At 41.3% G+C, this 283576-nt stretch overlaps 11 protein-coding genes across 16 annotated transcripts; 6 read left to right on the forward strand and 5 right to left on the reverse strand.

Annotated features, from left to right (window-relative positions):
- Positions 1 to 333: 333 nt before the first annotated feature.
- On the reverse strand, positions 334 to 130192 carry SNX29 (sorting nexin 29). Of its 3 annotated transcripts, none has more exons than XM_065644612.1 (21): positions 130127 to 130192; positions 124560 to 124624; positions 123649 to 123701; positions 120370 to 120494; positions 114635 to 114815; positions 112772 to 112842; positions 111675 to 111923; positions 109314 to 109683; positions 108494 to 108612; positions 105118 to 105196; positions 104528 to 104610; positions 95024 to 95087; positions 93607 to 93735; positions 85396 to 85478; positions 80617 to 80723; positions 67953 to 68069; positions 65598 to 65653; positions 64465 to 64546; positions 48913 to 49053; positions 32100 to 32239; positions 334 to 1671 (listed from the first exon to the last, which is right to left on the reverse strand). In XM_065644612.1, exons 1-21 carry the CDS (start codon positions 130131 to 130133, stop codon positions 1542 to 1544), a joined length of 2451 nt encoding a protein of 816 aa, XP_065500684.1. In that variant the 5' UTR covers positions 130134 to 130192; the 3' UTR covers positions 334 to 1541. The 3 variants fall into 3 exon arrangements, with proteins under 3 accessions (XP_065500684.1, XP_065500683.1, XP_065500685.1); XM_065644611.1 differs by lacking the exon at positions 130127 to 130192 and adding an exon at positions 129460 to 129504; XM_065644613.1 differs by lacking the exons at positions 334 to 1671; positions 130127 to 130192 and adding exons at positions 27092 to 27108; positions 129460 to 129504.
- Positions 130193 to 134303: 4111 nt separating this feature from the next.
- On the reverse strand, positions 134304 to 135878 carry TNFRSF17 (TNF receptor superfamily member 17). Its single transcript, XM_065645190.1, has 3 exons — positions 135764 to 135878; positions 135294 to 135425; positions 134304 to 134560 (listed from the first exon to the last, which is right to left on the reverse strand). Exons 1-3 carry the CDS (start codon positions 135876 to 135878, stop codon positions 134304 to 134306), a joined length of 504 nt encoding a protein of 167 aa, XP_065501262.1.
- Positions 135879 to 152467: 16589 nt separating this feature from the next.
- Positions 152468 to 175866, forward strand: GSPT1 (G1 to S phase transition 1). Its single transcript, XM_065645076.1, has 15 exons — positions 152468 to 152888; positions 161618 to 161665; positions 162084 to 162125; positions 162856 to 163083; positions 164081 to 164114; positions 165629 to 165706; positions 167894 to 168074; positions 168431 to 168585; positions 169795 to 169935; positions 170619 to 170712; positions 171674 to 171754; positions 173469 to 173642; positions 174085 to 174174; positions 174505 to 174673; positions 175373 to 175866. The coding sequence occupies exons 1-15, from the start codon at positions 152591 to 152593 to the stop codon at positions 175423 to 175425; spliced, it is 1866 nt and encodes a 621-aa protein (XP_065501148.1). The 5' UTR covers positions 152468 to 152590; the 3' UTR covers positions 175426 to 175866.
- Positions 175867 to 184344: 8478 nt separating this feature from the next.
- RSL1D1 (ribosomal L1 domain containing 1) lies at positions 184345 to 190206 on the forward strand. The gene is made up of 9 exons (XM_065644915.1): positions 184345 to 184425; positions 184503 to 184642; positions 185560 to 185698; positions 186317 to 186465; positions 186631 to 186732; positions 187310 to 187403; positions 187488 to 187616; positions 188408 to 188626; positions 189670 to 190206. Exons 1-9 carry the CDS (start codon positions 184390 to 184392, stop codon positions 190012 to 190014), a joined length of 1353 nt encoding a protein of 450 aa, XP_065500987.1. The 5' UTR covers positions 184345 to 184389; the 3' UTR covers positions 190015 to 190206.
- A 6690-nt stretch (positions 190207 to 196896) lies between these two features.
- Positions 196897 to 197298, forward strand: LOC135994163 (transmembrane protein 238-like). Its single transcript, XM_065644497.1, has one exon. It carries the CDS (start codon positions 196897 to 196899, stop codon positions 197296 to 197298), a length of 402 nt encoding a protein of 133 aa, XP_065500569.1.
- A 912-nt stretch (positions 197299 to 198210) lies between these two features.
- On the reverse strand, positions 198211 to 199053 carry LOC135994164 (uncharacterized). Its single transcript, XM_065644499.1, has one exon. The coding sequence runs from the start codon at positions 199051 to 199053 to the stop codon at positions 198211 to 198213; it is 843 nt and encodes a 280-aa protein (XP_065500571.1).
- A 16-nt stretch (positions 199054 to 199069) lies between these two features.
- LOC135994165 (uncharacterized) lies at positions 199070 to 199987 on the reverse strand. The gene has a single exon (XM_065644500.1). The coding sequence runs from the start codon at positions 199985 to 199987 to the stop codon at positions 199070 to 199072; it is 918 nt and encodes a 305-aa protein (XP_065500572.1).
- Positions 199988 to 205239: 5252 nt separating this feature from the next.
- On the forward strand, positions 205240 to 220369 carry RRN3 (RRN3 homolog, RNA polymerase I transcription factor). Its single transcript, XM_065644985.1, is given in 19 exon segments — positions 205240 to 205332; positions 205461 to 205562; positions 206374 to 206430; positions 207490 to 207579; positions 207667 to 207796; positions 208269 to 208328; positions 209404 to 209467; positions 209965 to 210034; positions 211702 to 211800; positions 212417 to 212512; positions 212949 to 213084; positions 214002 to 214132; positions 215316 to 215446; positions 216312 to 216496; positions 217068 to 217176; positions 217560 to 217712; positions 218621 to 218708; positions 219131 to 219217; positions 219219 to 220369. Coding segments are annotated over 18 exon segments (1950 nt in total). The 5' UTR covers positions 205240 to 205332; positions 205461 to 205469; the 3' UTR covers positions 219390 to 220369.
- Positions 220370 to 221977: 1608 nt separating this feature from the next.
- Positions 221978 to 228431, forward strand: NTAN1 (N-terminal asparagine amidase). Of its 4 annotated transcripts, none has more exons than XM_065645126.1 (10): positions 221978 to 222139; positions 223024 to 223126; positions 223211 to 223276; positions 223841 to 223949; positions 224970 to 225043; positions 226215 to 226268; positions 226766 to 226819; positions 227351 to 227448; positions 227816 to 227929; positions 228119 to 228431. In XM_065645126.1, the coding sequence occupies exons 1-10, from the start codon at positions 222059 to 222061 to the stop codon at positions 228296 to 228298; spliced, it is 933 nt and encodes a 310-aa protein (XP_065501198.1). In that variant the 5' UTR covers positions 221978 to 222058; the 3' UTR covers positions 228299 to 228431. The 4 variants fall into 4 exon arrangements, with proteins under 4 accessions (XP_065501198.1, XP_065501199.1, XP_065501200.1 ...); XM_065645127.1 differs by having other exon boundaries at positions 228232 to 228431; XM_065645129.1 differs by lacking the exon at positions 221978 to 222139 and adding an exon at positions 222537 to 222650.
- Positions 228432 to 228700: 269 nt separating this feature from the next.
- PDXDC1 (pyridoxal dependent decarboxylase domain containing 1) lies at positions 228701 to 259776 on the reverse strand. Its single transcript, XM_065645125.1, has 23 exons — positions 259697 to 259776; positions 252270 to 252343; positions 251701 to 251766; positions 250354 to 250437; positions 249265 to 249411; positions 246809 to 246998; positions 244621 to 244689; positions 244059 to 244137; positions 243198 to 243282; positions 242315 to 242363; positions 242106 to 242207; positions 241780 to 241905; positions 240613 to 240663; positions 239317 to 239380; positions 237621 to 237709; positions 237015 to 237120; positions 235808 to 235979; positions 235100 to 235218; positions 234147 to 234268; positions 232928 to 233020; positions 232743 to 232839; positions 231417 to 231521; positions 228701 to 230572 (listed from the first exon to the last, which is right to left on the reverse strand). Exons 1-23 carry the CDS (start codon positions 259715 to 259717, stop codon positions 230310 to 230312), a joined length of 2373 nt encoding a protein of 790 aa, XP_065501197.1. The 5' UTR covers positions 259718 to 259776; the 3' UTR covers positions 228701 to 230309.
- Positions 259777 to 261898: 2122 nt separating this feature from the next.
- On the forward strand, positions 261899 to 266235 carry MPV17L (MPV17 mitochondrial inner membrane protein like). The gene is made up of 4 exons (XM_065645040.1): positions 261899 to 262214; positions 264146 to 264216; positions 265427 to 265456; positions 265623 to 266235. Exons 1-4 carry the CDS (start codon positions 261899 to 261901, stop codon positions 265800 to 265802), a joined length of 597 nt encoding a protein of 198 aa, XP_065501112.1. The 3' UTR covers positions 265803 to 266235.
- The last annotated feature ends 17341 nt before the right edge of the window (positions 266236 to 283576 follow it).

A 283576-nucleotide genomic window follows, 5' to 3' on the forward strand; every position in this document is an offset into this window, starting at 1 on the left:
CACCTTTGCTATTCAGTGCAATCTCTAAGCGACGTATTTCAGTAGTAGGAACCCAGTAGCTGGGGCTCATGGTCAGACACTGTGGGAAGGAGCCCCTACTCGCTCCCAAGTGCCACGGGACATGACCGGACCAAACAATCCACAACGCTCACAGGTTTGCAGAACAGAAGTTCCAGTTTGCTACAACTTTAGTAAAGCACTAAGGTAAAAACCTGTTCTTCAGCAGCAGCCTGGTTTTGTTTTTCCTGCAGGGTTATATTAAATTTCAATATCTACTGACATGAGAACTTAATACAATGAATGGATAATAAAATGACAAGATACATCAATTTAAGTAACATTATCCAAAAAAACTTCTGAGAAGAATGATGTTCTTGCACAAAGGAAAACCAGAATACAATTTATAGAAAATCTGAATGTACACTGCTTAAACTTAATGAAGAGAAGATAGCGAACATATAATTAACTGCCTACGGCAGCGCAGCTAATGGATACTGAACTGGATTCCAGTTAATCCATGTCAGGACTTCCATCACTTGTAGCAATTCTTGTCAATTTTTTTAGTTACTCTCACAGTAGTACCATTACAAATTCCTTTTCAATAGGAGGTGATGGGTAACAGGCACTTTCATTACAGGCAATGTTTAAGTATCACCATGTGAAGGGTTTTACAGAATCAGACTCCCGCGCTGCCCTGTTAATGATGGACTGTTCTGTAGCATCAGCACAAATTAATAACAGAACAGAACCCAAGACTTGAAAACACTATTTTGTACCACGCTAATTTTGTGTATCCTTATGGTGGTTTGTAGAAATCAATAATATTGCACCCAGCCTTACAGCAAGACTGAAATTTCCTAAAAAATTATTACATTCTCTGATTTTTAAGAATTACTTCCCACAAATGAAAGCTATTGAGCATATCTAACTAGAAATGTACAAAAGCTATTTCCCACCTGTAATGTTTTTCCTTTGTCATCTACTTTGTCAAGTTTTTTAAAAACCTTTGTGTGTGTCAGAGGTTTACAATTAAAAAAACGCCCAGTCTTTCTATTTACAAAAGGTAATAAATTAGTGAGGTTCTTTAAAGCACATCCTTCCGACATACTAAGTAGTGATAATCATAACTGTTCTTCTACGGAAAAGAAAAGGTGGTCTTGACATGATACCCATGTCTGGCTGGAACAGAAAAGTGTACATGTAGAAAGGGAGACAACACAATACAAACAAGGAGTCCATAGTAACAGAAGAACTTCAGAAGAACAAAGGAGAATATGTGCAGTGCAGCTTTACAAAACAAAGCAAACGCCGCTGGGTTTGCTGAGCCTGCTGAAGAGCCCTCGGCTGCTTTGAGCAAGCGATGACCGCCTTCCAAAGTCACTCATCAGGATGCGCCCCTTAGCCATGAACGTCTCTTCTCAGCATTTGAGTTGATGCAGCTGTAGTCTCTTCGGGAGCTTAAATTATAAACACAGGCTAGGAAGGAATCGGGGAATGACTTCAAAGTCCGTGCTGCCAGAACTGGCGATGAGGAAGAAGGGTCAGAGATCCCCGCTCTGCGGCTCCAGGCTGCGCGGCTCTCTGTGCTGGCTGCGGGACAGCTTGGGGAAGCGCGCGCTCGCTCTCGAGTGGTTGCTTTTGCTCACCGGTTCTCCAGAAGCCGGAATATCACTAGGAAGACAAGGAATAAAGACAGAAGTAGCAAGTTTACGTGACGTGTAAATTATGCCGTACTTATTCCAAACACGAAAAAAGCAGATGTTATGAGAGCCTGGCACATGAGGGCGAAGTACGGCACACATCTTCAGCTACACAGAACCGCGTTCTTTCTACTGGTGTCTCAAGGGGGAATTACAAATGGGCTCTTTCAAAAATGAGAAATAATAAGAACTTTCAATATGGAAGACTGCAAATTACAGGATAAAAGCGCATCTCTATGAGTTGCAGTTCAGAAATGGTGGGAAAAGCATTTTGAGGTGATAAAAGTACAAGCAAACTAGACAAGAGCTTGGATGATGCTCTATTTACAATCCTGTAACTATGGATGGATGTATCATTACATGATGAGGTACATTAGTAATACATCCCTGTTGGGAATTCTTCAGTCTCTTCTGACCCACAACAGACTATAGTCTTACATGAACGAGCCTTTTAGAAAAGACTCCAAGAAGAAGTACATTAAGTTCAACAACAAGCAGCAACAGAAAATTCCAGCTTACCTAGGTGATATTCAGAGGCTACAGACTCCTTGGAAAACTACAGTATAAAGGGATAGCGTTGTACTTTTGCCATTCTTTTAGAGGACTCCACATGGTTTTTAGTTATACTGCTTACATACAGATCAATAAATAAAACAAAATTTTGCATTTTGCAACTTGACTAAGCAATACAGTTACAGAGCATACAAAGCCAAACTTGTTTTTATAAGTTAAAATTAAAAACAACCTTACAATACCCATCTTCGGAGTGCATTAACAAGTCCGTCCGGGAGGAATCGCTTATGTGCAGCTCTTGCCAGATGAGACAAATACAGATATATTTTAAAACCATCAGTGAACTTGCTCCGTGTAGTTGCCTTTCTGCGGCAGTGACGGTCCCCGCGGGCACGTCCCGGCGCCGCTCGCAGTGCCCGCGGGGGAGAGACGGGAGCAAAGCAAAAGCAAAAGCCTCGCACTCGTTCTGGGGCTGCGGACGAGGCGCCGGGAGCCAGTGCTTTAGGACCACAGTGCACACATCGGCTCTTACTCGCCAAATTAAAAATAATTAACACATCGGTATAGGAAAACATGTCCGGTTCAGATACTAAACGTTAACGGAAAACAAAATTACGGTTTTTAATGGCAGTGTATGTTACTTGCCTACATTTCTGAGCAGATCGGTCTAAAATAATCTTAGTTAAAATAATAAATTAAAATTCACTGCACTCCTATTACAGTATTTGCTCTTCCTAGGTAACTAGGACGTTCGTCACACGAAAAAATGGCATAAAATTCCTGTGGTATACATCCTTCTGTTCCTTAATAACAAGGATAACAAGTTAGATCTTTAATTCCTTATTTTCCTTGTCACTAAAATCTGTAAAAATTAATTTAGCATGTGTTATTAATTCTTGGTAGCCAAGGATAATTGGATTTCCAACCCTAGTCCTACGGTTTCTCGGTTTGAAACTCAGCAATGCTATCCGTGGTGGTGTAGAGAATTCTGATCATGTGAATCCAATTTCAGCTGTGCTCATTAGCATGGATTTCTTCTAGTAACACGAATATTGTTACTCATTATTTTCATACAATCTATAAAATTGCAGTGACGCAGTGTTGATACTCTAATGCTTGTAAAGCAGAGCGTGGGCTACTGGCTCCAGAGGGGTGTGATTCTGTGTTAAAACGTGTCTTTTTCAGAACACGTAAACATAAAAGCATCTCACTATCAAACATGCAATGGAATAAAATTAAATTTTCACCTCACTGAGCTTTTCTAGATCTAAAACAGGTTAATTTACCAGCATAATGGCCACTGCTTCAGCTTTACCAGGCAGACAGCTACTTTATGGATACACAGTGCAGAAGGAAGCCCGGTGTTCGGTGCAATTGCTGGAATTTGGCGATTGCTTTATTGAAGGGACATTTTAATCCACAAGCTCCTCCTGCTGGCGTGTCCACAAAATGACATTAGTGTCACTTCTCCCTTCCGGAGCAAAAATGCCATTCAAAGAAAAAAGTGCAAAGGTGTCAAATTAATTCCCCTAAAATGAAGAGATATGAATTAGTATCAGTCTGCTCTGGTAAGCACGGCTGAGGTAGTAAGGTCGTCTTAGGATAATAACATGAACACCAATGTCTGAGGATGGAGGACAAAAATTGCAAGTAATTCTGCTGATTTAAATGATGCTACTTCAGAACGAGATATATCTAATAACCAAATTAGAGATAATTTGCCTTAAATGTCTTAGCTAATTTTTATAATGACAATTCAAATTCTAATGTAGGTTTACAGAAACCGATTCATATCTCAGGAATCAGATCTTCATGCATCCAGCATGAAAAAGGAAACTAGAGCTGAAATTCGATTGATCAGCTCCATGGAAACAGATGTTGTATGGGGAAAAAAGGTTGAGTAGTCATACATTTAAAAGTATATCTCTTAAGCCCCTTTCCATCCGCCCTCCTCGAAAAGCTGATGAGAAAACTTTCCGTCTCACTTGACTGTTTCAGCTCCAGCTTTTTACTCTACAATTAAAATACTAACTTTCAAATAACCCCCAGAAATGTTAAATCCTAAAGCTAGGAAAAAAAAAAAATGGCCAACACCCCCACAAAATGCATGGTAATTGAGTAGGAGAAAAAGATTAATCTCCCATCTCTTCTGCCTCCTGTTACTAGATTTAACGATTTACTAATAGTTGTGGCCTTGAGGTCGAATGATACTTACAGAGCCTCTGGCACTAAACAACTTTTAACACCTTTTTAAACCTATTGACAGTTCGACAGGTCAGATATTCCACGAACTTTCAGGCAGACGTATGAAGACCTTGAAATGATCCTGTCAGGATTTCTGGCAAATGCCCGTGAAGATGAAATGGAGACCCTCGCTCTGAATCGGTTTTCGCCAATCTGGTTGGGGAGGAGGAGGAAGGAACAAGCAAGTCTACACACAACGTTTGCAAACCTGCTCGTTTGTCTCATTCAGCAAAAACAGTCTCCAGGCTGGTTTTTGGGGGCTAGGTTAGGGTTCACCTGTAGTTTTACTCAAACTAAAATACAAATTTAAAATATGTAAATCTGAACCAGATGGCAGCTACTCTAGAACAACTCTTCCAGAACAGCCACGCCAAGTCCCCATGGGAAGCACTTACTCTTTAAGTCTATACCTGTCCGAGTTACACCTGCTCAGTTTTAATACAACATTTTTCATCCCGTTACTTTCTTAGCCACTGAAGTCTTAACGGGGTTTAATTTTCTAGGCTGAGCCTGGCAGGCGGCTGGATGCTTGACCCTGTTCAGCACTGGAATGTCCAAGTATTAAAGGCTCAAGTTCTCGTCTACATTCTCACCTTGTCCCATTCTGAAGAAAAAAGCAGCCGGCTGAGACGATCAATTCCTTCTGCACACCAGGTCATCGTTTAGCTTTAAAGCATTCCTGATTGATCTGCCCAGCGTTTGTTTGGATCCCAATTCAGCTGCATTGATTTTCTCTTGGTGTCAAGTTCTGCCTAAGGTGCATCTATAGAAAATAGCTTAAAATAACTGGTCTTTTAATCGGCTTCTAGTTTATTCATACCTTTCATTTATTGCTCCCTGTGTATCAAAGTGTAAACTGCATTTTGTGCGGGTTTCTTTACATACTTAGCATAAGGAACTGTGGTATTGTATTAGCTGATGTTGTGAACATTTACAAAAAGGAATTTCTTTCCCATCTCATTCTTTACTTTTGAGGACAAAATTAGAGAGAAAAGTTTCTTATCAAAATCGCGTAACGCGTCTGCAGTTGGAAATACTTTCATACCAGCCAGAGAGAACAGAAGCAATAAGCCCATCTATGGAGCGCAGCAAAGCTCAGGATCAGGTATTTCAGATATATATATATATATCTCTCATATGTAAGTGAATTTCTGCAAACACTCGTGATTCTAGTTTTGCTTAAATTTTATTAAAAATACCTCATGAAGAAAGGCATTAGCTGGCAGCTAAAGTTGGTGACTCTTTTTTGCCAGCTCCTTGTGTTACTAACATTTTTTTGGTCATGATAATAAATCTAATTCCTGGTTATAACCCCAATATTTAATGTGGTAAACTGGATTTGGGCAGGAAGCCTCCACAAAAAGGCAGTATTAAACAATCTACCGTATTAAGAGGTCCGCATTAGACAAATGAGAACTAATTCTGACTTGCCCATACAACATATCTCAGCATCTTCTCCTGCCAATTAAAATCAGCTAAAACACCTGCTTAGTGGCATTATTAACTAAGACTGACTTCAGCAAATAATTTTATATACACTCTAGCAACTCCTACTTTGCAGTGATCCGGGTAAAATCCTTGTTTCTAGTTGCTGAAGGGTAAAAATAATTGGAGGCACATTCCTGCCATCACTCCCGATTTTGTAGAAATAAAATATAATTATTAATGAGAAACAGTGATTTCCATCTATTAATTCAAATGGCTGAGTAGGGCTGCTTAAATTGTCAGCTATTAACAGAAGAGACAGAAAGATCTGGGTGGGACAATCCCCCTATAGTACACTTGGACACCGAAAATCCCGAAGGCATTATTAGAGCAAAGTTGTCAGGTTAAGAACTGGATAATCACTTCCTATCAAGATTAGATCTGAATTGACCAAATGAAAAGCATTAGCTCCGATATTTTATCCAACTGTTTGATTAATATGCAGCTCCTTCTACTTCCACATACACACGACTACAGCAGAGCACAGGGTTCAGAACGACTTATTCAGTCTCTTCTTGTGGTGCAATAATTACAAACACATAATCACGCTTCCATTTGTTATCATTTGAATGATCCTAACTTGAACGTTCGCGTGCTACAAATCAGTTTCCATACCAGCAGGTTCATAAGCATCGTCTGCATTGATACTTGATTTTTTCTGTAAACCATGACGCTGTACGTAATTCTGATTATAAGATCCTTTTTTTCTTCCACCAACTTTACTTTCAAGTTGGCATAACAAGATGGTTACTGTACAGTAAATGTTTAGTATCCAACTGTTATATCCTGTAAAATGAATAATACCTATGATTATTTTGGATTAAATAGACTCTCATTCAGGCAATGCTCAGAACCTTCTAAAAACGACCTTTCACTAGTTTATGCCTGAGTCTCGTTCCTTGGCTTTCTAATGCGTAATGACACCTACAGCTGGGAACACTTTCCATTTTTTGTGGTGCCCCAGCCAGAATAACAGAATGCACAGGCTAACCATCCCTTCCCAACTAACCAGAAAGCCAGAAACCACTGAACACACCTGGCAGAAAAAGTTCACCCTAATACACTATTTATTTATAATTGAGATAATTTCAGTGATTAGTTGAATGACAGCAAGTTTGGCTATTCGATCCATTTCCATCCCCAAATTGCCCACGTTCTGCTCTGTTGCGGGCTGGCCGATTTTGTGTAAGCAGCATGACCTACCGCTTCGCAGGGAAAGGTGATTTAATGAAGAAATGGTTCAGAAGCAGAACATGTTCCAGGGTTGTTGATACAGTAACAAAACGCAGGATTTGCTTTCAGAAGAACAGTGCTCAGCGAATACCCGGATTTCTTTTTTTTTTCCTGCTAGTACTGTAATTATCATCTTTAAGGAAAGCAGAGAGAGATCTAGGATACATTTTTCTCGAAAATATTGAGGCAACTAAAACCAGAAGACGCGCATCGGGATTCACAATGTATCACGTATGTGAAAATCAAAGCGGTAAAACTCCAGTTTGACCAGCAGCGATTCCCGCGTGCCGGAGCGCGGCGTGCGACAGGGACCGGCCCGGCGCTGCCTCCTCCAGCCTCACCACCTGTTTGCACGCAAAAATGACACGGGGTGGAGACAACTTCTGTTGCCAAAATAGCTTTTGAACAGCCCGTAATTGATGTGATCGGCATTGGAAGCAACAACAGAGTTTGCAGACTGCGTGTTCTCAAGACACCAGCATATGAGAAGCCAGTGAAAGGAGTTTTGTATTGACACTCATGAGCTGCTCACCTCTAGTTTACACACAACAAAAAGCTCAAAGAATCAACCGCCTTGCATGCCAAGCGGTGGGAAAAAAAAAGGATTTACCATCTCCTCTGATTTGCCTGATTTTGCCAATATCACAGAGAAGAAGAATCTGAAAGCTGAAAGCATTTCTTCCTACCAGCTCATCCCTATCATTTACCTGATAGTGAGCTCACTAACGCAGAGAAATTTCAATTAAAAACCTGGTGTGCATTCCTGCCTTACTTCTCCATGGCTGACTTGTAACCTTCAGCACCAGGTAACTCGGCTTCAGGGGCGCCGCAGCCGTTCCCACCTCCTGCTCTGGCAATCGGCACCTCGGGTCCCGTTTGCTCGGGAAGCAAAGAGCCGTCGGTGCGTCCGTCCCCGTCGGTGCGTCCGTCCCCGTCGGTGTGTCCGTCCCGGCGCAGCCGCAGCTCCCTGGCCACAGGTTCCATCCCCTCCCTGCTCCCGGGCTCCTCTCTGCGTCACGTTCAGCCCGGCAAGAATATTTGTGCCCAAGCAGCAGCATTGACACTTTTCGACATCATTCCAATAGTGTCCATGGGAATAATGCAACTTGGCTGCCGTTGCTTGGAGTTTTGCAAGTGCCCATCATAAAAACCAACCTGCACAAGCAATTACCAGTGTTATTTTTAAGAACAACACCCTTCTTTTAAAATTACCATAAAAGCAAATGGAATGATAAAGAAGAGTTGTGATCAAAACATGTTGTTTTGATCTTCCAAGCTAGTGCTTGAGTTTTAATTGCTCCATCAAGTTAAGAGGTATCAGCTGCTTCTCTCAAGTATCTTCATTTCTCATGAAGATTACAGTGCCACATTAACATACGCAACGAGGCAGGAGAGAGCTGACGTGACCACGCTCAGGGACAGATCCAGGTTTGAATGGATGTCATGTTAACAATAGTGGCTATAAATGTGAAAAATGAACAAACTTAACTGCTCCTAGAATCCTACAGAATCGTAACTCACTGCTGGAAAATATGTTAGCAGTCATAAAAGTGAAGAACAGTGCTTTATAGCAATCACTCTTTCTGCTTTTTGCTTTTATTTTTTAAGTACGAAGGGCACCTTCCTGCACTCCAACCATCAGCCTGATACTAATAGTGATCCATGACCTAAAAACTCAAAAATACAGGTCTTAATCTCAACCTTTGGGAGCTTTTAGATTGTTCTTAATTTTAGCGTATCATCTTTAGTTTCCCTAAGCTTAAAAAACAAAAAAAATATCAGGCTGAGTTGGATAGCACATAGAAAATAGTGTACCTGCACCTGCAAACATAATCACAGAGCGAGCCCAGACTTGGCATAGTGGAATTAAACCTGTGCTCTCTAAATAAGCAAAAGTAATCAAGCTGGGAAAATATGTAAATAAAGTACGGAACTGAATACTGTCAACAGAATAACAAGGGAAATGCTGACTTTGTTCTTGGTAATGAAGCCAAGGACTAATGTTTACATCCAATCCAGCACCGACAGGGAAGCCAATCAAGGAGGGGGTGACATTGACTCCGGGATCTCCCGGGATGCGCCAGACCTGATGGGTTGGGCACAAGCTACACGAGCATCGGGCCAGCCAGCAGAAAGAAAACCACGGTAATTGGCAAAAAAATCGCATTTTCTGTTTAGTCAGAGATGAATTATTTTGACTGTAAGAAAAAAATCTGGCAATGGTAAATATAGCCTCATCCTTTTTTCAATTAGGACTCCAGATCAGGCTAACAGGAAGAAAAACGGAACTCCGGTGGGAGTTAAGTGTTCAGTACATGGCTGGCCATGAGCTCCTGAAATTTGGGGTCAGTTCTCCAGGTATCATCGGATTCAGAATCTTTTAAAAGTATAACATATCATCTTGGTCCCTCTCAAATGCAGATGCAACCATGCCAATCAGTTCAAAACAAAAAATAACTAAAACTTGCAATAAGCTTGCTCCCTGCCAGAATATTCGGGAAAAGGTGAGCGAGGCCAGCGGTGAGCGGCGGGGGGGTCCTGGTGCTGCAGCCCCGCAGAATCCCAGAATGTCAGGGATCGGAAGGGACCTCGAAAGCTCATCCAGCCCAATCCCCCCGCCGGAGCAGGAACACCCAGATGAGGTTACACAGGAAGGTGTCCAGGCGGGTTGGAATGTCTGCAGAGAAGGAGACTCCACAACCTCCCTGGGCAGCCTGCTCCAGCGTTCCATCACCCTGACTGAGAAGTTTCTTCTCAAATTTAAGTGGAACCTCTTGTGTTCCAGCTTGAACCCATTACCCCTTGTCTTACTGTTGGTCGTCACCGAGAAGAGCCTGGCTCCATCCTCCTGACACTCCCCCTTTCCATACTGATCCCCACGAATGAGGTCAGCCCTCAGTCTCCTCTTCTCCAGCTCCAGAGCCCCAGCTCCTCAGCCTTTCCTCACACGGGAGATGCTCCACTCCCTTCAGCATCTTCGTGGCTGCGCTGGACTCTCTCCAGCAGTTCCCTGTCCTGCTGGAACTGAGGGGCCCAGAACTGGACACAATATTCCAGATGAGGTCTCACCAGGGCAGAGCAGAGGGGCAGGAGAACCTCTCTGACCTACTGACCACCCCCTTTCTAACCCACCCCAGGTCCCATTGGCCTTCCTGGCCACAAGGGCCCAGCGCTGGGCTCGCGCGCCCGGGGGCTGCAACGTCGCGGCTCCGGCTCCGCAGCGGCGCCCGCGCTGCACAAAGCAGCTGCTTCTGCCGCCCGGCTCAGCTTCATCCGCACGGAAACTGCGGGATCCCAATGACGGCACTTTCATCTTTTACCCGCGAACTCCTCAGGAAGTTCCTCCTCTCTTGAGTTTTGTGGCTTTTGGCCACATGAAGATTTTGGTGCCAACCTTGAGAACAGGACATTTTATGGCCCTAAATAACTTCTGAACTAAACGGTAACTAAAAAAGCTGCTGAGGTATCACTTTTCCTGCTTTAGAAACAAACCAATGGCGCATCTGTATGGAGAGGTCGATATTCCACGCGAATGTACGCAGTGCCAGAAGGCAATCCGACGATGCAGAATTTTAGCTTTGTTAGGGCAGGCAGCAGGAGAAAAGCCTTGGAAGACACGAGACGCAGCCGGTGCGGCAGCTCCTCCTCGCAGCGTCGCTGTGAGCAGCCGCTGCCGCGGGCTGAGGACTCTTCGCCCTCCAAAGGTCCGTGTGGGATCTGTGGCAGTTCGGCTGCAGTAACAACAGCTCTGCAGTCAGGCATGAAGTATTTTTGCTCTTATGCACAGAGCCTGGGAGAAGCTGGGCACTGGATTTTGTCGGAGTCTTCAGGATTTAGATGCATTTGACTCAGCTGGAGCACTAACAGTAAAAATATGATCGAATAGTCAGTCTGCCTGACAATGCAAACCAGCCCCATTTTACTTCTCCTTGGTCATCCCTTGCTATTCTCAACAGCCAGTGCTCTGGGATTTATCCCTTTAACACGGAGGATTCTTCTACTGAAAGATTTTCAAAGGAGCCAGACATTCAGAGCTGTTCTGTATATTTATGATTTAGCCAGAAACTGCACTAAGACTAATAAATTAAATCTCTTATAAAGAATCAATTTATGAGTTCTTAAAGGTTAGAATAAAATTACAGAAACAAGCTTGCAGAATTAAAATAGAGATGGAATAGTAAGAAACAGGCTCTTTGGCCCATTTTGCAGTTGCGAAATTAAGCAATTTTATGCAAACTGTTTACAAGGCACAGATTTCTAACATTTTCTACAGGGAACAGCAATCTCTGCAGACCTACATATTAGTGGTTCTTCTTACTACATATTACGCGTCTTACTAAACTCTTAAGTGTAATTGTGTTACACTTTTAAAATCTTAATCTAAAAATAAACCTTCATGCTGCTGCAGGTAGAATCAAACTCCAGGGGACTGTGTGAGGTGAAGACGTGAAGAAAAATGCCTCTCGCCTGCTCTTGGAGCCAGCGACGTCAGCCATCCCTGTACAAATCCTGCTGGTCATTGCTGTCTGAAATGGGGTTATTTTAGCAAGAGTAAACCGAAGAAGATCTCCTGACATCACCACAGGCAAGAGCAGCCTCACATTGCATTGTAGCCAGAGCCACGTTGTAAATCCACAAAGAACTCGGGTTGTTGTCAGAGTCCGTGGGTGGAACACGAGTGCAGACGGTGGCTGTGCCAGCGCCGCAGAACCTCTTATTTCTGCACGGACTTCAACGGTTTAGGTCATTTGGCATTTCTGAACTGACATTTGGCCTCATTTGTACCTACAGAGAATGTATTTGGAGACCTCTGGAGCAGTCTAAAGAATATTCCTAAAAAACTAGCAAAAATCAGTTTCTTTACTCATTTGTTAATGACACGAAGTGGTACTGCAGGGAAGGATGCACGCACGCCATTAATTCTTGTTATTAATAGATGAGTGCCCATAATTACACCAAGTTTTTCTAGAATCCTTCAGCTAACTGTTCATGGATTCTGCTATCACAACAGAAGTGCCAAACGTACTGAAAAGACACCACGAAAATAGCATCTGAAATACAACAGGATTGAATGGACTATGTTTATAGCTGGCAGATGAACAAAACCAAGGAACAAAAAGCTTCTGCAGGATGTTTTGAATTTCAGTGATGGCCTGTAGCTAATTCATGCTGTTTTCACACGGGAAACTGATGGTTGCTGAAATATTTTTCAATACAAGTTCAAATGAGGAAAAGAAATAACCCACCTCCTTTTGAAAAACTGAGCAGTTCGGCATAAACAAACTTGTTATGGTCTGGATTAAAGCCAAGTAGGCGCACGAGCACAAAGCCGCCTCCCTTATTTGCTTCGTGGATTTGAATGGATGCCTCCATTTCTCTATTACTGTCAGCGCCGCACAGAAACGAGTATGAATAAGCACTGAAGACTGCAACAGAAGATGTATAAACAGATTTTTCTAACCACGTTTTCATGAGTATTCCTTACTGTTTCATATGCTAAGAGAAAGGAATAAAGCTGCTACGTCCATCTCTCAGCAAAGCCTATTTCACTACTCAAAGTCTTTTCCACTGTGGAAAAGTAATTAAAACTTAATCTTTGGGTTTATTCCCAATGAAATAAGCATTACAGAATAGTTTTTCTTGCAATACTCCAAATCTAACAATTACACAAAGAGAAAAAGTTGAGAGTCATGTTCCTTCATTAGCAAATTACTTTTTTTAAAACCCGCCGGTAATTATGTAAAATTTACGCATGGGAGCATATTTACACACTGATTTGAAGAACCATGTATTTTCAATACTTGTTCTCCCCCTCTCTTTTTTTCCTCCCTGACAGATTCCTTACCGGCAATGGGACCGAGACACCGACATTTCGGGGGATCCGCGGCCAACATCACACCCCACCGCGGGGAGCTCAGCTCGCCGCACTCCCCACAACGCATCCCATAAACACGCTGCGCCAAAACCGCTGGCAAATGCCATCCTGCGCCAGAAACGTTTGCAAACGTCACAGATAAGCCACCGATATGAAAAGGGCCCTTTCCTTCAGCTCCGGCGACCGGTTCTGCACAAGGGTCTGACCACGGACTGCAGAACAGCCCAGGAGCTCCTGCCCACAGCGCCCGGTTCCTAAACCGCGACTCCACTCGCTCCTGCTCCGACCGGAGCCTTTGGAAAGCAGATATCCACTTACTGCTCCATCATTTCTGCCATTCTTCCACTTTTTAGGAAGTCTTGGAATAAAAGCGATCTTTCAGATGGTCGAGCTGCCCTTTTAACAGAATTCAAGCTGAAAATGGCAAGTCAGAGACTTTCCGTTGAACATACACTCTTAATTTAAGCCACTGTTGTTTGTCCCTGGAGTTATCTGTTAACAGACTGTGTCTATCAGTTTCACAACTCTACATAATATTTCTCTAACTAGAGATATGAACTTCTCATGGATCTCCGGACCAAGTTTTGTCCAGGTCATGTCACCCAGGCCAGACTATTGTAGTTTTAAGTGACATATTTTACTACGCAGCCTGGTTAAAGTAAGTCACAAGCCCTTACGTTCCTTTGATCACACCAAAGAAAGTCAGGAGTGGAAATAACCTCACCCTTTGTTAGACTAGTATGGCTTCAAAAACCTCTCAACATGCCACAGTTGCACAATATGCAATTTCCAAATTTATTAGAAATACAATTCAAATATATTATATTTTTTTTTCCATTTCTGTTCATTCAGTGAGCATATATTTAAATAAATACGTCCCTCTTCAGTTGTACATTTAAAAATTTAAAAAAAAAAAAAATCATTAAAAGTTATTTGGGCTATGAGAACTTGTCAATAAAGAAATGCCACAATCCGTCTCCCCGAAGGCCTCACGCTGCACCCCCTGCCTGAAGTCGGCTTTTGGCTGTCTGGAGAACGTAACCTGGAAAATTTTCCTTCCTGGAACTGCCACGGGCTTTTTGAGCGCCCTGCCCTGCCCTGCCCAAAAAAGCGCCGGGGTTTTGGAGCGCTCGGGCCACGTCTGCACGGGGCGCGGGGACAGCCGACGGAACCGGGATCCCAGAGCTCCCGAACTCACCCGCATCGCACAGATCGCTCTGACCGACCAGATGGCTTCTTACAAAACATGTTGATACGAATAGCTTCCAAAACGCTTTCTAGTGGTACATTTGTTTTCTGTACGAGACCTGCAGACGGTCCCCTTCCCCTACCCGTAATTCTCCAAAATGTATCTCCTGAACTGGCTGTTACACAATCTTCAGCTAGAGCCGCTGACATTTGACTGCCAGTTTCTAAAGCTGGCCATTTTCTTAAAGTCATCTCAATAAAGAGAAACTTAACAAGCAATTATAGATCAGCCAGTTTAAGTGCAGATGAAGAATAAATATTACAAACTGTTTCGCAGGACTTAGTAGGCCAAAATTTAAGCTTTGAAAACCGTAATTCCGTTACAGGGAATTCATGTAGATTTGGGCAAGGGTGATCTTGTTTAACTTGTAGTAACTTGTATTCTTTAACAGTATTATTGCCACGGCAAACGAGGGTAATTAAGTGAGTATTAATGCTTCAGGTTTGTAATTGCCATGAGGTCTGATATCAGACTTTACCACCCAGGAGGAAATGTAACTTGGTGGGCAGGAAAATGGCTCAAGAAGGGCAAATCTTGTGAAAAGAACATTATTCAGATATGTCAGAGGTATCCGTGGGCTGTATATGTGACACGTGAAGCAACGAGGTTCCTGAAACAGTCCTGAGCAGCAATGCCACAAATTGCTCTTCTCATCCACGTTTACCATTATGTATTTATCCTAGTAATTATCACTATAATAGAGACAATTTAGTGTATTCTCACCTGCTGAATACTTTTAAAAATTATACTGAGAAAAAAATTATCTTCCTATCAAATTAAAACATTCACTTTTATTTTTTTGGCCAGTCTGGTGCACATTGATGACTCGGATGTTAAATAAAAACCGTATTAGAATGTAGCATAATATTCTGTATGTTTGTGGGCCTTTCATCTTGAAAATTCTGTGCCCATTGTAGAGCATTACATTAATAGTTAGGACTTTGATTGAAAAGGGGCAGAAATATCCAGGTTCGGGAGTTTAAAGCGTGAGAGCTCCCGCCTGTTGGGAGGTTGACACCGTCACACGGCGGGGACAACGTCGTCTCAGCGCATTCCCAACGATGAGCTCGGGCTGCTCTGGGCAGGTCGGCTCTGGCAAGGGGCTGTGGACTGAGAGGATAACGAGGAAAGCTGTCCAGACTTCTCACTTACTAGAGAATTTAGGGAAACGCTTAGAAAATAAACCCCTTTTTCATTAAATAAGGTGTATTACCGGAGCAATTTCTTTAAAAGAAACCTACTCAAGTATTCATGCCGGAAAGTGGTTTTCATTGTAAAAAGAAATAACTAGAAATTGCAAACGAGTTATTAGACTTAGCTTCCTTTATAAACCATGTCTACTTGTTAATTAAGAGAAAAAAACCTGAAACTCTGATAATTCCTGTTATTTGAAGGAAGAAAGGAAATGCCCCGTAAGGTTTCTTACCTAGGCAAGTAGAAACACATTTTCCGTGCTTACAAGCTTTTGGCGATCCTGCAGAGGCCGTCAGCCTCTTTCAAATGTAAAAATGTGCAATGTCCTCACTTTCCCCCACTGTGAGTACTCAGCCGCGGCCGAGGAGGTTCATGGACAGCACTCCCATGCACGCTGCTTTGTACTCTACCATCCGCGCGGCTGTACTTTGCAACTCTTTATTATCATTTGGGATGAGAACCGAAACACGCGTTTGTTTTATCCAAGATGTCAGCGCAGGACCCCGCCGCGGAGCTCACAGCTCCATCGCACTGCCCGGCATTTCGCAGAGAGAGACGAGCCCTGAGCTGCCCCAGCCCCGGCTGAGCTGAGCCTGAGCCCAGAGCAGCAAAGCCAGGCCTAAGAGAGGCAGAACGGCCAGCGCGGCGCCGGCCGGGAGCTGCTGCCGCTCGCCCGGCTCGGGGCTCCGCTCCCCATATTCTGCCGTCGAGTTCATTCCTCCGGCCAAGAGCACGAGCGCAGCAGCCCCGTGCAGACGACGTCACTAACGGCTGTATTTTAAACAGCATTAGAATTGCCACTCGGATTTGATTTTGTAAGGATGCACGCATGCCCCACACATGCACATCTTGTAATTTTATCCATCAGCTTAGAGTATACTGATACCAACAAACAGAAACGACAGAGTTTTAGAACTGTAAAAGGAAAACGTTTCTCACTGAGGAAATACGGATTCTAAGGTTCAGGATAAGTAGTGTATATATACTGCTGCGTGGAAAAAAAAAATCAACATATAAATTACCTTAGAATCTACTGAATGCTTACATGAGCAAAAATTGATTTTAAAGCACGCAGATGACAAAGTTACAGAAGACAGAAGACATTCACTTGTGCGTTTTCTAAGTTTCGACTACTAACAAAAAGAAAAAAAGTGGAATTTTACATCTAGAAATCCTAAATTATGCTGAAAGATTTATCAGAAGCCTAAAATACGCATGGCAGCATTTGGGAAATCTTAAAGTATCTTCTTCATTGGAGGCAGACAAAAATTAAATAAAAAGAACTTGAAACAGTCTGTAAAAACTCAATTCAACCGCTTGGCTTCTAGTTGCCTGTTACTAGCGATGCTATCATCTCATTCACTCTCAGCTCAGCCTGTATCTTCAGGAAATGTTTAACAGCACTGGAAAAGAGTTAAAACTGGAGGGACGAAAGTGAAACGTGAGTTAAGCCACATTGGCTGCAACTGGTGAACATCATCTGGCCGACATTCGGAAAAAACAAGGATCATCCTTATAAAATTATCAGCTTAAAACCCTTGGCATCCCTTAGTTAAATTAAGTTAAACTAACTAAATTTGCTAGGTTATGCAAAAAGGCACTTTGCAAAAATTGCACCAGAGCTTCTCATACTGAGATCCCAGGTGGAGCTGAGTCTTTATACTTAATGAGAATCTTTGAAAATACCAGAATCGCCTATGTATGTTTTTCATGCAAGGCTTGTTTTCAAAGGAAAGACAAAATCCCTTCTCCACGGGGCGCGAGCAACCCCTGGGTGTCTGTGCTGAACTCTCCTGGCGCTGCCGCTCCGGCTGCCGCGGCCGTTCCGATGCAGGAACACAAATCCCCGCCACCTCTAACGAAACGGCTCCTTTCTGTGTGCCGAGGTTCCAGGAAAGGAAAATTAAACCCCAGATGAGAGAGGGTTTCTATGTTTCCTTCTTCCCATTCTTTCCCACCATCTTCCTTTCCACCCCATTTTCACCTACATTCGCTACATCCAGTCCAAACTGCCTCGGTCCGTCTCTTGCTTCTGTTGTTTTTATAGCGCTCCTCTCCTCTTACTCTGCTCATTTAGTCTCTTATTCTCCACCTTCTCCAGTTTTCCTTTCTTTCTTAATTCACTTCAACAGCCACACCGGAGTTTATTCCCCAGTACCTTCCCAGCTGTTTGCTTCTCTTCTCTTCGTGCCCAATTCTCCCCTCAACGCGCTCCCGTGCCGGGCTGGTTCTGCGAAGCTGAGTCACGCCTGGTGCCCAGAAGTCGAGTCGTTCTCCCGGCTCCTCCTTCAAACCAATTCTCTCCTGCATTAACAACCTGCACATCGAGTTCTCTCTTTCAAACCTACTTCATGTTTCCGTTTGCCCTCATTTCACGTTTTCTTCATTACAACGTCGGCCTCAGCTCCCTGTTGACTCTCGGGTTCTCAGCCACCCAGACCCCAATCAGAGCGCCCGAGCTTTGTGAGGAAATCCTGCTGAGGCTTTGACACGGTTTTATTCCACTGTCCTACCTTCCAAAATACATTTTGTGAAAACTACCAGGTGAAGGCATTTTCAGGACGCTTTTCCAGGCTGAAATCCTCACTTGAAAGTTCCTACTGGACGAGTCACTCCAGTTAAAAGAACGACTCAGGTGAACAACGACCTGCTGTTGCCATCTGGACTTTTCTGGTTTTATGCAGTTGTTAAATTAATTTTAACTGGACCCTAGACGCTGTGCTGTGCACCCTGACATATTAGGATAGTGACACCTTGGGTTAAATTCTGTTCTGATATGTCATTGGTTAAGTACCTTAACCAGTGCTGATAGACAGTAAAAAGAGGGTAAAGTGAGCATATTGGTACAAAACCATGATGCTTACCAGGAACATATATTGATTCTCTATGTGAAGGGCAGGTAAAGCTATCATATGGCTAGCCTGACAAGAACAACTTTATTCTTTTATTCACTAAGGAAAATCAGGCCACATTACAAAGAAACGGGTTCAAGGTAGCTGTCAACATTGCCGAGAGCAAAACCAGGGAAACTCATTGATTGAGACCTTATTCCATAGCAAAATGCTACCAAGAATGAGGAGGGTACTTTGGAGAGCCGCACGCTTCATTATATTATTAATAGCGTTTCCAGTATTCCACCTTTCGTAGCTCAGATGCAAAAATTTGTTCCAGGTTCAAAACTGGCTTAAGGAGGTTTAAAGAATAAGGGATCTATTGTTTATGAATTACTTATGGTCAGAAGTAGGATTTTGTGTGTGTGTTTATAACGTGAAATAGTTTATGATCTGGCTAACCAAATCCACCTCGGCAAACATTTGCCAGGTGGAGGAACGTTCGGCATATAAATACTGATAGGAATGATGTGGTTTTGTTGACGGGCAACAGAAAACGAGGTGATTCATATTTAGACCCTAAGCTACGGAACTCTGCGACGGGTTTTATATCTTCCCTCAGTGCAATGGCTGGATGTCTAAAAACTTACTCGTTACCTCCTCCTACTAAAATAACACGGGATCTCCACATTTATTTTAAATATCTGTCTTGCTCTACAAACTGACTTCATATCTGTGTATGATAAATTTGGGAACGGACACTAGTTCTATCTTACATTTTCCAATTTCTAGTCCTGAGTAGCGTTACTCCCAGTTACCGGGCTGACGTTTGCCGCAGCGATCCCAGCAGACAATGCACAGCTGACTGAGGGCTTTGCAACCGCAATTCAAAGGCTCCTGTGTCACTGCTGCCACTAGAACTAAGAAAAAAGCCGTGACCTTCAAGGCAGGACTAAGCTTGCCAACCACAGGAAGCAGAGAGAAATATCTTTCTTAAAAGCAGCAGAATTGTGAGCCCAGGGAGGTGCTGGCCAGCCCGCTGAGACACGAACGGCCCCTTTCCTGACCCACACCACCTACCTCCCTGGGGCTGCTCGTTGCTGGACACCAAGAACTGCTGCTCATCATCAGTCCTGCAACTAACTTGGTTTTATACAAGATCATTTACAATCTCGGCTGGTTTAATTTAATTCTGAAATGTATTAAAGATTTGACTTTATCGGTGTGAGTTAACAATTTGTTATATTACTACCTGACTTACAGAAATGTGAATTTAAAATAAGAGCTGAGAACGGTAAGACAGAGAACCAGTGACGGCAGAGATCGAAATCATAGTTCTGCAAGTCTCTTTTCTGGTTTAATGGTACGTTGCTTGCAAAGTAAAGAAGAGCGTTACAAACGTATTCTCCGTGTTTTGCCCAGCCTCAGAACGGGCACTTTCTTTGCTGGCTCCAGAGCCCGTTCCGTGGCTCCAGGCACGCCTGCTGCTGCACCCCGGTGCCCGGATCTGGAGCGAGTTCACTTGTGGCCGAAGGGCTGAGCGCGCCGGGCTGCTCACCGGGGGCACGGGATCTCTGCCGGCACCACACTCAGCTCTAACCGGCTGCCTGAGAAAAATCTGCAGCTCTTGGGGCGCTGCTACGAGTCCAGCACGTTGGGGACATCGACTCCACCGGTTAGAAAACCCCTCTCTTGCTAACGGCTCGCTGAGTTTATTAGCCAGCAGCAAAAGAGCAAGATGAAGAAGTAAATGCTACTGAGAATGACAACTCTTCTCTCAGGATGATCCTTCGTTACTGAGCCTGCTGTTAACTGGGAGGGAAAATGAAGGAAGTGGTGATACGATTCCTGGGGCCCAATCAGCGAAACATCGAAAAGCAGCATCTCGATCCGAGCAGTTCCCAGCTCAACTGACCAGCATCCCATCCCATCCCCAGCTGCCCAGACTACAAAAAATGGTTCCGCAAAACAATTCCACTGTACAAACGGGGAACCAGCCATAGAAGGAACTCCAAGTGACATTAAACTACTTCTGCATGTTATAAAGGCGATAAATGAAAAAATACTAGGTAAACTGATGATTTCGTATTTTCACGGTACGCAACTTAGCATTTTTACGACTTCTTAGAGCCACGGTTGTTATTTGCAGCTGGAAATAGACCCACAGCTCAGTTATTATAAAAGCTCATTCTGTACAGCACTGAAGTTTGCTGGAACACTGAACATGGCTTTGTTCCACATGATCTCCATTTGTTTCAGAGCTTTCTAAGTTGTGTGTTTTAAAGGAAAACAATACATATACCAATTAGTTACGAACAGCAACAGATAAAGTGCTTTTTGACTGTTACTGTCAAACGTACCTGCTCTCATTTTTTGCCCAATTCTTTTAAACCATACGATGGAGAATATTTCTTGTACGTTTCCACACATGTAAAAGAAATACCATAACATACCCTCTCCCTCATTAGTTTCAGCAATTTTAGACATGGAATATCAGTACTGCCTGGTTTAACATCCTTATTTTCTCAGGTAGAATCAATCAAGAGTTTATTCTGAGGCAACTGTACAAGATCACAAGCCTTCAAATGCTTCCAGTGGTGACGGGAGAATATCCAGTTCTAGTCCAGTATACACTAAATCGTTCTTCTCAAAGCACTGTAAAGGTGACCCTGAATACAAAGAAGCACGACAAAAAATCTGCTTGATGGAAACATGCTCATAAATACCTGTTTGCGAGGCCTGCTGAACAATGCACAGCAATTAACTTTGCAGAGCAAGTCTCACTCTCTTTATTGAGATGGTGATCGGTGTAAGAGAAGTCAATTGGTTTTTTTAATGGCAAGACTCAGTAACGAGGCAATAAATACGCTACACAAACCCTTCCGTGTTATGGAGCTGCTGTGTGACAGACCAGTTTTCCTGGGCGTCGCGCCGAGGCAAACAGGTGACAAACCCCTTTTCTTCGCAGTGTCTTAGTCCTGGAACAACTCAAACCAGAAGGATGTTTTCAATTGTACCGACACGGAACACTGAAACACTTCTTGCTCGGCACGGCCTTCAAAGTGACAGACTGGGAAATGCACGGGAGAGCAAGGAGGTGTCAGCAAGAGTAAGAAAATAGGTGGGCAGGAGTCAGAGATGTGCACGGAAATCGATTCTTTCACCTGAATAAAGCCTGTTTACATTGGGCACTGCTGGCAAATTTCTCTTAATAAGACCAACCACTGGAAAAAGAAATACGACCTATAGAAATGCGGTGGAGCAGAATAAAGTACCAAGAAAACCAAACAGAGTTTCTAGTTACTTTAACAATTGAAAAAATGTTAACAACTACAAAAAATAGTTTTAAAAATATTAAAACGTATATTCTGACTCTAACTTTTCGCTTTGCTTAAATCTTGATCTGAAATGTAAAGGATTACAACACTTGTATGTAAAGCAGATACCACTGATAATTTTATGTGCCTCCCGTAAATCATTAGGAACTACGCATAATGTTCTTCCTCATTGAAAATTGTCATTCGAGCTCTAGCGAGTAGTTACCTGACCACTAGCGTGTGTAAAAGTCCTCCCGGCAGGACCAAGCTGAGGCCAGCGGGGATCCCGAGTGCTGACGGGGGTTGAATTTATCTCCATCTACAGCAACGCCCTGAAGGCTGCGAGTGCTGCCAACAGTATTGCTGATTCCTGCCCGGAATTAGGACATCAGGGACTGAAAACTCGTTGGCTGGGATGCGTACGTATGAACTCGGAATGGTTATCAAAACTGCACATTGCAATAAATTGATGGGGAAGATGTCAATTCTGTCAAACACGAAATAGTTCGAGAACGTCCCACGCGGGGAACATGAACACAAATTCGGATCTATCATTGCTCTGGTCACGAATCAGATTAGGGAGCTTTTCTCTTTTTTAGAGCATCTCTGCACTGCAGGCTGCCCCTTGGGATCAAAAGGGAGAAGAGCAAACGACGTTTCTTGCTGGTACAGGTACATTACTCTTCCCAGCATGGGTGGCATCTTCCACAAGTGCTTCAAGGGAACGTTTTTCCATCCACACGCTCTGATGTAAGTGTGCTGAAAAAATCCTCAAAGATAAACTAAGATTCGGTCGATAACGTACTCAAGTCAAAACGGAGCTTCCTTGGCTCTCCTGCGATGTCTTTCACACAAAGCAGAATAAAACTCTGCTACAGTTTGCATTACGGAGGCAACCGTCTTCCACGGGTAATCGTCTTTTCCTAGCTCAATTTACAGATTTTTACCATTTATTCAGACCATTTCAGAAGACTAACAAAGAAAGAAATCATTTTGCAAGCCTTAGGTCTGGACGAAAGAGGAGGATGCAGGACAGTTCTTCACCTCATGGGAAGGAGCAGCAGGGTTGCGACAAACGCCGGCCGACACACTTGACACGCTTTTCCAATGACTAAACATTTTAGCGCCAGGATCGAAGTTTTCATTATTTCACAAATAACCCTTCCAATTCCGGACAGATCACTTGTAAAACTGAAGACTACAGCCATAGCGTCATCTTCATCTGTTTGGATAAAACTAGCTTTACAAAGCCAAATGCTTCTAGGAAGCCTCACGCCAGCGTTTCTCCGTACTTCCTCACTTTATTCATCTTCCTTTCACCATGCGGCATCCTGTGTCTCCCTCGCTGACTCTTCCCCCCGTATCACTGTTTCTGCGCCTCCTGATACATTTTTTTCCCCCCTCATTTTCCTCTAACATTCGCAAACCCTCTCAGCTACTCAGAGCAGGGAAACACGTGCCAAAAGACAAAGCAAAAGACAACGCAACGTCATAACGCAGCTCTTGCAGAGGAAAAGAGATGAAAGGAGGAATTCTCACCCACTTTGACCAAAGAATTTTTGCCCAACTTCTGCACGTTTCAGTTAGATCAGAACAGGCGTGATGCTTTTGTCAAGTTTGCTGTCAAGCCTCAGAGGTTGTGAGAGACTAAAACCAAAACTGGCAGTAACCAAGTCAGGAGCGCAGAAACCAAGAATGCCAGTGAGTCAACTGTATGTTTGTTACGAACAATCCACTCCAATTCAAATACTTTAGTTCCATCATCAGCAAAAATTCCACAGAAGAATAGTACATTATCGCAACGGAACTTTCTGCATTATCTGAGCATGCTAATCAAATTTTAGATATCTAAGCTATTTTTACTTCATCAATCATCAGTGCTTGGCAACACAGTTCTATTGAAAGATAAATATTGTGCAATGCCTCTACATAGTTTTATAAGTAGATCAACCAATTAACATAGCAATAAATTAGTTTCATTAGCATGTTTCAGGCATTAGGAGGTGCTTTACTAATGTAAAAGTCACGTATTTAAGGAGATGCTATTCCCAGTTTATTCACGCAATTATATTCCTCTTTATCAGAGTGGTTGCTTTACTGTCAGAGAGCAGAACCGAGACCCGATACCGAGATACCAAAGCTGATCAGGGCGCGGGTGACAGGAGCAGCTGCCACAGCAGCGGAGCGGCCGGGACCGGCCCGACGCCGGCACTTACCGAATTCCAGGATCCTGTTATAACAGAAGGCACGGATCCGTGCACGAATCGCTTTAAGAAGTGCCGTGCCACCGCCAGCTCATTTCTTGAGAAATTAATCTATTCCAAATTGCACTTAAAAACTTCCGTCCTTCGCACCGCTATCGTTCTGCAGTATTTCTGGGATCGCTTGTCTTTAACGGCGCTGTTTGTCGGGCACGGCCCAGCAGAACCCGGTGCCACAGAGGCTGCGCGCCCAACAGACACGACGCCTTCGCCATCTCGTTTCCACCCGCCCCAAGAGCTGCCGCGCTGCAACCGCAGAGCCAGCACGGCTTACAGAGTGCGCGAAACAAAAATCCAGCGTCAGAACCACGTTACGAGGATTTCCCGAAACACACGTGTGACTCAACGCCACAGACCCTGTATGCAGAGGGACGTGAGGCCTAAGTCACTAAATATATAAGCACACTCTGTCAAAGGATCCTCTCGAGAAGTGTCCAGCACTCACGTATAAATAGAGCGATACCTGAGAATATTCCAAACGAATCTTTTCTGCAGAATAAAATTTTAAAACAGAAACACTGCTGGGTTGGTACACAAGTACGTGTACATGCAGGCTTTTGCTTATTTACGTTATACATAGATAGTACGGAATTCAAACCAGAGGAGGGATTCCTATTCCTTCAATGCATACATTCTGTATTAACCATCATTTCTGCTATTTTGTTTACATGCTAAAGAAACATACTTTAGAATTCTTTTGCTTTTTCACGGAATCATCTGTTGTAGCTTTACATCCAGAAAGGCTCATTAAATAAGAGCTCTACTGCTGCTATAAATACAGTACTATCAGTCCAGGTGAGCAAGTCCTAAAGGGAGGAAATCATTAGAATATTTTAGAAATCTCTGCAACTATAGAACTGATTCCTAATAAATCATGAAATGAGGCAGAGAATATTAGAACATGGAATATTTTAGAAATCTCTGCAACTATAGAACTGATTCCTAATAAATCATGAAATGAGGCAGAGAATATTAGAACATGGCATGAGCAGAATAAAATTACAAACCACATTTTTCATTCACCTTATTCAATATTGAGATTTAAAGTTCTGCAAACAGAGAAATTTAGAAGCCTCAAATTCCTTTAAAATTTTCATGAAAACCCCATCTCAATACTGTCACTGGCTAAGAACACAGGAAAAACACTCCTCTAAAAAGTCTTCTCCTTGATACGTAAATACATTCATGTCCATGTATTCAAAGACCTTATTTAAAATAATATTCCATAAATGTTTCTGTGAAGAAGTTTTAGTTCATTCTTTACAGTAAACCAGTGCCCGTACCCGCTGGACAGTAAACTAGCCCTTCTACAGAGCCAAAGCGATGGAATGAAATACAACTGGGAGTTTGTAGTTACGTCTGAACAAATGCTTTTATCCCTCTAAAATATTTTGAAAGTAACCCTGAAAGGGTCAATTTTCAATTTCTTCAAAATAAACTCAGAGATACAACATCCATAGGAACCCCACAGTGATTTTCTTAAAGTATTTATTTCGTTTATGCTTGAAAGCAACATTTTAGTGCTAGCAACGGTATTATATAGAAGTTAACACTCTTGGACCTCTCGTACCTTTAATATACACATGTAAATGTTCTCAACAACATTTTGACAATTCCAACTGAAATAGGGATCACATGAAAAACCTCAAAATCCAAACCAAGCCCAAATTCTTCATTCCATTAAGGACGAGCATCTATTCTTCCACGTTATTTTCGCTTCGTGGTCTGCAAGACCAAAAGCAGCCACTTGGCTTTGCACACTCTTCAGTGCTGAATAAGTCTTAGGAGAATATTTCCGGGGCAGCATTTTGGTTTTTTTGAGAGGCTGATTGGCTGGTACTGAAATTTGCCCGTCAGTTGTTACCTGTAACTGTCACCGTGCTTCGCAAAACGTCACCTTCCAGGAGGGAAAGAGCATTTACAAAACGAGAGAGAGGTACAAATAGTGAATTCTTTACTACAGTTGAACTTGGTGACTCAAAGATAACCGACACCGAACACCTAAGCACACAACTTTTGCCATCAAACACTGCCAGGAATGTCAGGCAGCGAAATGATGACGACTTTTCTTTATTTTAACATGACAATCCTCTAATCATCCCAGAGAACTGCTGACTCCTCTGGGTTCAAACACATCCCGCAGACGCCAGCTCCTCAGAACCTGCCCCGGCCTCTTCTCTGCAGATTTACTGAGCACATTCTCCGCTTTCTTTAAAGCGAGTGTTTGAGCGGGTACCACAAGAGAACAAATGTCCAGCTCTGCAGCTTGCAGAACATATAATTAATTGTTATCTAGAAACTGTTTCAACGTGTAGCTGTGGCCTAGAAAACAAGACGAAAAAAATACGCAGCACAGTCATCTGTGAAAATATTAACAAAATTCTGTTCTTGCGTATATTTTAATCCGAACATTTGCATTGCCAAGGCACGGAGTCAATGCAGTGGCAATACTCGTATCTAGCAGCATTGCAGAGCTACAAAGTGCAGTAGGGGTTGCAGGTTTTTGGTTCACACCCAGCACCCGTGTGAGAGCTGCCCGGTGAGCCGACGCTTTGTTGCTGAGTTTTTACAGGACTTTGGTCATCCAAATGTGAACAACCCAGTGTTTCAAAGATAGTCATTGTGTACTGTAAGTCAGGCACGTAGAAAGAGCAGGAGGAGAGAAACTCCCTAATGCAGGTGCAGGGAGGAAAGCACCCAGTTCTGTGTAACCGCAACGGTGTAACTGCAAGTCGCATCCTGAACCATTTGCTTCTGCCAAATGGATAAGACCGTTACCGCTTGCTTTTGCCAAAAAGATAAGATTCTGCTTTCTCGTGATCGATAATAATAACTGAGCAATGCTCTTCCTTGTTCAAATAGAGACATAGATGCAATACGTAATCCTGTAAATCGTAACATAGATATAGCGCATAATTGTGTTGAAGAGGTATAAATACTTCTGCGTAACTAATAATCAATTGGGCTCGTGATGATCATATTGGTTGTGCCGTGAAGTCCGCTCGTACCCTCGTGTGGGGTTCGTGGGAAGCACAAGTTCCAAGGGCAGGTTGAGGGTTTGGGGAATCCCGGCTTTGCAGCCGGAGCTCCGCGGTCGCTGCCCGTCCCCGCACACGCTGCCCGGGGCTGCGGCCCCTACAGACTCGAACATTTCCGAGGATGGAGCATCAACAGCCTCCGGGGAACCTGGGAGGGAGTTTCATCACCTGTACAGTAAAAAAGAATCTTCTCATATTTTCCTTCTATTCCAGTTTGTGCTCATTATGAGGATGATGGGAAGAAAATCTTTATCTTGTAAAAACGGAGGACATTTGATACAGAAACCACAGAGATAGAAAAACGGAATATCACAACATTTCAGTGTTTCTTTTCACAACTTTTTACAGGTTTTAGCATTTTACATACTTGAAATCATATAACCTATTACGATGATTTACGTTGAAAAACTCAGTTATATGGTCCAACGAATGGTGATGCTTGTTACCAAAGACCCCTCCTGTTCTTATGTATGTATTAGCAAAGAGCTAATGTGTGATATTTTTCGGACAGATTGGTAAAAATGTGATTAAAACACAAGTGTACTTGTTATAACAAGTTTTATTTATCTGTAATGTACGGATCATGAGTGCAAATAACCGTTAATTGCAGTAAGTATCACCAGCCAGGCCTTCACCAGCCAGCAGATGGAGAAATCAATGCAGCAGAGCCAATGCTTGATTTAGGTTTTGCTCTGCGTGGACTGGGAAATTTAACTTGTGATGTCCATTTTATTATTACAAATAATTTGTTATTCGGCATGTAAACAGGCAAATTAGCAGAGCCAGAATCTCTTTTTTTACATTAGGACATGAAAGTGGACTATGAAGGAAACTATTTGACCAAACCTGTGACGGAGCTAACGCAGCATCAAAATGGAAAAATATACAAACCGAGATTAAAAATGATAGAGATTGACAGAGAGAACATGTTAATGGCAGTTCACAGCATAAGGAATCAAACCAAATTCCATTCCCATGATTGAGCACTAGCAGTTGATACAATGCTGAAGAGGAACGCTAGCAAACTGATTCACATTATTTTACTGCAAACTGTTAACTGTGTCTGAGTTTCAAAATAAAATTAATTTCTTTCTTTCTAACAGTGACAGGCTATTTCACACAGATCAATTAAAATGTTTTGCCTCATCGGCTCTGCGCCTGATTGTATGAAATCTCTGCACTTGGAGAGGAGAAATCCTCAAAGAAACAACCTCCCAACCAAAATTTTAGGCAATATTCCTTCCAGCATTTAATAAGCAGTGGATTCAGTTTGAGAAACATTGTTTTCTGTTCACTGTAATAATATTCTTGGACCTAAATCAGATCTTAAAAGTGATCAATTAAAACTGACCCTGTAATTTCTATCTATAGGATGCCTAATCAGACATAAACTTGATGGGATTTTTCATTTAATTTTGCAGTGAGAAAAAACTCTTTAAGACCAGGTAATTATTTTTCTTATTTTATATTTCATTGCTTCCTAATAGACAGATCTAATGCCCTAGAGATTTTTTAACGCATATTAAGACTGTAATTTTTACTTCTAGACTGAGGTATCACTGCTCTCTACAGCACAGCCCTATGACTAATATCTCACCGTTTTGTAACCACTAACCCGCTCATTATTGAAGATGTCATCAGCTACTATGCACACATGTGCAATAACACACAAATTAAATATACCAGAATTATTATATGTATTTACAGCGTTTTATATGAAAATATTATTTAGCCTAACAGAAGAATTGCAGGACCAGTACAAAGGTTATAACTGAATAATGTAACAAACACTTGAGAGAGTCCAACATGTTCAAGATCTCCTGTTGACGAAGCTCCAAATCCATGAAGGATGGACAACAGTGGAGAAGTTGGTAATATGAAGTGCATTTTCTTCTAGATTGTTTTACCAACAGTGCCAGGTCATGACTCAGAAAATAAAGCACACTGAGAACTGAAATGATAGCCCGGCAACGACGACACCTTCTCAAATGTGCTCCTTCTATCGCTGTCTGAAACATCTTTATTCTGCTTAATACTGCTGCTGCTCTAGCTGCAGAGGTATCTCAGCAGAAAAATACATTAAAGCCCATTTTGTCAGTGCAGATGAGGTGTTTGGTCATTTGGCTCAACAGCTCAGCTGTTCCAGAACCCCCGTGTTCCGTGGAGCGCTCTGAGCCGAGAGAGAACGCTGAGACACATGTTACTGGAGAACGAGTTCCAAGGAGATCACTCACAGACTCATCTAAGAACAGAAGTTTTCTGCCATAATGTCCCGATAAAGAATATTTTTGAATCCGCTATACTCCACGGCTTCATGGGATGCGTTGAGAATTATGAAACTGCCGAATGCAAAAACCCCTCTAAAAAGAACCGCAGGCTTTTTGCAACCCGCGGTGCAGCGCGGCAAAGCGGGTCGGCACCAACGCCGCGCGTCGCAGGGCGCTCACAACCTGCTGACGAACCAGGCGAATCTCCCTGAGCAAACCTACCTGAACGGATCCCCCGCCTTAAAGATCAGGGCTTTACTCTGCATCACCACGTTTCACGTACTGAACTGTAACCATAGTGAGAAAACAGGTTACTTAACTATGCTGCCTTCTCAATAAAACTGTGCTCTTTCTGTGAGGTCAATTGTACCTTTCTCATTCAGCTCATTACATTTATTAGAAGAATTAGGGCTGGGGTTTTTTACATCAGCAGAACAGGGTAAAGATGTTTCTTCTGACTTGAGCATCAGTGGCAGAACCCATTGCGTGGCGCTGTGATTTTGAATCTTTTCCTGTGCAGCTCCTCATTCCTGGCACTTTTTCTAACGAACAACAACATGGGATCTACATTCTATTTACACGCTTACAAAAGAGATGAGATGAACTACCAGAAAACAAGTCAATTGTTTAAGGCTGAGGAGTAAGAGGAAATTTGTTTTCCCTTCCTGATTTTAACACAAGTGCCTAAGAGATTATAAAGAAAGTATTCTTGAAATGTCATCTCTTAAAGTAGAAGAAAAAGATACTGTAATAAAATATTTCTCTAAACCCAATGTATTAAGATGAAAAAAACACCTGAAAAGAAGTATCATTGCTTTTACATCAGTACTGTACCACCTCATAATTATCACCTCACAGTATTGTCAAGGTTGAATTGTACAACTAATGATAGATTTTTTAAAAAATATGTGAAATTCTAATAATTGACATAAAATATAAATTCGAAACCAAAACCATTTTGGTTAAAACATGTCAATAATGCATCACAGTTCAAGTACTGAACTGCTACTGTCAATACGTTCTCCATCAATCAAGGCCAAAGCTTTAAATTAAGATTTCTAACTAAAGTATCTACAGTATTTCCTAATCTAAGAGCTTCTGGTTGAAACCATTGTCCACTTCTGTCATATTTTAATATTACTGTGTTGCTGGTTTTGTGCCTGCTTGTACTGTTGAGGTAATGATACTTAGTACAGCAACTCAATAATAATCATTTATTAAAATATCTTATACTCACAAAGCTTGAAATTGAATTTCTTTCATAAACAACTGGCTGAGGAGGAAAAACTATCTGGCCTCGACTTACAGATGTTATTCTGCATCACCACTTGTCTGCGTGGAATTCGGGATAATCAATTAGAACAAGCCAACGAGAAGATGCGACCTTAAATAGAATTTATTTTCTTGCTCTACATTTAAAGCAACAAATTATGGAATGAAGCTGAAAAGAAATTATCAGCTCGTACTTCACAGAGCTATATTTAACCATCTTAAAATCTAATTGGACAGGAAGAGCAAAAATTATTGAAATTGAAAATTCAATTGCAAACGTATTTCGTACTTGCCCCTCCCTTCTTTAAAAAAAGAAAATGAAGTACAACATGAAGCACAACTGCTTTAAAGTGACCTGACAAAGCCACCTGTGGGCCCCTCAACTGGAAGTACTTGAAACCATTTCAATCTTCACAGTCCTTAGTCAAGTTCTACAAACCAGGTTCTCAGGGAGAACAAGGTGAGTCTCCGGAGATGTTTCTCCCTACAAACATCATTTTGCCATTTGTAACAACATCATCAAGATGTCTCATCAAATTGATTTTTGCTTTTTCAAATCCAGGAAAAATTGAAAAAGCATGAATGCCACAAAATGCATCCTGGCATCCTTCCATTTCTCTATGACATGTCCTAACAAATGTGGCTTTCTTGAAATAACATTTCAACTCGAATATCTGAAACTCTGCACAAGCCCACGCAAGTGTTGGAGCCACGGGTGTGCGCTTCTGCTGAAACGCATTCCTTTTAAATTGGTCTTGATTCTGCACATCGACTCAGCCTGGACTCAGGGGCAAGGACGCGCAACCCCCGGGCAGCAAGTTTAACATGACGGGTCACCGGGAACGTGTGTTCGGTCCATACAGAATCTGTACAGGTGTAGGACTGAGAAACCCTTATACCGGAGAATTATTAGTGAAAGAACTAAGATAACGCCACTTTCAAAAACACATCTTCGTTATTATTTCTTAAATACTTCTAAATATCATTTACAAATACTATAAAGAACTTATTCAGCAAAACTGAAATATTTTAGTAGATGATGTCCCTTGTATGAGTGTATATCAAAGGGTTTGGTTTGGGACTCTTGACAGACGATTATGTTGCGCTATTTCTGGACACGAACATGAACGTTAATGAAATCAGAACTTGCATCAGCAGGTGGCAAAATTCATCTAGGAAGAGTTCATCGGCTTGGTATTTGATTTGGTTAGTAAGTACCCTAACAGTGTTCCACATTCATCCCCCCAAGTAAATTTTAAAACAAAACCACAAACCCCACACAAACAAAAAGCCAAACAAACCTGAAAAAGACCAAATAAAAGAAACCAAAACCACCTGAAGTTTGAAGAGTACGTATGGATGCAGATTGTGAGGTCACTTACATATTTTTGCAAGATTTACGCAGTGATTTTTTGTTCAAAGTCACCATTTAAATAAACAAAAAATACTACATACGTCACATATTCATTTAAATATGACAAAACAACTTATAATTTGAACAGGAGCCTTCTACTTAAAAACCCACCGTTTTAAAGATTTTGGAGATGCTGGCATTATATTTTAAAGTAAATTGTGATGAAAAAAGCTTAATACATTCTTGACTACTTGACAGGTACTTACACAAAAAAGGGCATCAGCTGAATAAGAGTCTCCTTTCTGGGGTTGGCTGTGAATTCTGGCACAGTTTGAATAACTTTGTTCATTACGTTCCTTAGGTAATTTTGTAGCTGCTTGCGTCGCTCTTCTACAAACTTTGCATCCTAAAAGTAGAAAGGAAAAAATATAAATGGTGCAAAGAATATGCTTTTCAATTCTATAATGTAGCTAATCGGTCCTAATAAGCACAACGTTTGATCTTTTGATGATATATGTTTATTACATCTATAGAAATATATGGGCAATATATGAAAAATAACAGACCCATCGAATCATTTGGGTTGGAAGAGACCTGTAAGCTCATGGATGAAGGAAAAAAAAAAATCACACAACCTCATAAAAACCTGTTTCACAAGAACACCCCTGACAGGATGCCCAATTCTCTCCTTTGCAGAACGTCTCTTTATGAACCAGAATTCTTTCCTATCAGTCGATCCCCGTAACACCCTCCAGCGTTGGGCAGGCACAGAGGAGGCGGTGTAACTGTTCACGCGATGGGTTTAGAGATGCACGATTCCCAGTTCTTGCAGGAGGAAATACTGACTTATTCCCATCATTTCTTCAGAACTGGGAACACAAACTCCAGAATGGAGTAGATGGCTTTTTTAAAGATTATATCACAACTCTCATAAAACTGTTTTACTGAAGTTCCTGTGGTATTTCAGATCTCAGGATTTTACGCTATATTGGCCCCAATAAATAAAAGAATTCTATAAACTCCACACGCTGCTGAGGGACTTTCAAATGTAACAAACCGGCACAAACCACGCGTCCCGTAACTTCAGCTTTTTGCCGCGAGGGAAACTGCTGTAATAGAGTGAACTGTGATATCAAGTCCACACGTGTCGCACTAACACGAGACGCTGACGGGTCCCCATCAGACGAGGTGCCGGCTGGTTTGTGCTCCATCTCAGGAACGCAGACGTTCTGCTCACCTGCTCTACGCGCCAGAGGATGTTATTATAAGGCACTTACAGCTCTCCAAGGAAGACTTATCTATCAGATGTCTCTAGCCAACCTCTATTATTTATCTGCGTGAGAAAAGCCGCTGAAAAATGACAAGCAACCACCCACCATAAATACAGTTGACAACACTGAATCAATTCATTGTATTAAAAAGGTTCAAGCCATGCTGCCGTGCACGGGATGCAAATCTCAAGATTATTCCTTCCTTAGGTCAAGCAGATGAACTGATCCGAGCGGGCACGCTCCTCCCAGCGCCCCGGGCAGCCTGGCTGGGCTGGGCGCTCAGGGGAAGTCACCGGAACAGCAATATTTTTAGGAGACATAAGAAAATGAGACAAGATTCTGAATGGCGTTTCTCAAAGTAGTAATTTAAATTCATAGCATTTAAAAAAAAAAAAAAAAAAATCAACTAAGGTACATTTGCAAATATTGGCATCTAATCCTGTACGCTAAAAATAGCCTCATTTTTTATAGTTTAAGGAAGTAGTTTCTGTTCTTGGCTTTTATTTGCATGTGATTACTTAATAACATGTAATTGTGATTACTGTAACATTTCTAATTGCTGAAGACATTCACACTTAGAGGCTTCAAAAACGTAGGTAGTGCTTGTGCTGTTTAATTAAGTTCAAAAACACACACAGATTCTTTTCGTTTGTTTGTTTTCTAGATCTGAACTTGCACAGGTGTCCAGCCCCGTTTCACATTAACGCGTGGAACAAACAAGGTCAATGTGAAAATAAACACCTATCGGTCACGTTGTTTTTCAGCAAGATGCTGAGCGGCGGCGGACGCGGGGCAGCAGCTCCGGCCAGGCGGGACACGCGGAGGCGACGTGCTCCCCCCGCTGCGAGCGGCAGAACGCAAGGACGCGTCGCACGCCAGAGATCCCAGAGAAGCTGCTGTTCGCGCAGCGGGTTTGGTCCTGGAAGCTGCGGCTGCGCGCGCGGCGGTGACGCTGGGAACACGAGACCATCGCGGCTGGAGGAGGAGGAGGAGAACTCTCCATCAGCTCCAGCTTCAAGCCGCCAAGAAAAATCTCTGTACCGCATTCATCAGCACTTTTTCAGTTCTGAAGCCTTTCGGTCACAAATCCTCAACAACAGTATTTTCAGTGAAATTATTTCAAGTACATTATAACTTGCTGTCAAGCAGAAGGTGCATTCTTTTTGTATGACTGTTGTGCTGTACATGTATTTAAATAACTACATCTTCTTTCACAGGCAGGACCACTTTGCTACAAAGACAGAAGCAAAATGGTGAGTATAGGTACTTTCTATCCCTTATATTATTGTAAAGAATCTCATTAACTACGGATAATAACAGCACGAAGGAGTTTTCTAATTAAGACTGCCAGCGCACGTTTAGGGAATGCAGTTGTGCTGTTTACAGCTGATCACATTAGCGCTTATCGCCATTTTTCTGCCACTCATTCACATAAGATGCAGGAAATCTCAGCAATTAAACTCAGCCTGAAAACAGTTACAAATGCTCTTTTATTCTGACATCAATGTGATCTCTGAACCAAGCCCTGAGCGATCTGCCCTGAAACTCCGTACCATGTCGTGCGGTCCATCGTGCCCCCAACGTGACGCAAACCGGGGGCGGGTTCGCTGCAGGTCGCGCTGGATCATTAAACGGGCGGTTTCCAACAGCAGGTCGGCTACTCAGAGGACTTATTTTACCACCCAGTTGTTACTGCCAAGAGGTGTTGGTCACAACACAGAATTAAGTGGTAGTAGAAAAACGTAATTGGTTCGAAGCTCAGCCAGTTTTTTTGCAGCGTCAAAATATAAAAAGGTAACTTAGCCTCTTTTCATTGGACCGAATTATCCACAACTGAAATCTAGTTAGTATTTGACATTCCAACTCCTAAACGATGTTTTTATTTACAAGCAAAACGCAAAGGGAAAGAGTCCGATTCGGATTTGTCCCAGTGAATAAGCCCCAAACTTTCAGTGCGTATCTTTGGTGACTGGGTGAGACTGTACCTGTCAATACAAATACCCGGGATCTGCTCACCCAGGAACAGCAAACTCAGATTCAATACACAGACTGACGTGTGCTTGATCTGATCGTACTTCGGGGACAAAGTCAGTTTGTTAAAATTACAACTAGATGGACTTCTGCAAGAAAATCTTACATTTTCACGGTATTGAAGGTTAGATTATATAGTTTCATTTTTCTGGAAGATAAATGCATATATGGGAAGATAAAGTAACAGGACTAAATAAACGCACTTTGGAGATCTCTGCTAACACGGCTGAAGGAGACCCGCTCTCAAAGCCATGCACGGGTGTTATTACAAAGATCAAAGGTATTTTCTGAAATTCAGGTAAGAAAAACGTCTAGAAGAACTGGAATGAGTAAGATGAATAAATAGCAGGTCTTGCCTCTAACAAGAAAAAAGAATCATCAAGGCAGACCAGCTGGGATCCGAATCCCAACAAAGATCTTTTCTTCGCCTCATGAATTTCTCTTTTGATTTGCAGGAATGCTTTATGAATTTTACCCATCTTTATTAAATACATTGCTTTTTTTAAGAAGAGCAGCACAAGCAGGAGGTCTGGACAAAAACCAGTAAGTTCTTTCAAATCTGGCTATAGAAATACATTTTGAATAATTGTGACACTTTTTTTCCCAGACCTAACACACCAGCATTCACCGGCCATTTGCAGGCAGAATTCCTGGGAAATAAAGCTACTGCTGTTTCTGCACAAACTCCTGTCAACGTTATTTCCCAGCCCACAGCTCAAGAGCAAATGCTTTTGATTAAGAGTCCACAAAATTTCAGCTAACGAGCAAGACGGCCTCAGATTGCAGAAGCATCACAACACATCTGGGAAAATATTTTTAATCTGAAATTCATGTCTCCCAAAATATTTCGTGAAATTCTTTTTGACTGAGATTTTGCCAAGTTTCTGCCCACAGCAAAATGCTAGTATCAAATTACAAATATCTAAAAATGAGAATACATAATGGAAATCTTACAGACTCTCAACAGCTATTAGAAGATGATGGTAAGCTATAAAGCTAAAAAGCCATATTTTATGTTACGCTGTTTTGGAGGTTTTCATTACATGCCAAGTTCATTCCAAGTTGCAGTTTAAATTGTTTCACACAACTGCTGGTCTTCCACATACACCGTTAGTAAGTAACAGATGGCAAAACACTGATATTCTTCATTATTAATGGGACAGCTCACTTAAGATGTTTCCAATATTTCCCAGGAGCTGCTGGCAATGGTGACACTGCCATGGTTACCTGCCGTGATTTAGGGACCGACAAAACACTTCGATATTCGGGGTTTGGTGCTGCTGCCATCAACATAAAATGCACTGCTTCTGATCTTCTAACAATTATCGATCATTTAACTAACCTCCTACCGGCAGTGCACAATGAACCAGCTCAGGGTTCAAGCCAACTCCATTAAAATCAAAGGAAATGTGGCTTTAGGACTTTACTGAGAGCTCCATCAGCCTCTGGTACCTCAGCCTACATACAGCTGACAGAGGTGAACCTGCAAACGCAGAAATAAACTCAGGTTATTCTAGTGTAGCCTAATATTTTTCACCACCTTGCTCAGTCTTCACAAAATTATCATCTCAGTTTTCGTCAGTTTACGAGACACCAAGTCATTAACCTCCAAAGGAAGCTGGGAATCAGCAGCTGAAATGGGAGCTAATTAAACATTCCAGCGCTGAGTCGTTCTTACCGGTATGGGATTAAAAACCGGTTAGATAGCAAGTACTAATTTTTCCAGGCTAATTGACACCTTTGCAAAGGTCACAGTAAACATGGCTCGAATACACCTGCCCTTCAGTAACAACTGCAGCATGCAACGGATCTGCGGCGGTGCGGTTTCCAATACCAACTATGCTAAATATACCAAATACTAGAAATATTATATAAAAATAATCTCAAAATTACTGAAGGTACACGAGCTTGAAATTTGCATCCTACCTGTATTGCCGGTTTGCGTACGGCGGAATCAGGCTAGTGTCGTACAACACAACCGGGGACACAATACCCAAAATTGCCATTTTTCCCACGGCACTGGGAGATTTTTTTGTACATTTACTGTTCAGTGGAACAAAAAGGAATTTAAGAGGATGAGATACAAAGAAGAAATCAAGGAGCTGTCAGTTTTGAAAAGAAATCTATCCTCCTTTAAACAGAGATTTACTACATAACGGTGATTATTACTCTGTGTTTCTCTACTAAAACAGCGGATGCGTTTCCATCTCCAGTTACGGGTTCATTCCGGTGACACCCAAATGTAAGTAACGCTTTTAGATGAAGCTCTTTGGAAAAGGTGTTGCTGCAAAACCCACTCAGCCCAGCACAAACTTGGGTGCACAAGTACAATGTTTGCATTTGGAATTTCCTGAGCCGTGAGGCAGAGCTGCTGCAGCTCCAGCTGCGCCTTGCTGATCTGGGCTTTATTCAAACGGCGATTTTTGAAAAAAAGAGTCTTACGTCTTATTTTGAGTAAAAGGGTAGTTTATAGATCCCAGCACGATCGCTATTATGGTTTGTAGTCATGCTAGGTTTTGTCTGTGCTTTCTCAGAATACACCATTTGAACGCGATAAATCCTTCCCCCGTCTGATAAATCTCAGTCCAACTGCGTCCTGTACCTCTCTGAACCGGCTCAGGCACTTACAGAATCCTGGAACCAAGTGTGTTTCCCAAGACACTTGGCATTTTCAAGTGAGCAACATCACCCATCCAAAAGGCTAAACTTCTCAAAATCCTCTTTGAGGACGAGTGTTAAAAATGAGTAAATATATGAAAACAGACAAACAAAACAACAACAAAAAAAAAACCCCTAAAGCTGATTTCTTGTTAGTGTTGTGATTAATGCCACCATTAGAAAAAGAGCTCGATTAGCAATGTTACGCTAACGGACTGCAGTGTTTTCTAAATATTAATATTTTGTTATTTAAAGACATAAACGCCAACCATGTGTCAATGTGTCAAGTGGTCAGGAACCAACTGCTCGTTAAAAAGCGTCAACAGAAAAGCGCAGCCGATAGCAGGACCCCGAGGGCTTGTCTTTTGCTCAGCTGTTAAACAGGGAAGTTCTGTTTCTGTTTTCTCCTCAGACCAAGTGTTATCAGTCTACCCTTTCTTTTTATTCAGGGGAATCTGTAAACCACAACAACAGTTCATGAAGCGGAGATCCTTTTTTCACTAGCCCGTATGACAGTAATAACTACCAACAATATTAGTTAAAATGTGGCTCAGCTCAGCGCTTCCCCCAACACTGCCGTTTTCTTTCTTCATCTCTTGCTTTTAGCAAGCTTGAACATGCTCTGAAGACCAATAAAGAGACTCTACATTTAAAACAACAACAAAAAAACCCAAGCCAAAGCCCTTTAAAAACATGGTACGTACAGAGCTTACGGTGTACAGGCTTAAAGTGATGCCTTCCATTAAAAATAATACATTAATTTAAAAAAAAAAAATCATGATGGTAAAGAGCCAAACCCATAAACAGGTTAATGAAAAAACTACAATTTCTCTTCAAGCCTCTCAGCAAGCGAAATAAACTGCTTTTCAATATTCCAAAAAAATTCCTTCATCCAGCGGTTTTCCATCCCAACGGCCAAACAGCAGCGAGACACAAGATCATCTTCCAGCTTCACTCCCACCTACGGACTGGATGCTCCGTTAACAGAAACTTCATTTAGATGCATTCTGATAGGACGGTTCTGTTTTCTAAAATAAAAACGGAACGAATGAGGAATATTGATACCAAGTGCCCGTTATTGATAGTGCCTTCACGTAAAGATGGTTTACATGGTACAATGAGGAAAAGCAGATTTTTCATGCGGGAAGTGTCTCCGGCATTTCACACGATCTAAAGGATTCAAAATTTCATTTTCTCTACTTTTTAAAAAATTAACACTGAACACGTTTAGTACTAGCAACTGTTGTATAGCAAGCAAGGTTAGAATTTGCTGGTATTTATAAAACAGTACATTTGTGGGAGATAAAAATCAAGCGTATTGATAGGTACAGAAAGATGGAAAAATGTGGGTAAAATTTTAGCTCAGAGAAAGGAGGTTTTAATTTTATTTCTGTAATCAGGTGTCCCTGCTAAGGTCTCTTGGAAAGGAAATTCATTAATCCAGGTAACTTGGTAATTTAGCATCACCATCACAATAAGGAATAAATTTAGAAAATTATTTTTATATTTTCATTTTATACCACGAGGCTACTAGAATACCTAAGTGATGCATGAGTTGTTATAAAACTGCAAGATTTTTATCCAGCAGCTGTCCAAGCAGCATGTAAATCACAGCACTTTCTTTCCCCGCAATGTCATGACGTAAAACCACCATCTGAACTGTTTCTATGGTCTCTATCGTCAATGATTTGTTAGAATAAATTGCTTCTCTTAACGACAGGATTACGGGACAGCAAAAACAAAACCGCCTTTTGACAGGCAAAATTTCGTTCTGTAGACCCTAAACACTCTGTGTCCCTTCTTCCTAAACTTCGGCAGCAATTAAGAGCAAATTTTTGCAACTTGAGAAGAAAAAGCCTCAATTCCCCGTTCTCAGGCAGCGTTGCGCCGAGCGCGCACATTAAATCCGTGCGATGTTCTGAAGCAGGAGCAGGCAAACTCTTTCCCTTTCCAAATAAAGCACCACGGCAAACGAAAGCCAGCGCTCTGCCTGCGCCCAGGAGCCCACACGGTTCACCCCGAGCCCGAGGGCGAACGGTTTGCCGGCCAGGGTTTGTCACGCAAACGCCAACCAGCTCCTGCTGACTTCTCTTCTCTTGGACGGTGAGATGACCAAGCGACGGCAACGAAGAGCAAGTGCTCTTTACTCCGTGCTGTGCACATAGAACGGCCGCTGTGGCCTTTTCCAGCAGAAAACCCAGCGGGTCTGGATCCCAAATGTGTAGCCCCCTTGGTGCGCGGCTGACAGTCACAGCAGGGCTGTGCTCTACTAAAGCTTCGGCATTAGCGTGACTTGATTTCTATCCGTACTTCAATTAAGTTACTTATTGGAAAACTAGACTGGATTAATCGGATATCGATGGTTATGTAAAGCTCATATTTCTTTGAGAGTTGAACTTTTCATGGTGAACTTTAAAGTTGCTTTTATGACTTTAGGATGCCACACAAAAACCAGTGTTATGGAATTAACACATATGGCTATACATATAAGATTAATTTGAGTTCCTTTCCTGATTTGAACACAATACCAATGGATCGCTTTCTTTTCAACCACACTGTGGCACAACATGCCTGTCAATTATATTAGCTATATCCTAAAACCCACAAGGCAAAATAGTTTATGCAAATAACTCAATATATTAGTTAAGTCCCCTAAGAGGGTTGAAAATTAAAATGTACTTACTTTGAAAGTCAAGAATAATATAGAATGTAAGCACCTATATTACATCATCCAAAAATCAAATTAAGTAAGCATTAATGAAAGCAATCCTTAACTTCAGATTTTTAATATATAACTTAAGGATTTATATTTCCAAAGCTTTTCTCCTTTAATAAAAGTATTCCAATGCTGAAACATCTGAGAGTCATAATTTTCTACTAATTCTACATGAAGTATCGGATATCAAAGCTTAGTCCTAAGAAACATTCTTTAGCCCACTGCCCCAAAGGCATTAGCTACACGTTCTGTGTTATTTGCTTCCGAAGTCACAGCTCCCTGTGACCGTACGACTTTGACAAACTCCTCGGATGGAGAACAGCTTCTGTGAGCCACTAAACGCCAGAACGTATAAAAGCACACGTATCTGTACTTCTGATTTCGATGCAAGCCAAACACGTACTCAAATTTTAGGGTGTCCCAAAGTGCTTTGCTGGATCAGGGCACGAAAACACCCAAGCCTGAAATGAAATGACTTCCATCCCTAAGATTTTTTCTGAATCTTGAAGCATTCCATAGTTCTTCTGTTATTGTCGATCCACCTGTTAAACAGGAATTCTTACACTTCCCACTTTAAAAGACGTATTTGAAGCACTGCCAGTACATTTGCTATCACAGCGACAATATGTACATTGGACACATGCATGCGAATTAATTCCTTTAAATCACTGACATGATTTTCCACATCAGTCTGGAGTTACTGGCCGTGCTTTCATTAATGTGTGATCACAGAATCACAGAATGTCAGGGATTGGAAGGGACCTCGAAAGCTCATCCAGCCCAATCCCCCTGCTGGAGCAGGAACACCCAGGTGAGGTTACACAGGAAGGCGTCCAGGCGGGTTTTGAATGTCTCCAGAGAAGGAGAATCCACAACCCCCCTGGGCAGCCTGTTCCAGTGTTCCGTCACCCTCACTGAGAAGAAGTTTCTTCTCAAATTTAAGTGGAACCTCTTGTGTTCCAGCTTGAACCCATTACCCCTTGTCTTACTGTTGGTTGTCACCGAGAAGAGCCTGGCTCCATCCTCGTGACACCCACCCTTTATATATTTATAAACATTGATGAGGTCACCCCTCAGTCTCCTCTTCTCCAAGCTAAAGAGCCCCAGCTCCCTCAGCCTTTCCTCATAAGGGAGATGCTCCACTCCCTTAATCATCTTCGTGGCTGCGCTGGACTCTCTCCAGCAGTTCCCTGTCCTTCTTGAACTGAGGGGCCCAGAACTGGACACAATATTCCAGATGAGGTCTCACCAGGGCAGAGTAGAGGGGAAGGAGAACCCCTCTCGACCTACTAACCACCCCCCTTCTTATACACCCCAGGATGCCATTGGCCTTCTTGGCCACAAGGGCACAGTGCTGGCTCATGGTCATCCTGCTGTCCACCAGGACCCCCAGGTCCCTTTCCCCTACACTGCTCTCTAATAGGTCATTCCCCAACCTATACTGGAACCTGGGGTTGTTCCTGCCCAGATGCAAGACTCTACATTTCCCCTTGTTATATTTCATTCAATTTTTCCCCGCCCAACTCTCCAGCCTGTCCAGATCTCGCTGGATGGCAGCACAGCCCTCTGGCGTGTCAGCCACTCCTCCCAGCTTGGTGTCATCAGCAAACTTGCTGATAGTGCACTCAATTCCCTCATCCAAGTCGTTGATGAATATATTCAATAGTATTGGTCCCAGAACTGACCCCTGAGGCACTCCACTAGATACAGGCCTCCAACCAGACTCTGCCCCATTGACCACGACTCTCTGGCTTCTCTCCTTCAGCCAGTTTGCAGTCCACCTCACTACCCGATCATCCAGTCCACACTTCCTCAGATTTGCTGTGAGGATGCCGTGGTGATGGTCTCGGATATTTACTGGACGGCATGAGCAGAGGTCCCTCTCCAGGTGGAAAGATGCAGGAGGTTTTCCCTCCCTGCTCTCAGTCCTCAATGCTCATCTGGGAGGCAACAGGATCTCACAGTTTCACTGGGTCACAGTGGCAGAATATATCCTGTGTTAATGTATGTACCCAAACTATGTAACGTAGTGAGCACAGGGCAACAAACACGGAATTTTGAACTCACATCCTGTGTTGGAAACGTGACTTACGGCAAACACACAGAGCTTTTCTTGAGGAGGCAGAAACAGCTCTATTGAATATGTCAATAACCTTAAAAGAAAATGATGTAGCATCATGGTCTCTGAAAAACACTAGCAATATAAGTGTGCCTTTTTTCCCCAAACAGCTTTCTCATCAAATCATTCATCTCTCAGCCCAAGCCAGAAGCATTTACCCTCCTCCTTCCTGCAGGAAAATACTGCCACAGAAGTTCACACGAAATCTTGGACACCAGAACTGTACCTTAGACACTTGCAGATAAGCCTAAGACAAAACCTATATTCTGTTTTATTCGCAAACTAATTTTTAGCTTCTATACCTTTTAATCCTAAAATAGTTATCCTGCTACACATCTTAAACTCTTCACTATCTTCAGCAGCAGGCAAACAGACCAGACACGCATAAAAAAGCAGCAGAAGAAAATGGAAGCCATGTGCACTGGTAGCAAAAAAATCGGGATTTCCACTGACAGAAATGGAAGAAAGATCACGTCCCTGGTAAATAGAACTTGCAGAATTACAGGACGCATTCCAGTAGCCAACTTTCTTATCTATTCTAAACGTTGTCTTTGATGTTGTCATACACGTGTGTGTATGTTTATATAAAAATAGATCTCTTTTAAGATACATACGCATAATATTTACAAACTCTTACAATAATTACATACATAAAATCATCTACAGTTTAGCTAAGTCACTGATAGGTAAAAGGAAAACATTAACTGTATTCACCTAACATTTGCACATAAAACAAGCGACGGCCAGAAGAACAGCTCCCAGACTTCAGTTGCACGGGCTAAAAATGATGAATGATATTGCTCTCAACATCTTCTCCTAGACAGAAACCTTAAGTTTAGGGGAGTCACGGCAAAGTCGCTCTCTTCTAACCTCAGCCACGTGCTGACTGTGTGTCCTTTCCGCACGGGTACCCGCTGTTTGCAGGGGAAGCCAAGCACGCCGCGCGGGACGGCGGCACCGGCTGGGAGCTGCCGTGTTCCGTTTCTACACGCTCAGACAGGCCCCGAACTCACATCTCCAGCGGAAGCAAAGACCCATTTCTATTTTGATACGTCCTCTGTTGGGACAATACCCTTGCAAGGGGATACTTAATTAGGTGTTTACTAAAATCCATTCTTTAACTGTTATAATCTGCCTAATGCACAAGTAGCAACTGAGATTTTAAGGACAATGCAATGTTCAAGGAATAACAGGTCCAGTAAATACTCACATATTATTACTTGCGTTAGTCTGAAAGCAACTTTCCAAGAAAAGAGACAACGACAAAATGCCAACATAGGTTCAGAAGCTAAATGGAAGAGCACATGTTAAATGAAAACAATTAAGCTCTATTTCTATGCAAACGCTTTGCAACCGAGTACCAGGATGGTGTGAAGCATCCCTGAGCTCCCGTAGCTCGAGCTCAGGAACAAACCAGGACGAGTAGTCACAACGGCCCCGACCGCCCCGGGATCATTCCAGCGGGAGCTGAAAACACCCAAAGCACTGAGAGCGAGCGAAAAGGCAAACGGGTGTTTCATGCAAAAAAACCCAGAAGCTGAAATTACAAGCCTCACCACATACACCTGCTTAGAAAGTACTTTGCAAACCACAAACCAGGCTGATTCATGGGGAGCACGTTTTAAAATTACAAAAATCAACCAGTTCAAGTGGTAAGAATATACGGTTCAGATTTTTCAGTTTTAAATAAAATGATCCGTAGTTTAAAAAAAGAAGTACAAAAATATACGATGAGTACATGACATTTCTCTTATGCACGCAACAAAAGAGAAAAAAATACATTTTGTGTTTTCGCTCGAACAAAATATGGATTAACTGAAGGAAGAACGCTTATTCTTGCCAGGACTAATTATAAAGGTTTTGACAACTATTTGCTACCAGCCCTGAAAGATCATCAGCAGAAAATATACAGCATGGGGACCAGTACTTATGGGACTTAATGCATGGAGTCTTGCAAGCATTACTGGTTTATTTTCCTTCAGTAATTAAATTATCCGTTCTGACTTGGTTCAAAGCAACGTTTATAAATCAAATTATTCTTTTCATAGCATTACATTTGTTCTAACTTAACTATATTCAAATGTTTAAACTGAGACACCGAAAATAAGGTTAGCAACCTGAAAGGCAAATACACTCTTTTTTGTAATTGAAATAAGTTACCTGTGCAAAGCAGTATTCCTTCCTCTTCTCTGTTCATTTTCTCCTAACTGGTTTTCTGTATATTAAATCTACGTTTCCTCAAGCATTAAAGACAATTTCTAATCCTACATACGTAATTTGTTGAAAGACCATGAACATGAACTACGAAGATAAACTGTCCCAACTTAAGGCAAAGTCCAAGGCAAAAATACATTAAAAACATAATAATTAGAATTAAAATAAATACTGGATTCTTAATCTATTGCTTTACAATTGTTCAGTATTTTCAGATTTCACTGCTACTTGATGACAATATATATGCAACAATAAATACTTCATTTTTTCACTTTTTAAAATCCTCATTCAGCTGAAATTCGGCTTTCTTTTCGTATTTTCCCTGTGTCAAACTCTGCAATTTTGCATGTGAGTCTGACCTGCCTGATTTCTATTCCAGTAAGCAGGAAAATTCTGCATTCGAATGCCTAGTTCTCCATAGCTGTTTCTCCATCGCTCTCTCCATAGCCAGGTTCGCTCCTCAAAGCTCCGATATTTTGCAGAGCAAACCAGCGGCGAGCCTTTGGTGACCCTGCAGCCGTGGCTCCAGGTCGCTCTGTAGAACGCGGTGTCCTGTTCTGCTCCAGGAGGTTCCCTCCACCTGAGACACGACCGACCACTCAATTCAGTGCCGTATCAAGGGAGGTATTTGTTCCAGCAAACCCTCTGCCACCGCGCTCAGAACGAGCGCATCACCTCCGCTGGCCTCCTCCGGACTTAAGCAGCGTGTTGTAGCTACACCGTGAATAACATCGGTCAGATGCAGACCTGAAGGACATAAAAGCACCGCTTCCCCAAAGCCGTAAAATAGTAATTTTTAGCCATTTCCACATGGAGGACTATGTTTTACCAATATGTTATTTGGGCGTCTAATAACACTGGGGATTTGTAAAGGATATGAAAACCATAGATTGATGTAAAGTAAATAGAGATACTTTTGTCAGCAGCATTTAGGTACTGAAACTGCTCTTTAGGCACTGATTTAAGATTGTATTGATTAATCTAGAAATAGGAAGCCAGCTGCAATCCTATTAAAAACAGTTTAACTATGTCCTGGTTCTTCTAAGTAGCTGCATTTTTCTGAAGCTGGCTGTATGGTTTTTGGACAGTGTTTGCTCCAGAGCGAACCTGGCTGGAAAAGAAAATTCACTAAAAGAGAACTGGTCTTGTTTTAACCCAAACCAGGACAAACTAATATCAGAGAGAAAAAAAATTCTATTGACACCTAACAGCATCTTGAAAAGGGAACTAATATTTAAAAAGCAGTATTGAAAAAAGCAGCATTGACACTATCTCTTCCAAACATATTACCAAATATTAACCGAGCCTATTACTGAACATCTGCATGTGCAACATGCTGCACAAATTCCTCATCCTGAACTGCAAGTTCTACAACATTCCAAGGCAGACATTCCCACATGAATTCATTAAAGAACCCTGCAGTGCCTTCGGCTTGCGCCGTCACGGAAGGGAGGTCACCTCAGGGCCACTGACACAGCCCAGTCGGCCCCAAAGAGCCGCGTGTGCCAAGGCGACTATTTCTGCTGGATCTGCTGGCCAAACCTCCAATCCTGGAGAACAGGAGCTGAGGGGAGACCTTCTGATCTCTGACCTGCCCGAAAGGAGCTTGGAGCCAGGGGGGGTCGGGCTCTGCTCCCCAGGAACAAGCGCCAGGACCGGAGGAAACGGCCTCAAGTTGCGCCAGGGGAGGTTGAGGTTGGATCTGGGGAACAATTTCTTCCCCAAAGGGCTGTGGGGCATTGGAACAGGCTGCCCAGGGCAGTGCTGGAGTCACCATCCCTGGAGGGGTTGGACAGACGGACATGAGGTTCTCAGGGACATGGGGCAGTGCCGGGGCTGGGTTATGGTTGGACTCAATGTTCTAGAGGGTCTCTTCCAACCCAAATGATTCTGTCATTCTATCTACAGGGCAACTGCTCCTCAAGCACAACCCACAGCACAATCCCTGCAATATTCCCAAAGGCAACACACACCATGAGACGGTACAGAAAACAGCACCGTCAAAGGACAAAGATTTGCCTCTGCACAAATGTGCTGGGGCCATAAGCTCTTGTGGGATAAACTGAGGTAGGACCTTGCAAAGCTGATGTGAAAGCCCCACTTCACAACCTTGCGAGCTATTTGCAGCAGGTAGCCAGAAGTGGAATCGCTAATCAGCACCAACGATACAAGTGGCTTATGTCTCGTCAAAGGAGTCCTTCAGGAGTGCCATGGATGGCACCATTTCTTACCATAAAGAAAAGATATTTTTTTTTCAGAGATCTGATATGACAAAGTGATTGCGGGTTTATGCATGATGAAGGTAGAATTTTGGCCTAAAGCTAAAAAAAGAATAAGCAATGCAAATTTTTTAATGAGTTGCTCAACTGATAATTCTGTATGCATCAATTGTGCAACTGAAGTTGTAATTCAATTAGTACTTAAAGTAATTAAGGATGAAAGACTATCAAAAAAAGCTTAAAAGAAGGCTTTTGTAATTTATTGAAGTGGCTGATACTCCATCGCTTCAAAAGAGGAGAATTAGTTATATAACAAAGAAAATACATTGTTTCCATTACAAAACTATCCACTAGAAATGCAATGAAAAGTGCACAATCTTCTAATACATGAAATCAGCAGAAAAGTTCTTTCCTTTCCTAGGTTAGTAGGCAATGAACAACCACGTTAACCCAGGACTTTATTATGCCAAGCGAACACACCTACACATTTTATTGGTAAATTCTGTATATATTTATATCACGATGACTCGCTGCAGATTCTGTGCATTCCTCCTCATTTCCTCTCCCGCGTGCCAAGCTTACCTACTCATTTGTATAGAACACTTGGGAAATATCCCAAGTCAGATCACAGGTACTATCTTCAAACATTCACAATCCACATTCACTGACATCCCAAATGCCATCAAAGATTTGATAAATATTTTTTTCATGTATTTATTTCAGAAACTTTGTTTTACTCCATATGAATCAGCAATGATTTTCCTATCGTAGAAAAAGTTGCAACAGATGCAATTAGCACGATGCCGGCATTTTACTGATACATGTATTAATGCGGCCAAATAAAATGTCAGGAAGATCTTTTGTTATTATAGTCATTATGTCAACATTTTTTTGATGACTACACTGATCACTACGGTTGGTGCTTCGAAGATATTTGATACAAGAACTAAGTGATACTACAGAAAAAAAAAAATAAAAGCAGAAAATCCCACAGGAAAGCCAACAAATTTCATTAACATTAGGAATGCTGATTTGAGCAGCATTTTTAGTCTTAAGCATGATTTAAATCTCAAATATTTTACTTGTGATAGTTAAATAAACTTTTCAGATCATTTCTACACTGTAAAGAAAAATGCCTTTGATTACTTCTCAGTCCTTCCTGGATTTGTGATTTCTACTGCAATGGGTACTTAAGCTCTCAAACACTTTAAAGTTTTGGTGATTAAGGATTAAACTACATGATACTAGATATCTACTATATACATACTACAATATTTAGTGTATTTGTTGCAAAATCCCTATACAACAGGAAAACACAGAAATTTCCGTTTTAAAATAGAAGAGCTAAAACACAAAGACACGGATTATGGGAATTAAGCACACAAATGCCTTTAAAAAGCTGATTCAAAGAACTTAAAATTGGCAAACAGCACAAGAAATTTACGGGATTTAGTTTGATACTTTTTAAAATTTACAGAAATATTTAATGACTTACTGACCAGTGTTAATTGCTGGCATTTATTGAAAAGAATGGAGTAGAGATTACATGTTACTTATACAGCTGTCCAGGACAGTTGGGGGGGGGGGGTTGTGCATTTGTCTGCTGTGTATGTCATCAATAATTCATTTAATAAAAACAGTTTTCTTTTCGGTGAGTGGAAAAATCGATGCATTAACTACATCATCAGTGAATCTGCAGCTGATGAGGGCAAGGTCTGTATAAAAATACCCAGTAGTGTCTAGCAGGAGTGAAAAATATTTCTGCCAGTCACCTCTTTTTGTGTGTGTGTGTGGATAGGGAAGGGGTTTTTTTCCCCAACTCTTACTGACACAATGAGTTCTTGTAAGTACCTTGTTTCCAATGGCCTTTTTTGGTGGAAAGTTGAAAGTCCTCACTTGCTGGTACTTATTCTGTAATTTACGGTGCAAGCTTCTGAACTCTGCGTATCTTCGGTAAACGTTCCATTCGTCATCCTTTATCCTAATATAAACCTGCAAAATACAGACAGGGAAGGAAATAATTTAAAGGCAAACCACTGAATTCGTGTCTCTCGTTCACTCTTTAAAGCTTCACGGTGTAACAGCTCCACATGCGTGATGCGATGGGACCAGAAGTTCCAGGATCCCAGATCCATCTCTCACTGTATATTTGCGGTTTCTGTTGTACAAGTCATTAATCTTCCTCTTTCTCATCTTCCCTCTCCTTCTCTTTTCCTCTCTTTTTATTATATAAATAAAGGCAAACATAGCTTGCTCTTTTTAACATGACTCTCGGGCAACCACAGTAGCACTTTTTGTTACCATGGTTTCCAGCGTATTCCACCAGCCAGTGACCAAAGGAAAGAATAATGTAACACCACTATAAAATTGATTTCTACGTACTCAACACAGTTCTTTCAACTTTGTAAATGAGCTGTGTAGAATCAGAATTGCAAAACATAATTTCATCCAAAGTACGAAACTTAATTTAGTTTCTAAAAAAAAAAAAAGAAAACTAAACTAGAAATTTTATTGTTTGGAAAATAAACACAGTTCGTTCTTTCTGCTTATATAGGACATTAAGTATAATTTAACACAGCTGTAGTTTTTGTGATTCTGTCTTTGTCTGCCACTTGATTATTTCATGAGCATATTACCAATTACATGCTAAATATTCACATTCTCTAGGAAAATTCCAAGCAGAAGTGAAATATTCTCACAGAAAGCTGAGATTTCATTCATTACTAGGGAATAACCTTTCCTCTCCAGAAAGGAACCCGCTGTTTAAAAGAATTCTGAAATAGCACGACTCGGAAACAATAAACCAAGCGTCAAAACTCAAGATCCAGAGTGACTTTTCCTGAGCCGCTTCTGTAGGATCTGGAGCTCATTCATTCTCACGCGTGTGTGAACGATCTTGGTATTTTGCATCCCCAATGACGTCGCCTCGCTTGTCCCACAAACCCCAGTAAGTGAAGAGAATGCTGATGGAGAAAAGCGACGCCAACAGCCATCACACCCAGAGCGCGGTCACAACGGTATTTGTGCGAATCCTGGGAAAACCTGAAACTGGGATTTGGGTTTGGCCGATTCCAACACTGAGTTGTAGCTTTTCCTCACAACTGAAACACGAACGTGGTCCTTCTCCTCTAGATTTGACAAGTCCTTAGAAAAAACAACCTTTTCCTAAGGACTCGTGGTATTTCCGAGATTCAGCACCGGCCGGCGAACGCGTCCTCCCACCAGGCGGGTTCTGCAGCCTTCCCCTGGCTGCTTCTTTACGAAGTCCCATCTCTACAGACACCCAGTTTCTCAAATTTAGGCTTCTGTCTTGCGACCAAATTCAACATGCCATACAGACACCATGCAACTGCTGCCAAATTATCATATTTCACTGTAGAAAATACTCATAATATCGGATTTTATTGAAAAACAAGCACATCTTTTGGTTACTATTATACTTCTTCATGTTTCATGATGATGACAAAAAATGAATACTATCATTCCCAAAGTAGCACATCTAAGAATACAAGAGATTCAGACTATTGTGTGAATTACAAGTGCGTATGTAAACAAAAATTCAACTGGTTTTGGTAACAAGAATCCAGATAGTGTCATGATGGAAGCACTATAATAAGTCTGCAAGAAGTATTTAGATTTCTTTTGCATTTTGAAAATAAAGCCAGGATAAAGATAATTAAACACCTACAGGACCATCTGTTTGAACAATTCAGTACACTTCTGAAGGAAAATGAAGGGAAATACAAAATGCAAGTATTTTGCACAATTTCAATAAAACTAACGGAATGTAGCAAAAACTATATTAAATATTCTCTATTCACCCAGGTCTCACCGCTCTCCCTGCCTATTCTCACTTCAATCCACATATTAGAAATCTTGCATGCATTCCCAAGAGTCGGGTTTCAGCTTCCCTACGGGAGGCATTGACGACAAAAAGCTGAAATTATTTTTAAGCAAGTTATTTAATATGGAAAACCTAATTTAACTAAGCAGTTATCTTTGCACATGTGACTTGATGAATCATGCAGTTCAATATTATCTGTTAAGTTGGAACCCATAGTTAACTAATCAAAGAAACCAGTACACTGTAACTGAAATTTTTAAGGACTGCAAAAAACATAGGTTAATTTCTTGGACAAAAAAAAAAATTTTTTCCTGTTCTCTGTACATAGATATTGACTTCTTTTGGATAAACTTGTTCTGGTCTAGTCATACAAGTTATCTTCATTTAAATCAAATACAGACCACACACTTAAGCACAGGAAAAGTTATCTTTGCAGACAAAATTTTGAAATAATACCAAATCAAACAACTTGAGACGCGTGGCTTGAAACTGTCTTAAAGTCATTAGGACTATTCCCATCATCTTCAATATAACCACAATTTCATTCACGGTCTTTCAACAGGAAATCAATGGAATCTGTAGCTGCCAAATACACTTTTGTGTGTGTTTGTCCCAAATGCCCACGCTGCACCCTCAAGCGACACCACTTCCTACTGCTGAAAATACTTTAACATACAACATAGAATTACAGGACATGTTACAGAAAGTTGAAAGGACGACCCTTAGCCTCGTTCTCCGCTCAATTTAAAAATCAATTCTGTGTTCCTGTATGTCTAACTTCCCTTACCTCACTAATAACAAAGAGCTCTCTGGAGATCCTCTCGTTTGTCACATCTGACTTTTGAATCGACGCCCAAGCATGGGACAAGAAGAAGAAGAATGAGCAGCTGGTTTGGTAGACACAACCCAAGACACATCAACAGAAAAACACAACACGCAAATTGGCACCACCAGTTTTAAAGTGTTAACTCACACAAGATATTTCCTTCGACTGGTGAAAGTTTTGCCTATATTTGCTTTTAAAGAACATTTTAATTAATTTTGGAGTGCCCTTGGTCCACAGTTTTACCTTTCCGCTTCAGTACAGCAAGAAAAAGGAAAGTAGATACGAGCTAGTAGAGACGCTTTAGTTTTTTGCTAGAGTTTTGTTCTTGGTGAAGAATCTATAAAATGTTCCCGTAAAATGAGAATATTTGCTTCAGATACAGGAATACCTGCTTGGATAGAACAGATTAAGATAAAAAAGGATGAGAAGATGAATAATCAAAACTGCTCATGCAAAGAGAACATACGTATCTTAAACGCATTGCTGACGCTCAGCAGGATAAACCAATGCTTGATTCCTACATGGATTTGATGTGTCTTCTAAGACTGGCAATTTGAACATGGGCCGGGGGGGGTGGGAGAAGAGATTGTACGGGGAGAAAGACATTTTGTGCCTCTTTTTTCCCCTGGAAAGGACCAAGTAAGGTTGGAACAAACAAAAAGTTACATAGAACAGCCCACTCCTCCAACTGCCTGTGTCCACACACCTGTTCTGACAGCTGGGTTGGAAAAGCCAACAAAACCCATGGAAGGAGATGATGTGGATGAAGTTCCCACTGCAAACATTTCAGCTTTTCCCCTTCTCACAGCCGGAATCTGCCAACAAAATCTTGCATCTCCTTTCCGCCTTGCCTTTGAAATCGTCAATTTAAATAATTAGATATTGTAATATGTAATCGTAAACCAATCATTATTTCATGCCAGGTCAAAACCGCAACACTTGTCACGTCCCCAAATATCTTCTAAACTACTAAAATTATCTGCTAAAACACCCTAAGCCCACTGTGATCCACATTATCTTTTACCAGTCTTAACAGCAAGGATATTTTCTTTTTTCATAGAATTAATCTATGAAAGGCATTAAAAAAATCCTCTTCTGCTACAACTACAGAGAGGGAACAACACAGGGGCTTCTGAATGGAGACCTGGAAATAGCGAGAGAAGACAGGATCTCACCTGCATTAAAAGCTTTCCTCAACTACCTAACCTAGCTTAAAAAGAATAATAAAACACACAGAAAAAAACCCCACAAACAAACTCAGTGCTCTGAGCTATAAAGCAAAACTTATTAACATCAGTAAAATTTATGTACTGAGTTTGGTGGTTTAGACGTTAAAGAAGCCTGGAATATTCATTGCAACAAGTCCCAGGTAATTACTAACAGTTGGTTAAATGAATCTTATAACCCACAATAGTTCCAGAAAACAAAACTGCCGGTACTTTTGTTGTGTATTGCTAACGTAGTCTAAAAAAAAAAAACCCAAAAAACAACTGAGTAGTCTTTCTGTGGAAAGAAGAAAATTCATTTTAAGCAGAGGTGCGGACACGTTCTGGGATGAGCTTCTGGAACTACTACTTGTTCTGTTTCTCAAATATTAGTTTATGATGATAATAAAGTTTTAAAAACTCTTAAAACTAACTCAACTTTAATGTACATCTTAATTATTCAGGAACACTAAATGTAAAAGATTTTGATCAAAATTTACAATTCAAGAAATAATTGTTTTCAGGAGGCTGGAACTGCCTTTCCTTTCTATTTCATAGTGTGCTTTTGGGAGAGGAGTGATGATTTCAATCTAGGAAGCTTTTATCAAAATTATTTCTGCACTCAAAAGGTATGAATCCAAAGGGGAAGTATAAAGCAAAAAAGATGGTAAGTTACGTTTCTTCACTTTACTTCAGAACAATGGAATTTTGTTCAGAATGTAAATTCCAGCTGGATTCTCCAAGTTACCTTCGAAATGTGAGGAAGGAATACAAATACAAGTTATGTTTTGACACAGCTGCAGGACTGCCTTTACGGGCAAGTTCCTTCTTTGAAAATGATCCAACTGAAAAATTTCTTGCGTAATGAAAAACAAACAGAACAACGCAACTTCTCAGCTGTGATACGAGCAGCTTTTGTGTGCCTTTCTATGTATAGACACATCACAGGGATTAAAGCGAACGAGCTTTTCTCTCAACAAGACCATTTATCTGCTTGCACAAAGCCTATGAATACTATTACATATTTTGTCATGTTAAACCTTCAGCTTCTTTATATTTAGTTCATGAAAATGAACACCACGGTGTCAATTGTGAGAGAATGCGCATCAAAGCATGATCCTTCAAACCAGGCAATGTTGTTTAATGCTAAACAGAAAAATGTCGTGTATCACTTCCATGCAGAATGGCCTTCGTGGTGTTTGCGCGTTCACCAAACCAGCCCTACGGCGACTGGACACTGGAGACCAGACACAGCACGGCTACAATTTTGCTGGACGGAATCAATATCTTGTTTTTATTTTGCACACGGATCAAATCAGCACAGACGATTTCGCTCAAGAACATAATTAGTTGCTTTTGACAGCGAAGTATTACTTGTTATACCAAAAAAATAATTAACGTCATTTCACGAACACACACTTTGAACGGACACAGCCATCGCAAGGCATGACAGGCACTGCAAGGAGAGATGTTTCTGCAGAAGAGAATAGAAGCCAAAGGACAGAACTGTTGCCTTTTTCTCCAAACAGGGTATTTTGGGTGCTCGACCCAGGGAAAGGAGAACATCTCACCAATTAGTTTGTAAGTAAGATAGCTATTATTTATTCCAGATATTTATTGGATACAAATTATTTTCTTCTTTCCGTACTACGTGTAAAATAATCTGAGAATTGAAATTCTACTTTTCTTTTCCTTGTATTTTTTGCACTCAGATTAACGTTTCTATAAGCACATCAATGTTTACATATGTATTACAGTTTCCTTTAGAAAACTAAGTAATTGTCAAATTCTCCAGTGACTCATCTTTGTGTACTCCATCCCAGCTATTTAAAAAGTTTTCTCCTTTATGCTTCTGGCACATCCTCATGTCCCATCACAGATCCTCACCTTTCGGGCTCTGTCAGAACGCCACGACCAGACCTTCCTCTCAAATTCTCCCCATCATTCCAGGCCATTTTTTTCTCTGCTTGCCCTGAGCTGCTCTGAGATGGGATATGATTAGAAGACTATTTCTTTCTCATTTTTCCTTGTTCAGTGCTGCAGCTGCTAAAGTAATGCAACTCCTCATACATCAGGGAAAAGAAATTCAGCTTTGGGTTTAATTTTTGCTATTTGTTGCCTACTTTTCAACTATTTTAACTGTCAGTCCATTGTCTTCCGTTGTTAAGATTTCTATACCTTGGATGAAATACTAAGACTATGCTGGCCGGTGTGTAAATTAAAGGTGAACGGTCAGATCCCAGACTCTGCTTTCACCGTTCCATGTTTCACCCAAATAATTTGCTGGGCTCTGTCCCCTCCAAACCTCGGGAGCAGCAGCTCCTGTTCTCCAGCGCTTCGATGCTGGGTCGCTCTGTGTCGGCAGGAGCAGCCGGGTACTGTGAACAGCCCCTTCCTAGGAACTAACACCGCGCCTCCTTCAGAGAGGAAAAACAGAACAGCCTTTAAAGTACTATAAAAAAGAAATATGATGAGAAAAGAGACTAGTTGGTATTAAACAGTAAGACTGAAGAGAGTCCAAGGAATAAAAAAAAAAAAAAAAAAAGTAAGAAAATAATGTTCGTTGATGATAATCTTAGGGGGTTCTATACATATGCAAATAGCTACGGTCTTGTCTGATTACCATGTTTATCTTTAATCTTATTTGGTACCATCTAAAATTTTTACTGCTCTGCAAACAAGGCAGATTGGCAAGTAGCCATTTAAATATTGATATCACTTTAAGAATCACGAAATCTCAGTTTCATTATATTAAGTGTCAGCCATTGGTAATTACAGCAACAAAAGGCATGACTAATGGCATCTGCTGTACACTTCACAGGGAAGTGGAATCCGCATGTATGCAGAAAATGAGATGCTCTACAGTTGAGAAATAGGATAAAATAATATTATTGCAATAACCATCTTGCTTCACAGGCACTACAGATACCGCAACTAACTATCACCATCTAGAGGTAAAATGTAAATGCAGATTTTTTTTTTTTTTTCCATTCTGACCTGGATTCTGCTTTGTCCCTGTGAGCACACTAGATAAGAAATTCATTTCTAATGGTAGGCGGATGGAGCAACATCTGCCTCACAAAAAAAGATTCACAGAAAAGGTGGGCAGATCCCAAAGAGCAGCCACCAGAAAGCAAGCCGCCAACTAGAGAAGCCGGGATGTCTCTGAGAGCAGACTCGACCAGCGTGACTCTGATTTTACGAAGCCGCCTAACATTTAAATGGTCTGTTTAAAGACCAGGTTTTCTCAACTGTTACTTTGTACAAATTATATTAGTTTCTTCATCTGTGGCTAGGGCCTTTGATGCTTGGAACTAATCAGTTTACCACTTACTACTAGCCATCACAAACTTTGTAAAAGAATAAACCTCTGAAGCTTCTTTTGGACTCAAAAGTATATAAACGTAATCATTCTGATGTTCGTGCTAGAAGATATTGCTACAACTATCTAGCGTGAGCTCCTGTCACAGCCCAGATCATTTCATCCAGTAGCATCCAAATAATCCTTATGACTTGTTGATTCATAATAAGGACATCAGCTGGTCATCTAATTAATCTAATAAACAGGTGCAAAATTAATTCCACTAGCAAACTGTCAGCACTAATGAATGGTGAGGCAGTAGTCGAGACATAAACCTGAAGCAAAACGAAGCCGAGCAAGTGCAGAGGATGCACTTCCGAAAGCAGAACGCGCTCGCCACGCACAGCAGGGAACGCGAGCGGAGGGAAGAGATTTCCTAATCGGATCTGTTATTTCATTCTAGATCTAAATCATCCTCAGCACAGCATCGCAAGGGCAATCACGTTTAGTCCATCCTGCACCATGACCTCCCACGTCTTTGTGCTGGGATTGATCTTTCTTCAGTTTAATTAGCTCGATAATTTCTAGACCCGCGTCAACTTTCAGCGTTCACAAGCTCTGTGGCAAGATGTCTTGCATCCCAGTTGTATGTTGTGGAAAAAAACCACTGTCGTGCACTCGTTTTGCAACTGCAAGCTGGTAGTTTCAGCGGAGGCTCCAATTTACACTTTGAAACAGTTCAAAATCTCTCCGTATCTTTTGTGATTGGAAAGATTGCTATTTTATCCCCCTCTCAGTTGTCTTTCTTGCAGGCTGAGCATTTCTAATATGCACCTCACAGGAAAATGCTTCATTTTCACCCAGTTCTTTCCAGTTCTAATTTATATTTTTTTTGGAGAGGAGTAGAGCTGCACGCAGGCAAGCCAGAGATCATACGTGGCATCATAGTTTTCGGTTTTTCTGTCCCTTTCCAAATGATTCCTAACAACTTGGGTTTAGATCTCCTTAAATCCTTTTAAAAATCGTGTCAAACTAACTACTTTAAAATCTTCTGGTACCAAGCTGGAAGCTATTGAGCAGTCGGTTTTCAGCCGTTTCATCCTTGAAATCCTGGGGAACCGCATGCGGAGATTTATTCTTTATTTGTTGAATAAAATCTTCTACTGGTATCTCGTTTAAAAGAGATAATCTGCTAATTCTACACAAGGAATAATCCAGAATGGGAATACCCCAAAACAGCTCCACGGTGAACAGATGTTTCAAAAGATGCATTTTTCTGTTACTGTTTAACGTCCCGTGACCTTCTACAGCTTGAGCGTTTGTCTCACTGACTTCAGCAAGTGCCGCTTCCTGACGCGCACAAAAAAAGACCATGAGATTTGTGCCTTTTGGAAGGTGTAAGAGGCCTGTAACTCTGCATTTCTCCTTTTTTCTTTCTTCCAGAATGTGTATGTTCCTCTATTTTCCTTTGGAGATTGAAGAAGTTTTTTAAAATTAAAGAATTTAATTATTTACTTCTGACAACTTCCCTTATTCTGCTGCTTAGCCATCCCTCTCTTGCTTTTCCTCTCTCTTTTTTTTAAATAGTTCATGCATCTCCTCTGAGCAATATCCAAGTTTTTAAATAATCTCAGTTATGCCTGAAAACCACCTTACCTGTCCCTTTTAGGGTTTTTTGGTTGTTGCTGTTTGTTTGTGGTTCTTTTTTTTAAGCCAGCTTCCTCATTTTTTCCTCACTCTCTTTTTTATAGTTCCATATTGCAGTAGTCAATTTTTGGCTCTCTCGTTCCTTTGACAGTAGAGTTTAAATTAATTATTTACATGTAAAACTTTCTCCACCTTTCAGTTCATTAATTTTATGATCTTCAAGTGCCAGTAACTGAGTCCTGCATTTAACATCACCCCTCCTGACAAAAGTCCCATTATTCCAGAAACACATCCAAATCCTGATGAACCCAAAATCTCTGAGGTTTTTCCAATATTTTTTCATTCCTGCAGCAAAATACTCCGTCTCTCTGAAGCTTCCAGACCCTCCTTTACCGTGCACCAAATGGAACCCAAAGGACCATTACCGTCCCCACCGTGTCTCGGTGACCCACCCAGAAACACCAATTCTCTCCATCTTTCTACTCCACCAGGTCAAGTAGGGAAGGACAAAACTGAACCCCCAAACTCACAGCCACCTCTTCTCAGTCGGGATCTTTGTCCTCAGAGAACTATTCACAGTACAAGAGAAAACAAAGCCCTGAACAGCTGCTTAGTTTTAAAAGTCCTGTAGCGCAACGCTTATTTTTTGTCTTTATTTATTGTAGCCACATTTATTTTAGTCACCTGAAAGTCCGTCAATTACTGTGAAATGGTGATGCGTCAGAAAACAAGTGAAATAATATTTTTTAATTGAACTTAATAACGACACTTAAGCGCACATCTCATTCTAACTGGCTTTTTCACTAAAAATTACGTATCATTTAATAGTTGTAACATCCACGCCTTGATGCGGTAAGTCCCTGGCTCTGTTAATTTCTGAGGCAGTTTTAGTGCTAAGCTGTGAGCACAGATTTATCTGCAGCTCACAACTGTCCCCTTGAACTCCCTCATTGCCATTAGGCAGAAAATTTGCCTGTTTCTAGACCTTGTCTTTAAATTCTTGAGATTCATCACCAGTCACTGCTGGCAGTTCAACATCACTGCCGGAGTGCAGTGGAACTCTGCAAATACAGAGGGATGACGAAAATCTCCACAGCTAATAGGATTAATTATAAAATGTTGCTTGCTTTTAGAGTCCACAACCTTATTTCTGAGCTTGTCCAGAATCCTTAATCCTTAAAAGAAATTAAAGTAACTATTTGATGGTTGAAACTATGTGCCAAGTATGCTGGAGTCGGAAACTTTTCCTTCTGCATTCACTGCAGAATAACATCTGGGGTTTTTAAGGATGGAAGATGTACCGATTTGGAACATAACATCCGAAACATACTGAAATGTTAACATGACACAAAAAGAAACGTTTCGAAACACCCTTCAAAACAGCATTACAAATCAGCATTAAGCTTAATAAATAAATAAAAAGCAAGCACTACAACAACACTCCTGCTGGAGTCTCTTCTTACCCTGTCCAGGGCAGGCCCCCGATACGCAAAGGAACATGGCATTAATTTATCTTCCTGCTTTAAGAAGCACAAATGCAAAATCTGCATGGACTTCGAAGAGGCACAGCTACCCAGATTGATTTCTCTTGATTCTTATATTCTTAGGAAGCATTTATTAGTCAAAGCAAAAAAGACATCAGATACTGTGGAACTGATCTATTCATATTTTTCCAAGCTATTTGAGGGGCTTCTGCAATTCTTTCCACTCTCTTTTGGTCATTTCCAAGGCACGTAGCAATTTATCTTCTGCTAGAAAACACAAATTTATGAGCAAAAAGGGACAGAAGAGGCACAGAAATTCTAAAGTGCATCAATAATAATGTGACACAGCAAGTCTCCACTGCCACATTGCCTTCCTCTCTCCGTCATGTGAAATGCTCCAGAGATACACAATTTTAAGTCGGCAAAGGTGAACAGGATGGTTCGTAACAGGAGAGGAGGGCAAGCTCTTTAGCTTTCTAATAACAGCAAACGCAGAAGAAATCAGGCCATGTCCGAAACACTGCATTTGGAAAAGCAATGGGCGAGGTCCACGTCCTTTTGTATCGTCTTCATATGGCAGCAACAAACTACCTTAATAGTATTACGCATATGATCTAATTTTCAGGCTGGCCAAGCACCTTCAGGCTAATTTCACGTTAGCTTTAGGTGCAGTCAGCAGTATTTAGCATATCTAAAAAGGATGCTTCCCCAAACCCCAAGTCTCATACCTTGCCCGTCCCAATTTGCACGCTTGAGCTTTCTCCAAAGTTCCTTTGACGTCTTTTTCCCAGAATTAACCCGCACAAGCAAGAGTCAGTTTTCACATCTCAAGTTATGGTTACACTCAAGCACTCACAGAGAAATCTCAGCTCCAAAAGATGTTGGTAATGATCTCAACAATATCAGTATTCTGCAATATTGCTACTGAGAATTCTCACTTTCCTTTACATTGATATATGACAAGCAATTTCTCATGTAGCTGATACAAAGAGTTATATATGCGTGTTCATATTGTGCCATTGGAGAAACAAATGATAAAGCAGCAAAACCAATGTTTATTATGACTACGAGGACTCAGAAATGAGCTCAGCCAGTTATCCTAATAGCCAGTCCCAGCCCTTGCCTGTTCATTGCACACTGGTAGCCCGGTAAATACCCTGTTCCGCTATTTCAACATTGAATCAAATTCCCTGTAATCAGGAGCACGTGTTTTGGCAGCGATTTAACAAGATAAATGCACGGTGCTGTTATTGAGGCTATTCTGAAGTTTTATAAATTAATGCTTTCCTGGTAGCTATAAAATACAGAATAATTCAGCAAGCACATGACTACAAGTGTGATCGGAGATGTGGCAATCATGGCAAGTATTTCACCACAAGTTCTATGCTACAGCGTGTATGTCTGTCTAGGAAAACGTCTTTTTTTCATGTGCAGTGGCAGAAAAGAAAGTTATTTGCTAGACAGATACTCGTCCCAGTCCTACTCCTGCTACTGAGACCACGAAGTGGTAGGAACACCATTAATGTATCCTTGCACAAAGAAAGATCTCAGCAGGTACCAAGACCAAAGTTTAATAAGGATTATATAAGTTTTAGGTCAATTCTATAGGTAATTTTTGCTCACTTCTGTTAAATATTAAAAGACAAAGTTGAGCAAATACACGATTGTTCAGAGGAATTCTATGATACTCTGTGCTGTCCTGTAATTAAAGACAAACTAGTCTGACCAAAGACGTTCCATGTCTCTTCTAGACAAACGCTTCCAACTTTACATTACGGATGTCCCATAAATTGCTACAGTGAATCGATAATGAACAGAGCATATTCAGAAGAACCTGTACATTTTTCAAAAGTTATAAGAACAAACAGAATTTTGCACATTATGGATGCTCAGCTTTATGAGTACATATTGTAGACATTAATAAGATTTTCAAAATCGTCTTTTTGTCCACCTAGAATTTTCAGTCTTGCAGAATCTCGTGATGTTTTGCCTCTTTTTTCCTCTTCAAGAGACTTACCCTTCAATCACAAGTTCTTTGTTTTCCATTGATGATGAGTAACGGATGAACTCTATTAAAGCCCTCTCTGCGCCAGCACGACCTATTTTCTACAATGCCATGCCACTGATAAAGAGCAATAGTGTGCAAAAGCACCCTGAAACCCCTACATTTTGTTCAAGTCACTGGAGTGACACCCTGAGCCCAACGCTCTGCTCACCTCAGCAGCTTTTGCGTAAAGCCCTGAACCTCTTATAAAGTGGGAAGCTCAGTTTATCACGGCATTTTTGCTGTGGAAAAAGAATGTGCAGAACATCTGTAATATATATAAATTCTGCATACTTCCCAGGCTTTCACGATGTCATTTGTATTGTATAATCATGTACAGTCAAATTGTATTAAAAGTACTGAACCCTTTAGTAATTAAGTTTGATTTCAAGCTACAAATAAAATTAAAGATAAATTCCTTCAAAGAATTCTTTTTTTAAATCTGGTTCTAATATACCTTAATGAAAAGTACTTTGTTACTTTAAAAAAGTATTAGATAGCAACTTTATAAATAAATTGTTTCTGGGTCATGTCTCGGTAGTAACAACACTAACAAAACTCAAAATACAAAAGCAAGTCTAGTAATAAAAAAAAAGATTCTTCCCCTTCAGCCGAAGAGGATGCAACTGAAAAAGCAAATAATAAAATTAAAATTGTTGATAAAAATACAACTATTTGCAACACATGCAACTACTCTATGTCCCTTTTTCAAACAGATACGTGCTTATGTGGGTTTTTTCATGTCTTCCTATGTTTTTCTCTGGCCATTTAACCACTTGGAACCTCCAAACTGGCAGCATTTTTTTTTTTTTTTTAAACCAAACACAGTAATAATATTACTATTGAACTTCAGAACCTTTAATAGTATACAACGCCAGTTTTCCTCCCCTTCCTTCATCTATCACAGCATCTCCTCTTCCTAAAGAGCTGCCTATAGATAAAATGTCTGCTGAGTCACAAACAGTTGCAACAATTGGGTGTTTTCTGCTTTTCACTAACAAACCAAATGAGGAGGAAAACCTGTGTGAGCAACAGACCATTCATTAGTAAACACTTGAGAAAGCCACACTTTAATTTTACTTCTTATTTACAACGTCTGCAGAAAATATTTTAGAGCACTTTTCTTTGCAATAAGTCTCTCACCGCAACAACGCATACCCACAATTTGAAAATTAGAAATTACATTAACATTTCACATAAATATGAAAGAAATGAGGAACTGTGTTCACTGCATCCAAATGAGCTTTCCTGAGTATCAGTAGTGGGTCATATTCCCCCTCTCTTGTTTTTCACATAACACCAGACATCAGTAACGTTAAAAAGACATAAAATTAATGCTGTACAGACAATACCATTATATGTCATTTCTCACCATCATTAATAAGTGTGCCAAACCTAAACAGCCAGAAATGCACTTGAAAATATAAGGGATATTCACTGGGTGCCTTCATTTCAATCTGTCCTGACGATGTAACTAAAAAATGTAGAAACTCAGGTGTCATGCTGTTGCAAACACAAAAGACCTCATCATTCAGATACCAGATATTTTCTGGAATTGTCTTATTTTGTAGTTATCTGCCAGAAACCCAAAATTTCTATGCGACTTCAGGAGGGAAAAGAAAAAAAAAAAAAAAAAAAGAGAAAAAATTTTGGAGCACATTATATTCCAGCTTTTGCTTGATCAACAGTCTATATGTAAAAATGCTTGAGGAAAGACTTGAACTTTTAAAACTAAAAGCTTTTTAAAGAGTATATTTAATTACCCTTTGCTGCTCATCCACACAGACAATTACCAAACCAAGGGCGACTACCCAGGTCCCCCAGTGCCCCCCTGCCATGGGCAGGGACATCTGCAGCAGCTCAGGTTGCTCAGAGCCCCGTCCAGCCTGGCCTGGGATGTCTCCAGGGATGGTTCAGCCACCACCTCTCTGGGAACCTGGGCCAGGCTCTCACCACCCTCAGGGGCAAAAAATCCTGAGAGTAGCAGAGCTGTGGTGCGGTGGGATATTGATACTTTAGCAGGCCGGGTCTGGGTTTGAGAACCTGGAGCCAGTGACAGCAGAGTGGTGGAACGTGTGAGCGCCAGAAAGACAGAAATAATCACACTCGTCAACACGTTTCCACAAACACTTGCGCACCTGAATTTGAGTGATTATTCAGTGCTTTTGAACAAATTACTAACTGTTCGGTATTGCCAGGTTTTCTTGCCATTAGCTAAAGTCTTCTTTTTCATTGCCTTTTACTGGCCAAACGGTGGGTGTTTTCCTGTATTTTTCAACTATCTGCCAACACTTCATAAATGATTCAAAACTCTACAAAAACCAGCATTCGAAGTGAGAGGAACGTTTAAAAGCTGCTGAAATCTTGCTCAGAGCTAAGTACATGTGGCTGAAACAAAAGCGGGAAAATTGTGCAGCTGCTAATAATCCACAAATCGAGAAATACAAACAGCCCGGGAGGGGAGAGCATTTAAACTTGGCCTGCTAGTCTATCCATGGCAGGTGTAACTGTCCTGAAACTGAGAATCCAGGAATCAAAAACACATTCTAGGATTTCAGTGCTTCGACTACAAGGCAGACTAGAGCCAAAGCCTCCGTTCAGAACATACGATGGACACGGCCAGTGCCACAGAGCAAAGGCTTCTTGTACCACTCCAAAGGTTTGTGAGTGAGCTACTGCAGTAACCCACGTCTGTCAGCAACATTGCTGGTCACTGATAGCGCCCAAATTGAAAAAGAACACGTACATGCATTTTGAAGAAGGCACCAGTGATTAATACTGAATTGGTGTACAGTCTGTCCAATGCTGTCACCTTATTACCAGTATTGTTACCTTATTATTTTAATACCAAGTATTAAATCCATAGAAGCCAACCCTTAAAATATACTATTTGGATTATCAACACAATCCTATGGATGAATATACGTGAAGTTACTGCTGCTGTCCATTAACTAATCTTCCATGAAATTGTACTGAGATCTTTAAATTATTGAAATGTGCCATTTCAGTCAGAAACTTGTACATAGAAGCCGTGTTAAGATGTATCACTCACCTGATAAACGTGGAATGCATTGGCAGCTTTTCCATGCAGGAAGACTGAGGGAATCCAAACATTAATAAGAGCACGATTTGATCTGACGAGGAGAGAGAAGAACGTAAAATAGGGAATCATATTTACATATAAGAATAGCAAAGCAGTTACCTCCAGTGATTTAGACAATGATCAAAGCGATCAACGAAGCAACTTAACATTTCCAATGGAGTATCAGAAGAATTGTTCTTCTGTCTAAACCTTTTACACCTGCTGTATCTAAATTGTTCCCTAAAATTAACATAGCCGAAAAAGAGCACTGAAACAATTCCCTTTGCAGGTTTTTTGGTTTGGGGTTTATTCTTGGTGGTGGTTGTTTGTGGTTTGTTTGGGTTTTGGTTGGTTGGTTTGGGTTTTTTCATTGTTGCTTTGTGTTGTGTTTGTTTTTATAGCAGGTATTTGACAACATTTGGTTATACAAAACTATTCATTTCAACAAATTCAACATTTCAGCCCACAAAATTCAGCAAAAAAATGAGTTCATTAAATAAGAGAAGAGAGCTGCACAATTATGGAGAAGCCATTTCCATCTGCTCTTTGTAATTCATCTCCACATTTTTATGATTCCAAGACACAAGCTACATTTTCACCCCCTCATCCACAAAACGCTCGATTCATTAGTCTGACTAATAAAGGCAAGGCTCCATATCACAACACTTCAGAATGGCCTAGGATGACCAGCTGGGTTCTTTGAGGGTTTTTTTTGTAGTGCTATTTGGATGCGTTGATTCAGATTTACTCTGTCAAAACGAGAAATTCCACCACATTACGAATAACATCTACCATCTATCAAACTCAAAGCAACAGCAAACAGTAACTTTTTGGTGTTTTGTTGGAATGCCAAGACCTGGTGCACTGAAAGAGCACTCCAAGAGAATCCCCAGAAATCTAAACTTCTGGCATTCGACATTATTAAAAACTACACCAGCGCACGGACTGTGCAGCTCTTCGTATTTCTCAACCACGGAACACCACAGCTGAGAATTCAGTTATTGGAAAAAATATAGGCAAATAAAATTATTGAATCTGTTTGCTTATTCTTCTTTCCCTTAAAGACAGTATGAAGAGAAAAATATGTTTATTATGAAACTTACATTTCAAAATCTGACAAACTCTGGTCTTCAGATGTTTGACTCAAATCTCCAGGGACCTACATTTACAAAACAGAAATAATTCCCACACATGGGTTATTATGCTTTCTATTAAGAGAGCATAATATTATAAGGCAATTACAATTCAACATTCAATTTCTTAAACACCAATAAAAACTATTCTTGAGAAACAATAAAAGAAAAATAAACAACTGTGCAACAGGATTATGAACATGCCACCCTTGCAAGTTCTTGTTAGAATTTGCTGCAGTTGCGTAAAGAAAATCGCTGTTTGTAAAAGTGTTTAATTTTGAAAAGCACAGAAAGCCCAGGAAAAAAGCATCACTATTAGGCCTCCGTAAGTAAATGATGCTAAAACAAAGTACGTTGTGTGTATGAACAATTTATGGGAAGAGATGAAGCACATAAAACCTAGCGACCACTTTTTTTTGCAACCAACATTCCATTAAGAGAAAGACATGTGAGCATTTTATTTTAGCTGTGTTCTTCCAAAACATTAAGTAGCTACAGAAGTTCATAAAGATGGCAAAGACGGACTAACACCTGCAGAATCCAAAGAACACAGCTGGGAGAAAATAAGACTGAAAGAGCATTTTGAACTGAAACAGTAGTAGCTTTTTACTGTACTTTAAAGCTAGTTAAACATAAAAGGATATCTTCTCACCTTTAAATACCATAAAATGTAAAGCATAACACAGAACAGTGTGTTTTCATGAAGAAAAACAGCTAAAAGTTGCGAACTTCCAGAAACGGCTTCTACGCTAGTTAAATATTGGTTCGATGTATCTTTATAATGTATGTTGCTTGCATATTACTGTTTTTCAGAATATTTGCCGCCTAAGAAACTCGAATATATATTATTACTTATTGTAAAGCAATATATATTTAGTTATTGCAAAGCAACAGAAAACTTATAAGGGACTAAAGAACATCTCCTTCCAGATGTATAGCCAGACCAGCTCAAGGCCTCCCAACACACAGGACAAAACTGAATTTTGCCTTCCCAAGAAAAGAGGGATATGGCTCAGCAACAACTCGCTCATTCCTGCCAGAGAAAAGGAAGGACCAGATCCATTCAGTTATTTTAATTAACTTCAGGAAAAACAAACAGAGCGTGGACTTCGGCCACAAGGAAAAGGACGACATGAATGAGTTCCAGGGCTTGCACATCTGCGTGGAAACAGAGTGGTTACTCATTTTGAGGTGGCAATTGAAGTGTCGCTCATTGTGACGCAAAATAGCGATGCAGACATTACACCAACGTGCTCCCTCATCCCCTTGAAAAGACATACTTTGAGTTTAATAGTCCCCTGTGTTTGGTGCCGAAGTTCTGAAGCCCAATAACTAGAAATTTGGAAACATCATTGTGAACAAATATTCATATCCCACAATTGCTGGCAGTTACACACTTTACCAATTTTGAAAGTTCTAATTAAAGTCAACTAAGTAACAGACTACCAATTCTGTTTATTAATATAGAATTAAAATATACTCACTTCTTAGGACAATGCAAAAGTCTGTAGGACTGTAGTCAATTCATAGTTTAATTCTGGAGAATAGCAACTAATAACAACTAGCATTTATCTAGCCCTAAAAAATATAGTACCACTTCCACTTAAAAAGTTTTAGGAATTAGTTTTCTCTTGCTATCTGATACATTAAAATATAATATCAATATTTAACTACTGGATCAGGCTATGGAGACATAAGGTTAAACCCAAAAATCTCTGAACAGGGACACAGAGCCCAAAATCTCCGAGTAAGAGACTACAGCTATAATACACGTGATCTATCATTGGTCATTTCTAAACACAACGAGGTGATTATTTCCATCTAAAAGGCTGAAAATTATAGGTGAAATGCTGCTTCACTAATGCACAGAACTGTCATCAGCCCCTTTACATAAATGTTATGATGAAATAGGCACAAATGCTTCCAGTGCAAACAAAAAAGTCAGGAGCAGTATCATGTAATCATATGAACAAAAACTATCAATATAAGCCTCCCGCAGAAGATGGACAACTATCGGGAACACTCTTGGCTCTTTCCATTTCTTCCCTGTTCATTTTTGAGTTTCAACCCAACCTTTTAACTCAAAAAAGCCGAAGCGAAGCAGCAGTTGGTAGAAAACAATTTCATCGTCTGAATATATCTAGTTTACGTTTAATTCTGCTAAAGAGAATCAAACACTATGAAAAATACCAAGCAAGCTGTTCTTGACATATATGTTATTAGCTGGTATTTCTTGTAAGATAACATATATTTTATTTCATCATGAGTAATGGTTTTGAACTTATTCCAGAGTGGTACTCTACATCGCAATAAGCAAACACGTACCGGCCCTCTCAAATCAATCAGTTCTTGTCTCATCTGCGACACCAGAGCTTCTTTGGCCATCAGAGCACGGTGCAGTCTCTCATTGAATTCAATCAGCTCCCCGTGCATCTCAGCTACCTGAAAAACAAAGCCAAGGGATAATTGTGTTCTAAACTGAAAAAGAAAAAACACGCTATGTGATTTCTTACACGTATATCAAATTTATTTATATTTTGTATTTTACCATACTCTCCACGTAGTGCATCTCATTGAAATGCATTAGTTTGAACTGAACATTAAGAACAGAAACTGTATAATAATTTTGACTCATACTTTGGAATGCAGCTTTCAGTATTGAATTCAATAGGACAAAATACATCTCTATGTCCAATTTCATTCCTATCAGAGGAGATCACACAGCAAGTGATTCTAATAAAACACCTATTAGCTTTTGTTTAATTCTTTGATGAACACAGCACTCAACAGCTACAAACTAATCACAATATTTTGAACTGGGAATTACGCAAAATGCACAAACTGCATTACACCTTGTCAATAAGTCATGAGTAATATATTCTGCACTCTCACAAGGAGTTTTAATAGGATTGGAGCTAGAAGTCCACTCACTGCAGGCAAATCTGTGAGGGGTCAAAGGAGCATAAATAGCACAGGGAGGCTGTGGTACGAGTCGCTGTGCACAGGTAAAACCTGTGGCCTCCCTGGACACGAAGTCTGGCTATGGATGTGCTCTCTGGTTTTGAGTCAGAGCATCAAGAAAACACCAACTGATGCAGCATGTTTATGACAGTGAACAGGGCTGGATGAATGACAAGGATGAAAAGTATTCCAATTTATTATTTATTAATACGAACGACGTCTAAGTTGGTTCCCTGCCAAGACAAGCAAGGAACAACAAAACTCAAATCAAGGTTAAAGATCATATCGAGCTCTTGAATTTTTCTTACACGGAACTGAAGGCTAAGCCAATAGCTTAAGAGGGAAGAACTCCAAAAGGACAAGGTGCGGCGGGTGCACTCGACTCCCCCGGCCAAACCAGAGCAGTTTGGTCCAGGCTCCAGAGGAGGGAAGGTCCTGAGCCGCAGCCGGGCCAACAACTCCTTCCAGGGACCCACGGGGAAGCACGACGGGAACTGAACCCCGGGAACTTGTGGGTGCAGAGAGTCTCGTGCAGACTTTTCCCGCTGTGTGCAATTGGACTGCGAGTCAACCACTGCATTCTATAAAAACGACAGCCTGGATGAGCCCACTTTGAGCTCTCCCCGCTAAATAAGTGAGCTGTATGGCAACGAGTTTACTACTCACAGGTCAGTGGATGAACCCAATTTAAGTTCAATATTAGTCATTTAGCTTAAGTAGATGCACACCAAATGTAATGGATTATTTAGAGATATAAGGTTGTATGATTTTCAGTATACTCTTTGCTTCGTGTTACTTGCTAAGCTAGATTTGCTAAAATTTTAAGCTGTAAAGTTCTGCTTATATTTACCAAAAGCAACTACAAACTACACTGAACACTTGCAAGGTCTATTTTGCACTTCGCTGAGAAGAAAGGATTTATCCAGACAAACCAGCACCTGCAAGGTTACAGACAATAAACAATGTCTACAGCTGAACAAAACAAAGGCCCATGTGGAATCGGAGAAGAAGATCCAATGAGAAGTGAAATATTGCTATCGGACTGAATCACGGTGTGAATGGCTCGTAAAGATTATAAAAGGTTATGGTTTCTTATGCTTGGGTGAGACCTCTGCGCAGGTATCCGCCTTGAGCCAGCCCTTCTGCTATTCTACTCAACTAAATTTTTTATTTTCTGAGAATTTTGTCTCCTGAAAGTCTGCTCTGCATACGGTTATCAGGCCTCGCCTGAACGTTTCCTGCTGGAATTCTAAAATACAGACTCCGGAGCAAATGGTTATCAGGGAGAGAAGAATCCTGACAGTTTGCACCGCGGTGGGTCCAGACCTCGCCTGGAAGTTTGTCTCTGGAGCTCCAGGACACAGACTCCAGAGTGCACCGTTACCACGGAGGGAAGACACCTGAAAATTTGCTTCGTGAACGGGTATGGGCATCTGGAGAAAAGGTCAGCAGCTTTTGGCTTGGCATATTTCCCCCCTGCAGTAAATAATAGAGTGAACCCACCACCAAACTCTTGTAAGTCGCACTTCTCTTTAAGAAATCTAAATGTTGTTCTGCAGTAAACAGAACCCTCAATTACTCCCCCGCGACACAAGGGTTCCCAAATAGCAAAGGTCTAAATAGTAGTAGGAACGTGTTATCATCAAGAGAATGTGCTGGGGAAACAAGCAGAAACAGGGAAATGCTAAAAGAAACTTAAAATCCTTGTTCAGCAATATCTTTAGCTACTCCTATCAGAACCATTACATTATAAAATTGAACAAAAGTTTCAGTTCTGACGGATGACCGATCAGTACATGATACACCTGGCAGGGGAGTTGTCTTAGAGCGAATCAATTTGAGCCAAAAAGGATTTGTAGTACTATTTTCAATGGAAAAGAAAGACTCTTCAGAAAAACCCCAGCGTTACAATAGAAGTTTCCTGGTAAATCCTCCTTCCAGAACTCCTGTCTCACCGACGAGAGCCGCTCTCGGCGATGGAGACCAGAGGAGCAACCCCCGGGCAGAGCAAGAAGAGCTGTCGGTGTCCCAGGAGGAGCTGACTGCAGCCGCAGCGATGGGTGGGCACAGCAGGACACCACAACCGGACTGGGAAATGGGTTTTTCAGGTGACAGCAACTCTTGAAGCGCCTCCTCGTAGAGCCAGCCAAAGCCAGGAGAACGGGGCAACGGGGTAACGTTAAGAAAGCCCAGGTCAGTAAGATGAATATCAGCCCACTCCCTTCAACGAAAGCACCGGCACTCGGACTATGCCCAATCCCTCCAGAGTTCAGAGCTCCCCTTCTGGAAGCAGTTCACTACTATTTTGTGCTTTCCTTCAGTTACCACTCTGCCTTCTCCTTCTTCCACAGGGAAGTTCCCCAAGATAAAGCAGTTTGATTCAATTTGTTTAATTTAGTGCTTGCTTCTAATTTAGTGCTTTGTTCCAGACAACCTGTATCCTTCACACAAGCAAAGCAAACAGAAAAAATAGATTCGATTCCACAAGCCAGGAGCTGACATCATAGATTAAAAATAATTATACCTGATTTGATCTTCAAGTATTCTTTTCCAATTTCTTTTTATATTACAGGGAGTCTTTCAAATCCAGTAATTCATCAGTGTGGCATATATGCAAAAGAGCTAAACTAAGCTCATATATGATTTCTCTAGACTGATATATCTCATTAATTCTGAATTTACAAACTGTTCTGAAATGCTCAGCAGATTTCTGAAAAACCAGTAACAATAATTGACGTAACAACAAACTTCTCTTGTAATGGAACTATCAGGAAGCACAAAAGCTAAAGATTTCACAGATTCATTTAAACCCAAACAGGCAAACATTTTTATTTGTTTGCCTGATTATGTAAGCACTTTTAGATTAATATTGATGCTTTATCTTACACATCACAACACAAAAAGCTTGCAACACGTAGTTACCATTTAGTTTCACTCCTCACTTTCTGAAGTGCAGAGGTTTAATGTAGTATTAATATAGTTTCCACAATCAAAAGCTTTTTTCAATTATTATTATTATTAGTTACAGTGTACTACAGCAGCTTTAATTTATTGGTTTTGTTCTTGTCAAGCATTTCTATTGTACTTAATCCCATTAGAAAAACTAAATTCCCCACCTCATAATTATCCTCTTTTCTGGCTCCTCCTGATAAAAGTCACGACATCCGGACTTCCACACTATCAAGTACTGACACTATGTATTCACATCTCAGTTGTTCATTCAACATCAGCCTTGATAAAAAAGGTTCTTTGACTTCAAGATATCTAAACCCATATGAACTTCTGTGTCACAACTAATGCAGTAGGTGCCACTTAGCGAGTAGTGTTGCTTCATAAATTACAAACATTCACGCACCAAACAGAATCTTTACTAGATAAAGTAGTAACAATGTCATCGACTTTGGTTAAGCCAATGTGGAGAATCATTCATCCATTCATTGCAATTCCAAGTGAGTGGTGCAATATTTAAGAACTTCATTAGCAGGTCACAATTACAGAGAACCTGGGCTGGTGGCAGAACTTCCTTGTGTTTCTCACCCAAGAAGATGCAGGACGCTACCGGTTGCAAATGCACGGAGAAAAACCATAGGACTGATAGGTGGTTGATTGGTTATCAAAAGCAATACACAAATTTAAGAATGGATGCAAAACTTATCAAACATGATTTCAAATACGTAAACTGCTTTTTCAATGCCGGTCTCTAACAGAACAACATCCAAACTATCTGACGGAATATCTTACTGTTTACTCTCCCTTTAATTTGGATGTCCTTGAAATAAATTTCTACTTGCAGACTCGATTAATATGGAAATTCAACAGCGCTCTCAAAACACCGCAAGTATTATAAAAAATGTGTTCGTGTCCCTAGCAAAGTTAAATAATAAAAAGAAAATTTAACAGCAAGTAGAACAGCAAATCAATTGCTACATATCATCAAAAGGACAAATTGGCAGGTACGCTCAACTCCACTACATGTGCCACAGCAAAGGACTGAGCTGTTCACTGAAAACATGCCAGCAATGTTTCCCTATGCATATCAATCATACAATCTGTCTTAGAAGGACATGCTTTTAGAGTAGAGAAACAGACTTTTAAGAACTTGCAACAATAAAAAGTTAACGAGGTTTTTTTAAGAGCGTTTTAGTGGAACTTTTTTTTTTTTTTTTCATATAACTTGTAGCTAAAATTCATAAAAGTTTTTCCATGAGCCACATCTGAATTAATAAAGTCTTGTCAGGTACAGGCATTTTTTTCTCCAATCGTTACAAAATGCAAAACAATGTATTTCCCAAGGAGCTCTAGACAGGACTGCAAGTTGCTCCCTTTTGCTCTCAGTGGAAGCAAGGGTGTATTTTTTCCACGAGAAAATGCCCTTTTTCAAAACTCTACATTCTTCTGCATTTTTCCCCAACAGAAATAATGCCAAAGGTCTTCAAAAAAAGAGCAGGTACCCTATTAAATATTAATAACTTTCTTTTTCCAGAGGTGAAAAACAGTAAAACCCCACATGGCAGAGAGCTCAGACAAATCTATTGCTATAGCCATGAAATGCTTAGTCATTGCTTTCTTCTGCAAAACTTCTATTTCGTGTTCCTGACATTTCCATCTGCAGGAAAGTTATGTAGTTCAAGGCAGCATGAAAGATCCACTTAAGAACAGGGTTTGGTTTGGGTTGGTTTGGTTTCGTTTTCTTTTTTATTTTGCAGTATGGATTTTTGTTTGGGGTTTATTTTTGTTTGACTATAGCTACATAAGGTAAGCGCAAGTCACAATTCATTGAAACCAACAAGAAGAAAAGAAGCTGTTGCTTTCAACTCAAAATAGATAAGGAACTGTGCACTTAGATGCTAACTATATATTTAACGCTCGCGATACTCCACAGCCTTTGTCAGTTGTGTACACCACCAACCATATTTACTGAGATTAATCCTGACATACAAAAGAGCACTAAGACATTGAACAGGAAAAACGCTCCTCTGGCAAGTCCTGCGTGTGGCCAGGGAAAATGAAAATAACCAGCAAAAGCAAAATCAGATACACGGAATAAGGAGTTTAGTAAGTGCTAATAAAAGGGATAAAATAAATGTTAAAAAGAGGGATAAAATGAGCACGCCTCCAGCTGCTGCATCCTTCCAAGTACCCTCGTAACAAAAGCCAAAGCCCAAGACAAAAGATCTAAACAAATTTCTAACCACCGCCACCCCTATTTCTTTCCCTGGATCCTTTTAACTTCTCATTTCACACCTGGAGGAAGGTTTCACCTCATCTACTGCACCGAGACAGCTATTCTGAATTGCAACTCATTGTCCCTTTACCGGCATTATCTTGATGAGCCAACACTAAATACTCTGAATGTACAACCAGCGTTCATAAGGATAATCCAACATAAGCAATGACGTACAGAGACACAGTTACTATCAGGAGACAACTTTTCATAAACGTTCCACAGCTCGCCTCCAAGAGAACCATTAATGTTATTATTGGATACTAAAAATCATGGGTTCAAAATAATTTTTTTATGGCATGTGAAATCATTATCTAGTGTCAATCGCTTCGATGATCTAAATTTTTCCCAAAAAAAAAAAAATGTAGACAGACTAATTTTTACCTAGCAGGCTTTACTCTAGACCAGGTAGTAACTGTCCTCCCATAACTTGCACAGATGCAACAAAAACACAGACCGGCACATTTTATGTTTTAGCTACACAATGCAATTGGGGTTCCATCCCTAATCCAAACCAACTGGTGAGCTCAGCTGACTTGACAGTGTACGGATCCACTACTTATTAATGACCGTGGAACCACATAAAGCGTAACAGGAATGTTTCTTTGCTTGCTTATCGCAGTTTTCTGGTTGTTATCCCCACGTGCCATGTTTGGACCACGATGGTAAAAAGTCTTCCCACCCCTTCTGGGCACCAGCGGCCCCTCCTGGGGCTGCTTGAAGCCACGTCAGTCTGTGGTTCCACTATTCCACAGACCTTCGTTTGCTGTATTTCACTGTCCCTGAGCTGCCTTTTTGCAGATCACAACAGATTAGCACAGGTAGCAGACCGAGCAATTGTTGCCATCCTTCAGAAGCACCTTGGTGTTTGCATGTCCAGGGTTTTACACGAAGGAAATCTTCAGCAGCGATCCCAAAACACTGCTGCCCTTTATAGTCATTCATTGCCATCTGCACTGTGTGCGGGGCTGTCAGTCCCATGAGGAAAGTGATCTGAACGAAAACACCTCAAAAATATTCTTTCGGCCAAACCAGGTTCTCAAACCAGTTTGCACCACGGACATAGAAACTTCTGTCCCGTCACAAGCGCGGGGCAGGTGCCCTGGGATACAGAAGCAGGATTCGAACAATAGATTGACCACTTACGTCGACAGTGCTGCCAAAGGTGCAACACAAACCACAGCACGTGTTTAACCTGAAGAACTTTGTCCATGTTTTCCCCAAGTATGCGATTTGATGTAACTAAAGATACCACCTCTTCCTGAAATCTTGCCTTGGTAACAGTTACTTGTAGCAGTTAAAATACACTGGGTAAGATAAGAAATAGCCACGGTTCACCATAAATACCAGTTTTTTCCTTGTAGGACTTGCAAAAGAGAATGCTGAACACTTACCACAGTTATTTACGGATAACTGAATATAAACAGCAGTGACTCAGAAATAAGTTTGTTTGTAAAAAAAATTTTAAAACCTGGCCAGTGTGCACATCAACCAACGGATCACAGATGAAGTGTGTGGTTATTCATCATTCTTGCCTCAGAAAAATGTTCACCTTACTCAGCCAGAACTAGTTTGCCAAGGAGATACTATACGCAGCATTCGGAGAACTCCGTGTTATATTACAAGAGCTGCACACACAAAAAAGTTCCTGCCAGTTCACTTGTGCTACTATTGTACTTAGTAACTTAAACTGGGCATTGCACACCCTTGGAAGTGAACAGCTTAGCCAATTTTTTTTTTTTTTTTTTTTTTAACAGAAATTGTTACTGAGAAAATAAATATACACATATAGAAAAGCCTCTTTCACAGTCTTATGAAATAAGACAAATTATTTTAAGATCCACAAAAGAAGTCCACCCTTTAGCACTGGCCAGATGCAACTGCATCTCCCTGCATTCCAGGAACAGTTTAACTGGCAAAAGCTGCCCAGGGCGGGTGAGCTCACTCATTTCAGCCCTGTTTTCTGCACCGACTTCAAACACAACTCACATGCAGGCCATGCTAAGACCTTTACGTTAGAAAAGAAAATAACCATTTCCAAAAGCATCGCTGTCCGCTGATGCACTCATCCCATTCACCCCCGGAACGCAAGTACGTTAATAAAGCAGCTGTCGGTAAACAATCCGACTGACAGCAGAGATACAAACACAAGGAGAAACTTGCACTGCTCATTCAATGCTAACAAGGGCCAAAGATTTTTTGTTTGTTTCACAAAAGGCTATTTTTCAATTGTCTCCTATGAGAAAACATTAAATCTAAGCAAACCAGTGCTATTATTTTATAATTATATTTGTAGGCATTTTAATATATAGGAAAAAAAAAATCCATTGCTTTCCAATAAAATGGGTCATGTAGGTCAATGAAACGGTGCTCAGAGAAGTTTTCAGCTAAGTTATTTGATATTTCAGAGTTTATTTCTTAAAGAAACGTTCCTTTTTATTCTTGTCTTAGAATGTCATTAACAGGCAAGAGCACATACTGTTAATACAGCAAAAGGATTTTCGCTTTGCCAAGAGTATGTAGAACCACTTGGAGATCAAAAGTAATAAAAGAACAAATCAAAACGCTTTTTAGAAGAAAAGCATCAGAAGAAACCTGACAACCAAACAATTCCTCATAGTCAGACTGGGGTTTTTAAGCAGGTAACTAAGTTGCTCTGTGGCTGTCACAGCCTTTCCACATAATCGGCTCATGTTAAAGAACGAGTAGCACTTTATGCAGACGTGACCAAAATTGCTGTATCATCAAAATTCCCCACTGTGGGATCTCAATCCAGAACACAGCAAAGAAATCCATTACAGTATATTGGTACCTGTTACACTAAACTGAGAGACAGTTCTACGAAGACGCTGAGACTTTTTGGCAAAGATTTTAGTGATTTTGGGTACCTTCCCTGACCAGAGAGCTTATTACGCGAGATGGGATTTTGTAACAAAAAACCCAAACCTCATGTATTTGCATCGTGAACGAAGTCATATTCTCACATTGGAAAATCCTCCAATATTTAGAAACTTTAATTATCTGATAGCATACTACTGAAAAATTCTTAGCAAAAAATAACTGTAAGCAAAATCAACTTATAGCTCCATATTTTTAAGACTGAAAGGCTACCTTTTGCAAGGTCAAATGTTTAAAAGTGCTTCAAAGGCCACCTACCCAACCACAATGATACATGCCATAATTTGTTCTTTTCCTCTCAAAAAACCTCAATATACCTTAAAGTAATTCGAGCACTTTGAAATGAAATCGAGGAGATTAAAGGTAAAAATCTAGAAGGCAGTTTGAGTAAAAATAATCAGTAGAATGCTTTTGAGGCCTCAGGATGCAACTGGCCGATGAATTACTTGTTCAACAAGAAAGAAGGCAAGAAAATTCACAAAGTGAAACTCTCCGGAACGGTGAAAGCTTGGCTTAATACCCAAAATTACCTTTCGTAGATATCGTTTCAAATGTTTGAAGCAATTCAGCTTTTCAGAAGAGCTGCATAATTTGTCAGGAATTTTTAAAAACATTAAGCTTAACCTTGTAGACACACGTCAGATCGCATGAATATCTAATATCCAGAAAGAAACCCTCAACTCTCATCTACTGAGTGTATTTATTGGAACCAAGTGATTCACACTTGACTCCACAGGATCAGCGTACGCACCTTCCAGGTCAGAACAAACGGCTTCCAGTCTCACATACCAAACGCTCGGAGATCAAGTTGTCAGGCGTAAAAATAAAACAGTCCACCTATCACAGCAAAAGTCAAGTCTGTGAGCTTTAGGAAAAGGCGCAAGCTCATTAAAAGGCAAACTGCAGGTTTCTATGGAGCTTTACTTTAAAACCTGAGCAATTCTTAACACGGCAAAATTCTGACTCCTAGCAATGGTTCTTGTACGGGCTTTTCTGAGGAAAGCCTTAGAGAGCTGGGAAAGATTTTGGTTTTAACTGGTTTGTCTCCATTATTCCTGTAGAATGAGTGTTTCTGCAGAACAATAGGGGGTTAATATATTGTGATACAAGTTCCAGTGTATCAAAAGCCTGTTATTCCAGCAGAGGAGCTGGGCTCTCATTGCCTACTCTGACAGGAACGGCCTGTGCCAGGAAGCTGAAAATTCAATGTGATTTATTGAGCCTTTAACGGAGCTCTCTCATAATACAATTTTGTACATCATGAGCATAACCTACAATTTAACTTTGATGAAATGCAAGTTAAAGTCCACCACTAAAATTACTCTGAAATAGAGTACAAAATTCTCAAAGGCTGAAAGTGCAAAGAAAGTTGAAGTCGTGTTCTCCCTAATTAGATATGTTTACAAGTTCATTACTGGTCTGCAGCCACAAAGGGAAGAACAAACCAATTGGAAACGATGTCTTACAGGTAACAATCTGACTACAGGTCTTTTTAAGATGTACAAACACGCTGATTGTTTTCGGGTTTTTGTTCTGCTTCACTGTAAATCCTTGGCAATATCAGGTCTGACACGTCAGCAAGTCTTTAGTAATTGTTTATTTTGAGCTTAGTCGCAATGCAAGCTATGAAGAGTTTGTCTCTCCTTCGGTGTAACACAGGAAAACGGGTGATGTTACTCTGACAAACATTAAATCAGCATGACAAAGCAACTGTAATATATTTTTACCTTACGTAAAACAAACTTATGCTAACAATGCACAGAAATGGCCCAAAACGCATCTTAGGATGATTTTAAACACACCTCATTATTCATGGCTTGAGAGTTGTATAAATCGACCCACTTTCTCTTTAAAAACAAAATAGCATTCCAGACCCAAATGACATCGGAAAACAGATGGGAATTGCTAGAGGCACCCAAAGACCTCCCAGGATCCCACCAAGCTTCCAACTGGGCGTTCACAAGAACTTGTGGTAACTAGATAGATGTTTCACTACTATGTATAGGAAATACACCATTAAAAAAATCAAGCAGAATTTCTACAAAATTTTCCCTAGCACTGTTTTAAGCATACTGTTCAGGAAAAAGTTTCTTTAAGTTTCTTTACTCCTTCAGAATTTTTAGTTTCAACTTTTCTCTATCCGCTTGGTTAAATCAACTTATTTACATATCATAATTAAAGAGCTTCGATAAATACGAACTTTTTTACAAACATGGTAAGAAAATGAAAAATTCTTCATTGTTATGAACAAAATCATTTCCAATGGAAAACAGAAAAAAAGAAATCTGAAATTACTCAGCAAACTCATTCTTTTGATCCTCTTGACAGCTAGTCATTTCTCTGGGGGGGAACTTCAACATCCCAAGCAGCTATCAAGAAATTCAAGGGAATCTTTGTCTTCAGCTGAAACAATCTACTAGGCACAAAATAACAGTTAGTAAAGCTGCCTAAATCCAAACGTTTTTCAGCCCCGATTCTAGCTGATTGGAACTGCCAGACCAGCATTCAAGAGCGGTTTCGATCCTAGTCCTCAATGTGGAAAACAACATAGGCCAACCTTTGAAAATAAGACTTGACACCTTTCATTTGCGGAGAGCAAAGGGAGGAATGACTTGGTAAATATATCTGGATTGTTACAGAGGTGACGTCCTATTTTGCTATGTGAAGATATTGTTCCAGAGCGGTGAGACTCAGATGCAGAGCGTTTTCCAACACGGTTTGCCAGCGGTTCCATCCACTGCTGTGTGACCGGTGCCTTTCACAGCCTCAGTGTCAGCAGCACGTTCCTGAACACGCAGAACAAGCTCAGAAGAACTAAGGAGGATGCTTTGAAAACTCAAAGAGATTTTACCTGTGCTCTTAATTAAGATATTCTTTTGACAGGTACAGAACAGAGGAAAGGAGTCAGAAGAACCCAACACAAGGGCTGCATTAGGGAGAGAATTAGTTTCACATGGTCCTATGAGAAAAGGATAACCAAGCATGAATGTTTTAGAAGAACTGTATTAATCTCTTTGATGCATGACCTGTATTTTTAGCCATCTTCATGTTCATCAGTTAATATGACTACCCAATTTCAGAGTATTTTGGGCAAGAGAAAGACTTAGATAATTGTTTTACTTTTTATTAAAATGTTCCTTTAATATTTAATAGGAGAAATGGGTATTAGATATTAAATTTCATTACTTTTGCCTGGAAAATAATTTGTATTTAAATTTAGGATGAAACCCTAACCTTTTTTTCTTTAATGAATTTTGCATTAGTCTTAAGAGTGAATCTTGTATTAAGACCTTTTTCTAACATAATCACATCAACAGAACTTTCAGCTTCCATCATTGATTTCCACACTGCCATATTCAGTAAGTTACATGGGAAAGCAATACGAAAATGAAACACAGTTTGGCCATGAGAAAACAGTATGAAAGCACAAAAAAAAGCTACATTTTCAGTATGTTCTAATTTTAAAGCTCAACCGCCGTAACAGCAATGTCTGTATGTACTGTAACAGTGCCTGTGTGTACTGCAACTTATACAATACCCGGCACCTATTGGCTGTGACGCTTTCAACTTCACCATCATCACTTATAACCTTAAGGAACTTGTTTATTTATTAAAACCTTCATTTTTATATCAAAGGATATATGCGTACCCTTGTTAGGAAAAGTAATTTTAATTATGTGAATTGCTTTAAAGATGCTTTGAAGTCGAATGAACAAATTTGTATTTTAACCCCAGAAGCCTGAAAATTAAATATTTCTATTTTTTTCCTTTTAAAGCAAAAATCAGACTTTTTCTTTTCCCCCCCCACACTAGCGGGGAAAAATAAGTAAGCAAAGAAACTATTTACAGCTTCACGAGTTATGCTACAATTATGATTTCATAAAATTTGTGCAGTACAGACATTACCTCAATCAATTTCCTTTCATAAGAGCTGGCTAGTTCCTCATTGTTTTCTACTTGCTTTTGCTCTGGAATAGTAAATTCACCATCAGTGCTCCACATGTTCGGCAGAACTAAAACAAAGAGATGCCTCAGATTAAAACGTTAAATTACATAAACATCTACGACAACCTGTTTAGAAGTAATAGCTCTAAAAGAAACAATTATTAGAAGGACAAAAAATAAGATGCGATATTAAACAGTATTACAAGTACTAAAATGCTGCAGGAGCTGTCTTGTCAGCGATAATTAGACAGGTATCTCAACAGAAGGAAATGCAAACTAAAAGCACTGGGCTGTTGTGTGACTACAGTTACCTAATGGATGCAGAATGCAACTGCGTTCCTACCCAAAGCCTTTGAAAACTAAGCCGATGCTTCTTTTCAAAGTCTTTTTTCTACTTCTCTTCCAAAGTATTCTTTCACACTACTTGCACAGACTACCTACATATCATAGAAATTACAGAAAATAGGGCTGAGAATGGACATTCCATAAACACAATCTAGTATTTCATGGGTTTGCATAAAGCAGAATCAGCTGTAGTCATTTCATTTCTGACAGTTAATTGTCTAATTTATTCTTAGAAACCTCCAATAATGGAGATTTCATGCTTCCCTGCACAATCTATTTAAATTTAAGTATTCTTCTCAGGAAGGTTTTCTTGATAGCTAATCAAACATCCTTCACCTGCCATTTAAGCCCAGAAGTTCTTTTCTTCACCGCAGTGAATGAAAACTACAGCTTATTCTGTTCCTGTTCCCAGCTCTCATTTATGTATTTGACGATCACTTTAAGGCCTATTCTAGGTCTCCTCCAAGTTACACAAGGTCCAATTCAACTTCTCCTCACAGACCATGAATTTCTTAAAAAAGTTAGCACATATAAAGTAAAGAAGCCCCAATAAGAGAGGTTTAACAAATGCTTTCACCATTTCTCAAAATCTAAACTACACACATACAACCACTGTAAGGGAGATAGAAGACACCATAATGCATCTGACTTAATACTCTTAAGCCTGGGAACTGATTTTTACTTTGAAGAAGAATATATACATTCAGAAGTTTATTATTATGATAAGTGAATGTTGGAAGTTATTGTAAGAGCTACTGCTTGTAAACCTTGCTTGGAGTTCTTCAGCCACAAATTTCTAATTATCAGCATTTTCATATACATGATATTATTGTATCTAAGCAGGTTTGGAAAACAGGACACATACAACTCCTGCTGATGGCTGAGAAATCAGGATGCTCATTTATTAAGTATTTAAATACCAATATCTGTTCAGCCTACGGCAGTGATCACTCCTTTTGAAAGCCGGTATGATATTCTAAACTTGACACAGTTCTGACTCTTGGACAATTTATTTATAATCATATTTGCTGCGTGTTTCTTCCTGTTTGTTTGGGTTTTTTAAGTCATCGCAAAGCAAAGTATGCTGAGTTTCATTTATTATTTTAGGAAACTACTTCAAAGTCATACTCAATAGCATCTGATCAGATTATTGTAGCAAATGTAGATTCTTCTCTATTTATAGTCATAAAAGAAATTTCTTTTGACTCTTTCAAAACGGCTTCACTGAAGGTCTAAACACATCCATGTTCTAAAATCTACAATGCCCGTGAGACTTTTGTGCTGCTACCGTTTGGAAGAAGAGTAAAGCATTGTTGGAACCATTCATGATGATAACACGGGGTGTAGCAGCGACACGAGTTGGATGCACCAGCTTCCGCCTCCCTGGCGATCTCCCACCACCACCCAAAGGAGCGGAGCCGGGAATCTGCAGGCTCCGCAGCTCCCGGCTACGGGTAAAGCCACTTACAAGGCAAGAACCTTCACCCGGGAGTGTGCAAATTAATTGGTAAGAAACCTCCAAGAATTTTAACTTAAAATGACAAAAGCAGAGAAAACAGTAGTTTCTTCACCCTATTTTCTTCGCAAAATTGTCACAATCTCAGACACAGTAATAAAACAGGTCTGTTATTCTTTCAAGCATATAAGCTAATTAAGAACAAAATGTCTTAAGACAAGTTGTTACAGTCACTTTACGTTATATCACAACTGGATTTCAATAATTTGCCTTAAGTTACCTAATGACATATATACTGAAAAGTACAAATACCTCTTCCTAATAATGCAAATACTCCTAATTATGAAGGCTCATAACTGAAAAATATGAATGTCTACAGTGAGATGCAGCAAGTTGTGTATGTAAACCCTGGGTGCAATCGTTCCTATAAATCTGCTAAAAGAAAAAACTTTTTTTTGGTTCGCTCTCCTGTTCTGTATCTAAACATATCAGTTCTCAGGGATTCTTTATATGCTTAAGTATTTTTTTGAGTTAGAGGGCCCAGTACTACTAAAAATTTCACATAAACCACCAATGGTAGCTAAGAAAAAAACATATTTGGCTTTATAAAAATACAGTATGTGAAGTTAGAATATAAAGAAAAAAATATTACAAATAGTGCGCGTAGCTGAAATTGATTCTGGTCACTAACAATAAATATTACAGATAATTGCTGTGGATTGATCGGATATCCTTTGAGCATAAAGCATACGTGTATTCATTTTCAGAAATGTTGGTACTGTTCCATCCCCCTTTTTGATCTAGAAAATCTGACCATCCTACCCAGTTTCTATTCTTATCACTCACTAATTTGCACAATTTTAACATGGCAGAATATAGCCAGCCTAGGAATATTTTTTTTCTTTTCCTATAATTATACTCATCATGTAAACTGTCAGTATCTAATGAAGGATAATTTCTGCTATTATAAGAAGCTTAAGCGATGGTTTTCGTGAATAATTCTTAATATGAATCACTACGCTCCAGCAAAGTTGGAAGTAAAAACGTGCTCTCGCTAACAAAAATCCTTTTAAGGATGAATGAAGTTTCGCAACTACAGGTAAGTATAGTGACTAGCCCTTAAGAGCAGAGTTAATGCAGTATCATTCATATAGTCACTTATGTGACCACAATAGTAACAATTGAAAAAAATAATTTTAAAAAAAAGAGATAGATGGTGTCCATTTCTGAAAAGCCACCTCATCCCCCAAACGCCTCCTGTGGTCAGTGGAAATACGGGTCCCGCCAGAAGATGATTCAGAATCGAGACTCCAGTTCATCCCACCATCGACATTTCTATCACCAGTGATGAAAAACAGGTCGCACTGCTAAGAACTCGTTATCTTTCAGATATGAAATCTGCTCATTAGTCAGAGCAGCATAGCAAAGAAAGTAAAATGTCTGGTCTTAGAGAGTCTACTTCAAACAGGCTGCTACTGATTTCCAAAACAACACTAACAGTAGCATCTAGAGATACCAAATTTTGTCTCCTCAAAATAATTATTCTTACGTTCCCATATGACATTACTTCACAGATTATTTTTTAAATCAAATTTTTATCTGATAGCTTTTTCTGGAAAGTTTCTTCTTGGAAAAAAAGACCCTCATCTACCAGAAAATGCTCTGTAGAAACAAGTACCAAAATCTACAATAGTATTTTTTCTCAAAAGGAAAAGAGATCAAATATGTTATTTTCACTATTGGGAGATATTACTCTGCCATCCTTGGAAGAGGTGAATAGGGCTTATAATTATCTCTTGCTAACCCCATTTTCATGTAAATTATTTGTTTTGGCAAAAACTCAGCAAGGAAAGCAAAGACTTTCTTGATTGTTTCTACTTAGCAGTAATTTGATATTATGCCATCACATAACACAAGTGTGGTATCAATCTGCATTACAAAGCTGTGCACACACAGCCCAGGCAAGGCCGCAGCAGGGACACATCTCACAGAATCCCAGAATGTCAGGGGTTGGAAGGGACCTCAAAAGCTCACCCAGTGCAATCCCCCCGCCGGAGCAGGAACACCCAGATGAGGTTACACAGAAGGTGTCCAGGCGAGTTGGAATGTCTGCAGAGAAGGAGACTCCACAACCTCCCTGGGCAGCCTGGGCCAGGCTCTGGTACCCTCACCATGAAGTAGTTTCTTCTCATACTTAAGTGGAACCTCCTGTGTTCCAGTTTGTACCCATTGCCCCTTGTCCTATCATGGTTGTCACCCAGAAGAGCCTGGCTCCATCCTCCTGACACTCCCCCTTTCCATATTGATCCCCATGAATGAGTCACCCCTCAGTCTCCTCTTCTCCAGCTCCAGAGCCCCAGCTCCTCAGCCTTTCCTCACACGGGAGATGCTCCACTCCCTGCAGCATCTTCGTGGCTGCGCTGGACTCTCTCCAGCAGTTCCCTGTCCTGCTGGAACTGAGGGGCCCAGAACTGGACACAATATTCCAGATGGGGTCTCACCAGGGCAGAGCAAAGGGGCAGGAGAACCTCTCTGACCTACTGACCACCCCGCTTCTAATCCCCCCCAGGTCCCACTGGCCTTCCTGGCCACAAGGGCCCAGTGCTGGCTCATGGTCACCCTGCTGTCCCCAGGACTCCCAGGTCCCTTTCCCCTACACTGCTTTGTAACAGGTCGTTCCCCAACTTATACTGGGACCTGGGGTTGTTCCTGCCCAGATGCAAGACTCTACACTTGCCCTCGTTATATTTCATTTAATTTTTCGGAGAAACACAACTGGCAGCTCTTCAGATGCTGGTATTTCCCAAGGGGAGGGCTGATGTCCTACCAGGCAGCACATGGTTACTGTACCTCCCATAACCTCTGTCTCAACAGCCACATACAGAAGATCAAAGCCTGTGCACGTATGGGGGTATTTTCCCCCTTCATTTCATCCTTACCTTCCACTGTCTGACCTTCTCTTCTGAGCATCTGGACAGCTCCTACATACTTCTTCAGTTGCACTTTTAGCACCTCATTTTCTCTGTTGATAAAAGGAACAGAACAAATAAATATTAGTGTTTTCTCAAAATAAAGGAAAGCCCATCTCAATGGAAACATACTATCTGTAATAACAAGCTTTATCTAAGTTTATCAAGACGAAAAAACACAACGACTTACACATTAAATCAACAGCAGAGCACCAGGAAAACTAGTTTTCCAGGGCCACGCAAACAACTCAGTGAAACAGATTATCTCACAATCAAGAAGGCTTCATCAATTGTTTAATTTAGATGTTCTACGCTATGCTACATTGATGGCAGAAAAATGATACAGTCTATCTAAATCAACGGTCGATTAAAAAAAATAAGGACGGGATACTAGCCAAGGAAATGCGAATGGCCAGTATAAAATTAGATACTCATTTTACTAGTTGTCTATGTATTTAATGTCAAGCAAGTAAGAATTCAGCTTCAGAAACCAACTCCAGCGTAAGAAAATGCCAGCACTTCAGCACCAACACCCAAGGGGAAAGTTCTCCACGCACCCTTCCTAAAGGGGAACCAGAAGAGCAGAACCGCAGCGAACCCCTTGGGCCGGGCCGCTGCGGTGCCGGTACCTGCCGCATCCTCCTTCGGACAGCACGACATGGAAAGCGGGTGCTGTCACAGCACCTGACACCACAAAACACCTCAACTTTCTATTTGAGGGAAACGAAATGGATTCTGACTCATCGTATTTGAACCAAAGTTGACAAATGGCATGTCTGCAAACTCCATATCTAAGCCCATTAAGTTAACCAAGCACGACAGAAGTGTTTCTACAGGAGACACATCACTAAAATGTGTTGCGAAAGAGTGAATCCAGACAACTTTTACTCTTTAAGAAAATATCAGGGGAGAAATACACAGGTGCAGCACATTTCATGTATGGGAATTTATCGAAAAATGAGAAGTATTCAGAAACCCAGACAAATATGTTTGATGGTCCTTATGATACCATGCATATAACACACAAAATGTACGTATATATTTATACACACACAGAAAATCAAACTGCTGTTGTGAGCAATGCCATATTTATAAATAAAACCCTACAATACACATATTTCTATGGATTTCAAATCAGTTTTCTGAACAACGTGACCTCAATTTTATTCAGTCCTTTAGTAGGAGGCTGCTAAATAATTGAGAAGAAACTATTGATTACCCAACTATCAAATTTTAACAAAGTCCTTGATGATTTTATGCATTTTATGGTATTTTTCATTTCCTAGACTACAAAGAACAAGTTGGTTTTTACAGAGATGGACGCTGCTATTAAGATTAAGGAAAAAAAAAAAATCAGAAACACAGTTTAATATTATATACTATATTAAATCAAGTCTAAATAATTCATTCATTTTAAAAAAAAAATAGTTTGACAGATAGACAAAAAGATTTTTCACCAGAAGTGTAAATACGTCTGCATGGAAATAACTGTCTACAATTATAATATATTGAGTTTTAAGGATTCTCATGAAGTAATCACACACCATCTCATTTCTGCCTTTGAGAAGAACAGCCTCAGTGCTTCTGTCTGTACTGAGACAGCATCAAAAAAAAAAAAGAAAAAAAAATCAATTTTTCGCTACTGTGCCCATCGACTCAAAATTGATATAGTATAGATGAACTTCAGAAAGACTTTAATTCACTTGGGGTTTTGATACAAGACTGAAATTCACACCAGGACACTATGGCCCAGTTGCAATTTTCTAATATGCCTCTTTATCATCTTATTACTTTTCTTTCTTTGAAATCTCTTTCTCATTACTATTATTTAGCTAGATGCCAAAGAGAGCCCATCCTGATACATATGAATTTATATCGCTCTTTTTATCAGAGAATGTTCAAAAAAAATAGCAAACACTCCCTGGAGGGTCTTTAATGAGTTCAAGAGGCATCATATCAGATATTCACAGTAAGTATTTTATAGGAGGAGAAACTCCTGCATAGGAGTTAAGGGTCAGATTTGCAGAAATTCTTGTCCACCTGACCCAGGAGTCCTCCCTGTTGTCAAGGATGTGAAGTATTTCTCTGTGAAGCCCCAACTTTCCTTTTGCAACTTTTCCAAACTTTACCATCCAGCTTGAAGCAAAACTGTGAGCCTGTTATGAGCCCAGTGATCACCACAGTGCTCTCGGCATCTTTCAAAAGTGCTCCAAAAAATCCCCATTCTGTGCTGAAGAATGAGTGGCATGTCTGTCAGTACAAGTTGAAGAGAACAGAGAGGGAAAAAAAGTCATTTAAAAAATAAAAATCAGGCTGAAATCCACGGGAAACAAAGACAGAGAATGATGCCACTAAAAGCACAACCATCTCCAAAACCTCAATTACCACAAATTTCCCTGTATGATCACTTCTCCCTTGTTAATAAGTAGCTGAAAGACAGTGAGAATATGTAATTTTACCCCGTGTCAGCTCAATGACAGAGGATGACAATCTACTGTTCCTCCAAATTATTCTTTTTGCTCAAATGTCACAGGTCTAGTGTGTGGCGTTGATTAGTTTTTATACCACTGGTGATTACTCAGGCAGAACAACGATACTATTCTTTGGTAGTTTGATTATAAAACTAGAAAACTGCACATTAATTGCTACATTGAAAAAAATGCTAGGGTTTGAAATCCAATCACCAAAAAAAAAATTATTTAAAGCATCCTATGAAATGATAATTTAACTCCTCCCCAGGTCTCTTTATGGTTTATTATTATTTGGATTTATTTATTATTATTTGCATTTCCCCAGGTTTGGTTTTTTTTTTTAGTTTCTGAGTTTCTGACAGAGCAGAATTCTCTCTGGAATCTCTCCAAAAGTATGACCAGAGAAACACAAACACATTTAAAGGCAGCAACGTATTAACGCCACACACCCGGCACAGCAGGATAAATTCTATGCCATCTGAAGCTTTTTCAAGCAACTGCAGGAGTTTCTCCATAGCTCTGTGACTATTCTCCAAAGAAAACCAGATAAAGGTATTTCCAGGTTCCATTAACATCTTATTTATAAACTGTTGCAGTAAGGATCGGCCTTTTTTAGCAGAGTATATTTTATCCTATAGCACTTTCATCCAGTGAAATGACTTAAGATACAATTGAACTCTGTAGTTAGCTTTTGGTTTAGTACTTTTCCTGAAGATAAATCAGAGTATTACAAAATTATGTGTATCCACTCTCAGCTGTTAGTGTCTTTGCTCAAAACCAGAGGAAAAAAACCAGTACTAATTATGGTAATTAATCAGTACAAAATAACAACTGCAAGCAAAGAGGAATGCAAGTATCAAAACCTGATACATGAGTTCCTTGTATCGATTTTCTAAAATGGAAGACACCGTCTCATAAAATCCCTAAAATTCTAAGTATTTCTATTGTCAGAGATACTCGAAAATTCACCAGAAACCACTGTATGTATTCACAAATTATAGAAAAATCTGAAGGATCACCCATATGGTCAGGGCTTGGTGATACAGCAACATCAGCATTACCAGGGTGAGATGTCCTTTGAGCCAAAGCCAGGAAACAAAACATTCATAGGAAAGCATTTATTTTTCAATTGCAATATTTAGTGACACTGATCATACTAACACAGAAACAAAATATTATTTTCCTGAAACGAAATTCTCTTTAAATACTCATGAATGGTGCACAGCCACAGAACACCTTAGCAACAATAAACTTGCTTATTTATTATCTTTTTTTGGAAAACTATCTGGAATGACAAGTAACGATTGATTATATCATAAAGCCAAGTTGCCAAATATCTTCAATTCCCTGCCTAATTTTGAAGCAAAAATAATTACACTTGCTCGCAAGTTTATTATTTAAAAATTAGTATTTGAGGAAATCTTGCCTAAAAGAAAATCAAAACTACTGTAAGAACGATAATTTTGTAATATAATAACCTTTAAGTTATGATTTTTGTTGTGGAGGAAGAGACCCACCACACCTGCTTCTTGAAAAAGATACAGAAGCCCTAGAGGAGTTTTTGTAAAACGAGCATGGTTTGAAAAGAATTTGAAAAAGGGTCATTTCTCATGTATCTCAACTATAGTGGCCTGAAGAATACTGTAATTAAGTTTCTGGCACAAACATCAGACACTAACAAGTGCTTTCTGTGCAGCTAAAATGTGTCTTATTTCTAAATTCGGGCTTACAAAAAACAAAATCCAAGCAATGCATTAGTGGTTTAGAAAACACTGTAAAAGTAGCAAATCTCCAAATAATAAAAAAATTGCGTGAATCTTCAGAATGAACTGAAATAAACAGTGCACTGTCAGAATATGTAGAACCTATGTATATATGGAGAGAAAGAGGTTGGGCTGGGTGACTGCCAGAGCTGCCTTCCAACCTGAACTAGCCTATGGTCCTACTATTAGGAGGTGCAAGACAAAAATTAACTGTAATCATATACAGCCCAAATGAAATAAGAAAAATAAGAACTATTACTCATAGAAGTGGAAGTTGAACTATATACGATTATACTATAAAGCCCATCTCTGAAAAAAACCTGTAATGAGGAATGGTGAGATAAATTTAACCGCTTGTCATGAAAGAGAAACACCCTATCCATGATCAACAGAAAACTGTTCTTACGGTGGCTTCACAACATAGACTGTGCTCAAACCTAAACTATGAAAGGGCTCTATCTGAGCATTGATATCACACCTGAAAAGGCAAAAAACGGCTTTGTGGACAAGAAATATGAGGAAGCTGTCTACCTTCTGAAATAACATCTCTCGTTCTTTTTATGAAATGTTTTTGTAACTTGTGACATGTCACCAACTAACCAAGCAGGAAAAAAAAAAAAACCAAAAAACATTGAATATAGGAATATTCCAATTAGTTTTCACAAACAGTCACGAGAGACATTTTTTCCCCCGTCTAAGCAGCTGCTCAAGGTAGTCACACCAGCATTTCAAGACGCACAACACACCATTTTGCCCATCCCTGAAGCGCTACGGCTCTCTGGGAAGTGGTGGAAAACAGATTAAGTGCCAAATCCAAAAGCAACGTGTCTTAAATAATACAGGCACTGAATAAGAGGAGGCAGTTTAGGTTATGGAATGTACAGAGTAAACAGAAGGTACATAAAAGTGTAAGATAAAGTATAGTCCCATTCTCAGCTCCATTTCCCTACGCAGTGCGTTATCATCTCTTTCAATCTGCTTTTCTTGCTACAAAGCCCGTCCTTTCTAAAACGCTTTCCTCCAACATTTCTGAATATAGTCTAAGAATACGCAATCTGAGATTATCCAGTTTCACAGTCAACTTCAATAAAGGTATTTGCCTCACAAAGGGATGTAACGGTATTCCACACAGAAAAAAAAGAATCTCAATTAAAAAGCTTCAGCATTGCCAAGGACCCAGCAGCACAGCACGTCCCTGCGATTTGAGAGAGGCTCGTTGCTGAGATATCTAACGTCCAATTCTTTGCAGGAGCTTTGGGGACAGGCATAAATACCAGCTCTCATAATCTGAAGCGTACTTGTTCATCAAAATACGATAGTTAGATTGTTACTGGATGATTTTCCTTGACATAAGATGTTCGGAATATTACAACTGAGGAAATTTTTCTACTCAAGTCGTGATCAATTGTTTTCAAGGTAAACAGTGAGATTTCACTGTTACAAAACACCTGAAACCTAGTGTCCTCTCAGCACATTTATCATACAGCACTTACGAAGCATTTCCAAAATTTTCGTTATTTCAAATTCTTCAAATTATTCAGCTTACCCAAATTCCTGGTATAAAATATTATTTATTTTTAAAAATTTACTACTCTTACTACTGCAGCAGCATCACCTACAGTGTACCAAGTCAACCAACAAAACCTATATTCCCAGATAACTATATGCAAATTTTCTTACGTGCTAAAAAATAAGTTGCACTGAAACATTAAAGAAATGCATCTGAAGTCCAAAATAACAGGTGACACAAGAAGTTGTACCTAACCAGCTCTCAACACTTTTTATCATGCGACGAGGTAAACTGACTTTCAGAACAATTCACACAACATACCCAGTCTCCGTAGCAGTAAGAGAAATTAAATAAACTTGTTTAAAAATAATAAGTTAGGCTGAGTGAGCATCTCTTTAGATCTTGTTATAAAAGCTCCTTATCTATTCTTTAAGAAGGTATGTGCATGACAAATATCTGATTCACCTCTATGTCACTGCAAATTCTAAAACTGTGGGGGAAGTGAGTCAAAGAGATATGAATATATAATTCCTATAATTTGAAATGCAAATATTAAACGTGAAGTATTTGCATTGTTTCAATTGCCCTGCATCACGTGAATGTCAAACTCACTTATGCAGCTCTCCTTCCCTCAAAGTGAGTAGTTCGCTTTGATGTGTCATCAAAAGCAGAATTAGTAATGTCCTAAATGCTTTTTTAAAAAAATATGCAAAGCTTTATGTTTCTCATTTTCAGATACTAGCTCTGCTATGCAACGAAAAGCTTACAGGAATCTCAGCTGTGGTACTTCATGACTGACACTACGCACACAGAAAACAAACACTTCCCCCTGTGAGAAGGCACAGATTACTCATCTTATTTAACATTTAGGATGGGTTTGTTGTTTACTATACATGTGAATCGCCCCCAAGATCTTAGGCATCATAGGTTCCTCTAGAGCTTATTTAGAATTGTAAGAGAAAATCACACTATTACAGCAGCGTTTACCCTCAGAAGTCTTTCTCTAAGCTAAATCCCACTGAGACAAGGGGCGGGTTAAAATCCTTTTCTTTCAGCAGAGCTGTAGCACAAAGTCAAGCTGGAGGCAGGTGGGTGCTGGGGCCAATGTCGGTCAACACCTTTGTTAAGGACCTGGCTACGGGGACACAGGGCACCCCCAGCAAGTCCACAGACAATGCAGAACTGGGGAGCAGCTGATACACCAAACGGTTGTGCTGCAATTCAGAGAGACCTGGACAGGCTGGAGAATTGGACTCAGGTGAATCCCTTGAAGTTCAAGGAGGGGAAATGCAACGTTCTGCATCTGCAGAGGAACAGCCCTTGGCACCCAGATGCGCTGGGGGCTGGAAAAGCAGCTCTACAGAGAAGGATCTGGGACAAGCAGCTGCCCACGAGTCAGCAAAGCAAGCCAACAGCAGCTTGCAGCGCGTTAGGAAGAGCATTGCCTGTGGGTCACTGCCAACAACACCGCCCAGAGGGGCTGTAGAGTCTCCCCAGGGAGATATTAAAAACCTGATGGGAAATGGTCCTGAGCAACCTGTTCCAGCTGGCTCTGTGGTGGGCTGACGCTGGCTGGACACCCAGTGCCCAACGCTGCTCCATCACCCCCTCCTCAGCTGCACAGGGGAGAGAAAATGTCACGAAAGGTTGAGTGTGGAACTATAAAACACATCTACCAGAGGAAATACGGTGGAGTACAATTAAAAGGAAATAGGCTCCAAATCAAGTCCTCACTGGCTGCAGATCTGTTCCCTTCCCCTCCCCGCCTCCTTACATTTCAAAGCTGTGTCATATTTGACATTTGGAAAATACTGTTTGCAGACAGTGCTAGGTACTTCAACAACATTAAGACTATGGCATATCCAACAGAAGGAAAAGAAACAGGACATTGATATTGGGCAGACAGCAATATCAAGAATCTCCCAAATATGAAGTAAAATAAAAATTAATTTTTAAAAAGGGGTAGTTAAAACTGGACAAAATAGATATATAAAGAGAGAAAAGGCTTCTTACATTTACCTTACACATGTGTATTCGTTTGTAGCTAGTCTCATTATCTAACTGCTGCTATCTTCATGGCTTACGTTTCCTAGTATTAGTCTAATTACTTTTTAAAATTAAACTTGATTTCAGAAGTTCAGCTCACTAACATTCTTTCCTCTGGAGCTGTAACGGTGGTTTTGCTAACATTTTAAACTCTCACTTAGTGTTAACACTTAACAAAACAAAACCCACAGACCCACTATATTTGTCAGAAAATCTCCCAAAGGTTTTTTTCGGCTTAAGTTCAAACAAAGTCCATGGTGGTTTTAGTCCTAGATCCCTCATATTCTTCTGAAAACTAAACTTCTTGCAAATTTCTTTTTCGTGTATGCAGAATTTCTGTTTCCCTTGTCCCACTGCTGTTCCTTTTCGTGCCGCTGTCGGTGCTCCTCACCTGGCCAGGGCCTGGACCTTGCTGGCGTGTCGCTCCTCCTGTTCCGCCACTTTCCGTCTCCAGTTGTCCATCTCCTGCCGCAGCGCTGCCGAATGCTCCATCTCGCCATCCAACAGGTTCCTCAGAGACCTGGAAGGAGGCAGCAGCCCCTGTTAGAACACTGCAAACGTTACCGAGTAATTAGAGGACACTACGAATCACAGAGCAGGTTGCCTGAATGACACCATTAATGTCATCCCAAAGTTTCATTATTCAACGTAATAAATTCTCCTGATTTGATTATACAAAGATATGAAAAGTTACAAGGAAAAAGGACCCAATCAAAACAGTTGTGCTTACTATTCATTCGTATTATAATCTCATCAACATGCCCAAAGCACAACCTGGTGTAGTATCTACTGTACCACCATGCAGAAATAATTTATTACAGAAAGCAGCTTACAATTTGGTTTCAGTGCAAGCCCACACATCTCAGGAACAATCTATCAGCAATATATTTCCTAGCAAGAGCAGGAGATGGGTAGGGGTCCTGTCTCTACTGAGAACACTGTGACAGAGCTCTGTCTAAAACCTTAGATGAGACAGCAAAGGGCAGCATGACACACAACCGTAAAGCCCAAAGCATCTCTGTCCTCTGCGAAAAAACCTGCAAAGCTGAATGGGGCAATAATTTGCGATTATTGGAGTGGGGAGGATAAGAGGCAGGAAAATAGGATCAGTTGGTAGTCTCAACATTAGAAAAAAATAAACAAAAATTAAAATATCGATAGAAAAATGTCAATTACCAAAATAATCCTACTAGAGCATAACAAAAGTGTCACTTGAATACATCCGCATTTTCATTCATCTAATGATGTGTTCCAATAGACTAAATACCTAAAAAGTAGGTTTGATAGCATTTTAAATAAGCAACTTATCATTTTTACATTTACATCATCATTTTGCCCCAAGTGAACATACAGACTCTCACCAATGACAGCCCCTCTCAGCATAACACTGTTAGACATCCTGCATCACTTCTGCACCAGAAGTGAAAAGGAAATTTTCTGAATATTTGTATGCAAACCAACTTTTACCCATTTGGAAAGCTATCTTAAGAGATCTTAAGAATCCTTTGGCTTCAAGTTTGGGGTTTGAAAATACTGTAACTGGCAAAAACTCCCAAAATGCAAAGAGTAGTAGGTGATGCAAATTCAAAGGAAAAAGCTGACCTGCAAATATTACTCTTTGGTATCAACTGTTGAATACTGAAGTATTAAGCTTACCTTTCACAGAAAAATAATATACATCCAAAGGATTACTACATGTAGCTTTACATGTAGCTTTACTACATGTAGCTTTACACAAAGGACAGCTTGTATTAACGTTTTTGGGTTTTTTTAATTATAGTGCCTCTTGATTAGAAAAAGAAGACTACCTATTCTGTTCTTCCAGTTCATCCTTTCTATTCATCATGGCCACAATAGCTTGACGAAGTTCATCTAAAGAGAAGGGACAAAAAAAGATTAATTTCTGTGTGCATTTTTGCTCAGTTCAGATCTAAAAGTCATAGCGGCCCTAACTCAGCAACATGTTTAAGATGATGCCAACATCATTTGCTATTCAGCAAAGCGCATAAAATGCTCTTAATCTCATCACTAATTTGAGCAACCTTTCCAAAACGGTATTATTTAACACAGGATCAGAAGTACTGATCAAATCAGTCTGCAGCTGGCTTTAATACAAATGTTTCCAAGTCTGCCTCTGCCTGCAGCTGGTTTGTTTTAATCGCAGACATATGGGACAATGCACCTTTTCACTACGTGCATATTAATGACATACACTGTTACTTGTTTAACTTCTTGTAATTGCTTCTTTTCCTCACTATCAATTCTGCCACAGGAAATAGAACTATTCCAGCGACCAGAGTAGATGCAATGTCATTGCTGCTCCATGGCACTTCTTCTCAAGCTCAGTCTTAAAGACAATGGGATTTCTGAATCTTGTAATTTCCTATAAAAACCTTTTTATCGCCTATAAATACCTTAAAAATACTTTCTGTCATTACATCAAGAATATTCTTTTTTAATTGTGACAGAATTTCAGATTTTTTTAGAGACTTCTTCAGGGTTGGCTTTACCGGTGATACCAAAGTAGCCAAACACCGTACAGAAAGGCGTCAGCTCTAAGTGCTGCTGCACCCGGAGTCCTGCTGTTATTACGGTTTTAGCGTATAACTGTACAGCTGTACTATTTCCTATAAATTTACAGAAAATATTAGAACCTAATTGTCTAATCTACAACAGATCCTGACTTCCAGAGCTTCCATGCATACACAAAACACAAATATTTGAATGGCTTCTAGCAAACATCACGATGGATACAGGTCCTAAACTAGATTTTTTTTAAATGTCATTAACAATTTCATGTATGTTAATCAATAATTTTATGAGAGCTTCTGCACAGACACAATTATTGAAAACATCCCTCCCAACAGTTAAATGAAATGCTCCTGTGTTTCTATATAACAAATAAGCAAATTCTGTTCTGCAAGTATTCAAAGCAGATGGCAGCAAATTGTTTGTGCTTTTACTGCAAACACACTAACAGAACTGCTAGTACGTTATTTCTTCAAGTATGCCAAGCCATTGGACAACGTTTTTCCCCTTTACACTTGGTTCACTGATTTTTCTGTATATTTCTTCATATTTTCTATAATTGCAGAACTTTTTGCCAGTACAGAAAGAACTTTACTTTGTCCTGTGGACCAGACTAAGTCTGCCAGACTCTAGTAGTGGACAAAACGTGAAGGTTTTTACTGTGTCAACCAAACACATCGCTCTGCGCAGACACCACAATTCCATCTGGCATTGGTAATTGCGCTGGTAAATCCTCCCTGGCAGGGTTCTCATATCACTTTATATCCCATTTCTTCATGCAAGATTTTTTCCAAAACATTTCCACTTCTTTGGCCATGGAGAAAGTAGACAATTATTTTCCTACCCATTCCACATTACAGCCTGAGAACTAATTGACATTAGCAAGAAACCTTTCTGCAGGTCATTAGAGGGATTTTGCACTCCATTAATTCAGCACAAAAAGATTAATTATTTTTCTACAGTAATTTAGCATCTTTATATGAGTTCTCTACACAGCTGTAAAAAAGAAAATCCAAATCTTGTAGAAAAGCCAAAAATTTTTTTAAAAAAAATCAAAAATCTGGAGACTTCTGCTTTCTCCCTCAAGAATATGCATTACTCATATTCAAAACCAAAGCTGTGATTTCAGGGCAGTGCTTCCAGCAAAAAGCACGCTGCAGTTTGTCTCACCCATCGTTGCTGCCGCCTCCCCTCCAAATTGGGTTCAGGTTTGGTTTGGGTTTTGTTGGGGGTTTTTTCGCTGGTTCATTTGGGGTTTTCTCCAAGTGATGTTACTGTTGAGTTTAATAGCATCGCGGGCACAAGGCACACAGCAGAAAGCAGCCAGGGCCGAACCAAACACCTTTTTGGTCAATCAGGATGAGGAACAAAAGGTGGAACACCCTTTCTGGCAAGAGCAAAGTTCACATTGCACTGAAGTGACCAGGCAACCACTGTAATTTACATAGCAATTGCAGAAAAACTTCAAATGGAAAGATTCTATATGACAAAATACACTTTCCTCCATTATTTTCACGACCATTTTTCAAAAGATAACTTTTATTAGCTAGCTTTTTTTTTTTTTGGGGCGGGGGGGAGGAACCACCCACCAATCGTACATTCTGAGATGTAAGTATTATATTTAGCTATGAAATATCTAACTGGGTATTAGCATTGTTTTCGTCATGATGAGATAATGTCACTTTGAGGCCAGACTAGAAAGGTTGGACCTTTGAGGTTTTTTTTCTTTGGGTTATTTTGTGATTTGTTGGTGGGTTTTTTAGCAGTGGAAAATTGGTAGTTTTTAACAGTCCTGAAAAAAATAATACGCAGTGTTGTGAAAACACTCCACAATCCATTAGCCTATTTGTGAACTAAAAATTCGTGCTAAGGATGAGGAAAATAGAATAATCCTGTAAGCGTTCAAGCCTTGTACAAGTGTACAACACAAGCAAAACCCACCCATAGTCAACCTTCAGTACAGTAACACCCTATAACAAAACAAAGGTCTTTACCTATAAAGCTGAATTCAGAATCTTCCTCAAGAAAGCATCAAGCCAATGGCATTTTAAATATTTCGAGTGTCATTAAAAGATGACAATGCCCGGTCTGAGTTGGTTGTTATTATTTCTCTGACTCTGAATAAATGAAAGGCGTTGCTGCTCAGACAAGTGGTTGTAGCGCTGGCTCTGCACTCACGCTGGGGTGACTACCCTGCAATAATTGCCTGTGTGCATCCTCAAGTCTGTTTACGTGTGTACTGATTTATTAACATTTAAACGACGAAGCTATTATGAATTGTCTCCATTTTTCCCAATTTTACCAGCCTATTCAAATTGCAACCTTAAGTTATTATAACAATCTTCTTTCCCTTATTCCATCCAGAACCTTCTGCACGAGCAGAGAGCTGAAATCCCATCCTCTCACTCCCCTCTCCAACACACACGTCAGTGAGCAGAGCATGAAAGCAAAATTCTGGTAAAGACCACGGTTTGCAGAAAAGGAGAAGAAAAAAGCCTCTCGAAATAAAAGATGTTGAAATGCTTTTTATAATATTTCCACTTGCCTTATTTTTTTCTGAGAGTTACAGAATTGACAATACTGTAGAGAGACAGCAACGCAGAAACTCCAAGTTTCATTATTACATATCGGACAAAAAACACCACTTAATTTAGGACCACAAAAGCAACCACACTTGATAACTCAGTATTTCTTGCTAATTTAGGCCGAGTACAGGTAGCAGAGAAGATGCGGAAGGAGCATCAACAGAACCAACAGGTCGCGAGGGCTGCTCCAGCAACGCTGCTCCATCACTGCACCGCTCACTCCTGCTTGAACTCGGCAGCATTACAGAGTCATATTTTCTCTCAATTCCTCAAAACTCACACAAAACCTATATCGTTCATCATCAACGCTTCTTTAACCTCTGCATGCGCAGTAAATATAAAGGAGTCAAACGTTCATTAGTGGAATTAAATAAATAATAAGCTACCAAGAAAAATACCAGAAGCCAATTTAATCATCTTCTGATTCACGTAACTGAACGGAACTAGAAGGACACCGTCCTGTTTAATTCAAGCGTAACATTCAAGACTTTCAAAAAACGTGATTTCTTGCTCTCACTTATGCTTCTCGAAAAATTTGAGCAGCACGTCAGGACAGTCAGCTGAAGGCAAATCCAGCAAATCCAGCATCATAGACTGCGGCACGTTCGCTTCACCTCATTTTTTCAGCAGACTTGTGTCTCATTCATTGTGTGGGTTAGAAGAAGGAAGAAATGATAAAAAAAAAAAAAAGAATCAAGGTTGGAGCAGCAACCATAAATTGGGCATTTTCTGACTTCTGGATTTCACAATCTCAATCTTTCTCCCCCTCTTCTTGTCTTTTTTCCTTCTTTTTTTCTCCACTTTTTCTTTTTATTTTTTCTTTTTTTTTTAATAAAACAGTGAGTGGATGGCCCAATATAACCACTTCAGAAAACACTTTGATATTAGAGTTTATGTCCTATTTCTGAACTGCTTTGTGCTTGATGTGTCATTTGCATTCTGTAAAGTAACATTAATTGAAAGAGACACGCTACTGCTATTAATGATCAGCATTCAACACCAACATAGCTAAAATTCAAGTGATGATCAGAGTTTCATAAAGATAAAATAAGATAATTAGCGAGGTCTTTCAAATTATGTAATCTTAAGAGATATTTTTCCAACAACTTCTTAAAAAAAGGATTTCCATGTGCAAACCAATAATTCCAAACCAGGTGTTTCTTTATCAGTAAAACAACATAATATAAAATCAAGGAATGAATTATCATATTAAACCTCACTTTTTAAAGCACCAAAACCATCTTTTATTGTTGAAATTAATCTGTAGCGCCTAATTACTAATAAAGCCAATATTTGCTCTAAAACATTTTTATTTCACTTCCATACTACATGCAGAGTCAAGCTTCTATAAAACTTTTCTAAGGCCACATTCAGAGCATGAAATACACAAAAAAGTGCCATGCTTTAAGAAACACCTGTCAACTTCCCAGCAACCTCCAGGAAAGTCAGAAGTTTCAATGGGGCAGAGTCTGGTTGGAGGCCTGTATCTAGTGGAGTGCCTCAAGGGTCAGTTCTGGGACCAATACTGTTCAATATATTCATCAATGACTTGGATGAGGGAATTGAGTGTACTATCAGCAAGTTTGCTGATGACACCAAGCTGGGAGGAGCGGCTGACACGCCAGAGGGCTGTGCTGCCATCCAGCGAGATCTGGACAGGCTAGAGAGTTGGGCGGGGAAAAATTGAATGAAATATAACAAGGGAAAATGTAGAGTCTTGCATCTGGGCAGGAACAACCCCAGGTTCCAGTACAGGTTGGGGAATGACCTATTAGAGAGCAGTGTAGGGGAGAGGGACCTGGAGATCCTGGGGACAGCAGGATGACCATGAGCCAGCACTGTGCCCTTGTGGCCAAGAAGGCCAATGGCATCCTGGGGTGGATTAGAAGGGGGGTGGTCAGTAGGTCAGAGAGGTTCTCCTTCCCCTCTGCTCTGCCCTGGTGAGACCTCATCTGGAATATTGTGTCCAGTTCTGGGCCCCTCAGTTCAAGAAGGACAGGGAACTGCTGGAGAGAGTCCAGCGCAGGGCCACAAAGATGATTAAGGGAGTGGAGCATCTCCCTTATGAGGAAAGGCTGAGGGAGCTGGGTCTCTAGCTTGGAGAAGAGGAGACTGAGGGGTGACCTCATCAATGTTTATAAATATATAAAGGGTGGGTGTCACGAGGATGGAGCCAGGCTCTTCTCAGTGACAACCAACAGTAAGACAAGGGGTAATGGGTTCAAGCTGGAACACAAGAGGTTCCACTTAAATTTGAGAAGAAACTTCTTCTCAGTGAGGGTGACGGAACACTGGAACAGGCTGCCCATGGAGGTTGTGGATTCTCCTTCTCTGGAGACATTCAAAACCCGCCTGGACGCCTTCCCGTGTAACCTCACCTGGGTGTTCCTGCCCTGGCAGGGGGATTGGACTAGATGATCTTTCGAGGTCCCTTCCAATCCCTAACATTCTGTGATTCTGTGATTCTGTGAAGTTTCACAACTCTTGCGCTGTTTCACCAAGGATGGGCCAAGTACCATTTTTAAGCACCGGTTCTAAGTCGGAGCTGCAAAATCATCTCTGGGTGTGCACGAAGTCCCGTCGCACTCGTCTGCAATCGCAGAGAGAACACCAGGCTGGCAGCAGCCTACAGGAGGATTTGTTATTTTCCTGAGTGCAGATTTCCACAGGTAATTGTGGAGGCGAAGAAAACGTCCAGCAGACCAGTGGCATCTTCAAGCCTGACCTTTCCAGACACGCTCCCTAAGCTGCCCGCACACACGCTGCCTACCAAGGCCTTATTCAGTGCTCTAAAAATCTTGTAAATATGATCCTGTCATATCACTATTAATAGGGCAATTTTTAGCAGGAAAGAAATTAAGCAATACAGTGTCGGCCTTCTGGTGTACAGAAGGGTCCTGGCCAAAAAAGACGTCTGGAAGATGCACTGCAAACTTTTTTTTCTCAGTGATGAAACGTATGTGGCCTCTTTCCACAGCTGTGCTGCCAGGGAAGCCACAGAACCCAGTATCAGAAGCATTTAGAGGAAAAAGTACGAAAATATACACCTTATTTATTCACACAGACAGGATACACATATAATATGTAGGTTTGATTATTCAGTCAAGTTCTTCAGTGCTCATGAAAACTGAGGGCTTTCTCAAGAGTATATGAAAAAATATGGAGTAATGTACAGCGCTCTAACCTTCGCTTACCTCTGTGGTTAAGCCAACGTTAAAAACTGAGGAAAATGATAGTGGAAAAACTAAGTTCCCAAGTATTTACTAAAAAAGTACCTTACTAAAAGGTACCTTGTAAGAAGGACGTAAGTAGCATCCTTCTAAACTGAAAGTTTTGGAACTTCCTTTTTTTCCACTGCAAAACCAAAATGAGGAGACCTGTGCTGGCAGGACAGGTTTCCTGGTGTAAAACAAGGCTGAAAATATTATCTCCCAACGGCAATAACTGGAGCGGGCATAAAGTTGTCTGTGATTCAAATATGACAAAACAAATACCTTTTTTTTTTTTTAATGGAAATGTCAGAATAGGCGCATAAATATAAAACTCCTGACAAACTTCATGTTTTATAAAGTTGGTTATAAGACATAACGATCTGTAAAATAGTGCAAAATTTCAAATTATGTCTAATATACACAGTGAAACTCTAACTCCATGGACTAGGATTTCTCTTGAGTGGCATTAGTATTTTTTGGAGATGTATCTGCTAAGTTAACCGAAACCTTACCAAAGCATGGGAGATGAATTCAGGAAAATTATTCAAAATGGCAGAAATTTTAAATCACAGCTTCTTATAACATAATTTTCCAGCCTGCCTATCAAGAGAACTGAGAAAAGGTTAGTATTATACTAGTAAATTTGAAAGAAAGCAGGAAGAGAATAGATTTAAAAAAAAAAAAACCAATAAAATTATTTCAGGCTTTATGTTTGGAAGTAAGAAGCACAAAACCCCAGTCACTGGAGACCTTGCAGCTTTTCTCACTGCACTATTGCATTCCATTTTTCTTGCCTGATGTGTTAGAATTAGTTGCTATGCAACCAAACTGTAAGCCTCACCATTTAATAATCCTTCTAATTGCAATACAGAAAAAGAGGTTCGGTTTCTGCCTTTGTCATAGCCCTGAATTCTTCCTGTACAGAGAATCTATGACCAATAACAATTAACTTGAAAAAAAGGATTTTTGTTGAATGTATCTGGGATCAGCTCTTACAAAAGTATTAACGTATATGTATAGTCAGCTGAATTTTGATTACAATGATAATTAGATTATTTACTAAGTGTTCTACTGGCTTTAGAGATGTTTTGGCATAGTTCCCCCCTTCAACCAAAACCTTCTCTGAAAGGGGAAACTAATGACAGCGTATATGCTTCTCTTGATCCTATGGTTCATTTCATTTACAAATCAAGCACCAAGAATTGAAAAATCTCGAGATTTCCTTTCTATTTTATAGCTGTCTTAGCTACACAGAGGAACTGACAGAGCAACTGATGGAGACCAATTGCGGCCCCTGCTGGTACCTAATACACCTACAAAACAATAAAATCAATAGGGTGCGGTAAAAATCACAGTTTCCCATTAAAATCCTATTACTGAAAAATTAAATAAAAATGTAAGAATGAAAGGATATTGTAGTAACAACACGAGTGGAGAATATCCAGTGACCAAAGTATCACAGTAACTATCAACAGTAACTCCACCTACACCTTCAATTATGTCACTCAAAAGTCTCAAACTAGTTTCCCACTACAATAAAGGAGCAGCTGAGGGAGCTGGGGGTTCAGCTGGAGAACAGGAGCTGAGGGGAGACCTTCTGATCTCTGAACTGCCTGAAAGGAGCTTGGTGCATGGAGGGGTTGGTCTCTTCTCCCAAGGAACAAGTGATAGGACAAGAGGAAATGGCCTCAAGTTGTGCCAGGGGAGGTTCAGATTGGATGTTAGGAAAAAATTCTTCACAGAAAGGGTTTTTGGGCATTGGAACAGGCTGCCCAGGGCAGTGGTGGAGTCACCATCCCTGGAGGGGTTTAAAAGGCGTTCAGAGGAGGTTCTTAGGGACACGGGTTAGTGCCAGAGTCGGGTTATGGTTGGACTCGGTGATCCTGAGGATCTCTTCCAACCAAAAAGATTCTATGATTTTATGATTCTAAGAAAGGATTTTTCAGCAGACCCATGCCAGAGCCTGAAACAGCACCCAGTAAAAGTGTGTGGTCTACCTCCTTTAGCATACAGTGACACAGATATCGTTTGCACATGACATTAGAACATGAGATTACAATATCTTAAGGGTTCGTTCATTCTGATGATTTCATAAATCAGTTTCAGAAAATAATCTTGGCTGCTTTGCTTCTAACTTTCCAAATGTCATGATTTACAGTTTGTGGCATATTTGAATTTATAAAAAGAAACAAACACACACTCCAGAGCTTTAGGAACAATCTATATCCACCAGATCAGTTGCAAAATTGTCTGTATAGTGAGGAAAAGAAAACCATACTGTTTACATACATGTTTAGACAGCTAGCCACCTTAACAACTAAGTCTCTATTCTACAAGTTTATGTGAAGAAAAAAGATTAAAGACGGGGTAAACAAACTGCCCGTACTTCTCCTAATCTCCTTGTATAGCAAAGGCTATTTTATTCTGTCCAGCTCAACTCTCAACACCACTGAAAATACAACTATCCTCCACCTTAATCTTAACAAAGTTTTTGTTTATGAAAGTCAATATTTATGTTTGGAGCAGATTTCCATACCAAAACACAGACTGAGTGTACGTAGAAAGAATTCCAGGTTTGGTTGGGTTTTGGTGTTTTGTTTCTGTTTTCCAACTAGGCGTTAATGAAAAAAGGCAAAATAAGTAAAACTGCATCAGAACCAATCATTTCCAGTGTTTTCTGAGCTTGCAGAGATTTAAAGATGTTAATCAAATTAAATCATTATTGTTCATTTAACTACTCAAGCCACATCTAGTACAAGGACGGCAAAGAGAAGCTGATACCATTCCAGCTGCAACGAACCATAACCTGGGATCTGCCAATTCAAAAATCATTTTAGAGCAGCCACTTTTAATGTGGCCAGCATGTCAGAAATGAAGTGCTGTGTGCCCCTCTAAACAGATCTTACTGAAATAAAAACCGAAATGACGAGTTACAGAACTTTCAAAGTTAATGCCATCAATCTAGATACATCAAGGAAGTACTTACTAATTGTCATGGATTCTGGCACAGTAGCTGAAGGCAACACGTTGCTTAAAGTATTCACTGGAGCTGGAGGGCTGACTTCCACCCTAGTCATCAAAGTACAATACCATCAATAAACGCAAACAAAATCCTGAATTCAAAACTTAAGAAAAAAGCATGCTAGAAACTAAAATTGTCACCATACTCAACCATATTCAATCAACTTATGTTTAATTGTCCTTTAATGTATCTGTTGTGAGTCTGATTTGAAAATACACACAAAAAGATCCATATCAACAGGCCATGAAGAATGCTGTAAACATGAACATAAAAACCCACATAAAGCCTATTTTCAAAACCAGGAGGCTAAGTCTGCCTGTCATTCGACATGACTACATGACTTCTTCAAGAAAATTAGGAAAAAGTTCAATATATGAAAACTATGTAAAAAGGGAAGCGTAGACTTTTGCACTTCTTTCCAAACATTTGCAAAAGTACCGCGATGAATAGTTTGTTTTCCAGTACTGAGCAGTGATGCATTATGTAACAACAATAAGTTGGCAGCTGTAGGGTGAAGATTTTTTTTCTCCTAAGAAAACGTATTAAACATGTACCTGTAAGGAAGGTCAGATCTTCTTGGAACCAGTTCTTCCGCGCGAACATTTTCATGTCCCTCTCCATTCTCCAAGTTATCTAAATTAAAACACACAAGCATTAGCTTTCTTCAGTTAACAGCACTTAAAAATAAAATAAAAACAAATCCAGAAGGAAGATAATTACATTTTAAAGTAGAAATACTCATCTTTACTAAAGCATTTAAACACTTCAAGTTCTTTCACCAAGGTTGGCTTCTGCACATTCACCCTGAATGGCAGCAGGATTGTAAAGTCACTTAGGAACACAGCCATCAGTTTAGAAAAAAAAATACCGTCGCACCACCATTTCTACATTAGACTTTGGATGTACATTTTACATTGAGAACAATGTTGCGAAGCTATGAAGAGGCTTCTTACTGTAGCAATTTTTGCCAGCCCCAGGATTTTAACCACCACATGGCATCTCATAGTCATTACAAATCTGTTTATGACTTGCAGGCAAAGAATTTGTGGTTAGTTCCCAGTACACGAACCCTTGCAAAGACCCTGGCCCTTCGCGCACTCCCAACAGAGCCCCAGGGCTTTTCTCTGGCTCCTCCTGCCTTCGTACCGAGCATCAGGAATCAGGCAGATATATATATACATGTATATATGTATGTATATACATACATCTATATATACACACACACATATATATTTTTTAAGCATAGATAACGTGCATCTGTCCACAGATCCATAACTGTCAGGATCAAAATATACCCATCACTGGGTCTGTCATTAAGGTAGTTCAGGTGGAAAGAAACAAAAATCACATTTTATTGATGTTTTCTGCATCTCATTATGCAAGGGTTACAAAGTTACCATAAAACAATCCTAAAATAGCACAGAATTTAAAAAGCAGGAGTTCTAGGAAAAATGTTAATGGGAATTACAGCTATTTCAGAATGTCTATGGAGGAGAAAGCTCATTTTTTTAAGCTGTAGAGTTTACTGAAGCTCAGTTCCTAAAATGCATACTCCATTCTTGTTGCAAGCAACTGAATTTTGACTCAGGCTTTCTTATCGCTAGGAACATGGAGATGAACGCCCTGACGCATCCCTGAAGCACTGCAACAGGCTAAAACTGAAAACGCTGATATTAACATACACCGCTATACACTGTAACCTATTTCAAGCAGACGCATTGTTCTTCATCTCTATTAAGACATAATCGAAATATTGGGTTAAACTATATATTTTACAAGAGCTCATTAAGCATGTTCTAACAAAAATGTTGGCATCATAATAATGAGATTGCCAGTTAGCGGGCTGACCTGCCCTCAGCAGAAGCTGCCCCGGCTCATCCAGAAGAGCGGAACCGAAGCCGAGCCAGCAGCTGCCTAAGGAAGCGCTCAACCTCAGCAAACCGGCACGCTGCAAACCAGCACGCTGCAAACCCCCGAAGCTCCCGTTCCACCTCCGCCCGCCCAAACAGCAACGGTTGCTTGTGTTACAGATTTCAGTCTGCTGCAGTCCACAAACATTGATAGTTCTAGGGACCTTCTCTAACAACTTTTGTATAAAATTTAAGAGAACGCTACGCCACAAACTACATACTGTCTTCTAAATCCATTTCTTCATAAACTGAAAAATGTAGGAGTACAAGAAAAACAACCTTTTTTTTTTTAAACCACTGGCATTTCTTAAGAGGTACACATATTAAAATACAGCAGAGGGCAGTACAGCATTATTTTTGCAATTCACAGTTTTATTACACTTTTCACAGGCCTTCAATTAACGATCCATTTATACTCTTGGCACATATATGCAAAAAATACGAAATATTTTACAACAAAATCATTATTTGAATGCCACTGAGAAGTTTTCAAGTGGTCACTGAAATGAGAATACAGACCCAAAGTTTTATAAAAGCAATGTTTTACGAACCGCTGGCAAAATATTAACTTGGAGGGGTGGTGTGGGGGTGGCAGGTGGAAGTTTTTTGTTTGTTTTCAGTACCAATATAGATACTAGGAAAGCACCAGGTCTTCTTTTCCATACCTTTAACCATTTTCATTGCTTGCTTCAAGATCTTCTCCAAACGGTCCACATCATTCTTGAGGTGCAGTACCCCAAAATACATACAGCACTGCAGCTGAGCCAGCCCGGAGCCAACCGAGCAAATATTTACAGATGACACTTTACGCGTGTCCATGCAAACTGTGCTCTTACTGCTGAAGCATGGCCCTGCTAATTCATTATCAGCTGGTGACCCACTACAGCGAGACTCCTTCAGAAAACAATTTGAGGATATGGGCGGATTAAAAATAAGATATGAGCCGGCAACTGGTGCTTGCAGGCCAGAAGGCAAATCTTACCCTGGGCTGCATAAAACAAAGCATGGCAAGTAGGCTGAGGGAGGTGATTCTCCCCTCTATTTTGCTTTCATGAGACCCCACCTTGAAGACTGCATCCAGCTCTGGGATCCACAGTACAAGAAAGACATAGACCTGTTAGATCGGGTCCAGAGAGCCACAGAAATGATCCAAGAATGGAACAGCTCTGCTACGAAGAAAGGCTGAGAGAGTTGGGGTGTTCAGCCTGGAGAAGGCTCCAGGACCTCATTGTGGCTTATACGAAAGATGGAGAGACTTTTGACCGTGGCCTGCAGTGATGAGACAAGGGGCAACGGTTTTAAACTGAAAGAGGGGAGATTTCGGTTGGATATAAGGAAGAAAATTTTTTGTGATAAGGGTGGTGAGAGCCTGGCCCAGGTTGCCCAGAGAGGTATTGGATGAACCATCCCTGGAGACATCCCAGGCCAGGCTGGATGGGGCTCTGAGCAACCTGAGCTATTGAAATCCATCCCTGCCCATGACAGGGAGTTTAGACTAGGTGACCTTTGAAGATCCCTTCAAACCCAAACCATTCTATGATTCCCGTATCCTTTTCTGCAGAAGTATTCCTTAGCCAATCATTCCTCATCCTGTATATAAACAGATAACAGCTTCTATTGAACTGCATCCAGTATTTGATACTTTCTCCAATCTGTGAAGATTACTTTGAATTCAAACTCTCAAACACACTTGCAGCTCCCTCCAGCTTAGTGATATCTAGAAAACAAATAAGGATACTTTCTATTCAACCATCCTAAACATTAATAAAATACCATACAAGATCACAGCTTAATCCCAACAAAAACTCTGGCTTATTTTGACATCAATAAATCCTCCTCAACTAAATATCTACTCAAATCAAGAACTCTGATTCAGATCCAGAATAAACTTTAATTGAACCTCCCACCGCAGTTGTGCAATATCTCCTATGTCCTTACAATCCCATTATTTCTCACAATTGTCCCATGTTAGAAATTCTGTCATGAAGTTTGCTGGAATTTGTTACATTAAAATCCCTACCTGTTTGGGAGTAAGAGCCAACAGCACTGACGGGAAATAGAACATCTGAGTCATCATTCAGGACCTGCAGTGGAGCCCAACTGCATATCTGAGAATCGCATGAGCCTATTTCATGAGGCCTAGATTTAAAAAAAATACAAAGAAAACAACCTATTTATACAGTCAATATTCATGTTCACAATGCTTATCTTTCTTCCAGAGGTATCACAAGTCTTTATTTCAATCTGCCTGCCCATTTCTTGGTTCAGACATACATAAATTCATTAAAGATCAGACCATGCCAAAGCAGACAAGGCAAACGCTGCTTGTCTCTTTTTTTTCCAAAGGGATTTCTGTGTCAAAAACAAAGAGGACATATTGGTATCTAAAATTATTATTTTTCTCTCAGTTGTCTTGTCTTGTTTAACTATCTACTCTGATGATAACAGGCTTACTCTGCTTAAAATATGGGCTTTTACTGTGAAGCCAAAATAGAGTTAATATCATACTAAGAAGAAGGGAACTTCAAACGAGCAAGTGTTACAGCCTGGCTATATCATGCAACAATTTCAACAACTGAGAACTTAAAGGAGAACAAGTCTGAAATCTCAAAATTTGGGGTTTCAGTGGAACTTAGGAGCAAAATCCTATCACCACAGTGGCCCAAGTGGTTTAAACAATGGAAAAGGGAAAAAAAAAAAAAAAAAGGAGAGGGGAAAAAAAATTATAAAATGTATAGTTCATTTAGTTCCATAAATTTGCCAGTACCCCTGAAGGAAGAAGGGGGTGGGACAGGAGGAAGCACAGAATATTTACCACTGGCTCCTGCAACACTACTTACTTTTCGGAAGATTCAGTTTCACCTTCTGTGCCTTTATTTCCTAACACTTTTCCATACAGGTCATCCTCATCTGCGTCTTCATCATCAATGCTCTTCACATCTAGTTTCTGGTATTCGCACTCTCCGTTCATGAACACTGAATTGCTCCTCCATGAATGGTCACTTTCATTCCCGTTCCAATTTTTTCCAGCAGTGCTTTCAGACGAGGGCAACACAAAACCCGAAGCTCTGTCTACACTCTCTTCTGAACTTCCTCCTGTAGTCAGCGTCTTTGTGGCATCCCCCAAATTTTGCTCATCTTCCTCTTCATCAAATGAGATAATGTTTGTCACTCTCTTCTTCTTTTTTCGATCTTTTTTATATTTCAAATCTAGTAGCAACATAAAGGTTCACATAGTTTAGAAAAGAGAAACAGTGTAATACACTTTTTTTTCTTAGAACTCATATACTAAATGAGTTTAGTAAAGAAAAAAAAAACCACTTAGATCTACAAGGTATTTCATTATCTTTCCATACACATGAGCTTATAAATCTTCAATTACCATCTTTATTTTCTATTCCTTACATAATTCAGATTTTAGAACATATTTTTGAGGTGCATTCATGCCAGTATTCAATCGGAAATGGAAAAAAAATTCAAACTTTTAAAATAAAAAGTTAGCCTTCCCGTCACTTTCTCCCACAGAATGTAGGTAATGTATATTGCAGAGTACGTCTACACAACTGAGAAAACATGAAACGCTTCTGGGGAGAAAAAATTAAAAATAACGAACTCACAACACAAACTAAATTCACAATTTGCAATCAAATAAAGTTAATTTTGTCTGTATTCTGGAACTTGAGTAGCCAGTTCTCAGAAGAAGAAATTTAGCTTGCTCACTCCCTCAGCTAATTAGCTCTTGGTCTAGAAATAAACCCTCTCTGATTACTTCACATCTATGCTGTAACAGCACTTATTTCCCACTGATTCCATTGTGCACGAGGCTAAATGACCTCATAAAGTTGAAGCACTCTAAGAAAGATCAGAAATTTACCCACCACGACAACTCACACCGGGCCTAAACTGTTTTGTTTAATTCAAGTCCAGCTGTTATATACCCACAAAACACATTAACATACTTCTAAGAGCAAAAGGACAGTAAAACTCATTCTGGATGCAAACAGAATTCCACCCAAGAACATAGACTTTAATGAAAACTCCTGACTTGCTCTAACACTCAACATACAATGGCATTCGAACAAACGCCATTTTTTTTAAGTGACACTTTCTTTAAGTTGTACATTACACATCCTGTATACACATGTACCGGACACATACATTATGCTGTCGAGTCATGTGCAGCATATGCTCAATTATTCTGTTCTTTCATCTTGCAAGCCTATTCTATACTAACAAAGTTATCTCAAGTCAAGTATCACCTCCTATATTAATCTCATTTAAAATGCTAAACAACAAAAGCTCTACCACAAGTTTGTTTTGAAAACTGTGTTTTGAGACAAAGTCTATTTTAAATGCCAATAAAAAATTGATTTCGTCTCAACTTCTATTCCCACCAGACAGCATTCACACGTTAAAGTCTAAACTCAAACCTTGTTTCTTAATTGAAAAACACATAAGTCCCAGAATCTTCCTGCAATTTTGCACCTTTACAAAGCAAAACATTCTTTTAGCTCAACTTCTAGAAATAAAGATAAAATATTCCCTTGCCATTTTGAGAACTGAAAATGTATCATGAATATCCCATTTTGCTTGATCAATTTCAAATCGCAAGAGATTAAGACTTCAGGTCTTTATTAGTAACTAACATCCTACAAACTAGTTGCACCACTAATACATTTAAAGCCAAAAAGAATGTATGAGTCAATTTTCCTTTGCGGTAATAACCTACTTCATTAGGAAATCAGACTGTAAACATGGGCACTGCTTGAAGAAGATTACAAGCTAAGATTTTTATCTGATGTATAACAACAGATACATGGCAGTGTACTGACTGATAAAGTGCCAAAAGAAAACATACCAAAAATGAAAAATCATTCCATCAGAAACTGCAAGGCATAATCTTATTCATAAGACATTGAAATTTAGGTCACAAGCAAAGCACTTTACCAATAAGACAGTTTAGCTTCCCTCTCACAGTGAAACAAGAAAGCTAAAATACTAGTGCGAATACTGGATGATAAACGTGTATTTCTAAAATCTCATAATTCTACTTCACACTCAACTAGTTTGTATGTGTAGTGCACTTATCTTTAAGGTTTTTGTTCCATAATAGTGCATTAAATTTAATTGAAAAAGTTATTTAAACACACTTGAATATTTTCAATCTTTCTGAATGACACTACCATCGCAAAAATGCTTACCAGCATTGACATTCTTTGAGAGAACAGGAAGCGGGTCAGTGTCCGGATCGGCTTTGATCAGAATTGAGACAGCAGACGATGCGGTTATCTCTCGAAGAAGGCTGCTAACACCCTGAGTGGATTCTTTCAATAATGAGGTGACGTTTTGTGTAGATTCCTTTAACAAATCAGACACGGTGGGTGTGCATTTGCTCTGCCCATTTAAATCTTTATTATCAATGTTGATTGCAAAAAGAATGGAGTTCAGACCTTCAGATAAAAGAAAGGGGAAAAAAAGAACAAAAAGCCACTATATACTTCATACAAGTTACAAACATAGAACCTAAAAATTAACAAAGCTGTGACACATAAAACATTTTTCCCCCCAAATTTCCCACAATTCTCCATGCACGAATTCTTATTCTTTCATGTACTATTCATTCTTTTTAAATGATATTCAAGCTGATGCAATCAGTTCTGAACTCACCTTGAAGGCTGCTCAGCTGCACATTAAATAAGCAGTAAGCACCGTGAGCTCGTTTATTTCTAACCTTTTATTTAAACCCATTTCAGTGCAACTTTAATACTTGTTGGTTCCTGTATTCTATTAAGAGAAACTCTTGTGAACTCTATCTTGTAGAACGACCATTTACCTGGGAAAAATGAGTGTAAAAGGTGACAATACATCACTTCTGCAGTCGAACTCTAAAAAAGTAAATTCTCTGCTATCATTCCTTACTCTTACTCTCCTTCCATGTATTTACCTGTAATTTGGGTCTTACTATAAAAGTCCATCATTGCTCTCTTCTACTCGGGAATAAACAACTTTGTTTTCTCTAAATTGGCTAGACTTTTTAAAAAGCTAGCCTTGACTGATGAAGAGTTAGAAAATTTATGTGAAAGATTTTTGAACTGTAGGAAGGCCAGATCCAGTGTTTTAACAGTTCACCAATTCATAGCATAAACTGGCACAACACCTTGACTATTCACCCTGGACGTGCATCTGCCACACGTTCTCCACATTAGCAAAGAGTGTGTTAGAGAAGCTCCTCACAACCAGAAACATCTCAAAATGAACTAGTTTTCCAAGAACAGCAGCATTTAAGAGAAAGTCTTACCAGCAGCCATCGTAGGGATCATACTAGAACGCTCTTCATCCATCATGAAAGACCAGTCTTCATAGAAGACACTATAATTTTGAAAGGGGAAAAAAAAAAAAAAAGAATATGCAGTCCTATATTAACATATATTCCACTTCTTAAAGACATTAAAACTCTGAAAAATAAGTATGAGTATGCCAACGGATCAAATAAGCCCTGAAATATCTAGAACTGCCTGAACAGTTATCAAATACATCCTAAATAGTACTTTATTTTCAGTCTTAGCTCTGCGGTTTTTTAATGGGAAAAAAGCCACTAAGGGCAAGGAGGTTCACACTACATTAGCAGTCACAATATTTTGCTACACTTATTGCCATACCGCACAGATGTTTTTAAATAGCTATAGTTGACTGTAATTACCAAGCCGTTTTATAAATTATTAGAATGCACGAACACAACCAAAACGATCCAATTCACCTTGAGCAACCTGCTGTAGTGCAGGATGGCCCTGCCCACAGCAGGGGGGGACTGGACAAGCTTTAAAGGTCCCTTCTGATTCCAACCATTCTATTATTCTATGAATCAGGGACCAGTTCAACTATCTCAAATCACATCAACTACCCTAGAGTCAACTAGGAATTTGGATGTAAGAAAATGCAGTTAACTAAACACTGAAACAGATAGCAAGAAAACCCTCAACCTGTATTTAACAAGTTTGATACATTCATTCAAAAGCTTCCAAAACAGACAAGAATTGGGGACGTAAACTGAGTCTGTAAACCTCATTTGAATTGGGATAACACTTAAATCTTAAATATTCTGGAATAAGCCTTTTTAGAAATAATATTTCATGTCCAACACAGAGAGTGCTGACAATCCTCACACTGTGTAAGTATTGCTACAAGCACGAGAGTAATTAGTGACACAGAAGTCCAAGTCACTAATTTCCTCACAATGGTTTTCAGGGTTTTTTTTACTTTGTTGTTTCATATGTCTTTATTTGATTTCAAGCTTTCTTGCAAGAAAGCTACAGAGGACTGGAACAGATTAAATATGAAAAGGAGGTAGTAACGAGCTCAGTTCTGGCAACAATCTTATCCAGTACATCCATTAATTGATGTAAATGGAAAGAATGCCTTTTTGCTGGATCCACTGGACTTGATCAAGCTCAACTGTTATTGATAGAAAAGGAAAACATTCTGAATTTTCAAACAGAAAAGGAGCTGAAGATGTATGAACAAAAAGATAGGACTCAAGTATAAACTTAAGTGCATTTTGCACATCCAAAGCACCTTAGGATTTCAGCATGTACAGTAAGTTATTGTCACTAACTCTGTAACAAGAAAGTTCACAAACTGGAACAAAACCACTTCCAAGGGACCTGCAGCAGCAGCTGCCTATTGCTTGGCTGCTGGAGCTTCTCCTCACAGGATGGGCATCTCCACAAGACAATTCGCACTGATCAATAGGTGCGATCAAGGCTGCAGTTGTGCACTGCTGAATGGAACGAGAGGGGCACCCCAAAGCACGGTGTCCAGGTCACGGGGAGGAAAACGAGTGAAAGAACAGGGAAGGGAGTTCGGAAAGAAGATGGAAATGAAGCTGAGGATAGAAGCACATATTCTCACGTGCTAGAGTGACGCCAGTGTCAGGTCACAGGTTGATATAGGCACGAGCCACTACCTTTGGCTGCCAAAATTTCAAAAGCAAACAAAGTAAGTATGGTAGTATGAGGAAGTATGAGGTTAAGTGGCTTCACTAGCACAGCAATTAAGAAGGTGTATTATTAAAGCCGTGGGTTTTGGTTGTTTGGGTTTTTTTACTCTCAGTATTTCATTTGTCAATACATTTCCTGCATCACCAAGATATTGAATACAGCACCTGAGTCGATTCTTATCTGCAAGCAGCATATGAACGTATCTCTCCAGGGAATGCTCATTTAACGCACAGCGCAACCAAGCTCGGCCTCTACCAATATCTGTAGTAATTGTCTTCAGAGAGTAAAAGCGCTGCAGTTCATGTTTATTCAGAACTTCTTTCACATAGTACCAAAACACTGGCTCTGGAATTTTAAAAAAAATAAGAATAATTAAAAACAAAAAATTAAAACCACCAAAAAATGCTAAGCTCATATCAGAATGCATTTACTTGTAATTTTATAAAACAAGCATAGTTATATAACTTTGAACAAAGGTAAATCATTTACCGTCTTCTTATAATTCTCCAGTTAAATAGGTTATTTATTTCTACAGAACTTGGGCTGTTTAAGCACTTAGAATTTTCACCTCATTGGAAAAGCTAAACACACACCAAAGGATTCTGTCTTACATTTTTTAATAGAATTCACATTTAAAAGAACACTTAAGTAAATCTTTCATCCATAGAACAGGTTCACACGTTCAGCTGGGAATATATTACATAAAGGAAAAAGGTTCTTTAGAACTCTATCTTACTGGTGACTGTGAAATGTTAGCAGCTTGGTCCAAAGGAACAGGCAGCTCCACAACTTGCAGACATGCAAATGCCAAATTCATGTTACTTTAAAAAATAGAAAGTGTTACATTCAGAGGGCAACAATACCTCTTTCCACTAAAATGCTTTCCTTGCTCTGTCCCCAAACATGGATAAAAAGGTTTTCTTGCAGTTGCCTCAAATTTCTCAATTGGAGCTAAGAAAAATCTACATCAGTAATTGTAAGTATACAAAAAAGCACCTTGTATAGGACATATTCCTGTTTCTCAATATATTAATAAGAAGGATATATTTGTAAATATTGTAAAATTCACCTCTTACCATTTTCTCAGGGTGAAAAGAACAATCAAACATCAGATAATTCTTCGGTAAGACCCGAATCATTACTATTTGGTATAGTTTGGCCATCATTCATGTTGCATCAAATACATACTGCTTGGAAGTATCTTAAAATATGCCATTAACAATAACATCCATGTGGTTTTGATTTATTATAAATAGAATTGCTTGAATAATTAGAACGGTTTGAAAGCTGTTAATCTATACAATTAGAAATATATTAAGAGACTGAATTTAAGGCAAATAGGATATTTTTAAGAGCAAAAAAACCTGAGAAACCCAAGCATTACAAAAAAACGTTAAACACATCAATCTCTCAGGAAGCCATGTAGGTACTCCCTTTGACAGTTTAATTAATGTCTTTGCTCAATATTTTTTTTAAGTTAACAAAAAAGGGGAAATAATTCTATTGTACAAGTGAATGGTGCACTATCACCTCAAATATTACACCGGCTTTTGATCATAATCTCAATGTAGGCAGCAAAAAGCAGATGTTTAAAGGCAGGTAAAATGTTTAAAGACACAGGAAAAAAAAAAATCAGACAAGAGAGAAAACAAATTGATTCTGCCACTCCTTGCTTATCCCTTTGCTCAATCTTTTTTAATGTAGTTAGAATTTTAAGAAAAGGCCATCCATGATACTTCTTTCTCTTTAGTAAAGAGCGCACAGTTAAGATTTTTTAATAGGTTTTCGCTACAGCTTATGACTTATTTGGGCAAAATATTCTCATTTGAGGGTATGGGGTTTTTTATCAATCTCTGCTGAAAGCCAAATACAGCATTAGATTAGCAAAGTTTATAATATCCTTTTCAAAACCTAAACAAATCACTAACTAAAAGTTTTGCTAAATAGGTCTGACAGCTGCGCACAAATAACCCAGAGCTCCTCTACATTAGGCAAATATGCAAGACACAGGAACCATTGAATTGACACTGCAGGACGCAAAGCTCAAGGTTTACTTTTCTGATCTGCAACCTCATAGGCACAGTAACATGTAAAAAATAAAGAGGTCCACTGAACATTTAAAACTATTCCAACACTGTATGTCTTACTGCTTTGGCTTCTACTTCTTTGATCTCCATGTTAAAAATAAAACACATGTATGTGGAAAAAAAAAAAAAAGTGTTCCTTAAAATGCCAGACTTGTATCAATATGAGAGTGATTGAATTATTTCGTTACTTCTTGTGACCAACAAAATTCATTTTTCCATCATGCTAACGCTCAAAACAATACTAAAGTAGGAAGTGAAAATATTACAGGAACAGAGCAGCAGATTTCCACTTGTGCTGAGAGTGGAACTCAGTGCTTCTTGGCATTCTGATTATTTACAAATATGAGGCATTTTGAAAAGCTTCAAAATGTGGATTATCATCAGTTTTAATCAAAATCTATCCAATGGATATAAAGTATGAGCATTCCATACTCCAAGTCCCTCCATGACATACTTTATAAAACCAGTAAAGTAAATGGCATTTTCAAATCACTAAGTTCTCTTCTTTGAGAGTAACATTATATGAAAATCCAAGTCCTAACTACTGATATTATTTTTCATGGCAAATAATCCAATACTTGTTATTCAGAAGTAAGATCATTTTAATTTCAGTCCAATTTGTACAATTGTGCTGCAGGCAGACACTGACGTTATGCAATTCCAAGTATTAAATCGCTTTGTAAAAACAGTTTCATTCTAGTAATATCACAGTTCCGATAACTGCAATCCCACCAATCATTAATCAGCACCAACCAGTGGTCATGTCTCAAGCTGAGAGCACAGAGATCAGTCTGAAGCCAGGTTCAGTGCCCTCTTATGCAAAAAAAAAATATAAACCACTTACTCTGTACAACCACTGTGCATTTCAGTGCCTGTTCTGTCAAGTAATTAAAGAACAGTTTCCTATTTGTCACAAGTGTCTCATAGTAGGACATTCTTTACTATAGTTGGAAATATTAGTTCTTTCACCTTTAAGTGAGAGTATCATTAAAGGAAGTTTATATTCCATAAGCCTCAGTCTATCACTTTCATGTCTAACCATAGCAACTAATAATTTTACCATATTAGCCCTCAGCATCACTCTACAGTGTCCTACTACTCATGAGCAAGCTATGATACACAAAGTAGAACTATAAACATATTGTGACTTAGCGACAATTTCAAAATCCATTCCCATTTTTGGTATAGTCGTGCCATGAGGCTGTGAACAAGCCCAACTCATAATTCTGGCATGGTTTACCAATCTGTAAATGGATAATGCTATCCTACAGTTACAGTATCAAAGCATATACATTAATCTAAAGCAATACGCAGCACCAGAAGTACCGAAAAATTTTAAAAAAATTAAGCAAAGACGACAAAATTTTGCTTCAGCCTGCAGAAGAGAAAGCTGAAGAGGAGGGCAGACATCTAATAGCGATGCTCCGGTACCTACGAGGAGTCATCCAGAAGACTGATCAGCTACAGTATTCTCACGTAACCTTAACTGGAATTAAATTAAGAGACTCTCAAATTGTTACAAACTAAAAGACAGAATACAGCTCTATTGTTTGCTGGTTTTGTTTAGATTGCCGAATATAAGACTAAAGGAGCTGCGTATGCCTGTAGTGACCATGCCACCAATCGATACCTAATCACACTGATGTTAGGAATTTGTTTACTTGAGTACGTATTTTTAAAATTAAAATATTTTAAATAGGATTTTAAGTCATAGTTCCACAGAACAACTACTGGAGTTTTTATTTAAAACGTTTATTTTCATTTCAGGAAAACAAAGTAAAACGCTGAAGCTCTTAGATGCAAAACGATGCTACATTGTTTACAGCCATTTGAAAGTACAGTTTGCCATGAAGTATCTGTAAATTTCAAATAAGAACTACCGCTGAACAATTCTCTTTTTCAATTGTTAAAGCCTGAATGCATAGCCTAAACAGCAGTATTCCACTATGTTAACGAAAAAGATGACACCTGTGGTTATGTTCAACAGAACAGAATAAATCATACCAGATTCATTTGCCTGAAAGCAATAAAAATATAGAAGTACTTTGCAACTCTTTTCAGAGGAAAAAAAAAAAAAAAAAAAAAAAGGAGGAAAAAAAGAACACACACTGTAATTTGCAAAGATAAATGCCGTGGAACCCAGTAATTTCCATTAAAAAAAAAAGCTGCTCAGTCACTGTACAGCATTAAATTTGCTGTGAAGCAGCCACATTTTTGTTCTTAAACTTCCATACGTTGCTTAAGGTTCTTAAGGAGTAAAAACGATGTTTTCTTCCTTCTTCCATTCCCCAGCCATAGATAACTTTCTCCTCTTCCTCCCCGTCATCTCACTGAGAAGCCTCCAAATAAGACACATACATACAAACATACAGCTAAATTGTTACTAAGTTCCCAAGTACCAGAGACGCACCTTTATACACCTGACCACCAAAAGACAGGAACAAAAATTTTATACGCCCTTGACGTTACTACCAGGCAAGAAATCATAAGAACTATATGTAATGTCTTCAAATTTAAAGACACGCTATTTGCATAAACCAGAGAGAGTGTAAAAGGGGAGAACATTTCTACTCCAAAGCGTAAGGCTCTCAATTGCAAGCTGGGGAGACAAAAAGCAGATAACCACATCAGTACCGATTAAAGAGATGGAAACTACCCAGAGGCTGAAAGAGACCACAGAGTACCTAACTCCCAACTACGCACACACACAAGGGTGGAAAAAAGCACATGGAAGAGCTGAAAAATCTGTAAAGATTGTGTAAATGGCTGAATTTTTACTTGTTCATATGGAGTCCACAGAGTGTCGAGTCTTGCCCATTAGGTGAAAGAGGCAAACACGGGACACGTGGCAGCTTCTCTCAAACCACGGCAATTTTAGCTGCCCGACTACCTAAGTCTGGGGGCTCTAAGCCATTAGCAGGAAAGTCGGCAACTAAGACGCAACATTTCACCCCATCATCCGCAGGAAACAAGTCCATTGTTACAGCAATTTAAAAACACCGTGGCACCAAACCACACATTTTGTGTTAATGTGATATCCATCATATGCGGTTGTCTGGTGGAAATGGAAATTATGGCTGGAGATCAAAATATATTAACAATTCTAGTACCACTGAATATATTTTTTTAAAAAAAAGCCCAAAACCCCACTATGTGTTACATGTTACACTTGACAGTTTCAAATGCCAAAAAGAAACTTCTTTATATTGTGTACCATGTTTAAGAAAAAAGATACTGTATGTCAAACTTCACAACAAAACTGATGGAGATTAACACCTTCATACACTTTTGATAAAAAACAAGGGAAACTTCAAGGTGAAGAGAAGGCAACAACAATAAATGAATCCTTTCTTTAAATGTGGAGAAAGTAATAAAATTCAACCCAACCAATATAAGTAATATAAGTTTTGGTTTTAAAATGACATCAATACTTCGAACTTAAACATATCTGATGCTATAGAATATGGCAGTTGAAGAACAAAGATAAGGTTAAGAATGAAAATGTCAGAGTAAAAAATTAACAGCACCATCACACAATGTTTATCCCTACCAGAACTAAAAATAACTTTGCCAAAGATACTATTCATGATGGAACTGTAAGAAGTGCAGATTTCCAAACACCAAAATTTCTAGAGAAATTTCATATGAAAGTTAAATTAGATTAAGCAAGCAATAACCATTTGCACTGCTTAATGTGAGTCCAAGTATTGAGTATGCTACCAACAGCCTGCAGTTTCTAGAATTTAGAAATTATATCACACGTTTGCACTTATCAACTGTTTAAAAGGGAGTAGTGATGATTAACGAATTACCTGTTTCAGTTTTACTGGAGAAACCTGCTGCCTGTTTGATGGCTGCTGCAGTTAATGCCAGTCCTCGGCTCCTCCTCAGACCGTGCTGCAACACAGCTTCAAACTGAGCACACAAACAAGTGACTCTGCAACACAGTTTTCAAAGAAATCGTGCGAAAAGAACAATCAACTATGTTTCCATAGAGCAGGTTTATTCCAAATCTCTGAATAGGAAATGTAAAGGTGAAGCTTTATGTGATGCGTAATGAAAAACCCTTGTGTGCACTCATCTCATTACGTGCAAACGGTCTGATTCACTCAGCCCCACAGCCTCATCATGACTGGCCAAAGCTGGGACACAGTCACATCCCGAACAACTGGCCGTCAGTTGGAGAAATCACCCTCACCTGCTCTCGTGGTTCTCAGTCATGTTAGCTCAGCTGCAGATTACCTACTTTTCATGGGTGTAATTACATTTTCTTAAACATACTTTGTACTACACATGCAATGAATGATTTTCTGAAGTTATGCCATAAATTCCTATACAATTAATAGACAATTTTCTTAATTTGCATTACTACACTATAATTCAAGCCTAGGAAAACAATTAAACATACATTTTAATGCCCTGCAGAAATCCTAGGCATAGGAAAATAAGAAAGATGTGGGGTTTTTTTAGGAGATGTGTTGAATCTTCAGGTTTCGATGTTGTTCCTTACAACACTATTTATAAATCTCCTTTTTTTTTTTCTTTTTTAAACATAACCCAGTTAATAAATCGATTTTCATACATGTAGAAACACTGTAAAACCAGCAGAGTTTTAAAATTCAGTCTGTCAAAGGAATATTATTGTAATCTACAGGGAATAGTAAGGCTTAAGATATAACAGACATGAATGCCATCTGTTGTTCAAAATCTTATTTTCTCTAAATTCTGGTTTTGGCATTAAATAAACAATACCTAAGCTTTGAGCAAGTTGTCACCTGGCTGCCAAAGCCAATTACTAAAAGGAAGGACAGATACTTTAACTAAGCTGAAGCAAATAAAAAAAACCAGTTGAAGAAGTGGCTCGGAACTCTGCTCAGGCATTCCAGAAGTACAGAGTTCTGTTCAGGGTCCCAAAAAAGCACAAGAGAAGCACCGGCAGAAAAAGAGGTATATTTACTAGAATTGTCCTGGACAGAAGATAGTTTAACACATCATGCTTTTCAGTACATCTATGTTAGGAAAACTTTATTAGTAAAGGCTTCTTAACAAAGTAAAGCAGAATATAATTCAAACAATACTCAAGATGACTGTGGAGCAGTTGTGATTAATTTTTACCAGACCACTGCTGTTAAAAATGGAAATTTCAGCAGACGTGACCCCGCTCAGGAAAAAAAAAAAAAAAAAAAAAAAATCTACTTGACCTTTTCAATTCAGAAAAAGCAGAACAGAAACTAGGCACCGCGAAAGAGCTCATGTTATTAAAAATCCACGTGGACTGAGAATCAAAGCAAGAAGACTGTGCAGTGTTTTACAGGAAAATTTAGCCAGTAAGTAAAACAAAATTTAAAAACAACCAGGTGTTCTACAATGCCCAATACATGTAGTGTATTTATTAGATAGCATCATGAGGGTGTGTTAAATAAACAAATACAGAAAAACATGGAGAAGTCTTGTGTACATAGACATAGTAGAAATCTCAAAGACCAAAAAAACCCACTGGAAGAACAAAACTTGGAGAATCACGGATTTTACTAGATTTTTAGCTAAATTCTCAGACTGTCCTCTTTTTCAAGATTATCTCACAATATTTAGCATAGTAACAACCTCAAACACCATGGAATTTTTTTTTAAAAAAAAGCTATTAAAGCAATTTCCACTTCCTTTTTAATCCTGAAACTGCCTAGCTATAATCCATTATTCACCATGTCTACTGAATTCTAAGGAAAATATTTATAAGTAAAATTTGGCCAGGATTATATCTTTGGAATCCTAACTCTGTTTATCAGAAGACAAGTATTAAAGGACATCATTCAAATTATTAAATAACTGCAGCAAAGCAGGTGATCAAGCAAACTGAGCAACAAAGCAGAAATTTTAGATCCAGAGAATTTGCTCTACATAGGAGGTACCTCCTTCTAGCCGAGTTCACACAATCTACTACAAAGGCAAATATCATCAATACGTTGTCTCACATAAGCTAAGCACTAAAGATAAAATGGAGACGGGTTTGCCCTTTCAGCCCTTGTTGCTGCTTCCTCCTCTTCTGCACCTCCCATTGCTTCTAGCCGTGTCATCTTCCTCGTCTTGCAGCAGCTCGAGCATTCACCAGATATTTTATTGATTTAACTCACTAAAATGGCAGAAAGTTATCATTTTGCATTATTTCTTTTTTTATTAAATTAATTCAGAGGGCTGGATGATCACCAGGTATTGCTTAAAAGGTGGTGGAAGGGAGTAGTGCTGCAGCCAGGGACCTTGAGGAGATACCGGAGCCCTCCCAGCCCTTCAGTACCAGGGCACTGTTATGTTGGCTTTCCAGACATCGTGAACCCACACGCCCACACGCGTTCTTAAAGACTGAATTGGGAGGGGACCGGAGAGAATTTTGGCTCATACATAAATGGCCAAGAGATAATTAACTTCTTCCCAAAAGGCAGAGTCAAACTTCAAGTACATAAGAAACAGGAGAACAGACAACTGCATTTGATCTTGGTGTTTTATTTATCTAAGACTCTTAAATAGGACAGATTCTGAGAAAGCCTCAATAGGTTACAAAAAGCACTGATGTCTGTCCACCAGTCCTCTTCTTAAAAGCCTTAGAAAGCAACATGCCATATCCAAGGACAAATGCAACTAACAGGAATTAAATGATACTTTTGACTTACGTTAATAAAAAGGAATAACTCCTCGTACAGAAAAAAACAGGTTTAAAACATGTCAGGAATAAGAAAAAATCAGAATAAAAATGTTCTTTATGTGTTAAACTCACTTGACGGAGGTGTATTAGTAATAAATATGCATTCATTTGAAAAGAGGTTTTAGGGAAGACAAGTTCTCCCAATCTCATGGTCGGACCTCAGAATTCAATGCTTCGTCAGGAACTCTGCAGCCACTTAAACACTTGTGACTTCATACAGAAGAATATTCTTTGTTAAGTGTCAAATTTGTAATAAGATTGGGAGACCCATGTCAGTGTTTGTGCAAACAAAAGGAACTGGGGTTTTTTTGAGCATGTAAAGTATTTTGTGCCGTGTTTTATGTCATTATAATACACAATCCAAGCATGCAGGAAGTTTCTTAGACTATTTTACCTGCTATCGGAGTCTGAAGCAATTTCTTTTCTTCCTCCAAAGCGTATTTGACACTGTAATAAAAACATTTAAAGAAATTTTTGTTACACTAACAAACTCAATATTCTGAAATATTTCCATATAAGAAACAAAGCCATAAAAAAGGAAGAAGTACAAAACAAAGCATTGGCAAATACAGCCTGCAACCAAAGTGCTTTACAGCATCATGTTCCACTAACAGGCTATTCTTGCATTTCAAATACATTCTTGCTAGCCCGAACAACACACCTGCAGGTCCTTCAATAAACTTAAAATTGAGTAAAAATTACTACTTTTGAGTTTTAAATGTACACCCACAAAAGCAAACACTACTCCTATTGAGTTCAGTGCTACAATTACAGAAGAATCATTCTTTACAAAACATATCACTGGCTTACTTTTGAGGCATTCTTTTGCCTCCCGAGATCTCCTAAATTGAATCCAGTCTATGAAATTCTACTTGCTGAACCTCGTGTTGATTCAAGATACATACATAAATAAATCAATCCCATCCTGTATTTTAACCATTCACTAAAATCCTAGTGTAAAGAAAAAAAGCTCCTGCTGTAAAATGTTAACCAATTTAGCTTTTGCAGCACACTACATTTAGTACAGTCATATATGTATCACAAATTTATATATTAGAGAATATACTTTTAAAATATATATTTATAATATATATGAATACTACAAATATAATCTGTCAAGAACAAGAATTTTAAACAAATACTGCATAATAGTTGATTGCTCGCAGACACAAAACCTCAGCAGTACTGCGTAAAAGACAAGATTTCTTCTGTGTCTGGTAAAGAGGAGAAAAAAGGGCAAAAAGGGTTCCTGCTGGTACTGACAAAGAGAAAGTATTCTGTGGAAATATGTATTGAATTTCTCACCTGTTTAACTGCATCCAGTAGCCGTTCTAGAAGAAACTGTCTTTTAGTGTCATTGTTCTGTGAACCTGAAATTCAACAAAATTATATCATTTTAAAATAAAGAGGTTTTTAAGAAAAATACATTTGAGACAACACCAGGGCCCTGAAAACTTTCTTCCCATGCCACTTATCTCATTAACTTTATTAATGTGTATTATCTAAGTAAAATGATGCAATATAAGTCTGTGTTTTGAGGTTTCAAGTATTCTTTCTCTAATATGCAGAAATACTGTTTGAAATATCATCTAGAGTCTTACTTTAGTAAGGTTTTTGTTTCATGATATAAAGTATATTGCAGCAATACCAAATCTAGTATAATTATGCACAATCAGCGCAGCTTCACCTAGTTTCTCAGCACAACTACCCACAGGGCCATATTGCAATCACGGAATTGACCTAGTTTAAGATTCAAAAAAATTTTTTTTAATTTTTTTTTTGTTGGTTGCATTAGATGTATGATGGAGGTCACACTGCAAACCCATAAATGTTCATACTGCAAAAACTACCAGGGTAGAATATCATCATCGCACAAGAGAAGAATGGAAAATGAGAAGGAGACAGCAGGAATATCTTCTGACTGCCAACCTTATTGCAGAAAGAGTTCTAAGCCAGGTGAACGGAGAGGAACTCTTACAATAAATCCCTTAAAATTTAACTTCCAGCATAGTTCTTCCTGATTAACAGCTATAAAATCTAGTTTGTTACTACACAAGCAACTACGCAAGACAATCTTTAATTTCTCAATCATTTCAACAACAAATAGCATAATACTTTGCTTGTCACGAGCATGAATACGTGCAAAATGTATTGTTTAATTAACCTACATCACCTCTACCATTGCTTTATTCTTTATTTCTTAGTCAAAATATCCTTCAGAAACCTCAGTGGCCTCTCTGGAATTAAATTCGTTCTTTTCTTCTCAAAGAACATACAACTAATATAAGCCAATTATCAAAACTCCGCAAGAGCAAGTTCCTCCAGATACCGAAAATCAAAAACCACACGATAAGCTCTCTAGTAAGTAGGGAGGACATCAAAGATCTGTGTCTCTTGCTGCCCCACACCACGAGGTCCCAAAGCCAGAATCTCCTGTCCTCATCATCAAAGTAGTTTGCTCCTAAACCTGCAGGAGGGGACCGAGTTTGTTCTGCCAAAATTATTCTGCCTTTGCTTCCTCTTAAATACGGGATCAGGAGAAGTAAAAAACCCACAATAAGTCTATGATAAACAATGCCAGAACAAAGGAAACAACAGGAAAAATGTGCCAGTGTAGCTGCTGGCTAAGTAAGCTTTACAATGCTTATTTAGCTGATTACAGTGGATTTTCAAGAAGTTCTACTTCCGAATTTGAACTCTGGCTCAAACTGTGCAGACACGTGATGTCCAAGGTTTGGTTCTGTTAGTCAAGTACTCCGACACATGAAAACTCGGGTGAAGATGCAAACAATGTTCAACGCTAATAAAAGACTCCAGAAACAAACTCCACACCGAGAAGGTTTCCACTTCCAAACAACTACACCAGTTACGCCACTGTGAAGATAAGGTTAAATGCATGTGATCTCTACTACTCCACTTTGTGCTCCTTCAGAGATTAGAAGTTTATTAATTTATATTCACTGTTCTTACCATGCATGCATTGCAAAAAAAGGAGACACGTGCCAATGCATCTAAATGCCTTATAATAAATCACGTAACTGTAACACATGGAAAGCAAATAAATCCCAACTTTTAGTACAACCCTTCATGCACAGTAACCTCAAATACACACCAACCTGCAGATTTTCTGTACCGTCTCAAAACTCATTATTTCTACAGTCTTATGCTATCCGCATACCTGCAAGAACAGGCATAATGCAACATTGCTCTTTATATGAACAGTTTGAGACTACTTCAGAACAAATGCATGTAATTAATAATTTTGGCACCTGAAAAACACCTCTCAAATGAAAATACTAAGTATGTGGGTCAAATTTGTCTTCCAAATACAACACGCGTTGGTTTTTAAATGCACAGCTCTTTGGCATCTTTGTATCTCATTGTTAAAACAGAAATTATCTGCAACCAGATACCAGACAGTGAATAATATAAAAAATGCATAAATACAAAAAACCTACAGATGATCACTGTGCTAATTGACATTCTAAAAGGCTAAAGTGTGTGATAACAAACAGCCTTACATTTAAACAGACTGAGTGCAGTGTGAGGTGTATTTTGTCTTTATTTTCCTTGTAAATTTGCTCTAATAACAATGATGACTACAGGCAATAATGTCCAGAAGCGGTTCAGATCACCTGCACCATGAGCAGGGCCATGAGCTCAGGTCATGTCTCCACAGAGGGCTGGCGGAGGTTTCTGCCCAACGCCCGTCTTCAGAATTCACCTCTTGCTGTGCTTAACATATGCAGGTAGGAGAAAAAGAATATTCACAAAGTCTAACACTTTTTAAAAATTGAAAGACTAAGTTGTGTGCTTTTTCAACCAGCAGATATATTTTTCTTCGTAATAAGCCTAGAAAATGTAGTGCTATTTAGCAATGGTTCTGTTTCAAGACGATGGAAGGTAAAAATAAATCTCTACCAACTCTATTTAAGCCTTTGTTCTTTTACAGTCTTCATTTTCTAAACTAAGTCTTAAAAAAAAAATGCCAAACATATTTTCAGACAAGAGCACCAATTAAGTGTCATCAACTCTAGCTGATTTAAGGACTAGCAGCGTACTATAAACTGACCAAAACACCCTTCTACTGATTTAGAACAGTGGTAAAAACTGCAGTAACACACATACGAATGCAAAGCATCAAATGCATCAAAACAGCATTACTCAGGAAAAAGAGGCTATATTTATACTATTGCAAGAAAAAAAGGAAGTTCACGCAAGTCTAAAAATAATGGTGAAAACATAAGTATAAGGTTGCAAAACTACGAAACTTAAAGAGCCATCAACATCTACTGGTTCAAGAAGGGTTAAAAACAGGCTCAGGTACCGCACCTGCCTCTGGGACCCTTGACATATTTTGCTGTTCGCAGTCACGCTCTCCTGGTTTTAAAACAAACTGCTCTCCATACCCTGACAGAAATATCCACACCTACCGCAGAAGAAAACCGACTGTGCAAGTAAAGGAAAACAGGGTTTTCAACCAATTCTTTCCAGGCACAGCTCTGTTCAGCACCATATGTAGAATATAGGTTAAAAAAAAAAAAATCTCAGATTGCTCTTACATACTTTTTGAAGACTTGTGTGCAACATTTCAGACTGAAATTCATTTTGCTTGCTCTAGTACGGGTTCTGAGGATACAAGCTTAAGATAAAACAAACACAGACCCAATTTAAATACTACCTTGTGCTACACTATGATGATTCTACTACCTCATCCTCAATCAGTCACAGTTTTATGTTTTTTTGAAACTGTCATTAAACAAGTGACAACACTCCTGATTCGTGACAAGTACATAAATCCAGAGTCCTTTAAGGTTCAGCCTATTCAACACTGTCCAATAAAATATCAGTATGTAATGAGTAAGTAGCATTAATAATATTAAAACAATGCTCAAATCAACTGGAAGTTACCTTCACATCCGCTAGAAATACACTCTAGCTAAAAAATATACATTAAAAATAACGATAGCCATTAGGGAAAGAGGAGGTTCTATCTATATGTTAGGAACAGCCCTTTTAGTTTTAAGGGCTAAAACTGGGCAGGGAAATAAGTGTAGAGAGTGCTGTTATAGCCACTACAAAAAGGACATGGTTAAACCTGATTATAACATTTGCCATCTCCTTTATCAGAAACAAACAGGATAATGACACACATTGCTCTTTCCTGATCTGTTTCACTTACGCTATTCCGGAAAAATACTGTATGGTATTATATAACAGGGAAAAATTAGTGTTCTTTTCATTTGCTGTCTAATTTAAGTCATTGAGAAAGTTGTACAGGTCTTGGCAAGGGCTGCACGTGGGGAGGTCTGCTACGCAACTGAGCTACCAGCCTTAACATCACCTTAACCATTATTCTAGTTAAAGTAATTGTTTTCTCTCCTCATAAACCTGTCTCTCTTCATTGTTAAAAAAAAAGAGGATTAAAGGTATTAAAAACAACTACATGATGACATGTTATACTCCAAGAGGTGCCACCTTGCCTTTCGAGTCACACAATTCCAACAGAGCTCCCAAAGATGATTCTCTTGGGAAGACTCAGGCTCAGATTTGCACAAATTTGCACAAAGCTGGTCCCAGCCTGAATTCATCATTGAAGGGCTAAGGTTTTCCATATGAAAATGCTGACTCTTAAAAACTTCAGAATTAGGATTTAGTCTGTATCATGTCAAAATCTGAAAAGTGAGAAACTTCATTTTCCCATGGCTTGAAAGATTTGGCTGTCACTTGCATTTTTCACAATGCTAATTAACAGTTTTCCCCACAATAATCTTTTTTTTTTTCCCCTCAGCTATTCTTCCATTAAAATCTTCTGGTTTATTCTTACCACAAAGGTGAGAACGAAAAAGAGAAAAATACAACTGAAGCGTTTAAATTTTCTTTTTTTGTTTCATTTTCAGAAATGACTGCTATCCATAAATTGCGTAGCATTTAGTTACCCCTGTTAACGCTTCAATTTTTTTCTTACTACCTTTGGCAAGAGATCTCACCATGTATTAAATCAGGGTGGGAGAAAAACATACCACCTAATTTTCAGGTGCAGTGTTGTCTGGAACTTCCATTACTGAAGCTGTATAAGCGGAACCATGAAAGCGTTTACTAAAGCACCTCGCTTCTTAAAGAAAAACCCAAACAAGCCCTTGCCAAGGTGTTTTAAGACATGCTAAGTGTATGTTTACATGAAAAATCTATTAAAATTTCTTACTCCATCCTACGAGATCCATCTCCATGCCGGCCCATTCAAGCGGCTTTGCTTCCTCCAGTCCTAAAGTTTATGGGTCTCGATTCTCATGCAAAGCTCTGAAATATGTCCCCTCACGAACAGCTCGAACCCCTCAGGTTTGCACACACACCAAACACATCCTCCCCGGGCCGGGTTAGAGAAACAGCGATACACAAATGCCGGAAGGGGCCGCTTGTTCCGCTGGTCGCGCCCCTCACCAACTGCACCTGGGTGAGCGCGTATTATTTTTTGCTATTATTTTCTCTTGGTCGTTTATTTTCCCGGGGCTGTTCCCGCACGGCTGAGGCAGCGCAGACCCCCAGCCCCGCACCGCTCGCGTCGTGCGACAGCGCCCAGGGGCAGCTTTAGGAACCAAGAGCGGGGTAAATCGCCACTCTGGGGGCACTCGGGAGCCCAACTGCGGGGCGGCGGTGGTGCAGGGCCGGGCTGGGCCCTGCCCCGCTGCGGGGCGCGGAGGCCGCAATCCCCTGTGCCTCGGCCCGCGGGGACACGGCTTCGCCGGACCAGCAGCAGCGCAGCGCCGCGACCCCCCCCCCCGCCCCGGGCGAGCTCTGCCCGCGGCCCGGAGCCCCGGCGGCCCCACCGAGCCCGCGCTGGCAGCGGAGCGGCCCCGCTCGCCCGCACTCACCACTCATGGCGGCCGCGGGGCCCGCGCCCTCCGTCCGCCGGGCCCGCTCCCCTCCTCCCGCGCAGCCCACAGACCGGGCCGCCCGCCCGCCCGCCCGCCCGCCGCACACACTCCGCCCCGGAACTCCGTCCCGGCGCCCCGGAAGGTAAACACGGGCCGGCACCGCGGGGGCGGCCCCGGCGGGCGGAAGAGCGCCCGGCCCGGCCCGCGGGGCCGCCGGCGCCGCGTCCCCTCACAGCCGCTCCCGCGGAAAAGGCGCGAGCCCCATCGGCCCCGGCCCGCAGCGAACCTTCCGCGGGCGCGGAAACGCGGCTTCGATCCCTCCGCCCGCCCCGGGTAATGAGTCCGCGGGGAGCGGGGGAAACCCCGGGCACGGGGAGGAGGGGAAACGCGGGGAGCGAACGTTCACGTGCGGTGTCAGCTGGGAGCCCGGCGTGGTTCGTGTGTCAAAAAAAACACGGCACCGAAATCGTGACACTCCAGTGCAAAGCAAATGGCAAAGCCCCTTGTAAGGAACGTTTAACGAATTGTTTTTACATAACTGAGGACCTGGCACCTGACCCCGGCGGGGGAGAAGGACCGAGAGACATCGGACTGTGAATTCTTAATGTAAAACGCAACCTCTTCCTGGAATACATACTGACACCTGTATGCATATTGATACCTGTATTTACGAGTTAATTTAGGGGGAAGGACCGACAGACATCGGACTGTGAATTCTTAATGTAAAACACAATCTCTTCCTGGAATATATACTGACACCTGTATGCATATTGATACCTGTATTTACGAGTTAATTTAGAGGGAAGGACCGAGAGACACTGTTACAGGGAATTAACAATTAAAGGGTTAACCACGTAGCAAGGGCCTAGAGTTTTGTGGATTATGTTAAGACCCAGAGCCTCATTGAATGCAAAGATAAGAAGTTTTACAGAACCCAGACGTAACCTGGAGGAGACGAGACAACAAAGATTTACAGCAGAAAGGAGGGCATCAATCTGGTTTCAACTGACTTGGCAGTTTAGGTTTAAGTCAATTCAGCATACCAAACCAAAGGTAAAAAGTTTACAGTGACGAAGCTGAAGGAGCCTTCATCCAAAGATCCCTCCTCAGTGATGAAGCTGAAGGAGCCTTCACCCAAAGATCCCTCCTCAGTGACGAAGCTGAAGGAGCCTTCATCCAAAGATCCCTCCTCAGTGACGAAGCTGAAGGAGCCTTCATCCAAAGATCCCTCCTCAGTGACGAAGCTGAAGGAGCCTTCATCCAAAGATCCCTCCTCAGTGACGAAGCTGAAGGAGCCTTCATCCAAAGATCCCTCCTCAGTGACGAAGCTGAAGGAGCCTTCATCCAAAGATCCCTCCTCAGTGACGATGCTGAAGGAGCCTTCATCCAAAGATCCCTCCTCAGTGACGAAGCTGAAGGAGCCTTCATCCAAAGACCCTTCCTCAGTGACGAAGCTGAAGGAGCCTTCATCCAAAGATCCCTCCTCAGTGATGAAGCTGAAGGAGCCTTCATCCAAAGATCCCTCCTCAGTGATGAAGCTGAAGGAGCCTTCATCCAAAGATCCCTCCTCAGTGATGAAGCTGAAGGAGCCTTCATCCAAAGATCCCTCCTCAGTGACGATGCTGAAGGAGCCTTCATCCAAAGATCCCTCCTCAGTGATGAAGCTGAAGGAGCCTTCATCCAAAGATCCCTCCTCAGTGACGAAGCTGAAGGAGCCTTCATCCAAAGACCCTTCCTCAGTGACGAAGCTGAAGGAGCCTTCATCCAAAGATCCCTCCTCAGTGACGATGCTGAAGGAGCCTTCATCCAAAGATCCCTCCTCAGTGATGAAGCTGAAGGAGCCTTCATCCAAAGATCCCTCCTCAGTGACGAAGCTGAAGGAGCCTTCATCCAAAGATCCCTCCTCAGTGACGATGCTGAAGGAGCCTTCATCCAAAGATCCCTCCTCAGTGATGAAGCTGAAGGAGCCTTCATCCAAAGATCCCTCCTCAGTGACGAAGCTGAAGGAGCCTTCATCCAAAGACTCCTCCTCAGTGACGAAGCTGAAGGAGCCTTCATCCAAAGATCCCTCCTCAGTGACGAAGCTGAAGGAGCCTTCATCCAAAGATCCCTCCTCAGTGACGAAGCTGAAGGAGCCTTCATCCAAAGACTCCTCCTCAGTGACGATGCTGAAGGAGCCTTCATCCAAAGATCCCTCCTCAGTGACGAAGCTGAAGGAGCCTTCATCCAAAGATCCCTCCTCAGTGACGAAGCTGAAGGAGCCTTCATCCAAAGACCCCTCCTCAAGACCACCAGGTGACACCGCGCAGGCGCAACAGGGAGGGGTCAAGGAGGGGACTATGGAAATTATTTCCTGGGACTCATTTTAATAAGAAACGTCTTCTCGGGGAAAGGTTATGAATATGTATAGCCGTACCTGGGTTTACTATGAATATGTAACACCTTGCTGTATATAAGCATACCTTCTATTGTTAGAAGGCGTGCGCAAGATTAAAGGAATGATCCTTCACGCGCCCGATGTCGAATAAACATACCGCTTTATAACCTTGCGAGTTGTGAAGTTTTATGACTTTATAGGTTGTAAAGTTGTTTCCGCACGTCAACACCGGACTATGAATTCTTAATGTAAAACACAGTCTCTTCCTGGAATATATACTGGTACCTGTATTTACAAGTTAATTTAGGGGGAAGTGTAGCCAAAGTGCCAGGAATCCATATTGATAAGGAAGGGTATTGTATGCGTTGGGGTGGTCTGTAAACCCTAAAGTACCAACCCATGGGGAACAGGGGAGGGAAATTGCGGCCGGGATTTTGGGGGGATATAAGCAGGGGCTTTTTACCCTGTTAGGTGTGCCTACCTTTAGGTAGAACACCCAGTCTTGCAAAATCGTTATTAAAATATGCTTTGCTGAGAGATCCTGCTTGGGCCTATTATATTTGCAAAATAATTGTTTCCTACACCTGGAAGTAATTTTCTGAGATGTGGAGGCTCCTGTGGAGGCGTCACCCCGCCGTCCGGCTCGGCGCTGGCCCGGTGCCGCGGTGGGCATGTGCCACCAACTGCCCCGCGCACTGGGGGGCAGCACAGCACAACCTGTGCTTTAAGAGTTCCGAGGACAAGTAATAATAAATTTAATACCTCTGTGGGCCTGTTTCAGAGTTTTTGGCTACGCGTGGCCAGACCCACGCAGGTAACTCATAACCAGCCCAACACTTCGTGGTCAGCCTCCTGTAACAGTGATTGTTCATAGATTTTGTGCAGTAATTTACTAGCATTAAAACATCTTAATTCATTATGCATGCGAGAACCTGAAATAGAAAGTTAACTACAAATAAAAAGATTGCTGTTGCTTCTGTTGTTGTGGTTTCCAGGAATAAAATTGGCCTAATATGAGGAAAGTAACACTAATGCTTGGGAGGCAAGGTGACAAAAGGACATTCCTAATTTTAGGAAGTAGCCTGGCATGACTGCATCTAACCAGCAGTCCTTGTGTGTATAACAAGGGTAAGTAAAAAGATTAGTAAAATAGAAAGAAATCTTTATAGAATATAGTCTGCAAAACACTTGGCACTTAAAGGCAAATCTGCACCCCCAGGAAATCCCCTGGGATTGCAGGTACGGCTCCCCTGGTGGGACCCAGACATCCCATCAGAACTGGGGGGCACTCCGCACCCCACTAAGTGATTTATTCGTCATTACAACATTCCTGTTTCAAGCATCGTAGGGCCTATTTTAAATTATCCTTTAGAAGACTAGGGATGTAATGTGGGTCTTCATCTCTGCCTCTTGGGACATTCCTTGTGTACCATCAAGCAATTTTTGGCACAAGATCTGAGTTTAACATAAAATACATCTTTGCAAACTTGTTTATTGATGGGTTTGTATAGATCCAGCATAAGTAGATACAATCTGTAAAGGAAGAAACAGGCAGCCTACATGGGGACTTTCAGAAAATAAAAATTCCAGTAACTAGTTTAGTACTTGGCAATAATGTAGAAATACTTGACCAAAGAGATACTAGAATTAGAAATGATATTACAATATTAACGAAAGCTCAATGAAGATCTGTAAGGATGATGTACTAGCCTTCTCCACTGACTACAAGTACTAAGATTAATAGCTATACTGGAATAACTTGTTACGCAGTAAAGAGATATAATACTTCTCTCATAGTCACCCAGCACCCAGAATATAGTTGCAATAATCAAAAGATTTTGTGGTAACTAGCACAGTAGCTCCTTCTTCTGTAGCTGGTAATGGAAACGAAGTTTCCCAGTGAGCCTGAGTCTTTACCAAGCCACAGTCAGTGCAGGTGCATTCTTCCACCGAATACATCAGTGTTTCACTTGGAACTGAGTGTCTCGTTCCTTCTGCGTCCACCCTGCTTTCGGTATGAGCCTTCAGAATATTATTCAGCTCCACAGAAGAGTCTGTAAGCATCGAGAAGTTCATTTAGTACATACATCATGCTATACCAGGAATACAGTTATTAAAGAGCCAGATTTTATGATGTTCCAACTACGTACTAACCTTAGTGAAAGTTTTAAGATGTAGTTATATATTATAATCTTTTGTTCTATGACAATATGTGCCCTGTACTTCAGGATAAGCATTTAAGTAATTAACACATATTTTCTAATCAGTTATTTATTGGCTGAACCCTACACAAGTATTTGTAAAATGTAAAAAATAATTTTCACCTTCCCAAGGTATGCCACATACACTTCTCACAGGCTAGAATACTAAGTAAAATTACATATCTTATAAGATGGAAAGCTAATATTGAATGTGTATCCCCTACCTGGGTAGAATTTCTTTTGCATTCTATGAGAAGAGCATGAAACCCTTATAAATATCTTCTGCTATTGAGGGTTCATAAATGATTTCTCAAACCCCAGCAAGTAAGCCAAGTATGAATATGCAACAAAATAATCCTGACCTGATCCAGAACCAACAAAGGGAGATTGCTGCTTTTACAAGTTATCATATGGATATTTTATTCCCTACTAACTTCATTGAGACTATTTGAGGAATACAAAATAATTCACCAAAGACAGTTATCAGAATCTGGAATGTAAATTTTATGTACGATTTATACATGGTAAGAGTAGCTAAAATGTACAATGATCTACAACTATTTGATAAAGAACCTTATTTATTCACCTGTGTTCTTCAGTTTTTCTTTTAGTTGCTTTAGGGGCTTCCATTTAAACAAGACCATTAAGGTGAACAGAGTGAGCATTAAAATTACTCCTAAGCCCAAACAAATCCAAAGAACTCCACTTGAATCAACACCTTAGGAAATAAAAGAGATGCATTAAATTAATTGTAAACAATAACCAATGAACAGTGAACATGTCCAACATATAAAACTTCTATATCAAAGGAGCAATTTCTATTTTTGAGTGACTGCTCAAGTAAAGCTTGAGAGCTTTAAAAATTTACTCTTCATAGCACACGAACTCATACAGGACTCACTGCATGTATCTTTAATATTTCTGAGTCCATATACTATTCGGATAAACTCTTCGCAGGTTTTTGATTTCTTTAATTTTTCCTGTTTACAATTCTGTGTAAAATACAACATGAAAATGCCCAGCATAGCCACAAAGTACTGCAGAAATATTACTTACTTGTATCACAGTAGTTTTCACAGGAAGGCGGTGGTGCGCTAGAACATCGAAGATGACAAGGCTTACAAGAGAGCAGCAAATTATCAAAGTATTCGTTTTGGGGGCAGTGTGCCATCAGTGTCAGTAATTATGCAACTGGAAAGCCACAGAAATTGTAAAAGAGTGAGGATCGTCTACAAAGGGCTTTTCAGTTCTCAGTTTTGGCAGATCTAAGAACAGCTAGCAATAATAGTTCGACTTGCATCACAGCTGCACTAGGTACTATCACGTTAAATAAAAAGGATTTAACTCTGAGGCCCCCAAGGAATTATTGTTCCTTTTTTGGCAATTCACAAGTGTAGAAAAACTGAACAGCTGCGCCAAGATAATTTTCAATGTAAATAGTGTCTGAAACAGAAAATAGTTATTTATAGATGACATTTCTTGAACAGGTGCTAAACATTACAAACTGTAGAAAAGCAAGATCTCCAAACAGGAGTCCATAATAATTGCTCTTGTCTTTAGAATTTTGCGGGGTTTTTCACAGTGATAGGCCACAGTAATTATCTTTTCCTGTAATATGCAAACTACGCAGTGCTCACTTTTTGTTCTTTTTGCCCCAGTCCAAGGAGTGTAAGATGAAAAAAACAGAGGCAGGGGGCATAGCAGCAAGAAGATATGATCAGTGCAGCTTCTTCATTTTCCACTGACTCATTTTGCAGCTTCAGAGAGCTTCCTTCGTACCCGTTTCCCTGGATGGACAATAATAGTTAGAACACATAGAAGATGAAATAATTACTTTTTGTAAATGAATGGTTTTCTGATTTTAAGAGAGATACTGTTAAAGAGCAAGTTCAACAACTACTTCATAATTGTGTTGTACAAAATACATCTAAGACCTTCAGTTATAATGCAAAGGCAAAATCTAGAGATTCAGCCCGGGGACATTGCTCCTCAATTCCAAATTAGCCTCATTTATCTAGTCTGTCAGGCTTTGGTCAGCTTTTTGCTTGGTTCATTTTGAGGGCTTTAGCTGTTTTTTTGCTTATAACTGTAGCTATATGAGAAATTTAATGAGATTACATTCTAATCATGAAAGAAGAGCTATATGAATATTTTACAATTTTGATTCAAAACATGACCTGCATTTTTCCCCCTTATTTTTCCACAATGCAGAACTGTCACTGTATTAAAACTGCAGTACCCAGCATGGAAAAATAGGTGGGCCACAGGTTTTATTCTTGTGGCAGAGGGTACATGGCACCTCCTTCCCAGCCAGCTGATGGGGCACCCCAAGCGTGCACAGATTTGTCTGTGCATATGCAGGGAGTGTAAATGCATTTGGTCTTGTCTAGGAAAAAAAAGCCTTAATAACAGACTGCCACAATGAATATAATTTACAAAGCTTAATTGTATCTTGACTTTTTAATCTAGTATAATGTATTTTAAATTGAAAGTTAACCAGTAATCTCCAGCAAGTTGCAATAACTGCCTCTATCCAGTATCACTGCCACAGGTAGATGAGAATTACACGTTTATTTATAGTTAAATTTCTCCTTGACGTAATTAGTTTAATTGCTTTCTTGACTACAGAAAAAGAAAAATATTGTATAAGGAATTATAATTTCATACCACATCACTGTGTGTGTGACTTACTTTCCCACGAACTGCACCACGTGGCATACATGAACTGTTTTAAGTGGAACAGCCCAACGAAGCAATCTGCATTCTCGTCTGGAGCAGATGGAACTGCTTCTTATGGCTTCTGCCCTTGTTTCTGCAGGCCAGGTGCACAGCTGGAGGCTTCCTGTCGCGGGCTTTTCTCCCTCTTCAAGATTAGTGGATAAACAGGAATTGGCAATATCTGATTTGGGCATGACAAAAGAAAATAGGGATACAGACAGTAGGTAATGCCACAAATTTCACCAGGAAGCCAAGGCTGGTGCTGAAGTCCTAAAACTGGTTCTAACTCCCTTCATACATTCACGCTCCAGGGGAAAAACCTCAAGTTATCACTAGAACATCATTCCTGTTTCTCATGAAGCACCAGTTGGTAGCTTATGCACAGAGTGACTTGAGTTTTTGCTGTTAAGATGCTGTTTAACCTTTTTCAGTCATGGTGAGGACAATCACATTCTCAACTGTGGTCTGAAGAAGGCAGATTTTCCTGAAAGTATCTTCATGGTATCCACAGGTATGAGAAGTGAATTTCAGGACAGGCAAGCCCGGTCAAATGCTTTTATCTTTTATCAGTATAATTCCATTGACTTCAGTGAAATGCTTTCCAATATTACTTAAGTAGAATCTTTTCCTGTGCCGCAACTTCCCATTGTTCTTGCATTTTTATATTGATATCTATAACTTGTAATATGAAATTTGAATATGTAATATGAAAATTATTAAACTGCCAGCTCTCAAATTCCAAAACTTTCAAACTATATGACAGCTGCTGAATGCTTTGTGAAACATTTCTCTCTTGTGTGCAATCAGAATCTACCCAGGAGTAACTGGTACCCATCACCTCTCATCTTTTCCATGTGGCTCCTGGTGATAAGGGAGTCTCCATCTGCTTTGTAGCCACCCTCTAAATACTGGAACATGGTGATGAGGTCTGCCCTCAGCCTTCTTTTCCCAAGGCTGAACAAGCCCCATTCTCTCAGTTTTTCCTCACGTGGCAGCTTCCCAGTCCTTGGATCACCTTGGTGGCCCTTCTCTGGACCCTCTCCAGCCCATCCACAGCTTTTTTTGTAGAGCGGGGACCAAAATTGAGCACAGGATTCCACGTGTGGCCTGACCAGCGCTGAGTAGAGCAGGATAATGACTTCTTTGTCTCTGCTGGTGATGCCTTTGCGATGCAGCCCAGCATTCCACTCCTGCTCTATTGATTACTGTAGTGTATCCTGCAACTGACACACACTTGATATGATATGGTACTATTCATAAAAACTGCAAAGAATGGGGTTAAAGAGAGAAATGTGGATCTAAAAGCAACAAAAGAAATAATAAGACATGTCTAGAATGGCTACACACACTGGTTATAACATTGCTTCTCTATGCGCACCAGTGCCGTACCCAAATATGATTTCTAAATTCCAGGGAAAATGGGCAGAAGTCGTCAACACAACAGCCATTTAAATTCAAACAGTAAAAGTACTTTCTCTGATGCACTTGATGCAGACATGATTTCATCCCTGAAACACAAATTTCGCTTCTGAAATGTAAAGTGACACCCTTAAAGAACCTTCTGGAAAGATGACCAGTTTTATAGCTGAGATTCTTTTGAGGTTCAAAACAAAGTCTGAAATCAAATTTCAGGCTTCTGCACTCTACTAAAGCAAAGAAAAATACATGATGGATAATTTACAGGTAAGATACATTCCAAAAGAGACTATTAATGCAAACATCAAAGATGTGATGAATGTTTTCTAGAAAACCAGATGGCTCTCAAAACACCACTCAATTTTCAAACAACTGTGTTAAATAACTCACATAAGTTTAAGGTAGCCTGGGCTGGTCTGAATCCATTTAGGATGGCCCAATGAAACAGAGAGTTGTGAGTTCATGATGTGGACCCTTTTTACCTTTCCAGATCATAGTATCTTTCTGGATGATCTGAAAATAAAAAAAAGGAATACTGTTTCAGTAGGGTGTAAGATACACATTCTATTTCTAAGTTTGAAACTCATGATTAAATCAATATTGCTTTTCTCAAGCAGATTAAGAGGCTAATATTTGTGGAAAAGTAACTGAAGTCTGGATGTGGTCAGTTAAAAGAACCCAGAGCTGCTGCTCGTACTGAGGGTGTCACGGGTAATCCAAAGCAGTTCAGAGGGGCAGCGGAAGCGAGCAGACAATGACCACTTTGTAGTTTTATGTCCTCCAGGCAATGCACATTCTTCCCCTTGCCATAACCCTCTGCATACATTTTGACAGAGCAACGCTGACAGTAGTTTGGGAGAAACTGCATGGACTAGGTAATTTTTTTTAAAAAAAAGAGATGCTCAAGGCATACTGTAAACTCAGTGCTGTTATGTGGAACATTTTTAAGATGAGCCGTTGATGTTACATAAGTACCTTCACCTTGAGGCAGAGATGCTTCCCAGTAGATGTAGCCCAAATATAGGACTTTTGGGAAACATATTAGAGAGAGGAGTGTAAGACTTGACACTACTTTGTCAGATAATTAACAATGAAAGGAACTACAGGATATAACTCCTACCGTAGGTAGTATTATTAGAGTCTTCACAACTACTTTACTTTTTGCTATTAAATTCTCTCCTCTGTTTTCCTAGTCCAGAAGAAGTGCACCTGGTTTTACTTATTGGCAATTGCTTTTCTTGTGTATGCAAAATAGCTGTCTCTCCAAACCAGCATGCTCTCGTACTTTAACACAGCTGCTGTATGATATGCAGAAGTGTTAATACTGTGATTCCTAAAATATTTTGTCACTCTAATATAATGAGATATATTCTAAGTCAGACTATTCTGGCACAAAGGGAATTCATGTCTAATTAGTAAGACTGATCCGTAGGTCACCAAAGATGTGGTTAGATTATATAGAGCTAAGCTGATTAAATGTCTTGGTGTTAGTGAAAGGGATAGTCCTGCTCTTCACTCTGCAGTGTTCTGAAGCACAAGGGCTCTGGGCCTTACCTGACCGCATGGCAAAGCAGCTTCAATCTGCTAATCCAGTGAGTTCATAGAGTTTGCCTCCCTAGGACCTGGAAAAAAAGGCCAGAAACAGAACAAAAAGAAAAATAAACAGCTGATTAGCTACTGGGGATGTGAAACTAAGTCCACCACAGAAGTACAAATTTGGTGAACTAACATGACAATATCTTCATTTAAAAAGTCCTGTCATACTCTAAGTATGGTAGAAATTAATTTGTGTCTAATTATTTGATATTGTGTATATGAAGTCTTAAGATACTGTGGCAGACATGCTTACACTTTCTGGCAGAAAGCATTTTCCTATATGTCTACTTAGAGTTCAAACACCTTTATCATCAGACACAGAAGTAAATACGAAGAAGTCTCATCTTTTCAATCCAACTCTAGGAAACCTCCCGTTGAGTAAACAGCTAAATTCAGCTCATTTCATCAGCGCTCTGGAGAATACTGCTGTCTCTTATAGTGTCAATTTTCCTCCTACAGTTGGACTACTATTTCCCAAAGCTTACAGCCTTTGGAGATAAACTAATTTTTTTGATAGATGTGCCCCAAAACACAAATCCTTTATTATTAAGCAATGCATTTTTCACACATAGGAAACTGGGGAGCAATGATCGTGACAGGTCTCTAATGTGTTGCCCATATAAACAACCACCATACCAGTCACAGTCTTTTCTCCTTGGCTATATATATTTCTATTGATGTATGTAATGACAAAACAGAGGTGACAAATGGTAGAAAAACTATGAGGAATCATAGTTGTCATGGCTCGTTGCCTTTGTTTTCTGTACACCCTAACATTCAAAATTCCTACTTCTCCAGGGTCTGAAAACCAGCTTAGAATTAGGAAATCTTGATCAGCAATAATTCCCAGGAACAGACCTTCCTACACATCTAAACCACACGTTATTTCAAAATCTACGTCCTGTGGTTCACCTGCTGTTTTCACCGACTACGTGAGATTCCTCAGAACTTCTGAAATATCTATAGAGCAGTTTTGAAATTACGTTTTGGGAGACCATTTCTTATCTACCCAGGCCTCTAAAAAGCACGCTATAAATATTTGTTCTTAAAGTAGAAATTAATCCAACATAACTGTTTCTCAATTCAGTAAAACAATGTGGTGTTTGCTCTCAGAAACAAGTGTCAAACTGTGCCAGATAAAGCTGCCTCATTCAACAGAGGACTATTTGGTGCAGTGCACAAAAAATGTATTTGATAGTTGTTACTATGTAGATGGATGAGGGCACTTGCAAGAAAACAGATTTGGCGAAATGGTGTGCTACAGGAATAAGGAAGACATTTTCTATCTTAACAAGATTTTTGTGCAATCTTCACTTTTGAGTAATTTTGACAGGATGAAGTTAATATTAAAAAAACAAAACACACCAAACCTTTAAGCACTTTGTTGGGGGAAGTGTACTATACCAACGGTCTTCAACATGAGAGATGTAATACCTGAAGTCAGAAGCTGTTTATAAAGTAAAATATTGGATCCAGCCAACCAATGAAACAAAACTCAGAAGCATTAAGAATAAATTTATTAAGTGACATGAAGATAAGGATATTGTTACTTAGAAACTGTAGTTATGTTAATAATGTATCCACTGCCTTGTATAATACACATTAAATCCTCTAAGAAGCACACTATTTTGTTATATGTAGGCTGTGTACACACACACACCAAAAAAAAAAAAGTCTGAGATGACTGGATTCTGATGGATCTCCTACAGTGATATTTACCTTTAAGGAATAATAAATATACAGCTTATTTGTCACTGAAGTTGTCTTTCAGCTTTTTTTTCAGTTTGGGGATTACAGGGCTTGCATTGGCTTTCCACATAGAGTGACATGTTGATACTAATAAATGCTTTCTCCTTGTCACTTGATGCTGCTCCAAAAGGATTACAGAAATTAGTAGAGTTGTACAAAATAAGAAAGGATTTATCAAATATAATAATTGGTCATTTAACTGTAAATCCACAAAGGCTTGCCAGGGAGGTATTTCTGCAGTTATATTACTGTAACTTAAGTTCAAAAACACCCCAATATATCCTCTAAGACTAATATAATTCAGACAAGTTAAGCTGGCCTGCTGGAGTTGACATCATTATGGAGAGTAATGGGAAATAAATTTCAGAGGAAAAGTGCCAGCTGTGGAAACAACAGAAAAAAGAAAAGGAAGAACAATTCTCAGATCTGCTTCTGGAAATGTTTCAGTCTGACTCAAGAGTGACACCCAGGGACAATTTAGAAAGACCAGTATGAAATACACTTCTTTGCTCTCCTAATGTGATTATCGACCACTGGCAACTCCTCTCTGAACTTCAACTCCACATCTGCAAGCAGTAAAACTTATATTTGTTGTTTAGAAGAATAACTTTAGCATACTGTCAATTCTACTAGGGTATCAAACTACCAAAGAGGATTTCAAGAAACCAAATCATTTTCGCTGGTGAAGGAAGTGCAGGCAGGTAACAGCAGAGCACAGAGCAGAGCAGGACGCAGGATTTGGAGCTGTATCCCCAGCACTGAGCATCCAGCCAGAGCATTTCCTGCCAGCAACCCAAATTTCCCTGTTTGCTTCCTTCAACATCTGGAGAAGCCCAAGACTTCTACGAGTCCCTGTCAGTGCTCATTTTTAACATAGGTTAAATTGGTCTTACTTGTGTGACAGAAATCAGTCACCTGAAAAAGGTAAGGAGAATTTTATCCTTCACTATTTCATTGGGAAAAAAAAGCTATTGTGAGTTTCAACATTGAAATAATGAAATGAAAACTCTGAACAGAAAGCCAAAGCAAGTAATACTATTATGTCAATTATCGAACATAAAGATTTAAATTCATCTCTCATAGAACAGGAGCTTAAGGTCTACTTAGCACACACAGCTTCAACAACAAAGCTTTGTTCTGACACTGCTTTGGGGTTTCTCTCTTCATGCTTGTGCCAGCTTTTTTTTGCCTGACTGTACTTCAGAAATTCTGCTGGCATAATTACACAGCACTTATCAAGAGAAAGAGGGTTTTCTGCTAGGACTATTACATTCCCTTCACAAACAACATTAGCAAGGCTGACAAAGGAAATTTTCTGGCTGTATAGTTGCTTCTACATTGGTCGTTTTGTGCTGGCACAGCTCTTCTGGGTAGCACATGTAAGGTTTTTTTTCCACTCGCTAAGGCAACTGACCTACGCTGTCAAGTCTTATAGTACAGGCTTGGTCTGAGTTCTCTCCAGTTCTCTAAAGCTATTTACAGGAAAAATCCAAAGAAAAAAGTCCCTTAAAATCACCTCATCACAACAATCCTAAAAATGTGTGACATCAATGTACATTAAAAAACCCACCACTATTTCTTCCCCAAAGTTACTGTACTTCAAAGAACAGCAGTCTTACAGACAATTTTGTCCTAAAAAAGGGTTAAAACTTTCTGAAAGGGTTATCTTGGGAAATCCATATTTTGTTAAGTGTATGCTTTAACTGTATGGCTGGGAGGAGATAAGCTGTTCCAGGAATGGGGTACACACCACTAATAAACAAAACGAAGGGGTTATTAAAGGATTCATCCTGTTCATTAACTTTTAGAAGCTGCACAGAACAATGCTCTTTTTAGACACAATATTGTTAAATGTCATTTGGGCACAGTGCAAAATCAAGAACAATGAGGATTTTGCCTGTTTGGTTCAGCACATTTTAATGAGACCACTGCTTTGAAAACAGTGATGTTGCTGTTGCTACATCTGTTATTTCCAAAAAAGATTAAAGAACAAAACAACTGAAGAGAAAAATGTTCCTTAAAAATAGTAATTAAAATAACAAGAGTATAAACATTGCCAACTAAATCTCAGACAGCTTCTATATCCCTTACTATGTTCAAAGTCTACTTAGCTAGGAAGCAAGTTACGGAAAAGATTACGTGCACAGCACAGAAAAGCAGTGTTAATAGACTAGAAACCTTTTGGGGAAAGAAGATACCTTTTCGTTTGTCTGACATTCCACATGTGCCAACACAGTTGTGTAACTATAAAGGACAATGCATAAAACAATAATTGTGCAAGCAAGTTTGGATTAATCTAATATTTGTTAGAATGCCAGTGACATTTTAATGTTGCTGCAATAGTTTTTACAGAATGTTAAATTCTTTTTTTTTCTTCGCGTCATAATTTTTTGTTAGAAAAACAATCTCACACATACTACTATTTTAGTGACTTTGCAGATGGACAAAACAAACTAAAACTATTCAGAGGTATAATGCCAACAGGAGTAATGGAGTTAAAACAAAAATAAATGTGCATGAACACCTATGAATGACGTCAAGTGCGTGGCATACACCGAAGTCTAACAAGAATTTTTCTTCTGATGATTTTAACGAAATTCTCTAGTCATTCAGTGTTTGTGGACAAGTTTAGGTAACACACAATTACTTCATTTCAAATTCCCATGTACAGCATCACAGTGCCAGCATGTGCTCCCTCTCAAGACAGGATGGAAATTCTGGAATTCCAGAATATTTCTCCATGCAAATTGCTTTCTCTGGAATAAAAATACTGGCACAGAATAATTCTGGAATAATTAGTCCTATTTAGAAACAAGCTCACTATTTCATTCTTGCAGTTTCATAATGAAGTAATTATTTTCTGCAACAATGTTAACTAGCTATAGAAGAACAGCTTTAAAAATCCCATGACACTATTATTCTTTCTTCATAACAATAATGCCATTTTGCTCTAGTCATTACCAAAACCAAAATCTTAAGAGACTTCTAATGGACAAAATGCTCCCTCAACTGGAATTCTGGAGAGTTAAGAGGAAAAGAAAGCACATGAAAATCCCACATGGAACTAGTTTTCTATTCCCACCTACCTGGAGACAGCCAGCCAGCATGTAAAACTTCCCATATCAAATGCAAGTGTTACAAAACTCCTACCATATGTATAAGAGATCTGGCCTAAAGATGTTAGGGAACCCAATGATGGACATGGCAACCCTGAGCTTCTCCATGTCAGGCAGTCACTGCGATGAGGGTGCGAATAAACAGCATGTTACATACTCTGCATTAACAACCTGCATTGATATTTTCAGTGCTAAGTTCAACATTTTTATTATCTCACAACAACGTTTTTTTATTAACACAGTCTAGAAAAATTATATGAGGTACAGCTGAATTCTGTTTGATAGTGGGGACTCACCTTGTGCACCTGTGTGAGACTGTAAGCCCCACTTTAAATGCCAGCCACCTTTTATGCATTTTTTTACCTCTATATCAAGCTACAGGACTGACAATTTGATGGTATCCAGAATTGCAAATTCTTTGTTACTTGTCCCCTGCTAGAACAATACTAGCTTACAGCCCATGGAAGAACATCTCCTGAGGATCTGGCACTTAAAAGTTATTGTTGCTCAATCAACTCAGCATCCCAGCCCCTGAAATTCTAAAGTTACTTCAGGTCACAGGGAGCAAAAATATCATCTGTTTCCATTTATCATTTCCAGAGAATCCATGTATCTCAGGCTTGTAATATTTATTCTCCACATCCAGCAGATTTATAGGTGAAAACAAATTTACTTTAACAAAGTAGAAGGTTACTTTTGTAATCAAAATGTTGATAATCAAGATGGAAGCAGAACAGCCGAACAGGGGTCTGGATTGTGCTTAACAGGATTTATTTTCAGCTGCTTCAGCATCTTAACTGACATGATGCCTCCTCCCAGCAGTCCTACACCTGGCTTTCAGATCTCTAAAAACCTCACGGTCTCTGCTTTTCTTCAAAATAGATTCCCTCCTGTCTTTAACCTTTCCAGTCCTAACTCAGTTGGTAAAGTGATCTCATTCTTCCCTTCCCTGAGTGCGCGTTCTTTGCTCAGTACATTCCTTCCACATTAAGCAATCCTTCTGCTATTTACAGCATTTTCAACTGTCATAAGGTTTAGACAGTATGTATAGATTTTTCACAATGTGCACACCTAAACCCCCACCTTTATTTTGAGATTTGATAGCAAAAAAACCCCCACAGATAACAAACAGCTTTGACAGCAAAACTACTTACCTAAACCACCTTCCCCCTACTATTTATCAGTCTAGAAGTTCATGGTATCAAAACCATAGAAGAAATTCTGTCTAAGGAGTAAACTGCAATGACCGTGCATTCAAAGAGAGGCACCTTGGACAAAGAACTAGCTAGTGCTCAACTAATAGATTTTTCAAATCTGAACAACCAGCTAAGAACACACAGCTGAGAACTCTGGGCCCCCAGTTAAAGTCACATGAAAAAGGGGGTGGCACTCATAAAAACAAGACCTTTCAGGCTTTATTTCTAGCGATATACAAGCAAGAGAAAGAAAGGTTGTGTACACATACAAAAGTGAGAGACATGTGACTGCCTTGGAAAATAATGAGTTGAGCATATTAAATATTTGAGAGGTAAGGAGACGGAGATAGAGAATCATAAACTGGTACTTTGGTGTGTGGATCTGTGTATTCCTCTTGCTATCTAAAGTAAAAACAAATAATTTGTGCCCTTTTTGAAGCCTGCAGTATGTGCTTGAACTGCTCCAAAAGAAAGGCTTTAACTTTAGATTGGAGACCTCAAAAAGAAGAATCCAGCTCAGAAGTGCTCATCAGCAATCTATAAAGAAATGTGTAAGAGTTAAGTTGCTAAAGTCCTTTGAGGATGCCCCTCCGCAAGCTTGGAGTAATTCTACAAATGCACTGTGGAAGAGAGCTTATGCTAGGGTGCTACATTTGGAAAACCGAAGAGGACTTTTGTTTGAATCTCTTCCAATCAAATAGCTTAAAATATGTTAATCTAAGACCACACAAATACAGCAATTATGTGAGTGTCCAGCAGAGGGAGAGTAATAGGTTGGAAACAGCATTTGTTAAATAGCAGGGTTAGAACAAGCAAATCAGTTAAAAGACATTTCCAGGTCAAGATATCTTAGTTTGGATTATACATGGTCCTGTGCAAATATAAAAGCCTCTTTATAATTCACTTACGCTTTCAGGAACACCAGCAAAGCTTAGGGTAGACTTGGCTCTTGAAAAAGCCATGATGCTTAAACATAGTGTGAGGTTTGTTCTCCAGTTCTCAGCTACATCTCCACAGACTACCTGGAAAGAGAAATTACTAGAGTTTAAGAATATTAATTTACAATCTCCTGGCACCTAATCAAACTTAAACTCGTTCAGTATTTTCAGTTCTGTGTCAGGCCTCATTAATACTATGAAAAGTATTTAGAAAAACTCTGACATAGCCTTCCTTCAGCAGAGGTCTATCACTTGGACTTACATACAACCTTCATTCATGTTTTCCACAAAAGCTTTCTGGACTCATTTAACTCCACCTGCTTCTTCTAAATAATGCTAAACTTGATTTCTAGGATGTCTTTTGAGATTGTTCCTTCACATAAGCCTCAGATAAAGAGCTAAGCTTCCAGAGTGGCACTTTCATAGCTGAGCAGAGTTTCCTATATTTTTCTTTTAATAATTTACCTTGCCACTCTGGTCTTTTCTTCCTCCTAGGTAAATAACTTGTTCTTTTGGCTTTGTTTCTAAGGGCTCATTCCGACTTCAAAGCAATTCTAAATATCAGGCTACTCATTTAAGTGCATAACTAATGTACATATTTGAATACCTTTACATTTCAGGGCATGGCTCACAGTGCGTCAGCTGAATTTCAGCTTGCTGCCACACCAGAAAGGGAAGTGTTATTCTTTTCCTGCTCCTCCCAATCTCAGCCAAATGCTTGCTTTCCCATTTTACGGCAACTCAGGAACTTACCTGATCCCAAGATAAACTGAGTCAGTCTCCTCATAATGCAGCACCCTAAGACCATTCTCCTTCCCCCTCAGACTGCTGCTGCTTTATCGAGTTCAAGAAGCTGTCCTGTTGGTGGTGAGCTGCCCACTGCTTGGAGCTGTTAACCTCTTTGAAGCCTTCTAGTGAAATATGTGAACTGAAGCAGAAAGGAAAGATATTAAAACATTGGTATTTCACAGGTACATCTGCTAGGGTATAAAACACTTGTGAGAACCCTGGGTGAAAGTTACTACTGAAGTACAGAATACTATTCCTAATACCATACGAACAAGGAGCTCCATATCACCACTATAGGACTGACTTATCACAGGCTGCAAACTAGTGGTGAAGCTACCTTGAGATAGTTTAACATGCAGATAGCTTGCTCTCACTAAAAACAAAGTCCCGCGCCCCATTCTTATGTTGTGCCAGCTCTGGCGTTTGGCAATCACCTATTAAGAGTTGATTCATCTCAGCAACCCAGGAGGAAAAAGAGAGTGGATTGTTCTGTAACTCAGCACAGTCAAATGAGCCAGGAGGCAGCGCAAGGCTGTGGAACTGCGGCGGCGGGGGAGACGGTTCCTCTGCACTCCAGTCCCCACGTGTTCACCCCGAGGTGGTCCGGCCTCTTCTAAGCAGCGCTTTGATAATTAAGTCGGTTATGATGTGATGATGGATTTATATGGGTGGCTCTCAATAAGAAAAACTTTTTTAGTATTTATTAAATGAAGAGCTAGTATATTTGTTCTAAACATTTTGATGCAAAAGAGGTTTAAACAAGAAAAGCTTTTATAATTAATTAAAACCTGAAGAGAACATGACTATTAACATTCCAGTAGATATTTTGCCAGTAAAATTATCATGATTCCACTTCAGTTTTGTTTTGAGAACCAGCTGTCCCTAAGTGGAAAAACAAACTACTAGCCCTGTTAAAAATTTAATATTTGAGTTTACACAATTCCTATGAGTGACACAGCCTGCAAAACAGGTTTGTACACTCTGAAGGACATCCGGCACCTTCCAAAATTCTGTGGACTAATTGTTTATATCCCTGCAGGTACCTAGGGAATAAATACCTGTCAGGGAAGGAAGGAAGGAATGTTGGACAACACAAGCAATTCTTTTCCCCTGGAATCAGTGGCAATACACACTTACATACGTCTGATCAAACACATATTCCCCACACTCCCCTCCACCAAAAATTAAAAAAACAAAAAGAACCTATCACAACTGAGTACTTTACGAGCCGGCAGAATGAAGCTCCATTTCAAAACCCTTCAAGAAGCCTTTTTAAGGAATGCCGAAGTGTATGGAGGAATTGCTGCCTACGTGTTCTGTGGGCTGGTAATCTCAAGGTAAGTCTTAATTGCCCTGAAAATACAGTACTGTGGGAAAGCAAGATATGGGAAAGCAAGACATGCGGTTCCAGCCACCTGGATGATAAAGGAAGATCAATACTAACATGACCATCTGGACGGTCAAAGAAGAAATAATACTAACATAATTAGATCACAGCAACTAGTCAAAATATAAAGGGCCTAGGCGTGTGAATAAGTGGGTCAGAACGCTGCCCACAAGATATGCATGGGAATGTGACTGAAAACAGTCACGACATGAGTCTGGTGTGTTTGGGATAACATTTTTTGAAAAAACAACCTGTCTAACCTCTTGGTCCAGCCCCATGTCTGTAAACCTATAAATTAAGAACTGCTAATAAAAATCAGCTCAGCTCTGCTCAGCTCTGCCTGGCTCTGCTCTTGCTGCTGACAAGAACTCTGTGCCTGTGTGTATCTGCCTGCATCTGTATGAATCGTTCCTCATCGCCGCACAGTACCTGCCTCCAGTCAAGCCTTTCCTGACTTGTAGGCTGTGACAAGGCTCAAACAAAAAACAAGCTTGCAATACAGCACTGCAGTCATTATAAACCTGAGCTATTAAATGCTTATAATGGCAGTTAAAAGTGGACAATAACAAGCCACTCTATCAGCAGAATTCATAAAGCTTGGTTTCCACTGGTTTTTTATCTATTATTCTACAGATTCAACAGTAGTAACCCATGAACTCCTTTGTTCCTACTGGTGTTACCTTGTTTCCATACTAAATGGAATGTATCAGATGCCTACTGGTTAATAAATGTCAAAAAGGAAGGGAAGGGAAGGGAAGGGAAGGGAAGGGAAGGGAAGGGAAGGGAAGGGAAGGGAAGGGAAGGGAAGGGAAGGGAAGGGAAGGGAAGGGAAGGGAAGGGAAGGGCCAACAAACAAAACCAAAACAAATAAACATCCAAACAAACCTTTACTAAGTGGAGAGTGCTATATTGAGGTGTTCCCTACGATTCCTAAGCAGCTTGCCTCGGAAACTTATTTCTTCCTCCTGTAGCTTTACTTCTGCTTCCCCCATTCCCCTGATAAAAAAGGATCAGATCCTGCTCCTGCTTCTATCCCAGCCCTTGGTGGGACAGCATGCAATTTTTTTTAAACAGAAACGTGACTGCCACACACAGCTGAGAAACTTACTTGTAGTTTAACAAAATTCTAAATATTACAATGGTAACACAGGTGAGTATCTTCCTTAATTATACTCAACTTTGAACAGCAGAGGCCCCGACAATGTGTGTCTGAGAACCAGTAGGGAACTCTGCACCAGAGAATAACCAGGGTGGTCTTTAAAACTCGTTCCTCAGGCTCTGGTGAGCGTAAGCTCTTGGTGCTTGAAGGAAAGACTTCCACTTGGTCTCTCGTCATTAATTACATTTTTTAATTTCAAAATGAATTATCTGTGACATTGGTGGCGATTTTTTTTTTTACTTTTATAAGTGCTGCTTTAGACACTTGTGTTTTCTCTGAACATGATCAGTTGGAAGCACATTTTTCCATTGACACATGCGTAGAACTTTTTGCTTGTCGAGGATGTACATGTCACTGCTGGTGTGCAGCCAGAAACTGCCTGGTTCTTCTGTCAGGATTGTCTTACATAAATGCCACTTCAGGAGAATTGGTGTAGCTCTCCAACCAAAACTGTGCGGATTTTGTACCAAATTGAGGTCTTTACTTTCTACTTCTAAGCCCGCCTGCTTTCAAAACAACTCTGCAACCTGCCCTACAATGTTCTAATGTAACGAATGCTGCAGATGACTCAGTCCTGGCGTGTGAGCGCTCCAAGAATCTCCCTTCTCTGGAGTACTTGCCTCGTCTAAACAATTCTACTGAATCTTCCAAGACATAATTCTGCCACAGCCGTGTGCAGCCTCCTGACCAAATTCTGCTTGTTTTCCTACCATTCCTCTCTGTCTCCTCCAAATATACTTAACTTCAAGCAACGCTTTTTTTTTTTTTTTTTAAATGAATTCTAATAATCTTACTGGCGAAGGGCCTTACTACATGACAAGTTCTACCGAATTTGGCTTACGTGGACTTTTTTAACACGATGATAACCAAGTCAAAGCGTGCTGCAGAACCGCCAAAATTCGCACTTTTAACGCATCCTGCCGACTTAGCGCAGGACACGCACAGGAACATTCGCTCTCGGGTGGAAATGCCCATTCGGGAGGTTTCCTGACCCCACAAGGTGCCGTCGCCCTCTTGTCACCCTGCACCTGCGCTTTCCGGACTCGGCAGGGCCGGTTTTGCACAGACAGAAGCGAAATCGAGCACATCTTCACCCGGCTCCCGACGCCGGGTCCCCCCGGGAGGCGGGAAACCCGAGGCGCCCCTCAGCGCCCCTCGGCGCCCCTCAGCGCCCCTCAGCGCCCCTCAGGCCCCGCCGCGGGACCGTCTCCCTCCGCGACCGCCCCCGTGTGCGCCGAGGGAACGCGGAGCCGCCACCCGGCGAACTGCGCTTCCCAGAGCCCTGCGGGGCCAAACCCCGGCGCCGCCTGAGGGGCCGCTGCGCCCGGCCCGCCGGGACGGGTAGTTCTCGTCCTGCCTGAGGCGTTCGCGCCAACTACACGTCCCGTCTCCCTCCCGCCTGCCCCGAAGCGGGAGGCGGAGACGGCAGAAAGGGGCGGGCGAGCGCAAAGGCTGACGGGAATCGTGGTTTCTTCATGCGCAGCAAACGCAGGCGACTACATTTCCCAGCGCTTCCGGAGGGGCGCGCCGGGCTGGGGCGAGCGCAAGGCATGATGGGTATCGTAGTCCCCGCGCTTCGCCTCGGCCGCACCGCAGGGTCGGACCCCGGGGAGCTAAAAACTACTAAAATGGCGGCAGGAAAGGCGGCGGGGAGGGGGTACGGGAGCTCCGGGAGGCCACACTGCGCTGGCGTCGGGGCGGTGGAGTACACGCGGAATCGCCGGAGCGAGTGCTGAGTCGGTGCCGCCGCCGGCTTCCCCCTTACCCCGGACGCTGGGAGACGCTTCGGGGCCGCAGAGGCTTCTGGGGCAGCCACAAAATGGAGGCGAACGGGAGCGGCAGCGGGAGCAGCAGTGACTCGGCTCCCGACTGCTGGGATCAGGCGGACATCGAGCCGGGCAGCGGCGCCGGCCCCGGGTCCGCCCCGCCGGCCGCGGAGGCCGAGGCCCAGCAGGAGCTGCTCGGGGCGGCCTTCAGCCGGCAGCTGAACGTCAACGCCAAGCCCTTCGTGCCCAACGTCCACGCCGCCGAGTTCGTGCCGTCCTTCCTGAGGGGGGGCCCGGCGCCCGGCCTCCCGCCGCCCTCGCCCCCGCCCGGCCTGCCGCCGCCGCCCCACGGTACCCGCCGCGCCGCGCCGCGCCGGGCCGGGGCTGCGCCGGCCGTGGGCGCTGGGGCCGGAGGGATGGGGGCCATGTTGGGAGGGTGCGGGGCCCCGCGGGGGCGGAGGGGAAGGGCCGGAGCGGGGCGCGGAGGGGCCGCCGGCGGGCGGGCGGGCGAGGGAGCCGGGCCGGGCCCTGGGGCGGGAGTGACCCGGCCTGAGGGCCCGGGGTCCGCACGGCAGCGGGGTCCTGTCAGCGAGGGGCGAGGAGGGGGCGCGGCCGGGAGGCAGCAGAGCCTGGGCAGAGCAGCCGTGGGCGGTGCAGAGGGGCCGGTGCGGCCCCGAGGGTCCGCGGGGTTGGGGGGGGGCGGCGGGTCGCAGGCCGCGGAGGGGGCTCCGGAGCAGCAGGGCCCGCTCCTGCCCCGCGGGGTCCCGCTCCTGCCCCGCGGGGTCCCGCTCCTGCCCCGCTCCTCTCCTCTCCTCGCCGAGGGCTGCCCCTGGCAGCCAGCCAGCTCTCCTCTCCCTGGGGCACCAGAGAAGTTACCCCAGATTTTTGGTGGTAATAAATGTAGTGGTGTTGGGGAGATCAGCGCTGCCTCAGCTGCCGGGGGCTCAGATGTATCTTCAGTGTCTTTTTGAAGATTATACCAAGTAGTGGGTTTTTTTTCTAATATCATGCTGATAAACCATTAGTAGGAAAGGAGGTTTATCCAGCTGGCCTCAGTCAGTGGCACCACTTGAAATTTACCCTGCTTTAAATTTCAAAGGATCCTTGTGTAGGCAACCAGTGTTTATGGTAGATTTACTTTGTGTATGGGAAATTAAAGGAGAGCTGCTGCTTCATTTCCAGCTCCAAACCGAAGGTCCTGCCAGATGTTAGACATGCCGGTTCACTTTGTGGTAGTATTTTAGTGTCACTCCTGCAGTTAAGGAGTTTGAGACCTGATTGAGTATGATAGTTTAACACCTTCCTATTTTTTTCTGTAACTTTTTGTATCCCTAGTTGTACGATGTGAAACAAGCTAGTGTTTCACATATTGATTCTAGTAATTTAACTTCTCTGAAGCGACTACTCGTTACGTTATGTTTGTCACGATTTCCTGTTGATTGTGGCTTATTATTTATCATGTTCTGATTTAATATCTTAAATTAGTCTTGCCCTCCTTAGTACCTAAAGCTATCAGATGTTAACAGCTAAAATCTATAACTTTCATATATGAAATTTTAAAATTTTCATCACAGAATGTTAATACACTTCTCATGTTAGAGGGAATGTTAGGTTATGTGTTCTCTACAGCTATTTAGCACTCTAGATTTTCATCAGAAATTGTAGCTCATGTGCTATGCAGGCAGGCAATATGTAAGTGGATTAAAATATATTTCCAAGCAGCTCTGGGCAGACTTTTGGGTTCCTTTTAGAATAAATTTGTATGTTAAGGTTCACAGGTGTAAAGGCAGAATAGATGACTGAAGGCTGTGCTGAACATGTGTTGCATCTTTGAATAGTCTTCAAAATTCATTCCAGTGTGGTTTTCAGACATTGCAACCCGAATCCAGGTCATTTTTAAACCATGTCATCAATACTGTGACTGAAAACTTTCTTGGTATTTTGAATGTCATTAGAATAATTTTGGTTGTTATCCCTGACTACTTTTGTAAGGTTTCTTCTAAGACTTCCGATATTTGGGTTTTTGTTTGTTTCGGTAGGATTTGAACTACATTTCCTCGCCTGCTCGTTAGGTTTGTTTCTTCGTGCTCTCCTTTTCTCCACTCATTTGCTACTTCTGAGGCCTCTGATGCGCTTTGTCTTTCCAGAGACTAGAGATGACTTTACTGAAAGCTTCCTGCTCATCCAAGTGATCGGGATAGCTTTTCCTCCCGCCTTAGTTGCTAAGTACATTCATACAAAGTGCTATAATCTACCTGGTTTGAATTCACCTTGCTTCTATATCTTCTTTAAGGTTTAGAATTTTGAGCTTGTATAACTAACTTGGATGTCCCCAAGATTAAGCAGACAAAAATACAAAGAGTTTCTTTTTTAACTGGAATATTATACTTGTTTTGTACTTTTTCAGGTCTGATGTACTCAGTTACAGAAAGTAATTGACGGTCTTGTCCTTGTAGATGTTCGTCTAAGGTGTCAACTACTTTCCTGGCTAGAAGAACTAGGTGGAGCTTGCTCTGGAAATAAGTCAGAACAACACGTGATCAGACAATGGTGCTGAATAGGTTACTTTTCAGCAACCCAGTTTGCTTTTGTTCCCATAGGGAATTAGGTGTTCCGTGGCACTCACTCTCCATTACATTGTGAGAAAAAAAATATTTCTCTCTATCATCTGTATTGAAGTCTGTACAAATACTGGTTTGTACTGGGAAGAATCGAAATTAATCTCGATTCTTAGGAAGAATCTAAAAAGCCAAGTGTCAGTTTGAGGACTTAAGTGGCCTAAAGTTAAGTTCTAGTAACACTTTTCATCTTGGAGCTTTCTCTTGGTGAGCTTCTGTTGGAGTCATAATTCCTTAGTAACTCAAAGGATGCTGTAGGTCAGAGAAATGTGCAGGGGCAGCGTGGCGCAGAGGGAAATTCCACAGAACCCATCTCCATTGTGTGGCTGCAGAGTGTAGTGGTGGTTCTTTTTACACACACTAAATTCATGGTTTTAGTAATTTGTATAAAATTCCAGTCGCTTATGTTTGGAGCACTGGAATAACGCTCGCAGAAGCTATTTAGGGAACAAGATGTTAACTTTCTAAAACTGGGAAGCTCCTGAGACCTGCATTCCAAGTAGCTGACTTTAAAACTTCTGGTTTATGTGTGCTTTTTTGGATTGCAAATTGCGTATTACGGAGAGTATCTGACCGGTGTTTATCACTAATACAATTTTTGCTTGCAGGTAGTTTCAAAATTAGTTTGGAATTAAATTATTAGCTGGTTACCTGCAAAAAGCATATGTTATGTAAATTCGTGAACCTAAGGAACAGATTAAAACAAATGTGTTCCAAACGTCATAGCTGCGAGGACTTGCTTTTATCAAATTGTGTCCAAGTCAAACTCATTTGTGTAAAATCTGTCTTGGTTGGATCCTGTTGGAAAGGTGGGACGGAGACATGTGGATTTTCTGTCTGCAGCAGGCAGCGCTGTACCCAGATCCTTCTGTGAGCGTGGCCAGGCTGGCAGGAGCCGGCTGTGCTGCTGGGGAAACCCGCGGTAGGCAGCAGTTCCTGAACTAGCAAACTCCAATAAATCAAGGCAAGGTGTGATAGTAAATAAAATTACGGTAGATTGTGTCAGGGCCTCTAAACATTCTTAATCGCAACTGCACCTTGCAGCTTCACTGCACTGTAGCATCTATGGCTTATTTTTGTATTATGGCTTATTAATTTTGTAAGTGTATATAAGATGTAATTGCATTTCGGTGGCTTTTGTTTGTTTCTGTATCAAGACATGGTTTGGTGGTGTAAGGGAGTAGTTCAAACCTCCCCCTCCTCCCCTGATTAATAAGATTTCTATAATGTAAGTTGCATTTGGATCTCAGGTATGAGAGAAGTGAAAAATTTCTGAAAATGCAGCATCAGCCTGCATTCTTGTATTTCAGTTTTTGTCATCATTCTTGAATATTTGTAGGATTCTTGCTAAAAATTATCACAGCTTCCTTGTATGGGCTTTACTATATTTCATGTTAGTTTTTCTTCTTTTTGGAAGTCACTTTCAAATATTCACTGTTGACTTTGACTTTGCTTGAAGCAGGAGACTGAACTGGCTAAATTCCTGGAGTCCCTTCCAACCTGAACTGTTCAATGATTTGCAGTGTGCAGTGGTTATGGTAAGAAAAAAGTGTCGTCAGTACAAAACTGACAAGAACAAAAAGTGTGTGACACGTAGCAGGCAGTGTAAGGCAAGACAGCAGTGATCCTTCTGGTGGTATTCCTTTAGTAGCTCTCCTGACCACCCCAAGTAGATTTCTGAACATATTTGTTAATGCCTACAGTTTAGACAACTCGCATCTGAGCCTTAAGCCAAGCAAACATCTGGCTTAAGATGCGGTGCCCTTTAGATTGCTTCACTCTCTAAATATCCTTGCTCGCCTGCAATAGTCACTTTTGAAATTGTTACATTCAAGCAGCTGGACACTCTCAGCCTTCAAATGCTGTAAATAAATGGCTATAGCATCTATCATTCTCATTTTCCCAGCCCTCATTTTTCTTGACCTTGTAGCTATCAGGGCCATCCATATATCGCGCCTCCCCCCCAAACGGAAACAAAAGAAGGAGTCTCAATATCTTCCGCTTCAATTCTGAAGCCTGCAATTTCCAGAGCAGAACGGTGATTTATCTGCATCATCATCTTCCCCAAAACTGGTCACATCTTGGCTTACACCATTCTCTGTAAGACTATATTTTAAGACTCTTCAACAACTGAGTCCTCAAGAGACTTCACTTTGCATCTGAACTTGCTAAGAAAGTCTTGTCTGTCTAAAAGTAGTAGTCTGCTATTCAAGAAGCTGTCATATGAAAGGATTAACGTGAGTTACTCATACTAGCATTTGAATAGCCACATGTTGATGATTTCCTCACAGCTGGGTTGTTGGTAATGCTACCATTAGTACCTCATAACTGTAAATTTGAACAGCAAATCGGTGTTGTATCGTGAATGGTATAAATTCTTATGATCCAAAAAATCTTGATTTGAGTCATCACTTGACTATCTCGAGCAGTGTTCTTCTGCATCAGCTTCTCCAGCCAGATGAGCTGCACAACCTCTTCTAAAATGGTCGGTGCTGAGAAGGCTCCATGTCTTGGCACCGGCTTCCCAGATGATCAGATATAGTGCACCTGTGTGCTGCAGTCAAGGTGCCAGTGGATTAGACAGATGTCCTTTGTCTACACCTGAGCTGTCCCCAGGAAGGCAGCCCGGACCGTGTTGGTCCTGTTGGAATAACTCATCCCGCTCGTGGCCTTTGCACGACTCCAGTAAGAGACAGGGCACTGGGAGCCAGATGAGATGAGCCATCCTGGAGTCTGCTGACAGCCTGCTTAGCATCCTGAAAGCATGACGGTATCTTAAATCTTGGTTGCCATATCAAAATGAACACAAAAATAATTTGGGATAATTTGGGGATTTTATTAGCAATCTGGTTTTACAGCCCCACTTTCAGAATTGGGGGATTTATCTCCTATTCTGTGATGAGAGACACACAAGCAAGAGAAGCAGCTGATTGCATGAAGCTAAGATAGAAAGATTTTTTTTTAATTATTATTATGAAAGAATAAAGCAGTCAAAATGTAATCAGTGAAATTTATTACTGTGTTTTGAAAAGGTCTATATGAAAATGACACTGATTGAATTTCAGTATAAAAGTTAGTTTAGGAGAGGTGCTGCAATATTAAAAATGTGTTCTCTGGAACAGTCAGAGAATTTGCGTGTAAATTTTACTCTTTCATGTGTAAATGTTAAGGTCCTGAGCTTAACCTGCTAAAAATCCATGAGGTATTTAGGTTTGGATTTGGTTTTAAATTATAATTTTTTTACTTATATTCCCACTGGGTTATGAGAGATCTTTGTTAGAGAGTGGAATCCTTAACTGTTCTAATACAGAGCTTGATTTCCTGACTATCTGTCTCAAAAATCAAGTTATCAACTGAGCACAAACACTTGGCCTTAAGAAAAAGGGGTTTTTGTTATGTTCCCCGAAAATCCCCTTTAGTTTTCTCAGACTCAGTTGTGAAGAAGCATGACGGGTTTAGATAAGATAAACTTGAGGCGTGTCTTCACTGGGGAAGGAAAAAGGGGGGTCTCTTAGTAAGCTAATTCTTAGTAAGCTAATCCTGTGAATACAAAGCAAGCACTAATTTTTTTGTTAATTTTACAAAGTCATGTTAAAACTATCAAAGCTGCTATTACGTTGGTGCATGTTAAAAATGGGGCATACGTCTCTGTGTCCACTGGGGAACCGGGGCATAGGCTGTGCAGCAGGGCAGAGGCAAGAAAATCATTTTGGGTTTCAGTTAACTGTCAAAACAGCTGCCTTAATGACAGTCAACTCCTGAAAACATTTTCTTTTTGTATATTTAAAAATATTGAATAAGAAATACTTTGTTTAGCTCTAGCACTTGTGCTTGAAGTAATTTGTTGTTGTTAGTGAAGACTCTTGGGGTTTCTTAAATTCTGGTTGTCATGCTCTGTGTGTTTGACTTGGGCCATTATTTTTTACTCTATAATTCTCCATGCTTTTGTTTCCAAAAAAAAAAAACCAAAACGAAGGGGGGCAGATATCTGTTACGTAATGAATGAAACTGTGTGGACTACATGACTACTGTGTAACTCTGTACTGAACTCAAATCACACATCCAGAAGGGGATGAGAATCCCAAGGTGGGTGTCACGCTTTTCTTCAGCCTTCCAGGAATTCCTGCAAAGGAACGTGGTGCCCATATTGCAGGAGCAACAACTTAACTCACTGTACAGACCATCTTTCAAACTGCCTTTTTTTCTTTTAATCTCTCTCTATGCTCTGTTGTGCAAACAGTTTCATTAGCCCCATAATCGTAGAATGGTTTGGGTTGGAAAGGACCTTAAAGATGACATGGTTCCACCCCTGCCATGAGCAGGGACATCTGCACCAGCTCAGGTTGTTCAGAGCCCCGTCCAGCCTGGCCTGGGATGTCTCCAGGGATGGTTCAGCCACCACCTCTCTGGGCAGCTGATCTGTTCCCCAAAGCTGCTCGGTCCTTTGCTGGTTCAGTTTTTGGTCAGTGCAGCTCCCTTTGTGGACGTTCAATAGGGCTGACACGAGGCGATAGACAACAAAGAGCATGATGCGGCGGCGTGAGGCTCTGGAAGCAGCGGGACGGTGTCCTGCTCCGTGTCCTGCTCGTCAGGGTTGTCCTCGGGGCACACGGCAGGAAAGCTGCGCCTCTCGGAGCCGGCACCGAGTCTGCCCTCTTCACGGCAGCCGTTTCTCTTGGGTGTTTGTTTGCACTGTCCCAGTGCCTGAAATAGCCTGGCATAAGCTGAAATTGTTCATCAGAAGTAAACAATCCCTGAGGTGAGGGGGTATTTGTTTTGATTTGTGTTCCTCTCCTGCTTGGAAGGATCAGTGTGTGTTTAGTGTAATTCAGTGGCCTCTTTCACAGCATGTGTGCCGCTTGTGTCCCAAAGGGACCCGAATTCAATCTGTGGCTGTGGTCGTAACTGAATATCTGTTGCCTTTTGATTGTGTGGCATTAGTACTGTTTAGGATTCATACACAAACTTATTGATTCTATTGTGTGCTGGACTCATACAAAATTTTACCTTTAGGTTAACAATTTCCTACCTCCTCTTTGTTACTTCTGAAGAAACTTCTTTTTCTTGTCTGTATGCCTGCCGGATTACAGACCAGAAAGTGAAAACTGAGCTTGTTAGGAATGCTGTTGATTGACAACGTATTTCTAAGGAATTAAATTACTCTTCAACCACTTGTAGAGCTTCTGTTTCAATCCAAGTGCATAAATACTGTCATTTAATGTTTTTCGTTATGGACAAACTTCAGGAGTGAAATCAAAAGCTTATTGAAATGTTCTTGTAATGAAAATATTGATGCATCCCAACCATAGTGAAATAGCCAACAGTCTTCTGATGTGTTACAAAACAGAGGCCTTTGGTCCATAGATTCCATGGCACCCACATACCACACTCAGAAATGGGCTGATTTGAGTCTTTTCCAGCTCTCGAATGGGAGCAGTATGCCATTTCTTACAAGGAATCTCAAGATATTGTATTCTTATGCTCTTACTTACTATATTAAATCATTCTCTTAAAGTTTCCTTCCTGTGGTTCTGGGACCCTGGAGCGCAGGTGGTGGATGATACAACACAGGAGTGCAGGGACCCTGTCTCAAAGAATTATGTAGTTGAATTTATACCAAGATAAAACTAAATAGGTTAAGGTTTTAGGACTAATTACAGAAGGTCTCGTGACCACGTGCAATAATGTCCCAAAACATCAAGTGGTTTAACTGTTAATGGGAACGTATCACTCTTAGTAGGTTAACGATTAGTTATACCTCAGGAAATAGTTTAGTGCCATGGTTTAGTGCATGAGAAGGTTGCATGATCTTTCCAAAAATCATACTTGTGGCTTTGATACGCACATGACTGAGATTGCCCTCCAGATAATGTGTCTGCGTTATGGTGTTTAAGAGAACTGGCAAACTCACCAGGTGTACGGATGAGTTTAGCATCCCTAATAACTGCGGGGGATCTTAAGAACTGATTCTGAGCAGCTTGTTTCAATGTTCTGCTCGCCGCTGATGTGAGGTGGGGGCGCAGCAGCGCGTCGGGTCCAGGTGAAGCTGGCAGGACCTTTCCACACAATGTGGCACCAGCAGGAGTTGCGTCTTTGGATACAATAAAACTGGGCTGAGGTTTTTAACCCCCAGCTAGATACTAACATTTAAAATAGCCAGCAGGCCCCCAAATGATGGGCTGGTAAATACTACGTGTAGAAAAACTGCTTCCTTTCAAATTTGCTTTATGTGTACTTTTCCTTTGAGGTGGGAAAATGGGGTTTAGAACTGCTGTAGTGTTTTCACAACTTTCAGGCAGTGTTCTGTAGAAGTATTTGTGCTTGGAGGCTACATTTAATATTGTTTCCCGTGTTTTTTCTGAAATACACTACATGCAATAAAGTTGGGAGGTGATCTTTTACACCTAAGTGTGGAAATTGCTTACATCGGTGTATTTTAAAAGTTGTTTTTTTTCTTTGCAGGTGCACCTGTAGAGACTTCTCCAGAGGAGCAAACGGCCTCTTATGAAGGTAATTGGTTTTGTGTTCTGACAGTATGCAACGCAGCCCCATTAAATATGATTTTTTAAAAAATATTGCAAAGCATCTCCTTTTTAAAGATGTCTATGAACCTTTTCTAATCTTCATTCTCAAACTACTATTGTAACGTAGTGTGGTTATCTGTGGTTATTTACAATTTTATAGCCAGTCAAGCAAGGCACATAAAGGCCAAGTGGTTTATTGAAGGTCATAAAGCTTGTATGAAGCAGGATTTTAAAAATTGAATCTGTATATTAAATAGCATTGGCAAGTGCTCAAACATCTGAACTATCCATTTCTTGATTTCATCACACTGTTTTTCTTTGTTCTTGGTACTATCACCGTAAATATGTGTCCTTAATGATTCCTTTTTTTTGTTGTGTGGTGTTTGGTTTTTTTTCCCCCCTAGGTTCAAATGCTGCTGTTAACATGGAAATTTCAGAATCTGTTGGTAAGATGAGAATTGTTCCATTTCACTATGCTATAAAATACTGCTGTAGTGCTTTTGCTGAATCATTGCAAACAAACCTGAAGAATACCTTACTGAGCCTTCACATTTTTGGTCCTTACTAATTTTCATTGTGTCTTTATGCTTCGATTGGGAAAGAGTTAATCAAACACTAGTGTGCACTGACAGGTGCAATTGGATTACTGGGACACTGAAAAAGCATCGGTGCTTTATTTAAAAGTAGTCTCCTATTACAAAATAGTCCCATTAATATGTATGAAACGGTGATTTAAAAAAAAAAAGTTGGAGTGATCAGTATTGTGAGCAATCGAAACATGTATTTGTGTGGCTTTTGAGAGAACTGAAAGTATGGTCCCTCCCCTGTTGTTTCTAACCTTATGGTAGCGTATGTCTGTCTGTGGATTCGGACCAGCATCATAGGATGAGTGGGTCTTCAGATTTGTTTTTTCCTTGTAAAATTGTTCCCTTGTTAAAACAAGTCTCTTAATCCTCATGAATCATAGTTTTCTGGTGTCAGCACATAAGCTAGTCTGAAAGCTCCTGCTAATAATCATTTCAGAAACAAGGAGCAGTTGCCTGTTTCTCCATGGAAGACATTAACAGGCTGGATAGTTGAAGTGTTCATTTGCATCTTGGGGATGGGGCTTTTCACTGTAGCCATTGCTTTTAATTCCATTATCTAACTCAATATATCTACCTGGTTAATTTTTAGTGGAAAATGGAGAGACAGAAATGTCCCCGGAAGAGTCATGGGACCACAAAGAAGAAGCAAACGAAGCGGAGCTGGGAGGTGGCCCCACGGGGGACGCCGGCCCCTCTGAAGAAAGCGCTCAGGAAATGATGGAGGAGGAGGAGGAAATACCAAAACCGAAATCTGTTGTAGCGCCGCCGGGTGCTCCTAAAAAAGAGCATGTAAATGTAGTATTCATTGGGCACGTAGGTAAGTTGTAAGTGAACACCAAGTAATTGGATCTTTGCACTGTGTACTGATTATCTAGAATTCGGAGGATTAGAAATTAATCCTGCTCTTTGTAGGGATGGGTGTATTCGCTGTGTCTCGAGGCTGATGGGAGCATTCCTTCTAATGGAGCTGCTCTGGAAAAATTAAAAAACTTGAAAAATGTCTGTCAGGGCAGAGCACCTATGTTCTCTTGGACACGACTGTGTCTGTGTTCCTGATTTCTCAAGTACCTACTCTATTGAGTGCTTATCTGTGTTTACAATCCAAAGAACAAAATCAGAAAGCAGTGCTCCATTTTTGCTCGTTTTAAATATTTTCAGAGGGTTCTTATTAAATTCAAAAAATATTATTCAAAATATTTTAAAATGTAGAGCTATAAACAATAGGTGAACATAATTCAGGGTTAAAAGAAGCATTTATAGCAAAATGTCAAATTGAATAGTTTCGACAAGCTTCAGATAAATCTTAAGTGGTGTCAAAAATACAGAAAAATTATCGAATCATGAGTTTTACAGTAGATTCTGTATTTTTATTTGTACAGTGTCTTATCACCTTAAAAGTACTGTAACTTAATCCTGGGGTAAATTGAGAATGGAGTGACAGAAAGTGCTGAGGCAGCAGGCAGGGATACGTCCCGGTATCAGAGAGCAGCCCACACGAGTGCGGGACAAGGGAGAAAGGGATTTTGCAAGAGCTTCCCCCACTGCTGCTGGATCACTGCTGGTTGGGGTTGTCTTCGTTCTGGATAATGCCAAGTTTGTATGTGTGAGAAAAATTCAAAATTCAGTGTAACTGAATTGACAATGAATTGTTACAGAAACAAGGGAAACTGGGAGATACTTCCAAAAATTTAGATTACAATTTAAAAATATATATTTGGAAATAAATTAGATGACCTTGTTCATAATTGTTTTCTTATTTTTCTAGGATTTTCTTTTAAATTGTGAATGACTTTTTTTTTTTTTTTTAATTTTAGACGCTGGCAAGTCAACTATTGGAGGACAAATAATGTAAGACAGCTCTTAGCAGAATTTTTAGATTTGCTGTTCTTGTAAACTCAAAATACGTTAAGTAAAATGAGTAATACTTTCTTTATGGCTTTAGGCAGCACAGATTAGTATTTTTGTAATAATATGTTACTCTCCCTGTCAATTTAGTTACTTATTGTCTTTGAAATTCCTGGATTCTGGCAGATCTAATCTTTAGAGGAGTTTCACTTACTGAATGAAACAGCTATGCAAAAGTATACATTATAAAATTTTAAAAAACCCAAATCCTTTTCTTAGAACATGACTTTGTTTTTGTTCATAATTCTAAAATGCTATTTGAAACTACTTTATATCCTTTGTTAAACTTTGTCTTTTTTGTGACATTAAAAAAAAGAAATTTAGTATCGTTATTCCCTGGTGCTAACATTGTCAGGCATAATTTGATTTCAAAATGTAAAATTATAATAGTTAATCTTTTAAATCTATTTTAGAAACTACGTAGAAATGCAATATTTTTATGAGACGGAAGTAAATGAATGCAGCTACATCTTACAGATTCTAACAAAAAAAAAAAAACAAAGGAAAGTAGTACAGGAGGGAATAAATGCTATCCTGATGCAAAGTGTTTCTATGATTTTAAAATACCGCTCTCAGCAAAAGTGGGAGGTCTTTCTCTTGGCATTTTCAGCTTGTTTTGTTTTGACCGAACTGGAATGTTGGAATTGTCATGGTACATTTAACTTGGTAGTTCAGACTGGAGCAAATGAGCATTTTGTTATCTGATGTGCCAGAGCCGTCTCCTTGGACAAGGAGATGCTGATTCTGAACACTCCTGTGAGTGGGTGATGATCCCAAAGCTTTTTTGGTCTTTCATTTTTGCAGAATATCCCTTTGTTGTAAGGGAGGGGGGGAAAATATCAGTTGCTTGTACCAACTTTGTCGTTAACCCTTTGTTTACTGTTATCGTTTTCCTTATAAACTAAGTAGATTACTGTTATTAGAAGCTCAGATAGAAATATCGGAGGGAAAAATATGAAAGTTTTAGTATAATAAAACTGTACACTGTTCACCTCTTTTCGTAACTGAAAGATCTCCCTTAAAATATCAGTGTAAAATATCTATGTAAAAAGACTGAAACCAAAAATATTTTTCTTTACGTTTCAGAAACTGGGGGGTGAGGGAGAGGTGGTGTGAAAAATTCTCTTATCACAATTTTTACTTAATTTTGAAACATTGGATTAGTCTCAGAAATGGATTTAACAGATGTAGCTCCTTTTCAAAACTTGCCTCTGCAGAACATTTTACAATTACGTTTAAAAAAGAGACATTCCTCATACTTCTGCTCAAGTGAGGTTGGTGTAGCTTTACATATCAGATAATGGTGTGGCTTTTTGTGGAGAAAAAATTCCACTGCTGCTCGCATCAGGTTGCTCCAGTTTTTCAAAACAATCTGTAAGGATTGCATAAGTAATTAACTCTTTTGAACTATGTTTCTGCTTATGTAAAATTGCACTTTTTTCTTTTCTCCCCCTTAGGTATTTGACAGGAATGGTTGACAAAAGAACACTTGAAAAATATGAAAGAGAAGCTAAAGAAAAAAACAGAGAAACATGGTATGAACTTACTGAAGATATTGTGCTTTTCTCTTTGCACTGTGATGAAAACGGGAACCTGTATGTTAGTCCCTGTCCCTGTAGTGCCGGCGATTCACATTGCAACAGGTTTCGCTGCTGTTTGGGGTGTTTTGGTTTGTTTTGATCAGCGCTTTACATTCCGATGCTTTGGGAAACGTCTGGTTAAAAGGAATACAAGGCAGAGGCTTTTCTCAGGCAGCTCCCGGGCTCATTCTGTCTGGATGTCTTTCACTTGTAAGCAGCAGAGATGTCTAAGTGACAGAGATCACAGCTGTCAGTTTGTCATTTATTCATATAAAATGAGATATAAGATAGGGTCCACAGTTTTTAAGTTTCCCCCAGGCAGGAGGATGACGCTCGCATGTGTGGATTTTTCAGAGGCCTCTTGTGTTTTTTGGGTTTTGTTGTTGTCTTTTGGTTGCCTTTTGGTTTTGTGTATGCGTGTGTACATACAGCACATCTAGCAGCCTGCTTTCTCCTTCAAACAACTCCTGGAAAATGGATTTTTCCTTTTGGAAGCTTTCGGTTTTCACCGTGGTGGAGGAAAATAGGGGTTAAAAGGGCTCTGGAAATGCAGCAGCTAAAGACTCCTTAGGGGTAGGGCAGCAATGGAGCACTCGGGGTGGGCATTGACCTGAACTAATTCTGTGATGTGCAAGACAAGGGGACAGAAAGGGTGACATACGATTTTTATCAAGCAGGCATCAGCCCCCTGTTGGGAGGTGACCCAAGTAATAAATATTTCAGGACCTTCCTCAAAAGCCCTGGACAGCTTGAAAAACAGATTTCCTCTTCCCTCCCTCTTTTGGAGCATGAGTTGCAGGAAGTGTCTCCTTTAATGCTATTTTTATTCTTTAAAATATGTCATGATACACAACAGAAAGTGTGATGTACCTGTGTCATCATCAAAGGTCTTGTTAGCTCACTTCATATGTTGGAAGTCTTGACATTTGAGCAGTTTTTATTTTGTGCTGCAGAAAATTCTATATCTGTATCGCAGAGTTGACATTTGAGTCAGAAATTCATCTTTCCCTAAAAACCCCGGATGTCGTAAGGACTTCCCATCCAGCTGCCACACGCAGATTCCTGCTTCGCTCTCGCAAGCCGAGTAAAACGTCACCTCTGGCTTGGCTCAAATCTTCCAGAATCATGGTGAAAATTCCAGCACGTGGGAGCACAGTGGTGGTACCACCCAAAACCATCTAGCGTGCTGGCCAGGCCTCGGCCAGGGACAAATAACTGCTGCCTGGGGAAGATATTCTATATCTGTGTATCCAGAACTGCCAGTGATTCGTGGTTTTTGTGACCTGGGAAGCTCTCGAGCTGGAAGGGACGTGTTTGTGTTCGATGGTCCCTGGTCACAGCTGATTTAGCAGCATCTCCAGACACGAGCCAGGCAACATGAAATACGGGCTAAGGATCTTCATAAGCTGCTGCTGGTGGGGAAAAAACACTGCTATGATCAGTCAGTTCCATTTAGCTGTTACTACTTTTCTTCTCCTTCATGAGAGTATTAATTTTTTCCTCTCTATTCACCAATTTTCACAAAACCTGAAGGAGCTAAATAAGCTTTTTTTGAAATTTTAAGTTAAATCTAACTTGTTTGTCAGTGGCCAATGGAATAAAATATAATCAGTTGATATGATGGAAGTATCAAAGATAGGATGAATAAAGGTGGTGTCTGTTTCATAGCCAACTTCTGTTTAATATGTGCAAATAAATTAGAATTGATAACAGTAGTTCCCATCATATGAATATGTGCGTATCAGAATTTTTTTTTTTTTTAGTGAATTATGCTAACAGGAATTGTTTTGTATTTGACCCAGAGGTGTTTTTTCAAACTGGAGCAAAGCTGGAAGTGTTTGAGGTTAGGTCATATCTGGAGAGCTTAGTAACTGAAAATCGTTGTTTAGAATTGCATCTTTCTAAGTATGTGAGGGAGAGCTAGAACCGAGCGCTACAGCTCACTGTGTGGACACAGAATATGCCAGAAAAACTCACTGTTGGTCTTGGACATGCTTAAGTTCAGTAATGCTGGGGTGGTTAGTATAGTTGAGCAGAAAAAAAGACACTTTATGATGAGCAAACCATCATACATACACTTAGTAAAAAAAAAAAATACAAAAGTAGAATATTTGGGTGGTGAATATTTTTTTTTTTTTTTAGGTACCTTTCATGGGCCTTAGACACAAACCAAGAAGAACGAGACAAAGGTAAAACAGTAGAAGTGGGTCGCGCCTATTTCGAAACTGAGAAGAAACACTTCACTATTCTAGATGCCCCTGGACATAAGAGCTTTGTTCCCAATATGATTGGTGGGGCTTCTCAAGCCGACCTTGCTGTGCTGGTAAGGACAAATCACATTTGTTTATTTTAGATATATGGTGGAATTAAGCCTCTGATTATTAATTTTTTGCTTGCTTGTTTACTCTCTTGGCTAGTTACAGGGGGCAAAATTTTCAGATGTCAAGTCTACCAAGTTGCATGGGGTGTGGAGTAATTTAACAGCTTCATAACATTGTCCACAGGTATAATGGGATTCTTTTAATGATGGGCGATATTGAGGATATAGTAGTGCATTTTTAAAGCTTTTACCAGTTTTGACAATCCAAACTTATTCAAAAATAAGGCAGTATTACCCATTGCCAATTGTTCTGTTGAGAGAATTGTAGAACTTGTATTACAATGTGTATTTTTAATTAGGTTATTTCTGCAAGAAAAGGAGAGTTTGAAACTGGATTTGAGAAAGGTGGACAAACAAGAGAACACGCCATGTTAGCAAAAACAGCAGGTGTAAAACATCTAATAGTTCTTATTAATAAAATGGATGATCCAACTGTAAACTGGAGTAATGAAAGGTGAGTTCAATAATAGTAAAAAAAAAATCTTCATTAAAAGATACTGAAAATAGTTCCTAAGTCAGGTAATTTTTTGCATCCAGTTTTTTGCTGAAGGAAGTGACTCTGTTTTCAGCAGTTTAGTTTGACAGATTCCTGATTGCTTGGCCGCATTTCTGCTGAACTCCGAGCTCAGGTTTGGTGAGAACAGCGTTGTCCTGTTCACCTTATGTGTCCTCCCTGTATTATTTGGAGTTGTTCTTTTATGATAAGATGGATTGAACAAGCAAATAATATATTAAAATGGTTTGTGATTACAGTCTGAGAAGTGGGGAGGTGGGGAACCTTGCGATGATACAGGTAAAAATAACTAGGAAGTTGAGATGTAATATTTTAATAACTAATAAAAAGGATTAAGTTATTTTATGCCTTAACACTCAGATGTGCTGAAAGGTTTTAATTTTCCTTAGTGTCAGAACTTAGGTCTTTTTATGGCTGCTGTCACATCTTTCTTCCCACCCCTTTAAGCTGGATTAGTCCTTCCCTAGAGATACTTGTGTAATGACGGGATACAGTTTTCTTCTACAGTGTGATAGGGAGAGTTGTCAGAGAGCTCGCTGTGCTGTCAAGAATTGCGACAGTTTTTGTGGAAAGCGATGAGGGACCACGCGACCTCGCACCAGCAGCCGCGTTTCCGAGAACAGGGCACAGCCGGTTGTGCTGCCCGGGTCCTGCCCCAGCCTTCTGATGTGACTGAATTCGGCTGAAACGGGCCGAGGGGCAGAGCTGTGAGAGAAATAAATAGCATTAAGTCATAGGAGATTATGTAGGAGACTGGAGGAGACAGGGCCACCGCGGAAGTGAAAGCCTTCAGCGTGACCTCGGCACCCGTCTGCTCCATCTGTCCTGCTCTCTGGGCCTGGATCTCTCGCTTAAAAGCAGCTACAGCATCTGGTGCTGCGTCCCCGGCCCAGAGACTGAGGTACACGGAGAAAACTGATGATGCTTTATGGAGCAGAGGGGTGAGGGGGAACAGACAACACCAAGTTGTGCTGGGAGACTGGGGAGAAGATGCAAATAGGCCACTAAGATTTATTAGGTTTTCTGCGCACAGAATAACTTAACTGGTGATAATCAAATGTCCGTGGTTTTTGTTGGTTTTTTAAAGCACAGTATTATCTCATGCTGGAATAATTTAAACTTATCTTGATATGCTTGTCATTTTAATAGATACGAGGAATGTAAAGAGAAACTGGTCCCATTTTTGAAGAAAGTTGGCTTCAATCCCAAAAAGGATATTCATTTCATGCCCTGCTCAGGACTGACTGGAGCAAACCTTAAAGAACAGTCAGAATTCTGTCCTTGGTATATGTAAGTATCTGAAATTGAACAACTTGGATATTTGCTGTACTTCAATAAAAGTAAATGGTACAGTGAAGCTAGGGAGCATATAGCATGGCATATCATAGCTGTGTTTTAAAGTGCTTGAGGAAATACAATCAGGGCAGCAAGAACACAGCCATGCAACAAACCAAAGCAAAGCAGCAGGTTCAAGTCTGTAACAGTGTTAGCAGCATTCTTTGGCTGGGTGAGTTGGAGGGCCGTACTAGCCCTTGAATTTTCCAGCGATGTTGCAGTTGACATGTTGCTGTGATAAGCCACGTCTCTCACTGGATGTTGTGTTTTCCAGTGTTGTTCGTGGCAGTTAAAACATATGAATGAAAATCATGTTTGGACCTAGCTTATGGTTTCCTACTTACAAAACATATTGCACATCTAGCAAGATTCTCAAAGGAATCGTTGATTTGTGTAAAATATGCCTGTAATGTATGTTAAAAACTACATGCACTGCCTGAGTATTAACATGTTAGAGAGAGTAACGTGAGCACTAGTGGTGGGATGTTAGGATAGATCAGACTGTCTTAGAGGTCACTGTTCTTAATGATGACAAAATGAAAATCATTCCTTTTGTGGGACTGCATTTATCCTTTCTGAGTAATTGTAAAATAGAAGAGTGCTCACAAAGTTGAAACAAATGCCTTCTGCTCTTTTAGTGGATTACCATTTATTCCATACCTGGATAATTTGCCAAACTTCAACCGTTCAGTTGATGGACCAATCAGGCTGCCAATTGTGGATAAATATAAGGTACAAATTAAAATAATAGGATTGAAAGTATAAATGGACTGTTTTCAGAAAGCAGCAAATGGACTATTTACTGTATGGTGGGCAAGAGGGTGACCATGAGCCAGCAATGTGTCTGTGTGGCCAAGAGGCCAGTAGTACCTGGGGTGCATTAAAGAAGAGTGTGAGCAGCAGGTCGAGGGAGGTTTCTCCCCCTCTGCTCTGCCCTGGTGAGGCCTCATCTGCAGCACCGGGTCCAGTTCTGGGCTCCCCAGTTTAAGAAGGACAAGGAATTACTGGAGGGAGTCCAGGGAGGGACACAGAGATGCTGAGGGGTCTGGAGCATCTCTGTGATGAGGAGAGACAGAGAGCTGGGGAGTTGAGCTGCAGAAGAGAAGCTGGGAGGGGATCTTATCAGTGCTGATCAATATCTCAGGGTGGGTGTCAGAGGATGGAGCAGACTCTGTTCAGTGATGCCCAACAACAGGGTGAGGGGCAACGGGCACAGACCGAAACACAGGAGAGTCCATCTGAACGCGAGGAGAAACTTCTTTCCTTTGCAGTGCCAGAGCCTGGACCAGGCTGCCCAGAGCGGGCGTGGAGTCTCCTTCTCTGGAGACATTCAAACCCGCCTGGGATCCTGTGTGATCTGCTCTGGTGACCCTGCGTGAGCAGGGCTGGGCTGGGGGATCTACAGAGGGCCGGCAACCCAACCAGCCTGGGGTTCTGTATTTTTAGAAGTTATCTCTTTTTTTCTTTGATATGTCTACATTTCCAACTGTAGAAGGGGAGGGGAAGTAAATAGTTTTGGCATTACATGAGGCTCTTAAAATCTGTAATCTTTCATGAGAACAGTTTCTAAAACGTTAAGTGTAGCTGTGATAGATAACTTCATAGGGTTAAATAATGAGAGTTAAATCATAAATAGAGAAGACTCTTTAGGGAAATGTTTTCCATTTTTGTGTAATAATTTCTTTTTGTGAAGGATATGGGCACTGTGGTCCTCGGGAAGCTGGAGTCGGGCTCTATTTGCAAAGGACAACAGCTTGTGATGATGCCAAACAAGGTATGGTCAGGTTTAGATACTAAAAAAAATGCTACTACCCTAAAATAGAGCTTGATTCTTAATCATTACTTCAAATCAGAAAATGTTCTATTGCTCAGTTAGGCACAGCTGTTACATGGGTGACATTTCCAGGTGTGTGTATGGGTGTTTACTTCCTCAGAATTCAGCACTCAGGTTGTGTCTCTTTAGTGAACTCAATTGCTGGGCTACAGATCATCACAGTGTATTTGAACTGTGTTTTACTTTGCATTTGTACAACTGGTCCACAAAACCATTTTCCAGCTGTGGGTTAATATTGCTCAAAACTTTCCTTCTTCCCACCCAACCCCCCCGCTTTTATTTTTTTTTTCTTTTTTTCCTTTTCCCTTCCCCAAAGGGAAATAGGAAAAAAATAAAGGATGCAGACAGGGCACCTAAAGTTTGCTTTGGTTAAGAACAGGTGGTTTGTACAGGTAGGTGGCTGTTCCATGATGTAAGATCACTGGTTGGAATCATTGTGATGCCCTGAAGAATTTGGAAGTATAAAAATGAAGAACGTGAAAACATGGTTGGGGAGAGATGGACTAGTGTGCTCTGCTGACGGTGGTTTTTGTTTCCGTTGGTTTCTTACAAAAAGGGGTTGGAAATTTTGTTCTTTGTTCATGTCATCTTGATTTAAGCTGACACACGTTTTCCAATTCTGTAGGCTGAGGTGGTTTGCTAGAAAAGTCTGAATACTCAAATGTACAATAAATCTTCAGCTTATTGAAAGTTGGTATTTCCTAATCTATATGGTAATTAGATTGACTTGCATGTCACCTTTCCCAAGAGCTGCTCAAAGTTGAAACTAAACTTAGTTTGAGTTTAAGCTTTTCAGATTTTAAGGTAATGTAAGACAGTAGCTTTCTATAGAACTGCTTGACGTGCATCTGACTCCCATGTTATTTTGGGATTGATTAGGAGAAATTTATAAACTGTAAATGGATTTCACTAAACAGTTACAGAATTTCTATTCAGTAAATAGCCAGTGCTTTTGATGACACACTTTTTTTTTTTTTTAGTTACTTTGATAGCTAACGAGGGTTGAACTAAAACTTCAGGAAGCCAGAACAATAGATCCCTCTGAAACTACTCCTTTTGTAACATCTCTGCCTTTCCAATATTTATTTTCTGATGGTATTTCATAGTGTGTAAAGATACAAAAATCAGAAGAGAGGTTACTACATATAGGAATGTTAGGAAATACTTTTTGGTGTTTGCTCGGAGAGTGTTCATTAATATACATTGGGTATTTTTATCATCTTCTCCAGGAACTCCTGTAGAATTTGGGGATTTTAGGATTTCCTGGCTTGTGTTAATTTCCAGGCTGCTATATTTTGAATATAACAAGTCTATACAACAATGTGGCTTTTGCATTCTTCTTAGATAATATGCATCCATGGTATCTCTCATCTCTTAAAAGTTTTAAACTCATTTCACTTTGAGAAACAGTGGATATTTTTGGAATTTGCTTTCCATTGAGTATATACTATAGAGTTATATTTAAAAACATTTGATTAAATATGCTATTTTAAATATTAGTAACTCATCACTCAAATATTTCAGATGTTCCAAATCTTGCAGCACTGAATATAACGAATTTAAACTGTAATGGGATTATTCATTGAAATCCTGTTGTATTAAAATGATTTTGTACCAGACTAAAATAGAAAACTGCATTTTTGGTTTCTTTAAGCACAATGTGGAAGTTCTTGGAATCCTTTCTGATGATGTAGAAACTGATTCAGTAGCCCCAGGTGAAAATCTGAAGATCAGACTGAAGGGAATTGAAGAGGAGGAGATCCTCCCAGGGTTTATTCTCTGTGATCCCAACAACCTCTGTCATTCTGGACGCACATTTGATGCCCAGGTAGGAGAACTAGCATTTCATTGCTGTACAGATGGGTAAAAAGCATTACAATATTTTGCTTGTGTTTCACCAAATCTAAAGTTACGTAGTTTGACGTTTCAGTTCCCGTTCGTTATTCACTATCATATCTCTAAATTGACGATGACACATATACCTCAGATGTCATTAATTTGAGTTTTAAAAATATTGTTTATTATTAATGTAACTTCTCAGTGGAAGTTTTAGACACTTATAATCACGAAAGCAAGATCTTGTCAGGCCAATCCTTTGATTTTATACTTTCATATTATAAACAACTTAATTCCTTACAAATTTTGTCGCTTTCACAAAAATTTGTTGAGAGTTTATTTTTCAACTGTACAGTTTAATATAGTTGCGTATTTGGTTATTCTCTGCTCTTTTATAATTGAAACGAGGACGTTTTTTTCTAATTGTTTTACAGATAGTGATAATTGAGCACAAATCCATTATCTGTCCAGGTTACAATGCTGTGCTGCACATCCACACCTGTATTGAAGAAGTCGAGATAACAGTAAGTGTCCATTTCAGTTGTGATGTGAATACAGACAATCCTGTGGTCGGGGTGAGTTCTGCCCTCACCTACATCTGTAGAGCGACTAATGCAGCAAAGCTCCAGCCCTGAATGGAATCGTTGGTCAGTACCGTAACACAACCAAGCCCAGCTGTAACTGTTAGCATAAGCCTTCTGAAAAGTGTGCTAAGTCATGATTGACTCGCTTATGCAAGTTTTTTTAATCATTATTTCTAAATATTTTCTTTTTTAGGTCACTTAAGTTTTGTTGGGGAAACAAAAACAAAAAACAACTTAGCACTCACAGCTATTTTTTTTTTTCTTCTACAGGCCTTAATCTGCTTGGTAGACAAAAAAACAGGAGAAAAAAGTAAGACACGGCCCCGTTTTGTGAAACAAGATCAAGTATGCATTGCCCGTTTAAGGACAGCAGGAACTATCTGCCTTGAGACATTCAAAGATTTCCCTCAGATGGGTCGCTTCACCTTAAGAGATGAGGGTAAGACTGCTTGAGCAACGGTTATTCACCGCTGCAAAAATGCAGTTATTTGAAATAGGAGATCATGGCAATGAGGTCTTAAAATCCTGGAATCTAGAGGAAATCAATATCTGGGGAACAATGGAAAAGTAAATCTAAGCAAATGGTTGTCATCGTGCAGAGTTCTTGCTAGTAACAGAAAGTGTGTTTTATTTTAGAGGAATAATGTGCAGAAATGTGCACGGTGAAACAAAAGGTCGAGTTTGAAAAATGGCCAGCACTGTTTTCGTAACGCGTCCTGGGATGCCCACCTACACCAGGAATGCTGCGGCTTCTCTGTTTCAAGTTAGAAAAGACAAGGGGTCTGTTGGGCTTTAACTCATGTTCACCCTGGTGAAACTTGCAGATTTGTGGGATGCGTTTCAAATACATTATCTTTAAAAGCAGCAAGCAGATGTGGTAGAATGTTTGTGCCTTCTCCTTAGATGAACACAGAGCAGACTCCCCACAATCCGCATTGTGTTCTCTACTGTGATACTAGCAGTTTTACTCTTTTTAAGATTTTATTGTGCTTTTATTCTACAATACAACAATTTATTCTCAGTATTATTTCTATTACTCTGGAGAGCCTGTATTTTGGGGGAGAATTCAGTTGTTCTTAGAGACCTACACACACTTTCCACAATATATGTAACTCTCCTGTTTGTCTCCTTGGTTTAGGTAAGACCATTGCAATTGGAAAAGTTCTGAAACTGGTTCCAGAGAAGGACTAAGTGTTTTTCTCAATGACCCCCGCACAATACTGTGAGGAGAATCGACTCTGCAAAAGCCTACTTCACACCGCCTTCTTATTTTCTGCCCATTGATAAACTTCTCCCCATATTTTGCAAAGACAAATTTCACAGCAAAGGTCCACATTATGTCAGCTTTCTCATATTGAGAGCTCTGCTATGCCACTGTTGAATTTTCCCAAAACTAATTTTTTTTTTCTCCCAAATTCTGCTTCCTTGGAAAGATTCGGCAATAGCTTTGTAAGTTATGTGGACATAATTGCCTATAATTATGAAAATCTAAAGGATTTTTAATGTTTAATTTCCCCCAGCATATATATTAAGACCTCTTTTTTCCAGGCAGATCATTCAGAGTGTGCGAGTGTGTGTGCACATGTTACAAAGATGACTACCATGTTAATAAACTATTCAATTTGAAATCTTTTTCGGTATTCGAATTGCTTTTGAATAATGTTTTTTATCTGGATGTAACGCAGTTGCATTAGCTTTTTAACTTTCCAGTAACCTCGAGACTTGGTTACTTGGACTTTTCTAAACTCCTCACCCTCCCCACATACACAGTTTTAAATGAGGCGATTGGGCACTTAACCAAGTTTGTATTAAAATCATTAGGTTTGCCCCTTCCCTTTGTTGAATGCATCCTTAAAATTGGAAAACATTCATGGAAATGTGGCACCTTCATTAGCTTTACATTTGTTAATATCTTCAGCAAATTTAGGTTGACTTAACATCATCACTCTTACTAGATGCAGGAAGTCAATTTTGAAGGCTAGAACTACATATTGTGTCTTTATAAAAATTCAGCACTGTTAAATTCTTAACTGCAGAAAAATGCTAACAACCGGTAAATCAGTGAAACTTGCAAAAATACGAGATTTTTGGCAATAGTGCCTATTAGTATTTATAAGAGCTGCATTTTGTGGGAGAACTGGGCCAGTTGTGTAAGTGACTCAGTTCACCCTGTCTGTAACGTGCAGGGCTGGCTAATCCTTGCTGGTTTAAAGATCAGTCTGGACTGAGAGGGAGAAAGACTAAATCCCCAAGAGTTTGCACATACCGAAATAGGGGAGGCTCAGAATCAAGCACAGTCTGTAAATTTTTGCATATCAAAAAGCAGTGTAAGCTTGTGAGCACCAGTGAGGTTTTCCTGGAGAAATTAAAGCAAAACTGGTGCCAAATCAAGCTTACTCGGTACAACTTGAAGGAGCTACCTAAGAAAACTGTTTTGCTGCACTTTGAAAGTGGACTCTCTACAATTGCTGTCCTGATTCTAACAGCGAGGATGAAGGCTAATGGATTTTTTTTTTTCATTTCCCAGAGTATTAGCAGTAAAGTATTAGAAGGTTTCTTCAGAGCTTCTTCAGAATGGCTTAAACGAAACACTTCCAGTTGTACAATTGTGGTGAGCCCATCTCCTCCCCCAAAAGTTTACAGTCTAGTGACTGTATCTGGATTCGCAGATAACTCAAAACTGAAACAGATTTACCTTTTTTAGGGTTCTTTTGGTTTTGTTTGTTTCTTTGTAACTGTGGAACTCCCATTCATTTCACTTACAGCTACATTGTATGGACAGAAGAAGTTATTGTCCTTCAGTTTCATATGACTACACTTGTAGCTACCGTAATGCATGGAATTTAAATAAATTTTATTATGTCTGCAAATCTCTGGGCTTTTATTTTTTTGGTAAATCAGAGTTTAAAAGTAACTTTTTCCTACCAAGTGAACAAAACCCACAGTTCCTTGGATCTTAAACTAATGAAGGAATAAAAAGCCAAAGAAACTTCCTGTCTTGTTCATATTCTGCATTGACTTAAGATTTCCATATATCTTATTGTTTCTTGAAGTAAGCTCATGGATTTGAAATTTGCAAAGACCATTACTGGAGATACTTACAGTTAGATTCCTAGATGGTTAGAGCTTCAAAGCCTTTGTTGTTGGTTTTTTTAAGCATTGAAATGCATCTTAAGACTACGTAATGATCCGGTAGGATTTTTCTGCTTTTGAGCAGACTTAAGGAGGGATTCTAAAACGTGATTATTTTGAGGCTGGACTGAGTATTTATTATTAAAGTGAATATTCATCTCGTGGGTTGAAATACCAGTAGAGAGAAAGTTGGAGCATTTCCATTACTTATCACATCTAGTGCTTTTGATTGCCATTTCCATCAATCCAGTTACCATCACCTTGTCTGTAAAGGGAGGCTAATTTCAAGGTCATTAGCAGAATCTACATTGTACTATTAAAGATAACTGCTAATCTGAAGGATGTTTTTGTTTGGGTATGAAATATTTGCATTCTATAACAAACATACTGTACAGACAAATGTAAGGTATAAATCTACACAAATTGGCTGCATTTGGGGCAGAAGAGCTGAAAGTACCTTATATTTGAATAGTCCTCAGATTACATCTCAACTGTTTTCATTTCATCTCCATTCTACATTTTATAGTCCCATTTTTACTACTATTGAGTACAGCTAAATGTAGACGAAAAAAGAAAAAGATAATGTGGCTTTGTTAGAAATAAATACTATTTGCTGATTCACTGATGTAATAAACTTTTCTAAATGACCATTTTGAATACTTCCTTTTGTGAAAACCTGTGGTATGCTGCTTTGAAGATGGAAAAGAAAAAAAAAAAAGAGCTGTGCAACCACAACAGTTGAAAGGAAGGAGAAAAAGAAAATAGAAGTTGGATTGAAGCTTCGGGAACCCACAATATTGGCAGAGGTTTGCTGGCTCTTGGCATGGGGGTCACTTGTACTCGCACAACTGCGAGCATGTTTCTGCAGAAAGGAGGGATTTGGGGTATTTTGGGGGGTTTTTTTGTTGTTGGCCAAAGTCTGTAGCGTAGATATGGCTCAAGTGTAGAGCCATGGTGTAACTTATAAAAACATAAATTATAACTCTATAAGTTAAGACCTTGTATGCCCTTGAACTGAAAGCCTTGGAATATGTAACAATAATTAAATGTAAAAAAAAAAAAAAAAAAAAAAAAAGTTCTGAATGTGCAGCAATACTAATTATTCTGCAAGAGGAAAATAAAGATTTGTTTCTGCAAGTGCTAAGAAGTAAAGCACGTGGAAGGGAGGTCTGCACTGTCCCAGCTGCCTTGGGAGCCGACACTCAAACGTGGCGGCACCGCTGGCCTGAGACGCTCCGGTAGTAAAGTGTGTTCTTGAACAAGAAGCTACTGACGGTGTATTAGTGTTGTAAGGAAAAAGGCTGCTCCAAGGAGGTTTATCCACGGGGATATTTGCTGGTTTTATGCCCCTCTACAGATTTTTTTTCAGTGGCATAAAAGCCCAGCGAAAATTGCTCAGTGAAGAACCTCTGGTTTAGACTACTTACGGCACCATCCCATATATTAAAAACTATGTTAATTATGAGAAATGTGGTTTTATAAGTGTTTATTTCTGAATATTACCTAAGAAGAAAAGATTGTTTCAATGTCCCAAGTACTTGATTCTGTATTACTCTAGCTTCTTGGTTCTTAATGCAGACTGTTTGAATGATGATGATAAAGCAGATGAAATGTACTTCAGACAAGACTGTTTGCTTCCTGAACTGATACTTAAAGGCTCTTACTTATTCTGCTGGTTTTGTATACCCTATAGAGGATTTGGTAAAGAAAAATATACCAACAAAACTGGAGTTACTACTGAAGATTTTTCTATTGTGAAACTGTTTCTTTCCTTGTGTTTATTTTAAGGCAATATAAACCTGACAAAATGTTTCTTTTCCTCTGAAGAAATGCTAGAAAGGAGTCTGGTCTCAATATAAAATGGAAATTTATGCTAACAAACTCAAGAGCTGTTGCGTGTATATGTAACTTTTAATAACACCTATCATTGGCTTTCCTTCCCAAAAAGTCTCAACTTCCAACACAAATTGGATTTTTCTACATCTCCCCTCGGTTACACACACCTAAAAAAATCCACGTATTTCTGAAAAAGAGTAACACAAGATATGACAGACTGCTGGATGAAAAAAAACGTACTTGAGGCTGCATTCCTGTCATCTGTTAAAGCCCGTAGAACTGATGGCAGGCAAAGGATTATGTTATAACAAGACTTTGCAGCTTGTGCCACTGAGACAGGTGTCTGTTCTTCTGAGAACTGAGTCTCTGAACAGCCCGACAGGCAAGGGGATCAGAGCTGGGGGTGACACCGGCACTGCAAAGGAACATGAGCTAACGAGAATGAGCGCTTGAACTCCAGATCCTGCGGGAAGTTTTTCTTCTGAAACCTCTTTTGTAAGAGACTTCTTACTCCTGGTTTAATTTCTGCATGTGCTTTGTGCCACTTCTGTGGGGGTTTTGCCGTCTGCCTGGTGCTGGAACCTTCAGGGTGCACGCTAAGGGAATAATCGGAAACCTCAAAGACCTGTTTACAGCAGAAACAATTGCTACTTGTACACCCCTTCTGCTGGGAGAAAGTATAAAATCAAGGATGTATGGAAACATCCTCTTAAATAAGTAATGAGGTAGAGTGGGTTGGATTTTTTATTTTTTCATTCTAAATCTTAGCATTTAAATAAGTGTGACAAATGGCTTAAGAAAAAAATACATACCTTCCTAATCAAAGATAAACTGAGGGCTACAGCAGGCTGTTTAGTGTACAGCAATAACACCGATGGAAGTAACAAACCTTGTAATTCCCTTGTAAGTGTAACTATTAATTTGTGGACTTGATAAATCAAAAGCACACTCATTATAGTTTATATTAATTGCATGCTGTAGTAAGTGGAAATATTTCTTATCCAGAGATTAACTATTTTTTCCAAGACAGCTCTATTAGCTGTGTCGAACACCTTTTGAGAGAAAATGATCAGCTAAGTCAGCTAAACCACATCTAGTAAAATTTAGTCACGTCAGACTTAAAATGTTGCAGAAAAATGTACTTGGAAGAGACTGATGTGTGAAAAATTGGAATTCGAGTCACTAATAATAGTCCCTTTAGTTTTATGCTACCGATGCTGCGCTGCCCCAGTGCAGTCGCGTTTCAGCCCTGCTGTTCAGTCCTGTCTTACAAGACTTGGCTCGCTCATTGTCAGAGAGATGTTCTAGTCCTCTCACTTTTTCTGGTTTGTTTTAACATGTGACAATAATATGTTGATGTTTTATTAAAACATGGCTGCTCTAAAATATGCAAAGCCCATACAGAGATAGGAGCAATTATCAGGTTATAAAAGCACCACCGCTAGCGTCATATGTGTAAGTTCTCCCATTGCTAAAAAGGTTTCAATGAGTCTGCCCTCTGGCTACTCCACGTGTTCCTTGCCTTTCAGCGATTTCTCTAATCTGTACTTCATACGACTACAAGGAAACAAAGGAGAGCTTTTTTGTTTCTTAGCCGGTTTCACTTATTTTCTTCATTTGTACAAATCACACAATAGAAAATTAAAACTTCCATTTTCCAGGATTTTTTTTCAATCTTCAATATCAGCATATGACCATATAGTTCTTTCCTAAGGCTGGGGAAGTCTTGAAGCCATCAAGTGTTCCACTGTTGCTCCAGCAGAATGAAAACATCAGTCGTTACATAAAGCAGATTGTCAAGAGACCAGGGTATTTTAATTCCTTTCTCTTTATACTGATACAGTGACAGAGCGACAGATTTTGTTGGAAGACGTCAGATGAGGAGGAATAAAGCCATAATGAAAAAGGCAAAGAGCAGGAGAAAATCGAGAGGAGAAGCACGAATGACTAAGACTGCTGATGTTGTGTTTGAGCCCCCGGTTCTGCAGAGCTGCACTACCCAGCGAGCACCTCGTGATGGGTGCAGAGACCCAAAGCTGCCGGAGCGCACACAGCGCGGTCAGAATGAGGCCAAAAGAGTTCCAGGCTAGATTTGATCTCAAAAAAATGCACTTAACCAGCATGGAACTGGAAGGAATAAGCATCGCACAATCAAGCTACTTCCATGCAGTCAGTCAATGCATCTCTAAACTGAAATGGAGATGCAGCGGTTCTGCCTTTGCTACTCACACATGTGGAAGAAATGGTTTGGCATGTGACAATCGGTGGTAGCTTCGATTGTAGCAACACAGAAATCGCGGGGTTGAAGATGCTGAGAGGTGTGCGAGGAAGGCGGGTATCAGAGCACAGCCCCTGCGCTTCGGGAGAGAAATGCTGGTTCATTCGGGGAACCGGTGGGCAGGATCCCGGAGGAGGCAGCTCAGGACAGCTGGTCTCCAAGGACAACCTCCTCCAACGTGAAAACAACCCCTGCTGATACTCAGGACAATAAGCAGGTGTAGCGGGGACCTGTCTTGGCTAAACAGCGAACTTCTGACACTGCTACAGTGAGAAAAGACTGTGACACAGGAGGTAAAATCGGGGATAGGCTGCAAAGAAGGAACGTAGAAACATTCCTCAGGCACGTAGGGATTGTCGGACCTGTCATACTCACTTGGTCCATGGGAAAATCACGGGATGAGTCCCCTTGGAGGATATTTTTGGGCACACAAAGGAGGTGCTTGGAAACGATCAGCATTGATGGACAAAGTGAAAAACATCCTGACCAAGCTCATCACTCTCTATGGCAGAATGACTAGATTTGTAGATGAGGGGAGAGAGGACGGTGTTCACACCCACTTCAGCACAGCTTCCAGCAGTCTGCTGCAGTCACCCCGTGTCCTAAACGTTATGGTCTGGCTGGGTGGCCAACTAGATGGCCGACAACTAGTTGGACAACGGGGCTCTGAGGGCAGAGATAAGGGCTTGTACTCGACCTGAGAGCCAATTACAAATGGAGTTCCGCTGGGATTTATCCTGGGACATGTTCTATTTAATACCTTTATCAGTGACCTGAAGCATAGTCACATCAAATTTGCAGATGACATCAAACTGGGGGACTCATCAATACCCTTGTGGGCAGAGCATGTGTACAGAGGGACCTGGACAGGCTGGGGGGATTAGGCAACACAAACCTTTCGAAATTCAACAAAAGCAAATGCAAATCTGTATTTGGGAAAGAGCAGCCCCTTGTGACGTGGGCTGGGGAATGAAGGACTGGCTGGGGAGCAGCTCAGCTGGGAAGGGCCTGGAGGACAGCAAGCTGAACAGAGTCACAGGATCCCAGCCTGGTTGGGTTGCAGGACTCTGTAGATCCCCCAGCCCAGCCCTGCTCCCGTAGGGTCACCAGAGCAGATCACACAGGTCGGTCCAGGCGGGTTTGAATGTCTCAGAGCAGGAGACTCCACACCCGCTCTGGGCAGCCTGGTCCAGGCTCTGGCACCTCCCAGCAAAGAAGTTTCTCGTCGTGTTCAGATGGAAGCAGGAGCCAACTAAACGCGTTCCGTGTTCCCGGGAGGCGAAGCTGCGCAGCAGCGCCCCGGGCTGGACCAGCACGGCCCCATCACTCCTTGGGTACGACGAGTTTCCCCCACTGGGAGGACACTCGGGCCCAGAGCCGGCTGCCCGACAGAGAGCGCGGTACCTTTGCCGGGACAGGGAGCGCGGTGCCTCCCCCGGGACAGGGAGCGCGGTGCCTCCCCCGGGACAGGGAGCGCGGTGCCTTTGCCGGGACAGGGAGCGCGGTGCCTCTGCCCGACAGGGAGCGCGGTGCCTTTGCCGGGACAGGGAGCGCGGTGCCTCCCCCGGACAGGGAGCGCGGTGCCTCCCCCGGGACAGGGAGCGCGGTGCCTCTGCCCGACAGGGAGCGCGGTGCCTTTGCCGGGACAGGGAGCGCGGTGCCTCCGCTAGACAGGGAGCGCGGTGCCTCTGCCGGGACAGGGAGCGCGGTGCCTCTGCCGGACAGGGAGCGCGGTGCCTCTGCCCGACAGGGAGCGCGGTGCCTCCCCCGGGACAGGGAGCGCGGTGCCTCTGCCGGGAGAGGGAGTGCGGTGCCTGCCCCGGACAGGGAGCGCGGTGCCTGTGCCGGACAGGGAGCGCGGTGCCTCTGCCGGGACAGAGAGCGCGGTGCCTCTGCCGGGACAAGGAGCGCGGTGCCTCCCCCGGACAGAGAGCGCGGTGCCTCCCCCGGGACAGGGAGCGCGGTGCCTCTGCCCGGCAGGGAGCGCGGTGCCTCTGCCCGACAGGGAGCGCGGTGCCTCCCCCGGACAGGGAGCGCGGTGCCTCTGCCGGGACAGAGAGCGCGGTGCCTCCCCCGGACAGGGAGCGCGGTGCCTCTGCCGGGACAGGGAGCGCGGTGCCTCCGCTAGACAGGGAGCGCGGTGCCTCTGCCGGGACAAGGAGCGCGGTGCCTCCCCCGGACAGGGAGCGCGGTGCCTCCCCCGGACAGGGAGTGCGGTGCCTGCCCCGGACAGGGAGCGCGGTGCCTCTGCCGGGACAGAGAGCGCGGTGCCTCTGCCGGGACAGGGAGCGCGGTGCCTCTGCCCGGACAGGGAGCGCGGTGCCTGCCCCGGACAGGGAGCGCGGTGCCTCCCCCGGACAGGGAGCGCGGTGCCTCCCCCGGGGACAGGGAGCGCGGTGCCTCCCCCGGGGACAGGGAGCGCGGTGCCTCCCCCGGGACAGGGAGCGCGGTGCCTGCCCCGGAGAGGGAGCGCGGTGCCTCTGCCGGGAGAGGGAGCGCGGTGCCTCTGCTGGACAGAGAGCGCGGTGCCTGCCCCGGAGAGGGAGCGCGGTGCCTCTGCCGGGAGAGGGAGCGCGGTGCCTCTGCCGGGAGAGGGAGTGCGGTGCCTCCCCCGGACAGGGAGCGCGGTGCCTGCCCCGGGCTGTCCGCCCCGGCTGCCCGCAGCCCCGAGCGCTCCGCCCCGGCCCCGGAGCCCCCGGGCTGCCCCCGCCCCGCCGCGGCTCAGCCCGAGCCCCGCGCGCCACGCCCCGCACTGCCGCGCGCCCGCGGCCCCGCCCCGGGGCGGAGCCAAGCCTCGGGAGCCCCGCCCCCTTCTCGGCCCCGCCCCGCGCGCTCCCGCCGCCGGACGCGCCCGCGCTGCCCCGGAAGGCGGCGTGTGCGCAGGCGCGGCGGCGGCACGTGCGGGAGCCATGGCGGGCGGGCCGGAGCAGCTGCAGCGCGCACAGGTACCGCGGGCCGGGCCCTCAGCGCGGCCCTGAGCCCGGCCCTGAGCCCGGCCCTAACCGCTGTGCTGCCGTTGCAGGTGAAGAAGGCGGTGGAGGCGCTGCTGGCGTTCGCCAGAAGCAAGGCCAAGGGAGACGCGCTGCTCCTGAACGAGAGCGAGAACATCCAGCTGCTGGTGACGGTGTGGAAGGTCCCGCAGGCGGCACAGGTCATCAAAATGTAAGAGGCTCACCCTCGGCCCGGTGGGGACAGGCTTGGAGAAGGGCTCTTTGCTGAGTCTGAGCTTAAGGGGTCTGAGCTGCCCGGTGGCGGTGCCGCTCCGTGCCCGCCGGGAGCGGCGGGTGTGCTGCCTGCAGCTTACGGGATCCCTGCCTTTCATCCTCCAGTTAGAGAATAATTCAGTCTCTTATTTGCCTTAACCCACCACCAAATCATTAAAGAGACCCCAGCGCCTTTTTTGTGATAGCCGAAAGCAAATGCGAAGTGTAAATTTTCTTTTGAACTGTGGCATTGCTGTATTGAGAAAGTTTACGTCTGTTTATCTGGGCCCTGGTGCTATAAAGCCTTGTCTGTTGATGGGATGCAGCCATGGTATAGAATCATAGAATTATTTCACTTGGAAGAGACCCTCAAGATCATTGAGTCCAACGATAACCCAGCCCTGGCGCTGCCCCATGTCCCTGAGAACCTCGTCTCTGTGTCCGTCCAGCCCCTCCAGGGATGGTGACTCCAGCACTGCCCTGGGCAGCCTGTTCCAATGCCCCACAGCCCTTTGGGGAAGAAATTGTTCCAAGATCCAACCTCAACCTCCCCTGGCACAGCTTGAGGCCATATCTGTATAAAGAGAGGAGAACGGATGGTCCTTCTCCAGTGTGCTGACCGCAGGACAGATGGATTCAGGGGTGTATCTGACTGCACCCATGGCGTATGATTGCTTAACTTTTATACTTCTGCGTGCGTTAAAGGTATAGGTTCCATTGAGGATATCTAGCAGTTAGCAACAGAATCTCGATACGTAGCTTCTCTGCAGCACTTGTTACTGGGTGTTGATCTCTGTAGACAGCGTAGACCTCATTCTAGAAGGGACTTCTTTCTCCTCTCAGCCATTCCCTGTCCCCCTCGTGTTCTCGTTGCAGACCCTTGCCCCACGGCATCCGGCCAGACACAGCTGAGGTTTGCCTCTTCACGAAGGATGAACCCAATTTATCAGCAGAGCAGACTGAAAATCTGTACAAGAAGCTTTTAATCCAGAATGGGATCAGAAGCGTTAGCCAGGTAAGGGAGAGATCTGATTGCAGGGTACGGTACTGTCACTTCTTCCCTCTTGTACCAGTGAAAAGGGGAAGCAGCTGTTGTTTCTGCCATTTAATATTCTGTTCTCAATGGTTCTGAGTTAGTGATCTCTAATGAGATTTTTTTCTGACTGTTCAAATGTTTTCTAAAGTTTAAAATTTATTCAGAAGAATTTCTTCAATTTGAAACAATCTTTAGCAATCAGATATAACTGCTAGATAAATGCTCAGTATTTACTTAGAGTAAGCAACTAGAAAAACAGTGTGAAAGAAGAATTTAGTTCTTTGCAGCTGGATTGGATTGCTTATGCTACTAGCAGTAAAAGTAGAAAGTAATTTTGTTGTTGTATTTAACCTTGATTTAGACGTTACCGCGTACTAAAGTTCTCTTTGGTGATTTGCAGCTACTGTGCAAGAGATCTGTATTGTTTGATTCGTAAAATAAAAACTACTGTATCCTTTTTCTATTGATTGTCCTCGGCATTCTAAAATAATGCACCATGACAGACTGTCAGTTATGCTCGTTAATTCTCTGCACTTCTCAGAAGTTTTCTCGGCTGTGTTTTCAGCAGTGGAGACTAAACTGTTACTTGCATTGCAGGTCATCTCATACAAAACTCTCAAAAAAGAGTATAAACTATTTGAAGCAAAGCGTCGCCTCCTGAACAAATTTGATCTCTTTCTGTCTGATGATCGAATCAGAAGGCTCTTGCCCTCACATCTGGGAAAACACTTCTATGAAAGGAAAAAGTAGGTCTTTAATTTCTGTATATCCATTTTGCACTGTCTTTTTTAACATTAGGTTCTTCTTAGTAAAGCTCTGGTTGGGTGGAATTGGAGTGGGTTGGATTGGGTTTTGTTTGATTTGGTTTTGGTTTTTGAAATATTTTTTATTTCCCCTCCTTTGTTTTTTAGGGTGCCTTTATCTGTAAACCTGAAAGCCAGAAATCTTGCTAAGGAGCTACAAAAACATATCCAGGGGACTACGCTCCCCGTTACCAACAAAGGGTGCTGCTAGTAAGTATGAGCAGTTAATACTTCACTTGAAGTACAGTTGTACCTTAACTGTAGGAACTTTAAGTCAGTTATTTTTATTCCATTAATATGTGAATAAAACAGGTTAAGAGTCACCATTCCAGATATGGGCCATTTTGAACCTTAACGTGTATGAAGAAATCAGTAGCTCTACTGATTAAGTTTTACTGTAGAGTTTTCCTTTTTGTGGTGTGGTGGGTTTTTTTTCCTTATGCCTAAGGAATTTCTAGGCAACTGTCACCAGCGAACACCGTGAAGAATCTCAAAACATTACTGTTAAATTAGATAAAAACTACTTCCAAAATAATCTATTCTTGTAAGATTTTTAATCTCTTGTGCATCTAAAGGGATCTAAACTGGTAATATGCTTAATAATATATGGCAGAAGTTGCATATCCAAGTATGGAAAAGTTAATACAAGTAAATCTATTCTGACTGTTATTACAAGAAACTTCTGCAATAGACAACCATCCTTTATGAAAGTTAAGATAATTGCATCTAAGGAACTTGAAGTATGTTTATTTGCCCACATATAAATATTACTGTTCATTTCTTTCAGCACAGCACGTATAGGTCACACTGGGATGAAAGCAGATGAGATCCTAGATAACATCATTGCAGCAGCCAAGGTGATTGCGAAGAAGCTCCCAAAGGTACTGCTGAGTGATTGCGTTAAACCCAAGGCGGTTCATAACTTGGCCTTATTTTTACATACTATACTGGTTTTGTTGTTGCAGAAGTGGAAAAATGTAAAAATTCTTCACCTCAAAACACTGAAATCAGTTGCACTTCCGATTTTTACTGCAAGTATCTCCAATTTGGATGAGCTTGACAGACAGCCATCTCTCAAAAAAAAGGAAGTAAAGGTAAAAAAATTCTTGCAACTTTCCATAAAATCTATCAGAATGACTAGTCCTTTTATGCATTATAGTGTCTGATGTGTTAGGCTTAAACATTTTAGCAGTTGATCCCAGGCATTTTTGGCTACAAATGGGTTTAGGTGCTCCTGACTCTGAGCGCTTCAAGTACTCAGTAATACTAATAAAATAATGGGAAAACTGCCTGATAGATTGTAAAGCAAAGTGGAAATCAGTAAGCTAAGTGTTTCTAGTCCTGTACAGTGCTGAGATTCATTCTTAGAACTTCTGCTTGCACTGTTTATTCATATTTGCCTTCTGAAAATACACTCGTTACCATATACGTGGATTCAGGCTATGCATCTGGTTTTTGTTGGCTAATCAGTGGCATCTGAATAACTCAGAAAATTGCATATTTGTATGTATAGGGGGCTCACCTAGTTTTTAAAAGAAGAAAATAATCAGCTATTCCTTTGTACAGAGTTCTGCTTATGCTGTATGTTCTTTTGTCTAAAATAAATTTGAAGCATATATATTCAACTTAGAGACTGTAATCTTGACACTATTGTTTTACTTATGTCACTTATAAATAGCTTCCGTATGAGCTGTTTTTAATAACCTTCTGAAAGTAATGCATTTTTTTCATATTCTGCATATGGTTGACCAGTCCAGGTCTATTGAACAACAATATTTAAATAAGCATTGATAGACTGTCTTATCTTTAACCATATTAAAACAATTATTATACATTTAGAAATGTTATAAAGATTTGTCTTAAATGTACTTCGAATTAATTCTAGAAGGGAAAGAACAAGAAACCGAAGAAGGCAGCGAAAAAACCAAATTCAAGTCAAGTCACTTTGACAACTGAAATTAATACTGTGGCGGCTGCTGCTGCGACCCAGGAACTTGTGGTAAAAGAAAAAGTAGAAGTAGCACAAGAACCAGGTGATCATGATGATGATGAAGAAATTCCACAACTGGTGCCTGTGCAAACAACCAGCTCAGCTGAGCTGAAGGTAATTGTTTAATAATGAGAAATGTGCGTTTCCATTAAAGCTAAAGATTTGAACTGTTTAAGTAATTCATTGCTTCTTAGGGAATAGTGTGTGTTAACACACTTCAAGTGAACTGGATTTTTTGTGAATATATCATGAAAGCAAGAATATAGGGTATGGGGAGGGATGCCTTAAGGAGGCATTTTGTTCTCGCATTTTTTTGGTTTTGAGGTGTTTTTATTTTTAACAGACTTTGTCTTAGAGACAAAGGAAGCCAGTGCTTATTGTCCTTTTACATATTTTTCTGAGTAGCAGCAATTTTGTCTAGGTCAAATAACAATCCTGAACTCAGAAGAAAGGGTAAATGAGAAACAGCTAAATACTTAGTCAAGTAAATAATAACAATTTTAATTCAAAAGTTCTTCTAAAATTAAATGTTAGTGTATTTTATTGTATCATCTTCTGCCTGTAGTGCAAAACTTGAGAAAAAATGAATAACATTCTCTAGAATAGGAACATGCAACATTAACAATCACATAAATTGAAAGCTAGTAGCTTGCATGAAATACTGTATGGATGTATTGTTGCCAGAATTGGAGACGATGTGGATCATATCACTAACGTGTCCGCAACACAACCAGACTGATAATACTCGCGTTTAACAAATATCTAGGAAAGAGATGTGGGTGAATAAAACAATAACAGTTAGAATTCAATTTGGTTATACCGCATTCATGATTGGAGCATAGCCTGTGGTTTAAAGCTCTGCCGGCAGAGGTCAGGGAACTTGCCTGGCCAAGAGGATCCTTGCATCTGTTAAATGATTTACTTTCTTACTATTTTGTTGGTTTTTTTTTTTTTTTTTTTCATTTTTTCACGATTTAATTCTGTGCTTGATCCTCTGCTTCCAGACTGAAACGTGAAAATTTTATTTGGGCTAGGGCACAGTTCAATCGATAGAAAGCGTTTGTCATTTATAATGGTTTTCATTCGTTCTTCTTGAAACACAGTTAAGATGTTTCTTCGATAGCAGGGTAATTTTTTTGTGTGTGTCTTAAACACAGAAAATGGAACCAAGTCCAGAAAAAGGTGACAACCTGGGGAAGAAAACTAAGACATCCCTTGGTAAGAGGAAGAAACAACCTCTAGCTGTGGAAACTCCGAAAATGAAACATAGAGTTACAGAAGAGCGTACAGGCTTGAAGGCATCACCAAAACAGAAAAAAGCCAAGCAGCTCAGCATGCCAAGGGAAGCAATAAAAGAAAAAGAGATGAAAAAGACTCCCAGAAAACCTGAAGCAAAGTCTTTTGCAGCACCCAAAGCTGGCAAATCCATACAGTCAGCCAAGAAGTCTTCAAAAACGCCAAAGCAAACACCCAAGAAAGTGTGCAGGCCACAGTCAGCATGAATGTTGTCTGTTGTAACACATTTTATATTGTCATTCAGTAATAATTTTTAGTAAACAAATATACTGGTGAAGTAAAATAACTTGTTAAGGAAATCTGATGCCAAGAGCTTTTTTCACTGAGGCCTGTAATGATTCATTTGTGTTTCCTTCTAACTGTCGCGCTTTAACCAATAAACTCGCAATCTTAATTGACTCTATTTCTTAAACTTTATTTTCCTGGCCAAACTAAAGGCACTCAAATTTTTGAAGTGTCAAAGGACAGGGAGGGGACTATTCTAAGAAAAAAAAAGCTGAGAAGTATTTTAAAAGTGGTGTCTTCCTGAAGCATAGCTTAGTACTGAACAGACGAGGGCTGAAGCAAGAAGCATGCATACTAAGAGCAGCAATCTATTTAAAATGTGAAATAGCTGCTGCCGTTTTTTGTAATTGTTCAATATAATGAAAAGAGGTTAACATCTATCGATCTTATTTCAGATATTTAACAGTCTGATAAGCCAAACAATGTATTCTTTAGCTATTTTTACCTAGGGTATTCATGTGTGTGTTTGCTTATTGCTTTGTTTGGGTGTGTTGTTTCATTTTTGGTTTTGTTTGTGGGGTTTTTTGTTTCTTTCTTTCTTTTTTAAAGCACAGAGTTTTACTTCTGTCATTGTATGCTTTGACCATTTATACTTTATTATTACATCAGGAAAAATCTTACCTTCACTTCTGGGCTTTATTTCTGCTAACAGAACAACTGAGGGTATCCATGTGTGCTGGGCGCAATACTGTTGTCTCTTGCATCTGAAAAACACCAAAGGGTGTATGAGTTTCAGGTGTGCCAGCTAAGTGAACCGGTCCCATGAAGGCATAAAAAATATACACTGCAGAACTGTAAGTTTATACATTTGAAATGTTACAGAATAAGCAAATTGTTGCTCTCTGTATGATTACTTCATGTCCCTCCCAGGGTGAGACTACAAGGCAAGATTTGTGACAAAACATCGTAGTGATAAAAATCTTTATTAGCAATATTTTACTCAAATCCAAATAGGAAGAAGGTCATAAGAGACAAGAAGATTAATCAACAGTATGTAACAAGCGTAGTTTGCAAAGTTCAAAAACAAACTCCTATGTCCTATTTAGGACATCAATAGATTTGCTACCTAGAAAGTAATTAGGAGCAAAATAAAAAGTGGTAAAAGAAACACTAAAGAATATTAAAATACTCTGCTTGATCCATGGTGTCAATTTCCTGTAACCCATGACCTCTTGTTCTCACCTACCATAAACATTTTTTAATCAAGGAACAATTTTACCCAAAAACGCAAGTCTGACTCAATGATCCCTGTTAGATCCATGCTAACAGAAAGATCTGATCTTGTCCAAAAATAATCCCATCACTTTCTAGGCTGGGCTGCAACACAGAACTTCACTTCCATAAGAGTGAAGTACAGACACAGAACTCTCCTCCTTTCTGGAAATGTGTTTTTATATCTAACAATTCATGCTAAAATACCAGTATCATCAAGTAGCACCTTGAAATTCTGCAGCACCTTGAGCCAATCTGTGCTGGGACTGCAGTAGTTTGGCTTTCCTTGTTCATAGCAGTGCTGGAACACATGCAGCCAGGTAAGACACCCCATGGACATGGCTACAAACTAACCCACTGGGGGAAAAGTATATACTAGATAGTGGAATTTGTTCCATTTATTTAGCAGAGTATGCAGGATTGTGACAGTTGAAGATGTAACACTACTGATGTGATTTTTATTCTCCCTATGAGTAATGTAGTCTTCTATTAAAAAAGTGTATTTAAAATTCAGAAAATCAGTGGGTAATATTAATAATTTGCTATAGCTATCACAGCTCTTCAGCTGGAGATATTGGCAGCAGTCAGTTAGAAACAGTAAGTGAACATTGTTAAAGAGAGGTACATTTTGCAACTTCTCAGCAGATTGTAAGTATTGAAGATCAGCGCTGAATGATGGAGTTAAATTTGTTATGTTTATTCAGGAAGCTATTTGTCAGTAATGTTCGTCTTGCTTTTTTAAGAGGCCTGAGAAAACCTGTCACTTCGCTAATCAAGACAGGAAATATGAAAAACTAACATTCAAGTTGAAACTCAGCCTATTGCTGATGCAGTACAGAAATCAGGTGTAAAACAATTGTTTTCAATTAATTAATTTCAACTGGCAAGCTGTAAGGACCATTATAATCACCACTTCATGTCCTTGGTAGCTCTTGCTACAAAGATAACGATTTTCTATGCTGGCAGAAGCAGCTAAGACGGAAAACACCTCCCAAGAGCTGAGCTGGTTTAACTGTGCAAGGCATGTTGGTGAGTATTAAGCTCGGTCTTAGATGAACAGCTGGTGTGCACTGGTCACGTGTGAGTCTTTTTAAGGATATTTCTGGGAATGACCATCAAGAGACTGAAGAAAATCTCATATGTTTATGTATAAATTCTTACAGACCAACCGTTTTTATTCCGGTAATATTTATTTTGACTTCGGAAAGAGAAGGTTAAAGGTTTAATAGACGTCTGAATAATTATTTAAGGTACTATATCTTTGACCTTACAATCTTTATTTTATTTAAAAATTGAAGGTGGAAAGGATGTAGGAATGAACTATAAAAGCCATTTGTGCTATGGCTAGTAAAATTGTCAGTCTTATAATAAAGCTGTATTACCACAAGCTCTATCAGGAGCCCCATAATTCCAAATTTTAAAAAGGGACTTTGGTTAAATTCTTATACAATGTTTTCAATAGTACTATTTGTCTTTAGTTAAGGTTTTGGGGTTTTTGAATAGAAAAATCTGTCTGTTAACTTTTTCTTTATTAAGAGTGTTGTGCTGGTTTGACTGAAAATGGGTTAATTTTCTTCATGCATTTAGAAACCTTTCTTTTTCATAGCTAGCACGCTCATTATTGGGACTTAGTTTGAGAACAAGCAGATAACACCCCAGCACAGAGTTAATGTTTTTAATTGCTCTGGTCTTAGACTCAAGGACACTCTGAGCTCTGCCCACAGGTGTGAGGCAGCGAGGAAGGGGGATGGATGGACAGAGCCGGACTGACACCCAGACTGATCAATGAGAGTATCCCATCCCATTAGCATCATGCTAATAATTTAAGGAGAGTTGGGACCTTCCGGTTGGCTTTTCTGATCTCTCTGGCTCTCTCTCTTCTGTTCGCTCTCCGGGGGTAACTGGGGGAGTTTCGGTTGGCACGTTTAGTCCGGCCTTTTGCCATTTTGCAGAGGCCTCTGGGCTTTTCTGCCTTTTTTTCCCTCTTTCCTCTCTCTGGGATCGGCTTTAGGACCAGGCGTGGCTTGCTGGGACTGGTTGCTCAGTTGTGGACAGAGGTCATGAGGAATTACCTTAAGTATCTTTTATTTCTATTTTTTATATATATATATTTTTTACTAGTAGCATATTAGTCTTTTGTTATTTTACTAAACTGTGTTTATCTCAATCTAAGTTTCTCCCTTCCCTTTTGATTCTCTCCCCTGTTGGGGAGGGGGTGACTGAGTGGCTATCGTGGTTGTATTGCCAGCTTGGGTTAAACCATGACGGAGTGTAGAATAATATTTTAAAGTATGGAATTGTCAAGGCACATCTAGGCTCTTGAAGCACTTCAAGAAATACAAGTGGTACTTTCTCTGCATGGGTCGTGTATCCTTGCACTAAGTGCTTTGTGGAGACTCTCTAATGGCCAGTTCTTTTGTGCATATCATTAACGTGAGCAAGTTAATAATTTGTGTGAGTTTGTGTCATTTTTAGAAGCACTGAAAGCGGAGTGGCTGTAGGGAGGCTAGAAGGGAAGAGGAAGTTGATAACATGAAAAATATCAACATTCTCATTTTAAAAAATATTGTTTTATTATTAAAATTTGCTGCAGGAGTTAAAACTAAACTCTTAATTAGATCAAGGACAAGCTTCTGCAAGGAATCTTTGCTTTTATTTGAAAGACACTATAACGACAGTACCAAAATATTTAGTAGTGATTGTTTTGACTAGAACTGATTTTTATATTGTTCATTTGCTTTCCACATTTGTACTAAAGTGGGAACTAACTCATGTTCTTTACAGACATAAAATGGAGCCAGGAAGCAAGTCTTTTGAAAGACTGCAGTAAGTATTAGAAATTAAAACTACAGTGAAACAACCTAGTGCAGCTCCCTTGCAACTATTACTCTGCTGAAGATGGAGTGCCTTTCTTTTCCCCTCCAAAAAAGTCGTCTGAACTCCTCCTTTTGCAAGAGAGGAAAAACTTAAAAACTACATTAACTCTGATTTATATGGCTGGGTGCTTTTTTTAAAAAAAATAATCAATTTGAGATATATTCAATGCGTTAGGAACTTAAACAGCATCTTGTTTTGAACAATATTAAGCTCTTGCTGAAGAATGAATTTCCATGGACAGATAAACAGGGAAGTAAAATACCATGTATAGAAAATAAAACATAGACTAGTTGATGCCAGTAGCTGGTCTGCAAACTTCTGCCATGTTCTAGAAATCACCACATTTGTAACTTTCATTTTTGGATTAGCCCTTCAATTCGGCATTGCTGGGAAGAATAACACCTACTAATAAAGCAAATATCTGAATACTATCAAACCGAAGTCTCGGCAGGAGGGATGCAGAGAAGATAATAGAAACTTGTTAATGCACTCATTTTGCAGGAGTTAATTACATCTTGGGCCCTAGGGGGAGGTAAGTTTGGTGCACATAATAAGAATGCCGCAGGGCTAAAACCATGGCTTTAATAGCTCTTCTTCCAAAGAATCTGAGTTAAGACTATTTATACTGATTTCTATTTAAAAATCTCTCAGTATTTGTTATACTATTGTAATTAGATCTGCCTTCTCTGTTAATCTTCAGATTAAGCAAAGTTGTCATTATTTTTTCTTATAGGGTTGTATATGATTATTAGAATTCCTATGGCTGTCAGGATTAAGTATGTAATTTTAAAATTATCTTGACTTCCTAAGAGCTGTTCTAACGAAACCCCCACTCCTCCCCCCAACTAAGCAGGTATATGAACCTCACTTAAACTTGGACAACTGGTACATTATCTTCTTTCTCTTACACTTCTGAGAGGGACAAAAGTTAGAAGGTTGTTTAACACCATAATGTGAGGCAGAAGTAGAACCATAGTTATTTTATGGAAGCTAGGTTTAAACTTCAAAATCCAAAAGGTACTTTAAAATAATCACGAAGAACAGCAGTATAGGCTTTTTAGTACCATAATTCTTCCCAAGATAGAAGTGGTATTAGGTTTCAAAATGAAAGATATTTTATTGTTGAAGTACTTTAGAATAATTTTAACTCTTTGCTTTTTGAGATGAGTTAAGCTTGTGATTTCCTAAGGACATATTTTGTGGGATAATGTCAGTAACACAGGCAGTCACGAATGAAGAAGTGGCTTCGCCCAGTCTCGATCTCAATGTTCAGCAGGAGCAATAAGCAAACCAAGCGCTATGACAGGAATTGAGCGTGTAGTTTCATTAGAGTAAACCAATTGCACTCATTGTCATTGGAGGATTAGTCTTGTTCAGCAGCATGGTTCTTGGCATGCTGTACTTCCACAAATACGTGGAAGCTGCACATGCTCTTAGGCCTGTCAGACTTTCCATTGGTTTGATATTTCTAGTTACCAGAACAGCATGGCTCACCCATTGTTAAACAAACTGTTAGATATAAGGGCCTTGTGAGAGCGTGCACAAGAGAGCCTACAGCCCAATATAGTTCTGCCTGAGGACCTGGGAGTGCCGAAAGATAAGTACCAGGTCATTAACTGACACAGGAGCCGACTGAAATATGGACTTTGCCTTTTGTATAACTGCTTTACTTGCTGGATTTTTCATCTTGTATTCACAACTAGTTTCCTGCTTGTTAACCTGTAGTTGTATTCTAACTACTCTCTTCAAGCACGTAAAGTAGTCTACATGACTTTGCAGATGCGCGTTATAACCGTGTCGTGAATCTCTGCCTACCGACAGCCGCCTGCTTGTGGAGGTGTCCAGCATGCGCTCTCACCTGGGGACCTTTTCTGAAGTGTGTCCTCCCAGGGCAGGTGAGCAAACCAAGGCAGAGACCTCACCCTCCCTCACCTGGGAACAGTTAAACGGGCACGGCTGGCCCAGCTCACCTGCACAAGGGCAGCACCACCACCTGCAAGAGGTGCCAGTACAGACCAGCCTCCAACACCTGCTCCCCGTTCCCTCACCGAAGCGCGGCCTGGAGGAAGCGCCGGCTGCGCCTCGGCGAGCCGGGGGCGGGAGGAAGGGGCCTGTCAGGCGTCGCCCAACACCGCTGGCGGGGAGAGGCCAACTGCGGGAACCGAGTCTCGGCGAACGGCGTGTCAGCCACGCCCGGAGGGGATGCGGGAAGCTGCCGGCGGCACCGTGAGGGCGGCGGCGGGACCGTGAGGGCGGCGGCCCCTCCCGCCCTCCCCTCAGCGGCCGGGGGGCGTGGCCAGAGCCCCTCCCGAGGGGGGGCGCGTGGCCAGAGCCCCTCCCGAGGGGGGGCGCGTGGCCAGAGCCCCTCCCGAGGGGGGGCGCGTGGCCAGAGCCCCTCCCGAGGGGGGGCGCGTGGCCAGAGCCCCTCCCGAGGGGGGGCGCGTGGCCAGAGCCCCTCCCGAGGGGGGGCGCGTGGCCAGAGCCCCTCCCGAGGGGGGGGGCGCGGCCAGAGCCCCTCCCGAGGGGGGGGCGTGGCCAGAGCCCCTCCCCGGGGGGCGTGGCCAGAGCCCCTCCCGAGGGGGGGCGTGGCCCCGCGCGCAGGTGCCACGGCGGGGCGTGGCCCGGCCGGCCCCCTCAGGTGCGGCGCCGCCTTCCCCTCAGGTGCGGGCGGCCCGAGGCGCCGCTGGGGCCGCTGCCGCCGCCGCTGCCCCGAGATGGCGGCCCCCGGCGGGCTGGGCCGCTGCGTGGCCGCCTTCTGGCTGGCGCTGGCCTTCGACGCGCTGGGGCTGGCGGTGCTGCTGGCCGGCGTGTTCGCCGACGTGTTCTTCTCCGACCTGCTCATCTACGCGGGCGGCATCGGCATCTTCCTCAGCCTCATCTGGTGGGTGTTCTGGTACGCGGGCAACCTGGAGGTGCCGCCGGAGGAGCTGCGCGACGACGTGGGGCTGGCGCCGCCCAAGGGCCGCGGGGACAGCCTGCTGCGGGGGCTGGTGCACGGCCTGGGCCGCCGCCTCTCCTCCGTCTTCGCGCCCGGGCCGCGCTCCCGCGCCGCCGCCGAGCTGGAGCTGCAGCGCGCCCGGGGCCCGCGGGGCCGCCCCGCCGACGGCGGCAGGTGAGAGCGGGGAGGCCGCGGGGGCCCGGGCCTGTCACCGCTGGGAGGGGAGCTGGCGGTGGGGAGGCACCCTGACAGGTTTTTAATTGAATCTCAGGCGAGAGAGGTTTCTCAGCTTCTAGACAAAGTTGTGTTAAACCACTCGCTCGTAGCTGATGTGTTTTGGGAAAAAAAAAAAAAAAAAAAAAAAAAAAGTTGTGGGGAACCTTTCTCGAGTCTGGCGGTGATAGAAATGGAGGGAGAGAGATGGCCCGAGGTGGGTCAGGCAGGGAACGTGGTTTCTGTAGGTGTCTGGGGCTGGAAGAGCCCGGCGGGGTGAAGCAGATGAGTGTGGTGGGTGCTGTGGGGTCGGTGGGTTGGCACACGGGGGTGCTGTGGGGTCTGTGGGGTCGGTGGGTTGGCACACGGGGGTGCTGTGGGGTTTGTGGGGTCGGTGGGTTGGCACACGGGGGTGCTGTGGGGTCTGTGGGGTCGATGGATTGGCACACGGGGGTGCTGTGGAGTCGGTGGGTTGGCACACGGGGGGTCTGTGGGGTCGGTGGGTTGGCACATGGAGTGCTGTGGGGTCTGTGGGAGCGGTGGGTTGGCACGCGGGGGGTCTGTGGGGTCGGTGGGTTGGCACATGGGGGTGCTGTGGGGTCTGTGGGGTCGGTGGGTTGGCACACGGGGGTGCTGTGGGGTCTGTGGGGTCGATGGATTGGCACACGGGCGTGCTGTGGGGTCTGTGGGGTCGGTGGGTTGGCACAGGGGGGTGCTGTGGAGTCTGTGGGGTCGGTGGGTTGGCACAGGGGGGTGCTGTGGAGTCTGTGGGGTCGGTGGGTTGGCACACGGGGGGTCTGTGGCGTCGGTGGGTTGGCACATGGAGTGCTGTGGGGTCTGTGGGAGCGGTGGGTTGGCACGCGGGGGGTCTGTGGGGTCAGTGGGTTGGCACACGGGGGTGCTGTGGGGTCTGTGGGGTTGGTGGGTTGGCACATGGGGGTGCTGTGGGGTCTATGGGGTCGGTGGGTTGGCACACAGGGGTGCTGTGGGGTCGGTGGATTGGCACACGGGCGTGCTGTGGGGTCGGTGGGTTGGCACACGGGGGTGCTGTGGAGTCTGTGGGGTCGGTGGGTTGGCACATGGGGGTGCTGTGGGGTCTGTGGGGTCGGTGGGTTGGCACACGGGGGTGCTGTGGGGTCGGTGGGTTGGCACACGGGGGTGCTGTGGGGTCTGTGGGGTCGGTGGGTTGGCACATGGGGTGCTGTGGGGTCTGTGGGAGCGGTGGGTTGGCACACGGGGTCCTGTGGGGTCGGTGGGTTGGCACATGGGCGTGCTGTGGGGTCTGTGGGGTCGGTGGGTTGGCACACGGGGGTGCTGTGGGGTCTGTGGGATCGGTGGGTTGGCACACGGGGGTGCTGTGGGGTCGGTGGGTTGGCACATGGGGTGCTGTGGGGTCTGTGGGGTCGGTGGGTTGGCACACGGGGGTGCTGTGGGGTTTGTGGGATCGGTGGGTTGGCACACGGGCGTGCTGTGGGGTCTGTGGGATCGGTGGGTTGGCACATGGGCGTGCTGTGGGGTCGGTGGGTTGGCACACGGGGGTGCTGTGGAGTCTGTGGGGTCGGTGGGTTGGCACACGGGGGGTCTGTGGCGTCGGTGGGTTGGCACATGGAGTGCTGTGGGGTCTGTGGGAGCGGTGGGTTGGCACGCGGGGGGTCTGTGGGGTCAGTGGGTTGGCACACGGGGGTGCTGTGGGGTCTGTGGGGTTGGTGGGTTGGCACATGGGGGTGCTGTGGGGTCTATGGGGTCGGTGGGTTGGCACACAGGGGTGCTGTGGGGTCGGTGGATTGGCACACGGGCGTGCTGTGGGGTCGGTGGGTTGGCACACGGGGGTGCTGTGGAGTCTGTGGGGTCGGTGGGTTGGCACATGGGGGTGCTGTGGGGTCTGTGGGGTCGGTGGGTTGGCACACGGGGGTGCTGTGGGGTCGGTGGGTTGGCACACGGGGGTGCTGTGGGGTCTGTGGGGTCGGTGGGTTGGCACATGGGGTGCTGTGGGGTCTGTGGGAGCGGTGGGTTGGCACACGGGGTCCTGTGGGGTCGGTGGGTTGGCACATGGGCGTGCTGTGGGGTCTGTGGGGTCGGTGGGTTGGCACACGGGGGTGCTGTGGGGTCTGTGGGATCGGTGGGTTGGCACACGGGGGTGCTGTGGGGTCGGTGGGTTGGCACATGGGGTGCTGTGGGGTCTGTGGGGTCGGTGGGTTGGCACACGGGGGTGCTGTGGGGTTTGTGGGATCGGTGGGTTGGCACACGGGCGTGCTGTGGGGTCTGTGGGATCGGTGGGTTGGCACATGGGCGTGCTGTGGGGTCGGTGGGTTGGCACACGGGGGTGCTGTGGAGTCTGTGGGGTCGGTGGGTTGGCACACGGGGTGCTGTGGGGTCTGTGGGAGTGGTGGGTTGGCACACGGGGGTGCTGTGGGGTCTGTGGGATCGGCGAGTTGGCACATGGGAGTGCTGTGGGGTCTGTGGGAGTGGTGGGTTGGCACACAGGGGTGCTGTGGGGTCTGTGGGATCGGTGGGTTGGCACATGGGGGTGCTGTGGGGTCGGTGGGTTGGCACACGGGGGTGCTGTGGGGTCTGTGGGAGTGGTGGGTTGGCACACGGGGGTGCTGTGGGGTCTGTGGGATCACAAGTGTGGAAACTGTGTGGTCCTGACCCATCCTGGCAGTAATTCTGCATGTCTGCCAGAGGTAGGCATGGAGAAATGAAACAGCCATTAACCGCTACCCACATGAGCTCTGGCGAGGGGAAGCTCCCTCTTTAGCAACATGAAATACTGCTTTTTTGGAGAACAACAGAAAAAGTGAAATGCTGACTTGTATTAACTTCGTGGCAGAATTGTAGCTAATAGTTTGAAACTTATAAATTCAATCAATTGTTAAACTGCTCGTCTTGAACTTCAGTCATCTGAAAAAGATATGCTACTATCTCATGTGCAAAGCAAGTATCTAGGTCCAACTTCGAAACATTGTTGAAGATCATCAAGCTTTTCAAGATATCCCTAGTGTGTTCATGAATACAGTGTGTTTATTTAGGAAGAAAAAGAAGCTTAATGCCTTAAATGGAAAAAAAAAACCACGAAGCTTTCACTTCACTATGTAAAATCCTTTTCTGAAGGAACTGTAAAAACGATTTTGCACTATCTGAACTATTTGAGGATTCTGAACATCTTGCGGTTCTGATTTGGGCTGTACAAGGTCAGCTTTTTCTGCTGCTCCTTAAAACTGAATCTTGAAGCTGCTCTTGGTTCACAGAAAAGTTCATAGTCTTCTTTCATGAAAGCCACGTAATTGTCTTGAGAGGAAGTCCTAACAGTAGGGAGATGCAGTATAGATAACTATTCCTTAAAAGAAAACTTGTAGAAGAAATAAGACTAGCAGCAATACAGCTCTAGGAGAGTTGTTGCTGCTATTTAGTTTATTATTAACTATACCTGCAATTAGAAAACTGGCTGTTGAAAATGAGTCATTCTCCTCTTTAGACTTTTCTTTTTTTCAGAAATGGATGTAGAACTGACAGAGATCCATATTTTTAGGGAAGAAATGTCATGTGATAAATGACTATATCTAACCTTTTTCATCTAAAGATTTTTGGCAATTGTAGGTATTGAGTTCAGTAGATAATATGCTATGTCTGTAGATGGTTCTACTTTCAACATGCAGACATAGGTGTGTATTTTGCTGTAATAAACTTCTAGTAGTGAAAGTTATCCATTATTTTTCAATATTTCAAATCTTACATGTTACTAATTTTAGTTGGAAATAATGTGTGGTTTATTATTAACTATAGAGGCAGATGTATGGAGTGATTTATTACAAGCTCTCCCAAGTAAACAGCAGTTTCTAATGCTACAGTAAACAAACTTCAGTACAATTGCGTTAGTAATTGTAATTCAGAGGAACCAGGGTAGGGGGAGTGCTGTTGCACATTGTAACATGAACTCTATGATTTTAACTTTCAAGGTAAAAAAAGGGTAACAAATGGTTGCACCTCCAAAGCTAATTCGGGGTTCCCTTTTGAAGAAAGCTCATCTGAAATACTTTACGTCTTCTCATAAACAACTGTCTGAATCACATCATCCATTACTGATAGACCAAATCCTGTCCCCATCTGGAGATATTTATGGCCTTAACCAAACGGGTTAAACATGTTTGGGCAGATATTCTCGAGAGAGAGAGGAGGGGAAAAAACCACCACCACAAAAAAAACCAACCCCAAAAAAACACCACCAAAAAACCACAACCAACCAACAACCCAAACCCTACCACACTATCCACTAGCAGAGCTTCCAGAGCCACTGACTTCAGATTTTTGCCTAATATTAAATAAAAAAAAGTGCAAACATTTGGAAAATTAACTGTTGCCTTAGTAAGGAAGTTTCTTTATAGAAACCATTTGTGCATTTTTGTCACTTGGATAATTTTCTGGTTCCTGGCATTAATCACTTTCTGAAGGTATTAATGGGATGCTGCATGCTGTTCTGATTTCCCATCTTAAAAACTATATAGTAGAAGTGAGTGAGAAGGGTGAGAATTCTCAAGATATGGAATGAATTATATTAAAGGAATAACAAGTAGAGTAGGATCCTTGAACCTGAAAAGTGACGCAGAGTATAAAATATTCTAGAGGTCCACACAGTCACACTATTAAGACTGACTTCAAATAACAGTTTAGTTTTATATGACTATTTGTTCTAAGACTATTTTGGAGTAACATTTTGTTCATGTATTATCTTCAGGGTCTGTTGAAGACACGACTACCAAAATTACTGCCTCTGAAGGTGGGGGAAGTGCTGCAAATTATGGAAAAAGCATTCCCTCCTCAATGAAGTAGGATTCCCTCATGATGGAACAATCTCTGCAACCATTGTGGACTCTGCATAAAATGGACACATGGAACCATATCTCTGCCAAATGCACCTGTTTCAGTGTTGGACTGAATAGTTTTTTGTGTGTTTTTTCTTTTTTCTACCATTTCAAAACATAAATTAGTTCTCTTAAGAAGTAAGAACTAAAAAAGAAACAATCCTGATTCACAGTAATCACTGCAGCATGTAATATAGATTTTTATTATTATTATTATTATTATTTTTAATAATCTGGGAATGTTTGGATGAAAAAGCTCTTGCACAATGAAAAGCTCTTGCACTGTTTTACCAAAGTCTGGAAGTTAAACTTACTGTGAATTTTTATGATGCCAGTGCAATACTTTTGTTTGTAAGGGTGCTTTTAAAATATCTATGTTAAAATATTGACGCAAAGTTGCAAATGTAGTAGGAGTTGTTTATAGTGTAAATACACAATTTACAGTGACTCTTGTAAAGTTTCATCATTATTTTGGAATAACTTGGAATTTGAGATTTTATACGTAGTCAAGTAAAACCAGTGATGTTTTCATACCAGTACGTTCTTCATAGTTGCAAGTGATGTAATGTGATGACTCTAAGAGGAGGCATTTTTAGTCCAGTGATGGCGGGAATTATCTTCCCAATGCCGAAGCATTTGGGGTGGGGGGGAACACCACCCAAAAAAACCCCACCCTGTTGATTAACAAATACTCTGATGCATTATATTAACAAATTTACATTTAGATGTAGCTGAGAAGTAGCACCTGGGAAAAGATGTATATACAAGTTGTTGATACCTAAAATTCTTGTGTGGAGAAATTCCTCATGAGTTCCTGTGTTTTTGAGCTGACTCTGAGAGTTGAGCCCACCATGCACAAATATGAGTAGATCTTAAAATTTTAGTGTACGCTTGTTTTTATGCCGCACCTCACTGAATACTAGAGGTGATTTTAAGGAAAATATTTACCGAGAATGTTGCGGCTCTACTTCCTTGTGAGCTCTTGAAATGTCTTTCAATGTTCTCTCATGAATTACTAGAGTAACTCTGCTTTCCTATGCCTATTCTAATTTTTAAATGTTTTCCAAATGTTCTTAGTTTTTCAGCAAGATTAGATGAACAGCAAACTTGAAGGTCTGTAATGTAATTTCTTTGTCGTTAACTGCAGTTTTTAGGGGGCATGCACATTTTTTTCCGCCTTTTAGAGGAACTGCAATGTGACGCCACTGTGTTGGGACAATGGGCTGACTTAAAAAAAAAAAAGGCAAACAAACTCCTCCTATAAAACCTATAGTTCGCTGTTTGTCATTCACAATATTTTTTTTTCATTTCATTGTTCTGAACAGAGGTTAATTGCTTTTTATGATTCCTCACAGATTCACTTGTGAAAGACGTAATGTTTAATAAATGGAGTAATTTGTAGCAGCTATAAATTAAGCCAAAACTTTTATGTGCAGCTATCCACAGGTTTAGCCTGCTGGAAAAAAAAATGGATCTAGTATTGCAATTATAATTAGTGGAGCAAATTGAGCAGGGCTCTGCGTTCACTGTAGATTACAATGTAATTAATCTTAAATCCAATATGAATTCTTAATGATTGTTGTGTAAGATGGTAGCTAGAATCTTGTTGGCTGTTGCAACTTCACTCAAAAATTGCACGGGATTCAAGCGTTTACGGTTATGAACAGTAGGTATGTTTTAAAAAATTAAATGTAGGAGCTGACCCATCAGTAAAGGGGGATGTTAATGACAGAGAAGCACTAGAATGTTCCTAGTGTGATGTGTCTGAAAAAAGGAGATAAAAAGTGTTTGCTGTGGAGCAATGATAACTTGTGAGCTGTGATCTTTTCCTTTTGAAAATGCAAACCAGTTCCCATCTCATGTGGTCTAAAGAAGGAAGGCTCATATTATATAGAAACGGATGACCGAATTATTACCAGTTAAACATTAACAAATATTTAACACTATTTCATTCTCCTGGCATCCTTATCAGCTGGAGCTCCGGGCAGCACAAAGTCCGCTGGAAGGTGGGAGGAATTGCCCAGACACGTTGGGTGAACACGGGGTTTGCATCTGGAGCTGGAATTCCTTCCAGGACAGTGCTACACACACCTAAAATTGCAAATTACTGAACTCTGCTTACAGGAGTGTGATTAGACGGAAGTGTTTTGTAGCTGTTTAAGCCTTAAAACCAGCTCTAAACTGGCACCCTGGATGCCAGTAAAGGTAAAAAAGCCAAACCCCAGATTTGAAACTAGGTTTAAATGCTTCTCGTGAGACTCTTTAGATGTGGACTGTATCCAAATAAGGTTTAAATGTGGTATATATGGGTTACGTTTATTAAATGGGAATGTCTTCTCCAGCGAGAAATTAAATTATTAGTAAATTCTACAAAAATCTGTTCAATGTGACTTCTGGGAGGGAGATCATTATTGCAGTAGCAGCTTGTGCAGAGAACAAGCAAATCTGGACAGCTGATTAAGAGGGCTGAGGTCAAATAACGTCATATTTATGAGAACTAGAGCGGTCAACGTCATGTGTTCAACCGAATTTAAAAAAGAGTTTTGAGCGGATTGAATGTTACTGAAAGTCAATGCAAAAAATACATGTTTCCATTCATACTTATCCAGGTTGCTCTAGAAGTTATTGGAGGCTTTTAGGTATTTAATTTTTTTTGAATTCTATGATCTGCAAGCAGCTGCATCCTTTAACACAGGCAGCTGGTGGGTGTTCAAACAAACGACAAAACAAAACAAAACAAACCTCCTGGCCTTGGAAATATACGCAGGTAATGATTTTCTCAACATTAGTATTTGTGTGTGTGTGTAGCCAGGATGTTTTGGGCGGAGGAGCAGACCCTAGAGCCGTCCAGCACACATTTTATTCGCAGTACCCACAGAATTATTCCCAGCCCGGCCCCTCCGACGCCCTTGGGTCCGCCCGCACCACCGACGGCGGAGCCAGAGCAGCCGCAGCCCTTCTATCCCTGCCTCTCCATGGTGCGAGGGGAGGAGCGCTGCCCGCTTCCGGCGGGGCGCCTCTCTCTCTCTCTCTTTCCGCCGGGGAGCGGCATGTGGCGGCGCGGGCGGGCAGCGCGCGAGGGGCGCGGCGCGCGGCGGCGCCTGCCCCGCTAGCAGGGCGCGCGCTGCCGGCAGCGCGAGGCAAGGCGGGAAGGCGGGAAGGCGGCGGGGGGGCCGGGGGGGGGCACGGTGGGACCCCCCCACCCCGGGCTGGGCCGGGCGCTCGGGGCTTGGCCCGCGGGTGCTCACTCGGCTTCGCCTTCCCTCAGGCCGCGGCCATGCTGGGGGGGGACGAGTTCATCAGCTCGCCGCCCAGGAAGACCGTGCGGTTCGGCGGGACGCTCACCGACATCTTGCTCAAGTACCAGAAGGTGAGCCCCCCCAATTCCGGGCCTCCGGGCGCTGGGGACTCTGCACCTCAGGGCTCGCGTCCTCCCGCACAAGCCGTGTCTGGGGCTTGGGGGCGAAACCTGAAGCGGCCGAAAGCTGTAGGCGGTGCCAGTGCAGAGATCTCCCCCGAATCACGGGTGTAAAGCCTGGCTTACCTCAGGGTAAAGCCTGGCTTACCTCAGGGTAGAGCCTGGAGAGGAGGACTTGAGAGGGATCTCATCAACGTTTATAGATATCTCAGGGTGGGTGTCAGAGGATGGAGCAGACTCTGTTCAGTGATGCCCAACAACAGGGTGAGGGGCAACGGGCACAGACCGAAACACAGGAGGCTCCATCTGAACGCAAGGAGAAACTTCTTTCCTTTGCGGTGCCAGAGCCTGGACCAGGCTGCCCAGAGCGGGTGTGGAGTCTCCTTCTCTGAGACATTCAAACCCGCCTGGGATCCTGTGTGATCTGCTCTGGTGACCCTGCGTGAGCAGGGCTGGGCTGGGGGATCTACAGAGGGCCGGCAACCCAACCAGCCTGGGGTTCCGTGATCACCTCAGAGGGTGTGAGGTGCCCCAGCTGTGTCTGCAGGGAGAGCAGCTTGATGTGACCCGGCGGCTCCAGTTGTCACTCAGGGCCAGCGCTTTCACTGCTGCTGCAGCCTGTCTTGGGCTCTCTTGCTTACTTGTGTTCTTCATGTTGCTGTTAAACAACATTATGTTGTTCAGATGTGTTAATGAAATTTATTTTTTTGCTGGAAAAAGAAAAAAACCCCTAGTATTTCCTCATTTTTCTTTCACCTGCTAGGGTGAGACTGCAGATTTTGAGTTGTTAAAGCATCAGCTGTCAGATCCAGACATAAAGGTAAGAATCGTGGTAGTGCGGGTTCTGATGTGTATCATCGTCAGACAAGTAATCCTGGCTCTTACCCAAATCTTTTGCTTTAGACATTTAGCTGTATTGAACAGCTTTTTACTTTGTAGAAACTGTCAGAATTAAAACTCTAATTGGAAAAAAAACCCAATTGTCTGTTTAATGCACGTATATAGAACATGCAGGATCTTGATAAGTGATGTCTCATGCTTACTGAGTCTTTGCTCTAAAGTGAGAAACCTTTTTCTTTGTGACAGGGCCTTTGTCCCAGATACCGTCTCTCTCGGTCACTGATGCTTGTCTTTACAGATTCCTTCTGTAGATCAAACCATGGCTACTTTCACAGCCTTTATGTTGCATGAATTTTTACCTTCTCTGCTCATTAAGAACTTGTTTAATTAAGCAGTAAGGTACATATGCATTAAGTAGCTATATCCAAAATTGTTGTTTCACGACGCTTCTGTATAGCTGTGCATACCCACCACATTTCCTGTCTTTTTTTTTTTTTTTCCTTTTTTTTCCCTTTTAATTAAACAACAAAGCTGTGAGAAGAATACTGCAGGAATCATAACGCCAGATGAAGTTCCTTTTCTCTTTAAAGAGGACATCTTCTAAAATACTTCATTTTTAGCAGGCCTTTTGGAGCTTACAGGCAACATCAGCGTAAAGTTTTCTGTGTAGATTTGCTACTCTTTCACTGTGTCTGTTATTTCAAAACTTGAATGTCACTTCTGGTTAAACTACAGCAAAAAGAAAACTAAGACTGAATGCTATTTCTTTTAAATATATTCTGAGGTTTGCATGCTTTGCTCAGTCTAACTTAAGTCTTCCAGGCAGGCTATTGGTTTAGGAGTTGGGATGCATTTATTTTTCAATCCAAGAACTTTCATTGGTGAGGACACAAAGAAATTCCTTGCATGTTAATGTGAAAATAGTGTCTATTTACAGTCTTAATCTTTTAAACTTTTTATTGTAAGGCTTTTGTTGTTTTCTAGTAATAGGTAATACTGTTTATTGGAATAGTTATCTGTTTTTTCTGCTCATTTTAAGGATGCCCAGATCATTAATTGGCTGCATGAATTTCGAGCTTCTGTTGTGTATTTGACCAAAGAACTTGGACAACTGGTCAGCATTTTACTGGTAAATATCTGTTTGTTATATGGGAAGATGAAGAGTTTAGTACTCAGAACATCTTTCTTTGACATTTTGGTCTCTGCTTGGTTTCAGAAGCTGCCATGGTTGAGGAGAAGCCGAGAGGTGGTGGAAGAATACCTGGGTTTTCTTGGCAATCTCGTGTCAGCACAAACTGTCCATCTTAGGCCATGCCTCCGGATGATAGTGTCACAGTTTGTTCCCCGTATGTTACTTTTCTCTTAATCTTCAAAAATGTCTTTACTGGATAAATTCTGTATAACTATAACGTGTGATGCAGTTGATAACTGGGTTCGTTTTTGTTTCCCGTTGATTACTTTCTTAACTTGAATGGCTGAATTGTGATACAGAGTTTTCTGCACCTAGATTTTAGAAGGCATGTTCTAGTAGCTAATACAGACCTCATTTATGAAGGTGTATTGGAAAGGGTTGAACTATGTAGTGTTGTTGGTACTAAAAACCAAGAGCTACAGTGAGGATTGTGTCAGATGGTCTCAAGAATCTCCTAGTTCTGTGAATGAAACAGTCTTTTCATGAGCTTCTGCTTATTTTAGAAAGTCTTGTGGATAACTTTGATGCTTTAGTCCTGATATGTACTGTTATCCAGTGTGTTTGATTTGGGATTGAAACCTGTAAGGTTTGTACAATTTTGATATAATAATCTCACTTTTTGCTAGCTCGAATAACTATCAGAGAAGATGATGTGGATATTTCAGATTCTGATGATGATGATGAAAGTGAGTATAAAGGAAGCATGGCTCATATGTACTGCTGTAATACCTTTACTAAAGAAGTATACAGCGCGTGTTGCTCCTTTTGTATAAAGTTAATTTAGCTGAGTTAACGTAAAACGTTAAGAGACATTACATCCTTTAATTGCCAAGTCAAAGTCTTTCTTGTACTTGAATCAGTGGTGTCGTGACCGATGCCTTGTTGCTTTCAAAACATTCCTGTTGGTGCAGGATCTGTAGGAACAGGACTGAATGAACAGGAAAATATTCCTAATCCTAGATTGTTTCAAAGCCAAAGAAAAGTTAGGGGTGGTTTGATTTCCATTTTATTTACCTCACTAAAACTAGGTAGGTTGGGGTATTCTTGAGTCTTTTTTTGTTGTCTGCCTGTGTTAAGCTGAAATACAATTGATTTTTTAACAAAAATGCTGCCCAATTAGTGTGTTTATTGATAAGGCAAACAGCTAAATGTCTTTCAAGAATTTCATGTTTTCTTATCTTGAATGCTGGAATAAATTTCAGTTCTGCTTGTGATGACCCCACTACTCTTCTGCTGTTTACTTGTGACACTGTTTGGCTAAAAAGAGCCTGTTATAGAAGCCTAATTATTTGTTTATTTGGCTTTTGTGGAAATGGGGCATAATCTCTACGTAGATTTTTTTCTAGTTACAGACTTAGGTTTAACATATCTTCTAAGTACTTGTGTATTGTGGCTTAAATTTTGGTTTCCACATTTAGTGTTCAGTATGAGAGCATGTTACAATACCTGACCTTGGGGTTTGCAGTGCTTTCAGAGTTTATTGATTGTGATGCCATTAATTTTATTGGGAATTATTTTTCATGTTTATTTTGGTAGTAAGGAAGTTCAATTTCAAAAATGAACAAACAAACAAACAACAAACCAAACCAACCAAACCAAAAACAAACCCAAAAAACCCAAACAACAATAAACCCCACCATTTGGCAAATGCAGTTTCCTTGGGAATCTTTAAAATGTTCAGTTGATATGAACTATTCTTGCTGGTTGCTGATTTAGTTTTCTTTAACCAAATGTATGAGTACTTTTTTCTTTTTTCTCTAGACCTTTCTGAAAACTTTAATACCTGCCATAGAGCATTGCAAACTGTTGCGAGATATGTTCCTTCGTAAGTATATAATCCTGTGGGTTTGTGTGCCCTTTCCTTGCAGATTTAAATCTTGGGAACTGATGAATTATATGGGGTTTGGTTTTGTTGTGTTTTTTTTTTCTCTTAATTGGAAGTGTAATACTTAGTTTCATTGCATTCTTTTTCCTAATATTCACTAACTGCTGGTATGCTTTATCCAATTGTTCTGAAGTTTCCATGGGCATCAGCAGCTGAAAATTCTTTTAATGGAAATAGGAAGTAGGGAAAGTCATGTTTATAGCAACGTATTTGAAGTGGCTTCTAACAAGTCCACAGTGGAAGTTTGCAGCTTGTTTTCTGTTTGATGATCCTTGCAAAAACAGATTTTATACAATTGCTTACCTTAAAATAAAGTTACTGTGAAATAAGCTTATGTCAGTCTGTCTTTAGAGTGCTGGAGCTTCAATATTTTCTCTTGTGATTATAACCTATAACTTTTGGTTTTGATTTGTTGTGTGTGGTTTTTTTAACTGTAGGACACCACAGTTTCTCATGCCAATACTTGTGGAAAACTTTCCTTTCATTAATAAATCAGAAAGAACTCTGGTAAGAGCTGTGAATATTTTTGTTTATTTGTTCTTTTGTTTTTTAATGTATAAATATACTCTATAATACGGCAACTGATTTGGTGGTGTTGAGTGCAGATTTTTGAGTGTATTGTTAAGATTCGTGTTATTTTTATACATGTGTGTATATATATATATATGAGTGTGTCTGTTTAGTATTAGGTTGTCCAAGTGTACTTAAGTTCCTTGTGCTTAAGCATTATGCTCATCTTTAATGATGTAACTGCATATCTTTTCCGCAGGATTGCTTTCTTAATCAATGCACACAAGGGATCTTTTTGACGATGAATCTCAGGGTTGTATAGTAAGGAGACGGTAGGATACCTGTCTCATTTGTTGTCAAAACTGGGAATTATGTATCAGAAGAACAGGGGATTTGATAAGCAGACAGAAAGCAGTGGACATTATAGGTGAAATCCAAATTGCCATTAGTGTAGGGTGTGAAGTTGTTTTATTACATCTTTGGTATAGTGCTCATGTGTGGTCAAAAACAAGCTGGAAACTTTTAACAGGTTACGGCTCTTGTGTGATCTTTATATTTACTTATTCCAACTTGGTATGTTAGCACTTTATTTTTCAAAAGGGCAGAGCCCTGCTTCACCAGCCAAGTTCAAGCTGTGCTGAGAAACCCCTGAAGTTCTTTGTATGTCTTGCTAGTTTTGTGATTGTGCTTCTTTTTAATCCAGGTTACTTTGGGCATCAGTTCCCTATCTGTAAAAAGAAGGGGATGATGGCTCTTGCATGGTGTTAGGGAAAGAATTCTTATTTATTTATTTAGCAACTCAGTGATGAGCAAGTCATGAAGAAATTAATAACTGTGCTTTCAGGGCAAAGTTCAAATTAAGTATAATAAAAACACGGTCCATGCATTGTTGTTAATTATTTCCAATTTATACGTTCTCATTAAAGTAGCTCTATCTATTTGATGTACTGAGCAAACCAGGTGGCCTATGGAAAAATCATATGTGTTCATGTAATTAAAGGTCGTGTCATAATGCATATTCACAAAGAGACAATGGTGTACTTAAATATGGCAATTTACCTCATTTTATATATGGACTTGACAATTTTGCCATATGAAGGTTGCAACATTATCTTGTGTACGTATGCGTATATACATGGGGTGTGCACATGCTCACTCACAGGACTTGTCTGTTAACCTGTTTGAATTGTAATCAGAACAACTCTGAGGAGACTTACCTGTGGAATTTGGGATTGTTGCTGCTATATTATAATGATCTGAAATAAAGATGTATTCAGTCTCACTTTAAACAGTCCTACTAGATCTGGTTGCAGATACAGCGAGGAATATGCTTGTTGTTTTAATTTTCCTAGAGAAAGTTTAGACGTTAACTCCTAGGGAAATGAATAACTTTTCCTATAGAATATTTATAGTCATTTTGTCTAGAGATAGTTGGAAAATTTGCATGGAAATAGTAGCTTAAGAAGTTCTTGATAATGCAGTTTAACAATTGAAAGTCAATGTTTGGCTTAGACATGAATTTATTCTAGATTGAATACAGCCTGTTTAAACCTATTTCTGGCTCTTTAGATAACAGATTAGGGAACTTGTTTTCTAAAAATCCTTGGCGGAAATGCAACTTTCTGTTAACGTTATTATAGATATCAATTCATTTTGTGTTACAGGAATGCTATGTCCATAACCTGCTACGAGTTACCGTGTACCTTCCAAGTCTGAGGCTTCAAATTCTGGAGCTTATTATTGAAAAGCTGTTAAAGTTGGATGTAAGTTTGTTCCGTATCGTCTTTTAGGGAAGCTTATTGTTAAAACACACACAAGAGTAAGAAATGAAATATGCTTCAGTGTTCAGCTCAACAAAAAATATGTTGCAGTAGTGCTCATGATCATGAGTATAAAGCCAAACAAATTTACACTCCATTCCCAGTCTGACGATGTTCCCAGACCTGAGGGCAGCTGCATGATTTGTGCTGTTACACCCTGCATGGCATCTCCGTGCCAGAGTCAAAATGACCCTTTCACGGTGGTCAGTGCTAGTGTGCAGAGAATGTGCTGCTCTTTGTGTGGTTGATCTGCTTTATCATCAGATTTACGGCCTTAAGAAAAGAGGGGTGGAATTGTAAATGATGAAGACTTCTTATTTTGGAGAACCTCAGCATGTAACAGTGTGGGGAAAGCTTGTATTCTGGAGATAAAGCTTCAGACAGTTTGGAGTGTGTGTGTTACATACACATAATTCCCTTTAAAAATGGTTATTTAGTCAAGGACAGAATCTAGTCTAGAAATTACTCGTGTTGTCATTTCTTATATAAAGAATAAAAAAAAACCTTTCACATTATTGTCACAGTCTTAGAAAAATTAATTTCTTGTTTGCAACTACAGGTTAGTACTCCACAGCAAGAGATTGAAGATGCTGAAGAAACTGCTAATAGCTCTGATAGTGAGGAAAAATCTACAGAGGAGGGACTTTTTGACATGGTTGGCTATCTTGTTTTACTAAAAGTTTGGGGTTTTTTTAAGTTAAATTTTCACTTTTGAGGTGGCTATGAACTAAGCATAGGACTTGTCATTACATTATTGCTTTGTTACTGCACTGCGCACAGCTCTTGACACCTGAACAGCTGACAAACTAATGTGTTCTTCAGGTGTTGACTTCATTAATGTAAATACCCAGTGTACATGGCAGCGAATGTATTTCATTGTGTAAAAACACAAGCAGCTATACAGAAAGCTTATTAAAGAATTCATGCTGGTTGGCTTAGTTTACATAGATCTGCTTACTGCTGCTTTTCTAAAAATAAGACAAAACTTTAGCATATCACTGAAGGAGAAATTTAGTTTCACTTTTCCTGTACTTGCTGTCTTTATGATGTTGTGTATATAAAAGCTGCCTGACTGCCATTTTGTCTACCAGGAGGAAGATGAAGAAAGAAAAGCAAACAAAATCGTCTCTTCTAGTAGTGAGAGAATGGCCCATCCGCTTGCAGAGCGCCTTGATATTTTGATGACCATCCTGTTTTCCTATATTAAAGATGTTTGCCACGTGGATGGTAAGAACACTTGAAGTATAAAGAAATTTGTTGTTTTGCTGACAAGTAAGAAAAGCAGAAGAGGAATTCTTGCCTTCTGCTGCTGCAAGATAGAGGCCTCGCCCTTTAGCAGCAGAATTCTGCCGTCAGCTGCAGTCCCCGTTCCTGCCTCTGTGCAGTGTTGCTGGCAGAGGATGCAAAGGTGCATTTATGACTTCGAAAGTCTAGTCTTTAGCTGGAGACATTTTAAATATATATATGACACTGTATCCAAATGTGGCATTACAGATATTAGGGTAAAAAGAGTTTTGTTTTTTTTTTCACTGTGCTACAAAACTTAGAGGATTAGAAATACTTTGCAATTAACCACAGTGTTTTATCATTTGCTCTACTATATTGCTTCAAGTATTAGAATTAAGGGTCCTTCCAACCACAAGGACTGGAAATAGATTAAAACAACCAGGCCAGGCATGTCACTTAACTGGAATTGCTACAGCAAGGTTTTGTGTTGCAGGAAAAAACCTGAAGGAAATGTCTTGCACTGGCATTTAGTAAGGCTTTGAATTTCTTAGATTTATATGTTTAAAGCAGACTATTTAGAAACTATTTTGCTGCATCTTCTTCACATTAAGTCAGGTAATTTTTTTCTTAGTGTTTTCTTCTGACTCTTCTGAATTAACACATTATTGCAAAGTTTGCGTGTGTGCCAGCTTTATATGTGTGTGTGTACACATATACACCAACATAAAAGCCTGTAGAACTGAAGTCCTGGAAGGTATTACTATAAATATTTTTTTAGATGTCAGATAAGCCTAGAAGTCAACTTGACGGTGTTTACATATTTCTTACTGGTTTAGAAAGATATAAATGCCACTTTTACAGCATGAGGGCAGGAAAAAACTGAAATGGCTTATTTTGTTCTGTTCTTTTTTGTGTAGGTAAGCTTGATATCAACAACACAAAGGATTTGTATCGGGATCTAGTTTCTGTTTTTGACAAGCTCATTTTACCAACCCATGCTTCCTGTCACGTACAGTACTTCATGTTTTACATCTGTAGTTTTAAATTGGTGAGTAGAAGCTCTTTTTAAAATTCAGTGACTTCTGTCGTTTCTGCATCCTCGTTTTGGATTTTTTTTTTTTTTTTTTTACAGCAAATAGTTGTTTTCTGCTGTAATTCTGGTATTACCTTTCATTTGTCTGGAGTTAGTACATCAGGATTCATGAGTATCTTTGCTTTCTTTTCCTTCTCTGTTCCTTTCTTGAAGCTTTTCTTTATATGCTTGCTCTTCCCACGTTGTTCATAACTGCAAACAGATGGAATCTAAGCTGATGTACAGGATCTTGGTTAACAGATCTCTTCGACAGGAACCAGTTGGACTCTTGAACCTGAGACGAAGTGCTCCAGCATCCCAAAACTATCTTAAAGATTCCGTTTGTGATAGCGTTTCTATTTGGAATTGGTGTCTGCTGTTTGTTCCTCCCCTTCCCCATCTTCCCTTCTCTGTCAAGCAAACTATAGTTCTTTCTCTTACTGTATAAAAATAAGAACACACATGCTTTTTGCATAAGAATAGCTAAAGATCTGGTTAAGCTAATGCCCTGTCTCTGACAGGGGTGAATAGTGGATGTGTTGGAAAGAATATCAGAACGGGGAAAGCGTGTGGCGATGCTTTGCTGGAATACCCTCGCAGCCTCCAGCAGCTGTCCCGTGACTTCCTGAGCCAGAGTGATGTTCTTCCATGGTCACAGCCCATGATGGACAAATTCAAGGAGAAGATATCTCATGATGTTGTGCTTTTTGTACTGATGTGAATTTTTGGCATCGTGAACTTCTGTGGCAAAAAGTTCCACAATATAACCATTTAAGGTGGAGAATCACTTTTATTTCTCTAAATTCGGCTTCCTCCTGTTGTCATTGGATGTCCCTGACCTCTTCTGCTGCAAGAGAGACTGAACAGTTGCTTCATGTTTACCTTCTTACTGCTCTTGTTTTTAAACACTCCTGACATTAATCTGGTCCTGACTTTTTCCTAGACTTCTGGTTCCATTTATATTTTACAACTAAATACAGAAAAAGCCACAGAAAAGAGTGCTCTTCGGTCATGTGTAGGAATAGTTATTTACTACAGTTACAGGTAGATTTTTTTAATGGTTTGGTTTTGGAAATTGTGGGAATTGAGTATTAGAAAACTGTTACTTAAACAATGTAATAGCACAAACCCTCATGATTTCTATGTTTCTTGTTTCCAGGCATTGGCTGAGGCATTTTTAGACCATCTTTGGAAAAAGCTGCATGATCCAAACAATCCTTCGGTGATCAGGCAGACTGCTGGGAGTTATATTGGCAGCTTCTTGGCAAGAGCTAAATTTATTCCAGTTGTGTAAGTTTATTTGATATATGAGCAGAGCCAAACAATTTCTGAAGATTGCTGAGGCTAAGTACAGAATTCACAGCGCGCGCACAGCGTTGGTCGGCTATTCCCACTGCTTTGCCAGTAAGCCCGTATCGATAGTCTCCTTTGTCCTTTCTACAATACTGTTTCAGTATTGTCTTGAAGTTTCCAGGAAAGTTTTGCATTTACAGGATGCAGACTAATGATTGCGGGGATTCATGACTTGCTGTTTAAGGCTTCACTTACCAAGAAGTGCTGAGCACGGGTAGGTTGTGTTGACTTCAGGCAGAATCAGAGATGCCTGGCATATCTGATGTTCAGAAGCAGATATTTTTAATGCCCTGTGTTAGGTATTTTATGTAGGCTCTGAGACAGGGAAGTCAAGTGTTCAAGCATTTTGGTACAGATGGATTAAAATACTTAAGCAGATGGGTGGAAGTGTCTTCTGTTTTACGTACACATTCCATATTTTGCTGTTCAGGGTGGGCTTGGTGGCTTTAATGTTGACCTTAATTTGATACTGGAATTACTTGTTGGACGTAGGAGGCATCTCTCTCTGTACTACCTGTAGCCCAGGATTCTAATTGTTTACTCTGTGTGTCACAACATGTGTTCATGGATTCATCTCTTCTGGCATCTTGTGCTTTCACTGATGGGGATTTTACGGGACTGATACATTGATTCATTTTATGCTGAGGTTAAGGAGAAAGCTTGTAACAGAATCTCCTTTTTTACATTGATGTTTTCTTACTGATGTTTTTATAACCACTGAGATCCTTGAATACTTGTTTAACAGCTTTTCTACACCATTTCAGGTGCTATTTTTATGCTTTTTTCCCCTCCTCCATTATAGTACAGTAAAAGCATGCCTGGATCTTCTGGTGAACTGGTTGCATAAATACATTGATAATCTGGATACAGGGGCTAATGCTTACTGTGATGTAGCTCTCCACGGGCCATTTTATTCTACGTGTCAGACGGTGTTCTATACGCTTATTTTCCGTCATAAGCAACTTTTGGATGGAAACTTAAGGAAAGGTGCGTATATTACATTTCGACAGCATTGTGATTCATTTACTGTTGATGTGTTTTGTAATGGTCAGTTCAGTCAAGTGTCTGGTGGCCAGTTTATGTTGTTGTGCTCTCCGTAAAATGAGATGGCTTGTATACCGGTCGGGCTACCAAGGGTTACCAGGCTAAACAGGCTTTTTTTTTTTTTCTTTCCTCCCACCGTTGGAAACATCAACACTGATAACTGCTCAGCGTTGATATCTGGCCCCACTTACTGAGCCTGTTTGAACTCTGGCTGTAGTGTGGGCTTCAGTTAATAAACTTTCTTGATAACCTTTGCCTCTGTCAGTCCCTGTAAGGGGTGCACGAGTGTCGTGGCTGTGTTGGAAGGATCTCTCAGCCATGAGAGGTTACTGTTATTTGGAGTAGCTTTTCCACTGAATGCGGTGTGGGCTGGATCTCTGCTGCAAACGAGCACCCTAAGATGTGCTTCTGTGGTGTTGTGCAGAGGGCAGGCTCTCAGACTGGGCATTCTTAGACATTAAGTTCATCTTATGTGTTATGTAACCGATATTTGTCAATTGTTCTTATTTTCAAGGTCTATCCTATCTGCAGAGTTTAAATTTTGAGCGCATTGTCATGTGTCAGCTGAACCCCCTGAAGATTTGTATACCTTCTGTTGTGAACTTGTTTGCTGCCATTACCAGGTACCTACTAATTTATTTCAGTTTCAGCTCGATATAGATAGTTGTATGTGTGTGTGTGTCTAACACCAGCACAGTACTTAGAACATGGGATTCGTTAGGCACAGTATTGAGCATTAACTGATATATACATATACAACTTGTATAACACTGCCCATATTCTAGGTGGGATAAGTTTGTTTCTGGTTCAGTTTTGATGAAATCCTACACTACTATGAAACTAGTTGCTTTGTGTTGGACCTTGTGACTATCTTGAAAATCAACATTGGTTGGAAAATGGAAGATAGAAGTGATGTTTGTTAAAAATATAGCTTTGTATTTTGATATCATCTGAAATTCCTTCTTTCTGTGTGCTAGAAATGCTTTTCTTTTATTACCTTTTAAAGGAAATACCAGTTGGTGTTCTGCTACACAATTATTGAGAGGAACAACAGGCAGTTTATTCCCGTTGTTCGAAGTGGTGCCGGGGGCGACCTTGTGCAGACATGCACTAACCCACTTGACAGTTTCTTCCCCTTTGATCCCTACATCCTCAAAAGGTATAGATTGAAAGTAATCAACTTGTTTCTGCCTTGTAGAAAATAATGAACAAAAACTAAGAAACCGTCAGTGTTATTGCAGTTCACTTTCATCCCTGATCTTTAGTACTTTTCACTTGCGTGTTTTAAACAGAGACTGTCAAAGGTTTGAATTGAAATTTTCCCCCACTGTGACATATAGCAATGAAGAACGAACAGGACCCAGTTTCCTGGAAAGTCTAGTTAGTATGTTTGGTCACTTTTTCTTTTGGTTTTCCTTGTTTTAAGCAGTCTCTAAAATATCCTAATGTGAGTACATATTTTGTTGGAGCTGTGGTGGTGTTGTGTCATTTCGTTGTTGTGTTGGTTTGGTTTGGTTTTTTGCACCTTGAGTGCATTGCTTCTTGATGGGAGACTTCAGCTGATTTTAAATATCTTGCTTTTTTAATAAATAGTGGATTGTTTGCAGCTTTTCAGCTGCCTAGCACTATGATGCTTTAATCACTTTTTAATGTTAGAGGGCAACATTCTGACTTTTTTTGTGTCTTAAAAAAAATGGTCTCCACAGAAGGGAGACCTTGCTTAGAAGTAGAAATTATTAAAGAAGCCATATAATATTCTAAAAATTCAGAAGAAAATTATGCTTATTTGTGAGCATAATGTAGCTGTTAAAAATACCCAGCTGCGAATTAGGAGACCTGACTGTATCAGAACTCCTCAAGTGAACCATTGTAATTTATACCTATCAGCAAAATGGACTTATTTATTTGTGGGATTAATTGGGGATTACGTAGGGGTTAATTTAATAGTTTGTAAAACCCTACATAGAGCTATCAAAATGCCAAACGTTTTATATTGTATTATTAAAATGAAATACATACAACTTTTCCTGAATACATTAACTCACACTGTTTTAATTCCTCTTTCAGGTCAAAGAAGACTATTGATCCTTTTTATCAGTTTTGGGAAGAGCTGAGTGCTGAAGATCTTGAGAATCTGAAGAAACCCATTAAAAGGGTAATCTTTTCTGATCAAAATGCAGTTCAGCTTGTGCCAAATCTCTATCAGCTGCTTCTGTTGTAGGATTAATTTTTTTTAGTAGATAAGACTATACTAAACTTTCATGAGACTGTGATTGAAATCCTTCTAAAGCTCCTGTGGAGTCTGTCCCGTTGTCAGATTTTTGTTTGAGTTCTTCAAATGTTGCGTTTTTCTTTCCTTCCTCTGATAACAAAAGGAAAATACTTCATGGTGTTATAGCTTTAACTGGTAACTTCCTAAACTTTCCTATAACGTTTTGATTAACAGACTTGATTATTGCAACATTTCAGAATTGATTTTAGAAATACCTTTTCTGATGTCAGCATTCATTATTCTGCCAAAACTTAAGAGACCTGGAGTATCTTTCTGCTCTCCCTGATCCTTTTAAATTTATGCAGGGTACTTCTGAAGATGAAGATGACGACTTTTTGAAAGGGGAAACCCCTCAAAATGACGGTGTGGTTGGAATTGCTCCAAATTCTTTCTGAGTCCTGTACCCGGAGCCCAGTGAGCAGCATTGGGTGCCCTCCAGACTGTTATGTGCTGTACCCTCAGTGGCATGGAGAATCAGAAGTGAAAAGGTGGAAAATTGTGTGCAATTTTTTGCTCTGTCAAGAGACTTTAGCTCAACTTTCCGAACTGGCAAATGTTATATAACTACATTTAAGAAAAATTATTGTTTCTTAATCATCAGATTTCTGCAGATATGTTACGATAAAGTCATCTGTTGCTAGAAAAGCCTAGAGAATAAATAGGGTGATATTTTACAAATTTCACATTGAAATGGTTTCTGTGACTTAACAAGGATTTTTTAATAGTTTTTCCTGACTCTTAAAACCTTTTGTTTACTAATGTTTCTCTACAAAGTTTTATATATCAGGAGCGAAATTCTGGTCTTTTTCCCTACTGATTTGTGTGGGGATCAGAATTCCACTGTCAGGATTCAAACTGTACTCTGGCTGCTTTTGAGTTGGTTTCAAAGCAATGCTCTGGTCCCGTGAGAGGGAAGCCGTGAATCGAGTCTGACAGTGATTCTTTGCACACATCTCTGAAGCTTTTCCTGTCCATAGCAGCATGTTTGGTAAAGCCATGTGCTGGTAGAGAGTGCGTTCAGGTGATAAGTGTTGGCGCTCCTTAAATATGTTGCTGACACACAACTTTCCCACCTGTGAAAGTTCAGACTTGTCAAAGCGATGATTGTTCGAAGTGTTGAAAATGGTGGAATAGCTGAATGTATGACTTGTAGATAGTTTTCTCTGGAGTGCTTGTGAAGCGCTCCGAGACAGGTATTTATTTTCAGGTTTTGAAGTTTATGTGTGAATGCTGAAAAGACAAAAAAAGAAAATCTTCCCTCCTAGAAAGGAAGCGATGGTGTCACTGGTGGCTTTGTGTTGTCCACGTGTCACGTTTCTTGTCTTTTATTTTTGTGATTGCTGGCTTTTTAGATTTCACTAAGAATATAAACAATGGAAAAAAATGTTATTTGTGTATTTAGCTGAAAACTTTATGCATTTGGGACTAAACTCCAGTAGCTGTGCAACTCCATTTGCCCTGCCTTAGATTCTGGACTTGAAGGCTTTCAAGACAACGGTTTTATTCAGAGCCAATAAAGATTGATGCAACCTGTGCAAATCTTACACACAGAGATGTGTTTTTTCAAAGGTATAACTGAGGATGCCTCGGTGTGGTCTGGCTTCTCAAAGTCAGGATATTTGCTCTGACAGACGGCAAAAGTGAAGTTTCAGGGATAATACTGAAAATGCAGCAGTGGAAATCATTCATCATCGGGTAAATTGAGACTTGGTTTTTGTTTTTATTTTTAGTCCTCTTTACTGTCATTCCTGAGTGATAAACCATAGATTTCCATCTGAAATAACTGTATTCTCTCCTGGCATGGAATAGAAACGTCCTCCCCTCAGCAGCCAGGAGAATGGCTGGTGAGAGCTGCCTCTGCCTGTTCTGTGGCTGCTGTGGTCAGGTCACAGGGCTCCGTCGAACTTTCCAAGGTGTAACACCAGGTGTGCGGTACAGGAACTGCCATATCTCATTGAAGCGGAAAAAAAGACATTAAGTGATGCAAAGCATGACAGAGAAATATGTCCAGACGTTGAATGGTCAGTACTCTTGTTGCACAGTTAACAGTTGTGTGCTGATGGGACTTGCTTAAAACAAAAGTTCCGTGAGGAACTCCTGGTGTTCCTGCAGTCTCAGAGCCCTGGTGTGCTTTGCTGGAGACTTTGTCCTGTGAACGCCGTGGCTGGTTGGACGCGGGAGTGTTGCCCTACCTGGGAAATACTTTCTCCAGAGGACACGCTGTATCTGCTATGGCTGTTCACTTTCCCGAGAGCTGGATGGGCAGGTGGAGCTGGGTTCCTGGTGGGGTTCTGGCTGTGGGCAGCCCGGCCCCGCTGTGTCCCCTCCTGCACGGGCTTAACTCGGCTGCTGCGCCGCGGTTCTCGTGCTCCTACGTGGGGAAGGGGGGAGAAAAAAAAATGGTCTTCGGGGAAAAACTCTCGTCTTTGGGATCGCCTGAATATTTGTGGCTGCTGGAGGAGGAGAGAGCGGCGTGGGTTCATTTGTAAACTTGGGGCTTTATCATGGTTCCTTCCAAAACGATTTTTTATAATGATTTATGGATAGCTGGCAGCCGCAGGAGGGCTTTGTGCCGCGTTAACGCCCAGCCCCGGCCCAACCCCCGGCTCAGCCCCGGCCCAACCCCCGGCTCAGCCCCGGCCCTGCCCCCGCTCAGTCCCGGCCAAGCCTCCGGCCCAGCCCCGCTCGGCCCCGGCCCAGCCCCAGTCCCAGCTCCGGCCCAGCCCCGGCTCAGCCCCGGCCCAGCCCCAGTCCCAGCCCCGCCCAGTCCCAGCCCCGCTCAGCCCCGGCCCAGCCCCAGTCCCAGCCCCCGGCCCAGCCCCGCTCAGCCCCGGCCCAGCCCCGGCCCTGCCCCAGTCCCAGCCCCCGGCCCAGCCCCGCTCAGCCCCAGTCCCAGCCCCGCCCAGCCCCGGCCCAGCCCCGGCCCAGCCCCGGCCCAGCCCCAGTCCCAGCCCCCGGCCCAGCCCCGCTCAGCCCCGGCCCAGCCCCCGGCCCAGCCCCGGCCCAGCCCCAGTCCCAGCCCCCGCTCAGCCCCGGCCCAGCCCCGGCCCAGCCCCGGCCCAGCCCCAGTCCCAGCCCCCGCTGCCCCCGCGGGCGGTGCCGCCGCTGCCCCGCCCGGCCCGGCCCCTTCCCAGCGGCCCTGGCGGCGAGGCCCGGCCCGGCGCCGGGAGGACGCGGAGCCGCCGCCGCCGCCGCCGCCGCCGCCGCCGCCGCGGGCCCGGGCGCTGCCCGCGATGCCGCTGCTGGTGAACGGGGAGCGGATCGACCTGGCCCGGCCCACGGGGGACCTGATCCGCGCCCACCCGCACCTCGAGGTGAGGAGCGGCGGCGGCGGCCCCGGGCTCGGGGCGGCCGGGCCGGGGAACGCGGCTCCGCAGCGGCGCGATCCCCGCGCTGTGGCGGCGGGAAGGCCCCGGGTTGAGTGGAAATGAGGAAAATCCGTGTCCGGGGGGCGGCGGGCCGGGCGGTGTGTGGCCCCGACCCCTCCCGGCTTGCGGGGAAACCGCCGGCCCGTTCCGTGCCAAGCGACAAAAACCGGGCACGAAAGCGAAAGCCGTAACTTTCTGGAAGGCCCTGACACCATTTCCACTCTGTAAACGTAACCCCGAGGGTGACGGTGAACCGAGAATTGCCGAGCTGGTTGGGAACGTGTTTCTCGTGAGAAAACGTTTCTGGAAACGGAGGTTTTGCTGCTGCAGGTTGGATAGGACGGTGAAGCGTTTCCTGAGCCCCGGGCTGGCAACGCGCTGCTGGCGCCGCAGGCCTGTGCGGCTCCGCGGGACGCTGGGCCGTCCGGGCGCTAAGCCGACAAATGGAGATATTTTGGTAAGTACTACGTAAACGTGCTGGATGATGGCAGGAAAAGACCAAAACTTCTACACTTAAAAATACTCCCGTCCTAACTAAACTTCCGCGGTCAGGTCTGGTATGGCCTAATCGCCAAGTCTTTCTGCCTTTTGTTGTGTCTCCGTCATCTATAAAGGGTTTTGTCTGTTTATGGAATGATGGGATTTAACAATTAACTGGATCAGTGGCAGGAAAGTGAAAAATTCTCAAAGTCCAGAATATTCCGAAATACAAAATACGTCTGTTTCTCTCTGACCAGGCTCCCTTTGCTTCTCAGAACTGATGTTTCCGTCAAGTAACAGATACACCTGAGGGTTCAGCCACTGTAGTCTCTGTTATCATTTATCTTTAGGAAAAGGCAAAAGTTCTGAGAAGTCAGCCTGCTCGGGTGGTGGAGCCCAAAGGTCTCCTCTACGTCCAGCAGCGGGAGTTTGCAGTGACCACCCCTAGAGATGGTAGGTGGGAACAGAAATGTTTGTTCTCCTGGAGCAATGATTTTCAGAGCGGGGTCCTTACGGCATTTCTCCCCTTCAAAACAGGTTCTGTTTCCATTCTTGGATCAGACGATGCAACTACCTGCCACATAGTTGTGCTCCGACACACAGGTATCGTTAAAGGGCATTCAGAACAAAACCCGTACGCCCGAAATAATTAATTACTACTGGGTGATGCTGCATTAATAAACTGCAGTTATATCAACTTGAATTGCAAAAAGTCGGGTGTTGTATTAACTGAGCGACTTGTTCGAAGAGTCGGGGTGTTCAGTGTTGGAGGTTCATGTTCTGGCTGCTCGGTGAGCAGATCCCAAACTCGATCTGCTCCTGTGGCCGTGCTCGGCAGCTCAGGCCTGCGGGGCTTGGTGTTATAACAATAACAGAGGGAGAATTTGCAGAAGGATCCTTGCTGCGTACTCGAATTTCAGACATCAGAGATGTTGCCTGGTCTTGGTTAAGAGGGCGCTTGTACCCTTCGCGTGATTTTGGTGATTTGATAACACAGCCCACGATGAGGTTATCACCTCGTTCGGTCAGCCCGCGTCTCCTGCTGGAGGCTGCTGTCCCGGCACGGGTGAGAAGGTGCTGGATGCAGCTCTTACTCCACTACAGTGGTGTAAACTGTTACGCTGCCTAATTAAAATAATTAACAGCCTCCAATAACGTCTTCCTCAGGCAGCGGAGCCACGTGCTTGACGCACTGCGACGGGTCGGACACGGAGGCCGAGGTGTCGCTCGTCATGAGCGCGGTGAAGTCCTTCCCTGACCCCACGGGACGCGGAAGGTCAGCTCTGCTCTGCTGCTCGGGTGCCGTTTGCACAGACGTTGTTGCAGGTGTTAAGGTTGGGGAATTTTTATGTGATTATATGGGGCTCAGAGAAGGTAATTGTGCAAGAAATATCTCTTGATCAGGAATCACACGTAAAGTTAGAATGATTTCCTTGATTATGATTTTGAGGGCATTTTTAACAGTGGCTTAAAACACAGTTCTGCTCTGAGTAGTGTCTCTGTAAAACTGCCATCCTGAAGTTTCATGTTTGCAGTTTGCCATTTAACTTCTGTTTCAGATGTGAAGAACCTTCCAAACAACTGGTTTTTGATTTATGGTCTATTTTTCCTTCTAGACTGTTGGTCTTGGAAATTCCTCTTGGGATCTGAGAATCCATCTGGGATTTTAGGAAGTCCCACATTAAAATAAAAAAAACCAAAACCAAACAACAACAACAAAACCAACCAAACAAAAACCAACCAAAACAGAGGAGAGGGGTAGGAGGGCGGGGGAAAAAGCTCTGAAATGGAACTTAGCGAACAGCGTTCTTCCTGGATGTGGAGGTTTTTGCCCTTTATCAAACTACAGTTGGATAAGAACAAGAACTCACTAAGCTTAGAAGATCTGGTTTCTAAAAGCACATCATTTGTCAGGGCTTGTCCTTACATAGACACTTCTCAGAGAAGAACCTTGTGTATGATCCAGAGTAGTCGTGAGGTCACAGGAGCAAAAATCTTCACGTTTAATTAACCCTTTCTTGGGAACTGGAAGGTGGTTACTTAATCCAGTCCAAAGCCGAGGCGCTGACCCTCAGAGCTGCCCCTGGGTCAGGTGGAATTGCATGCGAGTGCCTCCTGACTTTTAAATTTGTGCTATTTCCTGGGTGATCCCTGCGCCGTTCAGAAGGGAATCACCATCAACATGTGAGGCTTCTCTACTGGTCGCTTTGCAGTCTGGGCTGGGGGTTATTTTGTAACGCTGTTGACTTTGGGATGTTGTTTTAACTGCTGTTTCCTGTTATTCCATCTCTGTCAGGCTGGAAGTGCACCTAGTTGGAGGTTTCAATGATGATAGGCAGTTATCACAAAAACTTACTAATCAGCTTCTTAGTAAGTTCACGTTTTTTCCACTCTCATGTCCAAAACAAACAAACAAAAAGTTCTGTCAGGATTTGGGTAGTTTGCTTGTGTTCTGAGCCCCCTGTCTTTTCATGGAAGGATGTGTGGATTCATGTTGAAGGGTGTCGACCTGAGAACTTGGTCCGGAGAGGGGTTGGGCTCCTGAGGCTGTGGCCGCTGTGGGATGGGGCGCTGAACTGGGCATTTCTTCCTGCTTTATATTCCAGCGGGTAGAACTGGAGCTCAGCTCAGCCAGGCTGGGTTCTTGGCTCTGCTGCCGAAACGCTACGTGGTTTGGGTCCAGTGTTGTCACTGTCTACATCTATAGATGTGGGTGACTTCATTAGTTACTATTCATTTCATACCTTAATGCGATGAGGTTAAATTTAATTAGCATTTGGAATTGTCTGATGGAAGATGTGACGTCTGTTTATAAAATCTATAGTCTGAGAAGTGACTGTGGTGCTTTATGAACAAACTGGAAGCATGAAGCCCGTGCTCAGCCCCCATCCGTGCTGTGGCTCACGCTCAGCGCCGTGGGCTGCGGGGGACAGGGCCGAACAAAACAGAACCGGCAGCGGTCCTGGGACGGTCCCTCGTGGCCATCGCACCTGGTGATTCCTGTGTTATGGGGCCTGTGAGAGTTCTGTACAGAATTAAGTTGGTTAATTTATTTTATTCAACTTTCTGATTTTCATGCATCGAGTTACAATTTGATACAATAACGCTGTAGTGGTATTAGAATTTCGAAAAAAGGAGAAGTTTTTTAGCTGGCGTGTGGGATGGTGAAAAGCATAATTAAAATACAGCAAATGAAAGACTGGGATTGCTCACTCTATATGTAATATTTTAGGGAAATACATGTAAATATAAGGTCTTAAATGCGTAGTGAACTAAAGCAGAGCTGATGTGATGCCAGAGCTAAACCAGTGTCTGTATAAGATGTGGCACAGCACTCTTAGCACATTTTTGCTATTACAAACAGCTACTCGCTGTAAGTCCTCGTTACATTTAGTAGCCCTGGTGTTAATTTTATACAAGTGAGTTTGCAGCAAGTCTGCCCATCGCTGTTTGCGCTGCGGCGGGTGCATCTGCCCCTAGTGCCCAGTCTGTGGGCGGTGCCCCCATCGGTCTCACGCTGCTGTTGTCCTTGTTGCTGCAGGAGCCTTCCATCTCCAGCCCGATGAGCTTCATTTGGTGACTTTCTGCGTGACACGTAAGAAAATGTTTCCTTAGGTTTTGAAGTATCTTGGCTAAAATCCTAGTGCAGGTGTGATTTTTTTTTTTTCCCCCGCACACAGCTCTTTTATGTGCCCTGTAAGAAAGAACAGAGTCCTCCATAACGAGGTGTGATGTTTTATTGCCCGTAGCATGTGTGGTAATTTCCTTTTCTTCATATTACATCCAGGTTGTATTTCCATTATTTTTGCATTTCAGCGCTGTTGGTGACTTTTACATCTTTGAAACTTGGCATCATTGTAGTTTTGCTTTGTGGATTTTTTTTCCCCTGCAAAATCGGAGCGGCACGAGGCCGGAGGCGGCTGTTCCAGGCCCCAGTGTGATGGTGTTCGCCTGTCCCATCTTTTTTTCTCTCTTTATGCAACATCAGCCCTGTTCTTCTCTGGTAACACGCAACTAAATGAATGCTGCTCAGAAAAAGATCCAAAATTCTACGACTTCTTTTTTTTTTTTTTTTTTTTTTCTTCCTTACAGAACTAAATGACAGAGAAGAAAAGGATATTCACTTTCCAATAATTTACGGAATAGGTGAGTTAAATTAGAATTCAATTAGTTTTTTTGTAATTGGTTGGGTTTTCAGATTTTTGTATTAAAGGGGCTGTTCTAATGATGGGGTAGAGTCCAGCCTAAAAGTTCAGTGCTGCTGTTGGAGGTGTAGGTAGAAATAGAAGTTTTCCTCTGGTGCCACAGCTGGGGAGCTGCATACGGGGATGTGGCTGTGAACAAACACAAGCAGCTTCATTTTGGTTCACTGGACTTTGGCCAATAATCAAGCTACTACACTCACCTTTGGGGTTAGAATTCAGCCTTCTTTTCATTGTTAATTTTGTATTTTTTCAAATTAGTTGATCTCTGAAAATGTTCTGGAATGTTGCAAGGCTGCCAAAGCAACATCAAAATAAGTAGAAATATGCTGTCACAGGCAAGAGAGAAATACAAGAAGAATATCTGGTGTGGTTTAAAGTTCCTGCAATACAGTCATGTTGGGGATGTGGTCATTTCAAACAAGTGTCTTGTAAGAATCCATCGTTTCTGTATTTAAACACTATTTTCTCCCAGCTGTGAACGTTAAAACAGCAGAGATTTTCCCTGCAACCTTCCCAGAAAAGGGGCCAGATAAGGATTTGCGTTCAGCCCATGTTTTAACAGGAGCAACAGTGAGTAAAAATAACGGCAAGAAAGGGTATTTTTGCTGGAAGGGGAGACCAGTTAGGGGTAAAATGTCAAAAGGTTGAAGAAAACAATACTTTGGTAATGTTCTGTCAGTAACAAACCAGATGAGGAAGATGGAGGAGCGGAGGGGAAGGACACGGGTAGAGATGAAACCCGCCGAGCTCTCGGGGTTTGGGGTCAGCCTGGTCCTTCCTGGGGTGGGACCAGCAGCGCAACTTATGTAAAGAGATTCAGGTCATGGGCATAATCCCTGCGGTTCTGGGTTTGTTACAGTTTAATGTCTCGTTTGTCAGCTGTCCCCTTCCCCTCTGTGCACCCTGTCTAACGCGTACGGCCCCGCTGTCCTTACAGCTGACAAATGTTTACGATACAAAGACAGAACAGCTGCACATCGGGCCCTATTTCTGGAGGCCTTTCCCATACGTGGATTTTTGGCTGGAACAAGATGATGAACAGATTTTACAGGTACCTGAAACTGTCTTTTTTTTCCTCCATTTGGCTGAGTCGAGAGAGGGGTGGGGTCTGACAGGCTGTCAAAACTTTCCACAGTGCGCTGGCTGGGGTGGGTGGGAAATAATCTTATTAAAAGGCAGAATAATCGAGAACTCTGTATCCTGAATGTCAAGCAGCTCTTGCCCCCATCTTGTTTTTCAGAATCTTTCCACATCGCCCCTGGCTGAGCCACCCCACTTTGTTTCCCACATTAGATCTACATTAACATTTTTAAAAGAACATCCATTTCCATCTCGCTCCCTATTTCCTGACAGGAAACCTCGCATCTACAAAAAAAATGAAGAAGGGTTGTGGGAACAGGTTTGTTCTGACAAGATCTAACCTGGAACCAAACACCACAACTGCTTTAGGGAAGTCTAGGCTTGCGAGAAGAGCAATTTGTTGCAAAAAAGCGTATTGCTGGTCACAAATACTATTGTTCCTGTGCTTTTCAAAATAAAGTATTTTGACAGAAGTAACTTGCTTTTTCTGCATTACTTATGTAGGAATTCCTGCTACTTTAAAGCAAGAATTTGGCTTTATGTTCTGTTGTTCCAGTGCAGTAAATTGATGAGCACAGATACAGAGAGGCAGCAGTGCTGAGAGCCCGAGAAGGGAACTGATTACATTGACTCTTTAAAACACTTTAGAAAATGATTTTCTACACAAAGTGAAATACAGTTGCCTACACTTAACGCTTACTAAAATCTAGGGAAGTATCCTTCAACAATTAATTAATTCAAGAGTAATAATTTGAAGAATCTTTATTGAAACATTCAGAAAGTATCTAAAGAATGAAGCTCATTCCAACAAAACTACTAGTTTAACACTTCCAAATATAAAAACATTAAAAATTAATCTTTGTGGAGATAGCTTTATCCCCAACAAATTACTCTTATTAACATACTTCATTGCACCAAAGAACCCAAGAAGGAAGACTAGTCAACTTAGTTGTTTTTGCACTTCAGAAAAATTGCACTGATTTCCCTCAATCACTCTTGTTCACACATCCCCACCGCACAGGCTCCAGAAGCTGAAAGTCAAATCAGGTGCCAGTACAACTCCAACCCCCCAGTTTGTTAGATGATCAAGGTCAGTCCTGCTACCACTACAACCCATCTTACAGTTCACCTTTTAGAGGGGAGAAAAATCCCCAAACAAAACCCAAATGAAGCAAACTGCAGTACTTGGATCCAGTTCTACAGGGATGGGGTGGTTTTCCCCCAAAATCATGTATCTTTGGGAAAGGAAACTTATCCAAAAAGCTCCTTTACACAAGAGGCTCTGCAAATTTGCAGCAATTCATTAAGATAATTTTGGGGGCAGGGGGACACTGCTCCACCTTAAGGGTTGATTTACCCAAAGCTTTGCTTGTGCCTTTAGTCATTGTAGCTACTAAGAAGTTGTGCTGTAGTGTAGATAACCTATATAATTTCTCTCAATCTGTACAACTCCTGCTATAGGTAAGTTACTGTTATTTAAAAAAGTGTTGAAACCATCACAAATGTATTGGTTTTTCAAGCTTTACTACAACTAGCTTTAAAAATACACAACAAAAGAACTCCGGTCACACGACAAATGTGTTCAGTAGGATTTGGTTTGTAACTGCTGTGCAAAGGAAAAGGGGTGTTGGCGATTTGTCCCGGTGACACAAGCAAGCGGCCGTTCCAGCACGCACCGGCACTAGATCCTCCTCAAAGGCTTAAAAAAAATAATCACTAACTTATTCCCTGCTGTCCCTGGGGCCTGGGCCGGGTCCAGTCACACAACAGCAAGAAAAACTGGCCGATGGCAACAAGCCGCTCAGTGACACCGATGCACCCGGCAGTCACTGCTCACAACTGCTGGGTGACCTTCCTAAGGGGAGAAAAGGAGTGAAACGCAGCTAGTGGTGCCTGCAGGAGCTGCTAAACTGGATTTTAAATATTAAAAAAGGTGAACAATGGGCAGTTGATTATTTTTAAAGTGTGTTAACATAAAATTAGATCATTTAACAATTATTTGGTGCACCTGTATTCTCAGGTTTGGCTGATTGGTTCATTACCAACTACACCCATGCCTAGGAAGGAGAACTGCCAACAGTTTTTACAAATGGTTATGAGCAGTTAATGAACTTCACTAGTACTTTGGTGACACTGACATAATAGAGGATTAAAGCAACTGTAACAAGTGTAGGATAAGACAAATCTCTGTCCCATGGGGGGAATTTATGTCTGTGCAAAATCCCAGTTACCCAGTTACAGTTATTACTGTACTAGCATGTGGCACTGGTCACGTTTTAAATGTGTCATTAACACCCCGGCTCCCGGGGCTCGGGCCTCCTCCGCAAAGTCTGAAACCCACCAGCAGGATTTTATCTTTGACTTTCTTGTTCCTCTACCTTCGTGCAGTCATTTGGCGATTTGTCACTTGGAATGTCCTCAGTGTCTTTAGTTATCGCCTGTGCCACCTTCTCCTGCTCCTCTGTTTTTTCAGTCTCCGAAGGTCCTCGCTCCTGGCCAGGGGACAGAGTCGGGGGTCTCTGATCCATCCTCTCCAGGTCATCACAGTGACTGACTGAGCTCGTCTCACTGAATCCATCGGAACTTCTCAGAGACCTTTTAAAAATTTTCTGGCCTGTAAAGTGTTTGAAGAACGCGGTACCAATGAAGGCAGCAAATACAAAACGCTGTATGCACAACTTCAGTTTCAAAGAAAATACCTGAATTTCACAACTGCAAAGAAATAGATTCAATTTGGGTACTGGCTTGTACCTGAAGCACAGACACGCACTTACAGCTACGTACACAAGGCACCAGCACTCATGTTATCCTGTGTGAACAGAAACTGCTGAAATTCAGCTGAACACCGAGCTGCCCGTGTGCTCAGTGAGGTCATTCGAGGATAAAAATTTGTGCTGAAAATTGCAGGCTGGAAGCCAAACAGCTCAATAGGTGAGTTCAAACTATGGTCTTCCTGCCAGGCAAATCAACATTAATTGCTGTAATAATACAACTACAAAGAAAGTGGCACAGATGTAGTAGATCTTCACCTTAGAATGACTTTGTCCACAAAATATTGGGTAGCAACAGAAATGCAGTGGCTCAAATACACAATTATACATTATCAATGCTTTTATTTCAAATAAAACTTTCGGCTTGTTACCTGCTGATTTTTAAAACTCAACCTCATAATATTCCAGAGGAAGATGCCAGACTTCATAGGCAGTTGGCAGTTAATGGGATAACAGCTCCCTGTAGGAAGATTTCCTTCCCAGGAAGAATTCTTGGGGAGAAAACATACAGGGCTGGTGTTCTGTGCAGTGTTTAAATTTAGGTTTTTAAGGCAGACTTGAGGTATTAGAAGATGAGCTCTAGTTCCAGATATTACGAGAGACGGAAAATGATGCTGGTTTTGTGTCATGCAACTCAGATGGCAGGAGGTTTTAGCAAATTTCAGAAATTAAGACGTAGGAACTTACCAGGAAGTCTTTGCTTTGCAAGGCTGGAAGTAGGAGTTGGTGGCGAAGTATTGCCTGTTCCTTGGGCCTTGGATATGTATGTAGATTCTGTGGATTCTAGAGAGCCTGCGGGTTAAACAAAAAGTATTAAGTTGAATACAGCACAAACTAGGCAAGGTTTCTGTCCATCTGTGTTTATAAAGGTGTGCAACAATCTTATTTTTACTGCACATTTCTGAAACTGCACGTGCTGGGTTGAGTTGAAACTGCAACTGGATGGTGGTTCCCAAGTGCTGGGGCTCCGAGTGCTGAGCCTTACAAAGATGAGTGATGTTTCCCCACACACTCTGCAACACTGCTACCCCTGATATTCCTTTTCCCTTCTCCTCCCAGCTGCTGAATGGTGCAGGTGGAAGGGGTGTGTGGCTGTGAGGGGTGAGCATTCCCAGGAAACCTGGGTTCTCTACCCTAAGAACATCCCCATTGGCACATGAGGAATCAGAAAGGCCCAACTACAGCGGAAATCCTTCCTCGCTGCTGACAGACACACAGACAGCCGGGCCCTTGTTCTAGGCCCAACAGACACTACAGCGTTCAGGAATATTCTAAGGATATTGCGGTGAAAAATTCTAATTTCAGAAAGTATGATATTAGTACATCAGTCTTAATGAATTAAAAGCTATAGACAGTTCTTTTTGCATCACCAGACATGAATTACAAAAAAAGGAGTAAAAGCTGAGTCTTTTACGTTGTCATATTACATTTATTAGTGTCTCCCTCAAGGCCACGTTGATACCAGCCCTCAGCTTGTCCCGTCAGACCTGGCACTGCTCAGCACGCAAACCAGAACGTCAACAACGCAGCAGCAGCCAGACGGTCTGAAACCAGGACAGACAGCGACCTCGAGCTCCCGCAGCGCAGACACCCCAGTGCCGCTCTGCAAGCACACACCAGAGAATTCACCTGCATGTTCACGGGGAAGCAATGTTCCAAGACCTGAGCTACCCCGCTAGCTTATGTATCTAGACACAGCGTAAACACCAACCTGTTGCAGCGTATGTAGCCAAAAGTCACAGAAATTATTCCTCTATTGATAAATGCCAATATCTCATGTAGGTTTTTTTAATGTGACTCAACATACAAGAATAAAATGTAAATGTACAAGTGAGGTTAGAAGATTTTCTTATGGGATGTAACAGAAATAGTGAAAAGCATGTTGTACAGCCTGAGGGTGGATTATGTCACTCATGATCAAATCAGCAAAAGAAAGTGTTTTGCAATTTTAATTTAAAATCAGAAACAGTTCTAATGACAGCATTACATGGCTGCAGATGCACCAAGTCCTACCTGCTGTTAAATTAAACGTTCTTCCCTTTGGTGAGGCTTGGAACGGAGAAAACCAGTTCAGCACAGAGCCCACCACAGGTATCTGTCGCAGCAGCCCCTGCAGAGCACACAGTGAGTGGTGAGCAGCCAGCCCGCGGGGGACAAGTTATTTCAGGTTTCCCAGGTAACTCGAGTTTATGCCTTACCTCTTCCAGAAGCCGTTCTTCATTTGCTTTCTGGAGCTGAAGTTGTGCTTCCTGTATCCCTTTTCTAACAACTTCAGTCATGTTTTCCAACAACTAATAAAAACCAGAAATTATTATATATATTATTTGGACTTGAAATTGTCTTTTTAATTCAGGTTTTGGGGATGTCAACACTGCAGTCAGATATTTTTCTAATTTAAGACTGTATTTGGCAATCACTATTTTGTTATTAAAGAATGTACAGGCTGACTGCAAGATTTTTTAAAGATATACCCAGAGGACAGAACGTCATTTTAAACGGGAGTGGTACATGTTTTTCTTTTACTTAGAAATGAGCCTGTGACCCAAATTCTTCAAAGATCTGCTTGGCACAGAAGTGTTCGTCAGATGCTGAATCTGACTGGGAAGAGTTTTTAGGTTTAGAGTCCATTTTGCTTTCTAGAAGTACCCAGGACTTAAACCAGCCTCACAGTCAGGCAAACAAACCATCTCGCCCTCAAAGCAGCACAGGGGCTTCAGGAGTGGCCAGGAAGTCTCCAGAAAACACTGCTAGAAATATTTCATTACCAAAGCCAACATATTCCCATTGGCAGGAATAGGATTTCTGACATTCTCTTTCCTTTTTTTAGGTGAGGAAATGAAATGCCCAACACCAGAGGAATGAAAGGACAGACTTTCCTTTGTGATACTGGTCATTTAGGAATTCTACTTTAGAGAACATTTGGAGAACTCTAATCAGGTAAATCCTTTAACAAAAAGGAATTAATCATCAGCTTTATTACTTCAATAGGAAATTCATAATTTCCATTTTTAAGCCACCCATTTAATTTTTTTTTGGTACACTTTAGGGCACAGCTTTATCTTAAAGCTGGTGTAAACAGTCTCAATCCCAGCTCACAATCAGCCTCCACCTTCCCCTTTATTTAGTTTTGACATCTTAAATTTTGGTGATAAAACAAGCCTGTTTCAGAACTACTAAAGTTTTTCATTAGAACTAATGAACACAGGACCACGAACATAAATCAGGACACCCTCAGAATATCATAATCCTCTAACAGAAGTTCTCCTTATGTGGACACAGATTATTATTTCCACAGTCATGAAGACAGTTTACTGCGGGCAAGTACAGTTTACTTTCACAAAGAACAAAACCATGAAGCCAACGTGGAAGGGGAAAAAAAAGAGGTGCCGGAATGCTCTGTGATTTATTAATACGTACTCTGGAATTTTCTTCAATTTCTCTGCCTGTTGCTGCAATAGTTTCAGCTAACTCGGACACGTCCAGGTCCTCGGTCACCATGCCAATATAAATGCAGTTCTTCTGCCCGCCAAATTCGGGACCTGCGAGCACAGGGAGAATCAAGTCTTTGTCACGTACAAAACCGTATTCTTGCCATAGATACCACACGCATGCTTGTGAATTGGGAAAATCTTAATACCACCGCCTCCGCTTCACTAATTAAGTGGAATATCCACACAGGTATAAATTATGCAGACTAATAAAAAAAGCTCAGCCCTGTGGGCTTTCAAAAAGAGAAGAGAAAACAACATCTAAACAAGAAAAACAGTGGATATTTTATACAGCAAAGGAGTTGTAAAATAAGTATCAGGGTTGAACATGCTTCAAACTCATTACTTGCTGCCATTTACCCATTACTTAGTTTCACTAGGGCACTATATTTTTGAAAGCTAGATCAGAGTTCTGAGAAAGCAAATTAATATTATTTCAGCTATAATGTGGCACTATGTAAATGTGAAAGTGCTGCTAATTATCACAAGAGTCACATGAAGCTTTTAATGTACCCCCAGAAAGCAGCGAACTGGCCAGTGGGTTTCAGTGAGATCTGCTTTTCGCTAACGAGAAGGCTCAGTTTACACACAGGAAACTCCGCTGCTTTCGTCCGTTCTGACACAGAAACACATTTGGGTCTCGTCGCTCAGTTTTCACAAGTATTTCCGAGAACTGTGCACTTTGCTCACCCCGCACAACGTTTATGAGCTCAAACGGGTGAGGAACAAACACAGTTAAAGCCATTTCTGCAATAACCATATACGCAGCAGTGTAATTCTGCATTGTAACAACCCGTGTCCAAATGACCTGTTGAACCATTCTAACACAGCCAGTGACGTGACTCTCAGCTCCAACAGAAGTTTTTTAAATAGCGCAATTACCCGAAGAAAAAGTGAGATCCGACTCCAGTTCATTTAATTTTTTCAGAAGTTCTGTATTGATTTTTTCTAGTTCCTTTTCTTGTTTGTCATCATTCTTCCCATCACTGTGATAGTTGTATCTTCAAACCAAACCAGAAGATAATGATTTCGCTTCACAATACATACAAAAATACATATACATTTAGCAGATTTCTACCAATTTCTGTATTTTACAAACCAAAAACCTCAAAACAAGATCAACAAGTTTACTGCTGCTTGTCAGTGGAGATTTGGGGGTGGGAGGAGGTTGCTGCTGCTGGCTTAACTGAACACAATAGATTTGTAGGTAATATACTGGTTATACTTCAGCTGCTTTGACTGTACAGAATCCTTCCCAGAAGACTCTATCAGAGGATCAGAACAGACACTTGGAGGGTTTTATTCAGTATATTCGTGAATCTCACAATAGATAGAAATCTAAGCTGCCTCCAATATTAGAACTGTTGTCCTGATTTTGCTAAAACAGCTCTTCAGCTTTTCTTAAAAAAAACCCAAACCTCAAAGTAAGCAACACGAATAAGGTAATTTTTAAACAGCCCTCAAAAGCTTCAACTGGGTGCAAAGCCAGCAAACAATACATACAAATCACCACTAAAGAGATCACGTATTCCTTTCTGTTAATGCACAGTCTATCCAAATACATAACGAAGAGAATATTGAAAATTTTACCTTACAACACCTAATCCTGGCCAGCTGAGATCTTCAATATACAACAGGCCTACAGTTCTTCTCACTTCTTGCTCAAATTCCTCTCTCAGTTGCAGTGTACTTGTCAACACTGGTATCTTCATTTTTAAACAGTCTACTAAGTGATCAACATCTTGTATTTCAGTTCCTAGAACTAAAGAGCTGATGTGTTAGTGTGTAATAAAAGTGAACGGACACACACAGATGTCTGAATTAAGTAATCTGTAAAGAAGCCAGTCTGTAAGTCAACCATAAATATAATTTACAGATAGTATTGAAATATCTTGATCTATATAATGGTGTTTTTTTCTGCAGTTATATATCCACTGATACATCAAAATGGAGACAGCTAAGGATTTCATAAAAATAAGCTAATCAAAAGGATTTTCTGATGTTACAGACTAATCAGGACAATGCCCTTTTCCATCACATCACAAAAACTCCTCTTCCCGTAGCCAAACAGGTAACGACTTAGGGTTTTTTTGGTCTTAAACCAGCATGGAACCTAACAATCAACCAACCATAACAGCATCAACAAGTGATTTATTCCAAAATGTACATTTCTGTGTGCAGCAGGATTCTCTCATGCCATGCATCACCCTGGGCCGCGGCAAGTGCTATGTGCATCTGCCGAGTCTAAACAGAGTATGTATGTGGTGCTGGCTTAAATGTAAAATTTAAGACACTTTCCAAAACACAGATTCTTATTCCCCCCATCAGTAATTATAGAAAATACCTACAGGTTTAGCAAATAGTTGTTCTAATTAAGTAGCTATATTGTGGACACAAGGACCATCTCAGTGTTGAAACACCTGTGTAGAAAGGTCAAGCATCTCATGTTAAGCAGCTGAGATAAGAGAAGGGAGGGATGGTTTATCCTTCGTATTTCTTTTATAACTGTCAGGAACAAAGATCTTTTTGCCTTGCTTATCCTACAGAATTTAAAAAATAATGAGTAAAAGTCTTTCTCTGCAGAGGCAGGGAGGCAATGTCACCCACAGCAGCTGAGGTACCTCTAATGCACCCACTGCCAAGGCACAAAATGGTAAAGCCAAGATAGTTTTGTGTATTAACAAAATCCTCACCACATGAGAATATACTGGAGAGTTTCTTGATTATATCTGCTTTTATACCAGGAGATTGTTGTACAATTGTACAGCGACCCCCAGTTTTTACAGGAGGACGTTACCTGCAGCAGTCATGAGGGGGCTGAACCGCACACACGTGCCCTCGTCTTCCAGCTCCACCACGTCGGCCCCGCTGGCCGGGACCAGCTGCGCCAGCTGCTCTCCCAGCTGCCGGCACACAACACAGGGTGAGCTACATGTGTAAGTCAGAGGTTCCTGCAAAACTGTCACTAAGGAACCATGATTATTACAAAATGGACCCAAAATAATTATGTGCTCAGCTCTCTGAAAGCACAGGTTTCTAGAATTAGTCTGTCTTTTCCAGCTCTTAAGAGGATTGTCTGTCCATGAATACACAGCCATGGTCAAGGAAGTATCTAGCTGGTTAAAAAAAAAAAAGAGTTCTAAAGTTTTCACATATTCCCACAGGACCAAGAAAAAAAATCCACTACCAAAAGCTTAAGATGCAGTAATAATTTCAGTAGTAATTACATGTAAAACAATCAGAAGCGTGAAAGCAACTTTGCTTTAGAGTGAAATCATATTTTAAAACCAAAATGCCCACTTATAACAATAACAGATCAAGAATAATTGTCAAACTAATCCAGCCCTGGAAGCATTCCACTGTCACTTCTTTTTTCCTAAAGAGAAAAAAAATCCATTCTTACCCACTGATTGAAAGTGTCATAAATGTGTCTTTCATTGCTTATTATGGGGTGCTGAATAGTTGAGGCCTGGGCAGTATGTGAGGTCTGATCTGAATCCAAAGATACAAGAATCACAAAAGTGCATTTTTACTTAATTAAACAAAAGGCAACCTAAAATTCAGATAAAAGACAATTACATTTCCTAGGTAATGTAACACAACTACACAATGTACTGGACCTCAAGCAAACTAACAAAGACTTTTTTTTAAAGGTATGTCGAACATGACAAATACTACAAGTAAAACAGAGAATTGAATATATTTGTTTTAAAAACAAGCAATAAAATACTTTGCTCAGTTTTGACATTCAAATGCCTCAACAGAAATAAAAACATTTTTTTCACAAAGCAAAATCCTGTCACAGCAAGCTGCAATACTTAATTTGATGCAGTCAGCTACTTTTAAATCAAGTTTTAATGATTACTTTCTGCTATAAACCACACAAAAATGCTACTACGAATTTTAAGGCCATTATACACATAAAACATGCAGAAATGGCCAAAGACTTCATAATACGTCCTTATAATTAAAGAGGGCGACTTGTCCCTAGTAAAGCTTTTCAAATAAATGCATCCATGTACAAAGCAATCCGCCAGCTGACAACACCAAGATGAACAGGTTTACTTTCTAAGTGCAACCATGAATTAGATTAAAACCCAAAACAACCCTCCCCCATGCCCAACATGAGAACTCCACAGACAAGTAAAATCAACACTCGTAACAAAACTACAAAGTTTTGTAGCAGTCTTTTGTCTCATCCCAGCTTTTCTCCCAAGTAGCAAGTGACGGGACGAGAGGAAACTCCCTCAAGTTGCGCCAGGGGAGGTTGAGGTTGGATCTGGGGAACAATTTCTTCCCCAAAGGGCTGTGGGGCATTGGAACAGGCTGCCCAGGGCAGTGCTGGAGTCACCATCCCTGGAGGGGTTGGACAGCCAGAGATGAGGTTCTCAGGGACATGGGGCAGTGCCAGGGGTGGGTTATGGTTGGACTCCACGATCTTGAGGGTCTCTTCCAACTGAAATGTTTCTATTCTTTATGAAGCTGGACGTTCCCCCCGCCCCCCCGAGTGTACACATACAAACTCCCCAATGTCCTCCACTGTCACTGACAGAACAAAACTCTTCCAAGGACCTTCTGCTCAGAGCCACATATGGTGTGGCTACTCTATACACGTGACTATTGCCAGAGTTGTTCCTAATGTGTTGTGCTCTTTTTAAAACTATTGCAACAGCAAGTGTAGTCAGTAACACACAGAAACGTGGTTCTTGCAACCAGCTGCTAAAGTTGTAAAGGGAGCAGAAAGCTTGAACAGAGCCAAGGAAGATCTTCCGTCCTCAGCACAACCAGAGCTGGCAGCCTTGGAGACCTTCCTCAGCTGCTCTCCACATCAAGTCACACACAAATCTATCCTCACTCAAGAAGGCAGAACATGACTTGCCATGGAAATTCAAAACACTTCAGTCTAGCTAAAAAAAAAAAAGCAGCTATCGCATGTATGGATTCTATCACTAGATCATTACCAGCATTCACAGCCTTTCTAAAACCTTGTTATGCAAGAAAAGTGCGCTACAGAACATTTACCGCAAATTCATTTTACAAATTAGGAGTTAAACTATAAAGAGAGGGGGGTTGATTTTGTTTTTAAATAAATCACATACCTCTATTTGAATATTCCCAGAAGAACTTGAAAACCACGACTGGGGAACTCAGTTCATCTTCAACCTTAAAAATTAAAACAAATCTAGATATATTTTCACACATATTTTAAAGATTTAATGCAGTATATAGTTCCTTAGACTGCTGAGCAAAGCAGATAATTTTGTTTTGACAGCAGTAACAATGATCACACTGCCTCAGTATTAGAAGTTAACTCTAGGAGTGCGAGCAAACACAGGGAAAGGAAATCATTATTCAGATTATTCAGATAAAGCAGAATTGTATTGATTCAAATTATGCATAATTAAAATTTGGGCACTATACAGCAAGACACCTAAGAATGTTCATTAGCAAATATACCGTACTAAACAGTTTATTTAGCTTTAAGTATTTTCAGACATTAACGTGTAAAACACCAAAAAATCTCTTGGAAATTTCCCCAGAATCATTGGAGAACATCCAGAAAGGTCCAGAAGAAATAACAAGATGATAACTGATTCTACTTTGGGGGTAGGAGAAATGAGCTGGGCAGCCCCTGGAGGCAAATGTGCAGCTACTTTTCACAATCCTACAAATGCAAGATTTTAGTAGAAGTGGGAAGTTCTAGAGTAATTTGATCTCCCAAGGCCACTAATACTCTTGGAAAAACAATTTTTACAGAAACGGTTATTGTCACTCGGAATGATCCATGAATTATCTATTGCCCCAGAAAACTAAGCTGAATCTATTTTCTATACATCAAGTGTCAGTTAAAATTGGGGGGCTGATAAACCCATGAAACCCTGTTGAATGGGACATCTCATTCATCATCATCTCATCTCATCATTTAGAAATTACATCTAGTAATTTCTAAAACTATTTCTGGTGTGAAAACCTCATCTGGGATAATTTTTGTGTATAATTTCACAGGGCTCAAAGGATCACCCCAACAGCAGGGGAAGATGCAGCCCAAATGTATTAGAGAGGCTCACAGAAACTGGTTTCACTGGTATTGCTGAACAAATCCATGGTTTAAATGGAATTGAATCCACTTCTGGAAACAATTTTTGGATGCTGCTCTGTCAGCTCCACTGAGTACATGAGTACACAGCAACGGAACAAATACAACCAAGAGGTCACACGCAACCAAGCCATATAATTTCCTTGAACGCCAGAACTTAACTAGAAAGATATCAGGCACCTTCAAAACAATGGTTATGATTTAAGTAATATTTTAAACTTTTAAAATCAAAGTTATTCTTATCATTTAACAAGCAAAGACTAAGCTATACAACCAACATATTAAATATAAACCGTACCGAAGTTTTAATGAAATCCAGGTTTTTCAAGTTTTCCAACAACCTTTGGCTCTAGAAGACCACAGCAGAAAGGAAACAAAAGGAAGACACAAACACACCATTTTAGAGGGAGAAAATTATTCTGATAAACATGAAATAGTCATTACTGTAGTGTCTATTTCTGAACACAATCCTACGAGATGTCAGGAAATTCATCCAGTTCTTATTTGTAAGTTTAGAATGTAATGGAAAAAGATTTTCTGGTTTTAGTTGACTACAAAGTGATTTCCATCGAATTAAGGTCTTAGTGCATTTGTTGAGAAAATTCCAGATATATTACAACTCCGTTGACTAACTAAAGCACACTGCGTAGCAGAACAGTTAACTGTTGCAAAGCTACCATAGCAACTGGTTATGATGGCTTTCCTAAATTATTTTCATTAGAAAAGACTGTGCTTTAAGACTATTAATAGACTATTATAAAAGCTAAGATCAATCTTAGATGCCACAAAATCTTAATGACTAATACTTTGTCACTCGTGTCTTTTGTGCCAATAGGTTCTTCGTTAACCATTACAGCAACTTTCCATTCTGCCCTTCTTTCGGTTTTCAGTAAGTGCTGTACCTTTAAGGAAAAATGTTTTGTATATAAACAATGCATTTTTTAAACACATTATATTGGACTTTCATTTTCACTAGGGCAAGGACACAATTTCAAAAATAGTGCACTTGCCATTGTAAAAAAAAAAAAAGGAAATTATTATTTTAGTTTACTGTTTAGAAAGAATGAAGTATTTATCATTTAAAAAACTAATAACATTTATAGGCTGATAGTAAAAGCACATCCCTCCTGCAAACACTCTACTCTGCTTTCATAGTTTGTCTGTAACACGACATGAACCAATATGCTATACTGTCAACAACTACAGTATTTTCAGTTGATTCTTCTACAGTGCATTACAATAATCAGAGAGGTGTATTAACAGCTATTATAAAAACATTCCTAAATATAACGGGGTCCTGTGACAGGCACTGGGATGGCGCTTGTACTACCCTTGCAATCTGAACCTTGTTTCTGCTTGGAGACTGCAACTGTTCAATCAGGAGGTGGGGACTCTTAGGAACAGTCTCAAACCCACACACAAAGCAGCAAAGTATCCACAAACAACATGCCCACGACTTGCTCACCAGTTGCGAGCCGTGTTTTATCCTCTCCACAATCCCGTCATGGCCCAGGTACTGCAAGGAGAGCCATAGCGGCAGCGCGCGGAGCTTCTCCACAGCCTGACTGGATGTCAGCCCCGCTGCTAAGGACTACAGAGGAAAAACAAAAAAAACCCCGCTATTAACCTCTCCTCAATTATTCCATTTTTGCCAGCTTATGGGATGTGTCACGGCTTAAATACGGGAGCTTTTGTAAATTATAATTTAGATGCTTATGAACAAGACACTACAACGTAATTAAAAGTGAAGTCTCAAGATCTTGAGAATAATGCCTGAGAAGTTCAACGTACCAAAGACGGGTCCTCGTGTCTGTAGAGTGTCACTGCAGGAACAGCCGGGAGACCCAGCCAGGAACCCAGAGTCAGAGTCATGCTGTCACACTTTGTAGCAGCCTGAAGTTTATTACAATAAGCAGAATATAAGCCATACATATTTTGATTAGATCATGACCTTAAAATCTAGAGCACGTTATTACATTTCCAGATATAGTAAAACATACCAGTACAGAAGAGGAGACATAACCCAAAGCCAAAGTTGCCAAATTCACACTAGAAAAATAAAGCAGTTTTAGCACATATTAAATATGTATTAAGAGGTAGCATTTTAACCTTCAGTTTAAATACTTCATGTTGATGTGTAAAGGGAGGTAACTTTCATTTGTATATTTTTCATTACTGGTGCAGTAGTTGTTGCTACTTGGTATTCCAAGCTTGAAAACCCCAAATCCATTTCAATCTAAAAATGCTTCAGTCCAACCTTTGGGGAAATCATCCCCTAAAGTACTACCCCATAATTCAGCATCAATTTGGTATCAAAAATAAACAACATGCAAATATAGCACTATATAATGACATATCAGGAGAACCAGAGTCCAGGGCTCAAAAAAAAAAAACCTTAGAGCAATTAAGTCTTCATGAACATTGTCTAATGCTTGGAATTTCTTTTCCTCGTGGTTTAATCCTCCTCCCAGTTATGCTGCACCCTGCACGTGCAGCAGTCTTCCTGACAACCTTCATTAAAGCGTCATCTCTTCCATACTCATTTCATTCTCAATAATCAGTGTATAATGGCTCCCCTGACTTGTCCTATAAGGCCTTTTTATTTGGATTCCAAGCTCTTCAATGCAAGGGCAGATAAGATCTGAGTAAAGGTAACCACTAACCTATGCTGAAATAACTACTCCAATTAATTATTCCTCTATATGTAAAATGATCTGTATCTCATATAATGAAATAATTATAACCATACAACATGCTTAATATGCCAAAAATAAACACGGTCCTTTGGCCTCTACCAGCTTGTTAGCTGTAAAATTACATGCCGTCCGTTAGTCAGGCTTTTTAATGAATATAGTTATGCGAAATAAATGTCAAGTTTCATACCCTTCTACATGGAGCCACATATTATACTGCTCACAAAGTTCCTTCAGCCGGCCAAGTTTATCTGTGTGTCCAGCACCTGGGGTCCCTGTGTTGAGATGGACAAAAACCAATCACAAAGGGTAAGCACACAAAATAGGGCTCAACATAAAAGCACCTCTTGTACTGTTGTCAAAAGGAAGAGGTTTAAAAAAAAAAAAGCCCACTACACAATATTTGTATCTGGTTCATCATGACTTATGAGTAATCAGAATTCTAGACAAAAAATATTCGTTTGGCTTGTCAACATATGCTAAAAATACTTAGAAAATTAGATGTCCTTGGCACTCAAAGACCCAACAGCCTCAGATAAGAAATGCAGAAGACATTTTTGGTATGTTCCAAGTATGACCTCAACTAAAGGAAACTAAACCAAAATTAACATCTCGGATGTTTTTCCAAGTCCAAAGCAAGTAATAGTCACCACCTTCATTTGTACTTAAAACAATGAGCAGCTCTGTTTAATTAACTAGAAGAAGAATATAATTTTTAAAGCTAAAGTTGATGCCACATCCATTACAAAATTCTGAAGTGTTAATGTGAAACTGATTTTCAACAAGAGATTTGCACTCACTAAAATAAGTTCTAGTCATATTAATACATCAACTGACATAAGCAGAACTGCAGCAGTACAATCCAACTTTAAATCAGTTAAATAAAAATCCTTCTATACAGATATTTATTGTGTGGTCATTAAGATATTTCCCAAAATTTTTTGACACACAACCACTAAGCTGGTTAAGAAAACATATTTTTAATTTGGTTTTCCTATATATTCATGAAATAGTGTGGGGTTTTTTGTTGTTGTTTGTCCATAGCACTTACCGGCATTGGCCACAAGCAACAAAGGCAGTTTTCCAGACTCAACATCATCTTTAATTAATCTGTCCAACAAAGCAACATCCTGTTATCAATAAGAAAAAGATATGTATTTATAAATACGTTTGTCAAACAATACAGAATTGTTTCTGCTGAACTGGTAAAATGTGTTCAGATTGAAAATGGACAGCACTCCAAAGTTCTGTCTTTGTGGCTTGCAGTTTCTTCTTCTCAAAGGTAAAATAACCTGAAGGTCAGATAAAGCATTTGTGAAAAACACAACACAAATACATCAGGTAGTTTGTAAATGTCCATCTGACTACACCTAATCTAGAAATCTTGGATTAAAAAGCGCCTTACTACACACCACTAAAAATATCTTGCAACTGACAAGACAAAGATATAAGCTGCTGGCTTTTTAGATATCAATCTACGATTTGTACACCTGTAACGCCAAAGACAGAGGTTGAAAAAATAAATACATGAATAAGCTTTTCCTAACAACATACTTGACATTAATTTAATGCAGATTAAAAAAACCCAGAGCTCTCAAGGAAGACAAACTTACCATTTGATGTTGAGATCCAAACATAGTGTTACAAGGCACACGGCACATACAAGAAAGGGGTAGCCCTAGCTGTAATAAAAAAGATGGAATTTCAACAAGTGAGACATACTCATTTCCAGCATGCACAGAAATAGAACGTGACACAAAAAATATGAAGGGGGCCTGGGGAATCAAGGTCTCTTACATTTTGCTCTTTAACTTGGAAGATCACTAGACAAGTGAAACCTAGTTGATCATACCCATCACTGAACAGAAGGTTCAGTAAATTAAGAGAACTACAGTTACAGACTAGTTTGGTTTTATCCCTTCATTTAACAGAAACTGAATTATGTCTGATTACTCAGTTCCAATTGTCTGCTCTACCACATACACTACTTCTCAAAATCTAAGATAACATGCTATCACTTTTAAGTTCAGTGATCACCTAATGTGGACGGGTTACGTTATAAACAAAAGATAAGTTACCACTGTTATTGGCAGGACCTTCTCTGTACTCAGAAGCAAAAGGCTCCCAAAATACTGATTCTTAACAGTATTTCTTGTATCAAGATGTTTTGGTCAATAACTACACAGAACACTTGGCTTACCAAAGACACCAACTTACTCCAATGAACCACCTACTTCCGAAGGCGTTTTGGCCAAGACAAGTTCCATCTATGACACCATTTTTATTTCTCTGCAGTCTACATTTTTAATCTGTTAGCAGCACCGCTGCTGCCTTCGCCAAAGACCTGAGACACAAAGGCCCTAACAACTTGACTCTTCATTTCAGCGCGTTAAGTCTGAAAAAATATCATGAGTGCACTGAGTGTTAGGTATGCAATACGAAGGTCTGTAACAGCCTTAATTAGCTTAAGTCTACAAACATTCATGAAATAAATACTTTGCAAACCCAACAAGTTTTAAACATAATTAGGAAGAACTGAGTTTCTTTAAAGCACTGGGTTGTGGGAGTAATCTTGCTATTGCAAACAAGACTTTTTGAAATGGGATCAGCACAGCCTACTTCTCCTTGGCTGTTTTCCCTCAAAAAATTATAATGTTTATTGAAAATAAGTGTACAGGCCTATCATTCAGTACAAATTTTGCAATAACTCAGTGTTTAGAAATCCAGTATGTTTGGGCTTGGGTCTTTGTCACTATGATCAACAGTTTATGTAACGCATAATGCAATCTAGAAACAATCACTTGTGGTGGTTTTTTTGTTTGTTTGTTTTAAAGTTAGCATGTAGGACCCTTTCACTGGAAATATTAAGAACATTTCTCTTCCTCCCACTGTATTTTTTTGCTGCAAAACACAGACTGTAAATGCAACCCGAAAGTATTTTTTCCAGACAAATGGTTTTAATTCAAACATATAGAATCATAGAATAATTTGGGATGGAAGGGACTACAGCCACTGGGGTTACTGTCAGTATGGACTTTGCTTCCTTTGCCTATGTTTTGTAATTACGTTGGAAATCACGATTAATAAAGCAATAACAATATACTGTATAATATTTTTGTATTACTAGCTTGCAGATATTTGGCTGGCATCAAAGTATGGTTTCACCTCAGACTCACTTCCTCTCCCACCCTGTTGTGTTGCTGTTCAGTCACACTGCTGTTGTCTCTACCATGAGGAAAAATAAGTAAGTTTTCAAAATCAAAGCTATGCTTTTCCAAAAATCAACATTTTTGATGCCAAAGCTCATTCCTCATTCTTCAAAATGCCCCTTTTCATTCTGTGTTTCAACAGGCAGACACATCATGCTAAGCCTTAGAAACAAATATAATTTTATAAACTATAAAAATCTATTATGTCCGTAGAAAGGCAAAGAAGAGACAAGGAAGATGGGAATCTGCTCATGAGGAATGCTGATGAAGCAAAGAGAAGAGCTGCAGAGAGAGCCCGCTCCTCTTGCCTGGGGATACAGGTATTCAGTCAAAATAGTAGCACTGGGAAAAAATCTGGAAGAAGCTTCACTTCTAACAGTGGAAGTTTCAGGCAGACACATGGATTGAAAGGGAAACTTCCACTGGCCCAAACCAATTGACAAGACTGCTGCCAGTAGTGTACCTCTGTGCTGCCAATACTAGCCTCTTGCAGGAAAAGTCTGAATATATTGTTTGAATCTAAACATCAAGCAGGCAATATGAAGCCAGGTAAGTTCTACTTGCAGCTAAAGCCCCAACAGATCCACTTTACCTGGTTGCAGAGAGCTTGGCCCAGGCCTGTTCTAGCTGCAGAACTGATGTATATGACAGGCTGCTTAGTATATAGCACGTTAAATCCTTCTATTGTATAATCTTCATAGCGTGTGTGAATAACAAGTCGACAGATTTTTAGGAGACCTTCACGGTCATCTTCATGATAATATGCTGATCCATTTTCATACCTGCAAGAAAAGTTGAGTAAATATGACCACCAAAACCAGCAGCCAATTCAGTGACTAAAATTACACTGACCAGAGAAGGAGCTCACAAGAGGACAAAGCAGATAGATGAATAAAAAACCCTTCTGTTTCCCCAGGATAGAGTAGAAGGAAACTTTGATGAGACGGGCAGAGCTTAACAATGAGGAAAGCCTAATACATATTTTCATTTAGACTCAGAGATAAAGAAAAAAAACAAACCATCTGGATTCCTAAGGATTTCCTTCACAAAGCTCAAAACCTTGCTTACTAAGAGTGGAGAGAGGAGGAAACACACCAAAGACTTCATTTGGGTTTAATACATATGTAAATTCTGTACTGCTAATTTTAAAGACAATGCAACCTGACATTCTTTAACTTAAAGTTCGTAACATTTGAATGAGACATGAAAAAAAGGTAAATGGGCAGAAACCTGCAAATTTTATTATGAAATGACAAATCAAGATACTTTGCAATGCCCAAAATTACTGATATAATTTGTATTTTAAAGAATCTGAAAACAAGACCACAATCTATTCAGCACACTGCAAGACAGTTTTCCAGATGTTTTAAATATCTGAGTTACAGAAGTATATTTTTCCCCAGGAATATTTTAATGATTTTACAGCTATTTTGCCTTCAATTTGATTAGGCATGTTTTCTTGAGGCTCACGGGGGGGTGGGTGTCTGCTCCTCCCCCACTTTTTTCACCCTTCTAAGACCCAAACTCAGATCAGCACATCAACATTTATAGTCAAGAAACAGGAGCAAAGTAACCAAAGAGGAGGTAAGATCTGAGTGTTCCACATGGAGGGCAATTCCTCAGCAAAGGAAACAGCAACAGTGGAAGTTGTAGGTCTGTCAATTTGTTAAGCAACTTGCAAGACAGATTTTTCTTTTAGCATTTCTGTAAAACACCCAAATCACTGGTCTTGCACAATTTAAAGAGCAGCATTTATCAACAAATTTACTTGATGTAACCTAAGATTTTTTTCAGATGTTATCACAGATTATCTGATGCACAAATAGTATTCCAGAATTAAACTCCAGAATGACCCACGTGCAAACATTCACTTCACCTTCACACAACGGTTTTGTGATCTAGCCTGGGCAAAGGGAAATTCCTCTGGTGTCGCTCACAGCACAGAAATGTCAAGAAGTACAAGGCAGCTCACAGCACCGTATTTGTTCAGTGCTGTTGCCCGTGGGTCACCAAACCTTGGGGACCACAGTCCAATAGATACTCTCAAAATCACAATGTTACTGGCCATTCGATTCAACACAGATATTTCTTTGTTAGCCATGCCATTTAAAAACATCACCGACATTCTCTATATACACATACGTTTGTCAAAACAGCTGGATTACCTGCAACTTCTCAAATTTCATAATTGCACAAGGTTTCAACATCTTTAAGTCAAAGGCAGATGAAGATAATAATTGAATTTATAAAATTGTTCTGATAGAGGTGAGCCCATGAAGGTAAGAAAAATCCTTTGTAATTCTAACAACTAAATTTGGGTTAACTTCAGTTGCATTTTTACTGTTTCATCTTGCACTGTGCTAAAAAAACCCAGTCAAACAAATCTTCTCCGTAGCACTGGAAAGATTATCTGAAAGATACAGTATCATGCGAGGGAGAAAGTTTGGGGGTGGTGGTTGTTGTTTTTCTTCAGGAAGGAAAAAAGGAATTTCGAATCATTGGAGCCCCCCTGACTACAACACTCCCACACAGCTGATTTCCATTCTTCTCTTGTGGAACAGTTTAAGATATCTATGCTACATGATGAAACAGGCATTTATTAAAGATGTCATTGTACTGTAAATTTCAGTACTGTCACCTACCATACCTGGAAAAATAAACAAGATCCAGGAAGAGCAAAGGTGAAGTTAACTGAAAACATCTTTTAAAAATATGAAGTACCCCAAGCGTCAGCAACGCAAAATATGCCTGAAGAACCAAGAATTTAGTTAAATGTTTGACCAACTGTATGTCTGTGACTGTACTTTGGCCCTTAGCTCCACCAAATAGCCCTTATAAAAGGATTTTATGGCAACCACATCACTAATAAGTTCCTGCTGTTCAACAAGAAATCTCTTTAAAAAAAAAAGTGACGTTTCAGACCTTTCAAAGAATATTTTTAAATTTGTGGCATGGTAGCTTCTTTTGTTGACATCCTCAGTCCAGTCACACATATTTTTAAACAATTATCGCTACCTAGTCATACATAAGCTACTCCCAGTGACTCACCTGAAAAGCCTGCAGAGCCAGAGCGTAGTATCCGAAAGGATCCTCGTTGTAAGTTTTCGCAGCCTTTCCTTATCCAGCACTGATATATACGCAGCCAAACTATGGCCCAGCAGAGCCATGTGCCCCTGTTCACCAACATTTTGAAGTCTGCAAGCCAGAACAGAGAAACTGCAGCTAAATACAAGTCATGCACATTACAGTCATTTTAGGTACGTATGCTTTTACTGTAGAGGGGCAGAATTGGTTGACATGCAATTTTAAGTATTTAGCAGAGAGCAGTAAATTATAGCACAGTGTTTGACATACTCGAATGCCAGTGTAGACAAAAGCACTCGCGCTTCACTTGGCTGGGCTGCTTACAACACCTCAGCTCCCTTTTCAGCCTCACACGAGTAGGAACCAAGCACCTTATCTGCACTGGGGCTGCAAGTCTGCACTGAACACATACCTGTCCCTCCTCATGCAGAGGAAACGCAGGAGACTTATCAATAGCTTTAGAGGCATAGTTTTCATTAGTTTGCTGGTTTGTTTTTTTTATTTGTTAGGGTTTTTCGTCTGTTTTAATTTTTTTTCATCACTAAACTATTTTTCAAATGTTAGTTTTCAATAATGTTCTGCAGATTATTTAGTATTATTTCCATTTTACAGAAAAATGGAAACCAATTCTATCTTTTTTCTTCGTCTTTAAACTCTACAGGGACAGATGGTAAAGCAAATTACTGGTATTCTAAGTTTTATAAGATCTCGGACTTGAAAAAAACTTTCAGAAAGTAGAAAGCAAAATGAGCTCTCACATCAAATCAATTTCCTTGTATAATTCTGTTTAGTAATTAGTAATGAAAATTTCATAATTTTAAGAAGGCTTAATGTTTTAAGAATAATTAAGCATAATTTTAGGAAGAAAGCTTCATAATTTTAAGAGTAATGTGTTATTCTCGTTCACTATATAATGTTACTTGCCTTTAAAAAAAGTTACATGCTTGCACAATATCTTTACACTTTAAAATGCCTAAATGTATAAGTTCTATAATAATCAGAATATAACAAAATCGGGTATCTTCCACATACAATCAATCATATTGGCTTTACCGGTAGGCCTGTGAAGTTTCCTCTTCCTCCTCTCCATGCATGAGGTTCTGAACTAACTGCAGGATGCTCACCATATCCTGGCCACTGGCGTAGTGGGGAAAAAAAAAACAAAAACAAAAACCACATTGAAAAGAAAAAAGGTAAGTACCAGCATCTGAGCAAGAGGCCATTTGGCACACTGCATGGTAAGACATGAAGAGAATGCTGCACTTGTACAGAATGCTGAATAAAGAAACAAAAGCGGCTCCTTGCTCTCAGAAAAACACATTCACGGTTGCTGCATCGATCAATTAATTCAAAAACCTACTTAATTATAGTAGGACACTTCAACAGGTATCAACTCAGACACACAGGAAAATAGATCTACTGAAATCCGAAAAGTTTGACTTGACAACATGTAACTGCTTATTGCTACACAGCAGAGTAAGGTGATAGCTCAGGATCCAAATCTCTTCGCATGATCCAGCTCCAGCTCACAAACTCAGCACATCCCTTTAACGCTTACCTACAAATACTAGTTTCTGGCACGCAAAAGCTACAGTAGACTCCTGACATGACGCACTTTAATGCAGTAAAATGGGAAAAGACCCACAACACCTCAGCTCTTATAATTCCAACTAAAATTTACAGTGGTATAAGAACTTATTCTCTGACAGCTGAAATTGCTTTTTATTCCTAAAAAAGCTAATTCAGTGTCTCCACCCAAAAGCGAGTTTAGATTATGTACACGAAAGACTTAAATAGATTTTGCAATATTTTCTGAGCTCGAGCTCCTGCAGGATGCTCTTCCAAAGATGCTACAAGCAATTTAAATCTTAGTTTTCAGGTACAATGACCTTACTTGCCTTATGCAGAGGAGCTCCATATAATTTTTAAAGTGTGTGCTGTGCTGAAAAGGTGGAGGTTTTTGGTTTTTTAAGGTTTTCTACCTTATCAGTCTCAGTTGTTGGGGTTTTTTTGTTGTTTTTGTTTGTTTGTTTGGTTTGGTTTGTTTTTTAATCTGGGTGTTTTAATGAACCTTTGAATCTATAGCAGAAGTTTATCTGTATCTACTTTGTCTCAATCACAGCTGTATATACCAATACTTCATTAAATTCCAACAGTTCAAAATTTCAGTCACCAAGCACAAGTAATTTTTTTTTCCCCTACGTGAGTATGTAAATAGTTGGCAGGATGATAATCTTTTTTCTTCCCCTCCCTTATGTGAGCATGGAAAAAGTTGAAATCATGTCTGGCCTGGTAAATGTCCATGGTTGCATTAATACAGAAGTTGCCCGGAAAACAAACATGTTACACATATTTTACAGATCCTGAGAAGAGCACTATCTAAAACTTGTTCTTGCCTACCTGCCTTGGAGTGGTCCAGGAATATCCTTTCGTGCATATTTCTTTTCATTTTCTTCCTCCAATTTTCTAAGTTAACGATACAAGAATAAACATTGCATTTAGTTTGTGCTTTATAATATCAAATATGCAGTTGACTTTGACTTGCAGAAATACATACTGACACGTTTGTAATCTATTTCACTGACAACAGTTTCATAAATAAATCAGAGACCAACAAAAAGTCTAGCTCAGACTGAATCAAAGAGTTGATAAGTTTTGGGTTTCTAGTTCTTTAACAGAAAATGCCAAACTTAAGAGGAGTCATATATATATATGTATATATGAATTAAAAGTTAATTGCACAGCAACAGGAAAAAAATATCTAAAAATATCTGAAAAAACAGACTCACTGGACTTGCTCCGAGGACATGCATAAAAGTATATATATTTATTTTTAAAATCCCATCATTTGAGAAACAATGGCAATTTGTATAGGTATAAGCTTCAAAGTGACAATGGACATTACACTGCTATGAAAATTAGTTCTTTCCTGCTTAACAACAGTGACATTAATAATCCTTTGCACATACCTTTGATTGTCTTCCAGCATCTTCATTGCTTCATTGAGATTCTTTCCCATTTCTGCTAGAGTAGGGTCAACCATCTTTCAGGGGAAAATGTAACAACTTTTAAGAAAAGACCAAAAACCATTTATCCTACTACTGTCCCCACAACATCCTCAATACGATTAATATATCAGGCAGATTATTTTCATTAGTCTGTGTGTACTCATTTAAAAATAATAGTACATTATTCAAAATATACAAAATGAGAACGTACTACTAACCTAAAATAGCCCAAAGGAAAACTCAGTTGGGATGCGGATTTTGTTGTTGATAGAACCTTTTTCCCCACCCCCCTCCTCGACAAGGGAAGTCGGAACCTTTCCCAAAATCCTATTTAATTTCTAGACACCTCTTTTGGAGTCTGATGAATAATGAAAGAAAGAGCATCAGAAGGAGTTGAGAAGCACAAGGTGTTCCAGGTAAGTGCTTGTGGCAGTTGCACATCCCCCTCTGAGAACTGGAGCCTTCAATGGGGCAATTAGTGGCTCTTTCGTGGAGACCCAAGTCGGTTGACAGGGTCATTAGCAGAGGAGGGGCCCAGAGGAGCTGAGAAGCTTCTGCAATGCCCACAGCCAGATCTGATCAGACTCTAAACGGGGCTCCCGCCGAAGACCCCCTTTGTGTGGTCTTGGAGCAGCGGGTCTGTGAGCCGGAGCCATTCCCTTAGACTGGAAGCCGTCTAAGGAAACTTCCCGGGACTGGGAGCGCCTCACCTCTTCGTTTGGGTGAGTGATAATATCCTTGAATAAATCCTTGCCACAACAGGCGAGTGTTTGTTTCTTGTGGGCAAAACAGGGCAGAGGGCTCTGGTTTTGTTTCTTGTGAGTGCGTACATGCACGCTGTGGATCCTCATTATTCTTATTTTGCTGCACCCTAATAATCTCCTCAAGTGATATACGAACCTGCATTTTATGTTATCGGAGTGCTAACTAATTGTATAAACCCTGTTTCCAGTCTGTTTATTGGCTGCACTTTTCCAGCCAGAATAAAGGCTGTTTTGGACCACGTTGTCCGCCTAAAACTGACTTTGGGGTCCCTCCGTGACAGTGCTCTTTATAATATTTTGGCTAAAAAATTAAGTATGTGCCACTTTAGCCCAACGGATCGATTTTTTTCTTTTTCATAACCATTCTACACCAGCAATAAAACTTCAACTACTCCGTTAAATGTAAAAATTCACACGCAGTCCTGTCCAAAAGAAACTTATCACCAAAAACCTGCTAGAGACCTTAATCTTTCTACAGAGCATGAAAAACAGATTGATAACCTAAACGCAATAACAAGTCTTTCAGTGGCAAATCTCATTTAGAAATTATCCTTTTAGTTCACCTGCAAACTCATGTTTCTGCACCAAAAAACCCCATTACCACATCCTCAGTTGAGCTGACCCACTAGTCAGTTCTCATCAAAAAATCCCCCACCAAACCAAACCCAGCCTCTCTGCCATAACAGTGACGGGGTGTGTGTGTATAAATGAAAAACCACAACAACAGAAAACCAAAACGAATCACAAAACCAACAACAAAACCCAGCACCAAAGGAGAGAGCAATCAGTGGATAAGTACAATGCTATCCTTACAAGAGTTACCTTGTAGAAGAAAAAAAAAAAAAAAAAAAAAAGTTGTTTGGGAAGCTAAACACTGAAAAATTTGACCAAAGCAGGCTTTAGGTCATTGAGCATTTTGATGCAAATTCAGGGGAAACATTGCATACACTGACAGTACTTTTTTTTTTTTTTTAAGATTGCCAGTTCAACTAAGGGGTATTCAAATGTGTTAAAGTAATAATTCCGAGAAGAGGTTTAAAAAGCCAGTATTTCTTACCTAGCAAACACAAGAAATTATCATTTCAGACTGCTCTAGCAAGGGCGGAAATCAAATGGCAGTTTTCCCATTTCCCCACTCAGGTTTCCCTGACAAACTTTTACAACAACAGTTTTGAAAACAAATGAGAAGACACCTAATCCAAATACTCTTGTGAATCTATGTTTTCCTATTTATATTTCCTATTATTTATAGTTATATTTGTTATCTACTTAACATTACATTATTATCTTTATTACATATTTATTATTTTATTTCCTATTTAAACCAATTTTTAATCTCAATTTACAGGAGAGATACCATTTAACTAGCCGAGAGCAGACCTGACATGCAGCAGACAGTTTAAGAACAGCCTGATGTGCAGCCCTCTGGCTACACAAAACAGGTCAAAAATCCCAATTTCACTGCTGAAACCAGGTAACAACAGATACTTGTTAAAGAGCCTGTCAGGATGGAAGGGCTTTAAAAAACCAACCAAACAAAACCATCATCACTGAACTTATCTCCCCTGACCCAGTGACATGTTAAAGACGAGTAAGCAGTTATTTTCCAAAGAACTGGTTTTACTTTTAAGATGTCTCTTTTATGCATTTAACCCAAGAAGCCTGGCAGAAGCTTGTGACACTGACAGGAACATTTATTCACTTAAGGATTAGACGCCATCTAGGACCTTCCAGAGAATGTGAAAGGTATCAGCTGGCAGGGTCTGATTTACCTGTCGGTATTTGAAAAATAAATATGCCCTATCGTGGAGGTACAAGGTAACACCACAGCTAAGACCCATCACATTAGACAGCGAAAGCCCCCAAGATGCTCGGTTGACCCTGTTACAGTCTCTTCTCGTTCCTCTGCTTCCCAAATGCACTGTAGGCAGAGATTCCACAAATTCAGCATCAGCCCTTTTTCAAAATATGGGCCCGCAGACCAAAACCTCTGGTACTTAGCCCTTCGGACTGCTGCTAAGGCTGGGGGATGCTAGGGTTGGTGGTTGTTAAAAAAAAAAAAATCCCAAACAAGTTTAAATATTAACCTTATACCCTCCACACTGCAGGAATATAGTAGCTTGTCTGGTACAGAATTTGAGAAGGAGTGGGAGTGCTCCTCAAGGCCCGGACACACTTTCCCAGCGCTGCTGATGGGAACGGTGCAACACCGGCTAAAGACGTTTGCTCAGACACAAAAGCAAACGTCATCGCAGAAGGTAGTGGGATTCATTTACATGAGGATCTTACACTATTTTCATCTGGAGGACTGATGAAGAAAAAAAAAGTTCAGTTGAGAGCTACCATATGTTCAAAGACTAGTTTTACCTAAATATTTAGAGATTCAACTCATATTGTAGCAAGTGGTAGGTGGCTGAAAGAATCAATAGCCAGGCATGGTCCCACTGGGTCAGACCAAGATTGACAGCTCTCTGCATTTCATTGCTTTAGAAGTGGCCAGTAACAAATGTTTAGGGGAAGAACAAAAGAACAGGGCAAGTATTCAGTAATATTTTCCCACAAGAACTCCCAGCATTTAGCAACAAATGTTTTTTTACACTTCTGGCTTCTACAACATCCACTGGTTATGAGGTCCACAATGTAATTAAGCGCTGCATGCAAAAGCAGTACAAATATGAAAATTTCAAGATCTCATCACAGATTTAAAAAAATATATTGCTAGCATTTGATACTCAGAATACACTATACATATCTAGCTAGAAGAAAAATCTAAATATGACAATTGGCAATATTTCCATGCATTTTTAGTAGTCTCCAGAGTTGCACCACATCAAAGAAACACTGAAATCTTACTTAAGAAATCAGTTTTGCTCCTGGAAGGCTTTAAGGGAGTTAATTGACCAGACGTAATTTACTGATTGTGACTATTTTGCAAACTTTAATTCGAGTTGCCATAAAACATGATCAATGGCTGGAAGGCAGTTATTTGTTTGAACCTTCCTCAGTATTGCATGTTTTAGATAAAGACACAAAGTGTAGAGGCGTTAAAAACAGGGCTCTGAGCAGCTTCTGTTTGTTACTAACACAAAATTCACCTGCTAGAATCACATGAGATATCAAAACCTGCATTTGCTTCACCTTGTGACTCAGCCTGTCTCACTAGTCATTACAAGCGCATGAAACCCTTCTGCCAATAAGCTGTCAGAATAAATACATAAAATACAGTTTAAAAGTCATAAGAAGTTACACTAAACTCCATAAAATGCTATGAAATCCAGCAAGTCTTTGAATTCTGATGTGGGTTTAATTGGAAAATGGATCTCTTGTCTTCCCCCTGCCCCCCAGTTGCTAAGTGGACATGGAGCAACTCGCTTTCTCCTTTGAATTATGGGAAGAAAAAAAAAAATCAAAACCAAACAAAAGGTTTTACCGCTGCATACTGAATTTTATGTGTGCTTCCTCCTCTGCTCATATCAGTAAGGGCATGGAGGCGAGGTGGGAAGCAGAAGAATGTCTACTTATTTTAATCGGCAAGAAAAACAGGTGTGGCAAAGTTGCAACAATGGACGAGTCAATAAAGGGTTCAGAACACACTTTAATAACATGCCATAATAAAGCAGTACATTGCTTTACTTTAGTCTGTAAATGAGACAAGTGTGTAAAAAGCCCAATCAGTATTAACCAGAATATTTTTTTCATGCTCTTGAACAGTTTTTAGAAAGACTGGAGGTCCAGTTCTTTAACTGAACCGGAGGACAACGCACTGTTTGAGGGGGTTAAAACAGCTGCATTAGATGTTACCTCAGCCTTGGCTCCTGCCCTCAGTCTTTCCCCTGGCACCCCAGGAGGTGACTCTGGTGACAGTGACCAGAGGAATTACCAGATGTGTGACGTCCCAAAAAAACTCACAGGTGTAGCTCATAATGTATTTCATTATTATACTTGCCTAGAAGAAAGCTTTACCATCAAAAACTAAAAACTCAACAGTAAGCTAATCTCAAACAATATTATTCTCAGCCAAAAGAATACTGTGTTTATTCTTCAGGCTCTGAAACGTTTTAGACAACAAACAGAAAAGTAGCCACTTTGTGACTGTTTGGCTTGAATGCAAACAGGTCCATATCACCACCAGGCTTCTGCTCACAGGTATTTGCTTTTAATCTTTAACACTTCTCCAACATACAACGGGATTCGCACACAGGTCGGCTGTCGCATCCGACTGTTGCGTCAAGTCACCAGGATGTCGTGGTAATGAATGCAGTAATAAAAGACAAAAGGCACAGGCTGAGCAAGAAACCAAACCAGTTTTGTCATGTTTAGGGAAAACACTGCTGTAGAGATAGCAAGTAGTTACAAAGAAAGAATTTGCCCTATTTTACCTTGACAAAGTCACCTAATTTGAAACTTAAAATGTTAAAATCCTTCAGCAGTTTGGTCACGTCTATCAAAATATACATAGAGAGGAGGGATTAAAAAAAATTTTAAAAAATATTTAAAAAAAAAATCACAGATCTGTTTGCCAAACTTGTGAAATTTAACACAGGAACTTAAATTTGAAGTTCGCCCCAAAAAAGCTTTCTGGATTTCAGATAAAATTAATTCTAATTATACCATTTATGACACACAATATTCATACATTATAAAACCCAAAACATTGGTCTGATAATTTGCAAAATCAAGCTATGAGACTGTTGATGTGCACACCTGTGTGTCAGATTCTACAATGGTTTTCCTCACAATACTATAATGATGTTTCCAATTCTCAAGAAGTTTCTCATCTGCTAAAAAGTTTTTTTCCATTTGCAAGAACCTAAGGGCTGCAGTCATTCAATGTCACCATGCGTTACAGCTAATCAGCTGATTCCACCAAAATGCCTTTTTTGTTATGAAAACCACAAAATTTTGGTGAATTTTAATACAAGTTTAAAAGTACATCCCAATAAGCTACATGTATAAATAACTAAGGAGGAGAGAATCCATTGTTCGAATAATAGATACTCTCAGATATATTATGATAATGCTTAAATAAGCACAAGGTAAGTGGATGCACATTCTCTGAGGATAAACATATCCCAACTTGGACGAATTCCAAATTTATTTAGGGGGAAGACTTATTATAGATCATGCTCAAGGCTAAATAAAGTGCCAATTGTACTGATTCACAAAAATCTTAACCAAAAAACTATTTCAGGAGGACACTAACTTTTTAGTGACTAAAAGACAGTAATTGTATCATGGTATATTATTATACAGAGAACTACAGCTTTTATCATATGTGGCCGAAAAAGCCATGAGAAACAAGAAGAAGTAAAACAAAAAATAACTCTTTAGACACATCTATTTATTTGTATATATTGAAAAAAATCAGACAGGCAAGTTTTCGTAGGGCCCTCACCATTATAGACCATTCCTTACATCAAGAACATCAATAACAAAACCATGGACTTTTACTGTATTAAGAAATCTAAGTATTTAATTCTTACACAGTATTTTTATTGCTTCTTATGATGACCCAGTCAAAGATTACAAGGACTTTGTCAGTACTACAGGACAATCACTTGTCCTGTAGTAATGTGCCTTCTTTAAATAATGGCGTTATTCTGCTTGAGTCCAGTTGATAAAGGACAGTGTTCCAAACCAGCATATTCCATTAAGTTTTACTTAAATAATTAAAACTTTTCAGAGCAAGCAGCAGTCACTGTAACTTCTGTCAGCACTAGTAAAGATCTTAAGCTTTTAAAGGCAACCGAATACTCTTTAATACTGTATTCTAGACGTGGATTGGAACATATCAAACCATTTTGCTACCAACTCATTTACCACCTTAGAAAGACACCTCCTGGATTTCCTTACTATTCATTTTACTAGGGCACATCCTATTCCAACTTCTCTGGCCAATTCCAAACATTACATAAAACCAAGCACGCTGTGTTTGGTAAATGATGCAAAGGGAGGGATGTATTAGTGCCTCTTAAGTGCATAAAGTGTAAATGATTTCAAATGTATAGTGTCCCGGGAGCCATACAGCAACGGATGTGTGAGCAGCTATTATTGCACCCGCGCTCCCAGGGCAGGGGACCTGCGGCACAGCAGGTGCCGCGAACACCAGCACAAATTGACCTACCAGATTCTGACTGACACTAAGGCAAAACAGGCTTCACCACTTCAGGTATTACACGATTAAAATTTGCTTTGTACAGTACACTGGACAAAAGAGAGCAAACACAGGGCCGCAAACACCTCCAGTATAAAACGCAAAAAGAAGGTCAAATATTTTCTCTACTATCCTGCTAACATTCCCAGGAAACAAGCTCCATCTTCTTTTTAAGAAAACAAACCCGTTCCTAAAGCATTTCCCGAGAGTTGTTCAGAGTTTTTCCAGAAGCAGCCGGGGCTCACGGCGCCGCCGGGCCCCGCGGGAGGGGGCGCGGGGCTTCGTGAGGTAAAGTTGACTCAGACGCGGCGGCACGGCCCCGCGCGGCGGCCTGGAGCCCCGGCCCCCTCCCCTGAGCCCCGGGGCGCTGCTCCACCGTGACCCCCAGGGCCCGCTCGCTCCTCAGGGCCCACCCCGCCTCCGCCCGCCAGTGCCCTAGGCCGCCCCCCGCCCCGGCGCGCCCCGCAGACCTTCTCCAGCGAGGCGTCCATGGCCGGTGCGCACCGCCCCCCGCCCGCACTTCCGCCCGGCCGCTCCACGCTGGCAGCGCTGACGACGCCGCGGCGAGCAGGGCGGGGCACGCGCTCACCTAGGGAACGGCGGCGGGCGGCCCAGACCACCGCGGCAGGCGGGCGGGGGGGGAGCCGGGCAGCGACACTGCGGGGGGGGTGGGGCGGCGGAGCCGCGCGCCGTGACGGCACGGGCTGGGGAGCGCGCAGCCCGCTGCCTTCCCTGCGCACACCGCCCGCTGCCTTCCCTGCGCACACCGCCCGCTGCCGCTTCCCGCACCACCCCCCCCGCTCCAGCTGGTGGAACAGTCCTGGAGACCGACCGGCGAGGTGACAAGCACTGGCGCCTGCGCAGTGAGGGCGGCGTCGGCCGCCACCGACTTGTGCTCGGGGAGCGAGGACTGCGCCGCGGCGGCGGAGCCACGGGTTCGAATCCCTGCAGCTGCAGGTCGTGCAGCACGGAACGCGGCTCCGGCCTTCACAAGCCTCTCCGCTGCCTCCCCGGTGTCGTCAGCTCGGCCTACACGGGCTTGTTACAGTGGCACCAAAACCCTTTGGACACGTGGTCCCCAGACAGCCAAACCCTGTTTTCCAGAGCTTTATTTCTGTTCTTTCAAGCAGGAGCTATTTTGCGGTACATATTCTTTTTTTTTTTTTTTTTGCCATTTATGTTATTTAAGAGCACAACTTGCAGAGATCACTGCTGTTCTGTTTCTCCCACGGCCATGTCTATGCGTTTGGATGACAAGCTGGCAAGGACTGCTCGTGGACACAACACAGCGTCTCTCGAGTGCCGGGCAGCTTGCTCTACTTTGTGATTAAAATGTGTAGTAAATGTTAGAGCAACCTGGTGATTCCTGTTGCTAGTTAAATGGGATGGCAGATGGCTTATGTTATTGATAAGGATGTTCTGAGTCTATTTTGAGGAAACCAGATGTACCGAAACACAGGAACAGGAACAGATAAATCGTGGACTGAAGGACAAGAAGATGACCAAATGGGGGAGATAACAGAAACGTGAGCCAAAGCCAAAGGGACAGTGATTTTTTTCTACAAGGACCCCCGAGTTCAGATAAAGGACAAACTGAGGAAGATGAGAGCCTTCATCCTGACGACCACCAGACGGGGAGAGAAGACCCTAACACCAAGACAGAGCATGCGTATCTATTAGTATGAATATGTATTAGTAGGTGGGATAATTCCCCAAAATAGAGAATTGTAATAACAAAGGGGGGTATATAATGACCACTAAAAACTTTGTCAGGTGTGCGTGTAGGTGGAACGCATATTCCCCACGCACCCAGCGCTGCTTTGCTTATCTCTACTACAATAAACTTCTCTTGAGCATAGACTCTGTCTGCGTCGAGTAAGTTTATTTATCGCAAAATGTATTTCAATCTACAAGCCGTCCATCCCTGTTTACAGCAATTCCTGCAAGATTTCATGATAGTTTCAAACGCATTAATTCCGGTTACTACGAGGACATAGACCGAACTACTACCCCCTATGGTCCCCTAGGTCCAGCCTGGGCCCGTTGCCAGGACCAAGGGGAAACTCCCAGACCCGCTCTGTGGCAAAGGCAGCACGCAAGCTCCGCAGCTGTAACCTCACATCCGCTTCGTGGTGACGGGTCTGTGTGTACAGAGCCGCGCACACAAGTCCCTTGAATAAATGTACATCACTGCCAGCTTTCTCCTCGAATCGTCACAATGGCAGAGTGTGAAGTGCCGGAACTGCAGGCGTGCATCGGCTGCAAAACAACAGCAAAATGGAAAAGAAAAAGCCATAAGCTGCTCATATAAGCAAGCGACAAGGAAATAATTAAAAAAATAATAAGCAAACGGTGCCCAGTCTTCACTTAATTGTTGCAGCGACACTGCACGGCGCAGCTAGACCAAAGCCCAGGAGACACAGCGACCTCCTTCCTCCGAGTGAACGCATAGTCACTCGAACCGAAGCCCCGGTGCCCAGCGCCTCCGGAGACCGGCGCGGAGGCCGGGCACAGGGCCCGCGGGGGGTTGCCGGCCTTCCTGGGCCCCCGAGGGGCGGGGGGCACCACAGGGACAGCGAGGGCGGCGGCGGCACCGGCGCGGCAGCGGCACCGGCGCGGCAGCGGGCGCGCCCGCGAGGAGGAGGCGGACGAGGCGGAAGAGCCGGCGGGCGATGGCCGGGGCGCTGCTCCGCGCCGGGGTGCGCCGCTTCCCCTGGCTCTGCAACGTGCTGCTCTACGGGGGTCTGTTCGCGGCGGGGGACGCGGCGCAGCAGCTGTGGCGGCGGCGGCGGGGGGGGCAGCTGCCCGACTGGGCGCAGACGCGGCGGGTGGCGCTGCTGGCCCTCGCCTTCCACGGCAACTTCAGCTACCTCTGGCTGCGGGCGCTGGAGCGGGCGCTGCCCGGCCGCCGCCCGGCCGCCGTGCTCGGCAAGGTGCTCTGCGACCAGCTGCTCGGCGCCCCCGCCGCCGTCTTCGGCTTTTACACGGGTGAGTGCGGGCACCGCCACCGCCGGGTCAGCCATCGGGGAACCGCGGCCGCACGCACGCTGGGTGCGGTCCTGAAGAGCGCGCACCGAAAGCGGGGCTTTTCACCCCAAACGGGATGGGGCGGTTGGGTGATCCCCGCGCCGGGCTCGCCGAGAGCCGCCTCCCGCAGCCCCAGCACGTCGGGGCAGGGCTGGGCGGCCCCCGGGCTCGGGGTGCGCTGGGGACCCCCCGCGGCGGCACCGGCGGCACCGGCTTCGGACACCCCCGCAGCGCTGCCTCGGCGGGGCCCGGGGCTCGTCGTTAGTTGCACGGGTTCAAAGCACCTTCCGAGGATTGTACCGGCCGCGTCTGCTGGAATTGCTCTGCTCGGTTCTCAACATCAGCTGTCGCATGGCCAAAACACAAACTGCTGCACATGTCAGGAAATAGTTCGGCAAATAAACTGTACGGTCCTCTGCTGTGAGGATATATAGAACTACGGCATACTGCTATTAGTATATAGGCTAGTGAATAAGAAGAGATTTTAGAGAAAACGGGTATCTATTTCAAAAATAAACATGGGGGAATAAGAAAAATAATAGGTATGACTAGTGTGAAACAAGGCTCTCATTTAATTTAAACTTTCTGTGAAGAAGAGCGAGGTGGGCACTCTGCCTGGCCCCAGGTCTGCGTTTTGTGACCACGACAGGGAAATCATTCAGTTGGTGATTGAAGAGAAATGAAGCGAAGGAAGAAGTCAAACATCAGATATTTACTTTCAAACCCCTATCTGCCTGTGTCAGGCTGTAAGCAGAGAGTCGCCCAAGCACCAGAAGGATTTGAAGGACCACAAAAGGGACAGTAAAAATCCCTAAACTGAGTCTCAGTATGGTGTAATAGTAAATTAATGTATCTGCTGAGAGATGGTGGTAACCTCGTGGAGTGCAAATATCTAGAAGGATACCTGAGTTGGACCAAGCAACTTTGGGCCTCTGCTTGTGTGCTTTTGATTTTAGATCGATTTGTTAAAGCATGTTGTCTGATACTTTTGCCTAATGTAGGTCACATCTTCCAATCGAGGTGGGTGATCTTTGGAGAGCTGTGCGTCTCTTAGAGAGATGTAGTCTTAATTTGACACCTGAGGATTTTCATCACATGAAATACCATCTAAAGGTTTATTATTTTGAACCCTTTAAATGATATTTCCTGTGATGGGAATTCATTCAGTTAATTTATTTCCAGTTTGCGTGTGTCTAATGTGTAATTTCAAGTCGTACCACTTTTCTTTTGATCTTGGGTGTAATGATGGGAGCCTGTTGTGAGGTTGTGTATTCCTAGAATCCAAAGGAGTTCAGATCAACCAAAATTTATGTAAAATTTTGGAATACTGCATGTGGAGAGTTAAACAAGTAGGTTTTGAAGCTGTTCTGATGTCAATTCTAGAATTTGGATTTGATGTAGATATTTGTGAAGGTAAAAAAATCGTATGTTGATTATGGCCAAAATTAAAAGAAAAAAAAAATAGGTGCCCCTTTCCACTGTCTTTAGTGGTCTGTTGGCACCTAAACTCCTTCAAGGATCTGAGCCACTTCTGGCAACTCAGCAATGTGCAGAATGTCTTATTCCGTGTATCTCATGGATGTAACAGGTACTTTCACCAGACGTGTTCCGCGGCCGGAGCACTGCTGACGGTATTCCATGGCCATGGAGCAGATCTGATACACCACCTGTACTGGGTATTCCAGCTGATCTGTGGTGCCAACCCCGAGAGCCCAGGCAATGGTGAGGAGAGATGATGGAGCACAATTAGGTAGCCAGAATGGTATTGTTACTTTGTAATGTATCAGCTTTTCTTTCAAAGCTATATTTTGAGAAGAGCCGTGGAGATCTTTCAAAAAAGTGAACATTTCATTTTTGCAGTTTTTCTGACTGTTGTAAATATTTGGCACTAGGTATGAGCATCCTTCAGAAGAAAGAGGACATCTTTGCAGACTGTAGAAAGAAATTTTGGAATACCTATAAGGTGAGGCAAGCAATTTGTTTTTCTCCCGACTAAAAAAAAAAAAAAAAAAGGATAAAATATTTGAAATATTCCTTCCTCCAACAGCCTTTCTTTCACTTCATTATTTGGTTATGTGTAGGAAGCTGAAGTACCAGCGCTCGTCTGAAGTCAGGGCAAGCTGCAGCAGGCACTGCTGCCAGATGGGTGGAATGATGCCATTTAAAAATGTACAATGTTTATGTACAGAACACCCGGCTCTGTTTGAATGAGAGCCCTGCAGTACAACCCTGATTAAGATTGTACTATATTTTATCTTAAGAAGTACCCATACACAACTGTTTAGTTAGCAATGCTGTTGACAGCACTTTTGTGAAAACCTGTTAAAACCATTAGTTACAGAGAGATCTTTTTTAGGAATACTTTTCAGCCTGTACTTTCCAGTGACAGTCTTCTCACTTTCAGAAACACAATTCCTTGTTTTAAGAAGACTTTGGTAAAAATAGCTGGTTTTGGTTTGCATTTCTACATCTACAGGAAAAAAATATCTGTGCTACATCAGAGCTAAGCAAATGAAGAACTGTAAAGATGTCTCAGGCACAAGAAATATAGATTAGCAGAAAAAATATAATAGAAGGAGAAACTGATGTAATGTAAATTTTTCTTCACACTGTGGAACTATATAGGTAGGATAGAAAAGGATTATTTTTATTCCTAAGGAGGAAGATTCTAAAAACAGTGCCCACTATATCCTATCAAAACATAAGGTTTCTATTGACCTTATGTTCTATGAGTAAATTATCCATTATTTTTTGCAAAAAAGCCATACATGTATGAGTAACTGGAAGGAGCATTGCAAGTGTGAAATAAATAGTGTTCAGTGGTATTTTTCATTCATGGCTTGAACAAATGTTCACATATTTAAACATTTGTTCACCCATCTGGTAAATGCGGTTATGTATCTGATGTCAGGTGACTATGAAGGCTTAACTGTGCTTAGAGTTTTGTATTTAAAATGAGTTAGAATAATGCATTTGAGAAACTCCTAGCATAATCATGACAACAATTAGAAGTTTAATAGTGCAGCCTGTAAGTTAAGCAACTTGATTTCCGTTTGAACAGCTTTTATTAACTTCACTCCAATATGTTTTAGCCTTTGCTAAATGTGGTAAGAAAAGATGGATCTTTGTGGTTGAAGCCCGCAAGAATAACAAATGATTCGTTTTCATTTCAGACGGGACTGATGTACTGGCCTTTTGTGCAGGTGAGTTTTAGGGTAGCTCAGCGAGCCTTTCTTCCTCATAAACTCTGATCCGATGCGTTCCTGGTGTATCGAACCTAGCGAGAGGTCCATGGAGGTGCCGAGTGTGTAAGTGGCAGACTGGACCATGCCTGGAGCACTAACCGAGCTCTCTCTCCTTCCACCGCAGCTGTCCAACTTCCTTTTGGTGCCCGTTCACCTGCGAACAGCTTACTCGGGGCTCTGTGGCTTTGTCTGGGCCACCTTCCTTTGCTTTTCCCAGCAGAGCGGAGATGGCACAGCAAAGTCAGCCTTGATGTGGCTCCAAAGAGAGAAGCTCAATGCAGATGAAGAATCATCAGAGAAATAAGAACTTTAGTTCTGAACACTTGTTAAATTAAGTTTATGGAAGTCAGTAAACCCGCACCGCAGCCTCGTTGCTGTGTTTAGTCATCTCAACATCTCAACATTTGTTGGTTAGTATAAGCAGTGGAACAGTTTGTGTTTGTGCCTGTCTATTTTTCATAAAAGAGGCCAATTTTTTATTGGCATTTAATTATTTTCATGTTGCCAGCCCATCTCTTCTGGGAACAACCGACTTACAGGGCAGTGTAAGCATTTTCACATCATGTCAGACTGCCTCACTGTGGAGAAGTATTAACTGTAATTTGATTTTCAAGCAACTTGTAATTGCTAGAAAAAGAGGACTAGCACGTTAAATCATCAGTCGTTGGACTTCACAATTGTTATCAGTGCAAGATTGTTTTTGCAGAACAAAAATTAATGGTTTTCTTATCTAAAAAGTGGCATTGAACCTGTTTTATTCAGAGAAAACAGAAGTGCTGTGTTTGTAGGGACCACGTCTCTATAGGGGCAAACTTGCTTTGTTCTACATGAAAACCTATATAGCAAATGAATTATTTCATAGGATGTACAAGCCCAAAATACATTTGCATCTCTTTTGTCTTAACTGGGAGACTGAAGGTAACTAACTTGGGTCAGAGTTCCTCGGGGTGGATGCTGCATATTCACACTTGGGGGAATCATCTGTTGTAAGCAACTCCTGCATGACAGCAACTCAGCAAACACTGCGCTGAGCTTGTGCTGGACCTGTCCTCCAGTTCCAGTATAAGTTGGGGAATGAGCTGTTAGAGAGCAGTGTAGGGGAAAGGGACCTGGGAGTCCTGGGGACAGCAGGGTGACCATGGGCCAGCACTGGGCCCTTGTGGCCAGGAAGGCCAGTGGGACCTGGGGGGGATTAGAAGGGGGTGGTCAGTAGGTCAGAGAGGTTCTCCTGCCCCTCTGCTCTGCCCTGGTGAGACCCCATCTGGAATATTGTGTCCAGTTCTGGGCCCCTCAGTTCCAGCAGGACAGGGAACTGCTGGAGAGAGTCCAGCGCAGCCACGAAGATGCTGAAGGGAGTGGAGCATCTCCCGTGTGAGGAAAGGCTGAGGAGCTGGGGCTCGGGAGCTGGAGAAGAGGAGACTGAGGGGTGACTCATTCATGGGGATCAATATGGAAAGGGGGAGTGTCAGGAGGATGGAGCCAGGCTCTTCTGGGTGACAACCAGTGATAGGACAAGGGGCAATGGGTGCAAACTGGAACACAGGAGGTTCCACTTAAAGATGAGAAGAAACTTCTTCATGGTGAGGGTGCCAGAGCCTGGCCCAGGCTGCCCAGGGAGGTTGTGGAGTCTCCTTCTCTGCAGACATTCCAACCCGCCTGGACACCTTCTGTGTAACCTCATCTGGGTGTTCCTGCTCCGGCGGGGGGATTGGGCTGGATGAGCTTGCGAGGTCCCTTCCGATCCCTGACACTCTGGGATTCTGTGAAACACTGCGGTGAGCTTGTGCTGGACCTGTCCACGGCTTCTTCCTTTGCCCCACAAGGCTCAAAGTGCTGAAGAGTGCACGAGAGAATTGACACCTTCACCGGTCTACTGATTTATTATGGTCAAGATATAATTAAGATTTTGAAGGAAAAGAGCATGGGAAGGAAGGTAATGTGAATGCCAGAATCCATCTCAAAGCAATCCAGCTATGTGTAAGGAACTTCCATTTCTTCTTCAAATGGCTTTTAAACGTTCCTGCTCATAGAAGACAGTGGGTAACTACACATAGGAAACTAGGAAAAAGGGAAAATTATTTACAGATCTGCCTTGTCAACCGAGGATCAGGTCTGGATGCGGGTTTGCTCCTCAGCATTTTTTAAATGTGCATATGTATCTCAGAACAGGAACTGTGCAGATTTCTGTGGTTGCAGTAAGCTGGAATCAGACCTGTAAAAGAGCCCTTGCCTTATTAGAATGGGATTTTATGCCTTGAAGTTACTGAGTTGTAAGCTTGAAATAATATCTCATTTAACCCATCTTGATGATGATTATCAAGAGAAGATTCAACCCTCTTTGTTACAATAGTAATAAACCACTTTGAGGAATGTCTGAATTAGTCAGTCTTGTCTAAATAGTAAACCAAAGCCTGCTTGGGCTGTAAACTTCCATTCCTTTGGCCAGCAGCTGCACTAAATATATCGCGCACAAGTATTTGTCACAACACCACACAAGCGGGTGTTGCTGCGTGAATCCACAGGGTGACCACCGGACATCCCAGTGGGAGCAGAAATCCCCAGAGGAATAACTGCATTTTATCTGTTTTAAAAATGAAAGATGAGTGAAGAGATGTTTCAGACAGCTGTAGCTATTTAATTATTATTGTGCTGATAAAGTCCTCAGAATAAAGAAGCCATTTCAGTAGCATTTTTTCTCTTGATATTTTAGGATCAGAATAGTGTTTTAAAGCCAGTGAGACTTAAAAGTTTCAGATAAGGTGTGCTAATTAAGTATTTGACTTTCTTTTACAGATGCTATTTATTTTTATTTCTGCTTGTGCCTTGAGTGTTTAATGGTTAATAGAATTCACTTGGAGAAGGGAACTGGAAAATAATGACATTACAAGTAGAAAGAAATAGTGAATTCGTGTTGGTTTGCAGTATGCAATGTTCTACTGCAACTCAGTGCAAAAAATATTTCTGCTTGGGTATAGTTGCTAAAACTTAATCCCTAGGTAGATCAAGAATTAAAACTATTCTCATGATCTGTATAATGATGATGATTTTCTTCAACAGGAGTATTTAACGAATAGAAGATCCATCTTTTATTTTAAATGGTTTAAGAGCTTATCCAAGCTGTACTTTACTGCTGTATGCTTTTGTGTTTCTAGCTTTCTGCTTGGAATTTGAGCTAAATTCTGCTTTGTCTTCAAGTTTCTCTGACTGGGGGCTTCAGGGTTTCCCTCTGTATTTCTATTACTTGAAGTACAGTTCCTTCATGTAATGGAAGCCCGTAGCTGTTGTATTATATTTCAGTAAACTTCTGGATAATCCTTTCACTTCCTATGTTTCTCATATTAAGGTAGTTGATAGTTAAATAACACAAGGCCTTTTTCACATTATTTTTTTTTTTTTTTTAGTTACAAGCACTGATTGGTCTTACGAACATTTCAGATCCACATCAAACAATGAAATGGTGTTGGGTCGATTCTCAGTGTGCATAAATTAATGCATCTTGTAAAGATTTTCTGCCTCTGTCAATTTAGTCTAAGGACCTAACCCTTTAGTTGTTAAAGACTTTATTTAACTTCTTGACATTTTTTTGGATTAGAAGACTAATTCACAGAATAACAGAATGATTGAGGTTGGAAAGGACCTCTGGATGTCCAACCTGAGTCATCTCGTCTGACCCTATTTGACACATAGAAACTTTTGTTTGCTTCTTCTAGTAATTCAATAATTTCTTAAAAAAAAAAAAAAGGAAAAAAGAATAAAGGAATAAAAGATGGGCAAGACTTGTCCTAATGTCTCTCCACCACCCTTTCAAAAAGTCATATGTGCTTTATGACTATTTCAAGGAATTGCCCTATTCTTACTGCTCCCTGAACATACAGATTTCCATAACCAGCAAGATGAACAGAATTCTATGTCCTGTAGGTGCTCAGAAGGGAGGGAACACGCTGCCAATGACTACTAGGCATGTATTCCAGTGACGTTTTCATGTCATGGGTTCTCTCTGAGAGCAACTGGGATGAGAAGACATTTACATCAGGTGCAGTTCCAGCTTCATGTATTCTGGAGAGCTGTGGAGATGTAGAGTCTGAATTTGATAAAATGAGAATTTCAAAATGTGTTTTTCTGCTGCAAATCTTTTATGCAAATGTACCTCCTGTGCTTACTGGTATGCAAAATACATCCGTGCAGGCTTGGAAAATTCACCAGAAGGCCTCTCTCTTTTTTCACACCAGAAACAACCATCCAGTAACACAGCATAAAATAACCAGTTTCATACTGCAGTCAAGGTTAAACTGCCTGTAGTTTGTTACCGTATTAATATGTTAAGTTCTCTGTATAGCACGACCTTTGAGATCTATGTGGCTCCAGCCTTCTGGTTTTCTGCTGGAAGTGCCAACGCTTTCTGCTTGTGCTGCTGCCTCTACTGCTAGTGCCAACCCAGTGAGATGTGCAGGAAATACTTGAATTTGACTGAAATAATGACTTTCAAGTTGACTGAAAAATGTCTGTGTTTTTGCAAAGGCTTAATAAACATTAAAGCTGTTCTTTGGCTGTCTAACTATTGTGTGTATAAACAAAGCCAGGTTTTATACAAAGTTCAGATGGGATCTTTGTGGACCGCATGCAGCAAAAAGCTCGATTTGATGTCATAGACCTTAACACAGCAGCAGAGTAAAAGATAAGCAGGGATTATGGAATCCCTTTAACAGCTGGTTACATACATCAAGTCAACTGCCCCTTCTGAACAAATTCAGAACAGAACTCCCATCTTCAAAGCCTTATGCTGAAGCCAGTGGATTTAGTTTCTCTTTTATTAAAAAGAGGTAAATCTGTAATAAAATTATCTGTTTAGATGATTAATACCTTTGCAGAAGGAGCCAAGGAATTCAGGCAGGAAAAAGACACTAAAACTTTTAAAGAGAAGAGAGGTTAACACTGGGGCCCATACTGAAGTTTGTGTGGGATGCTCTGGGGAAGGGAACTTGTTCAGAGGATTTGGGGCTGAAGGAGTAAAGTGTTCCACAGCTGGAAGAGAGACACCACCTCCCTTCCCTGCTGTAACTTGTATATTTAGAACGAAGAGGAAGCTTTATGGAAAGGTTTCAAATTGAAAAATTCCGTTTCATAGACTTCACGGCCAACAGGGATAGAAGAGATCATTCGGTCTGAATCCTTGTGTAATGCAAAGCAAAGATTTTTTCCTGAATCGAACCAGCGATGTTGAGTCTCATGCCATCTTCTAGAAAGGTATCCAAAGACTTCAAAAATAATAGAGAATCTGAAGAAATTATGTCTGTATTTTTATAAAATTTTATCACCTATCTAAATCCATCTAGCCTTAACATTCTAATAAGATATTATTATTCCCTTTCTGACAAGATTTGAAGAGTTGGTACAGCAAGCAAAGTCTTCGTTAATGTGTTTAGTGGTAAACTGATAAAGTTTTTGTTTATTCCTTGGATAAACTACAGTAGGTTCAGCTCCATCAGCCCATTGCTAAATCATTCTTCAAGCTCATTTGAGAACCCTTTTTTCCTGTGCAACCTCTAATTTGAAATGCAGATAGTAACTCTGTAAAGGTTAATTCCAGTGACTGTTTTACATATGCCTCACATAGATAATATTTTTTTGTTTCTGCTTAATATTCCTGTGCTTAAGCAGCCAGAGACTGTATGTGCTACCTTATTTCAGTTGCACTGAGGATTCACATTCAGTTGCCAGTCCACAATGATCAAAGTTACTGTAATCCATTTTAAACAAGAATGAAGAATGCAGATTACATATCTGTATGAGTGTTGCATATACTCTTCAACATCACCAACCCTAACAAACACTGCCTTCCCTTTTTATACAGTTTATTAATGCGACAGTGCCCAAAAGACTTGTACCATGTATCCAAGTATCCATTGCAAAGAATACAGTAAAATGCATTATTCCCCTCTGTGCAACACTAGTAACAATTACAGTTTTTTGAAAAGACTAATGAGGTGTGGAGAGTGTTGGGAAGTGCCGTTGTGAAGGACAGCTCTGCTATATGGCCTTGTAGGTATTTCAGTCACCAGAGGTACAGGGAGAGGGGGAATGTGGTGCTCCCAGTTCTGTTACTGTACTTCATCCAGTTACAACAGAAGTGAAATGCGTAAGCTGTGATAAATAGAGTGTCTGGCCCCGATGGACTCACAAACCATGCACACAAAGTTCCATACCATGTGAAATCCTTTATCTGTAGAGGAAGTGTCAGATTCTTTCTGAATTGTGTGTCCCTTTATAGGGTATAATTTGGTGGCAGGGTAAATTAAGTTACAACATTTTTGCCTGGAATCAGTATATAAAATATCTCACGATAACTAAGATGTGCACTTACTGTGTGTGAGCATAAGAATAAACCCTCACACTATTACTTATTTGATTTGTCAGAAAAGCAGCCTTCTTCTCATTGCATAAATATTTAGAAAAGAAAATATAAACTTTTTGATGAATTATTCTTTTTCCACCTCTAGTCTTTTCCCTTGTTTTATGCTGGCCTGGAGGAATCTACCTCTTAAAACCTGGTTCCCTGTGGTATTCTTATCTTACCGTTGCTTGTATCTCTCTGTGAAGTAAAAACCACCTTTACTTATCTAGTAAAGGGTGTTCAGCTAGTATACTTCCATTTCATGCATCGCATACTTTTACACCCAAATGTAACAAGACTGCTGCAGCTGATTTGCCGTGATACACCAGTAACACCAAAGGATTTTGCGTTAGTTCAACATCTAGCTCAGAACGGTCATCACACAGTAATGAATGTGCTTGTAGTAAGTAATACATAGTGTTTTGCTTACTGTTATGGGACAGAAGTTGAAAAAACAATGTAATATGGGTTCTCTGTCACTGAAGGCCAAATCTGGAGAGAAATTCAAGTCATAAAGAAACCCTTTTGGAATTCAGGGCTGTGACATTCTAACTCCAGTTCGTGAAGGAGGCAGCGCAGTGCTCCACGGCAGTGATGGGCATGGATGTTGGGATGCGAGGGTAGCGGATCAGTGAGATGCTGATGCAGCCTTTTCGTGTTCCTCACAGCTCGTAAGCAGCTTTGAGCTCTCTGTGTTAAATTCAAACTTGTGTAGGTGAAATGGAGACTTACAGAAAGTCACCTTTACGTTTTGGTCTAAGTGAAATGAGGAGAGGCTCAGGCCCTGAGAGAGGGATGCAGGCTGCTGGTTTTGCGAATTTTATACGGTGTGTTTATTACTTTAAAATGGACCTGCCCATACACACACTGAAATACTACTTATTGTCAGCTGTATTTGCAAGTCTCCTAAAATGGCCCAGACCAATTTATCTCAACATCTAAATGTACTGAATTCAAACATCTGTTTTTCTGTGTAGCTCTGACCGTCTGTCACTAAGACACAAGGCACCTGCACAATAGTGACTCACCTGCATGACAGTCCAGCCGTAGCGCTGGAGTTGGCTCCAAATGCCGAAAATAACACTCTTGCATGGACGACTTCATTACCCGTGGTATTAGTAACATATCTGACAGATGCTACAGCAGCTTTTTTTTCCTGTGAAATGTGTACCTTAAAAGGAGAGTGAATGTAGGAGTTTACTAAGACAAAATGGGAAGGAAGAGTTCAGAGAAGCACGTTTCTGAAATCTGTGGCATGGTCACAACTGCAGCCATCGGTCTGTGCAGATTGTTTCCACTCTTTCTACCAGATGTATGTGCCCTGTCTCTTCTGCTACTGCGTCTCCTGAATTTGTGCTGTGCTTTCTGACCTTCTATACTGAAAACAAGTGAGATAAATTAAATTAGTGGCACGTACTATGCCAGCTGCAGGAGTGTCTATTGCTCACCCCCCAGGAACGTTTGCAAATAAGCTCAGCACAGGTACAGACCTGACTGTCCAACACAGACATCTAAAAACTTGGCATAGCTGAGCACAGGCCACTGATTTATCAGTTCAGTTTCACCGAATCGTATTTTAAACTGGCCGAATGTTTAACAACCTATGTCCAGCCTAGACTGTGTTTTGGGAGCTCGTTTCTGTGAGGCTCTGTCTTGATTTGAGATAGAAAAGCAATTAAGTCCTCCTCCTTAGAGTTATCTAAATATTTGCTAGATCAGACCTAACTTCACAGGAGAGATCTCTAAATTTGGATAGGAGATAGGCAGATGCTGTAGCTCCAGTGCCGCCAGTTAACATTTATTGCACACAAGTGAAATAATAAGCAGCAATATGCAGGGATTTTAAAAAATATAAAATTTCCCTAGAAAAATGTGTCCTAGGACACAAAGTAGTATAGTTTAACCCAGACACTACGAAGCATGTAATATCTAACACATAATTAGTGGCACACTAAAATTTGCCATTAAATGCTCGTCTTTTGCTTCCATAGCTCTACTGGAAATTCAGCTTTGGAGAAATAAGAAGTTGAATATAGAGTCTGGGTGCATGTTTGATTAAACAGTTAATGACATATAGAAACCAGCACTACATTCATACAATATTTCACATGGAAACATTATTAAAAAGTTAAAAAATCAGAATAAGAAGACATTTAATAGGTGTTTGGGTAGAAATACTTATAAACGCTCAAATATTTGAATCACCGTCACACCTCAGACTCATGACATTAAATTTGAGGCAGCTCATTTGCCTTTTTAACAAACTCATTAGAATGCCTGACTTGCCCACAACAGACACTGCTTTTAAGCTATAGATGCTGTTTTGTATCCTGACAGGGTAGCTGTGGAAAAGGACCAACATCCTAGTTACTTTACTGCAACTATTGTGAATTATTTATTAAGTTACTTTAGCCTAAAAATATTTTTAAATGAATGGTTAGTATAGGGAAAGGCTGTAATTCTAAATAAAGAAATAAATACGAAAAAAGCACTAACTAAACATTTATAAAAAAGAGAACAATGTAATAAGGACTTGCATTGGTGTCTGGATCCAGGCCCTCATTCTGCACAGGCTGTGCTACAGCAGATCTTTCAAGTGCAGAATGGCAGAACCACGAGCTTCTGAGAGCTCTTTGATCCTAGCACAAAAGTGAAGGTGGAAGCTTACAGCAAGAAAGTATTTTCTCTATCAAGGATCTTCCTGTGATTTTTAGCTATCCCATTCCCTTTTTTAGAATTAGATCATATTTAATTATGACTCTTTGATTTACTCTGGCCTAATGCAGGTCTTTTAGGGACAGTGATAATATAAATACATAAGAAATAGAATGACACAGTCCTGATGTTCTGTGGGAACCTGAACTGATGATACCAGAAGACCCTTTTCCCCAGACAAGCTCATACTGCACTATGACCCAGGCACTCTGATTGCTGCTCACACCATCAGACAAAGCTGAGTCCTTCAGGAAGTACCAAGTTGGCTGAATTTCAAGCACAGATAAAGCCCATTATTGCAGGCATTATTTTCTGTGAATGGTGCTCTACACCAAACTGATCGTGTTAAGGGCTTGTGTAGATTCTTCAGTGTAATTCATCCCACAGCAACTCTGCTGCAGAGGATCATGCCGGGGAGGAAGCGTCATGAAGCCTTCTAAAATCTGTTTGACTGTCAGGTTTGCCATCAGAAAGGCATTTTCCTCTAATCCTCTTATGACAGCCTCTTACCTCTGCCAGGACATTTTTGTACCTGCATATGGCTGGCAATTGAGACCTGGAGGTGGCAGAGGCCGCAGCGCAGCAGTGTGAAGGCATGGAGGCTGATACCCCCATGGCTCCTCGTGTGCTGATGAAACAGCCTGTGGGATGCAGGGTCGGAGGATGTGCGAGGTACCAGGAGTAACCGAGGAAATTCTGAGGATCTGGAACTACAGAGAACCCCAGGAGCTGAGGGATGAAGATTCAAGAAGGGGTATTTTCACAGGACATAAGATCAACCATGACATGAAATGTTAGGGAATTATGGTAACTGCTCCAACACATACATTGTTCTTAAGCAAGACCTGATGTTTAAAAAAATATTATAGGACAGGTTCGTAGGAGTCCCACAACCTGTGTTATGCAAGCAGTCAACTTAATTGAGCACAGTGTCCCTTCTGTCCCTTCTAGATATGGATCTGAATATTTATACATACAAAATGAAATAACTGTGCATAATCCACTTCATTGCATTTTGTTTCATCAGCTGAGTTGCGGGTTTTTATTATAATGATAAATCAGTGAAAAACCTGGGTAGAATTTTAGCAGTCTGTTATTTTTTTGTTAGAATGATTGTACTGTCAGACAAAGAACAACGACCCTGATGTTTACCTTCACTGCAGTCCACCCCAGACCCACAAAGCAGCTTTAGAAAACCCTTCTGATACACTAGATGTGCCCATAAAGGCAAGAGAGCTCTGAAAGCTTCAAGCTCAGAAATCTAAGATGCTTGAGAAGCTTGAAAGCGAGGACTGTTTTTCCCCAGCTGATTTACAAGCTGTACTGTCATTGGGGATTTTGCCTGAGTAAAAAAGGACTGGGCCCTTACTGGATTTTGTGACTTTTTCAAAATGGGCAAGTGAAAGCTTCCTAGTTAGAATAAATCACCTTTTACATTCTTTGCTTTATGTAAGTAAACTCCGTGCATCCAGGTTTCTAGCTAGTGGGTGTTTTTCTCCCACACTAACAAATGCAGAGCTTTAAATATTCAACCATCTCTAGGATCTTCTAAACATTGCACTTGGATTATAATTATCTAAAAATTTTGTAGGGATGGATTGAAGTGAAATAGTCCTCAGATCCACCAAAAATTGGCCCTTCTACCTCATCAGCCTGTTCCCCTGAGCCCAACTCTCATCCAGATCCCAGATGGGTTCTTATCTTCCTCCCACACTTGTGTTCCTCACTTCTGTGAGTCAGTCCAGCCCACTCCAGCAGGCAGCTGCACTGTCACCCAAAATCAGCTGTGCAGAGCACTGCCACCAGCTCTTCTGCTTGACTCACAGCTCTGTTTGGGTTCCCTCTTCAAAGGCCAAAACCAGCAAGGATGGAGCACTGTGCACTCAACAAGGGGTCTTCCAGGACGTCTGGTGCTCAAATCACAGCATATCCCTGGGCAGCACAGCTGAGAGAGAAAGACCAGAGAGCTCTGAAGACCTCTTAAAACATCGTCCAATTCATTTTAATTTGTTAGCTAATTGCAATTCGCAGAAAAAGCAGAGAAGCGATAACAGAAATTTTTGGTGTTACAATTTTAAAACTGATGCGGAGGTTTTATCTCCTCCAACATGTGAAGCAACCCCCAAACAAAATTATTCATGAGTATAGCAGCAATGTGTGTCAGTCCAGTTAGTTTGACAGAGCCTGACAGAGCTCGACAGAGCCCAACAAACCCCAACAGAGCCCGACAAACCCCAACAGAGCCCGCCAGAGACTGACAAAGCTCTACAAAGCCCGACAGAGCCCGTCGAAGCCTGATAGAGCCCGCCAGGGCCTGACAGAGCCTGACAAGTCTCGACATGGCCCGACAGAGCCCGACAGGGCCTGACAGAGACCGACAAAGCTCGATGGAGCCTGACAGGGCCCGACAGGGCCCAACAGAGCCCAACAGAGCTTGAAAGAGCCCGACAAACCCCAACAGAACCCGCCAGAGACTGACAAAGCTCTACAAAGCCCGACAGAGCCTGACAGGGCCCAAAAGTGACCGATAGAGCCTGGCAGGGCCCAACAGAGCCTGACAAGTTCTGACAGAGCTGACAAAGCCTGTCACAGCCCGACAAAGCCCATCACAGCCCGACAAAGCCTGACAGAGCCCAACAGAGCCTGACAGAGCTCGACAGAGCTTGACAGAGCCTGACAAACCCCAACAGAGTCCGACAAAGCCTGACAGAGACTGACAGGGCCGACAAACCCCAACAGAGCCCGCCAGAGACCAACAAAGCTCGACAAAACCCGACAGAGCCCGACAAAGCGCGACAGAGCCTGACAGAGCCTGACAAAGCCCGACAGAGCCTGACAGGTCTCAAGATGGCCTGACAGAGCCCGATAAAGCCTGACAGAGCCCAACAAAGCCTGACAGAGCCCGACAGGGCCTGACAGAGATCGACAAAGCTTGACAGAGCCTGAAAGAGCCCGAAAAAGCCCAACAATGCCCCCAGAGACCGATGGGGCCTGACGAAGTCAGAGCTTGACAGAACCCCACAGGGTCCTGCAGACCCCGACAAAGCCTGGTAGCGCCTGACAGAGCCTGAGAAAGCCTGACAGAGCTCGACAGAGCCCGAAAAAACTTGACAGAGACCGACAGGTTCCAACAGAGGCCGCCAGAGGCCGACAAAGTTCTACAAAGCCCAACAGGGTCCGCCAGAGCCCAACAAAGCGGACAAAGCCAGAGAGAGACTGAAAAAGCCCGACAGTGCCCCACAGCTACCGATGGGGCCCAAAAAAGTCCAACAGAGCTCGCTAGAGCTCTGCAGAGCCTGACAAAGCCTGACAGGGCCTGACAAAGCCCAACAGAGCTTGACAGAACCCGACAGGTCCCGTCAGAGCCCAACAGAGCCTGTTAAAGCCCGACAGAGCCTGACAGAGCCTGCCAGGGCCACAGAGAGACCGACATAGCCCGACAAAGCCTGATAGGGCCTGACAAAGCCCGATAGGGCCTGAAAGAGCCCAACAAATCCCGACAGAACTTGACAGAGCCCTACAGAGCCTGACAGAGCCTGGAGAACCTCAAGAGAGCCCGACAGAGCCTGACAGGGCCTGAGAAGGCCTGGCCCTGCCTGACAGAGCTTGACAGAGCCCGAAAAACCTCGACAGAGACCGACAGGTTCCACCAGGGCCCGACAAAGCCAGACAGGACCTGAAAGAGCTCGACAAAGCCCAACAGGGCCCAACAGAGCCCAACAAAGTCCGAGAGAGCCCGCCAGAGACTGCCAGGGCCTGAAAGAGCCTGGCACGTCTTGAGATGGCTCGACAGAGTGTGACAAAGCCTGACAGAGCCCAACAAAGCCCAACAGGGCCCGACAGAGCCCGACAGAGCTCGAAAGAGCCCGACAAACCCCAACAGAGCCTGCCAGAGACTGACAAAGCTCTACAAAGCCCGACAGAGCCTGACAAGGCCCGACAGAGCCAGGCAGAGCCTGAAAGGCTCCCTCAGAACCTCATCTCTGTCTGTTCAGCCCCTCCAGGGATGGTGACTCCACCACTGCCCTGGGCAGCCGGTTCCAATGCCCAACAGCCCTTTCTGGGAGGAAATGATCCCAATAGCCCATCTGAACCTCCTCTGGCACAACTGGAGGCCGTTTCCTCTCCTCTTGTCACTTGTCACTCGGCAGCAGTCACGAACACCCTTCTCTCGGCACTCGGTGCTGCCACCCCCCAGCCCCGTGTCCCCCACAGGCCCGGGGGAGGGCGGGCGGCGGGGCCCGGCCTTGCTCATATCCGTCCGCAGCAGCTGATCCCGCACATGGCGCTGTGTCCCGTCCGTGTCCGCAGGCAGAGCTGCTGCCGGCTCCGCCAGCCCCGCACTCCCACTCTCTCTCTCTCGCACCGACCGGACCGCTCGCCCCGACGCCTCCGCCGGCAACGGCCGCGGCGTCACCACGGCCACCGGACGCGGCCTCGCGGGCCGCCCGCAGCCGGCTAATCGCAGCTCGCCGCTGCTCCCAGGAGCTGCTTCATGCACACGCACCACACGCTTTGATTTTACTCCTGTACCTTGCAAACGTGAACCAAAACCCCGGTGTCTTACCAACACCTCCTGCAATTAATCCCGTGGTTGCCCTCAAGCCAGTTTCTACCAGACACATGCAAACAGTCCACAGGCTACAAGCACCATTGCAGCCGGGTTGTGGCTTCCCAGCTGGGGCAGCTCTGGTGGAACACAGGGCAGATCCCACATTCCTCCTCCAGCAAGAACGTGGTTCTGCAGGAAACATGGGACGTGAATAAGGTTTTCACACCAGCCGCTTCCTTAACAACAGAGGGGTTTAGACACACGTAGATGTGTGTGTGTGTCTATTTTATTTTCTAGGGCTCCTGCCTTCCATGAAGAGGAACCTCACAAAGCTGTGTAATGTTCCGATTAGGAAGAAATATCAAAGAGGATAATACAGATAACACGGATCTACGCAGTCCAAGCGTAACTGGAAAATGAAAAAAAATGTTCCTGTCATTTAGAGCAATGTTTTCACTTTGTGATTCAATAGATTCATTATTCTACTAAAGGTTTTAAAGTATAGGCAACTGAAATCAAGAACACGTTGTTCCCCAGAAATGTGAGTTGTGGTTAAACACACTGGCTCATTTTGTGGAAGTCAGTGTTTCCGCTCTCTTTTGTTACTCTGTCTATGGTCAGAGCAATTACGTACCGGAGTGAAAAGACGAGGCTGCTTCCCAGTGGGACCTTGAACACCCTCCACTTCAGCAGAGGTGACCCCACTTTTTCAAACCTTTTCTAACCTCAAACATTTTTCTCAGTGTCTTATGACTCTAAGAGAGGCAGAAACATGCTGGAATCCACCAGATCCCTTGTAAGAACACGTGATCCAGAGTGGCAGAAAAAAGCAGTGATCTGAACAAAAGGCCTCGCGAGCTTTTGTAAAACAACAAAACCAAGCCAGCCTTGAATGACATCTTTCTACAGTTCCTTGCGTAGAATACTGTATTTATAGAGATTGATACAGAGAGGTGTACAAGTGTTCATACCTTTCTGGATAACTGTAATTAGGCTGCTGTGTAACCGTTACTCCTCATAGGTTCATAGGCTTTTTCTAACCCCGTTCCCTGAGAGAAGCTGCAGGCAAGTGTTTGGGTATATGAGTTTGTTTTTTCAAAGGGAATCAAAATGGTTTCCAAAACCATTCAGCACAGTGGAGCAGCGCTGCTCTGGAGGGTCATCTCCTTCATCGCACGGCAATGGAAAACTATCGCTGGCTTCCCCCCCACAAATCTCCAAACTTGCCAGATCTAAACGGGCCTCCCAGTCCAGAGCAGCCGTCTTGGCGTGTCTGAAAGCCTGGGAGGTGGCAGCAAAAGTGGAGGTTGCAAAAGGGAGGAGTTAGTCCGTGTCATGTCCTGCTTCAGCCCCTGTGCCTCCGTTTCTTCCTTCAGGAAAACAAAGCCTGACAGCCCGTTTGCAGGCCTGTTTCATTAGGCCCTAAAACCAAGTATCAGGACTTCTAGGAACTTTAAATTTAAAAGGTTTGGTTACAAACTGCTTGACATTATCCTTATCAAACCAAAGCAACCTACAGAGATGTTGGTGTTGTCAACTGTACTGTTCTCGTCAGCTTCGATTGAATTATTGCGCATGACAAGATGGAAAGGCAACTTGTCTGGATATTTTTACATGTGAGGAGCAAACTTGTCTCTTTTTTTGGATGAGTTCGGCTCTGCCGCGGGCACCGCGCGCAGCTGGGTCATTGCTCTTCTTTCCTCCTCAGGTCTGGCTTTACGAGTGACAACCCTGAGCTGTTTGAAGCGCTGCCGAGCACGGCGATGCTCGAGATGTTGGCAAGACGCCCGGCGTGGCCTTCAGGAGCAGGACACGCGTGAACTGGGGAGCACCCAGCGTGTTGTCGGGTGTCGCTGTGGGTAGGAGCAGCACATTTGTCAGCACAGCTCTGCTTTTCCCAAACCTTCCTCTTCTGACCTGTCGTGATCCCATGGAAGCAGTTTCTCCATGAACACCTTGGCTGGAAACGCCCCTGGTGCTCCTCACGGTTCTCCCCACTGGGGGCTGGAGAGGGAAGGGACAGATGCGCTGGGGCGTTTTATTTAACTTTGATTTCCCTAAGTAGAGCAGTAGCAATTTATTAAAAACTACTCGACACCAGGGCTGGGGTTTTGGTTTGGTGGGTTTTTTTGTGTGTGTGTGTGTGTGTGTTTTTTTCTTTTAGTTGACTCAGGAAGCGAGTTATTAATAGTACGAGGGGTTTGGTGGTTTCAGGGGCGGGAGGGAAAAAAGTAAGGATTAAAATGTAACGAATTAAATGAATGTGTCCATTTCAGAGCAGACACGGCCTCAGTCCAGCTGACCTTTCACCTTTTTTTCTCTCTCCTTTTAGTGTGGGGTTTTTCCTCTGCTGTGGAGCATCAGAGCGAAGCCCCCGGAGCCCCGGCTGATGGAAACCCCCCCAGTGAGGGATGACGGAGCTGCGGAGCAGGTTTCCCCAGGGTCAGCAGGAACTTCGGCTGCTCACACAAAGGTCACGGGCAGGGTTGGTGCAGATCATCGTCTCTCAGGCTGTCACCAGAACCTGACAACTCTGGCTGTGCTTTGAAGACAGGAGAAGTGCTGATGTACCCTCAGCATTCAATGTGAAATCCCTGGTGCACAAATAGGTTGTATTTATCCGAGGGAAATGGATTCAGGTTGTGTTGTGTTAGCAAGAGGCAGCTTAAATTCAGGGTCATCTTTGTTCTGCCTTTGCTGCTGTAACACGAGAGGCCCTTTGGTGGCAAAGGCCACGGCTCAGGGACTCCGGCTGTGACTGGTGCAGGTTCCGGACTCTCCCCCCGTGTTCACTGGGATGTGAACCCCAAACGTGTCTTTGTGTGCAGCGCGTTGAAAAAACCCAACAGAGTCATGGTTGTGAGGCCAGGAGCAAAAAATGCCGCGATGGAGACAACGGGGAAAAGATGGAAACTCTCAAACCATTTTCTTGGTGTGAACTTGGGGCAGAATCCCGGAGAGAAACAGCAGCTGCCTCCCAGCGGCTTCAGGAATTAAACCCAAGTGCCCCAGCGGTGGGAGCTGAAGAGGTCGAGGACGGTGCAAATGGACCAGGGATGGAGAGTGACAGGGAGAGAAGGGAAGGGGCTGAGGGGAATAAACCCACAGCTGCAGGAGGGGGGAAATCTAAGAGGAAAGAGGTGAACGCTAGACACAAAGGAGTGGGAAATCTGACGTATTTATTATAGAAACAGGAAATGTTATAGAAAGATTAAATGTTACATAAAGATCAAATACTGAAATATATTAACTCCAGACAAAAATTAGTGGTAAAAGGTTATCTATTTATTACAGAAACATTAAATATGATACAAAGCTCAAACATAATACCAAGATCAAATAATAAAATATACTAACTCCAGACAAAAATTAGTGGTAAAAAGTTAATCTATTTATTATAGAAACATTAAATATTGTATAAAGACTAAATGTCATATAAAGACCAAATATTATATAGAGATCAAACATTAAAATATGTTAACTCCAGACAAGAATTGGTGGAAAAAAGTTTGCATATTTATTATATAACTATTAAATATTATATAAAGATTAAATAGAATACAAAATCAAACATTAATATAGATTAACTCCAGAGAAAAGTTAGTGGAAAAAAGTTTACGTATTTACTATAGAAATGTTACATACGTGTAAAGATCAAACATTAAAATATTTTTATATTTGATCCTTACTTAACACCAGACAAGAATTGGTGGGAAAAAAGTTCACATATTTATTATATAAATATGAAATAAAGATTATGTATTATATAAAGCTCTACTATTAATCTATTTTAACGCCAGACGAATTCATGGGGAAAGGTTAATATAATAATCATATAAAAATTAAATATTACACAAAGCTCAAACATTATATAAAGATCAAATATTAAAATATATTAACTCCAGAAAAAAATTGGTGGAAAAAAGTTTGCATATTTATATTATATATATATTATATAAATCTGAAACATTATATAGAGACCAAACAAAATATATTAACTCCAGACAGAAATTGGTGAAAAAGAAGTTTATATACTTATTGTATAAATATATATTAAATATTATACAAATCTCAAACATGATCTAGGGATCAAATATTAAAATATATTAACTCCAGACTAAACCTGGTGGAAAAAAGATTATGTACTTATTATGTATATATTAAATATTATACAAAGCTCAAACATGATATAAAGATCAAGTATTAAAATATATTAACTCGTGACAAAAATTCATGGGGAAAGTCTATGTGCTTATTAAATAAATATTAAATATTATATCAAGCTCAAATATTATATAAAGATTAAATACGAAGTTCAAACATTTAACTACATTAACTCCAGACAAAAATTTGTGTGAAAAAGTTTACATACTTATTCTATTCTATTCTATTATTATATTATATTGCTCAAATATTATCT

This window comes from Caloenas nicobarica, chromosome 14, assembly GCF_036013445.1.
Source record: "Caloenas nicobarica isolate bCalNic1 chromosome 14, bCalNic1.hap1, whole genome shotgun sequence".
Lineage (NCBI taxonomy): Eukaryota > Metazoa > Chordata > Aves > Columbiformes > Columbidae > Caloenas > Caloenas nicobarica.

What these genes read in the sequence shown, in the direction of transcription:
- LOC135994163 (XM_065644497.1), top strand. Translation starts at nt 196,897, where the DNA reads ATGGCGGCCCCCGGCGGGCTGGGCCGCTGCGTGGCCGCCTTCTGGCTG.
- PDXDC1 (XM_065645125.1), bottom strand. Translation starts at nt 259,717, where the DNA reads ATGGACGCCTCGCTGGAGAAG. An exon ending in CCTGGACCACTCCAAGGCAG is followed by an intron (nt 250,438 to 251,700) that starts GTAGGCAAGAAC and finishes CCACTACGCCAG; the next exon opens with TGGCCAGGATATGGTGAGCA. An exon ending in CTGGGAATATTCAAATAGAG is followed by an intron (nt 237,710 to 239,316) that starts GTATGTGATTTA and finishes CTTTGGATTCAG; the next exon opens with ATCAGACCTCACATACTGCC.
- RSL1D1 (XM_065644915.1), top strand. Translation starts at nt 184,390, where the DNA reads ATGGCGGGCGGGCCGGAGCAGCTGCAGCGCGCACAG. An exon ending in GCGGCACAGGTCATCAAAAT is followed by an intron (nt 184,643 to 185,559) that starts GTAAGAGGCTCA and finishes TTCTCGTTGCAG; the next exon opens with ACCCTTGCCCCACGGCATCC. An exon ending in TTGCGAAGAAGCTCCCAAAG is followed by an intron (nt 187,404 to 187,487) that starts GTACTGCTGAGT and finishes TTGTTGTTGCAG; the next exon opens with AAGTGGAAAAATGTAAAAAT.
- LOC135994165 (XM_065644500.1), bottom strand. Translation starts at nt 199,987, where the DNA reads ATGGGTCAGGACCACACAGTTTCCACACTTGTGATCCCACAGACCCCA.
- MPV17L (XM_065645040.1), top strand. Translation starts at nt 261,899, where the DNA reads ATGGCCGGGGCGCTGCTCCGCGCCGGGGTGCGCCGCTTCCCCTGGCTC. An exon ending in CGTCTTCGGCTTTTACACGG is followed by an intron (nt 262,215 to 264,145) that starts GTGAGTGCGGGC and finishes ATTTGGCACTAG; the next exon opens with GTATGAGCATCCTTCAGAAG. An exon ending in AATTTTGGAATACCTATAAG is followed by an intron (nt 264,217 to 265,426) that starts GTGAGGCAAGCA and finishes TTTTCATTTCAG; the next exon opens with ACGGGACTGATGTACTGGCC.
- SNX29 (XM_065644611.1), bottom strand. Translation starts at nt 129,484, where the DNA reads ATGGAGATGGATCTCGTAGGATGGA. An exon ending in CTCCAGTAAAACTGAAACAG is followed by an intron (nt 114,816 to 120,369) that starts GTAATTCGTTAA and finishes TTAAAATTCCAG; the next exon opens with AGCCAGTGTTTTGGTACTAT. An exon ending in CTCAAAGAATGTCAATGCTG is followed by an intron (nt 109,684 to 111,674) that starts GTAAGCATTTTT and finishes TGTTGCTACTAG; the next exon opens with ATTTGAAATATAAAAAAGAT.
- GSPT1 (XM_065645076.1), top strand. Translation starts at nt 152,591, where the DNA reads ATGGAGGCGAACGGGAGCGGCAGCGGGAGCAGCAGTGACTCGGCTCCC. An exon ending in AGTATTCATTGGGCACGTAG is followed by an intron (nt 163,084 to 164,080) that starts GTAAGTTGTAAG and finishes TTTTAATTTTAG; the next exon opens with ACGCTGGCAAGTCAACTATT. An exon ending in CTTCACCTTAAGAGATGAGG is followed by an intron (nt 174,674 to 175,372) that starts GTAAGACTGCTT and finishes TCCTTGGTTTAG; the next exon opens with GTAAGACCATTGCAATTGGA.
- TNFRSF17 (XM_065645190.1), bottom strand. Translation starts at nt 135,878, where the DNA reads ATGGCACACTGCCCCCAAAACGAATACTTTGATAATTTGCTGCTCTCT. An exon ending in TGAAAACTACTGTGATACAA is followed by an intron (nt 135,426 to 135,763) that starts GTAAGTAATATT and finishes TTATTTCCTAAG; the next exon opens with GTGTTGATTCAAGTGGAGTT. An exon ending in AGAAAAACTGAAGAACACAG is followed by an intron (nt 134,561 to 135,293) that starts GTGAATAAATAA and finishes CGATGCTTACAG; the next exon opens with ACTCTTCTGTGGAGCTGAAT.
- LOC135994164 (XM_065644499.1), bottom strand. Translation starts at nt 199,053, where the DNA reads ATGTGCCAACCCACCAACCCCACAGACCCCACAGCACCCCCGTGTGCC.
- NTAN1 (XM_065645126.1), top strand. Translation starts at nt 222,059, where the DNA reads ATGCCGCTGCTGGTGAACGGGGAGCGGATCGACCTGGCCCGGCCCACG. An exon ending in AGTGACCACCCCTAGAGATG is followed by an intron (nt 223,127 to 223,210) that starts GTAGGTGGGAAC and finishes CCTTCAAAACAG; the next exon opens with GTTCTGTTTCCATTCTTGGA. An exon ending in AGTTGTGCTCCGACACACAG is followed by an intron (nt 223,277 to 223,840) that starts GTATCGTTAAAG and finishes CGTCTTCCTCAG; the next exon opens with GCAGCGGAGCCACGTGCTTG.